The sequence below is a fragment of the Gopherus evgoodei genome, unplaced genomic scaffold (assembly GCF_007399415.2).
Source record: "Gopherus evgoodei ecotype Sinaloan lineage unplaced genomic scaffold, rGopEvg1_v1.p scaffold_38_arrow_ctg1, whole genome shotgun sequence".
NCBI lineage: Eukaryota > Metazoa > Chordata > Testudines > Testudinidae > Gopherus > Gopherus evgoodei.
In genome coordinates this window covers 2,783,236-3,071,593 of record NW_022060059.1, presented here as the reverse complement: position 1 = coordinate 3,071,593, position 288,358 = coordinate 2,783,236, and the positions used below count along the sequence as shown (strand labels likewise).

The 288,358-nt window shown below is 47.3% G+C and overlaps 1 protein-coding gene across 7 annotated transcripts; it reads left to right on the top strand.

The window, feature by feature from the left end:
* Nucleotides 1–140,380: 140,380 nt before the first annotated feature.
* TBC1D24 (TBC1 domain family member 24) lies at nucleotides 140,381–250,629 on the top strand. Of its 7 annotated transcripts, none has more exons than XR_003998167.1 (9): nucleotides 140,387–140,495; nucleotides 178,425–179,459; nucleotides 189,932–189,973; nucleotides 215,644–215,802; nucleotides 219,298–219,361; nucleotides 221,846–221,941; nucleotides 222,444–222,678; nucleotides 226,656–229,010; nucleotides 250,237–250,629. XR_003998167.1 is itself a non-coding variant. In XM_030545578.1 (8 exons), exons 2-8 carry the CDS (start codon nucleotides 178,501–178,503, stop codon nucleotides 226,808–226,810), a joined length of 1,710 nt encoding a protein of 569 aa, XP_030401438.1. In that variant the 5' UTR covers nucleotides 140,387–140,495; nucleotides 178,425–178,500; the 3' UTR covers nucleotides 226,811–232,687. The 7 variants fall into 7 exon arrangements, 3 of the variants coding, with proteins under 3 accessions (XP_030401440.1, XP_030401438.1, XP_030401439.1); XR_003998166.1 differs by lacking the exon at nucleotides 250,237–250,629 and adding an exon at nucleotides 232,300–232,708; XR_003998165.1 differs by lacking the exon at nucleotides 250,237–250,629 and having other exon boundaries at nucleotides 226,656–228,513; nucleotides 228,876–232,687.
* Nucleotides 250,630–288,358: the final 37,729 nt, after the last annotated feature.

Genomic DNA, 288,358 nt, shown 5'->3' with positions numbered 1-288,358 from the left:
CTAGATTAGTTGGCAGCTCTACCACCTGTGCTTGTGTATCGTTCTCTATCAGGGCGGCTCCAGTCCCCAGCACGCCAGGCGCGTGCTTGAGGCGGCATGCCGCAGGGGGTGCTCTGCCAGTCGCCGGGGCAGCATGCCTGAAGAGGGTCCACTGGTCCCGCGGCTCCACCGAAGCCTGCGGGAGGTCCACCGGAGCTGCGGGACCAGAGGACCCTCTGCAGGCCTGCCTGTGGGACATCCACCGGAGCCGGCGACCGGCAGAGCGCCCCCCGCGGCATTACGCCGTGCTTGGGGCGGTGAAATGTCTGGAGCCGCCCCTGTTCTCTATGCAGTATTCTTTTGGGAGCCTGGGCTTTCATGGTTGTGTAGCTTGCAAGGCTGACATCAGAAATGCCATTTGGCCATAGATCATGGCTTGCCTGGCACTGCGACACTCAGTACCTAATAGAGAGAGAGAGATCTACATTAATGATCACTGGAGTGAAAGGGATTAAAACAAACAACTGAATATGAAAAGATATTTTACCAATCTCTCCCCCACATGGAAAATGGCCCTGGGTTCATATACTCTGACACAGCGATCAGCAAACATCCAAATGTCCAAAGATTGAAATATTTGCAAGGGATGTAGCTGGTAATATTATAAAGGCATCTATTTGCACTGATTTTCAGAATGCCCTCTTTATTGTGTAAGGTATTTTTCATGCAAACTTTATGTCCAGAAGCTCCACGGTCTGCATATTACAGAAAAGAGTAACAACTAGATGTGGATTCAGCTCAAACGCCTGGACCCAAACATGCCTGAGCTTTGGGATTGTCCCTGGATCCAAACTCTGCAGTTCAGACTGAACTCTAATTTAAAAATGGAATGGAGACAAAATTACAGCATTTGGTCATAAGGTCAATAACAGAGGGAATGAGATATTAGAGGCACAGAAGAGGGAGAAAAGATATAATTTGAGCTAGGTCAGCTGCAGTAAATTGACACAGCTCAGTTCAGTACACCTCAGCTGAGGACCTGGCCTGGAGCACAGATGTGCCAGAGATACAGGATGGCTGTGAAAAGGTTGTGGCTGAATCATGTTTTCATGTAGTTTAGTTTAATTTGGAATTTAAGATCTCAGTTCACACTCTAGCTGCAGGTCAGCAACAAAACACCTCTTTTATTATGTATCAGAGGGTAGCCGTGTTAGTCTGGATCTGTAAAAGCAGCAAAGAATCCTGTGGCACCTTATAGACTAACAGACGTTTTGGAGCATGAGCTTTCGTGGGTGAATACCCACTTCCTCAGATGCATGTAGATACATGCATGATACATGCATCTGAGGAAGTGGGTATTCACCCACGAAAGCTCATGCTCCAAAACGTCTGTTAGTCTATAAGGTGCCACAGGATTCTTTGCTGCTCTTTTATTATTACACCTTTCTGCCACCCTGTAACTTTTTTAAGTTAGACTGTTAAGGAGGCCCAGTCATTCAGTGGAAATCCACATAGATACCAACACCCCCACAAAGTCCTTGGCATTCCACCCTCCACTTAGTCTAAAAATAATAACCAGTATTGCTTTAAATACAGATTTTTAAAAAAATTCTCCCAGTCTCTGGCTTTCTGAGTTGCATGTTGGGAATAGGTGTCATTTTGCTCTTTTCCCGTTTAAAATCTTGGCAGTGGGAAGGAGAGGAATGGAGGGCTAGCCCTGAGACTGGATACAGTACAAGGCAAATCTTTAGATGGTGTTTATTGCCATGGGCGGCAGGTACCATAGGCTAGGGAGACTAAGCCTCCTCTAACCCAGACCTCTGACCCGCCCACAGGGCCGGCTCTAGCAATTTCACCGCCCCAAGCATGGTGGCACGCCGCGGGGGGCGCTCTGCCACTCGCCAGTCCTGCGGCTCTGGTGGACCTCCCGCAGGCTTCCCTGCAGAGGGTCCGCTGGTCCCACGGCTCCGGTGGACCTCCCGCAGGCGTGCCTGCGGATGCTCCACCAGAGCCGCGGGACCAGCGGACCCTCCACAGGGAAGCCTGCGGGAGGTCCACCAGAGCCTGCCCACCCATGCTCCACCCTGAGGCTCCACACTCACTTCCCCTCTTCCCTGAAGTCACTGGGGGCCCTGCTCCAGCCAGCGGCCAGGGGCTGGAGTGGCCTGGGGCAGCTTGGCCAGCTGGTGACCCAGTGCTTGGGCCAGTGCTCGGGCTGGCTGGCAGAGCTGGGCCAGGACTCCAGCTATGGTAGAAGCTTGGGGCTCCGGCGGAAGGTGCTGGGCACGGGCTAGCCTCCCTGAATGGGGCGGGGGGGGTTCATCTGCCACTCATGTTTATTACCTTCAGACCTTTGTCTTTAATAGGCCTATTACAATTCACACCAGCTGATTTTCAAAGGTCTTTAGGTACCTAAAGGTACAGACAAGTGACAAGTGAGATTTTTTTCCGAAGTGCCTAAGTAGGTTGGGTGCCAAACTTCCCCTGAAACCAATGGGAATTAGGCACCTAGCTGTACCTAGTGTCAAAAGCGGGCGAGCTGACTCCTTTACCCAGCACCAACATGAACATGTAGCAAGTCCTGCGTGGCCTGATTTTCAGAGGTGACAGTGCTCGACACCTCTGCACATCAGCTCATTAGCTTCCTTGCATTTGGCTACATTTACACTACAGCACTCACAGCAGTGCCACTGCAGCACTTGTGATGGAGATGCTCTAAGCTGATGAGAGAGAGCTCTGCCATTGGCTTAATAACGCCTGCCCCCGTGAGCGATGGTAGCTATGTTGGTGGGAGAAGCTCTCCCACCAACACAGTGCTGTTCACACTGGCACTTAGGTCGGTGTAACTTACGCTGCTCGGGGGTGAGGGGTGGATTATTCACATCCCTGAGCAACATAAGTTATACCAAAGTAACCTGTAGTGTAGACAAGGTCTCAGCCTTCCCACCCACAAAACAAGAAAACTTCTATGTCCCCAATGACCAGAGTATCTGAGCACCTCCCAGGTGTCTCTGGAGTTATCCTCGCAGCGCCCATGTGCGGCAGAGAAGAATCATTCCCAGTTTACAAAGGGGAAATAGAAGCCCTGAAACTACAGGTCACACAGCAAAGCTGAACCTGGCTCCTCTGAGTTCCACTCCACTGCCTCAGCTACAAGAGCCTCACTAGCTACTGTACAGTGCTATAGGATCCAAGTGCAAAGTTTTTTTTTTTCATTAATTACAACAGTTTCTGACCCTAAGATTTTCAGAAGTGACTGGTGATTTTGGATGCTCAACTTGAGATGACTTACAGGAGCCAGGTTCCGGTGGGCAGGTGCTCAGCACATTTAGAAAAATCAGGTCCTTTCATGGTGTCTCAAGCAGGCACCCAAAATCACTAGCCACTTCTTAATACGTAGCCCAGGGTCCTTAATGCAGAGCGCATACACAGGCATGCTGCTCTTAAAGGAAACAAGCTCCATTTCTCCCTTTCAGACCACACAGTCCAGATGGAAGAAACCAGCTGGCATCAAAAACATGTTTATAGACCTGGCTATCAAGACTAAAATCCTGCTCCTGAGCCAAGTGAGAGTTGTGTATGTTGTATCTTCTGGGACGCTGCAGCTGTGAACTCACTTCTGGATAAAGTTAAAGAGGACCTGATGACAGCGAAAGGTTTAGATGAGGAAGAGGGAATACAAGAAACTTTATATCATTTGGACTTTGGCACAAGAGAGATCTTTCCACACACTTAACCCCCAGAATTGTCATAGTGCCAGTATCAGTTCTGCCATACGACTCCATCTCCATTCAGAAAGGTGAACTGTTGAAAAACCAAGCTTTGTCTTATCCACATGTTCCTAGATTCAAAGGCTGAAATCCTGGCCACCTTGAAATCAATGGAAAAGCTCTTATTGACTTCAGTGGAGCCAGGATTTCACACATAGACATTAAGCTCAGAAAACTCCATTATTATAATAATCTAGTCTTGGCTGATAAAGAGAATAGTGTGGATGTCATACACTTAGACTTGTCTAAGGCATTTGACTTACAACTACAAGACAGTTTGATTAAAAGACTACAATGATATAAAATTAACATGGCACACATTAAATGGATTAAAAGCCGGCTAACTGATGGACTCAAAATGTAATTGTAAATGGGAAAGTGCCATCAAAGAGGTGTGTTTCTAGTGCGGTCCCGCATGGATCGGGTTCTGGCCCTACGCTCTTTAACATTTTTAACTATGACCTGAAAGAAAACATTAAATCATCATGGCTAAAGCTTGCAGATGACACAAACATTTGGGAAGTGGTAAATAATGACAAGGACAGATCACTGATACTGAGTGATGTGGGTCGCTTGGTAAGTTGAGCTCAGGGAAACAATATGTGCTTTAATATGGCTAAATGTAAATGTAAAAATAATGCAAGCCGTACGTACAGGATGGAGGACTTTATCCTGGGAAGCAATGACTCCGAAAAAGACTTGTGGTGCATAATCAGCAGTGTGACACTGTGGGCAAAAGGTCCAATGTGATCCTTGGATACATAAACAGAAGACTCTTGTATAGAAGTAGTGAGTTTATTTTACCTTTGTATTTGGCACTGGTGCGACAACTGCTGGAATTCTGTGTCCAGTTCTGGTGCCCTCAGTTCAAGAAGGCGGTTGATAAATTGGAGAGGGGTCAGAGAAGAGCCACAGGAATGATTAAAGGATTAGAAAACCTGCCTTATAGTGAGACACTTAAGAAGGTCAATCTATCCAACTTAACAAAGAGAAGGTTAAGGGGTGACTTGATTACAGTCTATACGTTCCCACATGCAGAACAAATATTTAATAATGGGCTCTTCAATCTAGCAGAGAAAGGTTTAACACAATCCAATTGCTGGAAGTGGAAGCTAGACAAACTCAGATTGGAAATAAGATATAAGTGAGGTTAATTAACCACTGGAACAATTTACCAAGGGCCATGGTGGATTCTGCATTACTGACCATTTTTAAAATCAAGATTGGCTATTTTTCTAAAAGATCCACTCTTGGGATTATTTTGGGGAGGTTCTCTGGCTTGTTTCAGACTAGATGATATAATGGTTCATTCTGGCCAATCTATGAAGCTAGTCTGGTCTCCTACATAACACAGGCCAGAGAAACTAACCCAGTAAGTCCTATATTGAGCCCAATAACGTGTGGTCTAGATCCTCCCTTTATTTTCAACACTGAGGCTACGTCTAGACTACCCGCTGTATCGGCAGGTTAAAATCAATTGCTCGGGGATCGATATATCGCGTCTAGATGAGACGCGATATATCGATCCCCGAGCGCACTTATATCGATTCCGGAACTCCACCAACCCCAACAGAGTTGCGGAATCGACAGGGGGAGCCGCGGACATCAATCCCGCGCGGTGAGGATGGGTGAGTAATCTGATCTTAGATATTCGACTTCAGCTACGTTATTCACGTAGCTGAAGTTGCGTATCTAAGATCGATTTCCCCCTGTAGTGTAGACCAGCCCTGAGAAAAGCCTCTGGTACTCCATCAGAGTCACATCCTCTAACCCTAGCAAACTAAGTAGCACTTAGTCCCCTGAGTACAGAATGCAGAATCAGGCCTGTAGTTAGTGGTTAATAACCAGTACCAGCTGCTTTTAAAATAATTCACCTGCCCTGTGACTCTCTCCCTCTGCCATCATTAAGTCTGTAACTAATGCAGTGGTGAAGGAAGGCTGCCTGGTGATTAAAGGCAAGGCCTAGAACAAGTAGCACAGACTTCTCTTTCCCAGCTAGACCATGAACTCAATAAGATGCCTTGGGAGTGTGGCTTCATCTTCCTTTTCCTCAGCGTCTCCTGATGTGGACTAGAGATGCTGGTCCTTGCTTATCCCACAGCAGGGCTGGGAGGCTACATTCATTAATTATAAGACACTTTGAGATGCTCAGAAAGAAGGCGCCACAGAAGCACAGAATGTCATTACACAGTGGTATGATTTAAGTCTGTGAAAGATTGGGGGGAATACACTTTGCATGAAAGACTATACAAAATAAATCCTATACAAAACGCTAACCGCCTCTGCAGAACAGGGTTGAGTTATATCAGTCTGCCTGTCTCTGCCGCGCTCTTGTTCTTCCTTTTACAGGCATAGATAATTTTCTCTGCATCTTTGTTGTAGAGTTTCTGCTGCATGCCAGCTGAGCAACAGCCAAGTGAAATGTCAGGAGGAGGGAAAAAAAAAACATTCCCAAGAGGCAGAATCAGCTTTGCATCTTCCAGTGTGTCTGCTACAATTGGAGTGCTGTCTGGGCACCAACAGGGGGTGGCCGTTTGCACCTTCTGCTCTCCTATAGGCACTGTGTAAAGTAGAGGGCATGGAAGCCATTACCCACTATACCCATCCATCTCACACATCAGTTTATTCATCTCTCTAACCTTCCATTCATTATTCCTGCTATCTTCCATCTATCTATGACTATGCATCCATTAATAGATCACAGAATCATAAAATAATAGAATATTAGGATTGGATCCCCTGTTCAGAGCAGGACCAACACCAGCTAAATCATCCCAGCCAGGGCTTTGTCAAGCCAGGCCTTAAAAACCTCTAAGGATGGAGATTCCACCAACTCCCTAGGTAACCCATTCCAGTGCTTCACCACCGTCCTAGTGAAATAGTGTTTCCTAATATCAACCTAAACCTCCCCCACTGCAAGTTGAAACCATTGCTTCTTGTTCTGTCATCTGCCACCACTGAGAACACCCTAGCACCACTCTCTTTGGAACCCCCTTTCAGGTAGTGGAAGGCTGCTATCAAATCTCCCCTCACTCTTCTCTTCTGCAGACTAAACAACCCCAGTTCCCTCAGCCTCTCCTCATAAGTCATGTGCTCCCTAATCATTTTTGTTGTCCTCCACTGGACTTTCTCCAATTTGTCCAAATCCCTTCTGTAGTGGGGGGACCAAAACAGGATGCAGTATTCCAGGTGTGGCCTCACCAGTGCTGAACAGAGGGGAATAATCACTTCCCTCGATCTATGGGCAATGCTCCTACTAATACAGCACAATATGTTATTGGCCTTCTTAGCAATGAGGCACACTGCTGACTCATACCTAGCTTTTTGTCCGCTGTAATCCCCAGGTCCTTTTCTGCAGAAATGCTGCTTAACCAGTCAGTCCCCAGCCTGTAGCAGTACATGGAATTCTTCCTTCCTAAGTGCAGGATATAATAGACCCAGTCTTTTCCCCATCCACCCATAAATTTTTCCATTCGCCTCATCATCCCTCTGTTCTCTAACCATGTCTTTGTTCATATACCCTTGCATCTTCCCCTAAACTAGCCTGCCCTGGCCTGTGACTTGAATACGTTACCTGATTCAAGCTCACAGATCTCTGATGTCTGTGCCTTTGTGATGACACCCAGATTGTTCTGCAGAGTATCAACTGATGGCTGAGCTCTGAGATCAATGTGAAAAGCTTGGGAGGTGACTGGGTGCACATATGAGCTGAGACCTTATCCATAAGGTGATCTGGACTCCAAGAAAATTATGATTACAGTACTACAGAAATGCAACCTACCATGTAAGTTTGGGAATCGGGGGAAGCTGTATGGATGCAGAAAAAGCGGTTAGGTCTGGAAATCAGAGGGTACCTGCAAGTGACAGCAATTTCAGTGGATGGAAATGGCTAGCTACAAGGTCCTATTGTTAGGACTCCTTATGTACACTCAAAACTGTGTATCAGGTGAGTGGTGAAATTTTCTTCTGATGTGAAACTGGTGCAGTCAGAAGGAGATCAGTGAGAGCGTGCAAGTTAGTAAAGACCTGCAGTGCTATAGACACACCAGCACCAGGATTGTGCCATTCAGTGCCGAGCCAGACCAGCATTCAGACTTCTGAGCATTCGATTCCCATCTCCCAGACCCCACAGAACATTTTTCATTGTAAACTTTTTTTAAATGAAAAATTTCTGACAAAATGGAAATTTTCACACCAAATGCTGGTTGATGTCGATGTTTTTCCTTTCTCTGAAAATTTTCAAAACAAAAATTCTTGGTTTGCTTAAAAGAAACCAAACAAACTAATTCCCCTCCTTCCTTTATTTCTTTGCACATTTTCCACTGGAAACCTGAACAGAGAATTGGTTTAAAAAGTGAAAATAACAGTCTCAATTGTGGTGTTTTGTTTTGTTTTTTAACTTTTCTCCTTTTTCTGGGGGAGAGGGAAGGGAGGAGGAAAATACAAAAGAAAAAATGAAATAAAATGTTTTGTTTTATTTTGAACATTTTAATTGGGAAAAAAAACCTAAAGAGAAATCCCAAAGATATCAAATGAAATGAACAATTTGTGGGGATTTTTTCTAAAACCAGCCCTATCCAGCTCTGCCACTGACCTGCTGTGTGACCTTGGACAAGTCACTCAACCCCTCCATGCCTCAATTTCCCAGCTCACCCTTTGCTGGTCTGGTGTAATAAGACTGTCAGTTCTTTGGAGCAGGGTTGTCTCTCACTATGTGCCTAGCATAAGGCTCAGTCTTGCACCCTCTGAAGTCAATGGCAAGACTCTCTCAGCTGTGAGTTCTAGTTACTGCTACAACAACCACACTAGAAAAGAGGGGGCTACAGTCTGTGGCCCAAGCAGGAGAAGGACCCAGAGACAACAGTGGATACAGCTCAGAAGCCTTTAGCTTTGTGTCTAAGAGTAGTAAAATAAACTAAGGAAAATAAACCACAGCTATATCAAATCTGAGACAGTCCTTGGAAGTTATGTCAGCCATGTCAGGAGCTACTGAGGTCACGCTTGGAATACTGCGTGATCAGTTTTGCTCACTTTATTTCCAGACAAAAAACTTTGTTCAGAGTGTCTCATTTGCAAACTCTGTGACTAAAAGGTTCTTGTTTTCAAACTTACCTACTGTTCACCACCCCCACCTGATCTGCTCTTCTCTACAGAACACAGACATCTTTTCACTCAGGGTGCAATCCAAAGCCCTTTGACTGACCTTTACTGTAAAGATGTCAAGTATCAGAGGGTAGCCGTGTTAGTCTGGATCTGTAAAAGCAGCAAAGAATCCTGTGCACCTTATAGACTAACAGACGTTTTGGAGCATGACATGCAGTACATGCATCTGAGGAAGTGGGTATTCACCCATGAAAGCTCATGCTCCAAAACGTCTGTTAGTCTATAAGGTGCCACAGGATTCTTTGCTGCTTTTACTGTAAAGATGTTAGTCGAGGCTTGTCCCTCTCCGGGGCAGCGGGAAGACACATCACCTCACTACACATGGTTGATATCTTGGGGGGAATTAGTCTGGCCACAGGAGTCTCCCTCCACGGCCCTTGCAGCAACTGAAATAAACCCAGTAAGCCTGGGCCCTAAGTCAGGGCGGGGCAACAGCGAGTCAGGCAAACAGTAGTAATAAGCCCAGGCCCTGGGTCAGGATGAGGCAATAATGAGTCAGGCCCTCAGGCAGGGGCTGAAGCAGTAATAATACAAACAGTAGCAATGAGCCCAGGCTTCCAAAGAACGCGGGAACCTGCCACCTGCAGGCCCTCCCACTCCACTGCGTCCCAGCCCGGGGCCCTAGCAGCCGCAGAAGACCCGCTGCTGTCAGTAGGAATCCTGGCCGCAACACACTGACATGGATTCTGGCAGTGCTGCAGCCAGACTAGGGTTGGCTGCCCCCAGGCTACTTCCAGACTCCCCCTCTGGTAGCAGGGGCAGCTCTATGCTTTTTGCCACCCCAAACATGGCAGTCAGGCGCTCTTTGGCAGCATGCCTGCAGGAGGTCTGCTGGTGACGTGTATTCGGCGGCATTTCTGCAGGTGATCTGAGAATCTCACACCCTTGGCACCCTCTACCAAATTGCCGCCAAGCCACGGGACTGGCAGACCTCCCGCAAAAACCTCGCAGAAGGCCGCCTGACTCCCACCCTCACGGCAACTGGCACGCCGCCCTCCACAGCTTGCTGCCCCAGGCACACACTTGCTGCACAGGTGTCTGGAGCCACCCCTGTCTGGTGCTACCTGGGTCACAGTGGTGTCGTCCGGGAGGGGGTGTCCAGCGCCATGGGTTCCTCAAGGTAGTTTGCAAATGGCAGATCTGGCAACTCCTCTAGGTAGCAGGTGAGGGGCAGGTCAGGCCAGTCCTTGAGTGAACCTATGGCCACAGGGGCTTCCCAGTCACAGGCCAGGCCGGAGGCATCTGGCCTCCTCAGCATCTGTCTCTCCAGTGAGTTCTGAGGTCGAGCCTTTGTACTTCCAGGGCACCACCTGACCCACTGAGGGGCGGGCTCAGAGCTCCCTAGCTCCGCCTACTCCGGTGCTCAGAAGGGCTCAGCCCTCTCCGGGCGGCAGGGAGCCACACTGCCTCCCTACACTATAGACTGGATCAGACCTAAAATTCTACATGCAGTTCAGTAATTGCTGTTTGCTTACACCCCCACTGAACCACTAGGCCTGGATAATGTCTCCATTAACATTGTGTGCTGCTCTTGTTTTTTCCATTGTGGCTTTCACAAAGGCTATAAAACCTATAAGCACAGGGTCCAGTCCTACAAATACACGAGTTATCCTAGTCCTATGACTAGGAGGGAGATGGACAGTGTGGCTAGTGCACTAGCTTGTGACTTAGGAGGCCAGGGTTCTCTTCCCAGCTCTGCTTCTGGGTGGCCATAGACAAATCATTTTCCCTCACTGTGCCTCAGTCTCCCCACCCCCGCACTCGTAAAATGGGATGATTAGGCCCATAACTACCAGAACAAACAAATATAATGAAACAAGTGGTTAAAATCTTAGCTATGTATATGGAGGATGGTGTTAATTTCGAGGCAGAGCTAAAGTTGGTGTTAAAAAACACCTGTTCAGATCCTCAGATAGTGTAAACCAGTACAACTCCATTGACTTCAGCAATGCCGTTGGATTTACATTTTTTTCTTTTTGGCCCATTGCATTTCTGAACTCTACACCTTGGGACTGCGACATATGCAGATTTCTTGAGCCACTGCTTAAAAATGTTGCCTAGCAGAGCTCCTGTACATATTTTGAGGAATATACAAGCTCCATCCATTGTGACTGAAGATCTTATAAGCTCCTTGAACTCATTGTTTTGGCTTTGCAGAGTTTACAAACTCTTCAGATTATGGCAGTAAAATTAATGCATTATCCATTGAGACTTCACAGCGATCTCTGATGTTCAGATATTTGCCTTCAATAACACTAATATTTTCATCCCAGCCTTATCAGAAATAACGTTGTGCATGAGTCCTCTGAGAGGAGAACTGTATAAAACAGATCTTGGACTAGCTGCTTTCAGAAAAATGTCAATTTAAAAAATAGTGGAGAGTTTTCAAAATAATGGAAAAACAATTCCTTTTTCAGTGTCATGCCTCCAAAGGTCATTGCCTTGACCATTGAACTTCAGAGTACATGAAATAGACACAGACAAATACACAAGCTCACAGATGGAAGAATGCATTTGACTGAAAGCTGATGTGTGCATTTTTCAGTCTCAAGGTTATAATGGAAACTAGGGGACTGAGTTTTTCAAAGGGGCCCATGGGATTTAGGCACCCAACTCCCATTGAAATTCTGTGGGAGCAGGGCATCAAATGGCCTTAGATCTTTCTGAAAATATCAGCTTAAGTTACTTCCAGTTCTTTCCGTCTCACTCACTTGCTCTTTACGGGTTCAATCCAGCTTCTATTGACTTCAGTGGGGATCCTTCCATTTACTTCAAAGGGAGTTAGATCAGGCTTCCATTTAATAGATCACCAAATTATTGGAGTGCATCTTTTACTGTGGAATTGCAACTGTGGCTCCTCAATAAAGGGAACATTATCTATATGGATAAAGGGGAGCAGGAAGGGTCAGGGACTGCAGAATAGCTAACAGGAGAACCTCAAAGATTCAGGGATTCTGCTGGCTTTGGATAGGCATCCAAACATCTAGCAGTTCAGCTGCTGACATGAGGCTTCTCCAAATCTCTTGAGTCTGCAAAACTGCTTTGAAAATCTCTGGAGGTACAGGTTTTCTCCCACGATTTCTGGTTTTTCCTACTGCAGGACAGTCTGGGAAACACTGCAGGAATAGCCTTTCTTGAGGTATTTTGGCAACTTTACTTCCAGCAGGAATCCAGAAAGTACAAAGGCGTAAAACCTAAACATACAAGAAAAAAAGTTAACGGAACTTTTTCAAACATTAAAAAGTTTGACTTGGGTGCAGTTCAAGTTTGAGCTGAAAGTTCAGGCAGGGTTCTTATTTCATCTGAATGAGTGCATCTATCTTTACTGGGGCTAACAATAATGTGATAGCACTGAAAAGGGTACAGTAAGTGGATCAACTGATGCTTGTAAACATACAGGCGCTAATAATAGTCAGAGACAGACCCACAGCACAATGTAAAGATCCAGATATGGGCCTGCCCAAAGTTCAGGGGCATGTGGATCTAAGGTATCGGTTTGACTCAGTATAAGAGATTACATGCAAACTTTGGATCCAAACCCAGATCCAAATGTCCCAAAGTTCTGGGCATGCTTAGATCCAGCCCAGGGCTGACCTTACCATGAGGCGAACTAAGGTGGCCACCTCAGGTGCCAGACTGTGGAGGGGGCACCACTAGGACCCAGAGTGTGTAAAAAATTGTGTCTGCGGGTGATGCATATGTATTTTCTCTGCTCTAGATGTGCAGAGATGGAGTACTGTGCTGGAGGAAGGAGGGCACAAGAGACATAACAGGCAGGCAGGAGAAAAGGTGAGAGGGAATAACAGGAAGAAGCAGGAGCTGCAGGGAGAGACAAAAGGAGGAGCCTCTTATGTACCTCTCTAGCACCCCCAGGGGCCTGAACTGATTAACACCAGCTTCTCAGGGACTTTCCTGTTTCCTGCTGCTTCCCTGAACCCACTTGAGGAGAACAGGCAGTTGACTGAAGTAGTAGGAGCCAGTTAGGCCCTTAAGACACTGATATCTTCCCTCACTCGGATCCTGCAACCAGCCTGCTTATTTGTCCCCTTCAATTTGGTGTTGAGAGCCACTATAGCTGGCACAGAACAGCAGTCATGAGTGAAAGAAGAAAAACGCCCCTCTGGGGCAGCATTCAGAAAAAGAAAGCAAGCGAAGGAAGCTTTTCTATCTAAACAGGAAGGAGCTCTCCTGAGATACATAGACACAAATGTTCACGATGAGCCTTCCGGCCCCAGTGAGGATGTGAGTGGTGGGGAGATGCCTGATCTTCCAGTTAGAGTGCAGATGACCTGGCAGCTACTGTAGCATCCATATCTCCATCTCAAATGTATGTAACCATGCACATTCCTGAAGAAAAGTGTAGATCAGAGAAGAGTGTGATCAGAGAGAGGCAAGAAACAGCTGCTGCTGAATTTAGTTCCTTAAGTCTAGATGATCCAGGACTGTGGACCCACTTGTGCAGTAGCCCAAAGGACTTCCTTGTACTGCATGGGCCACAGCAAGTGAAAAACTTCATGTTCCCCAAAGACAATGAAAATAGAAGTTTCCATCCAACACATTACTGGCGTGAAATCCCCAATGGTGACAAAGTGAAGAGGCCATGGCTTATGTGCTCAAAAACCCAGAATGCTGCATACTGTTTTTATTGCAAACTCTTCCAGCCTAACGTTCCAGCCATATTGGGTTCTACAGGAACAAAGGACTGGAAAAATCTGTCTAGAAATCTGTCATATGATGAGAAGGCAGAAAAACACCAGAGAGCATTCCATAGGTGGAAAGCGCTTGAGAGGAGACTAAGGTTAAAGGCCACCATAGATGATCAGCATCAAGAGAAGATTGCATCAGTGTCTCTTTACTGGCAAAATGTTCTGAAAAGGCTCATTGTCATTGTGAGAATGCTTGCTACCCAAAACCTAGCACTGCATGGTACTTTAGATCAGCTGCATGTGCCAAACAATGGAAACTCCCTTAATATTGTGGAGCTGATGGCTGAGTTTGATGCTGTACTCCAGGCGCATCTATGAAGAGTCACCATCCAAGAAATGTACACACACCACTACCTTGGAAAAACAATTCAAAATGAGGTCATACAGTTACTGACAACGAAAGTCAAACAGAAGACTGTGGCAGATCTGAAGTCAGCAAGATATTACTCTGTTGTTCTGGACTGCACACCTGACATCAGCCATATGGAACAAATGACTTTAATGGTGCGTTTTGCAACAACAACAGAACCTAGTGAAAATGTCCCCGCAGTGATGACTGTCAGAGATCATTTTCTAGAATTTATTGACATTGATGATACTACAGGAGCTGGTATGACAAATGTGCTTCTTAAAAAGATGGAAGCTACGAGAATTGCGATAGCTGACATGAGAGGTCAGGGCTATGATAATGGTTCCAACATGAGAGGAAAGAACTGAGGAGTGCAGACACAGATCCAACAGTTAAACCCTCAAGCTTTTTTTGTCCCATGCAGTTCTCATTCATTAAACTTGGTGGTCAGTGATGCAGCATCAGCTTCTAGTGAGTCTGCTGAATTTTTTAATGTAATTCAAAGCATCTATGTATTTTTCTCTGCATCAACTATCAATGGCAAATTTTGAAGCAAATCTGGGAACATCCTCTCTGATACTGAAACCACTGAGTGCCTTACGATGGGAAAGTCCAGCGGAGGCGATAAAGCCTATCAAACACCAAATTGCGAAGATAGGTGGTGCCATAGTTGCCATTATGCAGGATAATGCTATGATAGGAACTGTTCATGGGAGAATAGCGGCAGAGGGAAATGGAATCACTAGAAACATACATAACTTCAAATTTTTGTGTGGCTTAGTATTGTGGCATGACATACTGTTTGAAATAAATGTTGTAAGCAAGAGACTGCAAGGTGTTGACTTTGATATATCTGGAGCAATGGAACAACTGGACAAAGCAAAGTCATACCTACTTACCGATCAGATGACGGATTACAAAATGTTCTGAAGAATGCACAGAAGTTGGCAGAGGAACTTCATACTGAAGCTATTTTCCCACCCATTCAAGAATACAAGAGTCACTGAAGAAGAAGACATTTTGATTACGAGGCACGGGATAATCCCATAAGAGACCTCAAACAACAATTCAAAGTTAAATTCTTTAACCAGGTGCTAGATTGTGCAATATAGTCAGTTGAAGAACATTCCATGCAGCTCAAGGAACACAGAAGTATATTTGGGATGTTGTATGATATTCCAAAACTCCTCACTATACCTGAAGAAGACCTACACCAGCAATGCAGGGCACTAGAGACAGTGTTGACACATGATGACATGTGCCATATTGATGTGAGAGATTTAGGTGATGAACTGAAAGCTCTTTCAAGATACATTTCAGCAGGATCAACTCCAAAGGCTGTTCTGGAATGTATGTGCACAAATAAGATGACCACCCTCTTTCCAAATGCTTTTGTTGCTCTGCACATACTTCTAACACTTCCTGTAACAATTACCCGTGGAGAATGCAAGTTCTCCAAGATGAAGTTAATAAAAACACATCTACGCTCCATAATAACACAGGAGAGGCTGGTCAGCCTTGCAACCATCTCAAAAGAGCATGAGTTGACCCAGACTGTGGACCTTCAGGAAGCAGTTCAAATCTTTGCAACCAAGAAGACACAGAAAGCATCACTTTGATTATTCAAACAGATAAAAATGCCAGTGTGTGCTATGCAGACAAGAAAAGTTACATTTGCAGTTCAGGCATTTGAAAGTTAAGTGTTACTTAAATTTTTGAACAAGGCATTTTAAGTTGTTAGTTCTCCTTTATTGGAGTAGGTAGCAGAGCAGTACCATGAGAGGAGTAGAACAGGAAAAAGGCAGAATTGAGACCTTTCAAAGTTTGGCCCAGGCGAGGGGGCATTTGAGCTCCCCACCTCAGGTGCCAAAATGTTGTGGGCCAGCCCTAATCCAGGCTTTGCATTGAGACTTATTTCTGTTAATAAACTAATATTACTCAGTATTAGAGCTGTGTGGAGATGGCAGTTCTCTTTTGTTTGTATTATGGTAGAACTTCCAGGCCCCTAGTGAGATCAGGATTCTATTGCAATAGGTGCTGTTCATTCACATGGTAAGAGACAGTCCCTGCCCCACAGAGCTTACTGTCTAAATAGACAAGACAATGGCAGTATTATTATCTTCATTTTACAGATGGGGAATGGAGGCACAGAGAGATTAAATGAATTACCCAAGACCACAGTGAGTCTGTGTCTGAGCTGGAGCTGAACCCAGGTCATATAAGTTGAGGAGATCATTTCTGTTCTATTCCTCAACAGTAGCCTGCATTTTTCAAAGTGCTTGAACAGAGAAAAAAACAATATAGGCAATACAAATTGCAAAGACAACAAAGCAAAAGCAAAGGAAATAAAATATAATAATTAACAGAGCAACGAAGTTGAAAACACATTTGGTAACATATTAATGACTAGTAGCTCATGGTAACCACTTCTGCATGGACTCTACCCAATATGCATTTAATTAGGGTTTAATAAAGCAACAGCATGTTCTTAAAGGCCAATTAGAAACATATTCACTGAGGTTTAGAAGCTATGTAATAGATGCCTATAAGAACCAGATATGTGCTGATTACACAGCTATTAATCTTCAATAAAGGCTCTAATAATCACTGTGTGCTTCTCTAGAATGCAGCTGCTTTATTAAATAGTAATGAAATGCATACTTTGGAGCTTTCCTTCAAAGCCAGCCTGAGCTATGGAGATGGCCTTAGAAGCGGCAATTTGCTGGGTGAAGAGATTCCTTCCCCTCCCCCCAGGCATGGTTAGGGCCTGGTTTCGCAATCCTTACACCAGGGTGAAATTTACCCCTTTGCAGATGACCAGCACAAGGGCTAGGCAGCAAAGTCCCCATCAAGTAAGTGATGTGAAATCAGGGTTGCACTGTGCTGGGTGCTGACATACACAGAGCTGAATATCAGCCCTTGGTGAGCCATGACTCTTGTCAATTGTCCCATTGATGTCAGTAGGAATTTAATGGGGCTATTCCCATTAATGCTACCCAGTGTGAGTAAGGGTTGTACAGCAGGATGCCTAAGCAAAGCCCAGCTACCAATGGGGTACATGCATGTAGGGCTTGCTAGCTCAGAGCCAGCTGCCATAACTCATGGGTTCAGTCTGAATTAGTGTCTGCCCACACACCAGCACCCTCTCCAAAACTCTAATAATCTCCATCTTGACACCTACACCCTTCCCTGTGGGATAGGGGCTAGCAGAGTTCTGTTTCCAAGGCAGTAGGATTTAGGGTCTTGTTCTGTTGGGGTTACAGCAGCCTACAGGGGTAAGAAAAAATTGGGTGCAGGGAAGATGCCAAGCACTCACTCATCCAAGAAGCAAGCACTGACAGACCCAAGAGTTCAAAAATCATGAATCAGGCCTTGAAAAAATCATGAGATTGACTTAAAAATCATGACGTTTTGTTTTGTTTTAAGTTGAGTTCTTTCTGGTTTCTGAGTCACACTTGGGTCATGTTTACAAGCTTTTCTCTGCCACCATGAGGGCTAGAAACCATAGGGAGTGGAACTAGGGGTGCTGGGGATGGAGCAATACCCTCTGACTTGAACTGGTTTCCATCATAGAGAGAGTTTACAGTTTGGTTCAATGGCTCTAAGCACCCCCACTGTACACATTGTTCCAGCACCCCTGCTGGAACCTTACTTTTTTTTACAAATGAAAGCTGAGGTTCTCACCTAATAACATGACTCCAAAAGCTGGGGCTGTAGGAGAAGTATCAAACCTCATACAAGTCAGCAGCACTGCATTGTCCCCTCATTTGCAGCGAATTTCCAGCAGCTGGGCCTTCATACAGCTTCACTTCCTCTTTAGAAAGCCAACTTGGGAATGGGGGCATATGTCTCTGCCTCCTTCAAGACAGGGGTAAAAGTGTGTAGGCACCAGGAATGTCAGCACTTCATCCCTGCTTTCCTGCAGCCCGTCCCCTTGCAGCAGCACCGTTGAATGGGTCTGGAACATGATGATCAGCTGGAAGTGGGAACAGACCCTGAAGAGTCCACCCCAAGGTTCCCACACCACCAGGGCACCTGGGGAGTCTCATTGGTACGATGTTTTCAGTAGAGCTGCTGCTAGTGTTTTTAGAGGAGTGGTCCCCAAACTGTGGGGTGCAACCCTTGGGAGGGCAGAGGAACATTTGGGGGGGGCACAGCAGGCCCTGGGCCAGCCCCCACTGGGAAATGGGGAGGGAGCACCACTCAGATCTGCTTCCGGCCCTGCTCTCACCCCCAACTATGACTCCAGCCTTGGCCCCCTCACTCTGCCTGTGTCCCCCCATTCCCTGAGCCACAGCCCCACTCCCGGCCCCAACCATGGCTCTGGGGGCAGGATGGGGATGGACATGAGTAAGGGTGGGGCACAAGGTTAAAAGTTTGGGGCCCACTGCTTTAGAGTCACAGTAGGGACAAAGCAAAGGCACTGGGAAACCACTGATCTTCCCTGCTAGGAATTCCCCCAGCATGGGGGAGGACTCCCTAGCTGGTGTTGAAGTAGGACAGCCAGCTCCTACACCACCCTTCCTGCAGCCCTCCCTCAGCACACACACACACACACACAAAACGTGTCTTGAGGATGAGAACCTGCTCCAGTGTTCCAGCAATCTCTTGCTGGCAGATAGCCCATTGGGGGACCTGTCCAACTGCCATAGATTACAGCAGCCCAAGGCCAGGGCTCGCAGAGAATCAGTCCCAGAATCGAGATACCACACCTGCCCCCTTGCTACCCGTAGGATACGGAGTGGATTCTGGGCACAGCAAAGAATTGGAGCCTGTATCCCCATAATGGTTAGAAACCTCTACATCCAAACACTAGTGTTGTTAGCCCTGGTGATTTTATCACGAGGTTTGAGATATTTAGTGTTCTCATTAACCTCCAGCTGCTGGAATCAGGTGCTTCCACGTGACCTAAGCTCTCCGTAAGGGCTCAGAAAGCAGCAGGCAAAGAAAAAGACTCTAGCCTTTATTTAGTCATTTGCAATCTCATGATTTTTAAACCAAGTTCTAGACTTTTTTAGGCCTGACTCATGATTTTGAATGCTTAGGGCTGGCAAAGCTCCCAAACTCTATGGTTGAAAAAGGCAGTCTGAATCCAAACTTTCCTAGGGGCAGGAAGAGAGAGATAGGTACAAGTGCAAAGTCGGATGTGGAGTTAGGAGCCAGGGCTCATGCTCAAGCCACTTGCTACTTAGAACTGCTCCCCTGAAATATAAAGAGTTACTCTGGATCTACACGGGGCTGAATTGAACCCTTCATGTATTAATCAAAGACTCCCAGTAACCTAGGACACAACCCTCTGCCATTCCGACCCCCACCATCAAAAGATGTACAGCAATGAAAGGGAGAGAAATGGGGCATCTATTGGAGCATCCCCCAAAGAGTGTTTGGAGGTGAAGAGACATACCAGAACACATGCACTTTTGGGGCTGTGTAGAAAGGGTGGTACAGGAAGAACATAAAAATAGAAGAATGTCCATACTGGGTCAGACCAAAGGTCCATCTAGCTCAATGGCCAATGCCAGGTGCCACAGAGGGAAGGAACAGAACAGGTAATCATCAAGAATTTTCCTCCAGGGCAGATTGGCAGAGGCCCTGGACGTTTTTTGCCTTCCTCTGCAGCATAGGGCACGGGACTCTTGCTGGAGGATTCTTTGCAGCTTAGGGTCTTCAAACCACAATTTGAGGACTTCAGTAACTCAGACATAGGTTAGGGGTTTGTTATAGAAGTGGGTGGGTGAGATTCTGTGGCCTGCATTGTGCAGGAGGTCAGACTAGATGATCATAATGGTCCCTTCTGACCTTAAAGTCTATGAGTCTATAAGTGATCCATCCCCTGCCACCCAACTCCCAGCTTCAAGCAAACAGAGGTTAGGAACACCATCCCTGCTCATCCTGGCTAATAGCCATTAATGGGCCTATCCTCCATGAACTTATCTAGTTCTTGTTTTTAATTCTGTTTATAGTCTTGGCCTTCACAACAGCCTCTGGCAAAGAGTTCCACAGACTGACTGTGTTGTGTGAAAAAATGCCTCCTCTTGTTTGTTTTAAACTTGCTGCCTATTAATTTCATTTGTTGACCCCTAGTTCTTGTGTTATGAGGAGTAAATAACTCTTCCGTATTTATTTTCTCCACACCAGTCATGATTTTATAGACCTCTATCATATCCTTCCTTATACATCTCTTTTCCAAGCTGAAAAGTCACAGTCTTATTAATCGTTCCTCATACAGAGGCTGTTCCATACCCCTAATCATTTTTGTTGCCCTTTTCTGTACCTTTTCCAATTCCAATATTTATTTTTTGAGATGGGGTAACCAGATCTGCACGCAGTATTCAAGATTTGGGCGTCCCATGGATTTATATAGAGTTAATATGATATCTACTGTCTTATTATCATGCTTTCTTAATGATTCCCAACATTCTGTTAGCTTTTTTGACTGCCGCTGCACATTGAGTGAATGTTTTCAGAGAACTATCCACAATGACTCCAAGATCTCTTTTTTGAGTAGTAATAGCTAATTTAGACCCCATCATTGTATATGTATAGTTGGGATTATGTTTTCCAATGTGCATTACTTTGCATTTATAAACATTAAACTTCATCTGCCACTTGTTGCCCAGTCACCCAGTTTTGAGAGATCCTTTTGTAGCTCTTTGCAGTCTGTCTGGGATTTAACTATCTTGAGTAGTTTTGTATCATCTGCATTTTTTTCCACCTCACTGTTGCCCCCTTTTTCCAGATCATTTATGAATATGTTGAATAGGACAGACCACAGTATAGACTCTTGGGGGACACCACTATTTACCGCTCTCCATTTGTTCCGTGTTGCTCACTTACAGAAAGAATGGTTGGCAAATAGAATGAGCCACCAAGGGAAGTGGTAGGAACATCCACTGCACATAACAACATAGCAGAGAAGGTTCAAATCTGGGGGGCGGAAGACTCAACGGAACTCATTGGACCTGCCCAGAGCCTTGAAGTTCCCATTCTCTGCTCCTAGCTCCGTGCCAGAAGGAGCCAGCAAAAGAAGAAAAATGCCCTTAATTGCAGCAAAGAATCCTGTGGCACTTTATAGACTAACAGACGTTTTGGAGCATGAGCTTTCGTGGGTGAATACCCACTTCGTCAGATGCATGTAGTGGAAATTTCCAGGGGCAGGTATATATATGCAGGCAAGCTAGAAATAATGAGGTTAGTTCAATCAGGGAGGATGAGGCCCTGTTCTAGCAGTTGAGGTGTGAAAACCAAGGGAGGAGAAACTGGTTTTGTAGTTGGCAAGCCATTCACAGTCTTTGTTTAATCCTGAGCTGATGGTGTCAAATTTGCAGATGAACTGAAGCTCAGCAGGTTCTCTTTGAAGTCTGGTCCTGAAGTTTTTTTGCTGCAGGATGGCCACCTTAAGGTCTGCTATAGTGTGGCCAGGGAGGTTGAAGTGTTCTCCTACAGGTTTTTGTATATTGCCATTCCTAATATCTGATTTGTGTCCGTTTATCCTTTTCCGTAGCGACTGTCCAGTTTGGCCGATGTACATAGCAGAGGGGCATTGCTGGCATATGATGGCATATATTACATTGGTGGACGTGCAGGTGAATGAACCGATGATGGTATGGCTGATCTGGTTAGGTCCTGTGATGATGTCACTGGTGTAGATATGTGGGCAGAGTTGGCATCGAGGTTTTTTGCATGGATTGGTTCCTGAGCTAGAGTTCCTATGGTGCGCTGTGCAGTTACTGGTGAGAATATGTTTCAGGTTGGCAGGTTGCCTGTGGGCGAGGACTGGCCTGCCAACCAAGGCCTGTGAAAGTGTGGGGTTGTTGTCCAGGATGGGTTGTAGATCCCTGATGATGTGTTGGAGGGGTTTTAGCTGGGGACTTTATGTGATGGCCGTGGAGTCCTGTTGGTTTCTTTCTTGGGTTTGTCTTGCAGTAAGAGGCTTCTGGGTACATGTCTGGCTCTGTTGATCTGTTTCCTTATTTCCTCGTGTGGGTATTGTAGCTTTGAGAATGCTTGGTGGAGATTTTGTAGGTGTTGGTCTCTGTCTGAGGGGTTAGAGCAGATGCGATTGTACCTCAGTGTTTGGCTGTAGACAATGGATCGTGTGATGTGCCCGGGATGGAAGCTGGAGGCATGAAGGTAGGCATAGCGGTCGGTAGGTTTTCAGTGTAGGGTGGGGTTAATGTGACCATCACTTATTTGCACCGTGGTGTCTAGGAAGTGGACCTCCCATGTAGATTGGTCCAGGCTGAGGTTGATGGTGGGGTGGACACTGTTGAAATCGTGGCGGAATTTTTCCAGAGTCTCTTTCCCCTGGGTACAGATGATGAAGATGTCATCAATGTAGAGTAGGTAGAGAAGGGGTGTGAGTGGACGAGAGCTGAGGAAGCGTTGTTAGTGGTCGGCCATAAAAATATCGGCATATTGTGGGGCCATGCGGGTGCCCATAGCGGTGCCACTGATCTGGAGATATATATTGTCATCAAATTTGAACTAGTTGTGTGTGAGGATAAAGGCACAGAGCTCAGCAGCCAGTTGTGCTGTGGCATCATCAGGGATACTGTTCCTGACAGCATGTATTCCATCTGTGTGTGGGATGTTCGTGTAGAGATCCTCTACGTCCATGGTGGCTAGGATGGTGTTTTCTGGAAGGTCACCAATGCATTGTAGTTTCCTCAGGAAATCAGTGGTGTCACGGAGATAGCTGGGAGTGCTGATGGCATAGGGTCTGAGTAGAGAGTCCACATATCCAGACAGTCCTTCAATGAGAGTGCCAATGCCCGAGATGATGGGGCATCCAGGATTTCCTGGTTTGTGGATCTTGGGTAGTAGATAGAATAGCCCTGGTCGGGGCTCTAAGGGTATGTTGATTTGTTCCGGTGTTAGTGTAGGGAGTGTCCTGAGTAGATGTTGCAGTTTCTTAGTGTATTCTTCAGTGGGATCTGAGGGAAGTGGCCTGTAGAATTTGGTGTTGGAGAGTTGTCTGGTGGCCTCCTTTTGGTAGTCAGACCTGTTCATGATGACAACAGCACCTCCTTTATCAGCCTCTTTGATGATAATGTCAGGGTGGTTTCTGAGGCTGTGGATGGCATTGCGTTCTGCACGACTTAGGTTATGAGGCAAGCGATGTTGTTTTTCCACAATTTCTGTCTGTGCACGTCGGCGGAAGCGTTCAATGTATAGGTCCAGACTGTCATTTCAACCCTCAGGAGGAGTCCATGTGGAGTTCATTCACCTACACATCCACCAATGTAATATATGCCATCATATGCCAGCAATGCCCCTCTGCTATGTACATCAGCCAAACTGGACAGTCGCTATGGAAAAGGATAAACGGACACAAATCAGATATTAGGAATGGCAATATACAAAAACCTGTAGGAGAACACTTCAACCTCCCTGGCCACACTATAGCAGACTTTAAGATGGCCATCCTGCAGCATAAAAACTTCAGGACCGGACTTCAAAGAGAACCTGCTGAGCTTCAGTTCATCTGCAAATTTGACACCATCAGCTCAGGATTAAACAAAGACTGTGAATGGCTTGCCAACTACAAAACCAGTTTCTCCTCCCTTGGTTTTCACACCTCAACTGCTAGAACAGGGCCTCATCCTCCCTGATTGAACTAACCTCATTATTTCTAGCTTGCCTGCATATATATACCTGCCCCTGGAAATTTCCACTACATGCATCTGACGAAGTGGGTATTCACCCACGAAAGCTCATGCTTCAAAACGTCTGTTAGTCTATAAGGTGCCACAGGATTCTTTGCTGCTTTTACAGATCCAGACTAACACGGCTACCCCTTGACCCTTAATTGCTCATTCCTCATCCCAAATATTTTGTCCTTTTGACAAATGTCCATATTGTTATGCACTGAAATTAGCCCAATTAAGCATAGCTGCCTGGCTCGCTGGGCCTCCCCTGAGTCTGCTGCTGGCCAGTGAGAGCTGTTAGGCAGGAGAGCTGGCTTCACACACTAGATTCCTGCTCTTGGCCAACAAGATGAAGGCAAGGAGCTGGCTGCACATACAGTGCTCTGCTCAAGGCCCCTGCCCCAGCGGGCAGACAAGGGTTTCAGAGTTGGTTACTCATGTGTCACATGGAGCAGGTGCCAATATGATAGTGAGGCAGGCAACTCACTGCAAGCTAAGGTCTTTCCATCAACCCCACCCCACCCCCAGTGCTATCAGAGGCAAATAGCAAAGGCGTAACAGAAACTGGGCTTTTCCCATTCCTCACACAGTCATGCGATGCTCTACAGTCCTGACCTACAGCTCCACACTCTGCTCTTCCAGTCCTGGGGCCCTCGCAGCTCTGCCAAAGAAGCTCAGTCCTGGCCTGCACCCTCCCCACCACCACTACCATCCCAGTGCTGGGCCCCTCACAGCTCTGCCAATGCAGCTCAGTCCTGGCCTACAGCCCCCTGTCCCTCCCTGCACTATTCCAGTGCTGAGTCCATACACAGATCTGTCAAGGCAGCACAGTTATGACATGGAGAGCCCCCTACTATGCCCCTACTGTCCTTCTGCCACAACCCATTGTGCCATATTGCAACATGAACAAAGGACCAGTTAGGACTTGACTGATTCCACCAAATGCCTTGTTATTTGTCCCCCAGGCCACATGTGACCTCAATGGCAGCGTCTGTACCCTGGAAGATACCTGGCCTCCCATGGGGTTTCATTTTAATTCCTCCTTCCCTGGGCCAAGGAGGTTGTCGCTTCCCAGAACTCAGGGATGCTCCAACCTTGCTGCCTATGGCAGCAATTGTATGGTCTTACATCACCCCTGATCCTCTGCAGCACATTCTCTGCCTTTACCTTCGCCCTGCCTAGCAGAGGCATGGGGCAAGGAGGAGTGCTCCAGAGGCAGGTCCGTCTCCAGCACTGATATACATAATACAAAGCGAGGCATCACTCCAGACATGCTGCACCGCCCTGGTCCCCATGCACCCCACCACCACATAGTCAACAGCTGGAGTCACGGTGAGAGGAGAGCTGGAGGAGATGCTGGGGGAGGGGAGGGGAGAAATGGCAGAGAGCAAGAGACAAGGGAGGCCAGTTGGTTTCTGTTAGCTGCTGTCAGACGTCACTTTTCTTCAGATGGACGAAATCGCAACATCTCTAGTGTTATTAATTAACGTGTTTTCACAGAAAATGGAAACTTCTTTCAAAACTAAGGATGAGTTAATCTGTTGCACAAATTGGCCCTAATAATAGCCCAAGCCGGGGAGTCTGAAGGGGAGAATGAACTTTCACCAGAATGAAAAGTACAACACTTTTTTTTAATTCTCTAAGGAAAGCCAGACCAGGCCAGGTGCAGAATATACACTCTCCAGCCATCTGCCCATCTGCTTTCTGTCAAGTGAAATGGATTGGCTCCCTTACACCTTTCCTTTCCTCTTGATGAGGCAATTAAAGACCAATCAGAACCCATTTGTTGGAATATGAATGGATCCCAGTTGGACACAGTATCAGCTCATGAGGAGCGCTCTCCTCTGCTCAGGACTTCCTTCTGTTTCCAGCGTGACCCACTTGTAGCAGACATACATTCCCTGTGGCTGGTACCGCGGTGAAAGAGCTCCTGTTGCTGAGTATTGACAGGATACTGCTGTGAGGAAGCTCACACAGCTGGTATTGTAGCTGGCCCGGAAATGGCACTCCTGGAGCTCTTGCTGACACTGAGCGGCCATGGCTGTGAGGACCTGGCACGAAGCAAACATGGATGAGGGGAAACTGGCAGCAAACAGCATGAGTGCTGCCTGGCTTCTGGCTGACACCGAACATCCACTGCTGTGGGGAAGCTCATACTGCTGGGGTCCCAGCTGGCACTGACAGACTGCTGCTGTGGGGAAGCCCACATCCAGCTAAATCCCAACTGGCATTGACGGGACACTGCTGGAATCCCCGCTGGCACAGACAATGGAAAGATGGTTTTGTTTTCATTAAAGTTCTGCATGGGGGAGTCATTCTCCTATAGATGGGGATGGAGATGGACCCAGTGACTGGCAGAAGGCTCTGAACACTTCATCCCCTACATCTCCTGCAAATATGCCAAGTTTTCATCTCTTTACCACTAGAACTGTCACTTGACCAGCAATGCACAATTTCAAGGATCCTCTCCCTGCCCCATAAGCCTCAGAGATCTGAGTAGAATGGTGAACTGCAGCAGAGAAAGGCATGTGAAGGACCCCTTCATGCCTGAGTGGATATTCCAGCAGACTCCAGTAGACTCCTCCAGCTGATCACTGATCACTACTAAAAGAACAAGGAGCTCCAGACAGCAGCAGACCAAACTGACTCCTGGCTCTAATCCAAAAATTAGGTGCCACCTGGAAGAAGCTGAAACATTTCAACTGGAATTTCCACTTGGGTGGAAACACCTGCCCCTGGCCAGATATTAGAAAGTGCTTGGGGGAGACCCCTGCAGAATTACCTATCATTTGCTTTACAAATGCCTTCCCTTCCCATCAGCAAGACTCCTGATCCAAAAATTGGTTTCCTCCGCACATTCCTGAGAGCCATATCATGACCTGAATACAATATATCATGTGACCACACAGCTCAGAGACTTATGGATACTTGGCTGTAAGAACATAGTGGAAGGGAAAGAAGCCAGAGGAACTAGAGAAGGAGGGTGAGAGGGTGGATACACCAGAGGAGAACATGCTGTTTCTTATCAGAGCTGGGACCGTCTCTCTCTTCTAGTGGATACTCTAGATTCCAGCCAAGGAATCAGGACCACCATGGGAGTGTTCTGGAGATGGATACAGCTTTGCTTATCCTTGCAGATCAAGACAGCAGAGTCTGCCACAGCTCTCCCATTTTGTATCCTCTCTTTACAATAGGTGAGACAAAGCGAAGGCTTAGTAGGACTCCCTCCACCATTTTGGGTCTGTGCCTTAGAAGAACAGACTCCTCACCTCCCTGAATTTTCTTAAAAGGTTGTTTCAGGCATGAAGGCACATTTCTGAACAGCAGCCACATGTGCACCTGGCCAGATTTCCCTGCAACTATTTGGGGCTAAGTTCTGTTCCCAGCTGCACCAGGGCAAATCCAGAGTAACTCTATGGACTCCATCAGGGGACTTCTTTGGAGCCAGTCTGGATGTACATGGAATTTGGCCTATAGAGCAGAATTTGGCCCACAAAGAGAAGCATATACAGAAGCAGTAATAATTCTCCTCACCTACCGCAGATCCATCCCACAGCCTCTTCCTTTATTCCCACATGACCCCAGCTCATTTTATGATGGTCCTTTTCTCCACAACTGAGCAAAAGATTGCTTTGGCTGAGATGCCAATGATGCTTTGCATCGCTATGTATTACCCCTTCTCAGTGTCCTTCCAGTTCCTGGTATCTCTGTATCAGCTCTTGGGCTACACAACAATTACACAAGTGGAGAAGAAGGAAGAGGCAGAATCAGGTTGCCTGCATGTGGGAAGGAAATCCAGGAGCATCATTGCATGGTGGAGCTCAAGCATACTCTCTATGGTGGCCTGAAAAGAGACAGGGATGAGCCACAAAATTCAGATCCAGAGGAGGAAAGAGAACACCCCACGTATGAAAGTGTTTGAGTCCAGGGGTCTGGTGTAGTCTATTATATTGAAAGAGTTGGGGCCAGCTGTGGAATTTGGATCTGACTGCTGGTTCAGATTCCAAACCCCCTGCAAAGTTTGAAGGAAAACAGACAGACAATACATGCCCATTCTGCAGTCCTTGGCACCACATTGCAATTCATGTCCATCACAGGTCATTGTACCGCAATACAATTTCATTGTACAAGGAGAATGCAAACAGTTATAGGGGGAGACATGGGGGCAGTCCTGAAGGTGCTAGCCAGTAACTGAATGTTTCGTGTCCCAGACAAATGGCAATGGCAAAAGGCCAGAGGGATCTTGTATTGCAGATGGGGTGGCTTCCAATAACTATGGGAGGGATCTCTCAAGAGGATCATTGTTCTAAACATTTAAACTGGGTAGAAGGGCTGATGCAATCTCCAATGATGCAGTAGGTTGGCAAGATTGAAGAGCACGGTGCTTAAAAGTCCAGGCATGGACTTACCCAAGAAACCTCTCCCACTAGTGTTGATGTCAGCTATCTGCTTCTTCACCGAGACAATGGCTAAGTGCTGGAACTAGCAATAGGTCTGTGTCTCAAAGATTGGATCCAGTTCCAGATGCAAATTTCAACACATTTGGGGACATGCAGACCTGGGTTTGGGGTCAGGCCCTTCTCTAGTTGGAACTGTAAAAGCAGCAAAGAATCCTGTGGCACCTTATAGACCATCTGACGAAGTGGGTATTCACCCACGAAAGCTCATGCTCCAAAACTTCTGTTAGTCTATAAGGTGCCACAGGATTCTTTGCTGCTTTTACAGATCCAGACTAACACGGCTACCCCTTTGATACTAGTTGGAACTGAGTGTCTCATTAAAGGAGGGAAGAGAGGTGGAAAATAGCCAGAATGAAGGGGATTTAGCTCTGACAGCTTCTCAAAAGCATCCCCTACAAATGCTGTCCCATGCCGGTCATTCCTGGGTCTTAATTCCAGCACTGCAAGCAAGAAAAACATGTTTCCCTTTATGTGGTCTCCCTCTCCAGGATTGTTTACACAGGACTTCTGTATGTTGAATTTTTGGAATACTTCTCTTGTCTGCGACATTACAGGGAGTAGGGGTGGAAAGAATGAGAGGCTTGGTCCCTTTCCTCAGTCAGGAGTCAGCTGTGGCTGTGGCTCAACATGGGTGAGAAAAGAACAAAGGGAAAGACCTTTCATTCCTTTAATCTTGGACTCCTCCATTCTGCTCTGGCAAAAAGAGCTACCTTCTCAGTCCCAGGTTCTTGAGTGAGGAGCATTGGGTCTCCACAGGACTGGAGTTGTCTTCCTTCACACTGTTCCACCAGTGAACGGCAGCCTCAGATGGATAAGACCGGTCCTTCTGGGTGTAAAGGCAAATTCAGCCGCAGTCTGGCTGACTGGCTGAATTCTGATTTTAGAATTCCGCTTGTTCAAGCTCTTATGACACCAAGGGAGGGAGAAATGCTCCCAATTCCTTTGATTCTGGATTTGTCCACAACAGAGCTGGTCAGGAATTTTCCATCAAATTGTCGGGGTAGGGGAGAGTTAATGGAAACTATAGTTTTTAAATCTCACCAAATGAGGGTCAATCCATCCTCATCATCATATGCACTAATTATACTCCACATCCTAACATAGCCACTTTATGAACTTCATACCCTCATATCTCAACGTCTGTACTTAGACCCATCAACGTTTTACCCTCAATTGAGGATATTACAGATTATGTATTCCTTATGCCACCTGATCTTAAACCAAATTTTGCACCCTCGATAATTTGTATGTTATTCCCTGATAACCAGAAACTTCTATACCTAAAATCTGTACCATTTACTTTTTCTTTTTTTTAACATCATCTTAATAAAATTTTTAAATCTACTGTAAGCAGAGTCAGAATGAGCTCTACCCTGACATCTGGTGGTGAATTGTGGCGAACTGTGGAAAAATAACTTCAGGGGCTAATCTTGTTTGCATAGGCACACCCACCTCGCTTAGCATGAGCCCACAGCTGCCCTAATGGTCACTTTGGCTGCTGTGGGATGCCCAGTTTCTCTGTTATTGGGGCAAGAAGAATAACGTGTTGTCACCCTGATTATGTGAATCAAGGACAATGAAACTGTTTTATGACAGAGGGACTTGCCATCAACTAAGCAGCACTCGCTAGACAAGGGATATGGGTTCCAAAACCCAGTTAATTGAGAGAGGCCAGGGACAGGTATTTGTACCTGATAGTATGGTCCCCACTCTGAGGGCCTGAAATACCAGCTGCACCTTTTCCTCTTTCCACCGTGGAATATCAGAGCTAATTTTAATTCTATTAGGAGTCTAGTTACAGGCTGTTGAGCTGAATTCAATTTGGGCCAAGGGTGCATCAGCACTGAGGCTCCCCTACTACAAGCTGAAATCACTGAATGCTGTGGGTGGGGCTGAAGATATGTTGCTGAGCAGCTGGTGGAGCAGAGAAGTTTGTGGGATGACTGGAGTGGCTTGCAGAACAGCTGGTGGAGCAGAGCAGTTGGTGGAACAGAGCAGTTTGCGGAATGGCTGGAGCATCTCATGGGATGGCTGGTGGAGTGGAAGCGGCTGGTGGAGTGGCCATGGTGAATGCTGCAGCAGAACCCCATGGAGAGGCAGGGCAGTCAGCCTTGGACTATGTAAGGTGCCCTTAACACCACTGCGGGCTCCCCTCCCCCCGCTGGGAGGAAAAACTCTGCAGATAAACTTTTGAACTCTGGGGCTGCACTGACCAAGGACAGAGACTTTTGAGGTGTTGGACTTTTGGGACTTTGGGTGATTTTTTGGGTTGCTGGACTTAAGACCCTGAGAGGAAAAGGACACTGCCAAACTTACTTGGGGAGGTGGGTATTTTGTTCATGGTTTGTGTTATGAATCCTGTTTGTGGTGTTTCCCCAACATAATGCCTCATTGTTTCCGTCCTTTATTAAAAGGATTTTGCTACACTCAGACTCTGCGCTTGCAAGAGGGGAAATATTGCCTCTTAGAGGACCCTGAGGCGTGATATGTAATTGTCCCAGCTCACTGGCTGGGAGCTCGAGCTGGTTTTGCATTGCATTATTGAAACGGAACCCCTAGATACTGAACCCAGCCCTTGTTGCTGCCAACTCAGACGGGCAGAAGGGTTACACTACAAAAATTGAAGATTTCTGTGGGAAAGTTTTGATTGTTTCAAAAAAAAATAGTTCAGGTTTGTTGAACCACATTGACATGTTTCATTTCAGGTCAGCTCAACATTATATCTCCCATGATGTGCCTGGATCTCCCATCTGATTGAACCACTGTGGTGCATCATGCTAATCCCATGAACAAGGTGTATCATGGCAGATGTAGGCCAGCTGTGGAATCCAGCCCAAAAAGGAGAATGGGGGCATGAGACACCAGAACCACAGTTCCAGTGAAGCAGTGATAGCTCTGAAGGACATAGATTAATGTTGAACCAAACTACAATGACATGTTTTGACATTTCCAAATTAATTTTTTCAGAGCTTTCAATGCTGTGATAGAATTAAATATTTTGATTTTTCTACCCAATTCCAGACAAAAACAACTTTTGAATATCAGAATTTCCCATAGAAGAGAAATTCTGATTTTCAGCCGACTGTGGTCCACAGTCTTCTGCCAACATATCTAAATGTGGCAGGGGGGAGAAGGTGTCACCTTCCTCAGAAGGAAGCCTCTGAAAGAAGAGGTTGCTCTAGTAGTGGGATGCACTTTGTATTAAGCTGCATGCACCTTGTTGCCATCTCTGCCTTGATGCAGTGTAAGGACAATGAAACACAATTAGCAGCCACAGAATTGTATATGACTAATATTATAAAGACACCTGAGAATAACTCAACGAACCAAGAATCCATGACCTCATGCCAAGGACTCTGCTACACCACCTCTTCCAAAGCATTAGAATTTATATGATGCAGCTAAAGTTTCCACTAGAGATTGTCCAAACTGAAACCCAACTGCCCCCATACTGAAGTTCAAGGCCAGCTGAATCCAAATTCGAGAGCATCAATAATGAACTAAACCACACATTGGTATTCAGGGGTGTTCAAAATTCTGATTTCAGCTTTGTGAGTTAGGACTAATTCCAGTTTCCATGGTCTTCACAGAACCAAATCAAGCACTAATTCAACTGAGGAATGGTAATTATGAAGCATTATGCCATCCTATACCCAAAAAATAACCCCAGGTGCGCCAGCTGAAGGACCCAAAGTCCATGCAATCCCTCAAAGAAGTTCATCTATGCAACAGCACCTAGCTGCACATCTAAGGTGCTGGAGGAGGATTTAGCTGTGAACACTCTCTGCTATGTTTTGACCATTGAACCACTCAGCCCATCAACACTAAAGCAGAAGTCCAATGGGGGTTCCCAGCCCTGGCAGTTAGTTCCAAACTCCCACCCCTTGCCTTGGTCAAAACCCTCCTATAGCTTGTGTGGAAGCAGTTTACCCAGAAATTACTCCACCACCATTATCAGCAAACAGTCCAAGTGTCTTTAAAGTCAGTCCACTTCCTTCCCTTTGGGCTCTGGATGATCTCCCATACTGTGCAGATTCCAAGTGGCCATGCACCCAGGCAGCTCCATGGTCCTGGCCCGGAGCCCCAGACTCTGGCCCCAGAGGGTCCCTATAGCAGCAGCACATGCCCTGCAGTCCATTCTTGAATAGCATCCCCATCCTTCAAGCAGAGAAGAGCAAGCAGTGGGAAACAGTGGTAGGATTTCCTACCAATTTCCCAGCCAACCCGGGACTTGGAGGCCAAGGATTGGCACTTTCACACCACTGATAGATGGAGAGGGTGTTCTATTTGCAACAATGCTGCATGGGTCTATCAATTTACTTCATTGGGACTGCAGCTGTCACCCGCAGTGATGCTCTTGTACCATCTGTAGCCAAACAGGTGCCACATGTAGCGTCCAGTGGCACTGTTTACACTCCGTCGCTGAGGAAAATAAGGCAATAATAAGTATGGCCCCATCACTCTCGGTGATCCTGGCAGCATGGAAAGAGGGATGATGGATGCCACGTGATAAGGCAGGAGAATAAATCAGGTGACGGATGTCTGAAGACCATGAAGAAGCTGTGAAAAATGAGCTACACCTAATGAGAAGAGCTGGGGAGCGGGGGAAACCCACTTTGGGGCAGAAGGCCAGCAAAAGAACAGTGCACCACTCAAGTCCCAGTTACACCCTCAAAATAGGGCAAAAGGAAGACTTCCTGGTTGCATAAGCTTTGTGTGGATCCTCCACCCCATGGTGAATTTTTCTGTTTCCCCAGCTCCATTAGAACCGTAAAACGTCTCTTGGATGGTCATTGCAGCTGGGAGGGTCCCCAGCAATGAAGACAAAGAGAGGAGGAGCTCCGGCAGGCCCCACACATTTGTCTCTGGGCTGGGATGCTTGGGGATGTTGTAAGACACTGAACCTTTCCCCATGCAGCAATTGACCATGGCTGTGGTTAGGCTGTTGCTATGTCTGATGGTAGTAACCCCCAGTCATGGTTTCTGACTGTAGCTGCCATCTCTTTAGGGATGGAGTTCAGGGAGCCTGGGATATTTGTGACTAACACACTAAGGCTAGAGAAATTCTGGAAGTGCCAGTTAGTTCCCACAAATCCCATGATATGCCTAGAACTCCCATCCTCCCCACCCTCACCCTCACCCCGCCCACCTGCCCCTTTAAACTTAGCCCTCATCTGTTTAGGATGGCCAGCTGTTCCCTATTTTCTAGCTCTCCCTTGCCTTTGTCCCCCTATTAATTAGCTCCAAATGTCTTTTAACTCTACTCTCCTTATCCTTAGGCCTGAAATGTGATGCCAGCAATGGACTCATCCTCTCACTGATCCCTTCACTCTGCAGGTGACCAGCTTGAAACTGTAAACAATGACACAATCATTACTGCTCATGGCTACCCACTCAGATGCTATTTCCCTCTGCACCTGTCTAGAGATCTGTGTTGCTGCATGCCCTGTCCAGGCAGCTGACTACTGTCTGGGAGAGAGGAAAGGAGATGCATGGTAGATTTTGCCTTGGTGGCTCCAGCCCTTGGCGTAGTAAGATGGCTGAAATCAGCACACGTAACTCACTTCTGGCCAGGGCTAGGACTGAAGTCACAAGACAAACAGGATTCAAACCTTAAAGGAAAACAGATCTGCTGAAGCTCTCAGCATAGCCTGCAGCGACTGGGTCACAAGGAGGTCAGTTTTGCTTAACATCCACTTCCCAAGCAGAGACGAGTGCCCACACATACTTAGTCATGAGGAAATATTGTAACTGGCCCTAGCCCCAGGGCTCAAAAGTCAGCCCTCTGCCATTGGGTTGAAAGGAGCAGCCTCGCCTGAGGAGAGTCGGAACCCAGACGTGTTGTCAATGAGCCCTGGCTATGTGCTGCTTCAGCTGCAGCATTAAGCCTCCTTCCCTCTGGAGCACATGGAAGGAACTGAATTCTTCCATTATTGGCTTGGATCAGAACGCTTGGACCATGGAGAAGGTGATCCAGAGGCACCCACACCAGCACACTCACAAAGTTTCCCAGCACAAGAACAAAGCAAACAAGAGACAACCCTTTGATCTTTGTGTGTGTGATTCAAAGAGTCAGGAAGGTGCTGAGTGTGAAGTAGTGCTGCCCTTCCAGGGTTTCTGATCAGTCTTTCTTGGCTGTTTTGTTTCTTTCCTCAGAAGGTAGAGAGCACCTCTCCGTTCTGCCACACTGAAGTGGGTCCTCTGCTAAAGCAGTAATACAGTGACAGTGTGGTGCAGTGATTAAAGTATGGTGCTAGGAACCAGCAGAGCTAGAGTCTGGTCCCAGCTCTACAACTCACTTGCTGTGTGTCCTAAGGCCAGTCACAGCCTCACTCGGTGCCTCAGATTCCCCATCTACAAAATGGAGATAATTTTTTTTATAAAGTGATGTGAGATCTCTGGATGAAAAGCAATATGTAAGAGTTAGGTACCTAACCACAAACCTGTGGAAGCGCAGTATGCTGAGCCACCTTTGAGAGCTATGGATGAAGGCTGCTAGGTAATGAGAGCTCACTGAGCTGAAGACATAAAATTTTGATTCAGCCATTATAAAATACCCAAAGCACTTGGAAAATTTAAACTGCAATTTGGATTTTGAAGGCCCCTTGATGTTCAAAAGAAGCTTGGGCTTGGGCTTTGGTTTGGGCCCCTCTCTCTGTCAGAGTATCTTTTCCTGCAAGTCACTGATGGGCACACTTCAGTTGGGTAAGAGGGATATCCACTTCAAACTACCGTCTGCCCCAGAAGTGGCTATGCCATCATGGGCCATGACATTACCCCTGTGTGTGTGTGTGCTGGGATCCTTGGGATGGACATGCAAGATTGTTATCCTGGCAGCTACACATTAAAATCTTCTCTGAAGTTCCAGACTTCCCAAGCCTGCACAGCTGGTCTGGACATGTAGTGATAACTGGGTTTCTAAGGAGATTCTGGTACCTCCTGCTTCCTGTCAGACTAAGAATACAAGGAGAATAACCCTCATTTCTCATCATACTTCAGCCCTTGCAGCAGGAATGTGGAAGAGGAAGACAGCAGTAAAACTGGGGACAGAACAAGAGCTGGAGTAAGAGAGGTGGAACTAGGGACTTGGGGTCTGGCAGAAGCTTGTTGGTCAGGTTTGGGCTTTGTCAAGCCAAGCCCCAAATCAGGGGCAGTTCTTATCCAAAGGTCTGGGCTGATTGGATCCAGAATTTTGGTTTGTGCCCATGTCTCCCATTTCATCCAACCTCCAAGGTTCAGGGGTTGAGGAAAGGATTCCAACCTCACTGGAGAAAAAAGCAGTACGTGGAGCACTCAGCATTCTCATGATAAACACAGGATAAGGGGGAGGCATGTACTGGGATAAGCAGAGGGATAGTGATGGACAGATGGACAGGTAGATGGATCATCACAACAACAAGCCTTTGGAATCTCAAGGAAGGACTCCAGTTCCACAACTGCAATAAATAAGAGGAGAAAAGTGCATGCACCTGATTATCCCCATTGCACGGAAGAGGGAAAACGAGCTCACTAAAATGTGCACAGAAAAGTGGCACAAAGAAGGCCAAAACATCCTGCAAGAAAGTGTGCAAGAGATTTAGGTGCACAATGACTCCACAATGCAGCAGGGTGGAACATGGCCCACAGATCACATCAGAGGGGTGGGTATGTCCTGGTGCACTCAGGAAAGTTCCTCCTCATGTGGTGATCAAGGATCACTGGGAAACAGAAAGGGGAATTGACAATCTGCCATGGCCAAGACAAACAGCACCATGCAGCAATCAGCAAGAGGAAGGGGAAAGCATAACCTGGGCCCTGGAGACCAGAGCCGGTACAGTGAAGGCTGAGTAGAGGGATATGGGGACAACACAGGGCTACTCCAGCACCCAGTTAAAGAGTGATTATCCCCCTGCCAGACTCTGCAGGGAACAGAATCTGATCCAGCCACATTCAGGCCTGATGAGCTTCCCTACCTCCACAGCACTGCTCTGAGCCATGGCCCCTCCAGCCCTGTTCCCAGTGCTGTGGCACCACAATGGGTTGAGCTGCTGGTGGGAACCCACAATGCCAAGGAGCAAGAAGGCTGTCTGTCAGAAGAACACTAGTCTTGTGGCTCCTGTGGTACTACTCCCAGTGAGTATAATGGGCCATGACTGGGGCTGCACTCTCTGGTTCTGCTCCCTGTCTCCCAACCCTGCATCACGTGCTTCGGTGTTGTCTGGGGCGGCTGTGGTTTGTTCTCTGCTTGGCCTGTTGCTGTCAGTTGAGCTGTCCATGCTGCTGGCTGCTTTGCTGGAAGCCAGCCCACCCTGCCTGTGCTGCACTTCAGGGATTGTTTTTCGGTACTGGAGCCTCACAGATTGCCCCACGGGAGGCAGCATGGAGCTATGCTGCCTCAGGGTCAGGACAGGGATGAAGGTGTTAGTCTGAGCATCACAATCTGGTTTCCTTCGTCCAGGAGGTGCATGTAATCCATGACAGCCCTTTTGCTGGCTTTCCCCTTCCCCATCTTGCTCAGCTGTACTGGCCCGTGTGGCTATGGGGGCAGAGCCAAAGCCCTACCCATTCCCCAGTAACTCCTTTCCCAGCTGTGTGGGATGGGGAGCAGCAGCCAGGCAGCATCTGTGCTCCCTCTGCACAGGCTCTAGGAAGCTGGTTGTCCACAAACGGAAGTGGGGGGGGGCCTCCCTATACCACACAGCTTCCCTGCACAGGCCCACAGCTGTGCCCGCAGCTGAGCCCTCTATGAATTTGGGCAGTCTGGATACAGAAAGAGTCATTCTTCGGAGATGGCTAATCCACCCTGCACTGGCAGGGGAGGGACTGACTGACCTGGTAGGTCTAATCCAACCCAACCATCCATGTCACTGGCAAGGTGATTTCCCCTGGATTGGCATTAAGGCCTCAGGACTTAACCCATGACCTCTGTATCGTAAGGCACAGATTTCCTGACAGGGCAGTCAACTGGGCTCCCAAGGGAAGTGGGGAAAGCTCCTTTGCTTGAGACACTGGAAGCTAGACTGAACAGAGCACTAGGAGAAGTCTTATTGGAAACCTGTGCTGGCCTCTCAAGGGATATGTCTACACTGCATAGTAAGCCCAAGTAGTGGACTCTCACTCAGGCTTGAACCCAATCCCCTCTTCCATCCAAACACAAATCAGTCTGACTCAGGTCAGCAAGACTTAGGTCCCAGGTTTTAGGACTCTGCTAGAGGGACACATTTGAGGAGAGACCCACTGTGACTGGGATCCAAGTCCTGTATTTGTATAGAGTGGACACAGCTCAGGACACAGACCAGAGTCAGAAAGTCTGCGCAGCACAATATGGACATGTTAGTATGGCTATGAAACTCGGCTCCAGCAATCATAAACCCAGATTTACAATGCAGTATAAATGCTCAAACATGGACTTGGATACACCAAGTCCACAAGCCAGGTTGCCCAGACCTGGGCTTAGCGTGCAGTGTAGACATACCCCAGAGAGCAGATGGCTTGCTGGCTCTGCATGACACTGCTGGGATGTGGCTGATAACATACCTTCAAAGAAATATACCTCCTGGTGTGGTTTGCTGCAGGCTTATTGCTTTATATGAGGATAATGAGTGAAACTCTACAATTGGTCTTAATCATATGGACCATGCCTGTTACTGAGAAGGGAAACCTCCACTAACCATGTCATAATGGGTCGGTGCATTAGTAAAAGGGAAATACAGTCCCTTTATGAGCAGGGAGAGACAGCACTGATGGGCTGAGGGGCACACAACATGTGCCTTAAGGAGCTGTAGAGCAGACATCACTGCCCCTCTCCCTCCTGGTGAAGAGTATCAGCAGAGAAAGACTCTGCACTGCCCCTGCGGGGGCATCCTAGTGTACCTTGAGAGTAGACCAAGGATCAGCTGGGGGAGAAAGGGGTGGAATGGAAGCAGAAGGAGGTGTGGCTAGGGCAGGTCTGCACTCTGATGATTCTCTGCAGCCCAGCTGGAATTATAGCAGCAAGGATCACAAGCTGGGCTACTCTGACTTGTGCCAGGGGCCAGAGAGGTCCCTAGCAGTCCCTGAATAGAGAAATGAAAGCAGGCTCCTTTCAGTCCCTCCACCAGCCATGTCTGTGGCCCCAAGTCTAACCACCTGCCAAGTCACCACTGAGGTCTGAGCCTCAGGTCCGCCTTGATCTACCTAGTCTAAAATAACTGCCGGGGCAGGCAAGCATAGTTCAGCTGTCTTTCTGTTGCTGCTCTCGCCACCAACACTGGCCTTGTTTCCCCAGTAGAGGCAATCCGGACTCAGCATGGACCCTCTTCTATCTACCACTGGACTTGTCAGTGCTCACCACAATAATCCACTGGGCTCTATAACCTTGGTCAATACGAACCCAGTATGCAGACTTTCATTGCAGGCCTAAAGCCTTAGGGTCACATAGGTAAAAACTTGTAGTCAAGAGATCTGAATTCTGTTCCGGACTCTACCACTGATTTCACCTGCGATCTTGGATAAGTCACTTAGCCTCTTTGTGCCCTAGGGTCCTCAGCTGTAAAATACAGATGATGCTTATCTTCCATAGGAATTGCGATGATTAATTAATGGACATTTATCAAGTACTTTGAGATCTCCAAGTGGAAAGTGCTATGGGCATTCATTCGATGTATTATTGATTGCTGTCAAGTATCAGAGGGGTAGCCGTGTTAGTCTGGATCTGTAAAAGCAGCAAAGAATCCTGTGGCACCTTACAGACTAACAGACGTTTTGGAGCATGAGCTTTCATGGGTGAATATCCATTTCGTCAGATGCATTGATTGCTGTGATGTTCTAGAAAAAAAAGGGAACCCATTATGCTCTGAAGGTGGGGAAATAAGATTGTCTTTGTGGAGCTGGCTGCATGCCTGTGGACCTCATATGTATTTTATCTAGAACGTCAGAAGAAATAAAACTTAGGTGGAGTTGAGCTGAGTCCCTCAAACTTATTCCATGAGTATTGGGACTCAGCCACAGGCAGCAGGAGTTTAGTGAAGAAGAACAGGGCAGATGTAGGTTCCTCTGAACAGGAATGTGTCTCATGACTTTTCATTAGCCTTTCTGCTTTACTCACTCCTAACACAGTGTGAGGGGATTTGGGAGCATGGCTGACCCAAGGAGAAACAATGTCTGATGAATGAGGTGATAACACCATGGTGGATGGCTCCAAAGGCAGCACTGCAGTTTGGGGGCATAGACAAAACAACACAGAGGTGAAGCCCAGATGTTTAACTTCAGCATCTGGATGTGATTGCTAAACACTTCTGACCATTCTGCAAGGAAACAAATGCTTTGTTTGTCCTTCCCCATGGCCTAGGATGATACATTGTCTGGGTTTAATCTTAAACATATAACAGTTGTTCTCTCCACATTGTGATTGCTCATGTTCTAGGGCAGCCATCCTAAGATCTCTTTCCTTGGCTTTTATGGGCACTGCTTTTGGGCACCATAGGCAATATGAAGGCAGAGCAGGTTATAAGTGGATGAAAGATGGTGGTATTTCCTTTAAGTTCTGTCTGTTAATGTTACAGGCTTCTCTTCCCATGTCCTTTTACAGTGCAGCCTGAAAACTCCATGAATGCTCACGTTTAGACCAGAGAGGTGCAACCACCCTGCCATATTTTAAACTTAAAACAGAGGGACTAAGAAGAAGGTCCTGGCATTGAGCGACACACTTGTACTTGTAGTCTGCACTAGTAAAGTCCCATTACTCTGGGATAGGAAGTCCACACAGACAGTTATCCTGATGGAGTTAGGCCAGTCAATTTCCATTGGCAGGCAAGCCCAGCCAGCAGAATTGCCTAGCATGGATGTGGTTTGGAAATACACATCCAAAGATATGCCTGCACTGCAGCTGGGAGGGGGCTTCCCAGTGCAGGTAGGCAGACATGCGCTGCTTGAGCTAATGTGCTAAACATAGCAGTGTGGCTGTGGTTGAACGGGCTGGTCATGCAAGTACATACCCAAGTGATGGGGTCAGATTATTCCAGCATGGTTAGGCTAAGCTGCCACTCAAGGTGCTATGGCCACAGTCCCATTTGAGCACACAAGGTCAAGCAGAGCTAGTGTGTCTGCCTTCTCACGCTGGGACTAACACCTCCCAGCTGCTGAGCAGACAGACACCAAGACGCAGTACAGCACATACTCCCATATAATATGTAGCAGTCCAGGATGAGGATAGCTGTACAGCTAGATCCTCCAGTATGAGAGGGCTGCTTTGCGCCACATGACAGACAGGGCCTGGCCATAAAGCTGGCTGAAGTGGCTCAGGAAGGGTGTCCCCTTGGAAAGGCGGCTAAACCAGCACAGGGTCTCTTATGCCATTTCTGTGCCACACTCAGCACACCACAGGGAAAGAGGCATGAGTGGGACATCCCAGCCCCCCAGCTGTTTTGGCCCCTTGGCATTGGTTAAAGCAGTCAGAGGGCTTTAAAGTAGATGTGGGGATCCTGTGGAATAGTCCAGTGTATCGGCTTACTTTTAGAATGAAAAATGCTAGTTTCTGAAAGGCCTGATTCTCTTCCCAGCTATAGGTCACAATGGGTTTATGCCAGTCTAAAACCAGGGACAGCAAAGAGAGAAACAGGTTCTGCCTGGTCCTTAGTGTCCTGCCTCCAGCTTGTACAAAACTAAATACAACTGTGTGTCCCCACCCCCGCCACCCGTCCATAAACAGCCCTACCAATACATCATGTGACTGCACTGTAACACATGCAGATTTATACTGTGCTGCACAGGGTATGACACATGGCCAAAACTATCCCTCCCTTGGTGGAACAGAAGCAGCTGGGGATCTGAGACTGGCAATTTACTAGAGTTCAAGGATGAAAACTGAATTATTCATTATTAATTATTATTCCAAAGGGCTTATGAGGATCTTCCACATCTTCCCCAGAAATGTGCACGAACACTGATTCTGTGCATTACAACAGCACAAACCAGGAGTGCCTCATTTGAAGTCATTGGAGAGCTCAGAACCAGGCTTATGGTAATAATTTATAGAGTCATAGTTTTAAAGGCCAGAAGGGACCATTATGGTCAACTAGTCAACACAAGCCAAGAAACCTCACCAGTAATTTCTGCACCAATCCCATAACTTCTGTTTGAGCTCTACAGCATCCATTCAGACATTTGGGCCCACCACACCCTTAGGGAATGAAGATGATGATGTGCATTGGGGGGTGATGAAGATGGCAAGGTTAATGATGAAGATAGTGATGATGGGGAAAAACTGATGAGTCTGAAGACTGCTCTACCTAATGACCCAGGATGGAGGGTAATATTGTGATTGATGAAGATAACAAATGATGGCAGCTAAAAAGAAAGAGGTTGACATCTGTGCAATGGGCATGGGGATAATGATACAGAAGATGCTGCTGGCACACGGACTAACCAGTACTCTGTAACTATTACATAATCGTTGCTTGTTTATATAGCTCCAAAGGTGCATCTGGCACTTTGCAAACAAGAACATTATGAGGAGCTCTCAATTTCTTCTGAAGCATCTGACACAGGGCACTGCTAGAGGCAGGATACATAAACTGATGGAGCTGCCTTATATGGCAAACCCTCACAGACAGGCTATGGGACTTGAGGAAGCATTGGTCCAATCTGGTATGGCTAATCCTATGTAATATACAAAGTAAAAGAGGGGGGATGGACAGTCTAAGGAGAGTATAAAGAGGAAGAACCTGATGGGCAGGGCCGGCCTTAGGCATAGGCAGAATAGGCAGCCGAGTAGGGCCTCACTCTGCCTGGGGGCACCACTCTGCAGGCAGCCCAGACAGTGTAGAAGCAGGGCTGCTGGGTCCTAGAGAGAGCCGAATGCAGTACAGTCTGAGGAATGGGATTGGCTGCTGGGGTCCCTGGAAAGTGGGGGGGAGGGTCGGGGTTGGGGAAGGAGCTCACCTGTGAGTGTGACTCTATCCCCCCGGCTGAGGTGAGGTGAGGCAGGCTCTGTGGCTCTGGAACCAGTATCCTTTCTTGTCCCCCATAACATCCATTCTTCTCCCCCCCGCCCCACAGAGCACCTCCTCCTTTCTCCCTCCTCCCCAGGAGCACCCCTCTCTCTCTCCTCCCACCCCTCCATCAGGGCTGGGTTGGGTGAGGTGCTGGGGGATAGGTGCAGGGAGGAGGCTGGCTGCCTGCCTGCTGAGGAATGAAAGTGAAAGTAACTCACTTCCTCGGCAGACAGCCAGGATTGGAATGTCACACAGGGCTTGGCTGGGGTTAGCCAGATGTGTGAAAAATCAGGATAGGGGATTGGGTTACAGTGATCAGATATCCCTATTTTATAGGGACAGTCCCAATTTTGGGGTCTTTTTCTTATATAAGCTCCTTTTACCCCCCCCCCATCCCTGTCCTGATTTTTCACACTTCCTGTCTGGTCACTCTAGGTGGGGGTAATTGGTGCCTATATAAGACAAAGCCCCAAATATAGGGACTGGCCCTATAAAATCAGGACATCTGGATCTGGCCACCCTAGCTGGGGAGCGCCTCTCCCCCAGGCTGGCAGCTGCCAGCGATCCATCTCATCCGGGGGGAGCTGCACAGGGCAGGATGAGCTGCTGTGGCTCCATGGGTGCCCTGTCCCTGAGATCAGATGCTGTGCTAACTTCACCATGGTCCGTAAGGCTGGTGGTGGTGCCCATTGGCGTGTGATTGGATCTGAGGGTTTGCTGCTGCTGTTGCCATTCTGCACCCCAAGAGGTGGATTTTGGGGTCCTGCAGTTTTCCACCTATCTCCTCCTCTACTGCAGCTGTTGAATCAGCAGGCTAGGGGGTGAGCCAAGCATGAAAGCAGTACTGTGTTGCCATTTAGATTGTCATTTAACAACTTTGTTTGCCAAAAATTCTTGCTAACAATCCTAAATCCAATTTCAATATATTTTTTTAAATCAATATCTTAGCCAAAAACAGAAAATTAAGTTGTTGACAATTATTAGTGACAGGTTTGGTTTGAGGCAGGGAGTGGGCCAGTTTTCATCAGAGAAACAAAAAATGTTGACTGACTTTCCTATAGCCTGTTACTCCTGATAAGAGCCCTCCAACAACTGTAATATGCTCATCTCCTTACTAGTGTATAAAGCAGGGGTCGGCAACCTACGGCACACTTGTCAAAGGTGGCACGTGAGCTGATTTTTGATGGTATGCAGCAGCAGGCTGAGCGGCTCAGCCCATCACTGCTCTGGGGTTCCAGCTGCTGCCCTATTGCCAGCTGAGATACCAGCCATCGGCCCCACTCAGCACCTGCTGCTGGCCTGGGGACCCCCAAGGAACCCCAGGCTGGCAGTGGGCTGAGCAAGCCAGCTGAACCACTCAACCTGCTGTCAGCTCGGGGTTCCATTCACTCAGCTGGCAGTGGGCTGACTGGGCTGGTGGCGGGCTGAGCAGGGCCGCTGGGGGGTTGAGTGGCTCAGTCTGCTGCCAGTCTGAGGTGCCAGCAGCATTCAGCCTAGTGCTACTCCGGGGTTCCGGCTGCCGGTCCCTTGCCAGTCAGGAGCTCAGCTGCCAGCCCCACTCTGCCACCTGCCAGCCTGGGTGAGCAGAATCCCAGGCTGGTAGCGGGCTGAGGTGGGGTTGGCGGCCGGGATCCTGGGTGGCAGGAGTTGGTGGTCAGAACCCCAGACCAGCAGTGGGCTGAGCAGGGCCTGGGATCCTTGTCTAGGGTTCCAGCCACCAGCCTGCTGCCGGTTTGGGGTTTCATTTACTCAGCTGGCAGTGGCCTGAGCAGGACCGGTGGCAAAGACCTCAGATAATAACAATAGTTTATTTATCTAATATAGACATATAGAGAAACCTTCTACAAACATTAAAATGTATTACTGGCACGAGAAACCTTAAATTACAGTGAACTTGCCACACCACTTCTGAAAGGTTGCCGACCCCTTGTTATACCTTATTCCTTGGGACAGGCCACTTTTGGATAGCATCCACCTTGGCCTGTAGGGGGTTTATGGTTCCTCGACCCACCTGGTGCCCCAGGTAAGTCACTCTGTTTTGGCCTATTTGACACTTTTTGGCCTTAACAGTTAGTCCTGCCTGCCTGATGCGCTGAAAGACCTTTTCCAGGTGGAGTAGGTGTTCGGGCCAGGAGTCTGAAAAAATGGCCACATCATCGAGGTAGGCAACTGCAAATTCTCCCAGTCCAGCTAGTAGACCATCTACCAGCCTCTGGAAGGTGGCGGGTGCATTTCGAAGGCCGAAAGGAAGGACATTGAATTCATACACCCCCGCATGGGTGACGAATGCTGACCTCTCCTTGGCAGGTTCATCTAGCGGTACTTGCCAGTACCCCTTGGTTAAGTCTATTGTAGAGATGAACTGGGCACGTCCCAACTTTTCCAATAGCTCATCAGTACGTGGCATCGGATAGTTGTCCGGACGAGTTACAGCATTTAGCTTACGGTAGTCCACGCAAAAGCGTATTTCCCCATCTGGTTTGGGTACCAGAACCACTGGAGATGCCCATGCACTGGTAGATGGGCGGATTATACCCATCTGTAGCATGTTCTGGATCTCCCGTTGTATAGCAGCTTGGGCATGAGGAGACACCCGGTAGGGTGGGGTTCTGATTGGGTGAGCATTACCTGTATCAATGGAGTGGTATGCCCGTTCAGTCCGTCCTGGGGTGGCTGAGAACAATGGGGCGAAGCTAGTGCACAGCTCCTTGATTTGTTGCCGCTGCAGACGTTCCAGGGTGGTTGAGAGGTTTACCTCTTCCACGCCACCGTCTTTTTTTCCGTCGTAGTAGACACCGTCGGGCCACTCAGCATCATCTCCCTGGACTGTAAACTGACAAACCTGTAAGTCTCTGGAATAGAAAGGCTTGAGAGAATTAACATGGTACACTTTAGGCTTTAGTGAGGAATTGGGAAATGCTATGAGGTAGTTTACAGCTCCCAGGCGCTCTTGGACCGTGAATGGCCCTTCCCATGATGCTTCCATCTTATGGGCCTGTTGCGCCTTCAAGACCATAACCTGGTCTCCTACCTTGAAGGAACGTTCTCTGGCATGTCTGTCATACCAGGCCTTTTGCTCTTCTTGAGCATCCTTTAGGTTCTCTCTAGCAAGGGCTAAAGAGTGTCGGAGGGTGCTTTGTAGGTTGCTTACAAAGTCCAGAATGTTAGTTCCTGGAGAAGGCGTAAACCCCTCCCATTGCTGCTTCACCAACTGTAATGGCCCCTTAATCTCGTGACCATACACAAGTTCAAATGGTGAAAACCCTAAACTGGGATGTGGTACAGCCCTGTAGGCAAACAGCAACTGCTGCAACACTAGGTCCCAATTATTGGAGAATTCGTTGATGAATTTTCTTATCATGGCCCCCAAAGTTCCATTGAACCTTTCCACCAGGCCATTGGTTTGATGGTGGTACGGGGTGGCAACCAAGTGATTCACCCCATGAGTTTCCCACAGTTTTTCCATGGTCCCTGCCAGGAAATTAGACCCTGAATCTGTAAGGATGTCAGAGGGCCAACCTACCCTGGCAAAGATGTCTGTTAGGGCCAGGCACACAGTGTTAGCCCTGGTGTTGCCTAGAGCTACTGCTTCTGGCCATCGGGTAGCAAAGTCCACTAAAGTCAGTACGTACTGCTTTCTTCTGGGCGTCTTTTTTGGGAAAGGGCCCAGAATATCCACAGCTACTCGCTGAAATGGGACCTCAATTATGGGGAGTGGCTGGAGAGGGGCCTTGACCTGGTCTTGAGGCTTACCTACTCTTTGGCATACCTCACAAGACCGGACATACTTGGCAACATCCTTGCCCATCCCCTCCCAGTGGAAGGACTTCCCCAACCGGTCCTTGGTTCTGTTCACCCCAGCATGGCCACTGGGATGATCATGGGCTAAGCTTAAGAGCTTCTCCCGGTACTTAGTTGGGACCACCAACTGTTTTTGCGGCTGCCATTCTTCCCGGTGTCCACCAGAAAGAATTTCCTTGTATAAAAGTCCTTGGTCTATAACAAACCGGGATCGATTAGAAGAGCTGAGAGGCGGTGGGGTGCTCCGTGCCGCCGCCCACGCTTTCTGAAGGCTGTCATCTGCTTCCTGCTCAGCCTGGAACTGTTCCATTGAGGCTGGGGTCACCAGTTCCTCCTCAGACTGTGGACTTGGGCTTGGTCCCTCTGGAAGCGATGTAGGTGATGGGGTTGTTTCCGTTGCTGGTGAACCGCTCTCCGCTGGTGCACCTGAGGGTATTTCAGGCTCTGGCTGAGCCTTTTGGGTATGGCTGTCGTGTGCTTCTGCCAGTTTTGGCTCGCTGGCGCCCTCTGGCGTTGAGTTTGAAGATGTGGTTGCACTTGCTGGTGCTGGTTGCTGTTCCAGTTCCGGGCCTGGTACTGGAGATGCTGTGGCTGTTTCAGTGGTAGGCATGGAATCCGGGTCCACTACCTCTGTCTGGGTCTCTGGTAACACAGACGGGGCGTCTGTGGACGGCTCAGGAACAGGAATGGGTCTGGAAACTTGCCTGGTTTGGCTACGGGTAACCATTCCCACTCTCTTGGCCCGCCTCACCTGGTTGGCCAAGTCTTCCCCCAGTAGCATGGGGATAGGATAATTGTCATAGACTGCAAAAGTCCACATTCCTGACCAGCCTTTGTACTGGACAGGCAGTTGAGCTGTAGGCAAGTCTACAGCTTGTGACATGAAGGGGTAAATTGTAACTTTGGCCTTTGGGTTGATGAATTTGGGGTCAACGAAGGATTGGAGGATAGCTGACACTTGTGCCCCCGTGTCTCTCCACGCAGTAACCTTCTTTCCGCCCACTCTCAAATTTTCCCTTCGCTCCAAGGGTATTTGAGAGGCATCTGGGCCTGGGGATCTTTGGGGTGATGGTGGTGTAATGAATTGCACTCGCATGGTGTTCTTGGGACAGTTGGCCTTGATATGTCCCAGTTCATTACACTTAAAGCATCTTCCATCTGATGGGTCACTGGGCCGAGGTGAGTTACTGGAGACTGGTGAGGTTGAAGAGTAGGGTATCTGTGGCTTTACTTGGGTGGTATGGAGGGTCTTTGGCTGTCCTCGGTTGTAGGGTTTATGGTCTGTGTGCCCCCTGGGGTAATCGTTCCCCTTGACAGTAGCTTTTTTGCTTTCTGCCAGTTCCATCCATTTGGCTCCAATCTCCCCCGCCTCAGCAATAGTTTTGGGATTTCTATCTTGTATGTACCGTGTGATGTCTTCAGGAACACCATCCAAGAACTGCTCCATTTGTATGAGGAGGTTCACTTCTTCCAAGGTTTGAATGTTGTTTCCTGTTAACCAGGCCTCATAGTTTTTTGCAATGTAGTAGGCGTGTTTGGGAAATGACACCTCTGGTTTCCACTTTTGGGTTCTGAAGCGCCGACGGGCATGATCTGGGGTTATCCCCATCCTGTATCTGGCCTTGGTTTGAAAAAGTTTATAGTCATTCATTTGCGGCTTGGGCATTTCAGCTGCCACCTCTGCTAAAGGTCCACTGAGGTGTGGCCTTAATTCTACCATGTACTGGTCTTCGGGGATGCTGTACCCAAGACAGGCTCTTTCAAAATTTTCCAAGAAGGCCTCGGTGTCATCACCTGCCTTGTAGGTGGGAAATTTCCTGTGCTGTGGAGCAATAATTGGCACCGGGTTGTTAGGGTTGGCTGGCACATGCAGCCCAGCTTTTGCCATCTCCAGTTCATGTTTTCTCTGTTTTTCCTTCTCTTCATTCTCTTTTTGTTGTTTTTCCATTTCTTTTTGTTGTTTTTCCATTTCTTTTTGGTGCTTTTCCATTTCTTTTTGGTGCTTTTCCATTTCTCGGCGGTGGGCCGCCTCTTCTTCTGCTTGTTTCCTTCGGTAGGCCACCTCTTCTTCTTCTAGTTTTCTTTTGTGTGCTGCCTCTTGGGCTGCCTGTTCTCTTTGGAAGGCTGCCAGTTTGAGGCTTTCTTCCTTTTCTTTCATCTCCATCTGTCGCCTGTGTTCAGCGTCTTTGATTTGTTCTTCGGCGTCAATCCTTGCCTTAGAAGTCATGGTTCCTGTTTTCTTGTGTTGGGGTGCCCTCCGATGTTTATCTTCTGAACTGCAGGCTCTCTGTTGCCTCCTGAAGTCTGCCTAGCAACAGTGCTTTTTTCCTTTTCTCTCTCTAGCTAATGTTCAATTAAGGGAAACCAGAAAAACCACTTTATCTGCATGCATATAAGTGCTGGTACTTGCCACCTAATGGGAGGGCTATTGCATGACAAAAGACCCTTAACAGTCTTCTCGCTTAATATGCAAACCACAACTGCTAGAGAGCAGAAAAAAAAATTCTCTCTGGTTCCCTTTTAAAACCAAACTGTTTCTCTCTGCTAAAAAGCCCTTAGCAGAGAAAAGAAAAATATAATATTCCTACTGGCTTCTGGATTCTGTCTATATCCCGCCGCTGCTACACCATGTTATAACCTTATTCCCAGATTCTGGACCTTAGCGTCCAAAATATGGGGGTTAGCATGAAAACCTCCAAGCTTAGTTACCAGCTTGGACCTGGTACTGCTGCCACCACCCAAAAAATTAGAGTGTTTTGGGGCACTCTGGTCCCACTGAAAAACCTTCCCTGGGGACCCCAAGATCCAAATCCCTTGAGTCTTACAACAAAGGGAAATAATCCTGTTTCCCTTCCCCCCTCCAGGTGCTCCTGGAGAGATACACAGACACAAGCTCTGTGAAACTACACAGAGTGATTCCCCCTCTCCGTTCCCAATCCGGGAACAAAAGCACTTTCCTCTTCACCCAGAGGAAATGCAAAATCAGGCTAGCAATCCAACACACAGCTCTCCCCTTGATTTCTTCCTCCCACCAATTCCCTGGTGAGTACAGACTTAATTTCCCTGAAGTAAAGAAAAACTCCAACAGGTCTTAAAAGAAAACTTTATATAAAAAAGAAAGAAAAAAATACAAATGTTCTCTCTGTATTAAGATGATACAACACAGGGTCAATTGCTTAAAAGAATATTGAATAAACAGCCTCATTCAAAAAGAATACAAATCAAAGCACTCCAGCACTTATATTCATGCAAATACCAAAGAAAAGAAACCATAGAACTTACTATCTGATCTCTTTGTCCTTACACTTAGAAACAGAAGACTAGAAAGTAGAAAGTACTTCTCCAAAGCTCAGAGAAGCAGGCAGGCAGACAAAAGACTCAGACACCCACTTCCCTCCACCCAAAGTTGAAAAAATCCGGTTTCCTGATTGGTTCTCTGGTCAGGTGTTTCAGGTGAAAGAGACATTAACCCTTAGCTATCTGTTTATGACACCCCTGGTATAGAGTGATCATATGTTGTACTAAGATTCTCCTGCTTTTTTTTTTTCCCTGTGAGTCAGTATAACTTTTGCCAGCCCAGAAGTTGGGCAGCCAATGTTTTACATTTTCACAATGTTTTCTCCAACTTTCATAAAGTAAATACATAGTTAATATGAGTTAAAAAGGCCAGGGACACTTCTTTGTGAAGAATCTGTACAGCAGCCCATGCCCATAGACGATCCAGAAAAGAAATTTGAGGTTGAATTTTTTAATGTTGTGATGGATAAAGCAGTATCTGCTGTTGATGAAGGTTTAATACCTTGCAAGTACACCATGAACAGTTTGGATTTTTGTATGACATAACTAAATTAAACGAAATAGGAAAACAAGAGCAACTAATGACAAAGTGCAAGAACCTAGAGAGCCTCCTGAAGCACGGTGATAGTTTTGATTTAAATGGACTTGAACTGTACGAAGAATTGAGTACATTGTCATCAATGTTGCCACATGCAAAATCGGTGATGGACATTGTACAGTTTATTCATACCCGCAAACTTGTTGACATATATCCTAATGTGTACATTGCCACTCGTATTCTACTGAGAATTCCTGTAACAGTAGCATCAGGAGAACGGAGTTTCTCAAAACTAAAGCTCATTAAAAACTATCTCCACTCTACAATGAGTCAGGAATGCTTAACTGGTCTTGTTGTTCTTGCAATCAAACAAGACACGACTTTGTCTTTGTCATACGATGACATTATTACTGATTTTGCAGCCAAAAAAGCCAGAAAGATTGCTTTTAATTAAAAACAAATCTTTGTTTCAATACCTCTTCATATAAATTTCCAATAAAATTTTGATAAATTAAAAAATATATATTATTTGCATCATTCTATCATATCAGAATTTTTTCTATAGTCCTGCTTCTTTAGTGCTAGTCCATCAGTATTACAGTGTGCTTAATTAAGTTAAACTGGTTTTAATAACGTGAATGTGGCAAGTTTTCCAATACTGTAAGCTTATGTTTGTGTTGCTAAGAGCAGATCAGGCACAGGGGCACCAGTTTAATAATCTCGCCTAGGGCACCATAAATCCTAAGGCCGGCCCTGCTGATGGGGATGATCAGATGCAGATTGGTGACAGAACCACCATCCCCTGAGCTGAGGATCTGTCATTTTATCTGATACAGTCTGAGATCTCTGATTAACTCAGTGAATGACTGAATAAAGCAGAGCCACTTCCAAGCAACATCGTTACTATCTGACAGCAGGCAACACCATCCATCCTGCACCATGGGATAGCAAACAGACACGGAACAGAGTTCAACCCTCTCCATGCAGTTTTGGGTCCCCCAGCCCACACTGAGTTGTTATAATGAGTCGTTATCTTATATAAGACAGCGTCTCTGTGCCAACTTGTACATCAGAATAGTTAGAAGCTGTTTTCTGAGGCAGACTTCCAAAAATGAATCTAGCTGAGGCTAGGGCTCAGAGGCTGGCAGCTCTAGCCATAAAGTCATATGCTAAATACGTTGCAATATTTATGTTGATATGTCGATCAGTGTCTATTACCCCTGCACAGACTCCTACCTGGTGGGGACCAGCATACCCCTGAGGGTTCCTTTTCCCCATCTTCACACCCACCAGCCTCTGAGGTCTACAAATGGGGACACGGAGGGCACGGGGGAGAAGAGGGGCATGCCCTTCTCTCTCCTCCATTGAAACGCTCTGGAAAGGAGAGAACTCCTCTGGAAGAAATATGGGCTGCCTTCCCCTAAACAAGTGCACAGGCTATTGACACCACGGGCATCACTTTTAATCTGATGAGGAGGATAAATAGCAATGCAAGAGGCTCTGTACTTTCATATACAGCATAGGGCACTTGGAGAGAAATAGATCAATTGTCTTTGTCACCTAGAGCCAGGATTCCTGCAATGAGCTCAGCACCTTTGATCAGTCCAGAAACTTAGGCTTGGCTTATGCTCTTTTTAGCTAAACCAGTACAACTTTCTCCCACAGCAAGGCCTGCATTTACAGGGGCAAGCTAAACTAACAAAAGTGAGACCACACCGTGGTTTGCACCAGTTTAAACTAGTTTAATTAAATCAGTGGAAGTTTCTGTGTAGACATGCCCTCAAACTGCTACAGAACACAGTAGCCCACTGATTAAGCATATCTTTGTAGGGACGTATGAGACCCACTATCTATGATCAGCATTGGCTACCTACTGTCATGTGAGTGTTTAAAGTGTTCCTGATGCCTTGGAAATGTCCTATCTGATAGCCTGTGGTAAGTTGCCTGAGGCTGGATCCCTCTCTCTCTAGGGGACACACTGGCTCATCCCCATAGCATCTGACCACCTCAGGCTCATGAATGCATTTAGCCATGCAATGCCCCTTTGAGGTAGGGCTGTAATATGCTGGTTTTATAAAATGGGGACAGTGAGACTGGGGACTTGCTCAAGCTCACACAGGATGTTTATGGTAGAGCTGAGAAATGAAATCAGCTCATCCAAACTCACTATCTTAGCCACAAGCTCATCCTCCTGCCTCTCCCAGGGATCAGGGGCTGAGGGAAGCGCATTCTTTGAGGGCAACGCATTCTTTGAGAGGGGCCTTGGCTTTGGAATTTTGGTCCAAGCTAGCCCAGCTTAGGTGATCTTCAGAGCAGACCACACACCCTATCTCCTCCCTCGGGAGTCTGGAAGGGGAAGGGCATGGAAGTTCACGTTGGGGTGAGAAGCTCTGTGGGACAGGTTTTCTTAGGGGTTGTAACTGGTAATCACACTGCTGGTGTGACTGTGTCCTTTATGTTAAGGATGCTTACGGTGTTCCAGGTGCCTTTGGAAATGCACTTGTTATTGTACTCCTGGATCCCAGCTCATCTTTGGCATGACATCAGTGGGATTACAGCAGACGCTAATTTCAAGGAGAGCTGCTGATCTCTGGGGTTCCCTTCTCTGATGCTAACACATTGGCTTGGTGTGAGAGGATCAGGATGACTCTGCTAATGCCCTGATTCAGGATGAGCACGCAGCACACATCAAGTACTAGGCCATGCACTGGTGAACTTTGCAGGAGGCCCAGAGGGAAGAAATCTCTGTGATGTTTTATGACTATAATATAACCATGTAGATCATTGTTACATAATTGCAACAAATCTTATATGAGGTATGGCAAGTAAGGTATCAATGGAAAAGTTTCAGTCTATCAAATATGATTATCCTGTTTATATGCATGTATCATTTTTGTATCTGAAGTTATGAATATTGACTATATACCTGTATTTCAAATGTGTTTGCTCCTATGGTAACACCCACAAGGTAGTTTGCATCTAATCTAGCCAGCATATTGTTGATGGCCCATTAATGAACACAATGGGACATAGAAGAAGCTTATCCCCACTGGACTGGCCTTCCTGTGGATGTTTTAGCCAGAATATGGGTAATGGCTGCTTCTATGACTCATCAAGGCATACAAGGGCATGTGACCCTGGGCTCCACCTTGTGCATCTGTAATCTTCCACAGACTAAGGTCGATTTTAAAATGAATGCATCTACACAACCAATCCCGTTCCATCGGCCTAAAGGGCTCTTAAAATCAACTTCTGTACTCCTCTCCGGCGAGGGGAGTAGTGCTAGAATCAACCTTGCTGGGTCAGATTTGGGGTAGTGCAGATACAATTCAACGGTATTGGCTTTTGGGAGCTATTCCAGAGTGTGTCAATGTGATGGCTCTGGACAGCACTTTGAACTCCAATGGACTAGCCAGGTACACAGGGAAAGCCCCAGGAAATTTTGAATTTCATTTCCTGTTTGGTCAGCGCGGTGAGCTCAGAAGCATAGGTGACCATGTGGTCCCCCCAGAATCACAAACGAGCTCCAGCATGGAGCAAAAGGGAGAGACACTGGATCTGATTGCTGTATGGGGAGAAGCATCTGTGCAGGCCAAACTCCAATCAAAAATAAGAAATGCTCATATATATGCCAAAATCGCACGGGACATGGTGGACAGAGGCTACAACAGGGACACACAGCAGTGCTGCATGAAAGTTAAGGAGCTCAGGCAAGCCTATCAGAAGACAAAGGAGGCAAATGGTCACTGCAGGTCAGAGCCCCACACATACCACTTCTATGATCAGCTGCATGGCACTCTAGCGGGGGGACCCTACCATATCTCACCACTGTCAATGGACACCTGCAAGGGGGGAGTCTCACGCAAGAGGGAGGAGGATTTTGTGGAGGAGGAAGAGAAGGAGGAGGAGAATATGCAGCAGGCAAGCGGTGAATCCGTTCTACCCAGCAGCCAGGATCTTTCCATCATCCTGGGGTCAATACCTTCCAAAGGCGGCCCGACCTTTAACCTGGAGAAGTCCCCTCTGGTGCGTGCACATTTGTAACTACAGTACAGGGTTTAAAAGCAATATTATTTAATGTTTGATTTGCCCTGAAGAATTGGGATGCATATGCTGTCAGTACAGCTACTGGAAAAGTCTGTTAACGTGTCTTGGAATAGAGTGGGAATCCTACAGGTACATCTCCATGAAGCTCTCCTGGAGGTACTCTGAAAGCCTTTGCAGAAGGTTTCTGGGGGGGCTGCCTTATTTCGTCCTCCATTGTAGGACACTTTATCATGCCAAGCCAGTAGCAAGTAGTCTGGAATCATTACAGCACAAAGCATGGCAGCGAATGGTCCTGGGTTTTGGTTGTATTCAAGCAACATTTGGTCTATATCTTTCTGTGTTAGTCTCAGGAGAGTGATATCATTCATGGTCACCTGGTTGAAATAGGGGAATTTTTGTAACGGAACAGTAAAAGGACCCCGTTCATGCTGGGCTGTTTGCACTTGTCTAAAAGGGATCATCCCTGAGAATAGCCACATAGTGGGGTGGGGTTAGGTGTGTGCTGCACATCCACCTGAAAGCCCCTCCTTTTAAATGTGAAACCCAACCGGCATTGCTTGCTCTGGGAAAGGAAGGTGCTGCAGTTTGAAACCATTCCCACATGTTATGAAGGCGTAAGAAGCCAACCCAGTGTACCCTTTGGCTTACCATGGCTGCCTGGAAACCAAATTCTGTTGCCCAGCCATGTGTGAAGTGTCACCATACCGACAGGCGCTCAATATAAAAGGCAAAATGTAACCTTGTACCTAAAGCACATGTGCTGTCTGCTGTGAATTGCTTGATTCACCCTGAAAGAGTCTCCCTTTTGTTCTCAGAAACGTATCATCTTAAATTTTACTCTCCATTTTTATCCCCCCACAGGTGCAAATGTTTCTACACTCCCCCTTTCATCTCCGTCCCTGAGGTTACCACAGATTAGAAGGCAAAAAAGCCACACTCGCAATGACATTTTTTCCAAGCTCATGCAGTCCTCCCACACTGATAGGGCACAGCTGAATGCATGGAGGCATTCAGTGGCAGAGCCAGGAAAGCATTAAGTGAGCGCGATGAGAAGAGGCAGGATGCAATACTGAGGCTAATGGGGGATCAAACGGACATGCTCAGGCATTTTGTGGAGCTGCATGAAAGCCAACAAGATCACAGACTGCCACTGAATGTACTGTATAACAGCCTGCCCTCCTCCCCAAGTGCCATAGCCTCCTCACCCAGACGCCCAAGAACATGGGGTGGGGAGGCTGCAAGCACCAGGCCACTCCACTCCAGAGGATGGCCCAAGCAACAGAAGACTGTCATTCAAACAGTTTTGATTTTTAGTGTGGCTACAATAAGCAATGTGGCCTTGTCTTTCCCTCCTCCCCCACCCCACTCAGGCTACCTTGTCAGTTATCTCACTTTTTTTTTTAATTATTAAAGAAAGAATGCATGGTTTCAAAACAATAGTTGCTTTATTTCCTTTGCCAGCTGTGATTGAAGAGGGGAGAGTGGCTGGCTTACAGGGAATTAAAATCAACAAAGGGGGTGGGTTTGCATCAACTGTCGCACCGTAGCCTGGCCAGTCATGAAACTGGTTTTCAAAGCCTCTCTGATGCGCAGCGTGCCTTGCTGTTCTCTTCTAAGCGTCCTGGTATCTGGCTGCTCAAAATCAGCTGCCAGGCGATTTGCCTCAACCTCCCACCCCACCATAAATGTCTCTCCCTTACTCTCACAGACATTATGGAGCACACAGCAAGCAGCAACAACAATGGGAATGTTGGTTGCGCTGAGGTCTTACCTAGTCAGCAAACAGCACCAGCGAGCTTTTAAATGTCCAAATGCATATTCTACCACCATTCTGCACTTGCTCAGCCTATAGTTGAACTGCTCCTTACTGCTGTCCAGGCTGCCTGTGTACGGCTTCATGAGCCCTGGGAGCAAGGGCATCGCGAGTGGGTCCCCAAGGATCACTATCTGCATTTCAACATCCCCAATAGTAATTTTCTGGTCTGGGAAGTAAGTCCCTTCTTGCAGCTGCTCAAACATCTGAAGATGCAAGCGTCATGCACCGTTCCTGGCCATCCCACGTTGATGTTGGTGAAATGGCCCTTGTGATCCCCAGTGCTTGCAGCACCATTGAGAAGTACCCCTTGTGGTTTACGTACTGGTTGGCAAGGTGATCCAGTGCCAATATAGGGATATACGTTCTGTCTATCACCCCAGCACAGTTAGGGAACCCCATTGCAGCAAAAGCAGCAAAGAATCCTGTGGCACCTTATAGACTAACAGACTTTTTGGAGCATGAACTTTCGTGGGTGAATACCCACTTCGTCAGATGCATGTGGTGGAAATTTCCAGGGGCAGGTATATATATGCAGGCAAGCTAGAGATAATGAGGTAGTTCAATCAGGGAGAATGAGGCCCTGTTCTAGCAGTTGAGGTGTGAAAACCAAGGGAAGAGAAACTGGTTTTGTAATTGGCAAGCCATTCACAGTCTTTGTTTAATTCTGAGCTGATGGTGTCAAATTTGCAGATGAACCGAAGCTCAGCAGTTTCTCTTTGAAGTCTGGTCCTGAAGTTTTTTTGCTGCAGGATGGCCACCTTAAGGTCTGCTATAGTGTGGCCAGAGAGGCTGAAGTGTTCTCCTACAGGTTTTTGTATATTGCCATACCTAATATCTGATTTGTGTCCGTTTATCCTTTTCCTTAGCGACTGTCCAGTTTGGCCGATGTACATAGCAGAGGGGCATTGCTGGCATATGATGGCGTATATTACATTGGTGGACGTGCAGGTGAATGAACCGGTGATGGTATGGCTGATCTGGTTAGGTCCTGTGATGGCGTCACTGGTGTAGATATGTGGGCAGAGTTGGCATCGAGGTTTGTTGCATGGATTGGTTCCTGAGCTAGAGTTACTATGGTGCGCTGTGCAGTTACTGGTGAGAATATGTTTCAGGTTGGCAGGTTGCCTGTGGGCGAGGACTGGCCTGCCACCCAAGGCCTGTGAAAGTGTGGGATCATTGTCCAGGATGGGTTGTAGATCCCTGATGATGCGTTGGAGAGGTTTTAGCTGGGGACTGTATTTGATGGCCAGTGGAGTCCTGTTGGTTTCTTTCTTGGGTTTGTCTTGCAGTAGGAGGCTTCTGGGTACATGTCTGGCTCTGTTGATCTGTTTCCTTATTTCCTCGTTCGGGTACTGTAGTTTTGAGAATGCTTGGTGGAGATTTTGCACCAAAGCCATCCAGTATGACCTGCATATTTTCCAGAGTCACTACCCTTGATAACAGAATGTCAGTGATTGCATTGACTACTTGGATCACAGCAGTCCCCACAATCGATTCCCGTTGACCAGTCAGGCATTGCAAGCTTCCACAAGGCTATCACCACCCGCTTTTCAACTGTTAGGGCAGCTCTCATCTTGGTATTCCTGTGCTTCAGGGACGAGGAACGAAGTTCAAGGAAAGTGGCCTTACACATGCAAAAGTTTTGCAGCCACTGTGAATCATCCCAGACCTGCAAAACTATGCGGTCCCACCAGTCTGTGCTTGTTTGCCGGGCCCAGAATTGGCATTCCACTGTATCAATGAGCCCCACTGCCGCCATGATGTCCCAATTGCCACATCCTGTGCTTTCAGGAACGTCTGTGTCCATGTCCTCCTCACAATTGTCCTTGTGCTGACGTCTCTTAGACAGGTTCTACACATACTGCAGGATAACACGTGAGGTGTTTACAATGCTCACAACAGCAGCGGTGAGCTGAGCGGGCTCCATGCTTGCCATGCTATGGTGTCTGCACAGGTAACCCAGGAAAAAAGGCATGAAACAATTGTCTGTCATCGCTTTCACTGAGGGAGGCAAAGAGGGAGGGAGGGGAGACTGACGACATGTACCCAAAACTACCTGTGACAATGTTTTTGCGCCATCAGGCACTGGGAGCTTAACCCAGAATTCCAATGGTCAGCAGAGACTGTGGGAACTGTGCGATAGCTACCCACAGTGCACTGCTCCATGAATCGATGCTAGCCATGATATTGAGGACACACTCCACCGACTTAATTCGCTTAGTGGGGATGTACACAATCGACTGTACAAAATCAATTTCTAAAGATTGACTTCTATAAAATCGACCTAATTTCATAGAGTAGACATATCCTAAGACTGAGAGCATTCCCTCCCTCCACATGGGAGAAAGTATAAAAGAACCTGGAAGCATCTCCATTTTGCCTCTTTCCTGCTCTGATCTCTGAACTATGGACTTACACTAACAGGAGCATTACAGCCAATGAACTGAGGAGCTTCCAATCTTTTCAAAGTGACCAGAAACTTTACAAGCCAGCAATTTATCCCATCATTACTACAAACCTGATCCAAGAACTTTGCAATGAGTGTATGTATTTTGTAAAAGCAGCAAAGAGTCCTGTGGCACCTTATAGACTAACAGACGTACTGGAGCATGAGCTTTCGTGGGTGAATACCCACTTCGTCGCATGCATTCAACGAAGTGGGTATTCACCCAGGAAAGCTCAGGTTCCAGTACGTCTGTTAGTCTGTAAGGTGCCACAGGACTCTTTGCTGCTTTTACAGATCCAGACTAACACAGCTACCCCTCTGATACTTGTATGTATTTTGTTTTCCTTGACCCATTTTAACTCTTTCCTCTTTCTTTTCTCTTATAAATAAACCTTTAGATGTTAGATACCAAGGGATTGGCAACAGCCTGATTATTGGGTAAGATCTGAGTTAAATATTGAGCTGGCTCTGTGGCTGATCTTTTGGGATTATAAGAATCCTTTGTTTGATTAAATTGGTTTTCAATAACCACTTATCATTAAGTCTAGTGTCTGGGTAGTGAAGCAAGAGCTGGAATACCTAAGGATGTGGCATTTCTGACTTCTTGTTGACCAGTATGGTGAGACAGAAGTTTACTTTTGTTGCTGGTTTGGTATATCTTACGAAAGAATAACCACCAGTTTGGTGTGGATTTGCCTCATTTCTCAGCCATTCTTCCTGATTCTGGTATTCTCAGCTGTGACCCACTAAGGCACAGTGACCCCCTATCTCCCAGCAGAGAGGCTGTGTCTGCAACCCTCAGGCTCTGTATCCTCTGGGAGGGGCTCTGTCTTCTGTAATTCTCTGGCTCCCTGCCCTTTAATATTTCAACATCTCACAGTCTTCAACCTGCTGAGCCCCACAACACCCCATGTGGTAATACCACAGATCAGGAAACCGAGGCACAGAAGCTAAGTGAGTTGCCCAAGGTCACCCAGGAAACATGGGGCAGAGTAGGGATTTGAACTTCAATCTCCCTAGCCCTAGGTTACTCCCTTAACCACTGGGCCATGCTTCCTCTCAGAGGTAGTGATAGTGCATCCGAAAAACAACTTATCCACTGGTCCTACCTCGTCTGCTGCTCGCCCGCAGCACAGCAAAGCAGGGGAAAGGCCCTGTGTGCAAAATAGGGGGCTAGATGTGCCCTAAGCCTCAAGCCCTTCCCTAGGCAGATCTTCCAGTGACATTGGTTGGAGTGAATACTGGAGAATGGGGTCAGCACTGACCTACACATAAGCTGTTGGCCACATCCCCAATCACAGAATACTTGCCATTCCTAAACAGTGCTCGTGGCAGCACTGATCTAGACTAGCTAGAACAGTGAGCTGAAGTGTGTCTAATAAGGATTCTTCCAAATAGAATTGCAAAACAAGGGTATTTTTGAAGACACTGGGAATATAACAAAAGAATGGATCACATTATGCATAGATGCAAAGTAACAAAGAGCAATTTTATTGTATTTTAGTTTAATAATTAGGAGCGCAGCCTGAGTCTGATCTCCTAACAAGAAATGAGATGCCTGGAGTTACCCCAGGATAACAGTGGGTAAAGGGGCTCAGAATTAGTGATTTTAGTCACTCCACCATCTCTTCGACCCTTTTAGCATCAGTGGACTTACGCTGATTTACCCCAGCTGAGGATCTGGCCTGTTATGCCTCAAGCCAGTGTAGAAACCCTCCACCAGGGAAAGACTAAGCTGCTGGTTTAACATTTTTGTATCCACTCACATGTCTGGTTTGACTTGCAGACTCCCATTGGATGGGAGCAACTGGTGTCCTTCCAGACACACTCCCTCAGAGAAGATGCTTGGTATTTAATCCTGTCAGAGCTCCAGGACCAGCCATAAGTAGCTGAGCCCAGACTCCACCTGGGTTCTAGGAATACTCCATGTGTGGCTTCTCCTCTGCAGCCTTCTGCTGTTGGCAAAGACCTCTCTTGTGATCCCCTGACACAGGCACATCCTCCTTGTGCCTGATTTCTTAGATATGATTACTGTAGCTAGGAGCTACCCAATCTGGCTTTGAGCTCAGATACTGCCTCAGTTTCCCTCGCAGATGGAGACACACCAGCTGCCAGCACTTTGTAAGTCACTGCAGTGACTTCTGTTGAGACTTAGCCACGGGCTGTCCACCCCCTTCCAGAGCGGAAGCAATCAAATACCAAATTCAGCCTCCCACCCAGACTCACGCCAGGCACAGGCCTTCCTCTCGAGGGTCTGTCCTCTTCCACAAGCCTTTGTAGTCCTTCTCCTGGGCTCAGCTTCCTACATTCGTGGGTACCAGCACATCCCTTTCTCCCCCAGCATGCCCTGTTAACACCTCATAAGGTGGCAGTATAGGAGGAACACACACCCACCCTCTCTACTCAAGGCTCCCAGCCCTGGAACCCTGAACAAGCGGGCTGTGTGACCCATAATCCCCAAGAACCCTCATCCTAGGCAACCAACCTTCGCCTCCTCACTGGTCCTTTCCTAACTGCTCTGCCATCTTCAGCCAGCTCACAGATCTGCTCCTAGCTCCTGCTCTCATGCCCATCACCCGGGGAGTTGAGTGAAGTCTAGCACAGGTGCAGTGGAGCCCCAGCCCCCCTTGAGGGCCAGCTCACCCTGTTGCAGTTACCACTGGGAGCCGTCTCCAGCTCGTTCGCTGTTCCCCTGCCACTATTTTCTGCCATACGCGAGCAACTAGTTGAGTCTATGGGCGAGATCCTCTGGTGTACATTGGAATAGTTCTACTGAAGTCACTGGTGCCATGCCAATTTGCACTAGCTGAGGATATGGCCCTATATATATTTATTCTGACAAGGGCTCCTCTGCGGTTGTTCTTCCTCCAGTCTCCTTGGGAAGAGCAGCCACGCCTGGGACATCCAGCTAGAATTAACCCCCTCCCCCAAAAGAGTCAAGTTGACATATCCAGACAAGACTGGTTGACTTTGCCTAGTTGCAGCCATAGCATTTGTTACTGGTGACTGCCCACTGCGTGAAGACAGAGGTTTCCTTTTGGAATCTGCCAGTGTCTCTCTGGTCCCTTGTCTCTGCATACATACATTGTGACTACATGTTTAATGATGGAAAGGACATTTTCCTGGTACAGTTCTCCCCAGCCCATATTACTGAGGGCTCCTTTTCCTCCAAGAGCTGCACAGCTCTCCGAGATGATATCAAGGAATTAGGGCTGTCAAGCAATTTAAAAAAGTAATTGCGCAATTTAAAAAACTAATCACATAATTTTTAAAAGTAATTGTGCGATTAATCTCACTGTTAATAGAATACCATTCATTTCAATATTTGTGGATTTTTTTTCTACATTTTCAAATATATTGATTTCAATTGCAACACAGAATACAAAGTGTACAGTGCTCACTTTATATTTATTTTGATTACAAATATTTGCAGTGTAAAAAACCAAAAGAAATAGTATTTTTCAATTCACCTAATACAAGTACTGTAGTGCAATCTCTTTATCGTGAAAGTTGAACTTACAAATGTAGAATTATGTGCAGAAAAAACAGCATCCAAAAATAAAGCAATGCAAAATTTTAGAGCCTGCAAGTTCACTCAGTCCTACTGCTTGTTCAGCCAATCACTCAGACAAACAAGTGTTCTTTACATTTGCAGGTGATAGCGCTGCCTGCTTCTTGTATACAATATCACCTGAAAGTGAGAACAAGCATTCTCATGGCACTGTTGTAGCCAGCGTCGTGAGATATTTACATGGCAGATGTGCTAAAGATTCATGTGTCCCTTCATGCTTCAACTACCATTCCAAGGGACATGCAGATGATGGGTTCTGCTCAATAACATTCCAAAGCGGCGTGACCAATGCATGTTCATTTTCATTATCTGAGTTAGATGCCACCAGCAGAAGGTTGATTTTCTCTTTTGGTGGTTCGGGTTCTGTAGTTTCCACGTGAGAGTGTTGATCTTTTAAGACTTCTGAAAGCATGCGCCACACCTCGTCCTCTCAGATTTTGGAAGGCACTTCAGATTCTTAAACCTTGGGTCAACTGCTGTAGCTATCTTTAGAAATCTCACATTGGTACCTTCTTTCCGTTTTGTCAAATCTGCAGTGAAAGTGTTCTTAAAATGAACAACATGTGCTGGGTCATCATCTAAGACTGCTATAACATGGAATATATGGCAGAATGCAGGTTAAACAGCAGGGGTCATACAAGTCTCCCCTGAGAAGTTCAGTCACAAATGTAATTAACACATAATTTTTTTAACAAGCGTCATCAGCATGGAAGCATGTCCTCTGGAATGGTGGCCGAAGCAAGAAGGGAGCATAAGAATATTTAGCATATCTGGCACGTAAATACCTTGCAGTACTGGCTACAAAAGTGCCATGCAAATGCCTGTTCTCACTTTCTGGTGACGTTGTAAATAAGAGGGCAGCATTATTTCCTGTAAATGCGAACAAACTTGTTTGTCTTAGTGATTGGCTAACAAGAAGCAGGACTGAGTGGATTTGTAAGCTCTGAAGTCTACATTTCTAGGTTGCACTTTCACAATAAAGAAATTGTACTACAGTATCGTATGAGGTGAATGGCAAAATATTATTTCTTTTATCATTTTTACAGTGCAAATATTTGTAATAAAAAATAATATGCACTTTGATTTCAATTACAATGCAGAATACAATATATATGAAAATATAGAAAAACATCCAAAATCTTTAATAAATTTCAATCAGTTGTCTATTGTTTAACAGTGCAATTAAAACTGCAATTAATTGCAATTAATTTTTTGAGTTAATCGCGTGAGTTAACTGTGATTAATTGACAGCCCTACAAGGAATAATTTCTTGTTTTTAGCTCCAACATGACAGCTCCAAGGACTGAAGTCCTCTCTATCCACTGTCAGAGTTGCTGGAACAATATGTATAGTGGGGGTGCTGAGAGCCATTGAACCAAACTGTAACCCCTGTATGTGACTGAAACCACTTCAAACCAGGTGGTGCTGCTGCAATTCCAGCACCTGTGTCCCACTGTTCAGGTGCAGTGCAAGCAAGAACAGTGACAGCTTCTCTGAGCCTCTTGCCAACATGCTTCAGACCCTGGCCTGGAGGATTTACTGCTAAAGGCAAAGAGATTGGAAGCTCAGTCTCACTCTAGTCTTGTTTTTTCTGATAAAACAGCAACCCCAAGGATGCCAGCTTTGGTGGCAGTTTCTGAGTTGTGGACATGGGAATTGGGTCCACTAGCTCATTTCACAGAGGCCACTGGTCACGGTCAGAGACAGGAACCTAGACCAGATGGACCATAGGCCTGTTCTAGTCCGGTGATGTCTATTTGCCTATTTAACAAATTTGGGCTGTTTCCAACCTATACCAGATTACAGCTGATGACCTTGAAGTGGAGTTCTCTGTAACTCATTAGCAATTACTCTAGCAGTTATTTCTACAATTAAAAATAAAAGAGTCCATTAAAAATGGCCCTCCCCCTGTCTCTAGCAGCAAATGATTCCAACAAGCAGCAATCGCTCCTATTACCCTCTTGCGACAAGCAGGACAGAAAGTTCTTTGCTTTCACTCCCATGTGTTGATTGATCTTATCACAATTCTTGGGGCTCTTCCAGACTTTTGTTTGGTTTTTAATTTGATCTGGTTTTAATTTTCCAGGATTATGCTATATCTTACTCTGGCTCCCCTGATTAACTTTAATACACACACATACACATACACCCACACACCCACACACACACACACCCCAACAAAAATTTTTTTCCAGATTCAATCAGACATGTTTATTGAAGACCTTTTGGAAGTCTTTGGATTCTGTCCAACTTTTCATTTCTTACATGCGTTTGTTGTACTCTGATATTTATAGTTTATTTAAAATAAATGGCTCCTTATGTTTCCCCTTTCCTGTTCCTTAGGGGAGTAACTGTCAGGGTTGCTGTCTGTCTGGGATGTTGTCAGTCTGGGATGTTGTCTTCTTTCTTTCACAAACCCTTTGATTTTTCTTTTCATGTTCCATAAATATTTTTGATTGGATTCTACATTTGCCAGATGCTGCAGAGTCTTGTACCAGCTGCATCAATTTCAGCTGAGGATGTTTTCCTCTCTAGTGGTTCTAGTGATCAAGAGACAAGGATCAAACGGAGACAGACAATACTATGTAATGTATGTTTGTAGAGCAACGGAGTTACATAATGATTAATGGAGGGAGCCAACAGAGTGATCTGGGGATAGGGCTCTGTGCTCGGAATCAGGGGCCTGAGTGCTAATCCTAGCTCTGCCACTGACTTGCTATGCAGCCTTGAGACTCTCACTTCATCTCTATGTGCTTCAATCCACCCTTATGAGATTTTTGTGCTTTCAGTTCTATTGAAAGAGCTCAGCATTATAATTCAATTAAGGTTATAGGCAAAAAAGGAAAAGTGCTGAGAATTGACTGGATGGATGTGGCAGAGTAGGGCAGCTATGGAAATGTATGTAGAGGTGGAAGGAGCTCTAGAGCTGAGGAGCTTGGTTCTGATTCTCACTCTGGTGTAAATGAGATAGGCCTTGGTCTGTGAAGTTGGACAAAGCAAGTCCCTGGTGGGGTTTGTCATTAGCTGTCTGAGGCCTGGGATGATTTCACTGCTGTTCCTCATGTACCTGGAGGAGCAGGCAGCAGCATTCTGCACATGCTGAAGTCTGGAGACCTGGGACTCAGGGACACATAGATGAGGGAGTTGCAATAGCCAAGGCAAGAGGTGGGGCAGTGATGGTGATAGGCAGATGTGCACACCTGAGAAGGTGAGTCCAGGGTGAAAGACGACCTGAGGTATGGACAGAGGAGACAAGTGGGAGGTAGGACTCAAATTCACCATTCTGCCCTCTCCTCCTGGGCTAGGGCAGCTGGACACAGGGCCCTTGCAGGTCTCCCTTTCATTCCATGTCACTTGTCATTGCAGGTGATGGGTGTTATTCATTGTGGTTCACTTCTCCTGTCACCACAGATCCAGTAGCAGAGCCTCTAGGGTGTGCGCATGCACACTTGGGAAAGAAGGAGCCCTCCCTCCTTGTGACACAGCCCTGACCCAACACACCCAGCTCAGCCCTTTAAGGTACAATTCCCAATATCACACATAGCGCTCTCCTAATTGGGATTCTTCCCCCGTCCCTCCCAGCATTTTCTACAAAGATGAGAGATAGGTCCAGATCCACGGAGCTATTTAAGCTCCTCAGTTCCATTGATTTCAATGAAAGTGAGGCCCCGAAATAGCTCTGTGGCTCTGGGCTGTAGCGTACTGTATTGCTAGGCCATCTTAGGGAGGGGGAAGGCAGAGGGCCGCCGGAATGCCCCTTCCCTTCCACCACCAATGCCCAGGGACAGAGAACAGCCAGCCATGAGGACTGGGAAGTGAAATCTGGGCAGTTTCTGGCAGTGGGGTCGAACAGACTCATATATTTCACTTCTTCATTTATCTGATACCTTCCAGGGCTGCCTGGCAGCTTTTTTGCTTATGCACCTTTGCTCCTCCCCATAGATATCCCTGGTTGGCAGCCCATAGGTAAATCAGGGTGATGAAGCTGGCAAAGTGGGCAAAGTAGCAGCTGGTAGAGTCCTGTGAGAGAACTGGACATGCAGCAGCTGGGGTCTGCCAGGGACACATCCGCTTCCTGGACTGGCTCCAGTAGTCTCGGGGCAGCTGGAATTGTGCTGAGGGTTTTGCCTCCTTTGCTGAACAATAACAAGTAGGGCTAGATCTGAATGGGACTTAGACCTATGTAGATGGAGCATATCAAGAAAAGGGAGACTGTGAGTCCCCAGTTCTGCTAGACTCCCTGCTCCTCCATCTCTCACTCCCCCACCTCTACGACTGGATGGTCTATTGGCAGAAGGCTTGTAGGGAAAAAAATGTGAAGATGGGACCAAGGTAGGTGCCAGATGTCTGGTTTTTGACCGGAACAGCCTGTCAAAAAGGGACTGTGGTGGCTCCGGTCTGCACCCGCTGACAGTGCCATTAACAGTCCGGTTGATACAGAGTGATAGGATCCCTACACGGCTCTGCGTGGCTCCCCGGAAGTGGTGACATATCCCTCATCTCAGAGGTGGAGGGACAGCCAGGGGGGCTCTGCACGCTGCCTCTGCCCTGAACCAGCTCCACAGCTCCCATTGCAGGGCGGCACCTGCAGGCGGAGGCAGCACACACAACGCAGAGCCACCTGGCTGCCCCTGCACCTAGGAGCTGAGGGATATATCGCCACTTCCGGGGAGCCACACAGAGCCGTGTAGGGAGCTGCCTGAGATAAGTGCTGCCCGGAGCCTGCACCCTGAACATCCTCCTGTGCCCCAACCCCCTACCCCAGCCCTGAGCCCGCTCCTGCACTCCGAACCCCTTGGCCCCAGTTTCCTGCACTCCAAACCTCTCATCCCTGGCCCCACCCCAAAGCCCACGCCCCCAGCTAGAGCCCTCACCTCCCCACTCCAACCCCCTACTCCATCCCCAAAGCCCCCTCCTGCACCTAAACTAGCTCCCGGAGCCTGCACCCCAAACCCCTTCCCATGTCCCAACCCCCTGCCTCAGCCCAGAGCCCCCTCCCACACTCCAAACCCCTCAGCTTCAGCCTGGAGCCCCCTTCTGCACCCAAAGCCCCTCATCCCTAGTCCCAGTCCAGAGCCCACACCCCCTCCCGCACCCCAACCCTCAGCCCAGAGCCACCCCCCCACTCCAAACCCCTTGGCTTCAGCCCGGAGCCCCCTCCTGCACTCAAAACCCCTCATCCCTAACCCCAGTCCATAGCCCACACCCCTAGCCAGAGCCTTCACCCCCTCCCACACCTCAACCCTCAGCCCAGATCCCACTCCTGCACCCTAAACCTCTCATTCCCAGCTGCACTCCAGAGCCTGCAACCCTAGCCAGTGCCCTCACCCCCTCTCACACCCCAAGCCCCTTGCCCAGTCCAGTGAAAATGAGTGACTCAAGGTGGGGGGAGAGGGAGCAACAGAGAGAGGAGGATGGACTCAGTGGGGGTCAGGGCCTCAGAGAAGGGGCAGGGCCTCAAGGAAGAGGCAGGGCAGGGGCTGGGCAAGGGTGTTCGGTTTTGTGCAATTACAAAGTTGGCAACCCTAGACCAAGGGGCACCATCCAGAATGAAAATGAGGAAGGAAGAGATCTTGGGCTTGGTTCTTCGTTGCCTTGTACCTCTTGCATTCATTTACACCAGTGCAAAGTGCATGTGAAATGCTACTAACCCAACTGGGAGCCTTTTATATCCCATTTCAACTCTCTTTGCACTGGGGTGTATAACTAGGCTCTGTGCAGGGTGTCGTGTGAGGGACTTTGCCGTTACGGGCTGAGCTTCCCAGACTGAAGGTTTGTCTGCACAGGAGTTAGAAGTGTAATTTCCAGTTCAGGTAAACATAGGTGCACTACCTTTGACCCAACTAACGTGATAAAAATAGCTGTGTAGCCATGGTGGAAGCGGGGCGCGAGAGGGGCTAGCTCCATACCTACGGGCTCGGATGGGATTGTACTTGGGGTGACTAGCCCTGCCCACACTGCTGTTTATAGCACGTCAAAGTGAGCGTGTGTTGTCTGCTCTCCAGCTGCAGTGCAGCCACACCTAAAGAGTTTCCTCTTGCTGTTGTGCACAGCCAGTTGGAACTGGACTCAGAATAAAGCAGAGCTCTTGCATGCTCCTTAAGCATGTGGTGGTCGCTGAGACCCACATGGGGCAATGGGGGAAATCAGCCCCACGATGTTCAGTCCATGGCTTTGCAGTGGTTGCCTGATTGATTCGAGGACAGCTGCAATGAGCTGCCCAAGGTGTCGTGTGCCATCCTGCACTGACACATCCGTAAGGAGGGGGAATGGAAAGGGGGTTGGGAATTGGTCCTTAAAGTGTCTGTTTTGAGCATGTTAACCCTGCAAAGGGGGAGTGGGAGGGGATTAAACAAATGTTCGCTTGGACTTTCAGTCCCAACAGCATCTTGGCAGCATTTCCCAGCGCTCAGGTCAACAAGTCCCATTTGTTTTGGAAGATCTGGTTTGTTTTCTAACCCTCTGCTGCAAACGGAACATTTTAGTTGCAGGGATCTGGCGTCCTTATGTGCTGACATGGCATCAGCCCTGCTTGATGAGCTCAGAGACAACTCAGGCATCTGAGTGTTCCCAGAGAAGGACTTCAGAGCTGCTTCTGACTCAGGCACCTGCTCACTGCATGGGAAACGCCAAAGTCACCCCAGGACACAGCATCCAATGGCTCAGCGGCACTGTGTGCAGAATTGGCACAGGAGATGCTGCTTTCAGGAATACTGTGTTTCCTCGTTTCCAAGCGTGACTCATGAAGAAGGGGAAATCAGGATTAGGGACATGCTGGTTCCCCTTTGGACTCGATTTGAACATGAATCCACTCAAGCCCTACGGATTCCCTTCCATCTATACTCAGCCACACCCCGACCCTCTATGCTCACAAGGGGAAACACAGACAGAAGGGGAATGGAAGTGAACCCCCTTCCTGGCTTGGAGAAGCTGCCCCCCTTCCTGCTTGTCTGGGGCAGTGGGTTCTTTCGCCTCCTGTTTCGGTCTGTGTTAGCCCTGCATATACTTTTTCACTAGGAGGGTGGTGAGGCACTGGAATGGGTTACCTAGGGAGGTGGTGGAATCTCCTTCCTTAGAGGTTTTTAAAGTCAGGCTTGACTAAGCCCTGGCTAGGATGATTTACTTGGGAATTGGTCCTGCTTTGAGCAGCGGGTTGGACTAGATAACCTCCTGAGGTCCCTTCCAACCCTGATATTTTATGATTCTATGATTCTATGATATACACAGCTAAACACCTGTGGGTCTCTGCCTAGGCTAGGGCTGCCACCTGCGAGGTACAAAAAATGGGACCTCTGAACCATTTCATCCAGGACAGCTTCCTCAAAAACAAGACAATCCTGGGAAACTTGGACAGGTGGCACCCCAGTGGAGACCTGTATACACATAGGCAGGCTGCTCATATGGATACATCTCAGCACCCTTGCACAACCCCGGGCAATTCCCAGCTATACTCCTGGATGAGGGGGTGGGCCCAAACAGCAATATATGGGTCTGGATTGACATCAGCTCCCAACTCCCTCAATGCCCACGGGGCCTGGACCCAGCATACCAGTGTGGCACATTATAGAGACTGACTGCAAAAGAGTTTTCTCCATCTGGGTCCCAGCTCCCTCTTGAGGCAGCATTTTGGACCAGATCAGGGACGCAAGTGTGCGACTCTTCTCACCCAAGATGGCTGCCTGGAGTCCGTTCACCCCAGCTCTCCAGAGACCATCTTTGGTGGGACAGGGAGGCTATGAGAGGCCTGCTTGGAGAATCACCAACACCTGACTTGGTCTGCTCCAGTTCCTTCAGCTCCCCTGAAAGCACTGCCATTGTGAGGCTGGGAGGGGGTGCCAGGTGGAGGGGGCTGAGTTTCTCAGCTCCTTAATTCCACAGAGCCATGCTCACACGGAGCCAGGAGAGCCAGCACAACACCACAGCTGCCTCCTCCACCAGCATGTCTCATTCTCACTTCCTAGTTGTGTCTGCGGGTCTCACCCTGCTTTACAAAAGCTAGTAAGCAGCAGCTGCCCTACTCTTTTTTTCACTGGGGAGCTGAGCTGCAGAAAGGGCAGGTCAGTAGCAGAGCTGGGATGAGAACCCAGGACTCCTCACTCCTTGTCTCCTATCCTCACTACTTGGTCACACTGCCTGCCTCAGGATCACTCTATTTCCACTAAGGCTTTTCTCCTCACTCCCCGCCCCATGCAGAAAAATTCCCTTTCAGGCTTGTTACCAAGGAGGGAAAAGCAGAAAGCCTAGGTCTCCTCTTCCAGATGGCCAAACTGTCACCCCCCCCCCTGACCGAGGAGCCTATTGTTGCAATACTCCAGTGCTCAACAGTAATGGGCCAAACCTTCAGCTGGCACCAGTGACACTGCTGGGGTATTGGCCATTATTGCAGGGTACTGGGATCTTGCTTAATAAGGATATTCCAGTTCTTACTTTCGTTTGTTCTCCCCCATTTTCATGCTTCACAGCTGTAGGCAATCCATGCAAAGTGTCTGCTTTTCACACACGCGTTAATAATTCCCGTCTCCGCTACAGAGCAGGATCATGGCGCACAAACAGCTATCCAGGCCTGAGACAGGTTGGGGGAAAAGATGGATGGCAGAGCAAGCATGTGCCTGGTGGCTCGTGACGCAGCATGCTGGAGGCAATGTGGGGGGACCTGCGGTTAGGAACTGCAGACAGATGTCCCCACTGTAATGAGCTGAAAATCTTCACAAACATGGTCCTGCAGACAGAATTACAATGGGCTGAATTAAACTGTGCTGTGTCAGTGTTCTCTGCTAGGGAGCAGGGCCACCAGCAGCTGTGAGCTTGGCAGCTCTGTTAACAAGCATACAGTAAGCAGCCCTTACCACCCTATGTCAGCTCAGTATCACTTTGGAAAGGCTCCCAACCTTTCCCCCACCCTTGGTAATTTCCCCCCACCCTCCCGCATCTTCTTTCTGCTGCTGAAATGCATCTTTCTGTCTGTGACTGTGGATGGTGACAGGCCCTCCCCTTCCCCATGGCAAAGGCCTGTTCCAGCCACAACTTTGCCAGGTCATGCCACAAAGCCCAAACGTGCACTAGCCTGAGCCTTTGCTTCCATGTGGCCAGGGGATGCTCCATATTACACGTTCTCTACCCGTGTTTGTACAGTCATAGTGCAGCTGCTTTGTGCTCTGGTAAGATAAGCAGTACATGTCCTGTGTACCTGCATGGGAGACAGTGACGCTTTCCCATGGTGCCCAGGGCTGTGTCCTCTTGTTACCATCCTGCCTCCAGAGAGAGGCAGACTTGTTGGTGCTTAACTGGGTGTCAGCTCCCTGACCCACCAGCCTGTTAGTCACCCAAACAATTTCCTCAGGGCACTGCCAGCCCTTACTCTGCCTTGCAGGGTAACAGTAGGTGTACCCAAGGCCCTTGAAAGTGCTCCTCTGTGTACTCAGCCCCTGTCACTGGACACTCAGAAGGTACCAGGTTTGCTATTGCCAAGGAGACAGTGTACCCACAAGCTTGTTTGATTCAACAGAGAGTTAGCTCTTATGAAACCATCACAGCACTGAGATACATTTATAATGCAAACAGTCATAAGTTTATTACCAAAGGCTGAGAATTAAGAGATCCTGAATAAGGATAATGATGATGATAACGAAAATGGTTACATATAAAACAGAAGGTATAACATGCATCCTAGAGTCTAAACTCCACTTTAACAGGCTAAAACCATTGGCTAACATCTCCCAGGCTAAAGCAATCTCCCAGCATCTCCATCCTACAGGGCTAGGATCCCCCTCTCATGAATGCAAAAAACAATGTCCTTTTTGCTTTCTCAGAAAGAACCACCATATGGGTCAGAACAATGGTCTATCTAGCACAGTATCCTGTCTCTAACAGTGGCCAAAGGGAATTAACAGAACAGAGCAATTATCAAGTGATGCATCCCCTGTCATCCACTCCCAGAATCTGGCAGTCAGAGGCTTAGGAACACTCTGACCTTGTTGGCTAATAGCCTATAATGGGATTGCACTCATCTCTTGCGAGTGCCCCCTGGCTGAATGTGTGTGCCTGCATTCTCTCTCTACCTGTTTGTGGTGGGTCTTTGGTGACTCAGCCCTCTGACCAAGTCACACAGTCTGTCTGTGTGATAAAAGCAAAGCAAACCTCTTCTGGGGGCCTATTTCAGCACCCTCTGTAAGGTCCTTCGATAACATAAGAACAGAAGAACGGCCATACTGGGTCAGACCAAAAGTCTATCTTGCCCAGTATCCTGTCTTCTGACAGTGGCCAGTGCCAGATGCCCCAGAGGGAATGAAAGGAACAGGCAATCATCACGTGATCCATCCCCTGTCACCCATTCCCAGATTCTGGCAAACAGAGACTAGAGACACCATTCCTGCCCATCCTGGCTAATAGCCACTGATGGACCTATTCTTCATGTAATGGACCTATCCTCCACCTATCCTCCATCTCCTGTCCTGGGGCTCACTCTACAATCAGTCCAGCAGGGCCTATCACAATGCTCTGGTCCAAACTGTCTCTCAGCCCCTTCTGGACTCCCTCAAATTACCCTTGCTCTTTAAGCAGTCCCAACCCTGGTGTGGGGCCACATCCCCCAGGGCTCCCTCCCTGGAGACTCTCCACCTCTCTGGGTCTTTCTGGGCCCAGCTCATCAGCTGGGCCACTAAAAGAGTTCAGTCCCCCTTCTGGGGTGCATCAAAATCCAGTCCACTTTCCCGGTGGCTGGAGGGGGACCTGGGCCTGCCCTCTACTCCGGATCCCATCCCAGACACCCTATAGATTGTTGGTATGTCCCTTTAAATAAACTGTGTTGCTGCTACAATTTCCTGGGCTACTTCCCCATGGCTCCAGCACATTCTTCACCCTTACTTTAGGGCCTAGCAAGGAACTGAAAGGGTCAGGGAATCCTTAAAAACCTCACTAACCTCAGGTGTACAGCTCATCACAATTCCCCTGCACTGGCTCTGAGGGAGAAAAAGCACCATCTACTGAATTCCAGCACCATTCCTTGTCAGACGAATGTTGGCTCCAGTGGTCAGGGTGCAAGCCTGGAACGTAGGAGACCTAGCTTCACGCTTCTGCTCTGCAATTCAGGTTTCATCAGTATGACTTTGGGATGGCACCAGGACTGCTGTGTGGAAAAGCCATACTTCACTTAAGCCGTTCACTTCAAATGGGGATGGACTAGCGAGCAGAGCAGAGGCACTGTGAGATGCTTTGGGATGAAATGAGTTATAGCAATATAATAAAGTGGTGTTATTATGAGTCCAAAGGGTCAGCACAAACCTCTGTCATTTTAATTAGCAGGGCCCAAGAGTGTGCAGAACCAGTACCACAACCAAAAGGTAATTGTGACCCGAGAATTGTCATGCAGTAGATCTGTCTCCAGTGGCTCCCCTGATAAAGTTTGCAGATGACAAAACTGGGGGAGTGGTAAATAATGACAAGAACGAGCCACTGACTCAAAGCCATCTGGATTGCTTGGTTAGTGGGGCACAAGCAAATTTTTGCTTTAATTTGGCTCAATGTAAATGTATACAGCTAAGAACACAGAATGCAGGCCATGCCTACAGGACAGGGGACTCTGTCCTGGGAAGCACCTGGATCAGCTGGATCGACTGGTCTTCAGCTGTTGTTAAGACTGTGACGATCACAACACGTCTGCCATTCTTCTCGCATTCTTGTCTTTCTTCTCCATGTTCATCTGAAACATTTAACAATGTCATCTTCCCATCTTCTTGGAGGCTGACCAGGTGGTTTTTTCTGTTCTTGCAGGTACCACTCAGTGATAATTGCAGTCCACCTATTATCCGTGAACCGTGCTATGTGGCCCACTCATCATATCTTATTATATGTGCTTTCCATGATGATATCTTTCACATCGCTGCTTTCTCTAATCATTTCATTTGGGATATAATCCAGAAGGGAAATTCCCAACTTAGCTCATTCATTGCCCTTTCAGCTACCGACAGCTGCTGTTCTCTCTTCGTTCATGCCCACGTTTCACTGCCATACAGCATGGCTGGCAGCACTGTTGAATTGAAGTTATTTGTACATGTGGTCTTGTCAATTTTTCCTTTGAGGATGTCCTTGATGGAATTAAACACACACCAACCTGCCCAAATCCTTTGCAAGAGTTCTCCGTTCATGTCTTGGCACATATTAACTTCTTGGCCCAAATATACGTACTGTTTCACTTCTTCAATTTCTTTTTCTGTTACCGTTATTTGGGCTTTTCTTAAGATGTCTGATCACATGTATTTCGTTTTGCAGCAGTTCATTTTCAGCTGCTTTTCTTGTCAAGTCTTCGTAGCATGTTCTGCAGTTGGTTGGTGTTTTCAGCAATTAGTACAATGTCGTCCGCGAATCTGTGATGAGATAATCATTCTCCGTTTATATTAACACCATTCCTCCAACTGATCTTGTTCATAACCATTTCAAGGCAGGCGGTAAATAGTTTCATTGAAATCGTATCTCCTTGCTTTACGCCTTTCTCGGTTGGGATGTGGAGGGGAGTTTCAAGGAGAGTAATGTCTGTTGTACATCCAGTATTTGCGTCCTTCAACAAACTGATGTACTGCGTGTTAATGCCCTGCTCTGCGAGCACCTTTAATACTGTGTTGAACTCGACGTTATCAAAGGCCTTTTCATAGTCCACTAAAGCAATGCACAGCGGGAGTTTGTATTCCCTTGTTCTTTCTAGGAGCTCACTAAGGGTAAATATATGGTTGATCATGCTAAAATTTCTTCAAAATCCTGCCTGCCTGCTCTCTTGGCTGTTGTTCATCCAGACTCTACGAGAGTCAGTTCGTTATCACCTTTGTAAAGAGTTTATAGATATGAGAAAGCAGGCATATGGGGTGATAGTTCTTAAGATTTTCTTGATCTCTCTTCTTTTACAGCAAGATGGTATTTGACTCCTTCCAGCTTGATGATATTTTTCCTTCTTCAAGATGTTGACTGAACCTTAAAGCGAGGGCCTTCCAAAGTTTTCTTGCCTCCTGTGGAAATCATTTCTGACGTTATTCCATCTTTGCCTGGAGCTTTTCCTTTCTTCATCTTGTGCAGTGCGCTTCGGACTTCACTGATGATTATTCTGGCTCTCGGAGTGTTGGGGGAGGGACATTGATTCTTGATTTGAACAGTTCTATATAGAAGTTCCTGCTGACCTCCTCCATCCCTGCTCTGTCAATTACTCTCTCTCCATCTTTGTTCTTCAGTGCTGTTACACTCAATCCATACTGCGCTAATTCCTGCTTGCATGTCCTGAGGCTCTTGCATGATTCAGTTGTTTTAAGGAGCTTTTCTTTCTGGAAGTTCTCAAAGTCGTCCTTCAGTTTTTGCCGTATAAGCTTGCACAGAATGGAGTACTCGAGGTTGTTATCTGAGCTCCTTTTCATTTTTCTCTGCTTCTCTAACAAGCTTTTCGTTTTGTTCAAGATGTTTCCCTTTGCCTTCTTCATTTTTTCAATTTCAGGTGCTTTTATGCAATGTCTCAGCTTGTGAGCAAAGAAACTATAGTCCTCATCACACTTTTCCATCTGGCTCTAGTCAAACCCAGAAATTGCTTTCTTCAGCTTTGCTTCATCGAATGTTTTCGGGCGCTGTTTCCTGTTTGCCATCTGTAAAGCTTTCTTTTCCACTACTTAGTCCAAAATCAACTTCGCTGTAAGCAGGCGATGGTCACTGCTGGTATTGAAGGGCTGCACCACAGAGACGTCTTGAACGATGCACCTTTTATTGACTAAAATATAGTAGATTTCATTCTTACTCTTCCTGTTTGCCATGATCCTCTTCCATCTTTTTGCAATCTTCTTTTTGTACCAGATGTTTGCCACTTACAGTTTTTGCGTTTCTGGCATTGTTACCAGGCTTTCTACTCTTTTATTTCTTTCACCGCTGCCGTATCTCGCTATGAACTTTTCACCAGCTTTCCCTCGCCTAACCTTAGCATTGAAATCTCCCATCATGACAGTATAAGTGGACTTTTGCACAAGGGCTCTTTTGAGCTCTTGGTAGAATTCTTCCACTTCTTCATCCTCACTTGCACTTGTGGCAGCGTAGGCCTGGATAACCTTAAGGATAGCTTTTGACTCCATCTGAAGATGCAGCACACCGATATGTGATATTAGCTGGCATGATATGACTTTTGAAACCCAATCCTTACTGACGATAAATCTGACTCCTCCAGTGTTTCTAGCGCCATCTCCCTTTCCGAGCCTCATAGCGCTTCCATCCTTCCAGTTGACTTCCAACTCCTTCTTTCGTTGGGTTTCACAAATACCAAGGATATTGCATCTTATTCTTTTCTTCTCCTCCATCAGATGGTTTAACATTTCCTTCCTCACTGGCAACCTACAACTGTAAGTACACACAGGGAGAGTTGTCCTTTTCCATGTTGGCCTAGCACCTGACATTTTTAGCAACCTCTTGTCACTCAATTTCCACTCCACCACCAAAGAACAGTTTGATGACACGCAGGGAACTAAAACCCATTTACTCGTGTTGTTTTAGCCATTAATTTCAAGCCATCCCACTGGCTAGGTGGGGAGGCATATATACCTCCTCAAGCTTAGCTAGCCTTCAATCTCTAAGGAGAAGGAACAATGCTCTTTCCTCTGAGAGAGCAATCTCCTTTCCTGGCTAGAGCTGCTGAGCTGAGGAAAGCAATGTGCCAGTGGCCCTGGCTTTGAGCACACAGAGGTGGATTAAGCTTTTGTGGGGCCCTTGGCCCTAGCAAGTGGGGGCTCTCCCTACCCCTTCTGCCTGCAATCCCCCCAGGCTCCTGCCGAGTAGTGGAGTTTCACATGGGGCTTGCCCTACTCCATGGCAGGAGCATCGGGCAGGCGGAGTGGGTTGGGTGCGGGGGTGCCTATTTTTCCAAGGCCCCCCCAATTGGCCAGGACCTCTTGGCACAGGCCCCGTTGGCCCCTTGGCTAATCCACCACTGTGAGCACAGTACTGTCCCTCCACCTCCCAGAGCAAGACAGTAGCAGGCCAGGGATCCTTTCACCAAAGGGCATCTGTGAGGAACACTATGCTCCAGAGCTACTTCTTGAACAACACAGGGCATGTCTCACTCCTTGGCTAGGGCTGGGCTAAAGACGTGATCTAGCCCTACATGTCCGTGGTGAATTCAGGAAGAGGACAGCGTCGCCTCTGTCTTGCCATTAGAGTTTTGTACTGTTGTTATTCACCACCTCCCGTGGGTCAGGAGGGAAATCCCCCTCGGACCACAGGAGGGGGAAAAAGATGTTACACTGCATGAGTGTCCCAAATGTGCCATTAACTTCCCTCTCTCCTCATAACACAAGAAATAGGGGTCATCAAATGAAATTAATAGTCAGAAGATTTAAAACAAATAAAAGGAAATATTTCTTCATAAAATGCACAGTCAATCTGTGGAACTCTTTGCCAGAGGATGTTATGAAGGCCAAGACTATGACAGGGTTCAAAAAAGAACGAGATAAATTCATGGAGGATAGGTCCATCAATGGTTATTAGCCAGGATGGGCAGGGATGGTGTTCTAGCCTCTGTTTGTCAGAAGCTGGGGATGGGCGACAGGGAATGGATGATTACCTGTTCACTCCCTCTGGGGCACCTGGCATTGGCCATTGTTGGAAGATAAGATACTGGGCTAGATATACCTTTGGTCTGACCCAGTATGGCCATTGTTATGTTCTTATGCTATGTCTCTGGCCCACAAAGCCACAGCATCTGAGCCCCGCACCATCCTTAATGAGTTTATCCTCACATACCCTTGGGAGGTAGGACAAAGCTGCTATACCATTGTACAGCTGGGGAACTGAGGTGCAGACAGGCTAAGGGACTTGCCTGAAGTCACCAAGAAAGTTTATGGGAAGCCGTTGAACCCTGGGCCAAGCTTCCCTGTCAGTAATGTGCCTGTCTCCTGCCTGTTGCTGAAATGCAGCTCTCTGCCTGTGAGTGTGGGCTGTAATGAGCCCGTTCCTGCCCCATGGCAAAGGCCTGTTCCTGCAATGCCACCGAGCCCAGCATGCACTAGCACCCCCAGCCTCTGCTTGCCCATCAAAAGGGTGTTTCAAGCACAGAACAGGCAATCAGGAGATCTGAGTGGCAGGTGCCCAGCTCTGGCATTGACTTACCACAGTGGTCCCCAATGTGATGCCTGTGGGTGCCATGGCGTCCGCTGGGGCATTTATGTGCGCCCACCTAGTACCCAGCAGGGGAGAGAAGCCATGGCCCCGTGCCTGCCAGGGACAGAGACCTTCGGGGCTGCAAGCTGCGGGCACTGGTGTTCTCAGTCCCTGGCAGGCGCGGGGCTTAAGCCAGAGAGAAGCCTCGGTCCTGCGCCTGATGGGGACAGAGAGCTCTGGGGCTGCTTGGGGTGGCAAAAAGCCGGGAGCCGGCCCTGGCCAGAGCCCTGCTGCTGGAGAGCCAGAGCATCCTCCCCTGGAGCCAAGCCCGGGCTGCAGCGGCGAGAGGGGCTCTCGGATGGTGTGAGGAGCCGGGAAGGGAGGCCCAGGATGCAGGGAGGGAGGAGAGGTCCTGCTGCCACCACCACTACCGCCACTGCTGCTGCTCTGAGTCTCCCCAGGGCAGCACGGCATTTCCCTGCCCAAGTGAGCTGTGCAGGGCACCGCCAGGCTGGGCAGGGGGCGTGGATCCCAGCTCTCATGCTGATGGGGCGAGTGGCTGGGCAGCCTGAGCTGCCAAGAAGCTGCCGCCGCCCCCTCCTGCCCCCAGACCTAGTCCCCCCTGCACTTCCCCCACCTCCGCCCCGCGCTGCCTGCCCCAGGCACCCACAGCGCCAAGGGCGGGGAGAGGCAGAGCACAGCTCTGAGTGGGGCAGCGGGGGATGCTGCCCTGCTGGGGAGACCCCCGCAGCTTGGGTACCTGGGGGTCAGTGTCCATCCTCTCGGCTCTGCCTGCATGAGTCTGTGGAAGCAGCTGTCAGTGCCTACCCCTCTCACCTCTTGTGCCCCCCACCCCACTCGCAGCCTCTTCACTTGTACCTCCCCTCATCGCTCCTTCTCCGAATTCCTTCTCCTTGTACTCTCCCTTCATCGGCACCTCTCCCCTTGTACCCTCCCCCAGCACTTGCCTCCCACACCTCCCGCTTACCCTGCACCTCTTCTCCCGCAACCCTCCTGATACCCCCTCTCCCCCTCCACCCTCCTCCATGAGTACATCACACCCTGCTTCTCTGCCAGTGTAGAGCCCACAAGCACCACCACACCCGCTCCTCTGCCTGAACCCTCTTTACTAGATCCCCATCCCTTTCTGGGTACAAGGTTTGAGGGTTAGTCCCTATGCCTTCCATGTGCATTTGGGTGCATGTGGGGGAGAGCCCAGGGCTGGGGTAGGGGTATCCAATATTTTTCTTGCTTGGGGTGGCAAAAAATCTAGAGCCGGCCCTGCCCTGGCAGGTGCAGGGCCCGCGTAGTGCCCAGCAGGGAAGAGAAGCTGGGGCCCCACGCCTGCTAGGGACAGAGTACTCCGGGGCTGCAGGCTCTGGTGTTCTCTGTCCTCGTGGCTTCTCTACGGCTTCTGTCTTCTCTCTGGATTCATATATTATGTAATATTAAATATGATGTGTTTCGTATTATTTAATGTACAAATACAAAATAAGCCTTGAAAAATTGTTGGCGCCCGCCACACTATTCTGAAAACATGAATGTGCTACTGGTCACAAAAAGGTTGGGGACCACTGACTTACTGTGTGACCACAGGCAAGTCATGTCCTCCCTCAGTGCCTCAGTTTCCCAGAGTGGTCATGAGGACTAATGGTCAGGGTGTGCTTTGAGATCCTCCTATGGAAGGACAGGGTACTGTTAGGCTTTCTGGACCAACTCCACAAAGGAGATTTGGAGCCTAAATACCTCTGTGGATCTGGGCCTCCGTTTCATGGCTCACTGCCCCTCACTTCCCTGAGTACCTTTCCTTTCATGTTCTGACTTGAATCCAGTCCTGTCCCAGCACCAGGGTCCCAGCAAAGTGCTGAACGTCAAAGGCATCTGATCAGCTGAAATGACATCAGAGAGCTAATGAGCATAGGGCCAGATCATCGGGGGCGGGTGCCCTGGCAGCAGATGAGGTGAGAGGACAGTACAACAATTCATTTGTGTTACCAGTTCCCGTAACCTCCTCCCCTCTGCCTGATGCTGTGCTGAAGCTGGTATTCTGAAATTAATCAGTGTAATTAAAGTATGGCATAGCTTGTCTCAGCCTCCACATGCAATGGCAGCTGGCCAGGGACTGAGTGAGGAAGTTTCTGGCTGTTAATTTACAAAATAAAATAAGGCAAGCTGGCTTGTCTGTAGAGCTGTTCCAAGCTGTGGAGTCTCTATTATACAGAGATACGGGCTGACTGTCAGGGAAGCATCACAGCACCTTTCATGCTACTACAATCACATCTGTGCAAGCCAGAAGCCATTCCTGTGATGATGCACCCAGCACTACCTTGCTACAGCCCCCTTTGTCCAGGCCACCAGTCCAGCACTGGGACGTGGCATGCAGGAGATGTTACTTATGGCAGATGGCCCCTGAAGATAGGAAGAGACCAGAAATAAGGTGCGTGGTTTTTACAGTGCGGGTTATTAAACATTAAAACAATTTACCTAGGCTTGTGGTGGAGTCTATCACTGGCAATTTAAAAATCAAGATTTGGTGTTTTTCTAACAGGAATTAATTAATTCTGCTGGGAATTAATTAATTCAGGGAAGCCCTGTGGCTTGTGTAGTATAGGACGGCCGTTTTATGATCACAGTGGTTCCTTCTGGCCTTATAATCTATGACTCTGTGACCCTCAGGTGATTTGCATTGTAGGGACGGGGGTGACTTGGTGATACCAGCTGATGTTCCAGCTTGGCAAGATTCTGAGCTCTTTGGGGCAGGGACCATCTTTCAGTTCTGGGTTTGTATAGCGCCTGGTACAGTGGGGCCCTGCTCCATGGCTGAGGTTCCTAGGCACTATGGTAATACAGATAATACATCCAACAATAATAGCAGCCTGACAGAGACAAGAAATAGCTTCCCTGGCAATTAAGCCCTTAACTGACTGGTGACTGATCTTTGTTTTGTTAGGCATGTACATGGGCCCAGAGATTTCAACAGTGCCCTAGAATCTTTTAATGCATACGGTGCTTCGTCTGTCTTCGAGGCAAGTAAGACACAGCCTTGAAGGGGAGAGTTCCAATGGTCCGTTGTACTTCTGTGGGAATCCCTGGTGACTGGAAATAAGGTGGGTTTCTAGTCACAACATTAACTACTTTATTAGTGCCACTAATACCAATTTGTAAGTAGACTGCCAGGATCAGATGGGCCAGCTGTCAGACACTATGGGTAGATTGGGGAAACCAACCGATATGCTGGGGGTTTGCACATAGATGGGCATTTGTGAGACCTCTGCTGTGTGCCAAGCAGCAGCTGGGTTCCATGCAGTACGTTCTCCTTGCCCTGGGATGATTTCAGCCCTGGCATCATCCCAGCAATGCCCATTGAGTTCCCCAGCCAGGTGAATTTGGTGCATGGGTCAGGGTGACAGTGCTCCAGGGCTGGCAGTTGTGGTGAGGAGGTGGCAGGCAGTGCCTTGTTGTTATTGCTGTGCATCGTACAGAGAGGCAAGGCATGTGATACCCATCAGGTGCCAGCCTATCAAGAGGTGTAGCAGGAGCTGTGTAGCAGCCTAGTGGTTCTTGTTCATGGGGCATTTCCAGAGGGGCTGCAGCACCCCCACTGCCCCAGCAGTGAAGCATTTTAGTCAACAAGCAGTGAGGCACCGTGTTGGTTGTAACGCAGTCCAGGGCTCTCCAGGAGTTCCCAGAGGCTTCTTCCACCAGTTACCCAGAACCCCAAACCTCTCCTTGTCCCATGCATGGCAGCTGCCCACGTGCCTTTCTTTGCCACGTGGTATAAATTCAACCAGGATCATATTTGCAGATGACACCAACTCCCCAGGCCAAGAGAGCCAACCTGGGAAGGAGCTGGGAGATACCAGAGCAGTGGGGGCTGGGAGAGAGGAGGGGGCGTCCTCGGGAAGGCCCAGTCTGCACAAAGACAGGGGAGGATGTAACCAACAGCAGCAGCCAACTGCACTGAAGCCACTTCAGTCTCCTGCCCCTTATGTGACTGCGCCCTCAGGTAAGAGCCCTGGCATTGCTGCTGGGGATGGCAGTGAGCTGGGAGAGGACCTGGCCTTCCAAGAGGATCCCGAGTCAGCGCAGAGCTCAGGGGTAGCCTATTACTGTTACTTGTTACTTTCACACACCCAAGTCCCTGTGGAGGGTAAGGGAGATCTCTCCAGACCTGTCTCTATGCATCCTACCTCATATACACACCTCACAGACCCACTGGGCCATTCTGCATATGGCCAGTCACTTCCCCATTGCTCTCCTGCCAAGCTGAGCCCCTGGCCTAACCAACAGAGCTATCATGGACTGGGACCCTAGAGAAATGTTTAGTCTTCCAGGATCTCTACCAATGCCCTCACGCCGGTCTAGGGAATGAACGATCACAGCAAGGAGCTCTGGTTCATAGCAGAGCACACAGGGATCAGCATGCCTCTGCTGCATAGTCATGGGCACTTCATCCCACCCACCACCTGGCACCAGGACATAGAGGCAGCCCTGACCTCCAGGGGCATTGGGGCCTTGACCTGAAGCATGATAGTAATTCAGCCTCCAGAGTAAATGAATCCTGGAATTCTCACATTGTTGCCTCAGTTGACCCCGAGCACTAACCCTGGCCTCACTGGCCTGCCTCTCCCTGGAAAAGGTCAGAAGGGAATTTGGTCTGTGGGTTAAACAAGGAGCACAGGCCTGTCCCCACCACAGAGGTATGGGCCCCTGTCATGGTATAATCCCCACTCTGAACCTTAGCGTCCAAAAGATGGGGTACCAGCATGAATTCCTCTAAGCTCAATTACCAGCTTAGTACCCGTAGCGCTGCTACCAACCAGGAATTCCAGCGCCTGGTACACTCTGGTCCCCCCAGAACCTTGCCCGGGGACCCCCAAGACCCAGTCCCTCTGAATCTTAACACAAGGAAAGTAAACCCTTTTCTTCACCGTTGCCTCTGCCAGCCTTCCCCTCCCTGGGTTACCCTGGAAGATCACTGTGATTCAAACTCCTTGAATCCTGAAACAGAGAGGAAAATGCACCTTCCCCTCGCCTTCTCTCTTCCCCTCCCAGATTCTCCCTGAGAGAGACAGTAATCCTAACACAGAGAGAATTTAGCCTCTCTCTCCCCCTTCCCTCCTTTCTCCCCACCAATTCCCTGGTGAATCCAGACCCAGTCCCCTGGGGTCTCACACCAGAATAAAAAAAAAACAATCAGGTTCTTAAACAAGAAAAGCTTTTAATTAAAGAAAGAAAAGACAGTAAAAATTATCTTTGTAAATTTAAAAAAAATTGGAATAGGTACATGGTCTTTCAGCTATAGACACTGGGAATACCCTCCCTGCCTAAGTATACAAGTACAAATTAAAATCTTTTCAGCAAAATACCAATTTGAACTCCTTTCAGCCAAATACACATTTGAACTCCTTCCAACCAAATACACATTTGCAAATAAAGAAAACAAACATAAGCCTAACTCGCTTTATCTACCTAGTACTCACTATTCTGAACTTATAAGAGCCTGTATTGGAGAGATTGGAGAGAAACCTGGTTGCGCATCTGGTCCCTCTGAGCCCCCAGAGTGAACAACAACCAAACACTAACAGCACACACAAAAACTTCCCTCCCTCAAGATTTGAAAGTATCCTGTCCTCCGATTGGTCCTCAGGTCAGGTGACAGCCAGGCTCACTGTTCTTGTTAACCCTTTCCACGCAAAAGAGATATGAAGCAGTTTTATTCTATTAACTCTTACTTATCTGTTTATGACACGCCCCCCAAATCGCTGACAGTGTGGAACCACACTGGCAGTGATTTTTCCCTTGAACTCTAGAATAGACAGATCAATAAACACATACACCTTTACATATGCTACTAATTATGTACAACTACAAGATTTTTTCACATTGCAAGGACAATTTTTAACCAGTTGATTCTCGGAAACTTTCACGGGAGAGTGCATCAACTCCTTGATGTGTCGCCGCTGCAGACATTCCAGGGCTGTGGAGAGGGTCACCTCTCCCACGCCACTGTCACTTTTTCCTTCACTGTAGACCATCAGGCCACTCAGCATCATCTCCTCCCTGGGCTGTAAACTGACAAACCTGTAAGTCTCTGGAATAAAAGCGCTTGAGAGAATTAACGTGGTACACTCTGGGCTTTAGGGAGGAATTGGGAAATGCTATGAGGTAGTTAACAGCTCCCAGGCGCTCTTGGACCGTGAATGGCCCTTCCCATGATGCTTCCATCATATGGGCCTGTTGTGCCTTCAAGACCATAACCTGGTCTCCTACCTTGAAGGAGCGCTCTCTGGTATGTCTATCATACCAGGCCTTTTGCTCTTTTTGAGCATCATTTAGGTTTTCTTTAGCGAGGGCTAAAGAGTGTCGGAGGGTGTTTTGTAGGTTGCTTACAAAGTCCAAAATGTTAGTTCCTGGAGAGGGTGTAAATCCCTCCCATTTCTGCTTCACCAACTGTAATGGCCCTTTAACCTCGTGGCCCTACACAAGCTCAAATGGTGAGAACCCTAAACTGGGATGTGGTACAGCCCTGTAAGCAAAGAGCAACTGCTGCAACACTAGATCCCAGTCATTGGAGTGTTCATTGATGAATTTACGTATTATGGCCCCCAAAGTTCCATTAAACCTTTCCACCAGGCCATTGGTTTGATGGTGGTATGAGGTGGCAACCAAGTGATTCACCCCATGAATCTCCCACAGTTTTTTCATGGTCCCGGCCAGGAAATTAGTCCCTGAATCTGTAAGGATGTCGGAGGGCCAACCTACCCTGGCAACAATGTCTGTTAGGGCCTGGCACACAGTTTTAGCCCTGGTGTTGCCTAGAGCTACTGCTTCCGGCCATCGGGTAGCAAAGTCCACGAAAGTCAGTATGTACTGCTTTCCTCTGGGGGTCTTTTTTGGGAAAGAACCCAGAATATCCACAGCCACTTGCTGAAATGGGACCTCTATTATGCGGAGTGGCTGGAGAGGGGCCTTGACCTGGTCTTGGGGCTTTCCCACTCTTTGGCACACCTCACAAGACCAGACATACTTGGCAACATCCTTGCCCATCCTCTCTCAGTGGAAGGACTTCCCCAACCTGTCTTTGGTTCTGTTCACCCCAGCATGGCCACTGGGATGATCATGGGCCAAACTTAAGAGCTTCCCCCGGTACTTAGTTGGAACCACCAACTGTTTTTGTGGATGCCAGTCTTCCCGGTGTCCACCAGAAAGAGTCTCCTTACATAAAAGCCCTTGTTCTATAACAAACCGGGATCGGTTAGAAGAGCTGAGAGGTGATGGGGTGCTCCATGCCGCCGCCCATGCTTTCTGAAAGCTGTCATCTGCTTCCTGCTCAGTCTGGAACTGTTTCCTGGAGGCTGGAGACACCAGTTCCTCCTTAGACTGTGGACTTGGGCTTAGTCCCTCGGGAAGCGATGTAGGTGCTGGGGTTGTTTTCGTGGCAGGTGAACCGCTCTCCACTGGTGCACCAGGTGATTTTTCAGGCTCTGGCTGAGCCTCTTGGGTATGATTGTCTGCTGCTTCTGCCAGTTCAGGCTCGCTGGCGTTTTCTGGCTTTGGGGTTGAAGATGCATTTGCAAGCGCTGGCATCAGTGCTGGCAATGGTTCTGGTGCTGGCTGTGTTGCCAGGTCTGGGTCTGGGACTGGAAGTACTGTGGCTGTTGCAGTCATTGGCAGGGAATCCGGGTCCACTACCTCTGTCTGGGTCTCTGCTAACACAGACGAGGCCTCTGTGGATGGTTCAGGAACAGGGATGGGTCTGGAAGCTTGCCTGGCTTGGCTGCGTGTAACCAAGATCCCTCTTGGCCCACTTTGCCTGGTTGGCCAAGTCTTCCCCCAGTAGCATGGGGATGTGATAATTGTTATAGACTGCAAATGTCCACATTCCTGACCAGCCTTTGTACTGGACAGGCAGTTTAGCTGTAGGCAAGTTTACTGCTTGTGACATGAAGGGGAAAATTGTCACTTGAGCCTTTGGGTTGATGAATTTGGGGTCCACCAAGGACTGGTGGATAGCTGACACTTGTGCCCCCATGTCTCTCCGCGCGATAACCTTCTTTCCGCCCACTCTCAAAATTTCCCTTAGCTCCAAGGGTATTTGAGAGGCACCTGGGCCTGGGGATCTTTGGAGTGATGGAGATATAATGAACTGCACTCGGTTGGGGTTCTTGGGGCAGTTGGCCTTTATATGTCCCAGTTCATTACACTTGAAGCATCGCCCAGCTGACTGCTCACTGGGCCGAGGTGGGTTACTGGAGATTGGTGAGGTGAGAGAATAGGGCGTCGGCAGCTTTCCTTGGGTTGTAGGTGGGGTCCTGGGTTGCCCTCGGTGATAGGGTTTATTGTCATTGTGCCCCCTGGGGTAGTCGCTCCCCTTGACAGTAGCTTTTTTCTTTTCTGCCACTTCCATTCATTTGGCTCCAATCTCCCCCGCCTCAGTTACCGTTTTGGGCTTGCCATCCAGGATGTACCTTTCTATTTCTTCAGGAACACCATCTAAGAACTGCTCCATTTGTATCAGGAAGTGCAGCTCGTCCAGATTGTTAACCTTTGTTCCTGATATCCAGGCTTCATAATTCTTTGCAATGTGGTAGGTGTGTCGGGGGAATGACACATCTGGTTTCCATTTTAGGGATCTGAACCGCCGACGGGCATGTTCAGGTGTTATCCCCATTCTGTATCTGGCCTTGGTTTGAAAAAGTTTATAGTCATTCATTTTCTCCTTAGGCATTTCAGCCGCCACCTCTGCTAAGGGTCCACTGAGCAGTGGCCTCAATTCTACCATGTACTGGTCTTCAGAGATGCTGTACCCAAGGCAGGCTCTTTCAAAATTTTCTAGGAAGGCCTCAGTGTCATCACCTGCCTTGTAGGTGGGAAATTTCTTGTGCTGCGGAACAATTATTGGTGAAGGGTTGTTAGGATTGGCTAGGTTCTGTTGCTTAGCCTTTTCTAATTCCAGGGCCTGCTGGTGGGCCTCCCTCTGGAGTTCTAACTGTCTTCTGTGGGCTTCCTCATTGTCTTCTTGTTCTCTTTTGTGGGCCGCCTCTCTTTCTCTTTCTCTTAGCTCCATCTCTTTTTGTTTTATTTCTAGTTCTTGTATTTTTTTTTCCATATCTCGCTTGTGCTCTGCCTCTTTGATTTGTTCCTCTGCCTCTAGTCTCGCTGGCTCCTGTTTCAGGGCATCCTTGGGAGTCATGGTTCCTGCTTTCTTGTGTTGGGGTGCCCTCTGCTGGTTTACTGTCTGAATTACTGTTCCTCTGCTGCCTGCTCTATTGCTAAGCAACAGAGTGTTTCTAACAAGCCTTCCCGAATAAAACTAGAATAAAAGGAAACCTTTCATTTGCAAATGTGTTTTGCTGGTGTATGGTGACTCACAACTGGAGTACCTTTGTTTAACAAAGATCCTTGTTAAACTCTAATGCCTCTGCCTTCAGGCAGTCTCTCTGCACAACCAGAAAGGAGAAAAGGAATAAAATTTCTGGCTGTTTATTTATTTTTAAAAACCCTCTCTCCTGCTTACAAACAGCTAGCAGAGTGAAAAGAGAGAGAAAAAATCCTACTGGCTTTTGCTTCTAAACCCAAACCTCTCAGTCTGCCTGCAGATAGCTAGCAGGGAGAGAAATAAAAACCTCACTGGCTTTTGGATTCTATCTTATCTATCTATCTATCCCACCTCTGACACCATGTCATGGTATAATCCCCACTCTGAACCTTAGCGTTCAACAGATGGAGTACCAGCATGAATTCCTCTAAGCTCAATTACCAGCTTAGTACCTGTAGCACTGCCACCAACCAGGAATTCCAGTGCCTGGTACACTCTGATTCCCCCAAAACCTTGCCCGGGGACCCCCAAGACCCAGTCCCTCTGGATCTTAATACAAGGAAAGTAAACCCTTTTCTTCACCGTTGCCTCTGCCAGCCTTCCCCTCCCTGGGTTACCCTGGAAGATCACTGATTCAAACTCCTTGAATCCTGAAACAGAGAGGAAAATACACCTTCCCCTCTCCTTCTTTCTTCCCCTCCCAGATTCTCCCTGAGAGAGACAGTAATCCTAACACAGAGAGAATTTAGCCTCTCTCTCCCCCTTCCCTCCTTTCTCCCCACCAATTCCCTGGTGAATCCAGACCCAGTCCCCTGGGGTCTCACACCAGAATAAAAAAAAAAATCAGGTTCTTAAACAAGAAAAGCTTTTAATTAAAGAAAGAAAAGACAGTAAAAATTATCTTTGTAAATTAAAAAAAAATTGGAATAGGTACATGGTCTTTCAGCTATAGACACTGGGAATACCCTCCCTGCCTAAGTATACAAGTACAAATTAAAATCTTTTCAGCAAAATACCAATTTGAACTCCTTCCAACCAAATACACATTTGCAAATAAAAAAAACAAACATAAGCCTAACTCGCTTTATCTACCTAGTACTCACTATTTTGAACTTATAAGAGCCTGTATTGGAGAGATTGGAGAGAAACCTGGTTGCACATCTGGTCCCTCTGAGCCCCCAGAGTGAACAACAACCAAACACTAACAGCACACACAGAAACTTCCCTCCCTCAAGATTTGAAAGTATCCTGTCCTCTGATTGGTCCTCGGGTCAAGTGACAGCCAGGCTCACTGTTCTTGTTAACCCTTTCCACGCAAAAGAGCTATGAAGCAGTTTTGTTCTATTAACTCTTACTTATCTGTTTATGACAGCCCCTAACTCAATGCCTGGCCTTTGGCAACTCCTTGGCAGAGGGCACTATATGCCCAGTGTTGTTATAATTGGCACAGGGGTCCCCATTAGGGACTCACTGGACACATAAGATGGCCAAGCCTAGTATTTGGGGTCTTAGGTCCATCTGTTCTCACCCAGACCAAAAGGCCAAGGGGAGATTTAGGGGATTTGCCCACTGAGGACTCAGCCAGCTCAGCCAGCCTGGGAGCCAGTTATTCCTTTTCAAAGAGGAAAGGGTGTTTTAAGGAATCAGTACTAGGTCTCTCTCTCTCTCTCTCTCTCTCTCTCTCTCTCTCTCTTCTCAACACCTGTTTTGGATCACATGTGATCCGGGGCAGGGAGGAAAGAAGAACAGGCCAAGGGAATGACATGGCTTCCACCATAAACCAAAGCTAACCCCCCCCAACACATGGCACATCCTCCATGACAATAATTCCATTGGCCATAATCTGGAAATCCCTCCATTTTACAGATCCAGTTCCCCCCAGTACAATGACAGACATAGTGGGTGGCACCTACCAGGCTGGGATCAGATCCCTGGCCAGGAATCTCTCCAAGCTCTTCCTCAGCTTCATCCCCAAGCAGGTCCTTGGAAAATAGCCCCAGGACACCCGCTATTCCAACCAGATGAACAGGCTGAACCTGAGCTTCCAGGTCTGCGGTCTGATCCTCTTCCTGAGACTCCACCACGGTGTCACCCACTGGACCTGATCATCAAAGAGGTAAGGTTCAGGCTGACACACTGTGCAATGGTGGGCTCTGGGCTTGGGCAGTGCCAAGTGTCTGTTTGATTTCTCAGTAGCAGGGTCACAGAGAGGGCTCACTGCCAGATTTGCGATTTGTACGCATGGCTTTGCAATCCAACTGTGTGAGGTGCTCAATCCACGGCAGACCAGTGCATGGCCACCCCCGCCCCAGCCTTTCTGGGTATTTGGGAAAATCCTGCCCCCATGCATACTCCTGCCAGAGGTTCACCCACTGCTACTCTGGCCAGCTAGCAGCATGCTGCTAGCAGCACACATGTCAGAGAATGACAAGAGAGTGGAGAGTGTGGGAAACAAAGGGTTAAATGCCAAGGTAGCTGCCAGCGTATAGAAGGCACGTGGGACATTTGTATGGAGAAGCCCCAGAAGATACAAGGACAGGGAATTGTGGGAAAAGTGATAGAGGACTGTCTACGCTTCAGCCCAAGTACCTGTGCTTTTGCTATCACCACATTGCAACATGGACAACAAGGGGCAGGTCACAGCTCTAGCCATGCATCAGACCACATGTGCCAGATGAACTCTCCAGCCTGGAATCTACTACCCCAGGCATGCATTTAAGGCTGTGCGTGTGGACTGTGGGGGTACGGGTGCCTTCACATGCTCCACTCACAAACAGTTGGCAGTATAGACACACCCTACACCCACCGACTAGCACTAGCCTACACGATGGGCTAAGCACCCATAGGTAGGACTCCTAGGTCCTCCTTTATCACCCACATTTGAAAACTGGGCCCCTTCAGCCATTCACAGCTGGGCTTCACCCCCATGGATCTGCCAGTGGGTCTGGATAACATTGCTGAGGGGAGACATACCCTCGTAAATCACGGGAGCCTGTGGGCCTGATTCTAATCACGACCCCCAGGACAGCACCACTGGAGATTCAGCTGGGTCCTGCTCATGTAAGTGAGCCGTGACTCCGGCCCAGCATGTGGAAACCCAAACAGAAGCAGCCGGCCCCGTCCTTTAAACCAGGGACTCTGACACGCCTCTGTTCTGATGCCAGAAGCTGTCTCTCCTCTGAGACGCAGCCTCGCTCATGCACCGACTGCCTTGCTCTGTAGAAGCCACAGATTCCAATTCCTGTGTGCTCCTTACTCTAGTAGTTTATTTGCCAGACACTGTGGCTTGGCACGTGCCCCTGGTCTCCTCTGTGAGTGTGCTAGTGGCCCAGGGTAAACAAACAGTCTTTTTGTTATGGCTGCTGCCTCTTGCCACTGCAGCTGTCTTGGCTGGCCCCATCCTGCATGTAGCATGGCTGGAGTGATTAGATTTCACCCCTGTGGTCATAGTAGAATCATCTTCTCCAGCTGCCTGTGGAAAATGAAATTGAAACAACAAACAAACAAGGAGCATGTACAGCTTGGCTGCGTTTGTGCATTGGAAACAGAGATGGCTGCTCTGTGATAAGCTGCTACCAAAACCATACACTCAAATGAAGTGGCATGGGAAGAAGAAGACCATGGAGCTGCAGAGTGCTGGGCTGATGAGCAGATCTTCTGGTGGAGAGAGTAATCTGTTTACAGCTCCTTCACAACTACCTCCAGGGAGTCCTGGGGAGATAATCAGGGTGGTCTAGAAGGATCCCCATTCTTCTATTGGTAAGATATAAAGCTATGGTCCTATGGCACCTCCCACCCCCACCTTTACATTCCACTCCCCAGAGGCCTCTTTCAGCTGCAGACTGTGGGCCTTAATCCATGAAAAGCATTGAAGCTATCTCAGTTCACACTTCTGCAGGATCTTTCACACTGAGGCTCCAAGATGTTAAATGGCTTGTCCAGCTCCGTACTCTATCCCCCACCCCTTGGAGCTTCTATGCTGTGGATCAACCCCAGCCAGAGTAACCTAGTCACTGTACTTCTTGGGATTTTATTTTTTTTCAAGCCAGCCTCCTATTACCATATGTAGCTATTTAAAATATAAACTTATTCCATGGAACCAGCATCTGCGGTTTTAGCACCCCTGGTGATTTGGAAATTGCTGAAACAGGCAAGAGACAAGGTCATCGTCCTCATTCTGCCTCCCCAGTGAGCAGTGTAGTTTAGTGGTTAGAACAGATAACTTTATTCCCAGTTCTCCCACTGACTTGTTCTGTGACCTAGTCCCCTCTCTGTGCCTGTTTCCCCATCTCTAACATGCGGGATGGGACAGTACTTGCCTCCCAGATGGTTAGGGAGCTGTACCTATCTGTCACTTACACATAAGAGGGAAACAGGGGTTAAACCCAGTTCTCCTAAAAGCTGAGGCCCATGTCAGTGGTGTGCTTAGTGCCAGCAGCCTTCTCTGAGCTGAATGCCAGTTGCTGTCCATGCTGCAGTTTGACCCTCTCCAGGAGAAGCATTAATTACCCTGCAGATGCCAGAAGGGATTTAAACGTCACCTGTTCCATTTTCCTTCCATAGCATTGAGCAGCCGCATCCTTCTAAGCTCCTCCCAGACCAACTGCCCTTCCCAGCATCATGAAACCAGTTCTTGCCTCAGATCTCAAACTCCCGCACAGACTCAGCTGCCACATCTCCCTGGAGTCACAGGAGCTCATCTCATTCCCTTCCCCCAGAGACCCATGCTCAGATTTGTACGAGACCCCCTTTGGCCTGGATCGAGGGTTGTGCATAGCAAAATGGGTGAGATAGCTGGGGACTGGCCCAAAGGGTGTGAAACAACAGGCCTTATCCTGAACAGTGCTGAGTGCTCTGGACCCCGGTGATCGCTGTATGCTGTTAATACCATGCAACATCTGCACCAGAGAGCTGAGCCATTGGTAACTGAACTGGTGGGTCAGCCCCAGCAGAAGCACCCATGGAGCAGTATGTCCAGGTGCAGTTTTCCCCTGTGTCCATGCCGACTGTCAACTACACTGTGGTTGCATTGCATTCTCGGTACCAATCCAGTGGTACCAGGCACAACTCCCTGAAGCAGTGGCTTCTGGGAAATTTCAGAATGCCTTCTGGGATGTTCCATTGGGGGTATGTGGCTAATAGACATATGGTGATAGGCCTGGTGTGTGGCTAGATGGATGTCTCTGGGAGGTAGGTATACGGAGATCAGGGTGGAAGGGGTAGAGGTAAGGTTGTTTATAGAAACTACAGCTGAAATTCTAGACAGTCATATGGTGAAGCAGGCTTCCTCTCATACAGACTGGCTAGCGCTTTTCCTCCCGTGATGCACACAGGAGTTGAAGTATCCCTGTTCTATAGCACGGGAAACACCTAGCAGTGAAGGTACCCTGTGCAATAGCATGGCAAACACGTAGCAGTGAAGGGACCTGGCCAAGGGTGCAGGGCAGTAGCGGAGCTTCCTGAGCTGGGGTTCTTGATTTTAAGGTCTGGGCAGAGCAGGGTTGAACCTCCTGTTCCACCTGGCCTCCCAACAGGACACAGCCTGCAGGAGAAAAGGAAAGAGGCACGTGAGGGACAGGAAAGGCAATGGACAGACAGACAGACAGGTGCAGAGACAGACAGACAGGGTCTGCCTACATTGGTAGCAAGCCTCCCAGCCCGGGTAGACAGACTCATGCTAGCTGGGCTTGAGCTAGCACGCTAAAAATAATCATGTGGCTACTTGAACTTGCGTGGCAGCTGAGAGCCCACCCGGTCCCTGGTCTGAGCATAGTAGCTACATCTCCACCCAAGCCATAACAGCACACAGCTGTGTTTAGCCCTGCTATGAGTCTGCCTACTCGGACTGGGAGACTCACTGCAGCTGCAATATAGAGATAGTGGGAGCCAGGGAGGAGGAATGGATGAAAGAAATACACACCCTAGGACCAGATTCTCCCTCTGACTTCCACTGACTTCACTGGTATTCCAGAGAACAGGGTCCCAGGCCACTGAACGAAACAGAGAGGGGCAGAAATAGGGAGCACGGGAGAGTCAGAGATCTGGAGAACCTCAAAGAAAAACCTGCAGGTGCTTAGGCTGGCTAGCCCTATGGTTAGCACTCAGGAGACCCAGGGTCCATTCCCTGGTCTGCCACAGAGGCTGTGTGTGACCTTCCACAAGTTACTTAATCTCTGAGCGTCAGCTCCTAGCTGTTAAAATGGGGCAAGCCCTTCTCCCACCTCATCCATGCAGATTGTAAGCCCTAGGGCTGGGAGCATGTATCCATGCAAGCACCTAGCACAGCAGACCCCTGCTGGTGCTACTACAGCCCTGTAATAATTGCCAGGGAGATTTGGGGAGGATGAGAGGCAGCAAGAGAAGGTGGAAACACACAGGATCCTGTGAAAACAAGACTGTCTGGCATGTGCAAGTCTCACCTGCTGCCATGGCTGAGCTGGTTGGAAAATTCTACTGTAAAGAACGGAAATGCACATTTTTCCCCTCCATTTTCCAACCTGCTGCAGTCAAGACGGAATCACATCTGCTTCAAGAAGGCAGGCTTCCTCCCCAATTACCGACAGACCAGAGGCAAGCCTGAGCCCAGGCACCCTGTGTCATTCTCCACGAAGAGGAACAGCACCCTCTCCTGTTCATCCACAGGAAGCGACTGGCAAAGCTCAACTAAATGTCTCGTTCAAAGTCACCAATTTTAGAAAAACCAGACAAATGCCCAGATGTGTTGCCATTCTAATTAATTCAGTGCAAGAAAGTTTAAAAATCTGATTTACTTTTCAAAATATGTGATGTTTGTTTGCTTTTGGCATCTCTTTCAATATGGGCAACAAAAATAAATATAAAATATAATGTAATGATTACTAATAAGAACATATCACAATGTTCACATATATCTGAGCATCTTAAAGCTCTTCCAATTAAAGGGATGAGGTCACATTAAAAATGTATTTTTGTATTTTATAAAATCATAAATTAGATTAGATGTGTGTATGTGATATATATATGTAAAATAAGTGTAATTCATACACTATAGTTTATGTATATATACATGTTACATATGCGTACATATCTATGAGTCTACATAGATAGATAGATAGATAGATAGATAGATAGATAGATAGATAGATAGATAGATATGTTTGCAGTGTTGTAGCTGTATTGGTCTCAGGAAGGCAAGGCTGATGAGGTAATACCTTTTATCGGATCAACCTTGGTTGATGAGAAAGACAAGCTTTCAAGCTCCACAGAGCTCTTCTTCAGGTGTGGAAAAGGCACTCTTGAGCATGACAGATTATATATTATGTAGTACTTGTTGGAATCTTCCACAGCCCAGATGCCCTTTTGTACCATTGGGAGGGGAGCCCTAGAGCAGACACAAATACTACATCACTCCAGGACTCAGAACATGCACCCATTGTTTCACACTGCATTCAGCTGGGAGGTGCCCAGGGTCACACAGAAATTGGGAAAGCAGAAATGCAGGAATTAGCAGGCCATGCTGGAAGATTCACACCGGGCTAGCATGGATTGAGTAGTACTTCTCGCAGACAGCACATGGCCCCTACTCTCCAGAGGCGATGCTGGCTTCTGGTTCATTTCCAACTGCAAATCAAGCTGTTGGGTTTGATCTTTAAAGCCCTTTAAAGCTTGGGCCCTGGCTACCTTAGCAATCACTTTCTCCTTTCACTCTCATCCAGCCGCTGATATTAGTTGAGGTGCTGGAGCTGACAGCCCCCAGATTTAAATGCGAGGGGACCTATTCTCAGATCCATTCCAGGAGCTTTGTAGTACTTCAGCATTCCTTCTGTTGGTTCAACACAGGGGCTATGGCTGGAGGCAAGGAAGAGCAGCTCAGACTCTGCACCCAATAGTGGATTAGCCACTGGGCCAATGGGGCCCATGCCTTGGGGCCCTGGCCAATTGGGGGGCCCACAGAAAAATGGGTGCCCCCACACCCTGACTCCCCACCCACCCAGTGCTCCTGCAGAGGAGTGGGGTCACGGTGTGGGGGGTTGGCTCACTTCGCCCACCCTCCCTCACTCCAACCAGGGAGTGGAGTTGGGGCATGGGGGCTTGCCTGGCTCCACTCACCCAGCACTCCAGCCCAGGGCCAGATTTAGGAACTCTGAGGACCGATTCAAATACTCGGCGGTGGTCTGGGTCTTTGGTGGCACTTCGGTGGCAGTGGGTCCTTCCCTCGCTCCGGGTCTTCTGCAGACCCCCTGTCGCCAAAATGCCACCAAAGACCCGGACCGCCACCGGGTGAGTAAATAAAATAAAAAAATTAAAAAGTCTCCTGAGGCACGGGGCCCTCTTAGGTGCGGGGCCCGATTCCAGGGAATCAGGGGAATCGACCTAAAGCCAGCCCTGCTCCAGCCACTCCCCAACCCCACTCCCTGGCAGGAGTGCTGCGGGGGAGGGAGACTGCAGGCAGAAAGGGAGGGGAAGGGCCCCTGTGATGGTACCACCCATAAGGCTTTACGGAAATATGCTTAGAATGTGTTTTATGCTACATATGCCATGTAAAATATCTCAAAGGTTATGATCTACTGAATGTATTCATCCTATTTGTACGCATGTATCATTTTTGTATTCAAAGTTATGAATGTTATGAATGTTGGCTGTGTACTGGCTTGATTTCTAAATAACCTTAAAGCATTTGGTCAGTTCCTCGAGAAAGGAATGTTGAAATTAAGTACTTAATCAAGAAACACTTAAAGGACAATGGATTTTGGAATGCTCCAATCCACATAAGTCTATCTGAGGACATTCAAGGTAGCATGTAAACAATGGATGCCACCTGTAAAAACTGTGAGTCATTCATGGACATGTGACTTGCCCAGGTGACTCCTAAACTCCATCTTGGAGATGGACTTTGCATAGGAGTGAGGAGGGGGTCTCCACCCACAAGAGAAAGTCTGTTTAAACCCCTGGGAGACCCCTCCATTTTGTCTTCAGCTGGCTAAAGAGAGAGCCTCTCCATCCCCCAGGATACTTGAAAGAAACTGGAACAAAGGACAGTAACTACAGGGGTGTGAGTGATTTCTGGACCTGGGTTAAAAGGAGATTAGTCTGTAAAAGGGAGCATTCTGGAACTGATGAGGATCTTATCTGTATTCAGTTTGATTAGACATAGATTTGCGCATTTTATTTTATTTTGCTTGGTGACTTACTTTGTTCTGTCTGTTACTACTTGGAACCACTTAGATCCTACTTTCTGTATTTAATAAAATCACTTTTTACTTATTGATTAACTCAGAGTATGTATTAATACCTGGGGGAGCAAACAACTGTGCATAGCTCTCTATCAGTGTTATAGAGGGCAAACAATTTATGAGTTTACCCTGTACAAGATTTATACAGGGTAAAATTAATTTATTTGGGTTTAATTCCCATTGGGAGTTGAGTATGTGAGTGTTAAAGACAAAAACATTTCTGTTAGCTGCTTTTAGGTAAACTGCAGCTCTGGTGCAAGTAATTCAGACCCTGGGTCTTTGCTGGAGCAGAGGGGAGTGTCTGGCTCAGCAAGACAGGGTGCTGGAGTCCTGAGCTGGCAGGGAAAGCAGGGGTAAAAGTAGTCTTGGCACATCAGGTGGCAGCTCTCAGGGGGTTTCTGTGATCCAACCCGTCACCGCCCCCACTTCCTGTGGCCCCACAAAACCCTAATCCGCTTCTGCCTGCTCTTCAGAAAGTAAGCTGTCATGGGATAAGAAGGAAGGTCCTCTCATGAATCAGTAACTGATTAACAGATAGGAAACAAAGGGTAGGAAAGATGGTCATTTTTCAGAATGGAGAGAGGTAAATAGTGGGGTCCCTCGTGGGTCTGTACTGGGACGAGTCCTATTCAACGTATTCATAAATGATCTGGGAAAAGGGTAAATAGTGAGGTGGAAAAATTTGCACATGATACAAAACTACTCAAGATAATTAAGTCCAAAGCAGACTGTGAAGAGTTACAAAGGGATCTCAGAAAACTGAGTAACTGGGCAACAAAATGGCAGATGAAATTCTATATTGATAAATGCAAAGTAATGCACATTGGAAAATATAATCCCAACTATACGTATAAAATGATGGTCTATAAATTAGCTGTTACCACTCAAGAGATCTGGGACTTATTGTTCCCTGAAAACATCCACTCAGTGTGCAGCGGCAGTCAAAAAGGTGAACAGAATGTTGGGAATCATTAAGAAAGGGATGGCTAATAAGACAGAAAATATCAAATTGCCTCTATATAAATCCATGGTACACTCTCATCTTGAATACCGCGTGCAGATCCGGTCACCCCATCTCAAAAAGGATATATTGGAAAAGATACAGAAAGGGATTAAAAAAAGAACTAGATAAGTTCATGGAGGATAGGTCCATTAATGGCTATTAGCCAGGATGGACAGGGATGATGTCCGTAACCTCTGTTTGCCAGAAGCTGGGAATGGGCGACGGGATGGATCACTTGAGGATTGTCCTGTTCCGTTCATCCCCTTTGCGGCACTGGCATTGGCCACTGTCAGCAGACAGGATACCTGACTAGATGGACCATTGGTCTGACCCAATATGGTCGCTTTTATGTTCTTATGTACAGTGCTAGCTGCCTCCAGCTTCCTCTGACACTCTGACTGCTCAACCCACATATGCAGGGTATATTGCCTTTATCCACCCAGGTGCAGTGGGGGAGAGAGACAGAGAGCTGCCTGGGACTTGTTTCAGAGCAAGTCAGTTGCATGCGCCCACCTGCCCACTTCCCCTGCTGCTCCCACATGGCCTGCAGCTTCTTCTCTTCTTAAAGAGATGGGACTCTGCTGAGGGTCCCTCTTTCTGCAGCCCATTCAAAGTCCACATTCCCAGAGGCGGGCTCTCATTTGGGTGTCCCAAAGATCAGGTGCCGAGCATGAAACAACCGAGGTCTGATTTCAGTCTCTGAACCCCTGCAGCTCCCATGGACTTCAGCTGTGTTCTGGGTGCTTAGCACTGTGATGCATTTGGGCCCTTTGGAGTGTCACCTGATGTGCTGTGGTGCCATTGATTCAGCCTATCCTTCCAGCTTGGGTCCCCTTTACTTGGCCTTGCTGGGCTAAGCTGACCCGCCTCTTCCAGTCAAGCAGACAGGTGGGGCCACATCCAGCTGCACAGAGAGACAGAGATCTGCTCTGGTGTCCACTTCCTTTAAGGGATACAAACCCAGAGGTTTTATGAAATTTGCCGCCTCCCTCAATGTGAGGGAGATATGCACAACTTCTTGCCCCGCGGTTAGAAATTACATGAACTGGGTTATATTATAAACAAGAAACAGGTTTCAGAAGGGTAGCCGTGTTAATCTGTATCTGCAAAAACAATGACGAGTCTGGTGGCACCTTACAGTCTAGCAGATTTATTTGGGCATAGGCTTTTGTGGGTAAAAAACTCACTTCTTCAGATGCATGGAGTGAAAATTACAGATATAGGCATAAATATATATTGGCGCATAAATATATTTTGGCACATAAAGAGAAGGGAGTTACCTTACAAGTGGAGAACCAGTGTTGACAAGACCAATTCAGTCAGGGTGGATGTGGTCCACTCCCAATAATTGATAAGGCGGTGTCAATACCAAGAGAGGGAAAATTGCTTTTGTAGTGAGACAGTCCCCATTCAAGCCCAAATTAATGGTGTTAAGTTTGCAAATGAATTGTAACTCTGCAATTTCTCTTTGAAGTCTGTTTTTGAAGTTTTTTGTTGTTGAAGAATGGCTACTTTTAAATCTGTTATTGAATATCTAGAGAGATGGAAGTGTCTCTACGTAAAAGGATAAATAGACACAAATCAGACCATCAGGAGTGGTAACATACAAAAGACGGTAGGAGAACACTTCAATCTCCCTGGACATTCAATAACACATTTAAAAGTAGCCACAGGAAGGCAAAGCTTTTTCACAGTCCACCATCCTCGCCAGTGGGTCATCCACCCTGTCTGGCTTTTCCATTGTTATACCTGAAGTGTTAGCAGTGGGCATCACCCACAGTAGCATAGTCGAAATACAGATTCATAGTCAATATTCCTTACTTATGATACAGAAATGATACAGGCATACGAATTGGATAATCACATTCAGTAAATTATAACCTTTCCAATGATACCTTACAAGACCCATTTTGCATGAAGTACATCTGTTATGTCATATTCATATCATAAGCACATTTTCATAAAGAATATGGAGTGACACATCACAACAATCTCTTAAAATTCAGCCCCACGTGTTTCAGGCTGAGCACCCATATACCTAAAGGCCCTTTCTGAAAATGGTGACCTATGTGATGGGAGCCTGCGGGTTTACAGCCACCCATAGGCCAAACCTGTTCCCAGCTCAGTGGTCTGAGTCGGATCCCTGTCAGCAGTGGATCACTTGGGAGGTGTGTTTCACTTGCAGAGACAACCCTTCCTTCCTTGGTGTCAATGGCCTTTGCCATGCTAATCACCAGTGTTTTAAATAGGGTGTGTTTATAACCTAAGCTGCTGCCTGAATAGGAGTAAAAGCAACAGCTCCAAGGTTCAGAGCACATGGTTATCTGCCTCTTGCCTGCATATTCCATCCAAGCCTAGAGAGGAATTTGAGGGGTTGGTTGTTGCAGTTTTCAATACATGGGAAACATCTGCAGATTTGTAAAAGCAGCAGGTTTGCAGGTTTGTTGGCTTGGGCTTCTCCTTTGCAAAGCTCAGACCACCCTTAGGGGTCAATCTGGTGGCTTTTCTCCCACTCTGTGATGCCTAGACTGCCCTTGCACCCACTGACATCTTCACCCGGTGACATGATCCATGTGGTTTAAGCTCAAAGATGCTCCTTCAGGCATGTTCTTACATCTTGAATCTCAATCATCTGCAACTTAGATGGGTCCCAGGTCACCTTCCAAAGCACAGGCAGATGTATGGAGTAAAACTGCACCATTTGTGGCCATCTCAACTGAAAGACTATGGGGAAAACTGGGCAGGAGTTCTCCATCAGGATGATACATCAATGGAAAATGCAATGTCCAAAAAATCAACAGGTAAATGGCAATTTTGCCTTTCTTTAAAAAATTTCTGCAAGAAAATCAAAACAAAAAAGTTATGTTAGTTCAGTTTGTCCTGGAACAAAACATTTCAGCTTGTTAAACTGACCCAAAATGTTTGTTTTGAGTCAGTTCAACAGAAAATGGCATTTCCCTGCTGTGGCTCATTGCCATGTGGTTTGGACCCATTCTCTCCTCTATGCAGGACTCCCTCAGCTCCCCTGAGGCAATGCAGTCTGAAAGGGTGAGCTGCACTGTGGAAGTCACACACCTGTGGACCATACAGCTGTATACAATTTCAGAGAAAGGTGGTCAGTGTCGATCAAGACTGTACCACTCTTCTGAGAATACACTGCAACATGGATACAAGGATTACAATTCAATGCTGCAGAGCAATTGGCACCAGAGCTAAATACTTCCCTGTAAGGCCCAGTATGTTCACTACATAGTAAAGTTTTCCAGCAGCCTAACTTGGCCATTGCCAGGGGGTAGCCTTTGAGAATATAGTCTAGTGGGTTGAGCACAGGGATAGGACTGGGAGTTTTAATTTTTGCTCTGCCTCTAGGTGGCCTTTGCAAGTCATAGGATCATAGACTACCAGGCTTGGGGGGACCTCAGAAGGTCATCTAGCCCAACCCCCCTGCTCAAAGCAGGACCAAGCCCCAGGCCAATTTTTGCCCCAGATCCCTAAATGACCCTCCTCAAGGATTGAACTCACAACCCTGGGTTTAAGCAGGCCAATGCTCAAACCACTGAGCTATTGATCTGACTGAGCCACATTCTCTGATGGGGAGCAAGGACACAAAGATGGTGGCTGCATTTCCCTGATTCTGAACACAGTTCTCCGCACATCCCAGCCCTAGGGTACATGAGATCAGCCTGGCGTACTGATGTTGACTTTACTTAAGCAATACCAATTTACACCAGCTGAGGATCTGGCCCCAGAGTTTACAAAGAGAGCCAGCTCTACAAAGCACTCCAATTAGACAGCCATAAAAGGCTGGCATTCTTCTCAAGACGCACCAAGGGCAGGATGTAGATCTGGGCCATGTTCCCTATCGCTAACAAAGCTGCTGCCCTCATACCATGTCCCTATTATCCTCCGCCCTCATTTCCCTACCATAAGATCAGTAGGGGTTGCCCGACTGGATCAGACCAGTGGCCCATGTACTGCAGTTGTCTCTGACAGTGGCCAGGACAAACTGCTGCAGAGTAAGGTGCAAGAAACTTTTCCGGCAGCAACAGTCCTGTGATAACCTGCTCCCAGGGCAAGTTCCCTCCTGACCCTCAATAAACATAGATTGGCTTGCCCTCTGAAGCAGGTTTTATTCCCCGCACTCCTTGTCCCTCTCTTCCCCTTGTCCGCATCCCTGCGTTGTGTCCTTGTTAATTCCATGCAGATTTTGGCAGAGATAAACTCATCTCCTCCAGGCTAGTTAAACACACAGGGCCAGATTAGGCCCCTAAAGAGATTTATCCAAGTCTTCTCATGGGAGTAGGGCACCTATCTGCGTCTTCAGGCACCCAGGTACATTGGCCCCCGAGGCCGTCCATCTGATTTCAGTTATAACAGTTTGATACCAGTGTAACTCCACCATCTTCACTGGACTCACCCCCTGATTTTCCCCACTGTGAGTGAGAAGAGGATGAGTCCTCCTGGCTTCCATCAGATTGAGGACCTGTACTTCTAGGTGTGCTTCAAGCCCAACCCCAAGTGCCTTAGAAACTATGTTGCTCTTGTAGCCTAGCAACAGTCTGCCAAGCCATGACATCATTACACAACCTGCCCATGACCCTGTCAGCCCAGTTTCCGGCCAGCCACTGAGGGACTCATGAACACTTCGTAACAGGCCAGTTGAAGGGGTCGTAACTAATCCAGCAAGGGAGCTTTGCGTGTAACCAGATAGCCTTCAAGGGACACCTCTGCAATTACTGCCAGTCACTCATTTTGCCTAGATCTGACATACAAGATCATTTTAACATTCAGCAGCAGCAGCTGGACCAGAGGTTGCCCTGCCGGCTGCTTCACCAACTCTTACTTTGGTGGGGCAGGAGAACAAAAAAAACTAGCAAACTCAGCATGTCTCATGACTTTAGGATATTGTGCCGTGACACTGCTTCAAACCTGAAGACATTTTGGGATGTCTATATCTAGAGGGATACATCTGCAGGGACTGCACCCAGGGCCCCTTGGGATCCAAAAGCACATATCGCTACTACTGGAGCTAAAAGACCATGTTAACAGCGTTAAAGGCAGTAGCAGCCACTAGAGGGGGACAAAGAGCTATCCTGGGGGACACCTGCAATGTTCTGCCAGTTCCATGGCTATAATAATAATAACGATAAAAAGCAACAAAGAGTCCTGTGGCACCTTATAGACTAACAGAATATTGGAGCATGAGCTTTCGTGGGTGAATACCCACTTCGTCAGAGGCATAATAATGATAGTTATGAAATGGTTATGTGGCACCATAAGGGTGAATGGTGCTCTGCAAAAATAAAAAGCATGGCCTATGACCCCACGTAGCCAACATACTCACACCCTGTGTCATGCCTGGAATCACCTCTCTGCCAGGCCACATACACCCTTCCACTACAGGTCATAACTGATCAGGCAAAGGGCACTTAGCATGGAACAGACAGCCCAGGACAGCATCATCCATCGTACGCCAACAGCCCGATGTGGCAAGATGCCAAGTACTCATCAAATGAGTTTTGGTAGCAAAGGCCAAACATTTGGTGAGGTGGGTCATGTCAGGTGTGTAAGTAACAGCCTCTGTGTGAGGAGTCTGAGTAGTCCATGTGGCTGGTAGAGAGGAACCTTCGGACTGATTGACTGGAGCTGGTGTCCTCGACCCATAGCCAGAATGGAGAAGTCCAAATGTGAAAGATATTGAATTCTGTGTGTGTGTGGATATGTGCACATGCACAGAGCATGCATGTGTGTGGGTGTTTGCATGTGCGTAACGTATGCATTTGAGTGGGTGTTCATGTTCATAGTGCATACATGTGGGTGGGTGTGCATGTGCATAAAGCATGCACATGAGCATACAGTGCAGGGATGGCTCCAGGCCCCAGCACACCAAGAGCATGCTTGGGGCGGCATGCCGCGGGGGGCGCTCTGCCGGTAGCTGGGAGGACAGTAGGCAGACAGCCTTCGGCAGCATGTCTGCGGAGGGTCCGCTGGTCCCGCCGCTTTAGTGGAGCTGTGGGCCCAGCGGACCCTCCGCAGGCACGCCTACGGGAGGTCCACCGGAGCCGCGGGACCAGCGACTGGCAGAGCACCCCCCGCGGCATGCCGCCGTGCTTGAGACGGCAAAATGTCTAGAGCCGCCCCGATACAGTGCATGCATATAGATGGTTATAGAGCATGCAGCTAGGTGGATGTGCACATGTGTAATGCAGGTATGGGGGTAGGGATGTGTGCACATGCATAGTGCATGCATGGGGGCAGGAGTGTGTGTGTATGTGTAGTGCATGTGTGGGGGTAGGGGTGTGTGCATATGTGTTGGACACTGTTCATGTACCTTTGTGTGCATGTCTGTTGGTATCACATAGAGCCAGAGCACCAGAGTTCCTAAAGCAGATTGCCAGCAGAACCAATAAAATAACAGAAATTTCACAATTCTTCCCCCCCCCCGCCATTTTTTATCCAAATTTTGTTAATGTCCAACCAGCTCTAGCTGAGTTTAACCAGAGGGCTAGCAGGAACGTTCTTAACGGGTCACTGCCCTGTTACACAGGGCCTGCTCTAGCTTTTCCGCCCCAAGCAAAAAAAACAAAACAAAATACCTGCGCGGCGGCTGTAACAGCAAAGGGCGGGGGCGGGGGCGGGAAACCAACCTGCCGGTAGGCTAGAGCAGCAAAGGGGGGTGGGGCGGGAAAACAACCAACCTGCTGGCCGGCTGGAGCAGCACAGGGGGGTGGGGCGGGAAACCGACCAACCTGCTGGAGCAGCAAAGTTGGGGGGGAGGAATTCCAGGAAACCTGCTAGCCGGTCAGAGCAACGAAGGAGGGGAGGGGCTTGAAACAAACCGCCCGGCTGGCCAGAGCAGCAAAGGGAAGAAAAAACAAAAAAAAAAGAAAAAAAAATACCTGCGGGGCGATGGGAGCAGGGGCGGCCCCAGGCACCAGCATTCCAAGCTGGTGCTTGGGGCGGCAATGTGCAAGGGGCGGCAGTCCCTGTTGTTTTGCCCCCAAGCAGCGAGCTGAATTGCTGCCGTGGGCGGAGGGGGCGTTTCCGCGGTAGCAGCAATTCGGCGGTAGCTTCTACGTTGAGCTCTCTGCAGCATCTGCAGCCAAATTGCTGGCGCCGCGGAAACACGCCTGCCGCCCTAAGAGCACGTGGAGTGCCCCCGTGGGGGCAATTCATCGCACTGCTTGGGGCGACGAAAACTGTAGAGCCGGCCCTGGATGGGAGCATGGGTGCAGGGGGACTCCCAGCCCTGCAGACCCCGGACAGCGGAGTGCACACCCCAGCTAGCGGGGACGGGAGGGGGAGAGAGAGAAGGTGGGTGCCAGGGCTTCCTTAAGCTGGGCGCTCGCCATGTGACCCCTCCTGCCGCGCAGCCTGCTGGGAGGGCTCCATGCTGCTCCAGTGGGCGGGCTGGTGTGCCGGGCTTGCTGCAGAACTGGCACTGCACCCAGCAGCTCCCCTGCTCTGCGCCGCCCTCCCTACAGGGCAGCAGGAGCAGCAAACCAAAAGAAAAAATACTGCTGGGAGGGCAGAAGCAGTGAAGCACGGGGAAAAAAAAAAAGGTTTGGGCGGAATGCCACCCCTTTGAATCTGCCACCCCAAGCACCAGCTTGCTCAGCTGGTGCCTGGAGCCGGCCCTGCTGTTACATATAGGTTTTTCTCTTCTCTTTCTGACAGTGTAACTGACTGTTGCTCAGGCATAGCCCTGTCCTCAGAAAGGCATGGGAGCTGTGCAAGAAAATGGATGTGTAGAGGAGTGGTTACCCTACTCATGCCTGGAGGTGTTAAAAACAGTCTGGGAGAGGGCTGTGGCTGGGGCAAGCAGCTCCAAGGCTGATTGGGGAAGCAGCCTCAGCTGGAGCCATGCCCCAATCAGGGCCCAGCTGGCCCTTATAAGAGGGCAGTGGGCTAGGAGCAGATAGTCTCTCTTTGCCTGTAGAGAGGGAAAGGCCTGGCTGGGGAGTTCTGGCCTAGAAATCCCCCTGGCTGCAAGCCTTGTCAAAGACCCAGCTGGGGTTGCAGAGGGAAGCCCAGGGGTAGGTTAAGGCAGCAGGTCCAATCCCCCCTTGCCAATGATGAGTGGTCTTTACAGACTGAAATCTGCCCCAGTGAATGGAGGCTAGATGATGACTGGCAGTAGCCACTGAGGTGAGGTGGGGCTAGGGGGTTGGGGAGGGTTCCCTGGAGTGGGGAAACCCAGACTGTGAGTTGCTGCAGTGGGTAGAACCCAAGGGTAAAGGGCACCTGCGTCTGGGAGGGACACAGGGAGCCAGCGGCAAGCAGGCCACTGGCCTACAGAGAGTGCCTTGGAGCTGGAAAAAGAGCTAATTCCCAGGAAACCAGCAGGAGGCGCTGCAGGGGTGAGTCTTGCACTAGTACAGGGTGTTAGGAGGTGGCGCACTCAGCTGGTAAGTGACTTAACAAACAGAGAGATCACACTGACAAGATGTGTTCACAGTGTTGCCAACTCTTGCACTTTTTGATATTTTTCTTAAAGCCCCAGCTCCTACAGTTAGGTGATTGCGGGAGAATTTCATCTTTCACTAAAAAGGTAAGTTTCCAGCTCTCATAGCTGCAAAGAAAGCTTGTAAATGTCACGAGTGCACCCTAAAGGCTCAAAAGCCACAGGGCAAATAAATGAAAACAAAAATGTATTATTTTTGAACACTGGGTATGGCAAGACTACTGGGGAGGGAGTGGAAGCGGGAGTGGGTAGGTCATTGGTGACAGCGACTGCAGGAGCCCAGGAGTTTGCTTTGGGTGGAGAGCTATGCATGAGCAGGGACCCTGATCAGTACTGAGAAATTCTGCTGCATACAGCTTGGGGTTACTGTCTGGAGGTGACTGTCCTGGAGTCGGGGGTGTGCTGCCCTCTGGCAGTCCTCGCGAGTTGTTACTCACAGTTTACTTTCCCAATGTTTGGCAAAATGGCTCTTTTATGTTGTAATCTTCTTGGTGACTTATGAGGAAAGAGTGTGTACACACACATGACTACCCAGACAGAGGCTTTCAAGTCTTTTTATTCAGTGTCAGCAATGTTGAATCTGAGCTTGTGTGTATTGACTGTGCTGGCTTTGATAGCACTGATGTGAGAAATCCAGGTGGGTAAGGCTTAGGAGTATGGGTGATAACAGATATGGATGCTTTGGATTATTTATCACAGATGTTGTGCATTTGTTTGTTTCTGCACTAATCACTGTTTTCCTGGGTCAACTCCTCAACTGGGGTAAATTAGCATAGCTTCAGTGACAATGCCCGTTGACACCATCTGAAGATCCTGCCTCCTGAGTTCATTATCTGGAATCCGACTCCTTTCCTCACTCCTATTTTTGGACTTACAATAAATAAGATTGAAGAGCAAGTCCATGGAATTACTGTCATAATTATTACAAGCCATATATGTGCACCATAAAGGGCACTCTATAAACATACATGTTCTCACCTACCTGGGTGCAATTCCCATTGTGGGAGGCGCTCTCAGGTAATAGAATTGAGACACTAAGTAAGACATTTTCCCTGTCCCAAAGAGCATAAATTGTGCCCTCCTACTGATGTAAATCTCCATGTCTCTGTTTCCCCATCTGCATTGACAATACCCTGCTTTGGAAAGTCCTTTGAGAGCCACGCATGCTGGACTCTGTAGTCTTGGGCCAGATCCACAGCTACTGTAAATCAGGACCAATCCACTAACTTCAATACTACAACACCAATTTGCACATGCAAAGGATCTGGCCCAAGAAGTGCAAAGCATTTTTCTCAAGACCTCTGCAATGCTCTCAGTCACTGTGGAGTTGGCCGTGTCCACCTCTGTTTTTGTATCACAGAAAATGTATCAGATTCTAGTGTATGACACTGTCAGCAAACCTAGGCAGAGATTATTAACCTCTTGAAAAACTGACAGACCAAGTATAGTGAAACCTCTAGACAAGAGGTTGTAAAGAAACCACCCAGAAAAATCAGCACACATAACCTGTACAATGCTGTCAGCCCTTAATAACAAAAAAGCTGATTTTCAGGTCCTTTAAAACAGGTTTCACTGTAACAATTTCCTAGTCCTTTTCCTCAGCTTTCTTAAAACACTAATAGCAAAATCATAAGAAATCTCAATCTGCTTTAAAGTGACTCATTTGTCCATTCCTGCACTTCATCTGCTAATGGGAAGAGGGAAAAAATTAATAAAAGTTTTAATGTTTTTCTAATACCAGGTGAGAGAAAAGTAAATAAACAGACTTGGGAGCTCAGGAGACACACAGTAGGCAGCCCAGACCTGTCCTAGACAGACACTTGATGCATTGACTTTGGCAACATCTACTGCTTCATGCTGTCAGGCCAATAAATACATTGAAATTGATTCCAAGGGTAAGGAACATCAGTGGATGTGGAGGGATGGAGTATGGAATCTGGATGTCAAGGCAGCAGCAATGCTAAGCAGAGAGGCTGGGAGAAGAAAATCCAATGCTCAGGAATAAGCAATAACCTGCCCCCATAGACAGCACTCTCTGAATGAGGGAAGATGGGTACCAGGATTTAGAGGAGCTAATTATCCCACATGCTGGCTCACTCTAAGTTGTTTACAGCTGTGCTATTGAATATTCTAGGAGGGTGGTGCTGAGAGTTATGAGTCAGCCTCAGAGGCTGCCTTCCTCCCTATGCTGTGTTTCCTTACCATTAACTGCCAAGATGCACCATTTTCCCCCGGACACTTCTGGGGGAGGAGACACTCTCCACACTGACTTCTCCTCCCCACAGCCACACACCCCCTGAAGCTGTTTGCCTTGGGAGGTGAGCTCATTTCCAGCATCTCTGTGGAAAGAGGGCACAGTCTGAAACACCACGGAACGCAAACAAGGCCAGAGCCAAATGTGTAAAGTAGGTGGAATGATAAAGCAGGATCATCTGCCCTGAAATGCATGGAGCAATGGCATGCAAACAATCCTTTAGGGCAGGGGTCGTCAGCCTTTCAGAAGTGGTGTGCAGAGTCTTCATTTATTCACTCTAATTTAAGGTTTTGCGTGCCAGTAACACATTTTAATCTTTTTTAGAAAGAGACCTTCTATAAGTCTATAATATATAACTACAACATTATTGTATAAAATTAAGCAAGGTTTTTAAAATGTTTAAGAAGCTTCATTTAAAACTAAATTAAAATGCAGAGCCCCCTAGACTGGTGGCCAGGACCTGGGCAGTGTGAGTGCCACTGAAAATCTGCTTGCATGCTGCCTTTGGCACGTGTGCCATAGGTTGCCTATCCCTGCTATAGGGGATCTCTGCAGTTTAGTGTGTGCAATATAGGTGCCCAAGGATCATCCATTGCTCTCACACCCCACCCCCACCCCCCATCACAGTGGCTACCCCATGTTTGTAGAACATCTCTGTTGTAGCCTGAAATCTTTAAAAAGGTGTTTTTAAAGGAGGGGACCCCTTCTCTCCCAGCTTCTCACACCCCCACCCGCCCAGATTGAAATCTTAGCCTCACTGAAATGAATGAGCTATGCCTATTTACACCAGTGGAGATCAGAGCTTTGGGTATTTTTCTCCAGCACAGCCCTCTTGCTGGGTGGGAGCTGTTGGCTGGCAGGCCACTACTACTCCAGCTGATCCAGAATGAAATGGAAGCAGAGCTGAATCCCAGTCTAGTGTGGGCGTTGGGCAGGGGGATAATCTCCCTTACAAAATGTCTAAATAGTAAATGCAATCTGGGAGCATCTTAACAGCAAAAGAAACAGGCCCCCTTCTATTTCCACTTCCTGGCTGTCTTTGCATTCAGTTTGGCTGTAGTTTTCCTGCCTTAAGCCAGGCGATTTGGGCCTATCCTCTCTTTCCAGCTACAGCATTGATGACCAAGTCAGAATTCCCTGGAGGCAAGACTCTCTGGACATGACTCTGCTTTCCCAGAACTGTAAAGCAGAGGTAGCTCCCCTGGAGTCAATGCAATTACACTGGTTTGGGATGAGAATCCAGGTCTCCATCTTTAACTGACAAGAAATGCCCTTTCCACAGGGCTGGGGTCTCCACTGCTCCTCTTTTCACTCCTACTCAGCCTTTTCTCCCTTCTTCCACTGAGAGGGTAGAATAGGGGCCTGATTGTTTAAGCTGTGGAGCACCCCCAGGTTCCATCAACTCCAGCTGGAACAGAGAGTGCTCAGTTACTTGGAAAACCGGACTGACCATTTTCCCCTCTCACTGGCTTGTCATTATTCATTGTTACTGTTTGCATTATGATACTACCCAGAGTCCCCAGCTGATAAACCAGTGGTAATGCCCAGCTCTTTGGGCAGTGAGGGCAAAGAGAAATTTCTACTTCTAGAGCATGGGCTTGTTCAGCCAATCCTATGCCTTCTACCTTTCCAAAGAACCTTCTGTGATGTTCCCCACTGGTGTTATCTGGACTGGTGATCTGCTAGGTCACTCCAATCCTTGCCTCTGGGAATCAGCCTTACTCTACTCTGCTGTGAGAACCCCCACGCCTGGGCTGTTCATGCACAGCCTCTGGCATGTAAACTGCTCCTTGGATTGGGCAAATAGCCAATATCTCCGGTCCCAGACACAACCCTAGGAACCTCTGTCTTGCAGTGTCCAGTTATGCCTGCTGGACACTGCAAGCTTATATGACTTTGTCAATTTAACAAAGAAATTGATATGTAGCAGGCTTGTTATCCCAAGGGGAGCCTTTGACACATTTCAAACCAAACACACTGCTTCAGGTAGAATAAACAAATTTATTAACTATAAAGATTAAGTGAATATAAGTCAAAGCATAACAAGTCAGATTTGGTCAAATGAAACAAAAGCAAAACACATTCTAAGCTGATCTTAATATTTTCAGTGCCCTTACCAACTTAGATGCTTCTCACCACAGGCTGGCTGGTTGCCCTTCAGCCAGGCTCTGCCCTTTGATCAGTGCTTCAGTCGCTTGATGGTGATGTCTGTAGATGGAGACGGAAGAGAGCGGAAGAGCATAACAAATGTGTCTCCCCTTTATCATGTCCTTTCTTTCCTCTGGGCTTTGCCCTCCCCCTTCAGAGTCAGGTGAGCATTACCTTATCGCAATTCCAAACTGACCAAAGGAAGGGGGGTGACTCACTCGAGAGTCTAACAGATTCTTCTCTTGCTGCCTTTGTTCCTGTGAGGCTGGGCTGAGTTTGTCCCATACCTGCCCTGATGAGGTGTGAACTGCCTCTCTGCTCTTGGAGTTTTTGTCTGGTCTTATTTTAAGCCACAAGGATACACTTTCAGCCTCATAACTACATACATGAAATTATAACCTATAAAATTACTGTAATAATTACTATAACATCACTATAACCATGTTCAGTGCATCATGAGCTTTCTGAAGACACCCAACATTACAGACTTTGCATTGGATGCCACACAATCATTTTATAAAGATGAAAATGGGGGTGTAGGGTGTTCCTCCAAGGTACAGAGCATTACACCTACCTCCTACAGTTCTATTACTAGTATTCTTAGCAACTCTTCAGCATCTGGAATTGTTCCATCAGATACCACAGGCTTAGGGTACGTCTCCAGTGGAGCTAGAAGGTATAAGATCCAGCGTAAGTAGATATACCTGCACTAGCTGATTGAGCTAGTGCATTAAAAATATCAATGCAGCACATCCTCTCTGAAACCCTGGGTACATACTCAGGGTGGTCAGCCTGTCTCACCACCTATACAAATATAGCCACCTTGCCACTTTAAGCATGCTAAATCAATCAGAGCTAGTGTGGGTATGTCTACCCAAGCTGGAATTTACACCTCCAACTCATGCAGACATACCCTCAGAGGAGATTCTATTCCATATAGGTTTGTCTTTCACTCTCATCACCATAACATCTGAGCCCCTTTGAGCAATGCATTAAGCAACACGACTAATCGGATCCCTGCAGTACAAACAATTCCCACTCTGTATTGTTTCTCTCTGTCTTGAAAGTGCTGTACGCCCTGGATCATCTCCCATGTCTCTGTCCTTCCCTTGAGCCTTTTCAATCTGGGTTGGGGATGGCTATTTTGCAGAAATTGCCTTCTTGAAAGGTTTTGTAACAAGCTCCCTGTGACTGTGCTGAGAGGGCTGCATCATCTGGTTTGATTTTACTGGGTCTTTCTGTGTGCAATACATCTTTGCAAGGGTCCCAATTCAGCTCTCATTGATGTCAATGGGAATCTGTCCAAAGACTTCAGTGAGAGTTGGAGCCACCCTGCCAGACCTAGTTCTCAGATGTTTAATTTCAGTGTCCAGGTTGTAGGTCTTCCAGGTTCAAATCCTGCCTTTCTTGCTGTTCTCTCTAAGTGATTTGGGAGTCTAATCATCCCCTCAAACTGAATGGTAGATCCAGCTCAGAACCACTCATACCTCAAGCCATTTGTGCTTTCATTTGTTCTCCTGGCTTTGTCCACATTTTCTGAGGCTTTTCACCTTTACCTCCTACTGTTTGGGTGACTTCTCCAGCTAGACTCTTGCTAATGGATTAACTGCTGAAAAACAGATGAGACAAGTTTTGCTCTTAGGCTCTGTCACCTGGGCTTTCCAATTAGGAGGTCTTCTAATTCTGAAGTGAACTCATCCCCTATTGCTCCCGTTTCTGCAGGCTGACACTATGTGAAGACTTTTACTCTGGATAGTTTTCTTTCCATTTTAACTCAGTCATCAGTGACTATTGCTTTCCGTTATTAAATCTCCAGTGGGTGCAATTAACAGTAGTTATCAAAGAAGAAGGATGGTCAATTGGTTAGGGTGCTAGTCTGGAATTTTGGAGACCAAGGCTCAATTTCCTGCTCTGAGTCTCTGCGTACAGAGAGATTTAAAAAAAAAAAAATAAAGCCATGGCTGATGCAGGTCAGCTGACTTGGGCACACAAGACTGAGGCTCTGAAGCTGAAAAATTACTATGTAAGAGCTAGAGCATGAGCTCTGGGACCCTGAGGGAGTGGAGAGCCCCAGAGCTTATGCTGGTGCTTGAGCCCAAACCTCTACACAGCAATTTTTAGCTCAAGTCAGCTGATGCGGGCCAACAGTGGCCGTGCTGTGGGATCTTGAGCAAATCACTTCATTTTGTCTCTTTACCTCCAGTTCCCCCACATTGGTAAAACTAGGAATAATACTTCCCTGTCTCCCAGGGGTGTTGTAAGGTACTCTAACACTACAGTACTGGGGGCCCTATACATATCTTAGCTAGTAATAGAACTTTTCACCGTCAAGCACTGTATAAACATGATTTAACTATTCTATTGCTTGCCTTTTGTAGGACTACTTTTACCCCAACACACTTTAAAAATTGGAGAAACTGGGATTCAAGTGACTTGCCTGATCTTTATGAGCTGCTGAATGCTCAGCACTTTGATCTCCTTTCAAAATGCAGGCCCTTGAACTGTGGTATTTGCTTCACAGCCTAGTTCTGCAAAGTATTGAATGCCCTCAACTTCTAAGGAAATCAGTGGGAATTGGTGGCTCTCAACACAGCATGTAAAGGGAAACCCAGAGGGGTGGGTGAGCCTAGTGCCCCAGAATGAAGTCTGCTCCCTCACCACCCTTCACTTCCAGAAACTTTCTTGGAAATGCTATGCCAGGTGCTGTGAAGCACAAGACAGCCACTGTCTCTCAGTCAGCAATTCACACGTGCCACCCTACCACATGCAACCTACAAGAAAATAGCTGTCATTGATCTGTTGCTGGATGGAAGCCACTAATCAGTAATGTGTGACCGATTCTGTTTCAGGTGCCCTCAACTGTTTGCATTAGATCACCTGTTCAAAGGCCCTTCAACAACCCTGCTGGTTATGTAACATTGTGAAATCCATCTGCCTAGCTATATAAACCCTTTGTTGCATCTTTGAACAGTGCAAACTGTCTGTCTGATTCTCATTAGTCTGAAAGAAACCTTGAGTAAATTCCACGATGATTCTTGCAGAGAAGAGCTGAATCAGGAAAGAGAAGGAGACAAGGAATGAAGGAAAGAGTAGAAGCCTCCACTCATTCACCTCCAATTCTGGATTTGATGCAGCTTGCTTGGAAGCAATTACATTGATGCTGCTTACACTTCAGACTCTTTCATGGTTTTGCACAATAGCTTAGACTAGAGCGACAGATCTGTTTTCAATCAAAAGGGGAAACAGACAGGTTAAGTGCAGAATTGAAATCCAGCAGAGGTAGGATCAATTCCAGAGAAGAAGGCCAATTTTTCCACCAGTGGGTGAAATCAGTAGGGGTTTTGTGGAAAAGATCAAGTTTCCTATAAGCCCACACAGTAATTAGGGAAAGGACAGAGCACTCAAACGAGCAATCAGTCTCTGTTCCAGTGCAAATGGCCTCCATCCTCCATCCCAACAATATGCAATGGTGGAGTGCCCCAGGACATGAGAGTTTTGAGATGAGAAGGGAGGTGGATAAAACCACAATATCATGCACTTATAGAGTATAAGGCCACCAACAACCCACATACTAAACCCAACAACCAAAATTCGATGAAAGTGTTACAGCTTATGTCAACAAGAACTGAGCTGAACTCTAAAGCACCATGAATCCCTGCTTTGGAGGAGGTCCTTCTGTCTAGAGGACCATGTCTCCAAACTAGGATGGGGGAAGCTAGGCATAGAGAAAGAGGGGGACCCAGGGGTGAAGAAGATGGATGAGGGATTTCACACTCTTGCTCAGGTGGACTATGAGCAATCATGGCAACTTACATATGGCAATGTTACACAGTCCGGTTGGGCCTACTCTGCCTTCCACAATATCATAGCCTGCCAAGTTCCCTCATAAAACCCCAAACAGGTTGACTCTGATTCTCCTGGCATTCCATGGCTTTGCCTCCTTCCCCCTCATGGACCCATGCATGCCACAGTGGAAACTCATGCTGGTGTTCTTCAGCTGCCGAAGACACTTGTCTGTCACATTGAAAGAGATATTTGTCTCAGTCACCATGATCAGCAGCCTGGAGTTGGTGGCTCTTCTTTCTCCTCACCCCCATGACCCCTCCATTCCATGCCTACATACTTTAAGAGGACGGAAGCCAGGGGGAGGAGAAAACCCACACTCTGTTGTTGTTGGTTTTGGCCTGGTAATGGCAAGTTGCTTCCAGCAAGAGCAGGATGAATAATTGCCCAATTAACTGAAGGAACTGCCAGATGTGTGTTTGCTTTCATACAGATCCAGCCCCATGTGTCTAACGTCACGGAGAACCTGGGGATGGGGAAGGAGAAAGTCAGGACTCTGCAAGTGAATGCGGCAGCATGGCCAGGGGTGGCTGCTGGTTGATTGAGTGCCCTCACCCTCCCTTTCTTTAAAGGGGGAAATGAACTGTTTAAAACCCCTGGGGAGAATGAAATTCACCCTGCCTGCCAAAGTACGTTACGCATGCCAAAAGCCAAACAGGAAAGTCAATCCCGTGTTTTGATTTGTATCAGGTGCACATACAGTGAACCCTCTTAAGGTGTGTATGGTGTGGGGGGTTTTCCACTGGACAGTTTCACATTAAGAGGAGGTTTCTGTGTAACCCAAAAAGAAATCTACCTTTTGGGATGCACTGAGGCATTTGAGGACTTTGCTTCCCCTGCACTGTCGAGGGGGTTTGGAGTTCACTATGAGCCAGTCCCCACTCTGACTGTACGTTGCCACTGGACAATCGAGGTGCTAAAAGAGCACTTAAGAACGATAAGGCCATTGTGGAGAAATTAAATGAATCCTTTGCGTTGGTCTTCACAGCTGAGGATGTGAGAGATTCCCAAACCTGAGCCATTCTTTCCCAGATTAGAGGAGGTTTTGGAACAAATTGATAAACAGTAATAATTTATCATCCAAGAGTTCTGAAGGAACTCAAATGTGAAATTGCAAAACTGCTAACTGTGATATGTAACATATCATTTAAATCAGCTTCTGTACCAAATGACTGAAGGATAGCTGATGTGATACCAATTTTTAAAGAAGGCTCCAGAGGCAACCCTGGCAATTACAGGCCACTAAGACTAACTTCAGTACCAGGCAAATTGGTTGAAACAGAATTATCAGACACATAGATGAACACGATTTGTTAGGGAAGAGTCAACATGGTTTTTGGTGAAACATGATTTCCCTTTACAAATCTACTAAAATGTTTTGAGGGGGCCAACAAGTATGTGGAAAAGCAGGGCTGGATTATGACATTTTGAGGCCCTAAACTATGTCAAGTGTAAGAGACCCCCTAGAATAAAAATAAAAGTATTATTTTCACAGAAAGGACATTGACTATATAAACACAAAAGCTTTATATTTGCATATATACAAAGGCGAAGTTGTAAAAATTGAATAATAATCTAATAAAACACATCTTGCGATATGCCTGTTTGCATTATAAAATAGTTTCAAATTAACATATGTAGTCCCCCTCTCAACCTGTTTACCTCCTTTAATGCCAATCCGCTTACAAGTTTTGATGGACAGGTCTGGGTTCTTTTGGATCCCGCCACCCACTCTTCTTTCTTTCTTCTATGAAATTATTTGGCGGTGCCTCCACTCACCTCGCTCCTTCCTGGCAGGGTCACCAGGCCAGCTTGCGTGGAAAATTCTAACTACAGAGTCATCCCCACTTACTTGCCAGATAGTTGGAGACTTCCAAGAAATAACACAAACATAAAAATATATTCAACACAATCATTAAACAGGAGACAAATACAACATAACAGGGTGAAACACTATTTTTAGGGTCACTGGTGTTCACATTGAAAATACCCATGACTTGATGAAGCAAATATAAAATTAGTGTCTCTTGGTACCCGTACTTTGCTGAGGCCCTTGATGACCTATAACCACAAAATTCTTCTCTGCTGTGGTTTAGCAGTGTGGCTGACTGGGTTCAATACAGCCCAAAAGGCTCACAAGTAGGAGGAGGTGCTAAATCCCTCCACAGGTGTAATATGCAGCAGGTTATAAAATCCTCAAACCCTTACTCTCTGGCTTGAGGACACATTTCAGGGAATAAGGGGTCCCCAAAACAAATGATCTGATTAACTAACTAAAAGCTGGTGCACTCACAAACTCCATGAACGATCCTCAGGTTCGAAGACGACACTGGACTCCTCAGTCACTACAGAGGGGCTGCAGTCTGCGGGCAGGGATCCTCCTCAGGCAGGAATCAGGCTGCGTGGCCCCAGCATTTCCCCTCACCACAAAGGGGTGCAGGGCTTAAGGTGTAGGTTATACAACTAACATCCAAACTGTAGCATCCTAGCCCAACCTCCAGTCACACACTCAGCAGGCAGCAGCCATGGACTAGCAGAGCTGACCATGTGGTGACTGATCTCACCTAGGGAGCTGGAGGGTGAACCCAGCCTAGCTGGGGAAATTTCCCAGCAAATGCTACTAATTGGGAATCATCAGTGGGGAAGGAAAAGCCCAGCTGAGGGATCCCTAGAGGCCTGTTCTCAGGGGGAAACCTGCATGCAGGCCTGGGACGCACTAGCTCCCCACACAGCCAGTCCTGCCCTTTTCCTGGCTGGCTCCAGACTGACTACAAAATGGCTCTTCCCTGAGAGGGCCTGTCACTCCCTATTGGTTGCTGGGTGGACTCTGAGTCTCTCTTGGCTCCCACTCCCTGAGCTACCAGCAGATAAAATCCCAGGAATCTATGTAATCTCCTTGGGGGTTACACATTTTCGTCTATGATTTATTAGTAGATATGAAAACTTTATATCTACAGCAACACAAACGCAGTTACAATCTGGTGGTGAGCTGTGGAAAAGGACTTCAGGGGCTGATCTCGTTTGCATGGGCACACCCACTCTGCTGTGGGATCCCCAGTCTCTTTGTTATTGGGGCTGGAGTAATAATGTGTTGTTATCCTGTTTGTGAATCAAGGACAGCAGAATGGTACTTGGCATTTTATGACAGAGGGACTCGCCCTCAACTAAGTAGTACTTGCTAGGCAAGGGACATAGGTTCCAAAACCCACTGAACTGAGAGAAGCTGGGGACAGGTATGTGTACCTGGCAGTGTGGGTTCCTGTTAAGGCTGTTCCTTTCTTTCTCTCCTGCCACCTGTGCAACAACAACTGAACTAATTTTGACTCCATTAGGAGTCTTATTACATGCTACAGAGATGAAATCACTAATTCCTGGGTCTAAGAATTCAACCTATGTCGGGCTAGCGGTGTACCAGCACTGAGGTTCCCCTACTACCAGCTGAAGTCACTAAAGAACTGAAGTTACTGAGAGCTGTGTTAAGGCGGGGAGGGCTGAAGACAAGTTGGTGAGTGGCTAGCAGAGAGGAGTAGATAGTGGAGAGGCATGGCTGGTGGAGTGGATAGCTGGGTGGATAGTGTAGAGGCATGGCTGGTGAAGCGGATAGCAGGGCAGTTGGCGAGGCAGAGTGGAGTGGCTGGCGGTGAAGACTGCAGCAGAACCCCACGGAGAGGCATGGCAATCGACCATAAACCTGAGCTGCGAAGCATGTAAGATACCCCTCATATCTTCCCCCCTGCCACCCAGGCAGGGGGAGATAAACTCTGCAGATGAACTTCTGAACTCTAGGGGGCTACACTGACCAAGGTCAGAAACTGGGGGTGGGGTGACTGTTGGGTTGCTGGACTTAAGACCTGGAGGGGAAAAGGACACTGCCACACTTACTTGGGATTGGGTCTTTTGCTCATGATTTGTGTTATGAATCCTGTTTGTGGTGTTTCCCCAACATAATGCCGCATTGTTTCCCTCCTTTATTAAAAGGCTTTTGCTACACTCAGACTCAGTGCTTGCGAGAGGGAAGTATTGCCTCTTAGAGGCAACCAGGGGGATGATATGTAATTGTCACTGGGTGGGGGCTGAGCCGGTTTTTGTGTTCTGTTATTGAAACAGAACCCCTGGATACTGAACCCAGCCCTTGTTGCTGCCCATTTCTGATGGGCAGAAGGTTAAAATAGCTTATGCTCAATAAATCTGTTAGTCTTTAAGGTGCCACCAGACTTCTTCTTGTTTTTGTGGCTATAGACTAACGTGGCTACCCCTCTGATACTTGGTATCTCTCTTCACGTTTGCTTCTCTATTCTCTGTCTCCTCCACTAATTAATCTCAAGTAAACACCTTGGATACACAGCGTGACAACAAGCTATATGTGTGAAAAAGAAATAATTTACCAGAAAATAGACTGGTAATCTCTAGACAGGCATTGAGAGAGTGAGAAAAACTAGTCTATATTCAAGCAAATTTAATGGATATTATAGGCTTTAATAGCCTATAAATCACATAGTTTCAAATAACTTGCTCATCAAGTACTCAGAATACTGACAGAGGGAAGCTAACACAAATTAATCCTCCTAAAGATCCACTCAATGCAAGTCCATAAGACAATCAAGCTTGCAAACTCAGTCATGTGAAGCATGGATAGCCCGTGAAGCATGGATAGCCCATGAAGCAGAAAGCGGTGTGCGCACATCAAATATTCAATTTTAGTACGTATGTACAGATCAAAAGAAGAAAGAACACACTAACAATTTAAGAAAATGAAGAAAAACACAGAGGCACTATTCAACTGAGCTTGCTGGGCCGTATACAAAAGATGGAGGCCTTCCGGCTATTACCAGCCAAGGGGGATGCTATACATGATGTCACTCCTAGGACGAGTCCCATACGAGTATGAGCTTGGCAGGATTGCTTCATGACACTGCCATCATCCGACACTAAAATCGAGAAAAATTTGATCGGCAGTGAGATTATTTATTTAAATAAGTTTGAAGGCCACAATCAGAAGTTTTACCATTAGCAGCTAGCCAACAAAATGCTGCCTTAGGAGACTGATAGCAGACTTACTCATAGAAATACTAATTTTACAAGTGCAATTATCGTTTTTTTTCTCAGCCCTGGCCACCCGCATGTCAATAATGAACAATTAGTGAAGGATAAGGGTATGGTAAGGGTATTTGTGTAGCCAGATGTGTATATTTTTGTCATATTTGAATGAAAATATCTATATTTAGAGAGAATCTTCTTTTTCCCATATCTCCTTTATTTATCAATCTATTTTGATAAAATTTGAAATGGAGTCAGTTTTCCTTTTTTGGGGGGCCCCTCGTTGTGAGGCCCTAACATGTAACTTAGTTATCTTATGCCTTAATCTGGCCCTGTGGACAAAGGCGATTCAGTGGATATAATGTACTAAGATTTTCAGAAACCTTTGACAAGGCCTTTCCGCCAAAGACTCTAAAGCAAAGTAAAACTGTCATGGGATAAAAGGATGAGATCCTCTTATGGATCTGTAACTGGTTAAAAGATAGGAAACAAAGGATAGGAATAAAAGTTTCTGTTTTCAAAATGGAGAGAGGTAAATAGTGGGTGATCCCAGGGGTCTGTACAGGTACCAGTCCTATTCAACATATTCATAATGATCTGGAAAAAGGAGTAAAACAGTGAGGTGGAAAAAATTTGCAGATGATACAAACCTACTCAAGGTAGCTAAATCCAAAGCAGACTGTGAAGAATTAAGAGATCTCACAAAACTGGGTGACTGGGCAACAAAATGGGAGATGAAATTCAGTGTTGATAAATGCAAAGTAATGCACACTGGAAAATATAATCCCAATATACCTATAAAATGATGGGGTATAATCAGCTATTACCACTCAAAAAAGAGTTCTTAGAGTCATTGTGGATAGTCCTCTGAAAACATCCACTCAATGTTGCAGCAGCAGTCAAAAAAGCTAACACAATGTTGGGAATCATTAAGAAAGGGATGGATAATAAGACAGAAAATATCATATTGCCTCTATATAAATCTATGGTTCACCCACATCTTGAATACTGCGTGCAGATCTGGTTACCCCATCTCAAAAAGATATATTGGAATTGAAAAGGTACAGAAAAGGGCAACAAAATGATTAGAGGTATGGAATAACTCTTAGGAGGAGAGATTAATAAGACTGGGACTTTTCAGCGTGGAAAAGAGATGACTAAGGGAGGATATTATAGAGGTTTATAAAATCATGATAGTGAGGAGAAAGTAAATAAAGTGTTATTTACTCCTCATAGCACAAAATAGGGATCACCAATGAAATTAATAGCAGCAGTTTAAAACAAACAAAGGAAGTATTTCTTCACGCAACACATAGTCAACCTGTGGACTCTTTGCCAGAGGAGGTTGTAAAGGCCAAGACTATAAACAGGATTCAAAAAAGAACTAGATAAGTTCATGGAGGATAGGTTCATCAATGGCTACTAGCCAGGATAGGTAGGGATGGTGTCCCTAGCCTCTGTTTGCTAGGAGCTAGGAATGGACAACAGAGGATGGATCACTCGATCATTGCCTGTTCTGTTCATTCCCTTTGAAGCACCTGGCATTGGCCACTGTCGGCAGACAGGATATTGGGCTAGATGGACCATTGGTCTGACACAGTATGGCTGTTCTTATATTCTTATATTTGATTTAGTTGGGGATTGGTCCTGCTTTGAGCAGGAGGTTGGACTAGATGACCTCCAGAGGTCCCTTCCAACCCTGGTATTCTATGATTCTTATGTTATGTTCATTGTGTTGCTTATGTCACTGTGTTCCTGAGGGTCTGAGGCCTTTGCATGGCAAACAGCAGGGAGTGTGCAGTGCTCTGGCACAAGCACATGAGCAGAGGCTACATGTGGGTGGTGAAAATATGCAAATCCCAAACCTTAACCGGCTGCTCCTTTCCTCCCCAGAGGAGAGTACAGAAAGGGAGTGTGGTGGGTAGAGAATGGGCATGTCTCAGGAGATGGGCTCACTCTGCTGAGATGCCCATCACTGGTGGTCTCACTACTGCCACTGGACAGCAGTAACTTGGTGGCCATGCAGCCACATTCTCATTAATGGAGGCTGAAGGTCCTGCCCTCTCTGTCTTGCTCAACACTTCACCCCTACCTTTATGGTGCAGGATCAAGCCCGATGTCTGAGAATCAAGGTGTTGGTTGGTCCAAGCAGCCTAGAATGAGATGACACGTGTCTAAAGCCAATGGCAATTGTTCTTATCTTTGAATCCCCCACCCCTACCCCTGTGGATTCCCTGGCTTGCTCCCATGCTGAATTCCTTCCAAGTACTGAGTCAGTGCTACCATCCCACCAGCTGAGCAGGTCCCACCATAACTCATTCTGCAACCCGAACAAATGCTCCCTCTCAGTGGGCACATTCAGGCAAAGCTCTCCTCCCATCTCTTCCTGAAGATGCTGGATGGCTCAGACAACAATGCACTACCACCAGCCCCTCACCCTTGAATTGGGGCAGCTGGACAAGACAGGTGCCCACCATCCAAACAATCTGAAAGCCCTAGCAACTACAAGACGCCCTCTGTAACAGATGGCAATTTCCTGCAATATCCTGGATAAAATCTATTGACTTCACTTAAATGTTACTGAATTAAGTTTAATACCTTTGGGGTCCATTGCATTAACAATGCTATTTTGTATGTTATTGTAGGATTGAATGTAAGTTTGCCAGGAACATGACTAACGTACATGTTAGGAACTTCAGAGAACTGTTTTGGACAATACGTGTGAAGTGGGTTTCCTAGGAAGTACTAGGGAGGCCATTTGAAGTTATGCCTTGGGAAGAAAAATCCATTGTCTACTCATTCCGTGCTCCTGGAAACTCCAGATCAAAGATCCCTAAAGCATAGTCTAAACTTCTCATGAGTGCTTGAGTTCTGACTTTGAGCAGAGACTGTTATGAACTTATCAAAGAGACCCCTTTTGTAGGCTTTGAAGGACTAATCGCCTGTCAGAGTCCATGTAGGAGTTGGGGTGATCTATGATAAGCTTATTAGCATCTATGTAGGTTCTTTTATTGGTTTTACTGTTTTCTCTGTAATGCTTTTACCCGAAGAATAAACAAGCTTGCATAGAAAGACCTGTGTGGCAGGTTAACTGTGGGCAGTTACACTGTTATTAGTCTCTGAAGAGAAAGCAAACAGGCCACTTGTGCAGTCTGACTTTGCTGGTGAGTTAACAGTATAATGTGGGAGTTGTGCAGCCTGAAAATACCCTGGTCAGAAAGAAGAGATATGCATGTCTCCTCCACCCAAGAGAGGCAATGGTTAGGGAGCCAGAAGCCAAGTTTGGTTGCCCTGTTGAACCACTATGGGGAAACACAGGTGCTGCTGCCCTGAACTGTGACACCCTCCACAAGCAAATGTAACATTCTAGGTCTCAGTGGAGGCCACTCAGCAAGCAGCCCTGCTCTGGCCCCTGGCAGCCGGACTTGGTGATCTAAGAGGTTATCATGAATAAAGCAGCAATCGTGGCCAAGATACTTTACAGACAAGGATCCCTCTCTGAAGAGTTGACGATTGATGGACACCGTACAAAGAGGACAGGGAGTGGGATTTATGGACCTCTTGGAAGAAACGTGGGAAAAGGCTGAGGGCTAGCAGGCCTGGTCCAGAAGGGCTCTTCTCCCTTTCTGTGAAACACTCAGCATACCCCTGGCCTGGGCAATTTATCCACAGATCTCTTCCTTGGAACAGTCAGCACTAATATGTGTGTTTTTCCTTGCATGCATCGAATCTCTGTCCCCTGAACCAGTCTGGAGTCAAGACCATCTGCTGTGAGGCTACAAAGATTTGCTCACCCCTTCCCTCCCCAACGTACATGCCAGCCAAATACAAAATAATGTACAAGAGGATGTAGGTTACATTTCTGTAAGAAGTCTGAGAGATGTAGGGAGGTTAAGCTGGCGTAGTGCCTCAGTTCCCAAACTGGGGATCTGCAGAGAGCGAGCTGCTTACGTGGTGCTGTCTCTCCTCCTTGTTTCCAGGATGGTGCTTCTGCAGGCCTCCATCTCTTCAAGGATGACCAGTCTAGAGACCTCCTCTAAGGGCCACTCCGACATAAGAGGAGGAAGAAGACGACACAGGAGCCACAAACTCAGGGACCAGCGTCACCAATGAGGCTGGAGCTACTATGCACCAGCAGGAGCAGAATGTCCAAGGATACAGCGGAGAGCGGAATCAGGTGAGCAGTATGTTCGGGGAGCAGGGGGAGAAAAGGACTGGCTGGCTGGGGAGATGAGACAACAGGGAAATAGGTGGCAGGGAGCAGTAGGATATAGGGGAACAGAACAGACGGGAGCAGGGAGATGACATTAAGAGCAAAAATAGACAGTGGCTCTGATTCTCTGTTGCTGTGCTCTTTGTGCTGTCAGTGACACCAGTATAAACTGGGTGCTAAGTGCTATCAAATCCAATTAACAGTGTTTACCCCTCCCTTTGCACTTGTGTAAATGACTACATAAGGTTCAAGGCAATAAGGAATCAGGCTCAAAGTGATTAACATTTAATACAGCGAAGACAGTTAGTTACAAAGACCTAGTACCCTGTTACCATGCAGGCAATTGCTGGAATTGTCAGCATGTGTGATGCAAATGGAAGGGGAGGTGGCCTGTGCAATCACCGGTGGGAGGGGAGGTGCTCAGAAGGCAATCTTTTTCCATCATGCAGACCACATTGTAAGAGAATTTTGGGAACCCACAAATGTATACACCAAGGGAGCCACCATCCTTGACCCATTCTTCAATGCAGCCCACTCCTACCTACTGCTGCCTCTAGGCCATACAGAGGTGTGATGAGAGGCTGCTGAGACTGCCATTCCAATGGGGTTTCAGAACTTTGCTGCGTGAGCAGAGACAAAGCTCTCAAAGGCTGCAGCATTTTCTAAGGGTGGAACAACTGCTTCCTCTCCTAAGCCCTTCTCCCTCCCCACCACCCTGCGGGACTGTAAGTGGGCCGTAAATGTTTTCAGCATGGCACTTTACCAAGCATACTTCATAAATTACAGTCCCGTGCCGATAATAAGCCAGGTAATAAGCCCACTTTTTTTCCCGCCAACTGCACAAAGGTGGCAATGGGGCGGGGGAGGGATGCCTATTAGCACTGAGCTGGGTTTTACATGCCATGGAAACTGTTTGTTCAGCTGGAAACAAGAACTATCCTTAGCCCAAGAAAGCACGTTAATGAAAACAGAGTGTGTGGAGGAGGGGGTGGCTCTGGCACAGAGCGGCAATTCACTCCCAAGCACAGATGTGAGAGGCTGGAAGGGGACTGGAGTCCAGGTCAGGGCCCCCATGGAGCCTACATTTGACCGGTTGCTGTTTCACACCCTTTGGAAACAGTAATTGGTTTGTGCTAGGTGAGAAAACAGCCAGTTCGGAGAGCAGCTCAGTGCCATGGAGGCTGATGCTGTGGGACTCCAGTGCTAGGTCCTGCCAATCAGTGTGGCCTGACCATTGTATTTGGAAAGCCATGAGTACTGTTCATTCGGGACCCATCTAGGAACTTTACCCTGGATTGTTCTAGTTCTTTGATGCTTTCTGAATATAAGGGACTGAGACCACAGGTGCAGACTGGCATTGCACTAGCTTGCTCTTGCATCTCAGTTGTAATCTACAGTGACTCTTGGCTGGTCTGTTTCTGGTCCATCATGAATGCACTTCCAGCCTGACTTGCAATACACCCTGCTGATCATTACTGTGATGCCATACAGCCTTGCCCGTGAAACTGAGCTTTTAACACAGGAAAAACACTCACTGATATTTCGAAAGAGGTTAGCTTTGTCTGGCAAAATCAGCTTATCCTTAAACACCTGGTCATGTTCACAGATCTGAAAGGTTTGAGTTGATGGCAAGGCATACAGGGTTTTAGGGGAGACTGGGATGCTTTTAAAGAGTATCCACAGCATAAATCAAGTGTTATTTATTTATTCTGATGTATAGAATGTGACGGTCATATGGTTTCTGGATGCATGTACAGTACTCCTGCCCCTTGGAATAAACCTAACTACCTGAAAATCACCCAGTCAGGCAAAAACTTGAGAAAACAGACAGGATTTACAGGAGACCATGAAGGTCAGAAAACTGCCATTTCACCGTGGGAGGCAAATTCCAAAGCGTGAGCCCCTACCCCTACCCAAGAACACTTTCCTTCCACATCCCTGATATTCTAAACTAAGGACTGTTAACAAGAGTGCCCAAAAGACCTCAGCTGATCAGACAGAACCTAATGGAATAGTGGACTCTCGAGCTGACAGGACCCAATCACATGGGCCTCTCCAAATCAATATCAACACCTGGAATTGCACCCGGAAGCAAAGTGGATAGTTGGTGTAATATGCAAGCATCACCAAACTAATGGGTAGCTACATTCCATGCCCGCTGCAGCTTCTCAGTGGTCTGTAAGATTAGACTCATTATAGGGTGCTGTGACCCAGGAACCTCTTAATGCCAACTGGCAGAGGGCACAGATGTGGTACGTAGGGGCTACAGGAATGCCCAAGTATACATAATGTATACATAATATCTGATGTATACATAACAGTTCACCAAAGGGTGACATGTAGGTCTCTAGTAAAAGGCTGTATCGCCCTAATAATTATGAAATGTATGGACAGAAACTGTATAAGGAGATACGCATCTATACTGAAAATCACATTCATAAGGTATGCAACTTGGGAGTTGATCACCTGGAAAGGTGAAAAGCAGGATTTTCCATGCTATGTTTATCCACCTGTCTGTTGACATGTACATTGACTATTGGCTGGGTTCACAATGGGCACCCATTTACAGTCTGAGCCAAATGCTAATGAAGGATTGTGAAATCTCTGAAGAGAGGAAATGTACAGGAAGAAGTGAATTAATGGGATGGGTGAATCCCATTTACCACTGAAAACAATGAACCTTTGGGCTATAACTGTAGGCAGAGAGAGTAGGCTGTATCATTCAGGGAGGAGACAAGTTGCAGTGTTGCATGCTTCATGAGAGGAAGATCAAAGCCTAACCTGGCTGAAATACACTGGGAGGACATTGGGTGAGGAAAACTTCTTTTAGACTGAGGCCATGTCTATGCTACAAAATAATGTCAACGTAACTTATGTTGGCATACAGTCACCACGGTTATTAAATTGCTTGTGTATGTGTGCACACTTGCTCCGTGTGTCGGCGATGCACGTCCACACCAAGAGCACTTGTACTGATTGTATTGTCAGTGTGGGGCATTGTGGGATGGCTCCTGAAAGCCACTAACAGTCAATGTCTACACTGACACTGTGTTGACCTCATGAACTGTGACTCTACACCGGTCAAGGAGGTGGTGTTACTAAATTGGCGGAGAGAGGCACGTACGTTGGCAGGAGCCAAGTTCAAGAGAAGACACTTCCACAGCTAGGTCAACACATGTCAACATAAGTGAATAGTGTAGACCGGGTTTGGAGGTTACCTCATTAATTACATTAGTTTGTAAAGGCAGCCTATCATTTTTTTTTAGTATGTGATCGTTTGTTTCCATTTCTCTCACTGGCTTTTATTTGAATCTCTGTTCTTTCTTAAATACATTTCATTTTGTTTTATAATTGAACTCAAGTGCTGTATGCGATACAGGAGCAGTGGTTTAAGGTGAAACTGGTAAACGGTGGTACACTGCACCTTGGGAAACAGAGGTTCTGGATGTGACACTGCACCCCATATTCTTCATTATGATATGATTATGCCATAATTATAGTGCATTTTGTACAAGATGGGTCATGTGACGTCATTTGAAAAGTTATGATTTGCTGAATATGATTATCTTTTTTGTATGCATGTATCATTTTTGTACTTGAAGTTATAAATATTGACTATGGATCTGTGTTTCAAATGGGCTTACTCTGTAAACCACCCACAGCCAGCCTTTCAGGTACAACAATGAAGAAGCCAGACAGTGCTAATGGCTCATCAACAAAGACAATGGGCTGTGGAATAGCTTAACCTTCCTGTGGACACTTCAGCCAGCCTGTAAGGCCTTTTCTACACTACAAAATTTTGTCAACAAAAGCTGTCTTTTGTCAACAAAACAGTGAATACATACACACTGCGATACAACTTTTGTCTGCAAAACTGCCTGGTTTTGGCAACAAAATACAATCACCCTGATGAGAGACATAAGTCATTTTCATCTAAATTTTTGTCAATAAAGTGCCAGTGTAGACACTACCCTTGATTTCATCCCTTTAATTGGCCTCCAGGAAGTGTCCCACAATGCCCATTGTGACCGGTCTGGTCAGCGGTTTGAACTCTGCTGCCCTGCAGCCAGGTAAACAACTATCCGCTCTCCTGCCTCCCCCCTTAGAAGCCCCAGGAATTTGTGAAATTCCATTTCCTGCTGGCTCAGCGTGGGGATGTCTCATCGCATCTTCCCAGGTGACCATGGTGGGTTATCGCAGCCAACGTTCTCCCTCTTGCACCACTGCAGAACTCTTGGATCTGCTCAGTATGTAGGGAGAGGAGGCTGTACAGTCCCAGCTGCGCCTGAGTCATAAGAATTGGGATATTGTAGTGGGGTAGCTGCCCCACTCCTGGAAAACAGGGGAAAGGCAGCCAAGCTAAGCTGATGGGGGAAGCAGCCACAGCTGTGACTGTGCTCAATTAGGGCCCAGATGGCCCTGATAAGAGGGCTGGGGGCCAGAAGCTAGAGGAGTCTCACTCTAGCCCTGGAGTAGGAAGGGCTAGCTGCCTGGGAGCAAGGTATCTGAAGCAGAGCAGTGCTGGGGAAGGGCAAAGGGAGCTGCAGAGCTCCAGCCTGGTACACCCCCATGCTGCAAGCCTTGGTGAAGGCCTACAGAGATACTGGGGCTGCAGAGGTGCAGCCTGGGAATAGGCAGAGGCAGTTGGTCCTAACCCCTTGCCAGTGGTGAGTGGCCATTACAGACTGCAGTCTGCCCCAGTGAGCCGGAGCTAGAGGACGACTGGCAGTAGCCACTGAGGCAAGGTGGGTTTATAGGGTAGGGGGTTCCCCTGGGAGGGAAGACCCAGAGCACGGGGGTACTGCTGGGGCAGAACCCCGAGGTAAAGGGCACTGGAGTCTGGTAGGGAAACGGGGGCCTAAGGCAGGTGAGACACTGGCCAGCAGAGGGTGCTCAAAAGCCGGTGAAGAGCTAATTCCCAAGACGACCAGCAGGAGGTGCCGCATTGGTGAGTTATCTCTTCACTACAGATAACTATGGGCACATTTCTCGAGGCTTCTGCAAAAAGGGCTGTGATCATGACAAGCTGCAGTGCAGAGCAAAGATAAAGGAGCTGAGGCAGATATACCATAAGGCAAGGGAGGCAAACCATCATTCAAGTGCTTCACCTAAGACCTGCCAGTTCTATAAGGAGTGGATACTATCCTCAGTGGCGACTCCACCTCCACCGCCAAGAGCCCTGTGGATACTTCAGTGGGCCTGGAGGTGGTGGAAAGAGGACCTAACCCAAAGAACAAAGTCATTGATGGCGAGGTGGAGTTAGACGACAATGTGCAGCTCCCAGCGGGGTCACCTGGCGGGGCAGGCAGCCAGGAACTGTTCTTGACTCCAGAGGTGTCTAGCCAGTCTCAGCAGTTGCTCTCCGGGGAGCAAGAAGCAGGAGGGGAGACTCCAGGTAAATGGCTGTGGTTTGTGTGGTGCAGAGGTGGGTTCAGGGTATAGAAAATGTGGAAGGCTGGCTGTTTCTGTGAGCTGGACATTTCTCTGTGTAGCTCATCGGTCTGGCGGAACAGGATGTTGATACACACCGAGATCTCACAGGAATCCTCCAGAGAGATCCCCAGCAAAGTTTTCTGGAGGTACTTGGTATTCTTCTGCCAAATATTCCACGGCAGATCAGCTTTGTTCCTTCCCCCACTGAAGGAAACTTTACCGTGCCATTCGGCAATCACTTGTGCAGGGACCAAAGCGACACACAGGCGAGCAGCATAGGAAGCAGGGTGGAACCCAAAAGCACGGAGTAAATATACTCTAGTTTCCCTGCTTACCTTTACCAGTGAGATATCTGCTACAATGACCTCTGCCTCTGAAAAAATGTGTGAGAATTTTAGAATTTTTTCCCTAGTTGGCTGCACCATACCATAAGAATGCGTACTCTTTTCCCCATATGGAGTGCCCCTTCCCCCTCACCATGCTTTGAGTGTTCACAGAGACATGTCCTTGTCAAGGGTCAGTGAGAAAGTGATTGCTATGTTGCAAAAGGTGTATTTAACTGAAATGTTTCAACATTGTGCATGGATTTAACAATTCTGCTTCTGTGCATTGTCCCTTGTGCTTCGGCAGATGTGGCCTTCAGGAAGGCTGGACCTATACACAGCTCTGAAAGTCTGCCCTTCCCTGGTTCCTCCTTTCTCACCAAGCATGTGCATGTGGGTTGTTTCTTGTACAATAAAAGCAAAGTTTTTGAATGGTAACTCATCTTTATTTGTTTTCTACAAATTGAGATAGCAGGCACTACCACGAAATACATGGGCAGTTTATTCACGTGCTTGCTGGAATGTAAGGCCCCCAAATGTCACCATTACTTCATAGAAAAATTGTATGTAATGTAACATTGCACCACCAATCACAGACATATTCATTACTGGTTCTCATTTTCAAAATGTTGCCTCAAACCCTCCCTGATTCGAATTGCCCCCCTCTGAGCTCCTCTGATAGCTGGTATCTGGCTGCTCAAAATCAGCAACCAAGTGGTCTACCTCAACTCTCCACCCCTGAGTAAACCTTTCACCCTTAACTTCACAGAGATTATGCAGTGTACAAAATGCGGCTATGACAAAGGGAATATTATCCTCATTAAAGCTAACCTGCCATAAAGGCATTGCCAGCGTGCCTTTAATCTGCCAAAGGCACATTCAGCTGTCATCCAGCAGCTAGTCAGCCTGTTCTTGAACCGCTCCTGACTGCTGTCCAGGTTTCCCATGTAAGGTTTCATGAGCCGTAGCTATAAGGGATACGCCAGGTCTCCCAGGATCACTATGGTCATTTCAACATCCCCCACTTTAATCTTCTGGTTTGGAAAGAAAGTCCCTACTTGTAGCTTTCTATATAGGCCAGTGTTCCTGAAGATACATGCGTCATGTACCTTCCCAGACCATCCCATGTTGATGTCAGTGAAACACCCATGGTGATCCACAAGCACCTGAAATCCCATGGAGAAGTACCCCTTCCTATTGATGTACTCTGTCTCAAGGTGGTCTGCTGCCAAAATTGGAATATGTGTGCCGTCTGTTGCCCTTCCACAGTTAGGGAAACCCATTTCTGCAAAGCCATTCACTATTTCATGCACATTTCCCAGAGTCACAGTCCTTCATAGCCAGATGCAATTAATTGCCCTACACACGTGCATTAATGCAGCCCCAATGGTCAACTTCTCAACTCCAAACTGATTCATGACCGACCGGTAGCAGTCTAGAGTCACCAGCTTCCACGCTGCAATTGCAACATGCTTCTCTGCTGATAAGGCAGCTCTCATTCTGATGTCTTTGCACCTCAGTGCTGGTATGATCTCCGCACACAATTCCAGGAAGGTGGCTTTCCACATCAGAAAATTCTCTGCCCACTGCTCATCATCCCATACCTGCATGTCGAAACAATCCCACCATCCAATTTTTGTTTCCCAAGCCCAAAAGCGATGGTCCACCCTATGCAGCTGTTCTGTGAATGCCAAAATCAATCTAAAGTTGCTCTTATCCATATCACACAACATGTCAGGTGACTGGGAGTCCTCTTCAGTTAGGAACTTCACGATTAACTGTACTGCCATCCACGATGTCATGACAGTTAATAGAGCATAGGAGAGCAGTGTGGGATCCATCCCTTCTCACAAAGATGCCGTGATGCACAGCAAGAAAAGGACCTTGAAAAATGCCGCAAAAGAAAGCTGAAAGCCCATGGAGTGCTGGGACAGAAAGCAATGCATCATGGGACATTAAGCCCAGTCTCAACATGCGCTGCGATCCACTCTGCCTTCCCGCAATAACTAGCGACAGAAAGTGTCGAGCTGGACTGTTGGATAGGTACCCCCAGTGCACTGCGCACAGTGTCGACGATAATACCCCAACTGCGGACACACACTGCCAACAGAGGGAGCGAGCGGGAACATGAAATTCTGATTTTCATTATGCCAATTTTTGATTGCTGACATCACCTTTGCCAACAAAACTTTGTAGTTAAGATAAGGCCCAAGTAATGGCTGCTATGACTTTGCAAGGGCATGTGATCCAGCCACATGACTCTGGACTCCATTTTGGAGTACTGGTGTTTTTCCACAAGCTGGTCTGGGAACTGAGGTTGGAACAAAGGGTACCCTCCATATGCTAGAGATATATAAGGTGGGGAGTGACAGCATCGTTGGTTATTCTTCACTCCCCCACAATGGAACACTAGGAGAAGCTCCAAAAGAAAAGGACTTGGAAAGGGGGTGCAGATCCTAAGCTGCAATGCAAATGCAGCTTGTTCCTTAAGACTCTGCAAGCCTGCTTGTATCATCACCCACAAGGAGAATTTACTAGTTCATAGTCTATCTTTCTATTTTACGCTTAGTTTGCATTTTTGTTTATTACTAGGTAATCTGCTTTGATCTGTTTGCTATCACTTATAAACACTTAAAATCTATCTTTTTTTGTAATTAATAAAGTTATTTTATGTTTTAATCTAAACCAATAAGTTTTGAGTGAAGTACATGGCAATCTTAGCTCAAGGGGTAGGAGCTGTTGCATTTCCTCTCCACATTGAGGAGAAGGCAAACTGGATAATAAATTTATACTAGTTGGGGTTTGGACTAAGGCAGGACAGTATCGCTCTGGGGTCCTACGCTGGGAAGCTGGTGGTTATTTTGGCTGTAGCCTCACTATTGTTGGTTCATGCAGCGGCTGGTCAGAACCTGCATGTAACTGCAGCTGGGTGTGTCCCTACCTGTGTGAATGCTAGTGCAAGTGTAGGACCGGAAGCGGGTCTGCAGCTTCTCATAGCAGCACAGTGTGAGAGGGAGCCCAGGACAGTGGGTTGGAGGGCTCAGTGATACCCCAGTTCCAGGTGGCACCCCAGGAGGAACCCATCTCACTGGGATTATTGTGGTTATCCAGTGATCAGGGGCTGGATACCACATGGGGACACTTTGAAGAGATTCAGGGGCTGGTGTGCACCTGTTGTCAATCTGCAAGGCAAAGATTGAGCTGGCGTAGCCTTGAGGAGAGGGAGTGGCCACAAGTACCATCACAGATGCACTGTGGTCATCCAAGCTAGAGGTCACTAAACAGTAATGCTCATAGTGAGTACTCATGTGTATGCCAGGAGGAGCAGGTGGCACAAAGCGTCTTGGAGTGCGGACTGAACTAGCACCAAATCCCCAGGAGAAAAGGCAGATAGCATCACACCTAGGGAGGAAGAAGATAGCAAGAAGTAAATAAAGTGCATGGGATGGGAAACACAAGCAATATAATTCTAGCCTGAGTATACTGCATTACGGCCGACTGACCTAGAACAGCAGCTTCCAAACTGTGGTCCATGGAGCACTTGCTGGTTATCCATGAAGAGCAACCTGGCTGTCTGGTCACATGACGATGGCCCCTCCTTGTGTCTAGCAGCTAAACTGTATTAAAAGAAGTGAAAAATACACTCCTGCTTTCTTAATTTTGCGTGGAAGTCCTTGCTGAAATTGCCACATGGATGTTATCCAATCACCGAGGAGAAGAGAGGTGCTGTGCTATCATGGATTAGAGTGAAGGCAGCCCACAAGACAAGTTCCCTATTAAGATGTGGATCACACTATGAAAAAGAACGTGTCGTTATCCACATTGTAGTTCCTGTTTTTACCCACAGGGGGTCACACTTCCCCAGATTTTTCTGCCTTCCAGTTAAAGGAGAGTTCTGTGCATGCAGCGCTGCTTTTTTCAGAGCCTGCAGGCCCTATGGGCAATGCTTTCTGTAACGCTACAGCAGGGATCGGCAACCTTTGGCACAAGGCTCACCAGGGTAAGCACCCTGGTGGGCTGGGCCAGTTTGTTTACCTGCTGCGTCCGCAGGTTTGGCCGATCGCAGCTCCCACTGGCCGCAGTTCGCCGCTCCAGGCCAATGGGGGCGGTGGGAAATAGCAGACAGCACATCCCTCGGACCGCGCCGCTTCCCGCAGCCCCCATTGGCCTGAAGTGGCGAACCATGGCCAGTGGGAGCTGCGATGGGCCGTACCTGTAGACGCAGCAGGTAAACAAACTGGCCTAGCCTGCCAGGAGTCCTTACACTGGCGAGACGCATGCCAAAGGTTGTCAATCTCTGCACTACAGAGACTGGCTAATTGTCTTTAGCTTTGTACAAACTGCTCCTCTCCCAGGCGCTCAGTTGCAAACTGGGGCACACTCCAATCTGTACAGAGCACTGCAGCAAATATGTCCAAACGGCCCAACCTGGAAGATCTCTGCTGGTGCTTCACTCAGTCCTGTATCTAGGGCTGGCTTTAGGAAGTGTGGGGCCCGATTTGAATACCTGGCGGTGGTCCGGGTCTTCCGCGGCACTGGAGGACCCACTGCCGAAATGCCGCTGAAGACCCGGAGCGAGTGAAGGATCCGCTGCCGAAGTGCCGCCAAAGACCCGGACCACAGCCGGGTGAGTAAATTAAAAAGGCACCTAAGTTAGTCGCTCTTCTTTAGGGAGCAGGGCCCTCTTAGGTGCGGGCCTGTTTCGGGGGAATTGGCCTAAAGCCAGCCCTACCTGTATCCATTCTAAACATCCCATGCTCGGCTTCAAAACCCATGTACCACTGTGTTGACAACTCTCTCTATATCCCAACTCACTCCATCTACTCTGCCATTTCTCATTTCCACTTACTCTCTCCACCCCCAACAAGTCCCTGTTCACCTCTGCCAGGGACTGATTTCATTGCAGCCACCATCTGGACCAAACTTTTACATGTGTCATGTGACCTTTCTAGTGCTCATGAGAGCTGCCTGACTTAAATCCTTTATTTATCCATAGAAAAGGCAGTAGCACTGCAAACATCCCCCATTGTCCCCTGGGGCCAACATACGTTACTCCTGACCTGGACTTAGAGGACAGTTGAATCTCCATGATCCACTCATCCCTTGGCTTCTGCAAAGCTGCTAACAAGGGACCCAATTATGGTGGCAATTTTTTATGATTTAGACACTTATCCAATAGGAACTAGTCTTAGGTCCTCAACCTCATTTTCCATTGGTTGCCAAACCACTGTTAGATGTTATCTGCTTTTAGCCATTACTGCCAAACTATGTTCTGGCCTAGACCTGAGCTTTGCCTGGTGAGCTAGTGGTGAAAGGTTCCATGGCTCCTGGAGCATCTAGTTCCTCATCTTGAATAGTAACATATTCTCCAGACCTTTTAAAAGCAAGTCAAAACCCACTTCTATGCTGCCTTCACTCAGCAACCTGTCAGCTATCTCCCTGCAACAGCATTTGCCAACCTCTCCTAGCCCTAGAATACTGTTCTGACCTACCATCTCACCCCACTGCTCCAACGTCTGCGCTAGTTCCCCACTGGTAATAATCCATATCCTGATTTGCAGAGAGTTCCTTGAGATTGGCCTTAGCTCCCTGAAGGACTGTGTCCCTATCAGGGTGGATAAAAATCAATTATATTTAAAAAAAAATTAAAAAATCAGATTTTTTTGATAAAATGCTTTTTGAGGAAAAAACCTACCTAAAGATAGTTTTAATTAAGATACATTATAGCTCAAAGATATCTCATCATGGAATAGGGATTATAAATTCTAATTCTATAGTAATGAGACAATATAGTCATGTATGTTTAAGAAAAGTTTTGTAAATGAGTTCCAACAGTTCATGGATCGGGGACCCAATTTTATGGGGTTCCAGGGGCTTCTGTATAGATTATTTAGGTTAATCTTTCTATCTACCCAATGGGACTCTGCTAAATCTAGAAGATACCATCAGAGATGCTTAGTTTTGCATTTCTCAAACTGTGGATTTATGTCTACAGAGATAACATGCTTCTTATCAGCAAAAATGTTTTTAAATAAATATATAGAGGTGAGAAATAACAGACCTCAGCTCTATTGTCCTTTTCCAAATTTGTGTACAGAGTCAGTCCCTTACGTTTCTCTAAAAGTGCAAAGTTTTAAAAGGTTCAATGAATAGAAGATTGTTCGGGGAGGAATAGATCTGGACAAGGAGAAGAAGTCTGGAGATAAATGTGAGAAGGGAGGGACAAGCAGTAGAAACAAAAGGTTAAACTGTTTGAGCAGCATATTCCAGAAGTCTTGAGGTCTTTCTGAGTGTAGCCTTCATTGATTTGAGATCTACCATACCAGTCTCTCACAAGAATGGAAAACCTATAATGGCAGCAGTCTGTAAAAGAGACGCAGTTTGGATCTTATCTATCTCTGAGTTGTGAAGAATATGTATTAAGGTTATAACAATCAACGAAATGCACTTTTATGTAGAAATCCATGATTAAATCGAGTCTTCCTGACTAGTGATTTAAATCAAATCCATCCTGGTCCCTATCCTGTTTTCCATGATCACATCCTCCCACAACAGCTATGATCCACTGCAACATCCAGTAGGGAGGGATTCAAGAGAAATAGTGTTGTCATTCCTGTTCCTGAGAGGTGTTAAGGTACCTCCATGTCAAGAATTCAGGGAGATACCTAAGGTTCTTCTCCGGCTTCCATCGCCATAGTATCCAAGCACCTCACAGTCTTTAATGTATTTATCCACAAAACATCCTTGTGAGTAAGGGCAGTGCTATTATCTCCACTGTATGGATGGTGAACAAAGAAGCTAAGTGACTTGTCCAAGGACACACAGGAATTCTGTGGCAGAGCAGGGAGTTGAACCCAGGTCCCAGGCTAGCCACTGAACCATCCTTCCTCTCAGGTAGACAGAGAACATTTTTGTAGCACTTCCAATGCAACATTCTACAAGTTGTCTGTATACAGAACTTCCACTGAAGTCAATGGGAGCTCCATGTCCTGAGGGCTTCCAGGCAAGCAGGTGAACTGTCAGGGTACCAGCTGCATGCACCTTTAAAGAGCCAGATCATCTCCATTCCTAGGTGGCTAAAAAAGCATAATGAGAAAATGATGACTCCCTGGCAAAATGTTAATTAGGGCTCTTACTCCACTAGAAATTGCACCACAGTTCATGCCCTATCTCAAGGTCTGTTCCCTCTTTCCTTGCAACGTTCAATGCTGTTGGTCCCCTGAGAAAAGAGCCACAGCAAGATCAACACTTAGTGTCCCTGTGCCTCAGTTCCACATGTGTACAATGGCGAAAATAGCACTGCCCTTCCTCACCAAAATTCTTTTAGCTGGTGGTTTATAACATGCTGCAGACTCTAGCAACTTAGCAGGGAACTACCCAGTTGAGATTGTCAGTGATTTCACCAACCTCAGCTCTGTTGTGACACTGAGAAAGAACTTGGAGCCCGTACTGCAAAAGCATCGTCCATTATGGGGTGCCTAATCAGGAATATCTTTCGCAGACTCAAAACCCGGTAAGTAGAGAGAGAAAGTTGATGATATATATAGAATTCTTCAGCAGGCAGAATTCTGACCTAGGAGACTGAAACATGGCCTCTCACTGTCAAGCACTGTACATAACTTCACTCTGACCTCTGTCTTTGACCTCATATCTCCCAGTTTCCTCTCTCTTTCCTGCTACACTTTTCCCAATCCTTTTTCCTTGCTACTCCCTTCATTTTTCCTCACTCTGGGGCAGGGAATGCATCTCTTTTCATGTGTGTAAGTGCTCTGTATGACATTCAAGAAATAAATATATAATTATAGTAAATTATATTTCTTGTATCACCAGCTTTGGAAAAGAGTCAGCAAATGCTTTGATCACTTAATGATTTTTCACTATAGCTTCTGGAAATGGCTCTATCACACACTTAAATGACAGACATTTGTAACTTCCCACAGCAGTACTCAGTGAGTCTCAAGCAACCCCAGAAGCATCCACACATTAACAAGTTTATGTTTTAATTTCAGTCACAGAGAGGATTTCCAGCACTCTTTCCAAAAGGAAATGGAGTGAAATTATGATATCATCTTCCAACTGTCAGAGACAGGATAGCTGAGATGGACCCCTGTGGCAGTGTTTGTAAACCTCCATGCATGGCTAAACTCATTCATTTCTGGGTGTTGAAGTTCCTGTAACTTCTATCTTGTTTCACTTTACTGTCCAGCTGCATTTGGGTGGATATCACAAATACTAGTAACTACTAAAACCCCACCCATTCCATATAGCATTCAACTGCAACAGCAACCCCCTGCTCTGTGTATTTTTTATTATGTTCTCTTCCACTGTGTTTCTTGTCTGCACAGTTAGATTGCAACCCTTTTAGGGCAGGATTCTGTTATCTGTTTGGCAGGAACTTACCAACCATCACAAAATTGTATGCATATATGGTGCTGTATAAAAGATTAATAATAGTGCTTTATTAGTCACTAATTCATTTGTGATTACCAATCTTTAGTGTGCTGGTTTACTTATCCAATTGTGAGCAGAAAGCTTTGTTGTCAAATAAAATAAAACAAAATGAACATTATGAAAGTTCTTCCTGGCTTCCTTGGTTTCAGTCCTGGCCACTTCACGCTTTGCTAAAAGACACTGACTTTGTTGCTGAGAGCAAGCTATCCGGATCTTAAAGTGTACTCACAGTGATAATTATATTCTGTACTTATATAGTGCTTTTCATCTGAGGATATCATAATTAAGGCTGCATGTCTGTCATGGATTCCATGACTTTCCGTGACCTCTGAAGCGGCTGGTGTGGCAGGCTCCAGGGGTGACCGAGCAGACCAAGGAACCCCTGGGCCAGCCATACTGGACACTGCTGGGGCAGTTGGTTGTGGGAGGAGGCTCAGGGCTAGAGCAAGGGGTTGGGGTGTGAGGTGGTGCTTACCTCAGGGGGCATAGGCGCCAACTTCTTCGCTTTCCCCTCGACATCCCCTCTGCCTCCGGCCCTGCCCCCACTCCACCTCTTCCATGTGGCCCTGCCCCACCCTACCTCTTCCCACCCCTGCCCCATCCCCATTCCAACCCCTTACCCAAATCCCTGCCCTGACCCTGCCTCTTCACCGCCTCCTCCCCTAAGCGTGCCATATTCCCACTCCTCCTCCTCCCTCCCAGCACGCTGCCAAACAGCTGTTTGGCGATTGCCAGGGGGAAGTGCTGGCAGGTAGGCAGAGGAGCGGGGACACGGCACACTCAGGGGGGAGGAAGAGGAGGAGGTGAGACAAGGGGTGAGGGGAGCTTGGCTGCCAGTGGGTGCAGAGCACCCACTAATTTTTCCCTGTGGGTGCTCCAGCCCTGGAGCACCCATGGAATCAGCACCTATGTCAGAGGGGGTTCCCCTGAAGCAGCCGGCATGTCTCTGCAGTTCCTAGGCGGAGAGGCCAGAGGCTCCGTGTGCCACCCCTGCAGCTCCCATTGGCTGCGGTTTCCAGTCAATGGGAGCTGCAGTGCTGGAGCTTGTGGCAGGCGGTAGTGCGCAGAGCCCCCCTGGCCTTCCCTCCCCTTAGGAGCTGCAGGGACACGTGGAGCTGGATAGGGAGACTTCCAGCCCCGCTAACCTTTCCCCCTCCCACAGCAACAATAGGGATCCCAGGCTGCACGCTGCCACCTGGTCCCCCATCCCACCACCAGCAGGAGTCCTTGGTCACATGCCACTGCTCACCCCACCCAGCACTAGTGGGGGTCCCAGGCTGTGTGCTGCTGCCCGCCTCCCCGCTGGCATCCACTGCACCCCAGACCATCCCTCCAGAGCACTCATGCCGCCCCAACGCAAGTTTTAGTTAGGGGTATAAAGTACAAGTCATAGGCTGTGAATTTTTGTTTACTGCCTGTGACCTGTCCATGACTTTTACTAAAAATACCCATGACTAAAACGTAGCCTTAATCATAATGCCTAGCTGTAGTGGCGCAGCTGCCCTACTCCCACAGAACAGAGGTTAAAAGGCAGCCAAGCTAGGCTGATTGGGGAAGCAGCCACAGGTGTGGCCAGCTCAGTTAGGGCCCCACTGGCCCTGATAAGAGGACTGTGAGCCAAGAGCTGAGGAGTCTCTCTCTCCAGCCTTGGAGGGAGAAGGACCTGGTTGCCTGGGAGCTCTGGAAACGGGAATGGAGTATGGCTAGGGAAGGCAAGAGGAGCTCTAGCCTGGTAAATCCCCAGGCTGTGGGCCTTGTTAAAAGGTCAAAACAGGTGCTCAGTTGCAGAGGCAGCTGTCTGACCTCCTTGCCAATGATGAGTGGCCTTTCACAGATTGCAGTTTGCCCCAGTGAGTGGGGGCTAGATGATGACTGGCAGTAGCCCTGAGGCAAGGCAGGTTTAGAGGGTTAGGGATTCCCCTGGGAGGGGAGACCCAGAGCATGGAGGTACTGCTAAGGCAGAACCCTGAGGTAAAAGGCACCAGGGACTGGGAGGGACATGGGGCTAGTGGCAGGTGAGACACTGGCCTGCAGAGACACCTTTTCTGCTGGAAAAGAGCTAATTCCCAGATAACCAGCAGGAGGCGCTGCGCTGGTGGTTCTTCAAATTTGCTACACAAGCTCTCATATAGCTCCTTCCATCAGCTCTCAAAGCACTTCACAACCTTTATTTTATTTATGCTCATGACATCTCTGTGAAGTAAGGCACTGCTATTATCTCCATTTATAAAATCACGAAATGAGGCCGGGAAAGGTTAATTGACTTACCCATTGTCATGTTAGAAGTCTGTGGCAGAGCAAGTGTTAGGTTAGTGCCCTAACCACTGGACTTTGGTAAATAGCCCAATATCCATTTTACAGATGGGGAAACTGGGGCACAGAGTTATCAGATGATTTACCAAAACTCACATAGTAACTCAGTGGCCCAGCCAGGAACAAAACCAGGAATTTCTGATTTCCAGCCTGGTGCCCTGGCCACTTTGCGCAGTACCCAGTGAGCGCATTACAGTCCCACTCCAAGATGCGGCAACTTCTGTGTCTTAAATGTCAGGAGCATGGAATGAGCCAGCAGCTGAGACAAGTGGCCCATCAAGCCAGAACTTTGCCTCTTGCAGCCTGCAAAACCTAATGCCTCAGAGGAAGCCAAACACCCGCACAACGCACTGGGCCTGTGCTGCCCCCTGGCCCTGAAGCCAACCTCTCCCTTCACAGTGGAGCATGTTTTGTCCAGCTCCACGCGTGACATTTCTCAGGCCCCTGGGCCCTTGGAGCTGGCAGGGTAGCACCAGCCCGACCCCCGAGGCTGAGGGCCTTAGGTGACCATGGAGGGGCGGGAAGGGGCTGTCTGTGCAGCACTAGGCTCACACTGGCTCCTCCCTGCCGAACGACAGGGAGCAAGGCTCCCGCAGCTACTGCGCATAGGCAAAACAGACCTAGCGGCGGCCTGCCCGAGGCGGAGGCAAAGCCGTCCATTCTCTTGCGCATGCGCCTACCCTATTGTCTTGAAGTTGGAAGGCGATAGTGTCTGGCTCCTGCGCCTCGGCTCTGAGCTGGAGTTCGCATGTGCGCTTGCGCGGCCTGTCAGCTTAGGGGGGCGGCTGATACCCGAGCGGGCGGCGGAGGCGGCGCCGGGCCGGGTAAGGGAGCGTGGCGGGGCTCAGCCTCCAGAAAGGGTTAGCGAGCGGGTCTGGGGGGCAGCCAGCCACGCCCGGCCCAGGCTGTGACGGGGGGTGGGGGAGCAGTGGGGTGCAGCACTGGCAGCTAGGGAGCAGTATGGAGGGCTGCGATGGGGGTGGGGGAGCAGTGGGGTGCGCCGCTGGGGACTATGGGGCAGTATGGAGGACTATGGTGAGGGTAGGGGAGCAGTGGGGCACAGCACTGGGGGCTATGAGGTACCATGTAGGGCTGTGATGGGGGTGGGGGAGCAGTGGGGTGCGCCGTTGGGGACTATGGGGCAGTATGGAGGGCTCCAGTGGCAGTGGGGCAGGTGATGAGGTGACGTTGTAGGGGAGCAGTGGGGTGCCACTTGGGGTTGATGTAGTGTAGTATTAAGGAGTAGGAGGGATGTGACATGGGTGTGATGGGGCTGGGGGTGCTGTATGGGGTAGGGGTGCACCTTGGGGGAGCAGTGAAGTGCATTATGGGAGTTGGAGTACAGCTTGGGTTGTGTGAGCAGTCTGGGGGTACATCTAAGTGCACAGGGGTTGGAGTGTAGCAGTGGGGTTCAGTGGGTCTAGAGGTGCTGCTTGGGATGGCTGTGTGGCTAGTGACATAGTATACAGGGGTCACAGGAAGTTGGGGAATGATATTCTGAAAAGTGGGATTCACTCAGCTATTGGGGAGAGTGGAAGGGGACTGAAGAAAGACCTTTAGTCTCAGATAGTGGGAAGTGGGGCTGGAGGTTTCGGTTGGGCAAGGGTGGGGAAACTTTGAGTAGCTGGGAAAAGATGGGGAATATTGGGGAGCTTCTGTGGTATCTGGAAAATGTAGGCCTCAGGCATTGTTGCTGCTGCCTCTATCAATTGACATGGATGTTGACACCATAAGCAGTTTGAATTGTTAGTGGTTACTGAGTTGTTGTTTTGGAAACACAAGTGACAAGCATGGATTTAAATTTGAAATACTGATCAGTTTTTGTTTTTTCTTAAATTCACGTAATGTAGGGTTTAATGCAGCAGACTGTTTGCTCTTAGATTAAAATTTCCATTATCCTGTAGATTATGGGAACTGCTTGTGTAAACAACATTGAAGTGTGCTTGTTAATTTTTTAACATATTTGTTTTAAATCCAGTGAAAACTCCACATTGATTCTGCAACAGTGCATACAAAGTGGGAATAAAAATAATCCCAGGCTCCAAAAATTAACCTGAAAACCTCTAATTTCAGATGGTAGTTTTGAAGATTATGGGTTTGATTCCTACCTCCTCAGTTATAACAGAGTATCTTCAAAACACCATGTGAGTTTATATTTAATAGAGGCTGATGCAAATCATGAGTTACCAATTAAGTATTGGCAGTGATATTTCAGGACTGTTTCACCGATAAACATTTTGCACAATATCTGGTTGTGTGTAAGGGTTAGTTGTTCCTTTTCTGCCACCAAAAGGTTGGCTGTGGGCGTCTTTTAGACGCACAGCATATTTCAATAACACACAGATAGCAAAACTTCATAACTTCAAATACAATGGTAACACATATAATTCAATAGGATAGTAATGTTCAACAGATCATGACCTCTCAAATGGTACCTGCACAAAGCATATCATAATCATATCACAGTGGTGAATATGGGGTTGCAGGGTGCTATTTAAGGTACAGAGTGTCACACTGGTTCATAATCAAAGGCGGGAACCTAACAAACTAAAAAAAAAAATCACAAACTTTAGGAAATGTTAAAGTTCCCCAAATACCAAACATTTGAAGTAAATAACTTGCAGAAATTAGTGCCCTGAAGGAAGACAAAGAGCAGGTTTATTCTCCATATGCAGCCCTGTGCTATAGCTGCAAGGCAGGGATCCTTTCATTCCTTTGGGCAGGTGAAATCCTAAATTTCCAAAGTCAGGCACAGCGGCATTTTCATTCACCGAGATCTTACTTTACTGGTAAGCTCCATTATAATGTCCTGATCCATCTGCCCAACAGTTTCCCACCTTCTTGGTGGTGGTTCATTCACAGTTTGAATAAGGAATTGCTAGTCTATAGTCATGCAATATTTTTGGACTTGCCTGGAACTGCTCATATGACCACACTAATATAAAAGTGGATGTGGCTGATTGTTTTATATTAATGATGGACTTGCTTGGATCACATGTATTGATCAAAGCATGTGCTGGTGATGTCCAGCCGTGGAGTTAACTTATGTTTTGAATTACTTGCTCAGACACATGAGGGCTATCTGCAGGTTTCATGCTCTTGGACTTTGCAATTCCATGTTTGTTGTTCTTCTGGCTCTCTGCTGCTTAAACCAATAGGCATAATTGCTGAGTTGTCCCAGGATAGTTAAAAAGATATCTGAGCTCTAGAAACACGCTGGAGAATGCTCATCACCATTCAGAACCACTGTCCTAGGAAGAAGAGATTTCATAGACTAAAACAGTAGTGTGGTGGATTGTCCTGTTACTGGGTTTCTTAGAAAACACACAAACTGAAGAATGATTTAACTCATAGGCTGTAGATATCTGCTCTGATGGTCTCTTACCTCATCAGTTCCCACTAAAGCAGGTCTTTGTGGTGTTTCTGAAGAAAGGTTTCTTTATTTCTCAACCCATCAGACTACAGATTGGACATAGCTTAATACGGGTACAGCAGGGTTGTCGTTAGTACTAGCTTTCTATACTCTGCACAGGGTGCCAGGAGTGGTACATCAAGCTACAACAGATTTGCTGATCTGACGCCACATAGCAGAGTCTAGTACACGTTTCTTCTGGTTTCAGGAACTGGTAGCACAAAATCTAAAAAGAGAAGTATTACAAACTTCAGAGCCACTTTTCTAGAGTATCTGTCACCTATGATAAAAATTCTTCTCTACGCAATCCCAAGTATGGAAGAAAGATGTCCTCACGTTGCCTGTAAGCTTTATATGTAATGTTATGGGTTCTACAAAGTTACTGTTGATAGTAAGGCCAACATTCTGAATAGGAGAGGAGAGTCCAGGGACAGTCTGTAATAAGAGGACATCAGCTAAAGCTGCATTATTTAGATACCACAAATTGCACCATATAAGTATTGCACCATGATATGTATGATGAACATGCTCATATGAATAACAAGAGGAGCTACTTATTTCAATCTAAGCGATAGGAAGAGCAAGTAATTAACTACAATACTGTATTTATGGGAATTTCACATTTGCTCATTCATGCTTTCATGTACTTCAAGTGCAATTATTCTGGATAGCAATTATTCTTTATAGGAGATTGAAGCCAGGACATGCAGGTGTTTGGTATATATCACACCTTTTAAAACTGTACATTTAGTGTTTAACAGTGCCAGTTACACAGTCTTTGAACCAGCTCTCCCATCCACTGATTTGGTACTTCAAACTAGAGACAACATCAGTGCTGACTTCTCCATGCTATTCTGCAAGGATACATTTTAGGGGTAAGATGTAATTCAGTCCAATTTTGGTTCAAACCCATAGTCTAATACAGGCCTGCACAACTCATAAGGCGGCGAGGGCCACATTACTCCAAAGAAAACAGCTGAGGGCCAAAACCCTCCAGCCCCACGGAAACACCCCCCCCCCCCCCAGCACTGCTCGGCCCCGTGAAAGCACCCCGCTCCAGCACCGCCTAGCCCTGCAGAAACAAACTCTCCTTCCCCAGCACCGCCCCATCAAAACAGCTGTGGGCCAAAAAGGAAGGTTGGGGGTGAGGAGGTGATACTTGACTTTAAATCAGCCAGGGGCTCTCAGCTGAAGAGGTGGCTGGGAGCCCTCGGGGCAAATTAAAGGGCCCAGGGCTCTTGGAGGAAACTGGAGCTTTCCGGGACTGGGGCAGGGATTTAAAGGGCCCAGAGCTCCTGCCGCTGAGGGGAGCCTGAACCCTTTAAATCCCAGCCCTAGCCCATCTGCTGGAGCCAAGGCCAGGATTCAAAGGGCTCTGGGCTGCCCGCAGCAGCAGGGAGCCCTGAGCCCTTTAAATCTCAGCCGCGGCCGGGAATTTCTGTGGGCAGCCCAGAGCCCTTTGACTCCCAGCCGCAGCTGAGATTTAAAGGGCTCAGGGTTCCCCGAGGCTGTGGGCAGCCCATAGCCCTTTGACTCCCGGCCGCAGCTGAGATTCAAAGGGCTCTGGGCTCCCTGCCACTGTGGGCAGCCTAGAGCCTTTGACTCCCGGCCGCGGCTGAGATTTAAAGGGCTCTGGACTGCCCGCAGAGTTCCATGTACAGGAGATTTAGAATCCCCCCACGGGCTGCACAGTGAGGCTCCACGGGCCGCATGTTGTGCAGGCCTGGTCTAATAATTTGTGCTGCAAACACTGTGTTTTCAATCATGAGAGTCATCTGAATATAAGATCACACTGGAGACAAGGCACAGACAGTTTACTTCTAGGTAAATAGTTGAAGTCAACCCCATACTGCCCGCATGGAGTTAATCTTGATTTAAGCAGGCAAGGTCAAAAACTATAGTTCCTCGTCTCCATTAGGTAGAAATCTTGATGTAAAATGTGCACTTTTTTTTTTTTTTTTTTTTTTTTTTTTTTGCAGTGAGACGTACCCCTAGCTTTTCTGAGGGGGCTGCCAACAAAGGTGTCATTTGTGGTAAAGCATTTCTGTGTTGAGCATTTTGTACTTAGGTTTTTCTGAAAGGATTTGCAGCCTTTTTGCTCACAGTGTTGTTGCATGTTCCTACTCTCCAGCTTCACCAGTGAGGTAAAACTTTGGAAAGATTAGAGAAGAAAACACTAAAATGTAGCAGTTTATTGCCTGAAGGGTGTTTGTGTGCCGTTGTTGACAAGCTACTTGAAATTACAATGAAAGGAGGAACAATATTTACCATATTGGCTCTTTGCCAGTGCCTGGCTGTCCTCCAAAGTGAAGCGATCATCCCTTGTCACTTTTTTTGTGATACTTGCTATTGGTAATTGGCTTTTTTGTAGAACTGATAAATGAAATTGTTTTTAATTGTTCACTTTATTAATGTAACTTCTGTTCACCATTCACTGCACTTGCCTACACTGTAACTTCTGTTCCATATTGTAATTCAAACCCCGTTTTAAAACACTCACTCCATTTTGTAAAAGCTTCCTCCAACCTTCATTTTTGCAAACCCTGCTGTAATCTTATTAGTTTAGTTTAGATCTGTGAATGAGGTATGTGTTGATGACGGAATCAGCCTCCAGCCCCAGCCTGTCCTGATGAGATAAAGTTCAAATACCAACGGCTGAAGACCTAGACAACAGCCCTAAACAAAGTAAGAAGCATCCACCCTAAAAAGAAAAGGACAACAGAAGGAAGATCAAAGCCAGGTTCAAGGCTGAGGGCTTGTCTACATCAGAAAGTTGCAGCGCTGGTGAGGGAGTTACAGCGCTGCAACTTAGGAGGTGTACACATCTGCAGGGCACCACCAGCGCTGCAACTCCCTGTTTGCAGCGCTGGCCGTACTCCCGTTTTGTCTCGGGTGTAGAGGATCCAGCGCTGGTGATCCAGTGCTGGTAATCAAGTATAGACACTTACCAGCGCTTTTCTTGACCTCCGTGGAATAAGCAGGTATCCCAGCATACCTGAGGAAGCCTCTGGTAATCAAGCTGGTCTCCTTCCCCGGCTTGCTCTCGCGTTCCCCGAACCCCAAGCAAGCAGGTCTCCTTCCCTGAGGTTTGCTGGGTGGTTTCGGGAACGCGAGAGCAAACCGCGGCGAAGCTGGTCTCCTTTCCCGGTTTGCTCTCTTGTTCCCCGAACCCCCGAGCAAGCAGGTCTCCTTCCCTGCGGTTTGCAGGGTGGTTCGGGGAACGCGAGAGCAAACCGCGGCGAAGCTGGTCTCCTTTCCCGGTTTGCTCTCTCGTTCCCCGAACCCCGAGCAAGCAGGTCTCCTTTCCTTGAGGTTTGCTGGGTGGTTCGAGGAACGCGAGAGCAAACCGCGGCGAAGCTGGTCTCCTTTCCCGGTTTGCTCTCTTGTTCCCTGAACCCCCGAGCAAGCATGTCTCCTTCCCTGCGGTTTGCAGGGTAGTTCGGGGAACGCGAGAGCAAACCGCGGAGAAGCTAGTCTCCTTTCCCGGTTTGCTCTCTCGTTCCCCGAACCCCCGAGCAAGCAGGTCTCCTTCCCTGCGGTTTGCAGGGTGGTTCGGGGAACGCGAGAGCAAACCGCGGCGCAGCTGGTCTCCTTTCCCGGTTTGCTCTCGCGTTCCCCGAACCCCCCTTGAAGCCGCCCAACAGCGCTGCAGTGTGGCCACATCTAACACCACTTGCAGCGCTGGTTGCTGTAAGTGTGGCCATTCTGCAGCGCTGGCCCTATACAGCTGTACTAATACAGCTGTAACAACCAGCGCTGCAAAATTTTAGATGTAGACATGGCCTGAAAGTCACACCTGCAACTGATGGGTGATCAATCTAAACCGAGAGGCAGCGTGACACAGCAAGACCTATAGACTTTGTATCCAAACTAAAAGCCTATAAAAAAGAAGGGTGAGATGAGAGACTCTGGGTAACATTCTGCTGCCAGCATGGAAGGACATCAGTGCCTGCCCAACAGAGATCCAGCTTGTCCTTGTGCCTGGCTTTCCTGGCCAGTTGGCCGCCACAAACTACGAACCCAAGCTACAAAATCAAGCTATGAACTTAAGCTATCTTCAGGACTGGTAACTATGCAGCAGCTGCAGAACATCTGATGTGTGTGTGTGTGTGTGTGTAGGTATTAGGTATAATGTGTGTGTACAAGAATTAAGATATTAGTTATTAGTCATAAATCAAATTGTTATAATAAATGTGGCATCTTTGCCTTGTCCCCTTTAATAAGATCCTGCTGGTTTTTACTGGTCTAATTGGTATAACATTTTCAGGAAAGGGATTATCCATTAATTATATGGTATAGATGTCCTCGATAAGGATGCCCTTCTGAGCAACTCAGCAAAGAATCTCATGTTAAGTTTTGTTACTTTGGGGGGTGGAAGGGTGTAACGAAGCAGCCTTTGGCGGGACACTACTGAGAGTATCAATTCAGAACAAATTGCTTAGAGCAAGGCAGTCACTGCCCAAGGCTGGGGGTCCTTTACTACTAAGGCGTGCCATACCAGCCAAACAGAGAGGACGTTGGTTTTACCCTACTGGCTAACCAGAAGTTATACAAGCAATTCCCTCAGATACTCCAGTTTCCTTGTATCACTACCAGCATCACTCTGAATGGGGATGAATGGTTATGAAAACCAATACCCTAGTAAAAGAAAAACGATTCTCCCGATCCCAAAGACCAGGCCCCAGATCCAGGTCAGTATTCAAGTGAGATCTTACTCACAAATCACGCTGCTGCCACCCTTTAGAATCTAAAATCTAAAGGTTTATTTGTAAAAAGAAAGAAATATAGATGAGAGTTAAAATTAGTTGAATGGAATTAATTACATACAGTAATGGCAAAGTTTTTGGTTCAGGCTTGTAGCAGTGATGGAATAAACTTCTGGCTTAAGTCAAGTCTCTGGAGTACATCCATAGCTTGGATGGGTCATTCAGTCCGTTGTTCAGAGCTTCATTTGTAGCAAAGTTCCTCCAGAGGTAAGAAGCAGGATTGAAGACAAAATGGAGAAGATGCAGCTGCCTTTTATAGTCTCTTGCCATGTGACCGGTGCTTCCTTTGTTTCAGACACAAGCTGCCCAGCAGATGGCTTGAAAGCCTTAGAGTTCTGTCCATAGGCATGTCCCTGCATGCCTTGCTGAGTCATAAGGTGTATCTGCCATCTCTCAGTGGGTCAGCTATATAGCTGATGGTCCTTAATGGGCCATCAAGCAGGCTAGGCAGTGCTGATGCCAAAGTATCTGGGTTGTTACCCAGAAGCATAGGACAAGTTTGAAATATGAATAGTATAGAGCAATACTTTAAATACAAAAATTGTACATGCATCATAGCATAATCATAACCAGCAAATCATAACCTTTTCACAGACACCTTACTTGACCTCCTTTGTACAAGATTTAGTGCCACTACAGGACCTTGGTTGCAACAATGATCTGTACGGTCACAGTTCGAGTCAATAACATCAGAGAGGATGAGAGAGGAGGAAATAGACCTGGTTTTATAAAGAGTTTATATAATGACAGCTTTAATTTTTTAAGTGTGTGCTCTCCTATACTGTAAATCATCATTGCTTTTCCCAAAGAAATCTTGTGGACTTTTAGGGCCAAATAAAGAGAACAATTAGATAGTCTGAACTGACATAATTTGGATATTTTTGCAGGTGGATGGGACTGGATGTTGCACCAATTTAAATACTGTCAGATTAAGGCCTTATCTAAACACACATTGTTTTTAAATCAATTTGGCTCAATTTGTTCACTCTTGAATCAATTTTTAAACCTGGCTTACAATAATCTAGTTTATCAACTGTTTTAATTGATTTAAGCATCCACACAGGTATGTTTTGTACTGGTTTAATTAAATCCATTTTAAAATGCACTTTTAGTTAAATGTGTGTAACTTTTATTGTAGATAAGGCCTAATTTGTGGCTTGCATCTACTTGACCAGCTTGTAACTCTCTGAATTTGGCCCATTGGCTGTAAGGTAGTTTAAGCTGATGTAGCTCACCTTTTGAAGAGGCCACAAAAGGAGGGCCACAAGAGACGCACTAGTTCACATCCTCTTCTGTCTCTCTGGCTTTTAAATTGCACCAGGTTAGACACCTTTGCTTGTTAGTGAGGGGGTATAAATAGTTCTCAAGGAATTTGAGAGTAAGAGAGTCTTAACTTGCCACGTATCAGAAGGGTAGCCGTGTTAGTCTGGATCTGTAAAAGCAGCAAAGAATCCGGTGGCACCTTATAGACTAACAGACGTTTTGGAGCATGAGCTTTCGTGGGTGAATACCCTCTTCGTCAGATGCATGTGGTGGAAATTTCCAGGGGCAGGTATATATATATGCAGGCAAGCTAGAGATAATGAGGTAGTTCAATCAGGGAGGATGAGGCCCTGTTTTAGCAGTTGAGGTGTGAAAACCAAGGGAGGAGAAACTGGTTTTGTAATTGGCAAGCCATTCACAGTCTTTGTTTAATCCTGAGCTGATGGTGTCAAATTTGCAGATGAACTGAAGCTCAGCAGTTTCTCTTTGAAGTCTGGTCCTGAAGATTTTTTGCTGCAGGATGGCCACCTTAAGGTCTGCTATAGTGTGGCCAGGAAGGTTGAAGTGTTCTCCTACAGGTTTTTGTATATTGCCATTCCTAATATCTGATTTGTGTCCATTTATCCTTTTTCGTAGCGACTGTCCAGTTTGGCCAATGTATATAGCAGAGGGGCATTGCTGCCATATGATAGCGTATATTACATTGGTGGAGGTGCAGGTGAATGAACTGATGATGGTGTGGCTGATCTGGTTAGGTCCTGTGATGGTGTCGCTGGTGTAGATATGTGGGCAGGGTTGGCATCGAGGTTTGTTGCATGGATTGGTTCCTGAGCTAGAGTTACTATGGTGCAGTGTGCAGTTGCTGGTGAGAATATGTTTCAGGTTGGCAGGTTGCCTGTGGGCAAGGACTGGCCTGCCACCCAAGGCCTGTGAAAATGTGGGCTCATTGTCCAGGATGGGTTGTAGATCTCTGATGATGCATTGGAGAGGTTTTAGCTGGGGACTGTATGTGATGGCCAGTGGAGTCCTGTTGGTTTCTTTCTTGGGTTTATCTTGCAGTAGGAGGCTTCTGGGTACACGTCTGGCTCTGTGGATCTGTTTCCTTATTTCCTCGTGCGGGTATTGTAGTTTTGAGAATGCTTGGTGGAGATTTGGTAGGTGTTGGTCTCTGTCTGAGGGGTTAGAGCAGATGCGGTTGTACCTCAGTGCTTGACTGTAGACAATGGATCGTGTGATGTGCCCGGGATGGAAGCTGGAGGCATGAAGGTAGGCATAGCGGTCGGTAGGTTTTCGGTATAGGGTGGTGGTAATGTGACCATCACTTATTTGCACCGTGGTGTCTAGGAAGTGGACCTCCCGTGTAAACTGGTCCAGGCTGAGGTTGATGGTGGGGTGGAAGCTGTTGAAATCGTGGTGGAATTTTTCCAGAGACTCCTTCCCATGGGTCCAGATGATGAAGATGTCATCAATGTAGCATAGGTAAAGAAGGGGCATGAGTGGACGAGAGCTGAGGAAGCGTTGTTCCAGGTCAGCCATAAAAATATTGGCATATTGTGGGGCCATGCGGGTGCCCATAGCGGTGCCACTGATCTGTAGATATATATTGTCATCAAATTTGAAGTAGTTGTGTGTGAGATCAACAGAGCCAGACGTGTACCCAGAAGCCTCCTACTGCAAGACAAACCCAAGAAAGAAACCAACAAGACTCCACTGGCCATCACATACAGTCCCCAGCTAAAACCTCTCCAATGCATCATCAGGGATCTACAACCCATCCTGGACAATGAGCCCACATTTTCACAGGCCTTGGGTGGAAGGCCAGTCCTTGCCCACAAGCAACCTGCCAACCTGAAACATATTCTCACCAGCAACTGCACACTGCACCATAGTAACTCTAGCTCAGGAACCAATCCATGCAACAAACCTCGATGCCAACTCTGCCCACATATCTACACCAGCGACACCATCACAGGACCTAACCAGATCAGCCACACCATCACCGGTTCATTCACCTGCACCTCCACCAATGTAATATACGCTATCATATGGCAGCAATGCCCCTCTGCTATATACATCGGCCAAACTGGACAGTCGCTACGAAAAAGGATAAATGGACACAAATCAGATATTAGGAATGGCAATATACAAAAACCTGTAGGAGAACACTTCAACCTCCCTGGCCACACTATAGCAGACCTTAAGGTGGCCATCCTGCAGCAAAAAAACTTCAGGACCAGACTTCATAAGAGAAACTGCTGAGCTTCAGTTCATCTGCAAATTTGACACCATCAGCTCAGGATTAAACAAAGACTGTGAATGGCTTGCCAATTATAAAACCAGTTTCTCCTCCCTTGGTTTTCACACCTCAACTGCTAAAACAGGGCCTCATCCTCCCTGATTGAACTACCTCATTATCTCTAGCTTGCCTGCATATATATATATATATACCTGCCCCTGGAAATTTCCATTAGATGCATCTGACGAAGTGGGTATTCACCCACGAAAGCTCATGCTCCAAAACGTCTGTTAGTCTATAAGGTGCCACAGGATTCTTTGCTGCTTAACTTGCCACTTCACACATCACTGAGTTTGCCTTTCAGTTTATCATGCAGGCATGTGTTCTTCAATATGTGTAGCGGGGCAGGGCAAGAAAATGAAAGGTTTGTTTGGTTAGTAAACTTTTTTTTTTTTTTTGGCTTGCATTGTGTTTGAATAGTGATTGACTGGGGCATCTCAGAAGCCCAGAGCTCTTGGACCTGATATCCCAGTCTGGTGCACATTTAACTAATACTCTTAAAGTGTAAATTGCATCAAAAAGTTCCTACCTTATGATACTGGAAGCATAGGCGCCGACTCCGTTGGTGCTCCGGGGCTCTGCACCCACCGGTAGCTCCCTGCCCTGCCCCAACTCACCTCTGCATCCTCCCCTGAGCATGCCGCATCCTGCTTCTCCTCCTCCCAGCTGTTTCACGTGGCGAGTACTGGGAGGGAGGAGCGGGAATGCTCAGGGAATGAGGCAGGGAAGAAGCGGGGCCGGGGTGGGATTTGGGGCAGGGATCCAATAGGGGCCAGAACGGGTTGGAGTTGGAGCGGGAACTTTGGGAAGGGGTTGGAATTGGGGCAGGGCAGGAGTGGAGTCCGGGTGGGGCCAGGAAGGTGGGGGGGGTTTCTCGAGAACCCACTGGCACCCGGAAAAAGTTGGCGCCTGTGACTGGAAGATCAAAGGCCAGTGTATTGTGGTTTAGCACGTGGCTTGTAGAAAAAGTGGGTGAGGCCTTCCTAAAAGGTGTGGTCCCTTAAAGCTGCTTTAATTTTCTCCTTTGCCAACCTGTACGATGGATTCCAGCAGCTGCTGGTGTCAATGTGGAGTGTAGAGGTAGGGGATTCAAGTTACTTGTGGAACTCACTTATCATATTGGTGTCATACTGAGTATGTTTATAGTAGTGCTGTATGCATTGGGATTTGGACTGCATAGTGGTCAGGTGTATGTGAGTGGTTGTACCAGTGCTGCCTTTTCTACAGATTTATCACTAAAGGGCTTGTGTGTGGTGGTACTGTTACTGCACTTCTGTCTATAGAGTGGGAAGAACAGAGCTGATAGGTATGCACCGGTACAACATTATTATTAATGTGGGCACAATGCTAATGCACACAGTGGTGTCTCTAGACATTGTCTACAGGCACTCACAACTGAGGGTATGGCTATACTTGCAGCTGCACAGCGCTGGGAGTTAAACCTGTCTTCGTACAGCTGAACAGGGAAAGTGTTGCAATCTGGCCTTACTGACTGCTACCAGCGCACTGTCGTGGCCACATTTGCAGCATCTGCAGCGGCATTGGGAGCGGTGTATTATGGGCAGCTATCTCAGTGTTCAAGTGGCTGCAACTTGCTTTTCAAAAGGGTGGGGTGGGAGGGTGGAGTGTGACAGGGAGCATGGGGGAGAGAGAGAGTGGATTTTAGAGCCGATACTCTGTCAGCAGCTGCAAGTTCTGACCCCCACACCCCATTCTCTCGCTCACTGAAAGCACCAGATAAGCAGCCTCCCCGAAACAAACACACACCCCTTCCTCCCTCCCGCACGTCGTGCTGCTTCTTTCCTCAAGCCCCCTCTCTTCAAGCAAACACTAGCTGTGGACGTTCCAAAGGGAGCTCATTCACAGCAAACAGTAGCAGTGTTTGGTTTTTTGATAAGCAGCTTCGGGAGCCCGGGAGTTCACAACAAAACAAACAGAGGCATCACAACAAAACAAAGAGCGTAATCTTTACTTAAAAGCATTATGGGAAGCTTCCGGAGGTCAGTTACAGCGTAGTAAGATTATTCCCTGTTTACACTGGCAACCCAGCGCTGCAGCAACAGCGCTATTCTCTTTATTTCTCTTGTCGAGGTGGAGTACATGCAGTGCTGTAACTAGGGAGATACAGCGCTGTATGTGCCTTGCCAGTGTGGATAGGGAATGAGTTACAGCGCTGTAAAGCCACCACCAGTGCTGTAACCCTCAAGTGTATCCAAGGCCTGAGTCACTTTATCATTTCTTTTCAGATGCCTCTGATTTACCTTAATTTTTTAGTGTTATGATCTCTCCTGGGTTTTAGTAGTGTATTCCTATTATCTATTAATCTTCTCCACTTCATAAAAATTCTCTGCAAGCTTTGGCTGATGCGATCAGCTACTGTTGTCTCTATGCTGGTCATAATGAAGCTGCTGTTGTCTCTATGCTCGTCATAATCTAAATTTGCTGATAATAGTAAAACAAGGTGGCATGAACATCAGTGAGAACAGAAAATAAAAGAAAGGGAGAGGGGTTAGATAAAGGACAGTAAATGAGATGAGATTCAGCCTAGACAAATGCAAGCAATATATCTTAGGGGAGACTAATCCAAAGTGCAGACAATTTAATAGGAAATCTTCTCCATTACTAATTTTAAAAACGAGACCTAAGGATGATAGTGGAGAGGAAATTGAAGACGAGCTTGCTATATGATACAGCTGTAAAATGATTCATTTTTATTTCAGGATGAATATGCCTTTGCATCATATAGCCTTGAGCAGACAGTTAAGCTCTACTGCATCTAGAATACAATAGTGCTTTCTGATATTCCTTAGCTGAAGGAGACATATCTGTCTGAGAACTTGAATATTAACATGAGGGAGGGAAAGGGCAGTTGAGCATGACATAAGGGAGTAAATGTGCAAAATTAAGGAAGGGAAAATTTGGGCTATGGACTAGAAAAAAACTTACTGACCTCTATTTTTGGCAACCTACCAAAGAAAGTCATGAAAGCCTCATTTCTCTGGACATTACAGAGTAGCTTGGAGATTCTCCTTTGTCAAAGGGAGGATGGACTAGATGATTTGAGTATTTTCCACCTTTTGATTTTATGCTTAAATAGTATTAAATATCACTAAAGATGTTTTAAAACATTGACTCTAGGGAATGCTGGTATTCTCTAAATTTCAGAACTTTAACTTAATGGGAGAACTGAAAAGATTGTTGTACTTCACTGATCCCTCTTGGTTTAGTAGACAGTGATTCTATGAATGGAATATTTTCATCTGCTGCTTTTTTATTAATTTCTTGGAGCAGAAAGTTTAGCTTTCCTACTCCCAAAGGCTTTCTGAAATTGGAACTAGTCACACAGAAGAAAGACATTTACAGACAAAAATTGGAAATGCCACTTCAACAAAGTTGGCCTCTAGGTGACTGACCAGCAACTTCCACCAGTTCAGTGGTTCAACTTTGACATCAAACATGCACATTTGGAATGGTTTAGCTATAGGTGTGACGTTTCTTAACTGTGCTAACCATCCTCAGCGATTAGTAGATGCTGATATTATAGCAGCAACAATATATCTCATTAGTAATAGGACTCCTGGCAAGAATAACTCTTGTTTTCTGGCAAAACTACAGCTTGAGTCCTCTGCTCTCTGACAGCAGAAGTTATTTTTTGCTCTTTCTTTCCTTTAAAATAAAAAACTGTTGGTATAAAATGGCTGCCTCATTCTACCTCCGCGATCACCACTTCTCTGTGTTTGGTGAGTGAACTCTGTGTATTGTTTAGAAAGTGCTTTGTGATCTTTTGTAATGAAGAACAATGCTTGAAAAGCTTACCCAACACTTGTTAGACAAAGACTAAACCTGCTACCCAGGGTGCAAAATAACTGAGCTGCTCGAACAATCCTATACGCATGCAGGTCTTCAGGAGAGTTGGAATCTGCAACACTTGATGTCACAGTACAGACCCCACCTGAGCTAAAGGAGTAACTCTATTGGCAGATAGCAATAGTAGGCTGTCATCCAGTGTGGCCTACTCATTAGAAAAAGATGCTCCAACTGCTGCCAATGTTTTACAGCTCCATATCCCACAGCTGCGGTAACCTAAAAGAATAAAACAATTGTCTACTGTGTTGTGTTCACTGCATTAAATTATAACATTATCAATCAAATTCATACTTTTTTTTAGTGTAACCTACATAGAACGATTTTGCAGATATTTTTTGACACTTAAAATTCTGCTTCTCTTCAACCTCAAGTCCTTGTATTATGGTCAGTATCCTGACCAAGCAGAAGCTCCTCAGAGGTGCTACTTGTTTCGCACCAGTAGTTAGCAACAGAGAACATTTATTTGAAGCTACCTTTGTTGCACTGTCATTCCCAGGAAATGAGGGCAAACCTGGGACTGCTGTAGCAGTCCAGAGCACTTTCACTGAGTTATTGTGCCTGTGAATATAGGGGTGTTTTTCAGGTACAAAAATAACTCTGGATAGGAACATATCTGCCAGACTGGATTACACCCATGGTCCATCTATCTCAGGGTCCCATCTCTGCGAGTGGCTAGCACTAGATTCTTCAGAGAAATGTGTAGGAACCCTGCAGTAGGCACATATGGGGTATCCCCCCACCGCACACACACACACATTAGGTCTTAAATAGTTAGAGGTTGACTTAAGCTCTGAAGTTCTTCCACAAAATTGTTATCATTATTCTTGATACTTATATAAACACCCAGTCCCTTTTTGAGTCTTTTAAAGTTCTTGGCCTCAACCATTTCATGTGGCAGAGTTCCACCATTTAATTACACACTGTCATTAGTTTTGAATTTCGCTCCTTTTTCAATTTCATTTACTGTCCCTTGCTCTTACGTTAAGACACAGAGTGAACAGAACAGAAAGGTCCCAATCCACCTTTTCTACACAATTCATTATTTGACATACTTCTTTCATGTCCCTTCTTATTTTTCTTCTTTCTAAAGTAACAAAAATCCCAATCCTTGTGAAGAAAGACTGAAAAGGAGTTTTTCCAGGCTCTTGACCATTCTTATTGCCCTTCTCTGGACCCCTTCTGGTTCTGCTATATCCTATTTGAGATGGGGTGACCAGTGCTGCACACAGAATTCGCACCACTGATTGATATAATGGCTTTACAATATTCTCAGTATTGTTTACTGTCCCATTCTTTATGCAGCCTAACATTATTTGCTTTTTTGATTGCAACTGCATATTGAGTGGAAGTGTCTATTCAGCTATCTGCTATGACTCCCAAGTCCATTTCTTGAGTTGATATAGTTAATTTAGAACCCTATAAGGTATATGAATAGCTTTAACTTTCCCTGCCAGTGTGCATTACTTTACATTTGTTGTAAATGTAATTGCTTGTATCAGAAATTATGTGCAGATTCTGGTTTTAAGAATCATGAACATTTGGAATCCTTTGTGTTTGATTATTAGCAACATGTTCTATATACAGTTTGACAGTATATTTAGTTTCATCAATTTGAGAGATTCTGGAATTGATCCTACACTTTCTAAGAAAGAAATCTAGTTTTCTTTAAGAAATCTCTAGCGCCAGTTATCTCTCTGGACCACTGGAGACTTAACTCCTGCTGTTCGTGAGCATTTGATGGTTATTAAATGCATTGTAGATGGATCACATTAAGATGCAATTAATGCGGCCTTACTGATTAAAGCATAGGATCCTAATGGCTGTTTTCTGTCACTATCCTTCATGTGTAGCCATGCATGCTGTCCCAAGGGACATGGTTAAGACTTATGAACCAGCTCATCCTACTGAGCACTCTTATCCAGCTGTAAAAGTGAGACGTGGAGTGTAGCAATTTTAGTTCATGGTAGACCTCTAGATCTTATAGAACTTTGTCCCCAAGGTTATAAGGGAAGCAAGAGCAGAAAGCAATCACCCAGCTCTCTGTGGCACTGGATAAATTAGGATTAGGGCATTACTCAGATCTACGCCCACGAAGCTGGCTCAAAATGCCAGTTTAAGCAATGAGAGCTGGTGCTGCTGTACACAAAGCCTGGGGCAATTCATAGGGAGATCGAATTGCATTTAACCTCATTAAGGCAATCCATTGAACTCCATGCAGTGCTCTCGAAAGAAAACGTTCTAATAAATCTTAGATTAACTGAACTAACTGCATCCTAGTGTATAGAAATTGATTCCAGTGTTAGCATGGTATGTTAAATTTTCCCAGTGGTGCAAATATCTGCATACTCAGGGAAGCTAGCTAAAGTTGTAAGTACTGTATCTCAAGTTTGCTAAAGAAAATCCTCTTCTGATTAGGATATGTTGAGTTCTATTGTCCCTGTATTATTTCCAAATTAATATAGCAGAAATATTATTTATTAAGTCAGCTGCTATGAATGTAGGGGTATAACGGGTTCATGCCATGACCTGTTGGATTTGGCCCCTTGGCCCCACTCCTTAAAGACTCAGGGATACTCCAAACTGGTGCAATGCCCATACTCTCTATTTTATGTCTGTTCCCACCACCAGTTTTCCCCTATTTACATGGCTTGACATCACACAGGCCTGACCAGCAAGACTAGTAGGCTCTTTCCTGCCCCTGCCCCTGCCCCTGCCCTTTCTCTTTCCCTCCTGGTCTTCATCCCCCTTCCACTTCCTCCCAGCCTTTTAGCTCCTGCTAATGAGGCTTGCAGGTGGGGGCAGTTTCTAGGCAAGAACTGGCTGTTTACCCAGCCCCAATCTATTCCCCCTGATTGGGTACCAGGTAGCAGGAGCTGATTAGGGGCTTTCCTAGCAGTGCCCTGCTACACGGGGGTAGAGAAGAAGCTGGAGAAGAGATTGAACACATTGAGGGAGTAAGAGCACAAGTGTGTATTAGTTGACCTTCATTTCTTCTACAGTATTTTTGTACCAATAGGAAATTGCTGCATTCCCTTTAAGTCACAGACCCTTGGGTGTATAAAACATCAACATCTCAGTTATAGCTCAGTGCTCTTGGAGAATGTGAAGTTGTGTTTCCTCAAAGTTGTGGGGAGGGTTTTTGTTTTGTTTTTAATTGGGAGAGGTGGAATTAATAGCCAATCACTTTTGAAGCAGTAGATGTGATAATCTGTACATTTAACTCTACTCAAATATGAATGTACCAGGGACACAAAGGAGACAGAGGTTAGTAATGCTGCAGCAAGCGATAAGGGAGACAACTAAATGTGAAACCAGCGAGACTGTGGGAAATGGCTCTGCATTGTAGCATCAGGACGTTGGCTAATGTCTTTATGTGGAGGAGAAAATAGACAATCTGTTTTTCCTGTTAACGTTGTAGTAATATTTATAAAAATATAATGCTGCAATTTGTTTGATGACAGTTGCCTAGCAATAACTGTGGAGTACAAAGTGAGGGTAATTATATGCAAGAGGGGGTTGGGGAAAGAAGTAGGTGTCAGTTAGCTAGTGAAACTTCTGCTACTTTATATGAATGATGTTGATTTCAGAGACCGTGGTAGCGTTGTTATATCCCTAGTGTGCAAAATGTAGGTGAAGGTGGCGATTTGGCAACTTTGTTACGTGAAACACCAATCAGTTGATAGGATTGACAAGATCTTTAAACAAAGGAACAAAGCTATCCAAGTGACTCTTAGCATATCAGGCTTATTAAGGAGGCAGTATCATGTCAACATAGGATGATTTAGTTTTTAAACAATAAAAACATTTGGAGATATTTTTTAAATGATTTTTTAAAAAATTCACTGAAAGCAGGTGTGTTTTCTAGATTTTTAAATGCTCTCCTGCAGTGATGTAACTCAGATATTTCGATTGTTGCCCGTTCCAAAGTGTCAAAAAGTAAAACTGACTTGAAATAAGCTATAAGCAAAAAATTACACTGACTAAACCAGGGGTCGGCAGCCTTTCAGAAGTGCTGTGCCAAGTCTTCATTTATTCACTGTACTTTAAGGTTTCGCTTGCCAGTAATACATTTAAACATTATTAGAAGGTCTCTTTCTATAAGTCTATAATATATAACTAAACTGTTGTATGTAAAGTAAATAAGGTTTTTAAAATGTTTAAGAAACTTCATTTAAAATGATATTAAAATGTGCAGAGCCCCCTGGATGGTTGGCCAGAACCCAGGCAGTGTGAGTGCCACTGAAAATCAGCTTGTGGCCGCCTTGGCACGTGTGCCATAGGTTGCCTACCCCTTGGCTAGACTATGTTCAGTATCTGGACTGATGATGATGCAGAGAAAATTAGTGCTATAAAATGTGTAGATTTAATAATCTAAAATATTAAAAAAGATATTCTTACCTTTTATTTATTACCAACAAATATTTTTAACCAGGCAGATTCTCTTAAAGAGACATTTATTTAACTTAAGATTACTCAAATCATATTTTGCTACTTAACTTTTCTTTAGGATGGAAAAAAATAATTATCACAGGTAGAAGTCAAAGAATTCTTGAGTCCTATTCAAGTGAGGAGAGAGTTTGATTAATTACTGTACATTATTCGGATTCCTCATATATTACAATTTGATGAAATAGGTTAATAATTATTCATATAGATGGCAATTTGGCTGAATTGGGCCAAGACACAAAAGCGTTTTACAGAGGGCTGTAAGCTACAGGAATTGTATTGAAATGCAGCCATTTGCAGGGTAGAATGTGACAGCCAGTAAGCTGTAATAATATTACACAACACCTCTTCAGGGAAAAGAGAAGAATAACTTCTATAGTTGACTATCTGAGTGGAGGTCTAAGAAGGCAGAATATGATCACCCACATTAGAATTTGGCAAGCATACCTGGGTTAAAATCTCCTCTTCTCTTTTAATAAGTTCTGCTGAAAAGGGTAATGCTGCTATGCCATAGGTATCTGTTAATCATTCATCAATATCCTTGTGCATTTCAGTTGACATCTTACTGCCAAATGGGCATAGAAAGCTGAGCCTCTTCAGTTGCTGGCCCAACCGTTTTAATTTTTGATGCAGAGTTTCAGTGGAAAAATCTTATTTTTGTCTGCAGTAACCTCTTCTGCCGGTGTGGAGAGAACATTCTTTTCAATTTGGTTTTTAAGAAAGATAATGGAAGGAAAGTAGCCAATGACGTAACAAGAGGAAGCAGATAAAGATAATTCTGTTAATGGAATAGAAAATGTGGCAGAACTAATTAATTACAAAGTTCTGTCCAGTTCTCTCCTAGTCAATTGGCTGAAAACATGGTAATTTGGAGGCTATCCACATTCAGTGCATGGTTTTAGGATATAAGATTTCTTCATTCAGTCTTATTTATACTGTTTAATAGCAGAAGCTAACCCTAGAAAAGCCTCTAGTCCATGCCATTGCAAGTGCAGATAATCCTGACAGAGTAGTTGACAGAGCTTCCATCACTTCCCTTGGACTATTTTATACTGTAATAGATCTCACTCAGGAGCTTCTTCTGAGAGTCAGCAAAAAATATCCTTTTCTTAATTTCATTCTGTTCTCCTACTTATACCCCTTTGATGCATGCTAAATAATTCTATCCCTTCTTGACATTCACGGTTTCTAAACACAATTGAGACAATTGTCTTCCCTTACACAAGCTGTGTGTGATGTTATTGACATAAACTGTGACCGTATAGATCATTGTTACAACCAACCAACCAACCAGGCTCCTATGGTTGCAGCAGTTCTTATACAGAGGAGGCCAAGTGGGGTGTCTATGGGAAGGTTGTAGTTTACTGGTTATGATTATGCTGTCTGTATCATTTTTGTATTCGAAGATATAAATATTGGCTATGTACTTGTTTGATTCTAAGTAGCCTCAGTGAGCTTCTTGAGAAAGGGCTATTCTCAGTAAGTGCCCAATCAAGAAACACTTAACTGACAATGGACTTTGGGAGATGCCAATCCACATCTGAGCTTTCCTGGGAACATTCAAACTAACATGTAAACAATGGCGTCGGCCTGCAAAAGCTGAATCATTCATAGACATGTGACTTGCCTAGGTGACTGCAAAACCCATCTTGTTGAGGGGATTTTACACAGGAGAACAAAGAGGTTTCCACCCACAAGAGAGACTATATAAGGCCCTGGAAACCGCTCCATTTGGTCTTCAGCTGGCTCAAAGATAGTCTCTCTACTCTAAAGAGATGCCTGAAAGAAACTGAAACAAAGGATGGTAACTACAGGGGTGTGAGTGGTTGCTGGACCCAGACTAGGAAGGAGTCTAGTCTGTAAAAGAAGCTTATTGGAGCATCTGAGGGTGAGATTTACTTGCATTTAGTTTCCTACTGTATTAGGCTTAGACTTGTGTGTTTTTGTTTTATTTTGCTTGGTAATTTACTTTGTTCTGTCTGTTACTTGGAACCACTGAAATCCTACTTTTTATATTTAATATAATCACTTAATAATTAACCCACAACAAGTAATTAATGCCTAGGGGAGCAAACAGCTGTGCATATCTCTTTTTCAGTGTTATAGAGGCCATACAATTTATGAGTTTACCGTGTATAAGCTTTATACAGAGTGAAACGGATGTATTTGGGGTTTGGATCCCATTGGGAACTCGGTATCTGGGTGCTAGAAACAGGAGCACTTCTTAAGCTGTTTTCAGTTAAGTCTTCAGCTTTTGGGGGACGTGGTTGAGACCTGGGTCTGTGTTTGCAGCAGGCTAGTGTGTCTGGCTCAAGAAGACAGGTACTGAAGTCCCAAGCTGGCAGAGGTAGTCTTAGCACATCAGATGACAGTCCCAAGGGGGTCTCTGTGATCCATCCCATCACACTGTGTATAGTGTTTTAATCTTTTCTCCCTTCACCCCCTTTATCAGTTTTATTATTTTCTAAACCCCATCTCTTTCTGTTGCTGAGATACCCAAAACTTAATACAGTATTCTAGGTGCAATCTTGTCAAATCTTTGTGAATCAGGATTATTGGCTCCATGACATGTTTCTGCATATTCAGCCCAGAATCACAGCTTTTTTGGTGTCATGTGCCATAATAAGTTCCCTGCTAGTTTGCTGTCTGCCACCATCCATACATGTCTCTTGGTATTACTGCTTTCCAGATACTCCTGTTCCATTCAATACTCAGGTGGTTTGTGTTTCTTTCTGCACTTTGTGCTGTGTCACTCTTTTCTGCGTTGAAACTCGTTGTGGTATGGACAGGGGGAAAAAGTTGACTCTTTGCATTTTCCTGTCACTGGAATCAAGCATTCCAGTTCTTTAGTGTTTAGGACACTGTCCTATACTTCAGGGTATGTCTACACTACAGGATTATTCCGATTTTACATAAACCAGTTTTGTAAAACAGATTGTATAAAGTCGAGTGCACGCGGCCACACTAAGCACATTAATTCGGTGGTGTGTGTCCTGTACCAAGGCTAAGCGTCGATTTCTGGAGCGTTGCCTGTGGGTAGCTATCCCATAGGTTCCCGCAGTCTCTCCCGCCCATTGAATTCTGGATTGAGATCCCAATGCATGATGGTGCAACAACAGTGTCGCGGGTGATTCTGGGTAAATGTCGTCACTCAATCCTTCCTCCGTGAAAGCAACGGCAGACAATCATTCGCGCCCTTTTTCCCTGGATTGCCCTGGCAGACACATAGCCATGGCAACCATGGAGCCTGTTTTGCCTTTTGTCACTGTCACCGGTATGTGTACTGGATGCTCTGACAGAGGCGATACTGCAGTGCTACACAGCAGCAGTTCATTTGCCTTTGCAAGGTAGCAGAGACGGTTACCATCCCTATTGCATTGCAGCATCTGGCCATTGTATATTGGCGATGAGATGACGGTTATCATCATTTTGTACCATTTGCAATTGGAAATTGGCGATGACGGTTTATCAATCATTTTGTACCGTCTGCTGCTGTCATGGGTGCTCCTGGCTGGCCTCGCTGGAGGTTGGCCAGGGGCGCATAGACAAAAATGGGAATGACTCCCTGGTCATTCCTTCTTATGTTTTGTGTAAAAAATTGAGTCAGTCCTGCCTAGAATATGGGGCAAGTCTACTAGGGGGAACCAGAGAGCACAGCCGCTCCGGGTCAGAGCCCCAGATATCCTGCAGAAATTATGAGCTGCATGCCATTCTAGGGGATGGCCCCTGCAACAAGCCCACCCGGTGCTTCTCTTCTCCCATACCCCTCCTAGCTACTGTGCAGTGTCCCCCCACTTGTGTGATGAAGTAATAAAGAATGCAGGAAATAAGAAACACTGACTTTTTTAGCGAGATAAAATGAGGGGGGGCAGCCCTCACGCTGCTATGATAGTCCAGGGGAGTACAGAATCTTTTCTTTAGACACGAAAGGGGGTGGGGCTGATGAGCTCAGGCTCAATCTGCTATGAGAGAACAGTTACCCAGCATGTTGTACCATCTGCCAGGAATGACAGGGAGTCATTCCCATTTTACCAGCCGCCCCTGGCCGACCTCTCTCAGGCCAGCCAGGAGCACTCAACGGGATGATGACGGTTTCCACCATTTTGTACCCGTCTGCCATCAGGAAGGAAGGGGAAAGGGTGCTGCTGTTCAGCGCCGCAGCACCGCATCTACCACAGCATGCAGTAGACACAGTGACAAGTGAAAAAATGGCAAGAAACAATTTTTTTTCCCTCTTCTGTCACGGGGGGGAAGGGGAATAATTGACGAGATATACCCTGACCACCCCGGACAATGTTTTTGACCCTTCAGGCATTGGGAGCTCAGCCAAGGAATGCAAATGCTTTTTGGAGACTGCGGGACTGTGGATAGCTGGAGTCCTCAGTCCCTCCTCCCTCCCTCCATGAGCATCCATTTGATTCTTTGGCTTTTCCGTTACGCTTGTCACCACAGCACTATGCTGAGTCCCTGCTGTGACCTCTGTCCTATCATAGCCTGGAGCTTTTCAAATGCTTTGTCATTTCGTCTTCTGTAACGGCGTTCTGATAGAAACAGATTTGTCTCCCCATACAGCGATCAGATCCAGTATCTCTCGTACGGTCCATGCTGGAGCTCTTTTTGGGATTGGGACTGCATCGCCACCCGTGCTGATCAGAGCTCTATGCTGGGCAAACAGGAAATGAAATTCAAAGTTCGCAGGGGTGTTTCCTGTCTACCCTGGCCAGTGCATCCGAGTTCAGATTGCTTTCCAGAGCAGTCCACAATGGTGCCTGTGGGACACTGCCCGGAGGCCAATACCGTCGATTTGCGGCCACACTAACTTAATCAAACATGGCAATACCAATTTCAGCGCTACTCCTCTCGTTGGGGAGGAGTTCAGAAACCAGTTTAAAGAACCCTTTATATCAATATAAGGGCCTCGTTGTGTGGATGGGTGCAGGGTTAAATCATTTAACACTGCTAAATTCGGTTTAAACACGTAGTGTAGACCAGGCCACAGTTCCAGCTACTTTCCTAGTTGGAGTGTCAGGTTCTCCAGGGTTGCTGTGGCAGAAGGGAAGATTTGTGGCTGTCAGGAAGTGTCCTGGGACTCCAAAGCCAGTGCCCACTATATCTTGGTGAAATCTCCCCGCCTCCTCCTTCTCCGCTAAGTCTACTTTGAATTGCTGCCCAACTGCTGGATCCCATCCCCTTCCTTTTGCATGGAAGCAGTAGGAGGAGATGGGTAGTACAGAAAAGCAGCAGTTGTTGAAGTTGGGTTTCTGCACAGTGGTGCCTCCTGTGTGGTTATATGAAAGCTGTTCTGCATGGTTCTGTGCTGATCCATACCCTGCTCGTGACCTCATCAGACTGGTATTTGGAACAGCCCAAGTTCTGTGACAGAATAAAATATGCTCCGTTGAATGTAGGACATGCAATGGCAATGCACCATGGTTCATTAAGGAGCTGGGGAAAACCTAGACTGTCACTTACAAAGGCTTCAAGAACCGTACCAGCACAGGTACTTGGCTGGGCTCCACTGCACTGAAGAATTTGTTTCAAAAACACACAGATTCATAGGCTTTGCAGGCAATCTGTGAGCTGGCACGCTTTGGACAGCCTTGACAATGTTACAACCCTTTGCTAATGTTAATCACCTACAGATTGATGGTTTTGTTCAAACGTGTTATCCTTCCTGGAAAAGCCTCCTTAGCAATGATCTGATTGGGACTCTTTTGCCATCAGGGCTCTGCCCAGAGTTTCCCAACCTAGGAATGTCACCACACTACATTCGTAGGATGGAAGAAGAACCACCAGGAATTTACAAGGAGCAGGTAAATGTCTGTGACTCTAGATCCAGGTTGGGCAAACTACAGCCTGCAGGCTGGTTCTGGCCTGTCAGGCCTTTGGATCCAGCCCGTGGGATTGCCACTCCCCATGGTGCTGCAGGCCCTGCGCCACTCCTGAAAGTAGCCGGTATCATGTCTCTGCAGCGAGTGGGGGCAGAGGGCTCCACATACTGCCCTCACCTGCAGGCACCGCCCTCTGCAGCTCCCATTGGCCGGGAACAGGGAACCGCTGCCAATGGGAGCGTCAGGGGAGGTATCTGCAGGCGAGGGCAGCATGCGGACCCTCTGCCCCTCACCCCTACTTCCCCAGGGAGCCTGCCTAAGCCCTGCTGCGCGCCGCTGCCACTCTGGAGCCACTCAAGGTAAGTGGCACTGGGCCAGAGCCCACACCCCGAACTCCTCCTGCACCACGCACCTCAACCCCCTGTCCTGAGGCCCCTGCTGCACCCTTCCTGCACCTCAACCCCCTGTCCTGAGCCTTCTGCTGCACCCTTCCTGCACCTCAACCCTCTGCCCTGAGCCCCAAACCCCCGGCCGTGAGTGCCCTGACACACCCCTCCTGCCCCCAAGCCCCTGCCTTGAACCCCCTCCTGCACTCTGCACACCCCTCCTGCATCTCGACCCCCTGCTCTGAGCCCCTTGTACACCACGCATCACTCCTCTGCCCCAACCCCTTGCCCTGAGCCCCTTTCTGCACACCACAACCCCGCACTCCCTCCCGCACCCCAACACTCTGCTCCAACCCTACATTCATGGTCTTGCATGCAATTTCCCCCACCCAGATGTGGCCCTTGGCCAAAGAGTTTGCCCACGCCTGCTGTAAGATAAGAATGGCCATACTGGGTCAGACCAAAGGTCCATGCAGCCCACTATCCTGTTTACCGACAATGGCCAATGCCAGGTGCCCCAGAGCGAGTGAACCAAACAGGTAATGATCAAGTGATCTCTCTCCTACCATCCATCTCTACAGTCTGACAGAGAGAGGCTAGGGACACCATTCCTTACCCATCCTGTCTAATAGCCATTAATGGACTTAACCGCCATGAGTTTATCTAGTTCTCTTTTAAACACTGTATAGTCGTAGCCTTCACAACCTCCTCAAGCAAGGAGTTCCACAGGTTGACTGTGCACTGTGCGAAGAAGAACTTCCTTTTATTGTTATTATTTTATTATTCCCATTAATTTCATTTGGTGGCCTCTAGTTCTTATATTATGGGAACAAGTAGATAACTTTTCCTTATTCACTTTCTCCGCACCACTCATGGTTTTATATACCTCTATCATATCCCCCCTTAGTCTCCTCTTTTCCAAGCTGAAAAGTCCTAGCCTCTTTAATCTCTCCTCATATGGTACCCATTCCAAACCCCTAATCATTTTAGTTGCCCGGCTCTGAACCTTTTATAATGCCAGTATATCTTTTTTGAGATGAAGAGACCACATCTGTATGCAGTATTCAGGATGTGGGTGGACCATGGATTTATATAAGGGCAATAAGATATTCTCCGTCTTATTCTTTATCCCTTTTTTAATGATTCCTAACATCCTCTTTGCTTATTTGACCGCCGCTGCACACTGCGTGGGCGTCTTCAGAGAACTATCCATGATGACTCCAAGATCTCTTTCCTGATAAGTTGTAGCTAAATTAGGTCCCATCATATTGTATGTATAGTTGGGGGTATTTTTTCCAATGTGCATTACTTTACATTTATCCACATTAAATTTCATTTGCCATTTTGTTCCCCAATCATGTAGTTTTGTGAGATCTTTTTGAAGTTCTTCACAGTCTGCTTTGGTATTAACTATCTTGAGCAATTTAGTATCATTTGCAAACTTTGTTACCTCACTGTTTACCCTTTTCTCCAGATCATTTCTGAATAAGTTGAATAGGATTGGTCCTAGGACTGACTCTTGGGGAACACCACTAGTTACACCTCTTCTCTCTGAGAATTTACCATTAATTCCTGCCCTTTGTTCCCTGTCTTTTAACCAGTTCTCAATCCATGAACGAATCTTCCCTCTTATCCCATGACAACTTAATTTACATAAGAGCCTTTGGTGAAGGATCTTATCAGAGGCTTTCTGGAAATCTAAGTACACTATGTCCACTGGATCCCCCTTGTCCACGTGTGTGTTTGACCCTTTTCTGTAATTCTGCTAGATTAGTAAGACATGATTTCCCTTTACAGAAGCCATGTTGACTTTTGCCCAACAATTTATGTTCTTCTATGTGTCTGACAATTTTATTCTTTACTATTATTTCAACTAATTTGCCCGGTACTGACGTTAGACTTACTGGTCTGTAATTGCTGGGATCACCTCTAGAGCCCTTTTAAAATATTGGCATTACATTAGCTATCGTCCAGTCGTTGGGTACAGAAGCTGATTTAAAGGACAGGTTACAAACCATAGTTAATAGTTCTGCAATTTCACATTTGAGTTCTTTCAGAACTCTTGGGTGAATGCCATCTTGTCCCAGTGACTTGTTACTGTTAAGTTTATCGGTTAATTCCAAAACTTCCTCAAGTGATACTTCAAATCTGTGACAATTCCTCAGATCTGTCACCTACAAAGGACGGCTCAGGTTTGGAAATCTCCCTAACATCCTCAGCTGTGAAGACTAAAACAAAGAATTCAGTTAGTTTCTCCGCAATTACTTTACCGTCTTTAAGTGCTCCTTTTTTATCTTGGTCATCCAGGGGCCCCACTAGTTGTTTAGCAGGCTTCCTGCTTCTGATGTACTTAAAAAACATTTTGTTATTACTTTTTGAGTTTTTGGCTAGCTATTCTTCAAACTCCTTTTTGGCTTTTCTTATTACATTCTTACACTTAATTTGGCAGAGTTTATGCTCTTTTCTATTTACCTCACTAGGATTTGACTTCCACTTTTATCTCTCACTGCTTCTTTTACATTGTTGTTAAGCCACGGTGGCTCTTTTATAGTTCTTTTACTGTGTTTTTTAATTTGGGGTATACATTTAAGTTAGGCCTCTATTACGGTGTTTTTGAAAGGTGTCCATGCAGCTTGCAGGGATTTCACTCTAGTTACTGTACCTTTTAATTTCTGTTTAACTAACCTCCTCATTTTTGCATAATTTCCCTTTCTGAAATGCCACAGTGTTGGGCTATTGAGGTGTTCTTCCCACCACAGGAATGTTAAATGTTGTTATATTACGGTTGCTATTTCCAAGCAGTCCTGGTATAATTAGTTACCTCTTGGACCAGATCCTGTGCACCACTCAGGACTAAATTGAGAATTGCCTCTCCCCTTGTGGGTTCCCGTACCAGCTGCTCCAAGAAGCAGTCATAGACTCATAGGTCAGAAGGGACCAATCTGATCATCTAGTCTGACCTCCTGCACAAGGCAGGCCACAGAACCCCACCCATCCAATTTTATAACAACCCCTAACCCAGGACAGAGTTATTGAAATCCTCAAAATTGGTTTGAAGACCTCAAGCTGCAGAGAAACCACCAGCAAGCGACCCGTGCCCCACGCTGCAGGGGAAGGCGAAAAACCTCCAGGGCCCCTGCCAATCCGCCCTGGAGGAAAATTCCTTCCCGACCCCAAATATGGCGGTCAGCTAAACCCTGAGCATGTGGGCAAGAGTCACCAGCCAGCACCCAAGAAGGAATTCTCTGCAGTAACTCAGTTCCCATTCCATCCAACATCTCCCCGCAGACCATTGAGCAGACCTATCTGGTGGTAATCCAAGATCAATTGCCCAAATTAACAATCCTATCATAACATCCCTCCATATACTTATCAAGCTTTGTCTTAAAGCCAGGAAAGTCTTTTGCCCCCACTACTTCCCTCGGAAGGCTGTTCCAGAACTTCACTCCCCTAATGGTTAGAAACCTTCGTCTAATTTCAAGTCTAAACTTCCTAATATCCAGTTTATACCCATTCGTCCTTGTGCCTACATTAGTACTAAACTTAAATAATTCCTCTCCCTCCCTAACGTTAACCCCCCTAATATATTTATATAGAGCAAGCATATCCCCCCGCAGCCTTCTTTTGGCCAGGCTAAACAAGCCAAGCTCTTTGAGTCTCCTTTCATAAGGCAGTTTTTCCATTCCTCGGATCATCCTTGTAGCCCGTCTCTGAACCTGTTCCAGTTTGAATTCATCCTTCTTGAACATGGGACACCAGAACTGCACACAGTATTCCAGATGGGGTCTCACCAACACCTTGTATAACGGTACTAACACTTCCTTATCCTTGCAGGAAATACCCCGCCTGATGCATCCCAAAATCGCATTTGCTTTTTTAACAGCCGTATCACATTGGCGACTAATAGTCATCCTGCTATCAACCAGTACCCCAAGGTCCTTCTCCTCCTCCATCGCTTCCAACTGATGCGCCCCCAACATATATCCAAAATTCTTATTATTAATTCCTAAATGCATAACCTTGCACTTTTCACTATTGTATTTCATCCTATTTCTATTACTCCAGTTTACAAGGTGGTTCAGATCTTCCTGAATAGTATCCCTGTCCTTCTCCGTGTTAGCAATACCCCCCAGCTTCGTGTCATCCGCAAACTTTATTAGCACATTCCCGCTCTTTGTGCCAAGGTCAGTAATAAAAAGGTTAAATAAGATCGGTCCCAAAACAGATCCTTGAGGGACTCCACTAGTGACCTCCTTCCAGCCTGACAATTCACCTTTCAATACGACCCTCTGGAGTCTCCCCTTTAACCAGTTCCTTATCCAACATACAATTTTCATATTCATTCCCATCTTTTCCAATATGACTAACAGTTCCCCGTGCGGAACCGTGTCGAACGCCTTACTGAAATCTAGATAAATTATATCTACCGCATTTCCTTTATCTAAGTAATCCGTCACCTTCTCAAAGAAGGAGATCAGATTGGTTTGACACGATCTACCCTTACTAAATCCGTGTTGCAATTTGTCCCAATTACCATTGACCTCTATGTCCTTGACTACTTTCTCCCTTAAAATTTTTTTAAATTTTGTGTCTGCATTTCGTCCTGAGTTGATATGTACCCAGTCAATATGGGGATAATTGAAATCCCCTGCTATTATTGAGTTCTTTATTTTGATAGCCTCTCTAATCTCTCTCAGCATTTCATTGTCACTATCACTGTCTTGGTCAGTTAGTTGATAATAGATCTCTACAGTTATATTATTAGAGCATGGAATTATTATCCATAGAGATTATATGGAACATGTAGATTCATTTAAGATTTTTTACTTCATTTGATTCTATATTTTCTTTCACATATAGTTCTACTCCCCCCACCCTGCCGCATGACCTGTTCTGTCCTTCCGATGTATTTTGTACCCCAAAATGATTGTATCCCATTGATTGTCCTCACTCCACCAGGTTTCTGTGGTGTCTATTATGTCAATATCTTCCTTTAACACGAGGAGTACACCCATCTTATTTACACTTCTAGCATTTGTGTACAAGTACTTTAAAAACTTGTCACTGTTTATTTATCTGCCCTTCTCTGATGTGTCAGATTCTTTTTTATGTGAATGTTTCTCATCTGATCTGGCCCATACTTTATCCTTTTCCATCCTCTGCTCCTGACTAAATCCTAGAGAATCTCTAGCAATAGACTCTCCTCTAAGTGAAGTCTCTGTCCGATCCACATGCTCCTCTGCAGCAGTCAGCTTTTCCCCATCTCTTAGTTTAAAAACTGCTCTGCGACCTTTTAAATGTTTAAATGCCAGCAATCTGGATCCACTTTTCATTTAGGTGGAGCCCATTCTTCCTGTATAGTCTCCCCCATCCCAAAAGTTTCCCCAGTTCCTAATAAATCTAAAACCCTCCTCTCTACGCCATCATCTCATCCATGCATTGAGGCTCTGAAGTGCTGCCTGCCTACCTGACCCTGCACATGGAACTGGAAGCATTTCAGAGAATGCCACCATAGAGGTCCTGGATGTCAGTCTCTTTCCTAGCAGCCTAAATTTGGCCTCCAGGACGTCTCTCCTACCCTTCCCTATGTCACTGGTACCTGCATGTACCATGACCACCGGCTCCTCTCCAGCAGTACGCATGTCTATCTAGATGCCTCAAAAGATCCACAGCCTTCGCACCAGGCAGGCAAGTCACCATACCGTTCTCCCAGTCATCACAAACCTAGCTATCTATGTTTCTAATGATTGAATCTCCCATTACTAACACCTGCCTTTTCCTAATGACTGGAGTTCCCTCTCCCCAGGAGGTAATCCCAGTGTGAGAGGATACCTCAAAATCATCTGGAAGAAGGGTCCCACCTATGGGAAGGTTTCCCTCTGCTCCCGTTGACTGCTCTGCTTCCCTGGGCCTTTCATCCTTCAGGTGACCAAAGGTGGGACAAATCTACAGTGTCCCGGAAAGTCTCATCAACGTGCCTCTCTGCCTCCCTTAGCTCCTCCAGTTCCACCACCCTGGCCTCCAAAGCCCGTACGTGGTCTCTGTGGGCTAGAGCTCCTTGGACAGAATGCACACATGCGCCACCCACCCACAGGGCAGGTAATCCATACATGCTACACTGAGTGCAATAAACAGGATAGCCATCCGTCAGCTGCTGGGCTTCTGCCTGCATTCGCTCCCACAGCTACCTAGGTTAATGATAGGGTTTTTATTTAAATCAAGAAGTTTTGATTATAGTTTAGTTTAAAGGTTTTAAAGAATGGCAAGTGTAACGCCCCTTTCCCACTCTCCTTCCAAACTCCCTCTCGAAACTCCCTTTTAGCGGCCCCTGTTCGCAAAGCTCCCTGGTCACTTGCTCACTGCTTTATAAAGCATCTGGTTGTCTAGATCCATCTGCTTGTCTCCTCGCTCACAACAGCAGTGTGCTCCCACATTTGCCAGTGAAGTGCAAGGCAGCAATTTTTGATCATCTCTTTACTTTCCTCTCACTTTCTTCTTGCTCCCACACAGGCCCTTAGTGCATTCACCCGTCAAAGCAGTCCATGTACAAAGACCCCAGCTCAGGCAAGAGCCTTCTGGCTCTAGCTTCACTTCCCTTCTCTACTCTTGCAGCATTTCATAGAATCATAGAATATCAGGGTTAGAAGGGACCTCAGGAGGTCATCTAGTCCAGCCCCCTGCTCAAAGCAGGACCAATCCCCAACTAAATCATCCCAACCAGGGCTTTGTCAAGCCGGGCCTTAGAAACCTCTAAGGGAGGAGATTCCACCACCTCCCTAGGTAACCCATTCCAGTGCTTCACCATTCTCCTAGTGAAAAAGTTTTTCCTAATATCCAACGTAAACCTCCCCCACTGCAATTTGAGACCATTACTCCTTGTTCTATCATCTGATACCACTGAGAACAGTCTAGATCCATCCTCTTTGGAACCCCCTTTCAGGTAGTTGAAAGCAGCTATCAAATCCTCCCTCGTTCTTCTCTTCTGCAGACTAAACAAACCCAGTTCCCTCAGCCTCTCCTCATAAGTCATGTGTTCCAGCCCCCTAATCATTTTTGTTGCTCTCTGCTGGACTCTCCAATTTTTCCACATCCTTCTTGTAGTGTGGGGCCCAAAACTGGACACACTACTCCAGATGAGGCTTCACCAATGCTGAATAGAGGGGAATGATCATGTCCTTCATCTGCTGGCAGTGCTCCTACTTATACATCCCAACATGCCGTTAGCCTTCTTGACAACAAGGGCACACTGTTGACTCATATCCAGCTTCTCGTCCACTGTAACCCCTAGGCCCTTTTCTGCAGACCTGCTGCCTAGCCACTCGGTCCCTAGTCTATAACAGTGAATGGGATTCTTCTATCCTAAATGCAGGACTCTGCACTTTTCCTTGTTGAGCCTCATCAGATTTCTTTTGGCCCAATCCTCTAATTTGTCTAGATCCCTCTGTATCCTATCCCTACCTGCCACCGTATCTAACACTCCTGCCAGTGTATTGTCATCTGCAGACTTGCTGAGGGTGCAATCCACGTCATTCTCCAGATCATTAATGAAGGTATTGAACAAAACCGGCCCCAGGACCGATCCTTGGGGCATTCCACTTGAACCAGCTACAAACTAGATATGGAGCCATTGTTCATCACCTGATGATCTAGCCAGCTTTCTATCCACCTTATAGTCCAGGGGTAGGCAACCTATGGCACAGGTGCTGAAGGCGGCACGCGAGCTGATTTTCAGTGGCACTCACACTGCCCGGGTCCTGGCCACCAGTCCGGTGGGCTCTGCATTTTAATTTAATTTTAAATGAAGCTTCTTAAACAGTTTAGTTATATATTATAGACTTATAGAAAGAGACCTTCTAAAAATGTTAAAATGTATGACTGGCACACACAACCTTAAATTAGAGTGAATAAATGAAGATTCAGCACACCACCTCTGAAAGGTTGCTGATCCCTGTTATAGTACATTCATCCAGGCCATATTTCTTTAACTTGCTGGCAAGAATACTGTGATAGACTGTATCAAAAGCTTTGCTAAAGTCAAGGAATAACATGTCCACTGCTTTCTGCTCATCCACAGACCCAGTTATCTCCTCATAGAAGGCAATTAGGTTCATCAGACATGACTTGCCCTTGGTGAATCCATGCTGACTGTTTCTGATCACTTTCCTCTCCTCTAAGTGCTTCAGAATTGATTCCTTGAGGACCTGCTCCATGATTTTTCCAGGGACTGAGGTGAGGCTGACTGGCCTGTAGTTTCCCAAATCCTCCTTCCCTTTTTCAAAGATGGGCACTACATTAGCCTTTTTCCAGTCATCTGGGACCTCCCCCGATCGTCGTGAGTTTTCAAAGATAAAGGCTCTGCAGTCACATTCTCCAGCTCCTTTAGCACCTTCAGATGCAATGCATCCATCCCCATGGACTTGTGCTTGTCCAGCTTTTCTAAATAGTCCTGAACTACTGCTTTCTCCACAAAGGGCTGGTCACCTTCTCCCCATACTGTGCTGCCCAGTGCAGTAGTCTGGGAGCTAACCTTGTTCGTGAAGACAGGCAAAAAAAAACCATTGAGTACATTAGTTTTTTTTTACATCCTCTGTCACTAGGTTGCCTCCCGCATTTAGTAAGGGGCCCACACTTTCCCTGCCCTCCTTCTTGTTGCTAACATACCTGTAGAAACCCTTCTTGTTACTCTTAACATCCCTTGCTAGCTGCAACTCCAAGTGTGATTTGGCCTTCCTGAGTTCACTTCTGCATGCCTGAGCAATATTTTTATGCTCCTCTCTGGTCATTTGTCCAATCTTCCACTTTTTTTAAGCTGCTTTTTTTGTGTTTAATATCAGCAAGGATTTCACTGTTAAGCCAAGCTGGTCACCTGCCGTATTTAGAATCATAGAACATCAGGGTTGGAAGGGACCTCAGGAGGTCATCTAGTTCAACCCCGTGCTCAAAGCAGGGCCAATCCCCAGACAGATTTTTGCCCCAGATCCCTAAATGCCTTCCTCAAGTATTGAGCTCACAACCCTCAGTTTAACAGGCCAATACTCAAACCACTTCGCTACCCCTCCCCACTATTCTTTCTACACATTGGAATGGTTTGTTCCTGCAACCTCAATAAGGATTCTTCAAAATACAGACAGCTCTCTCTTAACATTTTTAGAAAAGCACATGGGACTGTGCTCACAGGCACCCCTATATACATCTAGCTACATACCGCCTTTTGGGGCCTAATCCAAAGCTGAAGTCTGTGGGAGTTTCCCACCTGCTTCAGTCAGTTTTGGTTCAGGCCTTCAGTGAGCAAGGCCCCAGGGGAGGAAAATAACAGAGCAAATAATACAGAAGAGAAGACTGAATGAAAAGTAGGAGAGAGAGGCAAGTGGACAGGAAATAGCCAGCTAAGACTAATTTTATGTGTTTGTGCCCTGGTTGTCCTCTAAGGCAAAGCACTGCCACAATATAAATGTGCCAGAGAAGAGACAGAAGAGTGAATCAAGCAATAAAGTGCGCTGCACTGAAATGATCTCAAGCACCATGTGTCACCTTTCTTTGTCTAGGTCACAGTAAAATGGGATCATACTTCCCTTCCTCACAAAGATGTGGTGAGGGTTAATTAACAGGGTGGATAAAAATCAATGATTTAAAAAAAATCAGATTTTTTTTTTATAAAATGCTTTGAGGAAAAAACTTACCTAAAGATAGTTTTAATTAAGATACATAATAGCTCAAAGATATCATGGAATAGGGATTATACTTCTAATTCTATAATATGAGACAATATATTTATGTAATGTTTAAGAAAAATTTTGTAGATGAGTTCCAATAGCTCATGGATTGGGGACCCAATCTTATGAGGTTCCAGGGGCTTCTGTATAGATTATATAGGTTAATTTTTCTATTTACCCAATGGGACTCAGTGCTCAGTCTAGAAGATGCCATCAGAGATACTTAGTTTTGCAGTTCCCAGACTGTGGATTTGTGTCTCCAGAGATAACATGCTTGTTTACATCAAAAATATTTTTAAATAAGTAAATAATATATCGAGGTGAGAAATAACAGACCTCAACTCTATTGTCCATTTGCAAATTTGTGTACACAGAGTTAATCCCTTACCGCTCTAAAAGTGCAACGTTTCAAAAAGTTCAATGAATAGAAGATTGTTGAGGGCGGTATAGATCTGAACAAGGAGAAGAAGTCTGGAGATAAATGTGTGAAGCATGGGACGTGCTCATTTTGTTAAAATATTATATGTTTGCTGTTGAAGAAAAAAATCCAGAATACGTAACTTTGTTTTAGTTAAATAAAACAATTTAAATGTCTGTCTAGGATATTCTCCTAATAGAACATGGCAAGAAAATCCTCCAAATATTGATGATTAACCTGTTGCATTGGAGATAGTTCACCTCCTTAATGACTTCATAAATAGCTGCTTCAATTACCTTTCGTAAATGAAATAACCAGTCATTCATTTTCTGATACAGTATAGCTATAAAACTAATCTGAAAAGTTTTCAAGATAAATCACTGTTTAAAAATGTATCATTGTACCTTCTAAAAATGAAACCTATATCTCTCTCTGAGTTGTGAAGAATATGTATGAAGGTTATAACAACCAACAAGAATGCACTTCTATGTGGAAAGCCATGATTAAATTGAGTCTTCCTGACTAGTGATTTAAATCATGATTGATAAATCAATTTGATTTAAATCAAATCCACCCTGTTAATTAATATTCATAAATCTTTCTGGGGTCCTTGGTTGGAAGGTGATAGAGAAGTACAAAGTATTATTACTTTGTTCTGGAACTCCCTAGTAACTGACTAACTTCACTCTGCAATGGACCAGTATCCTATAGTCGTCCCCCAAGAATAAGCTGGTGGAAACCCCAAAGCAGAAATTCACAGGAGAATTTAAACCTGTATTATTCATCCTTCCTGAACGTTGAAAGAAATTCTGCCTGTTTGAATGGGGGTGGGAATATGACCCTACCCAATTTGACCACGCACTGAAAATTGGTCTCAGAACAGAAAGATGGGATTGAGAACAGAGGGTGGCATAATCCACGCTCTTAAGCAGTGTCTTTTTTTTCCTCCCAAAATTGATATTTTTAATACAAAAAGCAGAAGCAGATTTCAAAATGAGAAAGCAGATTTAAACTAAACCTTTACTAAGAATCTTTTAAAGATGCTTTTACTTGTTTTTACCGTACTGCTCTTTCAAACATAACTTCTTTCTTTTAAAAGTTGACGTGGTTCCAAGATATCCAGATGAATATTCAAGTAGGATCTAGAGCTATTTGGATCAGAGTTATTGTTGTACTAGCTAGCACTGATTGTGTATTTGTAAACATGTTTGCCTTGAGTAGGGAAAGGTTTTTGCTTCCCTTTAATGGGGGAAAGAATAGCTTTCATGGGCAAGGTATATAGCTTAGGCATTTCAAAATATTTTTAATGCAACTTATTGTTGAGAGTGAACTTGTCTGTAAATGTTAATTTTCTAAAACACTCTAATTTATGGAGAGGGGAGTCGTTTGTTTTCTGGAACACTGATAATCTTTACTCTTATTTATTAACATTGCTGTGTAGCATCATAGCTGTACATCATGCTTTACTATGAAGAGGTAACATGACTGTCCCTGGCGAATGTAACAATAGAATGTTCCCTTCTGTGCATCTGATGAAGTGGGCTGTAACCCACGAAAGCTTATGCTCAAATAAATGTTAGTCTCTAAGGTGCCACAAGTACTCCTGTTCTTTTTGCAGATACAAACTAACACGGCTGCTACTCTGAAACGTAACAAATCCAGTTGCTTTAGGCCACAATTGTAATTACTAGATAACTCATGCATATGTGCCCTCCCTGAGGAGTTGGAGCCTAGAACTCTGATCGCACAGCTCTAGCTCATGTGGCAAAGATCTGTGTTTTTAAAGGAGCTCTTCTGATGCTTATAATAGGTCATCTCTTTGTGGGACTGCCACTAGAGTGTGAGTTGATCATACAAGTGTATGTATGAAAGCTCATGAACCCACAGGCCAGTGCATTACACTAAATGCTTACAGTCCAGGTAACCTTCACCTTCCACTAAAAACCAAGGGGGAGAGGCTGGTATTAGACAACACCTCACAATGGCTGCCTTTGAATCAGTAGGATGGTAGCATCTTCTTCTTTACACAGTTAATGCAACCGTAACTTGAGCTTGTGCAAATGTGCAGAGAAGTCTCTAGCCAGAACAGCTGTACTAGGGGAACTGCACATTGGAATGTGTTCAGAATCTACACTGGGCTGATTTTTGAATGTACCAGTTAAATGTGGATTAAGAACATGCTGTGGTTTGAAAATGGGATTAAATATTTCAAACAAAAATCTGCATCTGGGAACTTGCTTGCAGTGGGGAACATCTTCATAGCAACACAGAGCAACCTGAATTTCTTTGCCCTGAAGAGGATGGGAAATGGTCTGTCACGAGAAACCGCTAAACATTCTTTTCTTTCTCTTCCAGGAAAAAGTACGAATCCCTTAATGCCTGATTAAGGTCTTTACTCTTCTGTCTTTCTGCAAAAACATTCTCTGCAGTCATGGATGAATATAGCCACTTTGTGGATTGGGACAAAATGGATGCTGCAATCCAGATGCAGGACTCAAAGGAGCTAATCTGCACAGATTTCCAGGAGTTCAAACAGCTTGCCCGACAGGGCTGTTGGGCCAAGAATCACTCCTTGAGAGCCAAAGTATATCTGAAGCTAATTGGCAACATCCCATGCCGCACAGTGACACCAGATGCAAACGTGTACCGGGATATTGTTGGGAAAATCATTGGCAAGCGTAACGCTGGCACCTTGCCATTGCCAGAGTTTGTGGATAACAGTCTGGTTCCCAATTACTGTTTGAATGCCGAGGGCATTGGGGCAGTCAGGAAGATAATCTGCTGCATTGCAAATCAGTTCCCTGACATATCATTCTGCCCAGCGCTGCCTTCTGTGGTGGCTCTGCTCCTCCACTACAGCAGGGATGAGGCAGAGTGCTTTGAGATGGTTTGTCGCATCCTTGCTTGCAATGACCCATCCAAGCGACTCATTGACCAGACATTCCTGGCGTTTGAGTCCTCCTGTATGACCTTTGGTGACCTGGTTAACAAGTACTGCCAGGCAGCACACAAACTGATGGTGGCAGTATCTGAGGACGTGCTGGAGGTGTACTCTGACTGGCAGCGGTGGCTCTTTGGAGAGCTGCCCTTGGTGTATGTTGCTCGGGTCTTCGATGTGTTCCTAGTGGAGGGCTACAAGGTGCTCTATCGGATTGCACTAGCCCTTCTCAAAGTCTTCCACAAAGTGAGAGCTGGACAGCCCATAGAGTCGGACAATGTGCAGCAAGACATTCGAGCTTTCGTTAGGGACATTGCTAAGTCAGTGTCTCCTGAGAAGCTGCTGGAGAAAGCGTTTGCCATACGGCTTTTTTCCCGGAAGGAGATCCAGCTTCTGCATATGGCCAATGAGAAGGCCCTACAGGAGAAAGGCATCACAGTCAAACAGAAGAGGTAAGGCCCCCATATGCTCTATTTACTTAGCCCTGCCCAACAAAACCAACAGGCTCTTTCTCTTTAGTGAGGGAGACAGCCAACTCTGCAAGGTCGGTTAGGAGGCTGAATGCTCTGATAGCACATCATGTTATCTTTATCCCAGAGGAGTCATTCTTCTGGGGACATGACTACATTCAGGGCTGCAGCTATGTAAACCTGGCTTCCATCTTTGTACTAAATTGTCTGAATGTTGCTGAAATTATAACAAGACATGTAATCTATCTGTTATGCATTATTGAAATGAAGCAATTTTGACAGTTTGTTATCACAGGAGCAAACTTCTAACTACTGACATAGGCTAGGTCTACACTGGGGAGGGGTGTTGACCTAAGATATGCAACTTCAGCTACGCTATTCGCGCAGCTGAAGTCGGCGTATGTTAGGTCGATTTACCTGGCTGTGAGGACGGCGGTGAGTCGATTGCTGCCGCTCCCCTGCCAACTCTGCTTCCGCCTCTTGCCGCGGTGGAGTTCCGGAGTCGACAGCAGAGCGATCGGGGATCGATTTATCGTGTCTACACTAGACGCGATAAATTGATCCCCGATAGATCGATCACTACCTGCCGATCCAGTGGGTAGTGTAGGCTTACCCATAGTCAGATGTTCACTACAAATATTAAGATGTGCTCATTTTTCTGGCTTTTTTAAGTTAAAACAAAGTGAACCAAAAAAAAACAATCTGAGAACAAAGCTATATTGGGAGGGACAGCACCTAAACGAATGTGAAAATTAAATTTTTTACTGTGATTTTTATATAAACAGTGGATTCAGTGTATGTTTTGAAATTGCAGCATTGAACACCAATGTATTGTAACAGAAGCAAACAATATCTGAAAGCGGGAATGTTCTGCTTAATAGTGCAGTTGAGCCATATTTCGTTTTTCTTTCAGTGGAGTTGAGAGTATTTAAACCATAATGGACTTTTAATTACAAGTGATATTTGAAAAGGAGCTTTACAGTAAAAAAAAAGCCTCTTATAAAAAATTCCAGGACATTTTGTAAGGTTCACAGGTAGAGTCTTAGTCTGTTGAGTGATAGACAGGTGCACCTCTAGTTACAAATGAGTGATTTGGAATAAACCAGTGGCAGACAGAATGGCTATAGGTTGGGACAAAAGATGAACCTATAGAACATGCTTTCTCATCAGATACAAGAAAGAGGCAGCCAGAAAACTTGCAAACTGATCAGGTTAGACTGTATGATACGCTGCTTCAGAATGGTGAACAGTACCAGTTTCCTTATCTGAGAAAGCACCTCATGCATATACAACAGGTGCAATAAAGAATTCCGGGGAGTACAACTTCATGCCTCACTTTTCTAGGCAGCTATGTCAATGTTTGATATATTTATATTAAGCCCAACAAGATAAAACTTGAATAAGTGATGTATGAAATAAAAGCATATTTAGATAAACTTTAAACAGATCCTGAAAGTCTACTGTCACATTTTAACATTTTTCTCCCAAGGCCAATTGTTTGGAAGAAATCTCTCCTAAATGCTGTTTTTTTTCCAAATCTAAGGGTTTGGAGAGTTTAGCAATAGCTTAACTGGCCCTTCTATCCTTCACAAGGAAAACTCTCCATAGAAACCTGTGAGCATAATATCTGGAATGCTGTAATCCGGAGAGATGCTCTTTCACACACTTCTAAATTGTGAGATCAGGAGGTACACATAACTAATGTATCTTCTCACAGCCACTTATGTAGAACAATGAGCTTGAGTCGGTACCCTTGAAGAACCTGTATTTGTGGTTACTGAAACATATTTTTGGAAAATAGAAAGGAGCATTAGGAAGGACAAACAAGAATTTGAAGAACAGCTCACCAAAGACTCAAAAAGTAATAGCAATTTTTTTTAAAGTACAACAGAAGCAGGAAGCCAACCAGTGGGGCCACTGGATGATCAAGATGCTAAAGGATCACTCAAGGACGAGGATGCACTCAAGAGCTCATGGCAGAAGATGTGAAGGAGATTCACAAATCTGAGTCATTCTTTTTAAGTGACAAATCTGAGGAACTGTTCCAGATTAAGGTGTCATTAGAGGAAATTTTGGAACAAATTGATAAATTTAAACAGTAATAAGTCACCAGGACCAGATGGTATCACCCAAGAGTTCTGAAGGAACTCACATGTGAAATTGCAGAACTACTAACTGGTAGTCTGTAACCTGTCATTTAAATCAGCTTCTGTACCAAATGACTGGAATTCTGCTGTTCAGCTAATATGATGCCAATTTTTAAAAAGCGTTCCAAAGGTGATCCCAGCAATTACAGGCCAGTAAGACTGACTTCAGTACTGGGCAAACTGGTTGAAACGATAGTAAAGAACAATATTGTCAGACGTATAGATGAACATAATATGTTGGGGAAGAGTCAACATGCATTTTTGTAAAGGGAAATCATGCCTCACCAATCTACTAGAATTCTCTGAGGGGGTCAACAAGCATGCAGACAGGGGGAGTGCAGTAGATATAATGTACTTAGATTTTCAGAAAGCCTTTAACAAGGTCCATCACCAAAGGCTCTAAGGCAAAGTAAGCAGCCATGGGATAAGAGGGAATCTCATGGATTGGTAACTGGTTAAAAGATAGGAAACAAAGGATAGGAATAAATGGTCAGGTTTCAGAATGGAGAGAGGTAAATAGTGGTGTCCCCCAGAGGTATGTATTGGGACCAGTCCTATTCAACATTTTTATAAATGATCTGGAAAAAAGGATAAACAGTGAAGTGGCAAAATTTGCAGATAATACAAAACTACTCAAGACAGTTACATCCCAAAAGCTACAAAAGGATCTCTCAAAACTGGGTGACTGGACAACAAAATGGCAGATGAAATTTAATGTTGATAAATGCAAAGTAATGCATGTTGGAAAACATAATCCCAACTATATATATAAAATGATGGGGTCTATATTAGTTACCACCACTCAAGAAAGAGATCTTGGAGTCATTGTGGATAGTTCTCTGAAAACATCCACTCAATGTGCAGCATCAGTCAAAAAATCATGACTGGTGTAGAGAAAGTAAATAAGGAAGTGCTATGTATGCCTTCTTGTAACACAAGAACTAGGGATCACCCAATGGAATTAATAGGCAGCAGGTTTAAAAGAAAAGGAAGTCTTTTTTTCACACAATGCACAGTCAATCTGTGGAACTCTTTGCCAGAGGATGTTGTTGTGGTGCAGTAGGGACTGTCTGTGTGGGGAGTGGGAGACCAGGGGAGGACTTTAGGGGATGGACGATGCCAGGGCCTGTAACCTGAGCTAGGTAAGGGAGGGGAAAGGTCAACACCTTTGCCCGGGAAGGGGACAAAGGAAGGGAGTGGCAAGAGGGAAGCAGTTTGAGTTTGGGCTTGGGGCTGGATGGGCGGAATTCAGGGTATCCTAGCTAGGATCCAAGCACCCTGAAAGCCTAGAAGGACTCGATGGAGGGGTCTTGACTGTGCCTGCAACCTCTGCTGTAACCTGTGTTCCTGTTGTCCAATAAACCTTCTGTTTTACTGGCTGGCTAAGAGTCACTGTGGGTCCCAGGAAGAGGGGTGCAGGACCGGACTCCCCCAAACTCTGTGACAACTGGTGGCAGCGGCGGGAGATATTGCACCCCATGGACGGCGCTTCCTGCAGTAAGTGACTGGGAAGCAGTAAAACAAAGGGGTGGTTAACCCCTGGGAGTGTGTGCCCAGTGAGAAGGACTTTGCAGTAACAGGGTCCCCCGGGGGATTGCAGCGAGCGGTCCCAGGGGCGGAGGAGTCTGCAGCTCGACCCTGGCAGAGAGGTGGTGACCTCACGAAGGGCTGGTGCACTAGGGGTCCCCCTGGAAACCGTGGCGAGCGGCGAGCACCACGGCCTGTGAGTGGCCAGCAGGAAGATGTATGCCAAGCGGCGCAAGTACGACCTGCTGGAGCTATGCAAGCAGAGGGGGCTGCGCCCGGGGAGACGCACCAAGGACCAGCTGATTGCCCAGCTGGAGCAGGGAGACCGCATGAATGAACGGAGCCCTGTCTCTGAGGGAAGCAGCCGGGCAGATGCAGCGCAGGCACCAGTGTCTGTTTCCACTGGGAGTGGTCAGCCAGCGGACGAGGGCTTCCCGAGACCCCCCTTCCTAGGCCTAGGGGAAGGGTGGGGAGGAGTCCAGTGTATACCGAGGGCACCGTGACACCCCTGGCCAGCAGGGGATCCTCCCGGCGAAGCTCACCCCCCAGCAGGGGATCCTCCTGGCAACGCTCGGCATCCATGGAGCGGATGCGGCTGGAATATGAAAGGGAGCTGAAATGGGAGGAGCTCGAGTTAAAGAGGCAAGAGCTGGAGGAGAAGGCGAACCAGCGTAAACATGAGGAGAACCAGCACCAGCGTGAGTGGGAGGAGAAGAAGAACCAGCGCCAGCATGAGCGGGAGGAGAAGTAGAACCAGCGTAAACATGAGCGGGAGGAGAAGGAGAAACAGCGTAAACATGAGCTGGACCTGGCCCAGCTGAGGAGAAGTGAGGCCCCGGCTGCGGTGAGTGAGGGGGGACCCAAGCCTACAAAGAGCTTTGATAAGCACTTGCTGCCCCGGCATAAGGAGGGGGAGGACATAGATACCTTCCTGACGGCCTTTGAGAATGCCTGCGAGCTGCACAGGGTTGACCCTGCAGACAGGATCGCAATTCTCACCCCCTTACTGGACTCCACAGCCGTGGAGGTGTACAGCCGACTGAAAGGGGCGGAGGCAGGGGACTACGAACTGTTCAAACCGGCCCTGCTCCGCGAGTTTGGGCTGACTCCTGAGATGTACCGGAAAAAGTTCCGGAGCCAGCCTAAAACCGGTGAGGTCACATACCTACAACTGGTCAACCGGGCGCAGGGGTATGCCCGCAAGTGGACAGCTGGGGCCCAAACTAAAGAGGACCTGCTTGACCTATTCATACTGGAGCACCTGTACGAGCAGTGCCCGTCCAACCTGAGGCTGTGGTTGATGGACCAGAAGCCGGAGAACCCGCAGCATGCAGGCCAGCTGGCCGACCAATTTGTGGACAGTCAGGCAGGGGATGGCAGGGAGGAGTCTCAAAGGAGCAGGCCTGCCTCAACGCAGAGAGAGAGTCATCATGGGACCTCCCAAAGGGGGCCTATGGAGAACTCCCCCAAAAGGGGAACATCGAGCCGTCAGGTCCCTCCGACCCACTCAAGGGGACCCACGAGACATGGGCTGCTATCGCTGTGGCCAACGAGGTCACATACGGGCCCAGTGCCCCAAGCTCAGGGACAGACCAAGCAGACCCAACCTGCAGAGGGTGGACTGGGTAAAAACCTAATGGGAGGAGGGGCTACATTCCCAGGAAAGGGGGGCTGGCAACATACCACCTGTGGATGCTCCAGGCTCCGGGTTTTTGGTTTACCGGGTGGGCCGGGGCTGCCCCTCCGGAAAGAGTGCATTGTTTCCCTTTAAGTAGATGGGAGGAAGGTCACTGGGTACTGGGACACGGGTGCAGAGGTGACGCTGGCCTGGCCCGAGGTGGTGGCCTCAAATCAGATGGTGCCCAACACCTACCTGACCCTGATGGGCGTGGGCGGGACCCCATTCAAGGTACCTGTGGCAAGGCTACACCTGAAATGGGGGGCGAAGGAGGGCCCCAAGGATGTGGGGGTACACCAATATTTGCCCACGGACGTGTTAATGGGAGGGGACCTCGAGGACTGGCCTAGTAACACCCAGAGTGCCCTGGTTGTGACTCGTAGTCAGAGTCGGCAAAGGGCACTGCACCCCGACAACAGGGAAGGTACTCGACCCGAGGTGCAGGACCCTAACCCAGGGAGCGGGGAACGCCCAGGGGCACGGTTCAGAGAGGCTGCGGCCTCAGACCCAGCCAGCAAGAGAGAGCCGGTCCCCATCCCTGTCCCAGCTGCTGAGTTCCAGGCCGAGTTGCAGAAAGATCCCTCCTTGCGGAAGCGCAGGGACCGGGCTGACCTTAGTGCGGTACAGACCATGAGGAGAGGTTGCAAGGAGAGGTTCCTGTGGGAGAAGGGGTTCCTGTACCGAGAATGGGCTCCCCCAGGGGAAGTAGAGTCATGGGGGATCAGGAGGCAGCTGGTGGTTCCCCAGAAGTTCCGTCACAAGCTGTTGTACCTGGCCCATGACATCCCTCTCGCAGGGCACCAGGGAATCCGGCGCACCAGGCAGAGGCTGCTACAGAACTTTTACTGGCCTGGGGTCTTTACCCATGTCCAACAGTACTGCCAATCCTGTGACCCCTGCCAGAGGGTGGGGAAGGCCCGGGACAAGGGGAAAGCGGCTTTGAGGCCTTTACCCATCATAGAAGAACCTTTCCAGAAGGTGGCCATGGACATAGTGGAACCCCTCAGCAAGACGACCCGGTCAGGGAAGAAATACATCCTGGTGGTGGTGGATTTTGCCACTCGCTACCCCGAGGCGATGGCCTTGTCCTCTATTGAAGCAGACACAGTGGCAGATGCGCTGCTGACAATTTTCAGCCGGGTAGGGTTCCCCAAGGAGGTCTTAACGGACCAGGGGTCCAACTTCATGTCGGCCCTGCTCCGGTCCTTTGGCAGAAATGTGGGGTCCAGCACAACTGGGCCTCAGCGTATCACCCCCAGTCCAACGGGCTGGTAGAAAGGTTCAGCGGGACGCTGAAGATGATGCTAAAAACATTTATGAACCAGCACCCGCAGGACTGGGACAAGTACTTACCTCACCTGCTGTTCGCGTACAGGGAGGTACCCCAGGAATCTACCGGGTTTTCACCTTTCGAACTGTTGTATGGAAGGCGGGTAAGGGGGCCCCTAGACCTGATGAGGGACGAATGGGAGGGGAAGGCTGCTCCCGAGGGAGAGTCAGTGGTGGAGTATGTCCTGACCTTCCGGGAAAGACTGGCCGAGCTCATGGGCCTGGCCAGGGAGAATCTGGCCTGAGCCCAGAGGAGGCAGAAGGTCTGGTATGACCGCACGGCACGAGCCCGTGCCTTCGCCACCGGGGATCAGGTGATGGTTCTCATCCCCATGAGGAGAAACAAACTCCAGGCCGCCTGGGAAGGGCCCTTCAAGGTTATCAAGCAACTGAATGAGGTAAACTATGTGGTGGAGCTGTCAAACCGGGCACATCACCGTCGGGTGTACCATGTGAACATGATGAAACCATACTATGACAGGGGGAATGTGGTGTTGGCCGTGTGTGGACATTGGGGGGGGGGGGGGGCGGGGAGATGACCCCTTAGTAGATCTATTCCCTGGGACAAAAGCTGGTTTCCCCCCTGGAGGCGATTCCCCTCTCTGATCAACTGACCCCGGACCAGCACGCTGAGATCAGGGGGGTGCTGCATCTATACCGACAGCTGTTTTCCAACCAGCCTGGATGCACTAATTTGACTGTCCACCAGGTGGAGACCGGGTCACATCCCCCTATAAGATGCTCCCCTTTTCGGGTCACTGGTAAAACTGCCCAGGATCTTGAAAGAGAGGTCAGGGACATGCTGGCTTTGGGGGTGATCCAGCCGTCTTCCAGCCCTTGGGCCTCGCCAGTGGTGCTGGTCCCCAAGAAGGATGGGTCAATCCAGTTCTGTGTGGACTATCAAAAGCTCAATGCCATCACCGTATCTGATGCCTGCCCTATGCCCAGGCCTGACGAGCTCCTAGACAAGCTGGGAGGTGCTTGGTACCTCACCACTATGGATCTTAGCAAAGGCTACTGGCAAGTGCTGCTGGACGCAGATGCCAGGCTGAAATCGGCCTTTATCACCCCTCTGGGGCTCTATGAGTTTCTGACCCTGCCCTTCGGCCTCAAGGGAGCGCCGGCCACCTTCCAGCGCCTGGTGGATCAGCTACTGCGGGGGATGGAGAGTTTTGCTGTGGCGTATATTGATGACAACTGCGTCTTCAGCCAGACCTGGGAGGACCACATGTCCCAGGTTAAACAAGTCCTGGACCGACTCCGAAAGGCTGGGTTAACAGTAAAGGTTGAGAAGTGCAAGGTGGGGATGGCTGAAGTATTGTACCTGGGCCATCGGGTGGGGAACGGCTGCCTGAAGCCGGAACCAGCCAAGGTGGAGGTGATCAGAGACTGGCCTGCTCCCCAAACCAAAAAGCAGGTCCAGGCCTTTACTGGGATGGCGGGGTACTATCGAAGGTTCGTGCCCCACTTTAGTGCCATAGCCGGCCCCATCACTGAACTGTGCAAAAAGGGGAAGCCAGACAAGGTGATCTGGACTGAGCAGTGCCAGGAGGCTTTCCGGGCGCTGAAGGAGGCTCTGGCTAGTGGCCCAGTTCTGGCAAACCCAGATTTTGACAAACCCTTTATGGTGTTCACCGATGCCTCAGACACGGGACTGGGGGCGGTGTTAATGCAGGAGGATGAAAAGGGGGAGAGACACCCCATCGTGTACCTGAGTAAGAAGCTGCTACCCCGGGAACAAAGCTACATGGCCATCGAGAAGGAATGCCTGGCCATGGTGTGGGCCCTTAAGAAGCTAGAGACATATCTCTTTGGGCAACATTTCACCGTGTACACCGACCACTCTCCCCTGACCTGGCTGCACCAGATGAAAGGAGCCAACGCCAAGCTCCTGAGGTGGAGCCTGCTCTTGCAGGACTATGACATGGACATGGTTCATGTGAAGGGAAGTGCCAACCTGACAGCGGATGCATTATCCTGGAGAGGGGGCCCTGAACTTCCCCAGGTCACTGGGCAGAGTGACCCTGCTCAGTTCAGTCTCGAAGGAGGGAGAGATGTGATGCAGTAGGGACTGTCTGTGTGGGGAATGGGAGACCAGGGGAGGACTTTAGGGGATGGACGATGCCAGGGCCTGTAACCTGAGCTAGGTAAGGGAGGGGAAAGGTCAACACCTTTGCCCGGGAAGGGGACAAAGGAAGGGAGTGGCAAGAGGGAAGCAGTTTGAGTTTGGGCTTGGGGCTGGATGGGCGGAATTCAGGGTATCCTAGCTAGGATCCAAGCACCCTGAAAGCCCAGAAGGACTCGATGGAGGGGTCCTGACTGTGCCTGCAAGCTCTGCTGTAACCTGTGTTCCTGTTGTCCAATAAACCTTCTGTTTTACTGGCTGGCTAAGAGTCACTGTGGGTCCCAGGAAGAGGGGTGCAGGACCGGACTCCCCCACACTCCGTGACAGTTGTGAAGACCAAGACTCTAACAGAGTTAAAAAAATAACTAGATAAATTCATAGAGGATAGGTCCATCAATGGCTATTAGCCAGGATAGGCAGGGATGGTGTCCCTAGTCTCTGTTTGCCAGAAGCTGGGAATGGATGATAGGGGACGGATCACTTGATGATTACCTGTTCTTTTCATTCCCCCTGGGGCACTTGGCACTGGCCACTGTCAGAAGACAGGATACTGGGCTAGTGGACCTTTGGTTTCACCCAGTATGGCCATTCTTATGTCATATGTTGGCCTGTGAAATGACACCAGCCTTGATGGTGCTCTTATATGCAGCTATTCATCTCTTCATAAGGCGGATGTTCCTTTCCAGCTGCTTGTTCTCAGAATCCTACATCCTGTTAACATCCTTTCTGTATTTCTCCTGCAGACCTTGATGTATGGCCTCTTCGTGTTGGTCAGATCTCTAAAAAATCAGCACCTTCCCTTGTCAGGCAATCTAAGCATACCTTTCAAGGCTTCTGTCTACTGGAGTGTTGGTTAGAAACTTTGAACAGGGCTTTTTTTGATGCACCGCACTGGAAGCATTAAGTATTGGACAGTCAGGTATATCACTGGTTTCCTCCCAGTTGGGGAAGGGCAAAAGAGTTAAGACAGCCGGTGTGTATGTTCTTCAGACAGAGAGTGTGTATTAGGGAGTGAAGAAGCCAGGAGCTGCTACTCGGCTAAGAAATGACTTATCAGTAGTCAGCCCAGAGCAACAAAGGTGCAGTCTTAGATTTCTTCCAAGCAAGGTTCAGTACTGTCATCGCCAGGTGAGAGCAACAAGCAGAGTCACTGGCTAATGAAAAGTTTTCACCCTTTCTGTGCCATTTGCTGGAACATACCATAATCTCTGATGATCTCTGGAAGAGAGACCGTGGAGTAGGTTTGACGTTGGACATTAGGTAGGCAAAAGTTAGGTTAGGTAGGCAACAGAAGCTCTCTCTCAAGTATTTGAGAGAACTCAGATTCCCTTATCCAAACTTGCTTGATAGTGAGTGAGCCACCCAGTAGATGTGAATTGTTCCCCTAACATTCTGATAGCTCTAACCACACAGCAGGAAGGAAATGGTCTGAGGGTTGACAGGACAACAGAACTGATGCTAAATGAGGAATATTGTTAACCTGTCCTCCTCTTTTCTTTTTCGGGCGTTGTTTGATTCAAACCTTATTCTGTGTTTCTCCCTAGGCTCCTTCCATGCATTTTGCTGGGGTTGTAGGAAATCACTGACCTCTTTTTCTGTCTTTTTTTATGTCTTCTCTTTGTGCGTTCTCCTTCTGTCAATTCCATAGCCGCTGCACTCCTCCTGTTTGCAGTGTTTCATCTCCTAAAAGGTAGGTTAAAAAACTTTGAATGTTTGTGCTTTGCTCGTTTCTTCTGTCTTTGCTTGGCTGCGTTTTTAAACGCTCTGTGTCATCCCTGCTATGCTGTGGCTGTCAGCTGTGCTGATTGCAGCAACAAACAGCAAGGTAAATAGTTCCTGAATATGGCCTTGTGAAATTAGTTCAAAGTAACCTAAAAGGTGTTCAAATGAGAGTTCATGAGACTGTCTCACTGACCTAGCATCATTATTCTGCACAGCCGCACAGGAGGCCTCGATTTCATTCATAAATGTGAGTCATCGTCTTGGGATGGAAATTCTCATGTTAGTGATTGGACTTCTTAGATCTTATCTGCACTTGAAAAGATGTACCATGTTAGAAAACATATTAACTGAACGTGTTTTTACAACGCCTAGCCATGACCAGGACTACTGCAATACAATAAAACTAAACTAATCTGTCATAACTTACATGATAAACCTGTTTTTCCTCTTAGTATGGTCATAGATATTCATGTTTAAAAACATGCTATGTGGTCATTGTTAACCCTAGCAGGAAAAACATTTTAAAACATGACTTGTCCATGCCTACACTGGGTGCTAAGTCAGTTAGTGCACTTTCATCCATGTCCAAGTTCTGGAAGATTTTGAAAAAGTCATGGATTTAAAAACTTCCACAGGTCCTCGGGGATTTCAGGCCCTATAAAAGATCTTGAGAAATAGAAAAGGTGATTCAGTGGCTACTTACACTTTGTATATATTCCAAGGCAATTAATGAACATAATGATTCAAGGTATCTGCACTGGCTGTTGCTGATAAATGAAATGAAAGCTAGTTTGATCTTGCTGAGCTTTGGTGGTCTTGAAACACTTCAGTTTTAGTGATGAATCTGTATGAGAACCCACATTCCCACCAAAACAGTAAATAAGCAAACAAATGTGTAAATATTTGAATATGCTACACTTTCAGTATGGTAATTAAGAAGTAAGAGTCCTTCCTTCCGTGCATGTGATGTATTTTAAACACATTAAATAGAAAATTGCAGTGCAGATTCCAGCAAACAAACTAACGTGAAGGATAAAAAGAACTCTAATGAAGGACAGAAATCTTTAATTGGTAAATGGCTGCAGCTTTGCAGTGTGAGCTCCAGATAATAGCTATTACAATTGCATGGCTAATTCATCCTCAGTAGGCTTTCTCAATAAACTACTGGTTCTTCCTAGATGACAATGAGAAATTTCTTCTAGTGGTGGAGTACTAACTCAGAACGCATAATTCTTCTTTGAGAGCTTGCTCATATTGATTCCAATTAGATGTGTCCATGCTGCATGCATAGCCATCAGAGAAATTTTACCCTAGCATCTCCTGGTGGGTCAGCCGTGGAACCCCCTGCAGTGGCGCCTTCATGGTGCTGGATATATACCCCAGCCGACCCAGTGCCCCCTCAGTTCCTTCTTAACACCCATGACGGTCGTTGCAACTGTGGAGCTCGGCTTTGCTGCTCTCCATTCTCCCCAGCGTTTTTCCTCTCAACAGTGTTAATAGTACAGTTACAGAGTTTTTATATAGTTACAGTGTACATAGTTCTACTTAGCGGGTTGGCAGGGATCTTCCCTCCTCCCCACCAGTAGCTTGGGCTCCTGCCCAAGGCTCCAGGCTTTAAACCCTGTGCATCCTGCTCCAAGCCCATGCCAATGGGCGACCCCCATGACTCTTGCCTAAAGTGTCTATAGGGATCTCATCAGACCAAGAAGTGCAGGATCTGCAAAGTTTTTCGGCCCTGGACTAAAAAGGAGCGGGACTTTCATTTGCGACAGCTCTCAGGGAAGCAGCTCTTAGCCCTCAACCTCAAGCACTGCACCGAGACCCAGCACTGAGTGGTTAGGTGTGCAGCACCCCGGCGGCAACAGTAGGAGCTGCACCGCGGTCGGACCCTGATGGAGACCCGCAGCACCGGCGTTCCCTGGCACCGCAGCCGACATCATCAGTCCGGCACCACTCCCACTTGCCTGGTCAGAAGCAGCACAGTAGACCAGAAAAAGCTGGCCCATCTCAGCAGGCACCAACCTCCCTGGACCCGCCTTCGGTGCCGTGGCCCGTAGAGGAGCAGCCAGGGGCACAAGTGCTGACTTCGACACCGTTGACTCCGGCACAGAGAGTGGAGCCGTTGAGTCTGGTGTGTCTGGACTCCCTAATACGTAGCATGGTTGAAGTCCAGTTGTTATCAACTCCAGACACATTTGGGGCTGCAAGGGACCTGATTGCTATGACAGCATCAGCATCCCCTCAGCAGACAAAGGCACCAGTCCCTGCTCATGTGGTCCCATCCTGGGGGAAGCCGGCCCTTATCCACCTGGCACTGTTGGTTGAGCCATGGCACCGTTCCTGCTCTCAGCACCGTTCCCACTCCCGACACCGCTCGCAGTCCCAGCACCGCTCTCTTTCGCGGTGCTGGTCGTACTCCCAGCACCATTCTCGCACTGCTCTATATGCCAGTCACTGTCCAGGAGCAGATCTCAGTCCAGACACCACTCCTGACGCTAATCACTGTCAAGGACTAGATCCAGATCTTGGCACTGGTCTAGATCCTGGCACCTCTACCCCTTGCAGCATCGCTCCCCGTCTTCGCAGTACTGATCTCCATCGCGTTGGCACAGACCTTCTCGGCACCACAGTGGCCATCGCTCTCCGCCTCTTGTTCGACGGAGTCAGACGCGGGGTCGCATCTATCTGATCACTGCCATTTGGATCACAGCACTCTGAACTCAGGGGCTGCTCATTGGCAGGTGCAGGGCAAGGTCCAATTCAAGGGTCTATCCAGTGGCCCTTTTGGACCCCTGGGCGTACCACCAGGCCAGGGTGCTCCATCAGGGGCTTCTTGTTCAGCCTCCTCCGAGCTGCGGGTGCCAGAGGCCACCATCAGCTGTCCTGCTTCTGGGAGCATGGAGACTGGGGTGCCATCCATCCACACTTCAGACAGACCCTCTTCCAACCCCGCTTCTAGGTCCAAACATTGAGATCACGGGCTCAGGACTCTGAGACACAGCTGACCAAGAGGGCCCAGATGTTCCTCTTCCTCTTGTGGCTGCCTCCTCATCCTCACCTGATAAGGCGGTGGCAGGCACTGCTATTTTGGTTCCCCCTCCCCCCCCCGCAATAGACCTCCGTGCCCACCAGGACCTCTTACGTAGGGTGGTGCGGAATATGAACCTCCAAGCGGTGGAGGTTATAGAGGTGAAGGATCCTGTGGTTGACATTTTGTCTGCAGAGGCCCCATCTAGGGTGGCCCTACTGCTCATCCGGACCATTCAGACCACGGCCAGAACAATCTGGCAAACGCCCACATCTATTCCTCCGACTGCTAAAGGAGTGGAGCGGAAGTACTTCCTCCTCTCCTCCAAGGGATATAACTATCTATACACACATCAACAGCCCTGTTCACTGGGGGTGGCCTCAGTGAATGGGTAGGAGTGCCATAGTCAGCAAGCCCTGGCACCCAAATCGAAAGAGACCAAATGCCTTGATTTTATTTGGGCGCAAAGTCTACTCCTGGGGCAGTCTTCAGCTCCAGATCGCAAACCAGCAGGCACTCCTGAGCCGATACAACTATAACTCTTGGAACTCCATGTTAAAGTTCAAGGAGCTAGTTCTTTCGGAGTCCAGAGAGGAGTTTGGGGCCTTGGTGGAAGAGGGCAAGACGGTGGCGAGGACCTCATCACAGGCCTCGTTGGACGCTGCAGACTCTGCCGCTCGGACCCTCTCTTCAGGCATTGTGATGAGATGTATATCTTGGCTGCAGGCTTCCAGCTTACTGTCGAAGGTTCAGCAAACATTACAGGATCTCCCCGTTGATGGAGAGGGCCTGTTTTCAGAAAAAACTGACTTGAGGCTTCAGAGCTTCAAGGACTCAAGGGCCATAATGCAATCGCTGGGGATGCATACTCCAGCTATGCAGCAGAAGCTATTTAAGCCTCAGCCCCAATGCTCCTATCCTCATCCTTGGTTGAGGCAGGACTTCTATAGGAGGCAGGGGCGTAATAGCAGGAGGAAACCCTCCAACCAGCACCCCGGCCAAAGCTAGGGCCAAGGCCTTTTTAAGCCCTCAGCAGGCTCTAAGCAGAACTTTTGAAGGGATGCTCGAGGACAATGTAGCAGACCTCGGTCAGGATCCTTCCCCACCCTTCCTGAATCATTTATCCCATTTCCACCGTGTTTGGTCCCTTTATAACCATGGGCTATTGGGTTCTTGGCACGGTGGAAAGGGGATACTCTCTCCAGTTATCTTTCTCCCCACCCTCCAACCCCGTCCCTCTTCAGGGACCCTTCTCACGAGCAACTCCTCATTCAGGAGGTTCAAATGCTCCTGTCCATGGGGCGATCGAGGAGGTTCCAAGGGAGCTAAGGGCAAGGGGTTTTACTCCCATTACTTCCTAATACCCAAGGCAAAGGGCGGGCTTCAGCCTATCCTGGACCTGCGCAGACTCAACAAATTATGGTAAAGTTGAAGTTCTGCATGGTCTCCTTGGGTACCATTATACCTTCCCTGGATCCTAGAGACTGGTACGCTGCCCTCGACATGAAGGACGCATATTTCCACATAGCAATCCATCTGGCACACAGACACTTCCTCCGCTTTGTGGTCAACCGCGGACACTACCAGTTCACAGTCCTTCCGTTCAGCCTTTCCACGGCCCCCTGAGTTTTCATCAAATGTTTGGCAGTTGTAGCAGCCTCCCTTCATCAGAGATGGCTACAGGTATGCCCATATCTCGATGACTGGCTTATCAGAGATCGCACCAAAGAACAGGTGCACTCCCACGTTCAAGTGGTCATGAACACATTTTCTCGATTAGGTCTTCTCATCAATGTGGCAAAGTCCACTCTAGAACCAACCCAGAGAATAGAATTAATTGGGGCGGTACTAGATTCCGTGCATGCCCAAGCCCTCCTGCCAGACACTCATTTCCACGTTCTGACAGGCCTTATCTGGAGCCTTCAAAGTTTCCCAATCTCTATAGCAAGAACATGCTTGAGTCTCCTGGGTCATATGGCTTCCTGCATGTACATGACCAGACATGCCAGATTTCAGCTCTGACCACTTCAGGCCTGGCTGACATCGGTCTACCGCCCAGGTCAAGACAACCTGAACCTGGTGGTCAATGTTCCAGGAGGGGTCCTGGCCTCCCTCCAATGGTGGCTAGACCCAAGAGTGGCATGCGAAGGAGTCCCCTTCCACACCCCTCAGCCATCCCTGACCCTTGTCATGGATGCGTCAGCCCTGGGATGGGGTGCTTACCTTGCGGACATCCAGACGCAAGGCCTATGGGCCCCATCTGATCTCTCTCTCCATATCAACATACAGGAGCTGATGATGGTGCGTCTTGTGTGCCAAGCCTTTTAGGAGCAATTGCATGGTCATTGTGTGGCAGTCCTCACAGACAACACCACGGCCGTGTTCTGCATCAACAAGCAAGTGGGGGGCTCGTTCCTCCCTTCCTCTGTCAAGAGGCCATTCAACTGTAGGAGTTCTGCATAGCCCATTCCATTCACCTGGTGACGTTGTTTCTCTTTGGGGTCCAGAACATGTTGGCAGACCACCTCAGCAGGTCTTTCCAATCCCACAAGTGGTTGCTCCACCCCAATGTCATCCACTCTATCTTCCTAAAGTGGAGGTTTCCCCAGGTTGGCCTGTTTGCCTCGTGCAGCAACCAGAAGGGCCCAGCGTTTTGCACCCTCCAGGGCCACTCCCCAGGCTCTCTCACAGACACCTTCCTACTTCTGTGGACGAGTAGGCTGTTGTATGCCTTCCTGCTGTTTCCCCTTATACACAAGGTCCTGATCAAGGCGCGCAGGGACAGATCATGACTAATTCTGGTCGCCCCAGCATGGCCCAGGCAGCACTGGTACACCACGCTATTAGAGATCTCCATGGACGCCCCAATTCCGCTGCCTCTCTTTCTGGACCTGATCCCGCAAGATTGCGGCCACCTCTGTCACCCCGACCTGTGGTCCCTCCACCTCACAGTGTGGATGCTGCATGGCTGAGCCACTCTGAACTTCTCTGTTATCCTTTGGTGCAGCAGGTCGTGTTGGGCAGCAGGAAACCTTCCACTCAGGCTACGTATATGGCTAAATGGAGGCGATTCTTATGCTGGTGCTCTCTTCACAACATGCTTCCCCTCCAAGTGTCTGTGCCAGTCATTCTAGACTATCTCCTGGACTTGAAACATCAGGGCCTGGCGATATCATCCATCAGAGTTCACCTAGCGGCCATCTCAGCTTTCCACCTGGGAGTGTATGGCCGATCTGTCTCCACCAACCCCATGGTTGGTAGGTTCCTCCAGGGCCTGGACCGTCTATATCCACAGGTCTGACGGCCTGTACCCACGTGGGACCTTAACATGGTCCTTTCCAGACTTATGGCTACATGTTCCCTTTTGTACCTCTCTCAGGAAACAGCTTTCCTCATTGCTATCACTTCAGCGAGGCGTGTCTCTGAGCTCAAGGCTCTTACTTTGGAACCACCTTACACGATTTTCCATGAGGATAAGATGCAGCTACAACCTCACCCTGCCTTTCTTCCCAAGGTGGTGTCAACTTTTCATATCCATCAGGACATCTTCCTTCCGGTTTTCTTCCCAAGACCTCACACCAATAGTCAGGAACAGCGGCTTCACTCCCTCGATGTTTGTAGGGCTCTTGCCTTTTACATTGAAGATACAAAACCGTTCTGGAAAACAACACAGATCTTTGTCGCGGTAGCAGCCCAAATGAAGGGTCTTCTGGTCTCCTTCCAGCGGATCTCTTCTTGGATTACATCATGTATTCATGCTTGCTGTGCTCTGGCCAGGGTCCCAACCCCCCATCTCACCGCTCACTCCACGAGGGCTCAAGCCTTGTCAGCAGCTTTCCTGACCCAGGTGCCAGGCCAGGAGATCTGCAGAGCTGCTATTTGGTCTTCAGTGCATACGTTCGCCTCACATTATGCCGTTGTTAGACAGGCCAGAGACAATGTGGTATTTGGTAGGGCGATACTACAATCTATCATACTTCACTCTGACTCCACCGGCTAGGTAAGGCTTGGGACTCACCTAACTGGAATCAATATGAGCAAGCACTTGAAGAAGAAAAGACGCTTACTCACCTTTCAGAGGGTAGCCGTGTTAGTCTGGATCTGTAAAAGCAGCAAAGAATCCTGTGGCACCTTATAGACTAACAGACGTTTTGGAGCATGAGCTTTCGTGGGTGAATACCCACTTCCTCAGATGCATGTAATTACATGCATCTGAGGAAGTGGGTATTCACCCACGAAAGCTCATGCTCCAAAACGTCTGTTAGTCTATAAGGTGCCACAGGATTCTTTGCTGCTTTTACTCACCTTTGTAACCCAAACCCACCCTCCTTCCCCTCTGTCGGAGGAGCTGGCAAGAAGGAACTGAAGGGGCGCTGGGTCAGCCAGGGTATATATCCAGCACCATAAAGGCGCCACTCCATGACCAACCCACCAGGTGTTGCTAGGGTAAAAGTTCTCCAAAGGCTGTGCACGTGGCGCGCACACACCTAATTGGAATGGATATGAGCAACACATCTCAAAGAACAACAGTTACGAAGGTGAGTAACCATCTTTTCTTTAAGTGGTGTGTGTGACACCGCACCTCATTCTTCATAGTGATATGATTATGACATAATTATGATGCATTTTATGCATGATGGGTTATGTGAGATATCATTGGAAAAGTTATGATTTGCTGAGTATGATTATCCTATTTGTATGCATGTATCATTTTTGTGTCTGAATTTATGAATATTGATCATGTATCTGTATTTCAAATGTAGTTACACCTGGATAACGCCCTCGAGACAAGATGCTTTCAGTCTAGATAGCTGGTTGGGAAGGGCCTGTTCAGGGCAATGAGTCATTAGGGAGAACTGTAGGCCTCAGGAGAAGCTTATCTCCCACCTGGTGAGCCTTCCTGAGAACACTACAGACAGTCTGTGAGTAATGGCCTCTATAACTCTACAAGGACATGTGACCAGGCCACATGATGCTGGACCCCATTTTGAGATGTCAGTATTTTTCCACAGACTGATCTGGGAACCAAGCTTTGTAACAAAGGGTTCCCGCCATATGAAAAAGCTATATAAGGCAGGGCGTGACATCATTAGCGGTTCTTCAGTCCCCACACAAGAAGGCTCCTAGAAACACCTGAGGGACAAAGACTGCACTGGGAGAAGTGCCTGATCCGGGCCCCAGGGATTTCTAGCCTGTGTATGAAACACCTGGGGATTCCAAGCTGTAAAGCAAGTGCAGCTTGTCCTTTAAGAATGTGCATGCTGCTTGTATCATTTCTCAGGGTGAGACTCTGATAAGTCATATCCAATCTATTTAGTATATTAATTTAAGTTTGCGTCTTTTGTTTATTTGCTAGGTAATCTGCTTTTATCTATTTGCTATCCCTTATAATCGCTTAAAATCTATCTTTTGTAGTTAATTCACTTGTTTTGTTTTAATCTATACCAGTAAGCTTTGACTGGAGTGCTTGAGGAGAATCTCTGATTGGTTACCCCAAGTGTGTATTGTTCTCTTCACGTTGAGGGAGAGGCGGACCAGGTATTAAACCCATATGCTGGCCAGATTTGACCAGGGCAGGACAGTACTGCTCTGGGGTCCCAGGCTGGGAAGCTGTTGGTTAGAGAGTCTGAGTGTAACTGCAGCTGGGTGTGTCCCTGCCTGTATGAATGTTGGTAAAAGTGCAGGCTGGAGGGCTTTGCAACTTGTCACAGCAGCACAGTATAAGAGGGAGCCCAGGCTGGTGAGTCAGAGGGCTCAGTGATACCCCAGTTCCAGGTGGCACCCCGAAGGAGAACCCATCACAGTGGCGTAGTCATACAGGATTAAGTGCACAGGTTGTTGTCCTGAGTGAGATTTGCACTTCATGCATGGGTGGTGATTTTAAGTGAGATTTAAGTGTGGTGGCTAGAGATCAGCCAAAGTGGTTACCAGTTTATTTTCTGTTTTCTTATTTTGGGAAAGGGTAGTAGGGTCAGAAAAGCAGGGAAATGAGTGAAAGTAAAACTAGTAAGAAGCTGGAGCTGTGCATATTGCAGGCAGAAGAGAGGGGGAAAGAACACAAAAGACTTATGGAATTAAAACAGGTGGAAATTGATGCACAAGAAGCTGCATACTGAAGAGCCATAAAAGCAGAGAATGCCAGGCAAGAAGCTGCACACCAGAAAGCCTTTGAACTGAAAAAGATAGAGGCTGGCAAAGAAATTGAAGCCCAGAAACTAGGCATGGAGGAGAAGGAATGCATCAACTGGACTTGCTAGAGAAGCAGAAACAGAACCCCTGCACACCAGGGATTCCCACCTCTCCAAAAATCCAGAAATGGGAACAGTTGTGTCCTGCATACAGCAGGACAGGGGACATTGTTGAATATTTCATCACCTTTGAGAAGCTGTGTGTACTTCATGAGATTCCTGAAGACCAAAAGATGCCCATTTTGGTTGCAAAGTTGTCTGGGAGAGTTCTGGATATATTCAATAAGATACTAGCATCTCTAGATGCTTCAGATTATTGTAAATTCAAGGAAATGGTTTTAAAACAGTTTCAGATTACACTGAAACATATAGGGTAAAATTTTGAAGCCTTAAGAAGGTTGTTGGGATGGGTAATGTGACACTTGTAAACCAGATGAAAGATTTGATGGATAAGGTGTTACAAGTTTTGAAAGAATGTGTGATCTTTTTGCTCAGGAACATTTCCTGAGTATATATAGAGATTATGTGAAACAGTGTTTATGGAACAAAAAGGTAAAAATTGTGGAGGAGATGGCTACTCTAGCTGATCAATTTGAGCAAATTCAAGCATCTATTGCAAGCAAACTACAGACAGAGGGGTTTAAACCTGGTAGGAATAAGGGTTCCCGTGTTACCCCGGGAAGAAGGAGGGTGGATGGGGGGCTGGGAAGCAGCGTGGGCCGAGGGATGTGCTGGCCGCCCTTCCTGCAGCCCCCATTGGCCTGGAGCAGCGAACTGTGGCCAGTGGGAGCCACGGTCAACCGAACGTGCGGACGCGGCAGGTAAACAAACTGGCCTGGCCCACCAGGGGCTTTCCCTGAACAAGTGGCGGCCTTAGTTTGAGAAACACTGGTCTACTTAGTTTTGCAGTTCTCCAACTATGTATTTGGGTCTCCAGAGATAACTTGCTTATTAACAGCAAAAATATTTTAAAATAAATAATATATCGAGGTGAGAAATAACAGACCTCAACTCTATTGTCCATCTGCAAATTTGTGTACACAGAGTCAATCCCTTACCTCTCTCCTAAAAGTGCAAAGTTTCAAAAAGTTCAATGAATAGAAGATTGTTGGGGGTGGAATAGATCTGGACAAGGAGAAGAAGTCTAGAGATAAATGTGAGAAGGGAGGGACAGGCAGTAAAAACAAAAGTGAAACTGTTTGAGCAACATATTCCAGAAGTCTTGAGGTCTTTCTGAGCGTAGCCTTCATTAATTTGAGATCTACCATACCATTCTCTCTCTAGAAGGGAAAACCTATTGTGATGGTTCACCCCATAAGGCTTTATAGAAATATGCTTATAGACTCATAGACTCTAGGACTGGAAGGGACCTCGAGAGGTCATCGAGTCCAGTCCCCTGCCTTCATGGCAGGACCAAATACTGCCTAGACCATCCCTGATAGACATTTATCTAACCTACTCTTAAATATCTCCAGCGATGGAGATTCCACAACTTCCCTAGGCAATCTATTCCAGTGTTTAACTACCCTGACAGTTAGGAACTTTTTCCTAATGTCCAACCTAAATCTCCCTTGCTGCAGTTTAAGCCCATTGCTTCTTGTTCTATCATTGGAGGCTAAGGTGAACAAGTTTTCTCCCTCCTCCTGATGACATCCTTTTAGATACCTGAAAACTGCTATCATGTCCCCTCTCAGTCTTCTCTTTTCCAAACTAAACAAACCCAATTCCTTCAGCCTTCCTTCATAGGTCATGTTCTCAAGACCTTTAATCATTCTTGTTGCTCTTCTCTGGACCCTCTCCAATTTCTCCACATCTTTCTTGAAATGCGGTGCCCAGAACTGGACACAATACTCCAGTTGAGGCCTAACCAGCGCAGAGTAAAGCGGAAGAATGACTTCTCGTGTCTTGTTTACAACACACCTGTTAATGCATCCCAGAATCATGTTTGCTTTTTTTGCAACAGTATCACACTGTTGACTCATATTAAGCTTGTGGTCCACTATGACCCCTAGATCTCTTTCTGCCATACTCCTTCCTAGACAGTCTCTTCCCATTCTGTATGTGTGAAACTGATTGTTCCTTCCTATGTGGAGCACTTTGCATTTATCTTTATTGAACTTCATCCTGTTTACCTCAGACCATTTCTCCAACTTGTCCAGATCATTTTGAATTTTGACCCTGTCCTCCAAAGCAGTTGCAATCCCTCCCAGTTTGGTATCGTCCGCAAACTTAATAAGCGTACTTTCTATGCCAACATCTAAATCGTTGATGAAGATATTGAACAGAACCGGTCCCAAAACAGACCCCTGCGGAACCTCACTTGTTATACCTGTTATGAATACTTGTTATGAATGTATATATGACATAACTAGAATATGTTTTATGCTACATATGCCATGTAACATATCTCTGTAAAGATTATGGTCTACTGAGTATATTAATCCTATTTGTATGTATGTATCATTTTTGTATTCGAAGTTATGAATATTGGCTGTGTAGTGGCTTGATTTTTAGGTAGCCTTTGTAAAGCATTTGGTCAGTTTCTTGAGAAAGAAATGCGCAAATTAAGTGCTCAATCAAGCACTTAAGGGACAATGAATCCTGGAAGGCTCCAATCCACATAAGAAGTCTACAAGAGGACGTTCAAGGTAGCAGGTAAGCAATGGCTGCTGCCTGTAAAGACTGAGTCATGCATGGACATGTGACTTGCCCATGTGACTCCAAAACTTCATCTTGGAGCTGGACTTCGCATAGGAGAGAGAAGGGGTGTCTCCACCCACAAGAGAGAGTCTACTTAAACCCCTGGGAGACTCCTCCATTTCGTTTAACTGGCTAAAGAGAGAGCCTCTCCACCCCCAAGTATACTTGAAAGACATTGGAACAAAGGACAGTAACTACAGGGAGTGTGAGTGATTGCTGGACCCAGACTAGAAGGAGACTAGTCTGTAAAAGGAAGCTTACTAGAATTCCTCTAAGGGTGAGGTTTTTATCTGTACTCAGTTTTCTTACTGTATTAGACTCAGACTTGCGTGTTTTATTTTATTTTGTTTGGTAATTCACTTTGTTCTGTCTGTTACTACTTGAAACCACTTAAATCCTACTTTCTGTATTTAATAAAATCACTTTGTACTTATTAATTAACTCAGAGTATGTATTAATACCTGGGGCGGGGGGGGGCCCAAACAACTGTGCATATCTCTCTATCAGTGTTATAGAGGACGAACAATTTGAGTTTACCCTGTATAAGCTTTATACAGTGTAAAAGAGATGTAGTGGGGTTTGGACCCCATTGGGAGTTGGGCATCTGAGTGTTAAAGACAGGAACACTTCTCAAGTTGTTTTCAGCTAAGTCTGCAGCTTTGGGGTACGTGGTTCAGACCCTGGGTCTGTGTTGGAGCAGACTGGCATGTCTGGCTCAACAAGCCAGGGTCCTGGAGTCCCAAGCTGGCAGGGAAAGCAGGGGCAGAAGTTGTCTTGGCACATCAGTTGGCAGTTCCCAAGGGGGTTTCTGTGATCCAACCCGTCACACCTATAATGGCAGCAGGCCATAAAAGAGACTCAGTTTGGGAATATTTTAATGAAGTTCCTCTATCTCTGGCTAAGACAGGTATGCATGCAAAATGCAAACAGTGCAACAAAGAAATGCAAGGCCTGGTTGCCCAAATGAAACAACATCATGAGAAGTGTTCCTTCTCAGGAGGAAGCTGCATTAAGATGATGAAAGGAACATGTCTGAACTTGCAGATCTTCAGGTTGGTAAAATTTTTTATTTCATACTTCTTTCTTAAGGACTGCCTGTCTTTCTTCTGGACTATTCTTGAATTCTCCTGTTTGAGCAAAAAATGTGGTTGTTACTCTGTTACTATCATTTTAGATGCAGTTATGATAAAAAATAAACTGGGCAGATCTTCCTTTTACAATTTCACTTTTAAAGTTGTTCTGAGTAGTACTGAGTGTCAGTGAATGCAGTGAGTAATACTAAATGAGCAGTATGGTGATAATAATTAAATAATTGCATTGATTTATTTTGTTTAGGAGAATCCGTCCTCAACATACAGGATTCTGAAGATTATCCACCTTCAAGATCATCATCATTTTTTATAGTTTCAGAGTTATGAGCCAGTGATAGTGTTTCAGTCACATCATGTATGTCACATAGCCACAGTATATCACCTGTAGCAAAAAGAAAAAAAAATCTCCATCATCCATAAACAACCATAGATAAGTTTGTGATAAGAACCAGCAGATTACAAAAAGAGGTAATTGATGAAAAAATTGCCCTGTTTGTTTATGCAACAAGCTTTCCTTTCCGTATGATTGAGAACCCACACTTCATTAACGTGGTTCAGTCATTAAGACCAGGATACAATCCACCCAACAGAGCAGATGTCGCAGGCAAATTGCTGGATAACGTTTATGAAGGAGAAATTGAGCAGCGTGTAAAAGATCTAGAGGGTAAAATTGTTAACCTGAGTCTCGATGGGTAGAGCAATGTCCACAATGATCCTGTTGTATGTGCTTGTGTGACAACAGAAGAAGGGAATGTCTTCCTTACAGAAACAATTGATACATCAGGAAATGCACACACAGCAGAATACTTACAAGATGTAGAGGTAAAAGCTATAACAAACTGTGGGGAAAAAATTCAAATGTCTAGTACGCAGCTTGGTCACAGACAATTCTGCAAATGTATCCAAGAGGAGAAGAAATTATTTAGAAGAGAATGAAGAAGGTCCAAAGCTAATAACATGTGTTTGCAGTGCTCATTTAATTCACTTCCTACCTAGCCAAAGACTTCAGTGTTCCAGAAATAAAGGCTAATGTTGTTGAAATTGCAAAATACTTCCATAACAACCACTTTGCAGCAGCTGCTCTGAAGAAAGGGGGAGGAACCAAGCTAACTCTCCCACAAGATGTGTGATGGAACTCAGTAGTGGACTGTTTTGAGCACTATACCAAGAACTGGCCTATTCTGATGACTTTGTGAACAAAATCGTGAAAAAAAATAGATGATGCTGTCACAGCCAAAGTTCTCAGCATTGGGCTTAAGAGAAATGTTGAACACATGCTGAATACTCTGAAGCCTATTTCTGTAGTGTTGAACAAAATGCAGAGAAATAGCTATTTTATTGCTGACGCTGTTGAAATTCGGAAGGAACTGAGTGAGATGTTAAAAAGAGATATATGCAATGACAGAGTTAAATAACAAGCATTAAAAAAACGAATGGGACAAGCACTATCTCCAGCTCATTTTTTTGCATATATTCTCAATACTCAGTACCAGGGTCAAACCTTAACTGCTGAAGAAGAGGAGTTGGCTATGACAAGGACACCCAGCAATCATCTTTCCATAATGCCAGCTATAATGAACTTGAGAGTAAGGGTGAACCATTGAAGAAATATATGTTTGCTGCTGCTGTTTTAAAGAAAGTCACGCTAGTGAACTGGTGGATGTCACTTAAATACTTGGATTCAGAGACTGTTGAAGTGATAACACTGCTCTACAGCCAAAATGCTTCTGAATTAAATGTAGTCCAACTTTACTATTTTTGGGTCACTGAGAACGAAAATGATGCTTAAAATTGTTGATAGGCTCTAGTTTTCAAGATATGCTATTGGGTCAGTATATACGACCCTTGATTTGGGAATGGCGGAGGATAAGTGAGTTATAAAGGGAAGGGATCTCAGTTTAGACCAGAAATGACTAAAATACATCTTTGACTGGATCTATGAATAAATCTATGACTGGGTTTGGACAGTACTTGCTTTTTAGGCAAAACAATGAATGATGCAATCTGAAGCTGGTATTGCATCATACATGATATGAATTGCATCATGTTATTCCTAGACATCATGGATGATGCAATCATAACGAAGCTTACATCACTCTGCTGAACAAATTGCCCTATATCAGCTCTAGAAATCATACAGTGTCATGCTCTCATTTATCAGTGTTTGATTTTGCAAAGGGACACATTTCTGTTTAGCCAAAGTGAGCAGAGATGCCTTGTACTTGTGTGAACAGTGCAGATAATTTCTACTATGTTTGTGGTGAAGTGACTTTTGCATCACAAAAGCGCAGTATAAGCACTATGGTTAAGAAAGCCTATCACCTTTATTTTGGCTGCAAAATTGGAGATCAGGATAAGAGGTGGACCCCATACATATGCTGCAACACTTTTGCAGCAAATCTTCGCCAGTGGTTGAACAGGAAAAGGAAATTTATGCCTTTTGCAGTGCCAATGATTTGGAGAGAGCCAACAGATCATACCAGCAGTTGTTACTTCTGCATGGTGCCTCCAGTTGGGAAAGGTGTGTCAAAGAAGAAAAAGTGGACTGTGCATTATCCAAACATTCCATCAGCTATGCGCCCAGTAAACCGGAGAAGGACTGCTGGTTCCTGATGCACCAGAATCATTCTCACTTGAGTCAGACGAGAAAGAGGAAGAGGATGAAACTTCTGGTCCTGAACCTTCAATATCACAGGACCCACATTTTCTCCCGTCCTCCTCCTCTGAACCACACCTCATAACACAAGGTGAACTGAACGACCTTGTCAGGGATTTGGAACTACCCAAGAGTAAGGCAGAGCTGTTGGGCTCCAGACTACAGCAGTAGAATCTCCTGGCAGGCTATCAGGGCAAATGGAGCCCATCAATGCTTGCAGACTATTTCTGGACAGTGACAAGAGATGCTCCATTTAATGAATACAAGAGACAAGCCAAGAAGCGCCGAGTAGACACTGAATAGGACTAAACTATGTACATAATAGTTTTTTGCCTTTTGTTTCATAATCAATTTTATTTATATAACCCTTTTGCTGATTTTTAAAGTGTTACATAAACAGGACAGGTGAAATATTATCATGTAAAGCAACCATAAACACATGAAAAGACCTAGGTTTACAATTTATGATTAAAACTCTACTATCTACACAATATACATAGACATGAAATGTAAAAACTTAAATATCTTAGAAACAGTAGCCAGTCAGTTGTTTTGTCATATGAATTCAGCACATCAAAATACATAATAAATATCACATTTTATCTCTGAAGCAGACGACTTCTCAAAAATTGTAGACCAGTGTAATCTCACTTTTAACAGCAGTAGTTTCTTCAGCTGACGAAGAAAGAATATTTTCTTCTTTTGGACTAACTCTATTCCAAACTGAGAAATCGTTTGGGATGTGAAAAAGCAGAAAAGCTTGTTTTTCTTTTCCAGATTATGAACAAACAGGAAAATTAAGGTGAAGACAACTGAATTAGCTACAGAAGGCCACATTTTAAGTTTTTCATGTTGACCTGGTTGACATAGTCAATTTAATTTTGGGGTTTTTTTTTAATACTTAATTTAACTATTTTAGTTAAAAATAATTTAACAAGAACAAACCTGATCTTAAAAAACTTGAATGTTTAACTAAATTTGGAAATTTATGTGCTTGTTTTGTTAAAATAGTACGTTTGCTGTTGAAGAAAAAAATCCAGAATACATAATGTTGTTGTTTCAGTTAAATAAAACAGCTTAAATGTCTGTCTGTCTGATGTTCTCCTCCTAATACAGCATGGCAAGAAAATCCTCCAAATATTAATGATTAACCTGTTGAATTGGAGATAGTTCACCCCCCCAATGACTTCATAAATATCTGCTTCAATTACCTTTGATAAATGAAATAACTAAACATTCATTTTCTCATATAGCTGTAAAACTTAACTGAAAAGTTTTCTAAATAGATCTCTTTAAAAAGATATAGTGTATACCTTCTAAAAATGAAACCCACATCTATCTCTGAGTTGTGAAGAATGTGTATTAAGGTTATAACAACCAACAAGAATGCACTTTTATGTAGAAATCCGTCATTAAATCGAGTCTTCCTGACTAGTGATTTAAATCACTAGTCAAATCAATGTGATTTAAATCACTAGTCAAATCAATGTGATTTAAATCAAATCCACTCTGATGGGGTCTGTCTAAGTACCTTGATGGTTAGATGAGAGTTCAGGGCTGTAGTGCAAGTGGAAAGCCTCATTCAGCATTCCTATCGGAAAGTTAGTGAGCTTCATAAAACGATTTGTACCTAAACCCTTACATGTTCAGCCTTCCCATTAGGAATGCTGACAGCAAGGCAGCTTAGAGATGCCCCACTTGCTACAGTACGTGACCCAGGATTGGTGACTTTGGACAGCTCCCAATCTCTCTCTTTAGCAAGCAGTTAGTAAGGAATGCTGCACATGCATGACTGGCTACTCAGGACTCCCAAGCAGAAATTTTCATAAAGTGATGTAGCATTTCTCACACTGTAGGGAGCTCCTAGCTCCACTAACATACTCAGTGCATTATTTATGAGGTCCTCTCTGCATTCTGTGAAGTGTGAGGGAAAGAAAAGAAACCAACAATGGCTGAAATAAAAATACTGTAAAACCTAGCAAACACTTGGGACCCTTTCCCACACTCAGGCCACCCTCGTGGCATGCAAAATTGATTCTCCAGAGCTTGGCCCAGCTGATTGCTATCTGATCCTTTAACACCTTGTTTGAGACCTTGTGTCTCTTCCACCAGATTACTTGGCTGTGGCACTTGTACTGATAACTGGCTTCACCATCAGATGGAGATGCAATAACACTTTTTAAATCTTTTGTTATCGTGGGTTTGAGTAGATTGATTTCTTCTTTAACCCAGGGTAATAAAGGGTGGGTAAATGTATTGATCCTTGTATTGCGAATCCCAAGGGTTCACAAATCATGAGACAGGCCCCCACAACTCAAGAGACTGGATTTTAAAATCATGCTTTTAAAAAATAATAAATGTGGGGATCTTTTACTTTGCCTTTTGGTTTCTGAGCCTATAGGGTGCACTTGGATCATGTTTTCAAGCTTTTCTCTGCAACCATGAGGATGCAAAACTTTTTTTTTTTTTAAACAAAAGCAGAGACTTTTCTTCAAGAGATGTCCCTGTGGGTGCTCCACTCCAGGTGTTGGTGCATCCCTGTGCCTTCGCTTGGAGATTTTGACCACAGTACTCATACCGGTTGCGCATGCGCAGAGCCTGCCCCACGCGCTGAATGTGCCTTAATGGTATACGTGCGTGACTGGTCTCCTCAGTTCCTTCTCTACCATCCCCGACCTGAGACAGAGCTCAGCAGACTTGCTAGAGAATTTTTTCTCTCCCTTATTCAACTCTTTTCCCTCTTATTTTCTCTTCTCTTTAAAGCAAATAAAAATACTTTTTTTTTTCCTGTCAGCGCAGCCGCTTCCGACATGCCTCTCTCTCCAGGTTTTAAGTGCTGCTTTAGTTGTAATGACGCCATCCCTCTTTCAGATGGACACTCTAAATGTATTAAATGTGGGAGGTCCCACATCCCCCAAAAATGTGCTCATTGCAGCAAATTAAAATCCAGGGCATGCAAAGACTGGGAGCTGCAGTTAAAACTAGTCTTGCTGCAAAAATCTCTCGGACCAGCCTCAGACCTGAGCTCCGACTCTGCTATACACCACAGCCCCCCTGCTTCAAAGAGACAAAAGAAAACTTCAAAAAAAATCAGTCTCTCTCACCCGCAAAGGGTATTTGTGGGGATAAGACTTCTCCGGGTATTGCTTCCCTCCCCACGCTCCCCAGGGTGAGTACCTTTGATGCACCAGGCGAAACGCGCCTGCGGCTGCAGCAGTTGCACCAACCTCCAGTGCCGAGGCTTCAGGCTTTCAGTTGCCTGCCTGTCACATGGCACCATTCAGTACCACAGTGGAAGCAGTGCTGACACATACTAGCCTGCCTCACCCCCCGCAGGCTCCTCTTCTCTCTCCTGGCACTGTCAGCCTTTGAGCTAACCAGCAGTGACAGAACACTCAGGACACCGGTGCAGAGGAATCCCGCCTCACAACAAATTCCTCATGCTCAGCGCTCCCCTTACAGAGGCACTGCGGCACTGCAATTCACACACTCGAGGGACCTGCTGGTGTCACCTATCTTGCAGTCACCCCTACTTAACACCTACTTCTCTCCAAACACTCAGGCAAGGTCCGCACAGCTTTCCTCCAGTGATGAGGAATCTGGGTTGCAGGGAGAATTTTCACCTTATCAGATCTCCCATTCACAGCCATCAAGAGAGGTCATAGAAAAACTATCTGGTCCTGCTCTGAGTGCGTGAACCCATGGTGCGTGAACCCCCGGATGGCACCACCCATGCCCTCCCACCACAGTGGCAATATTGGGCTCCATGGGCTCCTTATACTCAGGACCACACTCGTTTTGCCACTGCAGCCAGGCGTGAGACCAGCTTGGTTACCACCAGCTGACAACCCTGTCACTGACCCCAGACACCAGGCAGCCATGTCACAACCACAAGAGCAAGCACGGCCTGCCTCTAACTCAGTAGAACCAGTTGTTCCACCTGATGAAGCATTGCTTCCTCCTCCTCCGACGTCATCAGACAACTTTCTCAAAATTTCAAGACCTGTTTAAAAGAGTTGCCAATGAGCTACGAATTAACCTGGAGGAAGTCCCCGAACAGCCGCATGAGCTAACCGACATCCTGCAGCCCTCTTTTTTTTCTAGCATTGCATTATCTATCAACACAGCCCTTTTAGAACCCGCCAAGGCCATTTGGCAAACCCTGGCTGCAAGCCTGCCTACCTGTAAGCGAGCACCCTGGAAGTGCTTTATTCCTTCCAAGAGCTTGGAATTCCTTTTTACTCACCTAGCACCAAACTTGCTGGTGGTAGACGCAGTTAACCAAAAGAACAAACCCGAGTTTCCCTGCTCCGCCTCTTCTGCCAAGGACAGTAAGCAATTAGATCTGCTCGGACATAGGGTATACACTTCTTCCATGTTGCAATTTCACATTACTGATTATACAGCCGTTCTAGCAAAATACGACCACAAATTACAATAAATTCATGGACTTTATTGGTCACATTCCAGAAGAAAAGAAACAATTTACAGCCATAGTTTCCAAGGGACAAATCTTCTCCCGCACTGCTCTTCAAGCTGCCCTTGATGTAGCCAATACTGTGGCATGGTCCACTGCCACAGCAGTCGTTATGCACCAAGGGTCATGGCTCTCATCCTCTTCTTTTCCCTGGGAGGTCCAGAGTACCATTGAGGATCTCCCCTTCGACAGTGACAAACTATTCGCCGCCACCACGAATGACGTACTGCACTCCATGAAGGACTCCAGGGCAATTCTTTGGTCTCTAGGAATTAAAACCCCTACAACCAGAAGGCGACAGTATAGATACCAGCCTTACCAGTGACCATGCTACCCCATATACACCCAGCAAGTCCATAGATCTCACAAGCAACAGCAACAACAACGCCAGAGACCCAAATACCAATGTTGCTGTCCCAGCCCCTCGGCAGCATCTCAACCCCCTCCGACCAATAAGCAAATTTGAAGCCTTAGTCGAGGATATAGAAAACAATATTCCCACTTCAGCGCTTACACCACCTGCCCCTATTTTTGGTCACCACCTATGCCCATTCTCCCATCAATGGCAAAATATTACCACTGACAAGTTTGGCTTTAGAGGTCATCACAGTTCGCTATTCCATCCCTTTCCTCTCCCCGCCTCGCACCCATCCACCCTCCCCGTCCCTCTTCAGGGACCCCTCTCATGAGTAACTGCTCCTCCAAGAAGTACAACATCTCCTTCAATTGGGGCAGTGGAACTCATGCCTGAACAGAGGGAAAGGTTTCTATTCCCATTACTTTTTAATAGAAAAGAAAACCAGGGGATGGCGACCGATCCTTGACCTCAGGCAGCTAAGCAAATTTATCAAAAAGCAAAAGTTCAAAATGGTTACCCTCACCACCATAATCCCAGTGCTGGAACAGGGCAATTGGTTTTCATCCCTAGACCTACAGAACGCCTATTTTCATGTGACTGTTCGCCCAGCCCACAGATGTTTTCTTCATTTTACCCTCGGTTAGACACATTTTCAATACAGAGTGTTGCCCTCCGGCCTATCTACTCTCCTCCCCACCCCCTTGAGTTTTCTCCAAACTCCTAGCCAGGAGACGGGAGGTTATAATATTTCCATGCCTCGACGATTGTCTCCTCAAAGCCTCAATGCTCGATGAAGCTCTTACTGTCACTTGCTTCCTTTCCCTGGGCTTACAAATAAACAAAAACAAATCTCCCTTATCTCCTACCCAACAACTGGAGTTCATAAGAACGCACTTTGATCCCTGAATGGGAATAGCATCTCTCCCTCTTGATCATTTCAACACCAGAAAACTCCTGGTTACAAAACTTTGCAACAGTCCCCCAGTCACAGGATTAGACTGCCTGCAGCTATTAGGCCACATGGCCTTGTGTACTTTAGTGCACATCTGTACATGAGGTGCTTCCAATCTTAGCCACAGTTGGCCACAGTTACAGACCAAACATACGCGCTCTAAACAAGCCTCTATCCATACCCTTTAGAGTCAAAGACTCCCTCCAATGGTGGACAGTTCCTTTTAACCTCTGCTCAGGAATCCCTTTTCTCCTGGACTCCCCATCACTCATAATGATGAGTACACACGTCCCACCACACAGCCCAGGGGCTATGGTCTTCCACTAAAGCCTCCCTGCAGATAAACATCCTAGAATTGCAAGCCATACGCAATGCCTGCCATCACTTCCTCCTATTCATTTGGAACCAACATGTTCAGATAATGACAGACAACATCGTATGCATGTTCTATGTCAACAGGCAAGGAGGGACTCGATCTCACTTGCTTTGCTCAGAAGCCATGAAGCTCTGGAATTGGTGCTTTGCAAACAACATCTGTATATCAGCTGCTTATCTTCCCGGGGCCCTGAATACCAAGCTAAGCAGATGTTTTCCCTGGGATCACAAATAGGAGAAAAATGGCATAATCATATGCGATATATTCCGTGTTTGGGACTATCCAACCCTGGACCTGCAAAGAACAAGAAATGTCCCAAATTTTGCTCCAGAGTGGGATTGGGCAAACATTCCCTAGAAGTTGCGTTCCTGATCTCATGGGCTCAACACTTAATGTATGCTTTTCCCCCGATACCAGTTCTCCACAGAGTTCTGAGAAAGATATGAACAGATTGTGCCATGGTAATTCTGATTGCCCCGTCATGGTCCAGACAACCGTGGTATCCGTTCCTCACCAGAATGTAAATTCGTCCACCAATTTTGTTGCCTCTCACTCCAAACCTCCTATTGCAACAACACAGCTGATTTCTCCACCCCAGCCTATCCATGTTTCTCCTCAAAGCTTCGTTCCTTCGTGGTTCTCACAAAGCAAACTAGCACGCTCTGAACAGGTTCAAAGAGTACTCTTACATAGCAGAACACAATCTACTCGCACCACATATCTCCAAAAGTGGAAACGATTCATACACTGGTGCTCGAACAACCACATTCTTCCCACTTTGGCACATCTTCCAGCCATACTTGATTACCTACTACACCTGAAGCAATCTGGCTTTTTTTTCAGCTCCATCAAAGTCCACTTAGCTGTCATAGCAGTCTTTCATGACAAAATCGACGGTACTTCTGTTTTTGCTCATCCAGTCACCAAACACGTTCTTAAAGGGCTCCAGTCCTTATACCAGGACATTAAACCTCCTACTCCTCTGTGAGACCTTCACTTAGTACTAACCTGTTTAAAGCAACAGCCTTTCTAGCCCCTAGCCACTTTTTCCCTCTTACAGTTCTCTATTAAAACAGCATTCTTAGTGGCAATCCCCTTCACCAGACATGCAAAAGAAATAGTAGCTCTTATGGTGGACCCACCCAACACAGTATTTTTCAAGGACAGGGTTACCCTCTGACTTCACCCCAGATTTCTTCCAAAGGCACATTAGTCATTCCACATCAACGAACCTATACACCTACTAACCTTCTTTCCTAAACTGCATGCAAACTCCTTTGAATCCACAATGCATATGTTGGATGTATGCAGGTCTTTGTCCTTTTATTTGAATAGAACCAGACCCTTTAGGACAGGGATGGGCAAACTTTTTGGCCTGAGGGCCGCATCAGGTTTCCAAAATTGTATGAAGGGCCAGTTAGGGGAGGCCTCCCTAAACAGCCACGCGTTCCCCCCCACCCCGTATCCATGCCCCCCCTGCTTCTCACCCCCTGATGCCCCCTGGGAATCCTGCCCCATCCATCCCCCTGCTCTCTGTCCCCTGACTGCACCTGGACCCCCTGCTCCTAATGCCCCCCCCACCCCATCCAACCTCCCTCCTTCCTGACTGCTCCCCCCCCCAAACCCCTGCTCCCTCCAGCCACCCCTTCTCCCTGACTGCCCCAGGACCCCCTGCCCCTGACTTCCCCCCGCCACCTCATCCAACCCCCCCCACTCCTTCCTGACTTCCCCCTCATGGGATCCCTGACTTCCCCCTCATGGGATCCCTGTCTTCTGACCACCCCCAGAACCTCCACCCCTGACTGCCCCCTGCCGCGCCATCCAATCCCTCCTCATATTCCTAACAGCCCCCCCCCCCCGGATCCCTGTCCCCCGACTGCCCCCAGACTCCCAGCCGCTGACTGCCCCCTGCCACCCCATCCAACCTCCTCTCTCCTTCCTGACTGCCCCCCCCGGACCCCTGTCCCCATTCAACCCCCCTCTTCCCCGCCTTCTGACCACCCCAACCCCTATCCACCCCCCTGACCACCGCCACCACCATGAACTCCTCTGCCCTCTATCCACTCCCTCCCTCCCCCCCAGGCCCCTTACCATGCTCCCTGGAGCAGCCATGGCTGGCAGCAAAGCTGCACCAGAACAGGCAGCCGCGCCGCCTGTCTGCAACAAGCCACACACCGCACAGCACAGAGCACTGGGTCAGGCCCCGGCTCTGTAGCTGTGCTGACCCAGGAGATCGCAGCTCAAAGCATTGCACCGACAGCACAGTGAGCTGAGGCTGCAGGGGAGGGGCCGGGGCTAGCCTCCTGAGCCAGGAGCTCGGGCCAGACAGGAGGGTCCTAGGGGTCAGATGTGGCCCGTGGGCCATAGTTTGCCCACCTCTGCTTTAGGAACTCTTCCAGACTTTGTCTCCATTGCTGAATGATCCAAGGGGACACCTATTTCCACCCAGAGACTTTCCAACTGGATCTCTGCTTATATCCGCCTGTGCTATCAATTAAAGGAGACAATTCTGCCGGCCTGCATCAGGACTCACTCCACTAGATCTGTAGCTAGCTATCTCCTTGGCTTTTCTACGCAGAGTTGCTCTGCCTGAAATCTCCAAAGCGGCCACTTGGACTTCCGAACACACATTTGTTAAGCATTATGCCCTTACTCAAGGCCCTCTCACTGATGCACAATTGGGCACAGCTGTGTTATCTACCACATTCCTACCAGATCCGAAGTCCCTACCTCCTTGAGATGCTTTTCAGTCACCTGGAGTGGAGCACCCACAGGGACATCTCTCTCTCAAAGAGGAGGTCACTCACCTGTGCAGTAACTGACGTTCTTCGAGATGAGTGTCCCTGTGGGTGCTCCACTACCCACCCTCCTCCTCTCTAATTCAGAGTTGGGGTAGCCTCCGTTGTAGAGAAAGAACTGACAAGACTGGTCATGCATGCGTACTATTAAGGCACACTCAGCATGTGGGGCAGGCTCTACACGTGCGTGACCAGTACGAGTACTTCTGTCAAAATTTCCCAACGAAGGCACAGTGATGCACCAACACCTGGAGTGGAGCACCCACAGGGACACTCATCTCAAAGAACATGAGTTACTGCACAGGTGAGTAACCACCTCTTCTCAATAATCCCATGATTTCAGAAGTCAGGGCTTCCAGAAAACACCAAGTATCATGAGACTCATGATAAAATTATGGTAGATGGCAAATGCATCCGATGAAGTTTGTATTCACCCACGAAAGCTCATGCTCCAAAACATCTGTTAGTCTATAAGGTGCCACAGGACTCTTTGCTGCTTCTGTGAGCTGTGTAACTCTTGTGTGACTGGGATATTTGCAGGAATTCTCTAATTCCACAGATACAAACAGGACTCAAGAGACAAACAAGTGTCAGAATATCTGGCTGAACCTGCTGTATTTTCTCCCCTGTGGGTTGTATCTTTCTAGGGCTGGTACTAGTGGGACTATCCTTGAGTGGCAGATCTAACTGAATTTGTTTTTTAAGGTCCTGATATTTCCCCTGTTCGTTCAAACATTTAGCTCCTCTGCACCAGCCATTGATAGCATGGCTGAGTAAGAGCTGCAAAGTTCTCTCCAGTAAAGCTACTAATCATCATGGATTCCACCAAACAGCAACAATGTTTCTTTCCTTCATTAAACCACACTGTCCTCACCTCGTGGCCTGGAGCTTCAGAGAGCAGGGTACTTACCGAGGCACTTCCACCTAGGCATGTTCTCACATTCAGCTGTCCCTTTTGTGTGTTGCTTGTCAGATTATCTTCTCTCTCTCAGCGGTGTCTCCCATGTTTCACAGACAGAACGTGCACTTGGCAGTGCATGCTGAGAACTTCAAGTCCGAAATCGTCAGCGTGAAAGAGATGAGAGACATCTGGTCCTGGATCCCAGAGCGCTTTGCACTTTGCCAGCCCCTATTGCTTTTCACCACCCTGGAGCATGGCTGCAGCCTAAACAGGTAACTTCATCTTTCCCAATTGTACACATAGAAAAGAACAGCTAACCAGTGCTAACTGGGGACAGAAATCCTCATCCAGAGCATGGCTCACGAAAATGTGCATCCAAAGACTATTATGGGAGTGACAGATTGCAAATGCCCGGGAAGTCTGAATCTCTCCTCCCACATCTCAGTTACAGCTACCACAAGGATAGCTTCCAAAATTAGAGGCTAAGGTCCTGCCTCCAATTAGAGCTGGACTCCACTACCGAAGAGATCAATGCTGCTGCAATCGATGCAGCTGGGATCGATTTAGCAGGTCTAGTGAAGTCCCACTAAATTGATAGCAGACCACTCTTTGATCAACCCCGGTACTCCAGCTGTCTGAGAAGAGTAAGGGAAGTTGACTGAAGAGTGTCTCCTGTTACCTCAGCACCATGAAGACACATTGGTAAGTCAACCTAAGCTTCGTCAACTCCAGCTATGTTATTCACATAGCTGGAGTAGCATAACATAGGTCGACTTAACCCCGTAGGAAAGACAAGCCCTCAGTGTGAGTGCTAGTCATGAATTACACCTGTTTGAGTTCCAACCTTAGGAATTATAGTTAATTCATGGAATCATAGAAATGTCAGGCTGGAAGGGACCTCGAGATCTCAGAGTCCAGCCCCCTACACAGAGGCAGGACCACATAAACCTAGACCAGCGCTGACAGGTGTTTGTCCAACCTGTTCTTAAAAACCTCCAATGACAGGGATTCCACACCCTGCCTTGGAGGCCTGTTCCAGAGCTTAACTATCCTTGTAGTTAGATATTTTTCCTAAAATTTAATTTAAATCACTCTTGCTTCAGATTAAGCCAATTTACTTCCTGTTCTAGCTTCAGTGGACTTACAGAACAATTGATCACTGTCCTCTTTAGAACAGCCCTTAACGTATGTGAAGACTGTCATCAGCCCCCCTCAGTTTTCTCTTCTTGAGACTAAACATGCCCAGGTTTTGAACCTTTCCTCCTGGGTCAGGTTTTCTAAACCTTTTATTAGTTTTGTTGCTCTCCTGTGAACTGTCTCCAATTTGTCCATATCTCTCCAAAAGTGTAGTGCCCAGAACTGGATACAGCACTCCAGCTGAGGCCTCATCCCTGCCAAGTAGAGTGTGACAATTACCTCCAATATCTTAATATACAACACTCATGTTAATACAACCCAGAATAATATAATAATAATTTCCCAACTGTATCACATTGCTGGCTCGTATTCAGTTTGTGATCAACTATAACCCCCAGATTCTTTTTAGCAATACTATCTCCTAGCCAATCATTCCCCATTTTGTAGTTGTACATTTGATTTTTTTTTCCTTCCTAAGTGTAGTACTTCATGTTATTGTATTTCATCTTGTTGATAATATTTAATCCTGCCTTGAGTGCGGGAGACTGGACTAGATGACCTCTCAAGGTCCCTTTCATTCTATTATTTCAGACCAGATATCCAGTTTCTCAAGGTTGTTTTGAATTCCAATCCTATTCTCCAACGTGCTTCCCACCCAGATGTGAATTAAGATTTATTGGGGCCCTGGGGGGTAGGGACACAGGTCAGGGGTTGCTCTCGGGCACCCAGGCACCCTGACACCCCACCCCGGGCAGGTGGAGGATCTGGGGCTCTCCACAACAGCCCAGACTCCCTGGGCAGCTCTTAGCACAGCCCAGCTTCGGCTTCCAGCCTGGCCTGGGGACGTGGCCGTCAGGGCGAAGAACAGGAGCAAGGAGCAGGACCATAGTTCTAATGCTGGTGGGGCCCCATACACACACTTCTACACAGGTTATGGTGCTCCTGCAGGTGCTCCCAAATTAGCCATGGCCCCTGGGCACAGGCTCCATGGGCATCATTAGTTAATCTGCCACTTTCCCATCTCTCTCAGCTTAGTGTTATCTGCAAATTGTATAAGCCCTACTCTCCATTCATTATCCATGTCCCTAATGAAAATATTTAAATCATGCTAAGCCTGTTAGTGTGAAATGTTAACTGCTGTAACTGGCTGGGTTGACGATGACCAGTCACTCACAAAACTCTTACAGGGAGCTGAGAGCCCAAGGGGCCAGCTCCATCCCCAGCAGGGAGTAGAGAGCCTCAGAGGGGGAAGCTGGAGCAGGGAGATCCGCAGCTGGAGTCTGGTAGGGAGCCAAGAGCCCAGGTGGCAACCCAGCTGAGAGTGGGGAGCCAGGAGCCTGGGCAGCAGCCCAGCTTGGAGCTGAGACCAGGAAGCAGCCCAGCTGGGGAGCCAGGAGTCAGCTTTCTTGTCAATTGCGTGACAAGAATGATAGCCAATAGATGTAAGTAACACGTCACCCTAACTACACCAGTATGAGCCCTACTCCTCTTGTGGAAGTGGAATTATGTCGGTGTAGAAGGGCACATCAGCAGGAGCAAGGCTGTAGTGTGTACACTAACATAATTAGGTCAGGATAAGCGGCCTTATGTCGACCTAACGCTTTCATGTAGATCAGGCCTAAGACTTGTGTTAATCCAGGAGATGAGCCCCAACCTGTCAGTCCCTTTGGAGCAATGCACACTGGCTCTCTGAAAGCTTCACGTTTCACATGATAACAATAAGCAGAGGTTGCCCATCTCTACTCTTAGGAAGAAGAAGGCAAAGGATAAGCTGCAAAAGGAAAGGGGGACTTAAAAATATGTAGGATGAGACAGGAGTTTAGTTTGGGGGAGAGCTGTCATGGTTTTTAAAAATCCAGGTGTGTGGTTTAAAAAAAATTCCTGAAAATAAAAATAGCCTAGCAAAAGCCACTTTTTCCACGGTTGTCTCCTGTGAAGTCACTTTTATCCCTGAAATGTGTTAAAATGGTACAACCTAAAAATTAACGGTCAAAATATGTCAGTCTTGCTCTGTTCCCAAGACAAGTGAATTTGTTGTAGCAATAACTTAGCATCAGATGATCTGATCCTGTGTTCACAGAAATGACAAATGGGATGGGAGGTGAAGCTGCCAAGAATGAATTACCAAGAGAAAGAAACAGATAAGTGGGTTCCTTCACCTTCTGCTCCAGCACAGAGTGCCTGTGAGAGACAGACACATCAGTGAGAGAAACGAGCCTCAGCATTTGCCTGTAGAGGCAGAAAGCTCTTCATGAACCATGACACCAACTCAAAGGGCCTGATTCTCTGCTGTCTGGTACCTTGCATAGTCATTTACCCCGTGCAAAGTGATTGTAAAATGATGCTGTTCCAATTCGATAGTATCTTCTCCCAACTCTGCTCAGGTGTCTCTGCAAGGTGCAAGGCAATGGAGAATCAGGCCCCGAGTCTTTTTCAGAGCTTGCTGCTATCCTCTGCCTTGTATTGTTGGAGACACTGGCCGTGGTACAGTCAGCCCCAAGCAATCATTGTACCTCATGCCAGCAAACAAATCTTGGGCTGGAGAGGTAGTTCGGGCACTGCAGATCACATACCACAGTTAATGTAAGCAATGCGATGTTTGCTTAAGGAGCCATCTCTTCCCATACCAGGTTATATTCTCACAGCGAAGGACATGAACCAACGCTCCTCGTGATCAGGACAACAGCCAAAGAGGTAAGTAGGGTAAAAGGTAACTGAGGAAATGGTGATGCCACATACCACCTGATTGCCTAAAACCCATCCTGTCCTACACAGTTTATTATACAAGGAAGAAGGAGATGGTATAGAAATTAATTTCTTATGGCTTTTGACGTAGGTACTCCCTGTGTTGTTTGCTAGCCATGGGGGACCTTCAGTAAACTTTATACCAGATTAAATACTTTAACCGGGGTCCAGGTCTGGCATCCCCTTTGTTGTAGTCCATATGTGATGGTGGCAATGGTACCAGATTGCAGTAACTTCCACGAGACCCCTGACATCCATTTTATTATGTATGTGCCCTGTTAGGATGAGGACTGAAGTGAGAGCCTGAGGGATTGTGCTGAACTGGACTTTTGTGATTCAGAGAAGGCATTTTCCTTTTGCTCAAGGATAATCTGGTACAGTAGCAGTGCTCAAAAGGGAAAGCAGTATTGGGTTTCCTGTTACACCAAAAGAAAAAAATTAAGAGTGCTGATCTTATAGTTGTAATAAAACCAAATGCACGGTAGCAGTGAAATTTCATAGAGCTCTGAGATGCCACTGCACACGAGTAGAGGTCCTCTGGTGACAGAGAGTGAGGGCCTGCTGCTAAATACTGTGTGGCTTTTAAAATTCTGTTACAATATTCAGCTCCTGCTGCAGCCTGTGGATTTCTCTCTCTGGTTTTATCCTTGCTGGGTGGCTACACCAAACTCCTGCAGCAGTGGAGGCCTCATTGTGCTTTGTTGCTCACATGTAGTGCCATTGCAGTCCGCAGGGGTCAGTTTCATTGGGTTTGCATGCAAGTAAATTAAAGCAGAATTTTTCGCATTGTTTCTAATCCTCAGCCACAGTGGCTAGGTAAGTGGCTGATGTGGTGCCCATGATATCCAGAGGAAGGGGAAAGCGTGCATCTGCCATCATAAATTTAATTTGCCTCTTGACCTATAGAGTGCTATTAACTCTAGCTGTGCAAGTGCTTCTGGCCTCTGCATGAAGAAAGCAAATAGTGATCTGTTATATGACCCCTTAGAAAATAAGGAAGAAGCAGAAGGAAGGGGAGACATGCATATAGTCTAAAAGGACACTATTTTCTGTTTTGTACTTCCCATGTTTATATTTGCATCTTAGAAGCTAGAAAAAATAATTTACTAATTTCCCCAGATATTTCCTTCAGATGTTGTGTTGGTTTTTTTCTTGCTTCTAATGGAGCAAATTTCAGTATTGAACCACCTTTTTGTTACCTTCTATGTAAGCTTCATTAGCCTTTTCTATGCTAGCAAAGCTACTCATTGCTAATGGGTGTCAGCAGTGGGAGAAGTTCTGCTGGTGCTGACATAGGGACGGGAACTAGTGGTGTGGGGGATGCTGCGGGATCCCGGTCACTGGCCCTGTGCCTGGGACTCTGTACCCAGGCCCCACGCCTGGGGCCCCATGCCTGCAACTCTGCTCCTGGGCTCTGCTCCCAGGGTCCTGACTGCTGGCCCCAACCTTTGCCCTTTTACCCCGTCTGGGTCCCCGCCCCTCCCCCCCCCCCCGAAACATGGTACTGCTCTCGGCCCCAGCTTGTGGTGTGTGGACAGGGGTAAGGGGGCTGGCTTTCAGCACCCCCACTATTAAAAGGGTCCCAGCACCACTGGGTGCTGAAGGAGATTTAACTGCATGCTTAACCTAGCACGAGTTGTGCTGAATGTGTGAAATCAGGCTTTCTGACAGAATCTAGAGTGGTGTATGTCGTAGGCTATCCTAGCAGTTAAACTGGGCTCAGCACCAATTCATCTGCACTTGCTACTGTGGATGAGATTGTTGAAGGCAGCAGACATGCTTGTAGTTCTCTGGAATTATTGCGTGGTTGCAGCTGCTGCACAGCCAAGTCTTGTGCTGTGATATGAGTGTTGATGCTTTTGGTACCAAAACAAGGAAGTGGCTAGTTGGCTTCCAAAATTTTATTTTCGTGCGACTAGATCTGTCTATTATGCTTCTTCCTGTGGTACTTACATGCCCTCCTCCCCTGCCATCGCTATAGTATCTGAGCACCTCACAACACCCCTTTGGTGCTAGGCAGGGTTATTATCTCTATTGTACAGATGGGGAACTGAGGCACAGAAAGGCTAAGTCACTCACCCATGGTCACACGGGAAGTCTGTGGCAGAGGAGGGAATTGACCCTTGTTCTCCAGAGTCCAAGGCTGCAGCCTATCCACTGGATCATCCTTCCTCTCAGAACTGGTGGATGTAAAATAATTTTTAAAATTTAGACTCTGCAGGCCATTCCCCAGCTGATCAGAATCTACATCTAGCTTTAGGTCTAAATTACTTGTGTCCTCTTAATCCACTGATCTCGAGACTTTCAACATTAAACTACATTAGACCTTGAGTTGTGGGCTCCAAAACCTTTTGGTGTCAGTGAATTTCAAATACCCTGTTTCTTATTAGTAGTAACTGGTGAAAAGCCTCCTGACCTTGTCCTTTGCTCTAGGTCTGTGGTGCTTATTTGTCAACTGACTGGAGTGAGCGCAGGCGAGGAGGGAATAAACTGAGTTTCTTTGGGACAGGAGAATGCTTTGTATTCAGGGTAAGTAGTAATCGCAGCTCTGCCTCAATAATGAATGGAGATGACTGGATTTCAATAGCTAATCAGTAACACCCCTTTTCCACTTAGAGTGGAATATATGGGCTGACAAGCTTGTGATCCAGCCCATGCGCTTCTGGCCTTAAAGTCTATGGAATCCCTTATGAAAGGATGTGGTAGGAGATTTCCTATTCAACTTTATGGGGAGGGCCTTTCTCCTGAGTACAGAATAATTCTCACAAGATCTGGGCGTGGATGCATGCTATATGTAGTAAGGTAATTCAGAAACCACCACGTATTACCAAGTCTTATTCTCCATCCTCTACATGGCAGAGGTCTTTCCAGCACCATTTCTGTCCATTATGCCAAAGGGTTAGTCTGAATCACTCACCAGTAGTACTGGCAGTGTCTGAGCAGCTCCAAGGCTGCTTTGTATTCAGAACTCTTAGTGGAATGGATGCTCACCAACTGATTCCTGGCTGTCTTCTCTTCGCCTCTCACATAGCTGCAGCCAGAAGTGGAACGCTATGAGTGGGTGATAATCAAGCACCCCGAACTGGCCATGACTACTTCTGAGCCAGGGGCTAAGTCCATGCAGGTTTCCACTGTCCTGTCCTCCAGCAGCATCCTCTCGGACTCCTCGGATCGTCTTTCCCCCTTCCTAGCTGCTCGTCACTTCAACTTGCCTTCCAAAACTGCTTCCATGTTCATGGCTGGGAGCAACGAGTGCATCATCATAGGTAAGTCTGTGCAGGATCCATGCAATTATCCTGTCAGCAATTCCTGCCTATCACAGCAAAAAATCGATCAAGCTGTTTGTAGTATTTATGTCATTCCTACTGTAGAGTGAGAAAAGTGACTATGAAAACATCCTGCTCTGCCAAATTTTGTATCAAAACTTGGATATCACACTTCTAAAGAGAAAACATTGTAAGAACTAGATACTGCAGGCACAGCTCCTCCTATGTTCTGCTGCACACGTGATGGCAAATAATTCTGGAATAAGGACTTAGCTGGCAATGAAGTGGTGTTGAAGCACCAGGTGAACTAGAATATAGCAGCTTGCTCTGCTGCAACTATAGTGAGTCTACAGTGCTGCTGACTATGGCAAAAGCCTATTGGCTAGTAAAGTAGTCAGTTATGATTGGAAATGCAGACAACAGTTAGGTACTGAGACGTTTTCCCCAGAACAGTTTTTTCTGACTGCCACAGTTTTAAAGCACATCTACAAAGTCTGATAACAGGTTGGAAGAGACCTGCTTTGAGAGCATCTAGTCCGATGGTTACCACATCAAGACTTCAGCTGTAACATCTAGTGCCTACTGATTCCTATTTAGTAATGTGTACTGTAGTCCACAGTGGGTTGGCCTGCTCCAAACCCAACCGGCTCACAACACGAGCTCAGTTGAAAGCTAGAGAGCACTTGACAACCAGAGACCAGTGATGGTGTATCGTGGCTCATCACAAAGTTCTGTTGTTAAGGGAGGCAGTACCAGTCACATCCATCTTAGTGCATCAGATCAGTATGTGGGAATTACTGCCTAGTCCAGTCTCTGACACAGAGCAGGATTTCCACTGCACTGAGCCCTCCAGTATGTTGCGCCTTATCTAACTGCCTTTCTTGTGTAACTGCTCTTCAGACAATACCCTTCATTTTGTTTTAGCTGGGAGTCTTTGTCATTTCCCTCCCAAGTATGTATTTCATTGATCTAAATTAATTTAACTGAATTTCTTGTCCTTCTAAGATCTGTGCAATATTCTGTCAGTTTGGTCTCTCGCAGATCTGATCAACATGCAGTACACTTTGGAATATCTTTTACAATGATCTAGAAGATTGTACCAGATCCTTTTAGTACCCTGCTTTGTCTCTCTCTCCAGTTTGATATTGCTCATTAAGTTGTCTGAGGGTTTCTATCTTGATTTGTCACTTGTTCTATTTACTGTATATACCCGTTCATTAGCCCATTCTTTTATAAGCTGACCCCCCAAGATGGATAGTAAAAAGAGCAAAAACTGTATGACCCTTTCATAAGCCAACTCTATATTTCAGGGGTTGGCAAAAACTTTGGCTCCTGGCCTGTCAGGGTAAGCCGCTAGCAGGCCTGGACATTTTGTTTACCTGGAGCATTCACAGGCACAGAGCCCCTCAGCTCCTGGTGGCCGCAGTTTGCCATTCCCAGCCAATGGGAGCTGCTGGGAACAGCAAACTGCAGCCACTGAGAGCTGAGGGGCTCTGTGCCTGCAGACGCCCCAAGTAAACAAAACGTCCTGACCTGCCCACGGCTTACCCTGACAGGCCAGGAGCCAAAGTTTTCCAGCCCCGGCTATATTTTAAAAGCTGACGTCACAAGAAACACGCAAAAGTTTTGCTAGAATTATTTTAATGTACTCTAATAAAAAACCTCTTGTTGTTTATAATAATAACTGAACAAATATATATTCACCTTCAAAATTACAGTCAATTTAAAATCAATAAATGGATATTTAAAGCAAGTACCTTAGAACAATATGAGACATTAAAAAGTCTTAAAATCCTTCAAAGTCTGAATCAGTCTCTGATTCACCAAACAGTTCATTAAACTCCGCTTCAGTCACAGCTGCACCTGCATTGTCGTCATAGCTTTCGGCAGTGTAGTCTTCAGATTCAGATTCCTTCTCATCATCAGCCTCTGTTGTATCATCATCAAATATGGCATCATCTTCTGACCCGCTGACTGCATTGCTGATACAGCATTTCCTAAATGATTTTCTATCATTTCCGAGGGAATGGACGCGAATGATCCACTGGGCGAACAGATTGATTTTGTGCTTCATAAGATTCCCAGATTTTGTCAGCTTCACCATGCCTGAGCACATCTATTCAGACCACATTTTGCATAGCCTGTCTTTAAAGGGTTTGTTCAGGCAGACATCAAGTGGTTGTAGAACTGAAGTTAAGCCTCCGGGTATTACAGCCACATTTTTCACCTCATCCATCTTATGTGCCCTGAACATGTCCCAAACAAGCATAGCAGGTTTCTTGAAAAGTGCTCCTGGTCTCTTTTTCCAGCCATTCAATAGTCCCACTTTCATCCATCCCTTTTCGTGTGCACGTATGATGACACCAGCAGGAAATTTCATGTTTTTAGGCAAGGCTTTTCTTTTAAAAATAACAACAGGAGAGAGTTTTGATCCATTTGCCAAACACGATAAAACCATCGTAAAATGGATTTTTTCATGGCCAGTGGCTTTAATTAACTGTTTTTTCACCAACACCGGTTATTGTTCTGTTGCTCAGGAAATCGAATGTCATCAGAGTTTCATCCATATTTCCTATTTGTGACAGTTCAAATGCATATTCCTTTCGATATTTTATAATAAATCTTTGGAAAGATTCAATTTTTTCTTCCAGCTCTCTTGGTGGCTTTTGCGCTATCTTTGTTCACTGATGAAGACAGAGACCATGACAGTTCATGAAGTGAGTACACCAACCCGCTGATGCGACAAACATTGATGGCTTTACTGACTTGTATTTGCCGTCTTTCGACATTTGCGGAGCACACAGATAACTTCCAGTTCTAGTGACAATGTACCCATTTTGTCAGCATTCAACAACCCAATTATTGAGATCTTTCTCCAGCTCAGGAAATGAAGTGCACCTCTTTGGACATTTTTAGTCTTTTAGTGTTGTTTAATTTTTTGCCATTCTCTTACTTGCTTCTCATTGTTACAGAATTCACAAGCAGCGGCACAATTATTGTTTGCTTCTGCATGTTCAACAACTTTAAGTTTGAACTCTGCGTGATAAGCAGACCTTTTTCTTTTGATTTCACCGTTGTTCATTTTAAATACTAGTATGAAAATAGATTATTATTATTATTATTGTAGTTATAGATTTTGTAGGACTTTATATAGGAATGTCACCTGCTTTATCACTGTCAAATTATCATTATTGTTTGTTTATTTCAAAGCAGCCCTGTAGATCGGCATGTCTGTAGGATAAAAAGGCTATTTCAATTTTATTAGAGATTCCATTGATTCTGCACATTATATTTTCATATTGGCTCGAGACTTATGAGGTCCACTGGTAGAAATGCATGAAGAGATCAAATTACACAGTTGCGGACTGACACCAGTGCTATAGTACTATCGTTAATTGTATGTTTTTTGTTTGGCTTGTAAGGCATAGCATTTAGTGAACTGCATGGGTCAAATGTCATGCAGATCTGCAGCACTGCTCTTTTAGTATTCCTTTCAAGCCAAGCTAGTCCACTAAACAAAGCGTTTGCAACTTTAAAAGGCTTGAGTATTAACATCAATAAATGGGTCAGCAATGGCTCCCGGCCTGTCAGGGTAAGCCACTGGCGGGTCGGGACATTTTGTTTACCTGGAGCATCTGCAGGCATGGAGCCCCTCAGCTCCCTGTGGCCACGGTTCACTATTCCCAGCCAATGGGAACTGCAGAAAGGTAAGCAGGTGTGGAGCCAGTCTGCCTGGATTGTCTTCCATGAATTTGCCAAAATGATCACTTGCAGTTCTGCTAAATTCATTAGAATCCATGCATAGAAACAGTTGTCCTTTGTGCTAAAAGAGAGCAGCTCAACGTTGTGGTGGGTCTTCCTATATTCCAGCTGTCCCTGGAGATAAAGGCCATAAAACCCCTTCTCTGTGTAGCAGTAAGTTTCACATCCTGAGAAATGCAAAAGTAACGTAATGTGTGTTCTTCCTCTCTCTGTAGGAGGTGGTGATGGCCAGGCCCTCTACCTTGATGCAGACCTGAACCATGGGAGAACCAGCCACTGCAATACTTTCAATAATCAGCCACTGTGCTCTGAAAACTTCCAGATCTCTGCCATGGAGGTGTGGGGCTTCAAGGACACTATGAATGTCTGAGGCTATAACCATCATCAAAACAATGAGCCTGTCAGACATCTCAAAATTCTCAAGACAAATACTAATGCAAAAGCCAAGCTAACATAAAAATTCCACCTGGCTCCTTCCGGCTTCGCTATTAAGGAGCACACTAAATGCAGGGCTTAGTTGTTTACTGTTGCTCCTTATATGCAGAATGTAAATGACTAGGTGATGCATCTGGTTAACTCCTTTTTCCTCTGGCAAACTGGATTCAAACCCTGATTTAGGTAACAAGTAGAAATGTGGGTATCTCATTCTAGTCCTGAGTGGACATGTATCCATATGCAATCAGTCTCTCAGGCCAGGACTGGAACAGTAGCATGTTGCTCATCAGGATGCAGGTATATTGGCAGAGCTGTGTGTGGCTTGTACAGTGCCTGGCTCATGCCAATGATATCAGTTTGGCACTTGCAGGAGCAGAATAAAGTGGACTTTGCATATGGGGTCCATCCATCAGGCAGATCCGTGTATCCATTTTCAGCACCCTTTCCTGAGCAAGTCAGCAATGCTTCTGAAAGGAACAAAGACTAATAGTTGTCTTACCCCACATCTGAAAGCTTGTGTTCTTCATCGCTTGCAGAGTCTGCCCCTCTGTAGGAAGCATCCAGTCTGGGAAAGCACTGCCTCAAAGGGCTGACTTTCTGTTTACATTCCTATTACATATCAGAATCGTGACTTCCAATTGTAATATTATGACTCACGGCTCAGGCAGCTAAAAGCCAGCAGGCTATATGCAGGGCACAAACTCTTCCCCTTCTTCGTGGTTCTTGGAAGCTGACATGAGACTTTGCACTGGGAATGATAACTGGCTAGGCAGGAAATTAGCAATTGGATGCAGAAACGCAATGCCTTCTCCAAAGAGAAACGAATAAGGGTGAACGAGTACCTACAGAGACAGAAAATGATCACATCTATCAATTCTGTTTTGTGTCTGGGAATGTACTAGTTCCCCAGACAGGCTTTAGGAGGTGCTGTTTCTATAGCACCTGAATCTGCCCATTGACCGAAGAGACTAGTGCTCTCTCAGTATAAAATGCAGCCAGCTTTGCCAGTAATGCCTTGTGGTGCAAATTGGACAGGTGACAGTCATTTCTTCTTGCCTGAGAGTTCTGGCAGCACTTCTCCGCAGACACGCTTGGGGACTGGAAGTGATTTCCCATTGCCTGACAGCTGAAGTTAGCAGTCCAGCTTTGAGACTTGTCCTTTCCTGGCTTAGTCTGTGTATCTCAACGGAGGATCAGTGTGAGCACATGTTAGAGAGATTCCTCTGAGTACTTCAGCAGACTAACCACTAGTGAGAGGGAGTTCTACAGCCAGGTGGAGGGAAGAGAGAGAGCACGATTTTGTCACCAGGTACATAGTGACATCAATTGCATTAAAATAGAGAACCTTGATTATTACCTTTTTAAAGGTGCATTTATTTTATAAAGGGAGATCTAAATATGCAGTGAAAATCAGTGGCCCAACTCTTAACTAGGCTGGGCATGATCTCCTCAGAATCCACTGGCTCAAGGAGGCTGGCTAAAACTCACTTGCCCAGGCCACATCTAAAAGGACTGTGAGACAGTTGTGTGACTTTCTGGCAGGGCACTGCCTCTCAAGAACCCACTGGCAAAGGTTAGCCTGGAAGATGAACAGCTACTTGTGAAACCATTGTCGGAAGCCCTTCCATAAGAACCCAGGTCAGTAACAGATCATGGATGCACCCTTTTAAAATGATAGATGTACATCAAACTGTCTGTTTGTAATCAGAATCTTTTGCTTGTTGGTGAAGAGCAGCATCACTTACTCCTGCAAAAGCTGGTAACACCACAAGCACTCATGATGGAACAAGGAAGCATTGTCCTTGCTCTGTGCATCCTTGCAGTGCGTGGAATGTGTTTGGAGAGGGCAGCTGTCATGGCTAACCCAGAATCCTGGGCTCTGACCTGGCTGAGTAATGGCTGCAGGAGCAGACTCTTCTATTCTGTCTGAAAAATATACATTTGTCAGTGTTAAATCTGAACAAATATTCTGTTAGAATCTTAAGCAACTTTGGTTCCAGCTTGTTTTGCTGCTCACCTTGAAAAGGCCTCCCTGTGCCTGTGAGGATAGATGCAGTTGACTGACAGCCCATACCATCTGACATGCTGTGGACTTTGCAATACTCTGTTCTGCTCATGGCAGAAGCACATGGAAGGTGAGTGAATGAAGTTTGCCCCTGCTTAAAGACTCAGTGTTCAGATTTGAATTGACTGAACTAAGCCCCTTTTATCTTCCAAGTGATAGCATGCACTAGCCGTGGGGCACGTGTCCACCCCCACTGTTGCACCATTGGGATTCTTAAATTAGCAACTGGCTCGGTTAGTAAAAAATAGTTCATTTCAGTGCCCCCTTAAGATCAGTCAGCAGGAGTTTCCATCCCAGATGGCTTATAACAAAACTGGTCTGAGGAGCTAACTGCCCATTCCAGGGAGGATTCTGGCCCTACATGGTTTGGAAGGTTTCCTATGCCAGGATGGAATATTGACATTTTTACCAAAGTAACTAGGCTGCAAAGGGAGACTAAGCAAACTGAGAGGGTTACGTGTGGCAGCTCTGGTTCCACTGTAGCCTGGCTGTCCCTATTTGCGTGTTGCTGAGAGTGATGGTTAAGTTTGCTGATGCACCCATGGCAATGCTGCTGAGCACCGGCCCTGGAGAACAAGCTCAGGTCCATGATCTGTAGACACTTACTTTATTAACTGTTCTGGTGTGGATGGAATATCTCCCAGTAGCTGGCACTGTAAAATCTCTACAGTGCCTTTAACTTTCCATACAGAGTTCTCACGCCTGTTTCTCGAAGCAAGTTCTTTCCAGACTGAAATAAACTGGTGGTAATTCCTATCCATATGTCTATTAACTGAGTTTGTAACAAATTATATCATCCACCTGCACCAATGGCTGTTGGCTGAAAAGAACCTTGCATGATTGTACCTTGCTTTCTACAAGAACTGGCAGGTGCCCATCTATCTGTTGGATATTGAAAAGCAAATGTCATATCACTTTTGATGTTTAATGGCATCTTATCAACTTCCTTGGACAAAGGATTCATTCAGAAAATGCATTAAGTATCTTGAGGGGGGGGTCTCTTAAATATGTTCTCCCCTCTGCCTCATTCTTCCAGCTTATGTACAGGATGTTCTTAGCAGTAGCTTTCATGTAATTAAGATATCACCTGTCCCTTGAGCTCTGGGTTGGCAGGACTGGGAGACTTTCACATTAGAGCAAATCCCTTCATTTAAGTCTGTCTGCAAAACACATCCAGAGACATTCTGATTTTCTTGCCTTCCCCCACCTCTCCCACATGCTAGACTTGAGCCCTGCCCCACTCCTCAAATAGCATCTACAGAATCCTCCCTCGAGACTGCTAGGGTGGAAACGTAAGCCCACAAAACTGCTTGAATAGAAGATGACAGCAAACTCAGCTTTAGAATACTAGGCTGGTTTTTCAAAGAACCCTCAGGGAGGTAGGCACCCAAATCCTACTGAAAGTCACTGGCATTTGGACATCAGCCTCTTAGCAGCAAAGAAAAGCCCAGTTTTGACCTTTGCCAGGATTGCATTGTGTAGAAGTAGCCGATGCCCCTAATCATTCCAACATGGAGGGCCCACAAAGAATCCCCGAGGGTATTTCTACGCTGCAGCTGGGAGGTGATTTCCAGCACATGTAGACAGACTTGGGGTAGCTCAGCTCAATCTAGTGCACTGATGATAACAGTGTGGATGTTGTGACATAGGGAGCTGGTCAGACTATCTATCCATGTTCAGACCTGTGGGTTTGGGTAGGCTTGGACTTGAGTGGCTAGCCTGAGCCACCATCTCTCCCACCATGTTCACACTGCTAATTTTAGCACACATGCTTGAGCTGAGCAAGTGCAAATGTCTCCTTGGGCTGGGGATCACACTTCACAGCTGCAGTGTAGACACACCCTAAGAAACCTATGCAGATGGCCTGTTACCCTATTTCTGCAGGTGACCATAGCAGAGTCTTTACTTCCTTGTTAAAGGAGCTCACCACATGGGAAATGGGAGTCTGTGGTGAGTGGCTTCTCATGAGGCAGTCTGTGTCTAGGCATAGGCCTTGCAATTTTAGGGAAGGGGAGGATACTCTTATGACTTGGAACGAACACTACCTCACCAGGGTAATTTGGGGGTTCCACTGCATGAACCCCACTACTGGAAGCAAAATGGCTGACAAGAGTCAGTGAAGCTGTGCTAGAAGTAATTTCTCCCCTTGCCCAGCTGGGTGGGGTAACTAGTGACCCCCCTACTGACTGCCATCTGCATTCATATCACTCTTAGGAGGAATGTATTGCAGCAGCAGTTTGTTTTACCAGGATGTGGTGCTAAAAGATCTCACCTGGCTAACCCAACCTGACCAAGAAGCTACAACAAACAAGCAAGAGGAATTGTATTATATAAAGCTGTCTTTCGTATTCTCCTTTTGTAGTTATTCCATAAAAACTAATGCTCCTTTTCTATCTAAATGTTCATGTATAATATTTCTCTTTGTGAGCCTAAGGCAGCTCAGAGCTGTGGCACTATGAGCTGAGGACCTGTCCCTTCCTCTCCAATGGCAAAGATGCATCTTCTGTCTGTGATTAAAAATTGATGTTAAAGAGAAATCCATCCAGGTTCATGTAAATCAGTGAGCGGTGTTGTCCATGTTACATGCAGAGCTCTTGGGGCTGGGTACATAGACCAGTTTTTTAGAAGACTACTAGAGTGGGTGACCTCTCAGAGATCAGGGCTCCAGCTGGAAAGCATGTAGCATGACAAGTTACTTTATTGTAATTCTGAACAGCCTTTGACAACATGTCCCTTTGGTGTGGTATTGCGTATTATCAGTGCCCTTTGATTTATGATGTTAGTGTGGAGCTAAGGTTCTGGCTATTGAGATGCAGCTGCTTCTCTTTAAGAGCATCTCTGGCTTCCTGCGAACCCATTTCTGAGTTGTAACTTTCTATTAGAAGGTTTCTGGGGATGGAGAAGGCCAGAGAAGACTAGAACCACCTCCCGCCTCCCCCAGGCATCTGAAAATGGGCTGAACTTACTGTAAATAGCCTCTGACATACAGCACAGAAGCCAACTGATGTGTCACTGGAAATCTCTGGAAAGCTAATTGCTCTCTGATAATCATGCACTTTTTGTGATAGTCACCTTCCATCTTCTGTCCCTCTCACCAGAGAGGTGACAGACAAGGAGCTCCTTGTGTATTACATTCTCTTCTGTGGAGAAAAGAGACTGAATGGTACTGAAAGGGTTAAAATTATATTTGCAGAAGTATCTTTTAGCCCCCCCCCCCCCAAAAATTTTATTGCATATCAAATCAGCTGCTAATCCCAGCACTGGTATGTTTGAAAACCTAGTACCTACTGATTCACCTCTTTCTGGTTTTGGTTTTAATCCTGAGGAATCAGAGTTTACACTGCCTTTTGTGTCCTCAGAGCTACACTCTGATATCACAAATGGGCAGGGACCAAGACTTCACCTGAAGCTGGGGCAGACGGAAAAGTCAGCTGCTGCAATACACATCTGGAATCCCCGAGAGCACAAAATGCATAGAGGGCTCAGATACTGTCTCATCACTGTATGATAATAGCTCTGTCTTCTGAGCCAATTCTTGTTTTGAAATGAATTTTGTACCAGTCTGTTTGTAGGTGATGTGAATGCAAATTATATTCTGAGTGACATTTTTCTCCAGGTGATTGTAGTGCTGTCTAATTGTGACTTTCTAGGTCATGTAACTATGCCATCCACTAATGTCAGTGTTGAGTGTTTATGTGACTGCACAGAATTTGGGTTGAATTATTAAAATAAAATTTAAATATTCAAGCAGTTGGCTTTTCCCTTTCAGAAAAGCTGTCTGGTACAGATTTCTTGTTCTAAAGCCAGATTTCTAATAGGCACTTGCTCTGCATCGTGAGACATAACCACGTTCAAAAGCTACAAAGAAGAGTTGGTATCTCTATTTTACAGATGGGAAACTGAAGGCCAGAGATTAAGTGACTTGGCCAAGTCACATATGGAGTCTGTGGCAAAGCAGGGAATTGAGCCCAGATCTCCCAAGTCCCAGTCCAGTGTGTTAATCAAAAGATCATCCTTCCTCTCCCTCTTTCCAGGTGTTTAAAGAGTGTTCAGTGCCAGTTCAGTTACATTTCCTGGATGAGGTTTGAGTCCAGCTGCACTCTGAGTCTCCTATGTGTCGTCATCCCTCAGTGATGTTCTGCACAGCACATTGTGCCTTTGTTTACACCTGGGCAGCCCCATTGTCTTCAGATTGTTCTCGGTGCATCTAGAGCCTTATTAGTCTTCAGTGGCTTTGCACAGGTGCAACTGGCATCATTGGACAGTGTTGTTGCACCGGTGTCACTTATGACATAATTTGACTTGCCGAACCTCAGTCACTGGTGATGATGCATGAAACAGAAAGAGCTCACTTGAAACTCTGAACTAAGAGTGAGTCTAGAGCTGGCAGTTAGAAAAAACAGTGCTAACAGTACATTTTATATGGAGATCAGAGACAGCATAGAGCCTTAGAGTGCCATTTTTACACAGTCATTTCTTAGGGTAAAACTGCGCTTTAATTATATTGTGAAGAGCAGGAGGGGGACTGACTGTAAGGGATCACTGAAACAAGCATCCCTGTAGCACTCTGCTCCTGCCAATCTCGGCAGTGGGGAGTAAGAATGCTATGGAGAACGTTTAGCGTAAAGGTAGGGTCTGGCCACTAGAGGCTACTCTTCAGCTGATCTCAAGTGAGATGAGCATGTTTCTTTTGACAGATGCCAGCTAAAAGAACAACTGCTTCTAGCCAGAAAGCCCAAGATTTAGTAAACAATGATGCTAGTGTAAATGTATCAGTGGGTAATGAGGTCTCAGTAGGAATAGGGGTTTCTCTGAGGTTAGCTAAGGAGGTAAAGTGTCATTCTGGTATCACAACAAGCTAGTGCTGGGTAGCAGGAAATGTCCCACACCTAAAACTCCTTTAGTGCAGGGGCTTTTACAGATCAGTAAGCTGGGGTCAGCTAGCCTGGAAAGTCTAATCTTGGGCTTTGGAGCAACTGTCAGTGCTACAGAGCTTTATGTGCAAGTAGCTGTAAGAGTTAAAGCTGTACTGTTTGGGAACTGGGAGGAGGTTGCATGCTTGACTGGCAGTGTCAGGAATAGGAGGCTTGCTGTCCTATGATGGAGCTGTACTTGCTTGTGTCTCCAGGGGTTCCTAGAGATTTCATGCAGATTTCATGCTAGTTGTGCCCGCCTTCTTCCACCCCACAGCCACTCTCCTTAGAAGCTGCGAGCTTTGTCACACACAGAAGTAGGACATTGATTCTGGCACCGTTTCATAATGTCAGCTAAAAAAACTAATCCTCCCACCAGCAAATCAAGGGTTATGATAGACCAAAGGGCCACAGAAAAGCTGTTTGGCTTTGTACACATCCCAGCAGAGGTTTCAGTCCCATTCCAAGCTCTCACTCCCTCGCCAGCTAGCAGGCAGGCTGCCTCTTGACTGTTCTTTGCTTGTTTCTTCCCCCTGCCGCATTGAACTGGCTCTTAGCAAGTTTTCAAACCATGCAGAGGGCTGAACTGGGTGCGTTAGTGTGCACTTCCACACGGCAGTGCCAATCAGGAATCTAGGACCTTGACTTCATGTGCAGAATTACTGGTTGCTGACACCTGATGTCCGCAATGGGAGCAATTGAACCAGCTCTGAACACTAATTGCAAATGTAGCCCAGGACCAAACTCTGCTCAGTGCCCATTGCTCAGGTTAGTTATGCTAATGTAGACAAGGCTCCAAGGCTGTGCACTAGTCCTTTTCCTGGATAAGTCCCATCATGGCTAACAGTGTGGGAGCCTTAGCCTAGACAAGGCCCCAGGTGTGCCATGTCACCTGAACTTGGCCAGAGCAGGTCTGTGATGCTGGATAGTGCCTGATCTGTGCTAGCACTCCCACCCTGGCTACTACTGGTTTATAGTCTAAACAAGGCTTAGCCACAGGTGCTTCCTTATTATTCCAGTACCTGGTCCTTGTAAGTGTAAACACTAGTGGTGCTAGTTGCAGTTTGTGGTACTGCTGCTCTGTTCTTGGCTTTGCCTCATTTTCTGTCTGAATCAGCCTCTCAAGTTTAACAGCACCAGCCACTCCTCCATCCCCTCCCTGCTAGTGAACAGGAGAGTAATTCCAGCTGGCCCTGACTTTCTCTCCCACGTGAGTGGGGTTGGGGTAGCTGACTTCATGAAACCAGACAGCAGCCAGGATGCTGGGGATCACAATGTTCTTCCTTCCTATGTATACTTGGACCCTCCACACCATAAACAAATCAAACTCCACACCCTCAGAGCTGGGTCTGCTCTAGTCCAGCTAGTACCGGCGTCGTTTTGGACAGCTTGGCAGAAGGACCTGGCTGATGGCAGTGCTTCCCTGCTGGCTGCTGCTCGGGTACAGGGCATTTCTCCTGTAGGTCGGCCTCTCGCCAGCTGCTGCACAGTGGCCTGCGTAGCAAAGACCTATCCTTGTCCTCTCACATGTTAACCCCTTCTCCCTGGAACTCATTGCTACAGCATACAAAATGCATCAAACATCTCTCTTTCCACCACAGGCTTTTAAATCTCTGCTTATACTCACCTGGGGTCTGGCTATGCAATGTGGTAATGTACTGAACTTGCTGGACATCTGCATTGGAATTCTGTTTAGATCACAAGTGGAATGAGTTTGACCTCAGCATAGCCCACCCATACTGCAAAATGGATATGCTTGTCAGACTCTGCTCAAGGGAGACCCGAGAACAAAAATCACTGGCATGTCTTCGGTCAGGTTTTGAGATCCACTGACAGAAGTATACAGAAGCCATTTATCCAGCACATGCCTTGGTGATCTTGTCCCTTGTCATGGTCACTGAAATTTACACCATTGGGAAGTTATACATCCTCAGCAGACACACTGTAACTTCAGAGTGTTTGGCAGGAGCAATGCTACAGCACACCAAACACATAGTAAAGGATAGTGTGGTTTGTTGCTTTACTGAAAGATTGCCTCTGTCAATTTGAGTCATGGCAGTAGGCTGAGTCTGAGGTGATTCAGACAACAGGGAGTCTATTAATCACTTATTCCCCATATCACAGAACCCACCAAAGCTCTTCCTTATACCAGCTTCACCCCCAGATGTGATTTAAAGAGAAACAGCCGCTCCCCCACACTAAAAAATGTGTAGTAGGATGAGCCATTCAAAGACAATGGAACAGGGGATTCCATACTTATTCATCACTGCTGTGTGTGTGCATTTTAGGGTGTTAACTCCATGTAGCAAACACTTCGCCTGAAGATAGAATATAGTGCGCTTTAAAGTCAGACTCTTTGATCACCTGCTTCTTTTAAGAGATCTTCATGCTTGTAATTCAGGTAATAATATCTGATCCAACTGACAAGATCTTTAAAAAGTAGAGTGACCATATGTCCCATTTTTGACTGGGACAGTCCCCTTTTTAAGCCCTGTCCTGTGTGTGTGTGCACGCGCAAAACTGGGCATTTGTCCCATTTGTTCTTGCCAGCTGATGATCAGTTGGCAAGAGCAAATGGGACAAATGCCCAGTTTTGCCCAAAAAGGCGGGTGTGCCCCCTGTGGGGTGCGGCAAAACGTTTAGGGGGGGCAAGAAGCTATGACAGCCTGGCAAGGCTTGTGCAGTGACGCCAAGTGGCTTGGGCCAACCCTGTGTGGGAGGAGGATGCCCCCTAAGGCCATCCCCCTCTGGGGGAGGGGGCTTGAGTGAGCTCTGAGTGACAGTGGGGGAAGGGCCTTGGGCCAGCAGCTCAGAGGGGCCTTGGGCAAGCCCCATTCAGTGTCCTGTTTTCCCTTTGGGAAATATGGTCACCCTATTAAAAAGACTATAGCAATGCTGCTATTAAGGGTGCACTTTATCAATGCACTTTAACCCTTCATCAACATAGGAGTATGTGTGAATTGCTCCAGACCCAGCTTTCCTACCCCATTCCCAAGAATGACTCCAAGGTGGGAGTCTGGAATAATTGTGGACTGTAGCACAGGCAATGCTACTTACCAACCTTTCCAGTGCCTCCTACTGGATAAAAGCTGGAGCTGATGTGTGCTCCCTTTCAGCCTGTGCTCATATGCTGTTCCTTAGAGCCACTGTAACTTCAGAGTGGTGTGCTGTAGCATTGCTCCTGTCAAACAAACACTTAGTAAAGGATAGTGTGGTTCATTCCTTCGCTAGAAATACTGCCTCTGTCTTGAATCCTGGCAGTCGGCTGGCTCTGAGATGATTCAGACAACACGGTGTCTATTAATCACTTTTTCCCCATATCACAGAACCCACAAAAGCTTCCCAGGCTGCAGCTATCCTGACAATTATAGATACTAACAGTGGCAGGAGTGAATACTGGCCCACTGAGAGGCAGTGGGGGAGCTGTGGGTTCCCACCCAAGCTCCAATGCCATTTCCAGTATTAGCCTTGTATCTCATTCTTGCATCCTAGGCCTTGTCTACACAACAGAGTTTTGTCAGCAAAAGTTTTGTCAATGATCAAAAAGCACTAAGAAAATTGGTATTGCATGTTCACACTATGCTCCTTCTGTCGGCAGAGCACGTCCACACTTGGGGCACTAGCATAGACGATGAGAGCAGTACACTGTGGGAAGCTATCCCACACTTCAGTTCACTACCTTCTGCGACTAGGTCTTGTGGGAAAGCGGAGTGGGTCGCAGCACATCCTGGGTCCAGGCTCAACGTCCCATGATGCATTGCTTTCCGTCCCATGTGCTTCCATCTTCAATTTTCTGCATTTTTCAATGGTCCTTGTTTGCTGTTTGCCCCGTGTTCTCTGTGTGGAAGGATGGATCCCGCACTGCTCTCCAGTGCTCTGGTAACTGTCATTAACACATCACAGATGACAGTGCGGTTAATTGTGACATTCCTAACTCAACAGAATTCACAGTTGCCTGTCTGACATGGATAGGAGCAACATTAGATTATTTTTTGCATTCACAGAACAGCTGCACACAGTGGACTGTTGCTTTTGGGCTTGGGAAACTAGCACTGACTGGTGGGATCGTATCGTCATGCAAGTCTAGGATGAAGAGCAGTGGCTACAGAACTTTTGAATGAGGAAAGCCACCTTTCCTGAAACTGTGTGTGGAGCTTACCTGAGCACTGCAGCACAAGGACACCAAAATGAGAGGTGGCCTCTCAGTGGAGAAGCATATTGCGATCACTGTGTGGAAGCTGGCGACTCCAGATTGCTATTGATCAGTTGCGAATCAATTTAGAGTTGGGAAGGCAACTGTTGGGACCGCATTAATGCAAGTGTTCAGGGCCATTAATCACATCCTGCTATGAAGGACTGTGACTCTGGGAAATGTGCATGAAATAGTGGATGGCTTTTCAGAAAATGGGCTTCTGTAACTGTGGAGGGGTGGTAGATAACACAAACACTCCAATTTTGGTGCCGGACCACCTTGAGACTGAGTACAGCAATAGGAAGGGGTACTTCTCCATGGTGTTGCAGACGCTTGTGGATCACTGCAAACGTTTCACTGATGTCAGAGTGGGGTGGTCCAGGAAGGTGCATGACGCATGCATCTTCCAGAACACTGGCCTGTACAGAAAGCTGCAAGCAGGGACTTTCTTTCCAAACCAGAAGATTAAAGTGGGGGGGTGTCGAAATGCCCATAGTGATCCTAGGAGACCCGGCATATGCCATGGCTCATGAAGCCTTACACGGGAAACGTGGATAGCAGTAGGGAGTGCTTCAACAATAGGCTGAGTAGGTGCAGGATGACTGTAGAATGTGTGTTTGGCAGATTAAAGGCATGCTGATGATGCTTTTATGGCAGGTTAGACCTCAGTGAGACTCATATTTCTATGGTCATAGCTGCATGTTGTACATTGCACAATATTTATGAAAGTAAGGTGAAAAGTTTGCTCAGGGTGGATTGCTGAGACAGACCACTTGGCTGCTGATTTTGAGCAGGCAGATACCTGGGCTATTAGAGGGGCACAACAGGGGGTAATTCAAATCAAGGAGGTTTTTGAGGCAACACTTTGAAAATGAAAACCAGTATTGTATATTACTATGCTCGGGACTGCAATGCTTAATGAAATTAAATTTTGCTAGGAAGCACTTGTGATTTTTTTGGTCTAGGATTCCAGTAAGCAAATGATTAAACTGTTTGTGTATGTCTTGCTGTCACCTGCTTTCACAATTTGTAGGAAACAAAGATTACTTATCATTCAAAAACTGCTTTTATTGCACCACCACACACACACATGCTTGGTAGGAAAGGAGTACCAGGAAAGGGCTCACTTTCAGAGCTGTGCGTAAATCCACCTATCATTTGAAAAGGTGTCCATGGGAGTGGAGTGAACAGGAAAGCGAGAAGTCCTGGAAAGCAAAAAGGACTGCATGGAGTTTGGGGTGGGGGAATGGGAAAGAGTTCTGAATGTGCTGGAGGGGAGAGCGGACACAGATCTGCTAAGTCTGGAATGTTATGAGAGACTTCAGCATCTGAGTCTGCTCCTCCATAACTTTAATCATCCTCTCAGTAGCGTCCTTAACAAAAGCCTCAATTTCTTTTCTATCCTGCCTTTTGATTTCCCTCCATTCCATGTGTTCTCTCTTTTCTGCATCAGAGTGTTGCAGCAGCTCCCAGAACATGTCCTCCTTGCTCCATCTTAGGCATTTTCTTATCTGGCTGAGGTGCTCCCCCAGGGTGTAGGGGGTTCCTCTAAAGGCCACATCTGCAGAAGCACAAGGAACAATACACAGAAGTATGATTAATAGCAGGCCAGATAGATACAGGACAGTGTTAAAAGGCAGATATATTAGTCCCAGATTAAATAGATCTGTTTTCCCTGGGTAAGGTAACAGGGGCAGTTCCAGAACAAGCAGGAACTTGCTGGAACTCGGAGTAGAGGGCGGGCCCAGGTTCCCCCCGAACCTCCCAACTTCTGATCAGACACAGGAGAAATTGACCTGGACTATGGCATCTACCGGGGGGGGGAAGGTCTCTGGGCTGTTCCCTGACCCACATGGTGAATCTCTGAGGTGAACAAATCCGCCAACTGAAAAGTTTTGTCACCAAAAGTGGCATTGCAGTGTGTATACCTCTTCTGTTTTGCTGAAAAAGCTGCCTTTTGCCGACAAAGCTGTGTAGTGTAGACAAGGCCCTAGTTCAATACCCATGATGCTCTGCTGACTGTAATGATTACAGTACTTCTCTGCAATAGGAACGATCACTGAGCTCATTGTTTTCAAACTCTGTTCTCTCCAGAGATCAGTTCATTCCACAGATTCATGACATCTCTGCTATTTTATTAATATTGTTTAAGGGATGAAGAGTTAGGAGGATTCTCCCTCTCGCCCAAACACCAAGGTGCCCTTTTTGCTCCTCTGCAGCATGCCTCCCTCTCCATCCCCTTTACCTGTGTGCACAGGTGCAAGAGGTGGTACCTGACCTTGGACTCCTGGTCTAATGCTATGTTGTATTGTGCCTAGACTGCTAGGGCAGCTAATTGGTTGTTAGTAAGAAAAACACCTTTGCCAGTAACCATAGTCCCTTCCCAGGGATTCATTCACAAAGGCAGCTTTTTGCTTGTATAATTGTTTTATCTTGGTCTGTGGGGAAGCCAGCAAAGGGTGTGTGGCTGACACAACTGATGCACACTATTCCAGTGCAGCTGTCTGTCGAGTGTCTTTGCCATGCTTCACTAGTTAGTGAAACTTCGCTTATACCTTATTTAATAGCCCCTTTAACTCAATGACATTTTAACTTCACTGGGGACAAGGTGTGCAGCATTGAGTAGGAAATGTACTGGCCTCCATCTAGGCCATAGCCTCACTTTCAGTCAAACCCACCCCCTAACATACTGTACAAACAAAAGTGGAGACCTATGATTGTTCCCCCACACTGTAAAGAGTCTCTAGGGAGACGGGGAGCAGTTTTAGGACCACAAGGCAAAGCTTAGTCCAAGCAACACTCAGCCCTTTAGAACATCATCCCCTCCCTAGGAGACACATATACAGAGTTTTGGTATTGCAGATGTGGAAGCCATGGGGGAATAACTGACTGGCAGGAGAAGCTGGGTTAGCATGTGTTTAATGGGGCCCATAGAGTTGGGAGGGCATAGTCAGGTGTGCAAGTTTCCCAAGTAAGAGTCGGATTATTTTTTCAGGCAGGGCTAGTAGCTGTATTTTGGGCTGTCTTTTAAATCCTCTGGGTCCTTTGGTGCTGCTTTGTGCTCAGGTAGAATCCCCTCCAATCAGAAGAATTCTTGCAGCTGTGAGGGGAGTTGCACTGCTCTGATAGCCAAATAGAGTGGACATTTTATCTGAGCCCTCTCACTGGCCATTAGTCAGGGCAGCTTCCAATCAACGTCCACTATTCCTGAGCTGTGGTGTCGAGCTGTTTAGGGTGAATTCCTTCTCAGCAACTCTGCAAGGAGGGAGAGGCAAGATCTTGGACAGATAACAATCAGTCTACACAAGAAAGAGTTTTTGTCCTGAATGGTGGAGCATGACCTGTCCTCCTCAATCCAGCCAGAACCTACTGGCAGGGTCTGGATCTCTGTTTTCCTAGTAAACAAAGCAGAAGGAATCAAAAACACAGAACACCCAATGCCAGCTAGTTCCCCTCCTGCCTTTAAAATGGTTTTATAGGCAGAGGATGTATGTGGAGCTTGATATTTAATCAGTTTCTTGCTAACTGATGATCCTGCACTGCTGAAGTGCGAGTGGAAGATTGATAGCAGTGGCGACTCCCAGAAACACTTTTTGATGTCAGTGCTCACGCAATTCAGAAATAATGATGACCCGCTCAATTGCCTGTGAGCTTTTAAAAAGCAAAGGGACATGAAATCTCAGTAAAAGTAAACACACTCTGAGCCCAGCAAAAGATACATACCACACTGAAGAGCAATAACATTCAGGGCAAGGATGAGAAGCACTGATTTGTGCAATGGGCATGAGGAAGAAACAGGAGAGCTAGAAAACTAGATCTTCATTTCTTAGCTTATTGGCAGTAAAGCACCTCTCTTTTGGCACACTGTCCCCTCTCCAAGCCACGTTAGGACAGCCTTCCTTCAACAGGAAACCAGGAAAGGACCAAAGCTTAACAGAGGTTCTCAGACTGCTTCATAGCAAGGACCGCATCTTAATAGAGGGGTTGTCTTGTAAAGGTATCCCTTCCCACATGTGATTGTGACACACAGGCCCACTGGTGGTTCACTGCTCTGACAGCAACTCTTGTGAGGCCTGTCATGCTCACTACACCTAACACACTGTTGTTATAATATGCTCTCTAAAAGGCGTCCTGTAGGTATCATACAAAAAGGTAACATGCTGGTCCAAAAATCGTGTGTCCAGAATTATAAATATGCTAGAATTATGTTCTTAAACTGTTTGACAAGCAATGCGTAAGCCCTGTCTGACTTAGACAAAGGATTATGACTTTGCTTGTCTGATCAACCTGGTCATCTGGCAGAGACGATGAAGGTACACTTATATGTAAGGTAAACAAAGCTACCAAGGAGAGGAGAAGATAGCATGGCATCTACACTACAGCAGAAGAGAGAAACTTTGGGCTTACTTTTCAAATACATTTCAGCAGTTTACTGGACTATAAAAAGAAACGAGAGAGAACCCCTGAGTTATCCTTCACCTAGGGAAACAAGGAAACCAAGCATTTTGACCTCTGTTTTGGATCCTGGCTAAGGACTAGCCAGCTGTGCAGGAAGAATGACTATGATGAGACACCTTCTATGAACAAAACACTCCAGTTTGTTAAATTGAGTTTCAGCCTTAGTACAGACTCCCCCGATTTATGCAAGCGTTCCATTCCGGAACACCTTGCGTAACTCGAATTTTGCGTGTCAGAAATGTATACCTGACCATTATGCCAAAAAAACCCAACACCCTATTTCTTCTTCGAGTGCTTGCTCATATCCATTCCAATTAGGTGTGCGCGCACCGCATGCACATTTGTCGGAAGATTTTCTACCCTAGCAACACCCGGCGGGTTGGCTGGGTGCCCCCTGGCGTGGCGCCGCTATGGCACCGAATATATACCCCTGCCGACCCGTCCGCTCCTCAGTTCCTTCTTACCGCCCGTGTCGGTCATTAGAACAGTGGAGCGCGGTTTAGCTGATCTCCACTTCCCTAGCTATTCACTCATTCTAGTACTATTGTGTATATAGTTTTATAGTTTTATAGTTGTAGTTAATACTTTTAATAACCTTTTGTAAACCTAGTTAGTGTATATAGTTCAGAGGGTTAGGGATTAGCCCCTTCCCCTCTCCCAGTGCCCAGGCCCATGCCTGGTTCACCGGGCTTCAAACCGTGCTCGGCCTGCCGGCAGTTGATGCCAACAGGAGACCCCCATGACTCCTGCCTAAAGTGCCTAGGGGAATCCCATCTTACAGATAAGTGCCAGATTTACAAGTCTTTTAAGCCACGGACAAAAAAGGGAGCGGGACTTTCATCTTAAGCAGCTCCTAATGGAGGCAGCCCTCACTCCTCCGTCTTCAGCACCAAGTGCCGCACAGTCTGCGCCGGGGAGAAGTGCCTCGTCGGCACCAGAGAGCGCAGGCACCTCCAGAGATGATGCAGCCTTCGGCTTAGCAGTTTTGCATTCTGCAGTTTCTCACTCCGACCCCACCGCCTAGGTAAGGCTTGGGATTCACCTAATTGGAACGGACATGAGCAAGCACTCGAAGAAGAAAAGACTGTTACTCACCTTTGTAACTGTTGTTCTTCTTCGAGTGCTTGCTCATATCCATTCCAGTAGGTGTGCGCGCGCCGCGTGCACGTTCTTCGGAGACTTTTACCCTAGCAACACTCGGTGGGCCGGCAGGGCGCCCCCTGGAGTGGCGCTGCTATGGTGCTGGTTATATACCCCTGCCGGCCCGCCGCTCCTCGGTTCCTTCTTACCGCCCGTGTCAGACGTTGGAACTGTGGAGCGCAGCATGCTGTTCTCTACCTCCCTAGCAATTCACTCATCTTCTCTTATTGTATATAGTTCGTTTAATTGTAGTTAGTTAGTGTATTTAGTAGTTCAGTTTGTGTAGTGTAGATAGTTTGACGGGATTGGGGGTTAGCCCCTTCCCCGACCCCGGTGACGGCCCATGCCCGGCTCACCGGGCTTCAAGCCGTGTGCGGTCTGTCGTCGGCCGATGCCCACTGGTGACCCGCACAAAGCCTGCCTTAAGTGCTTGGGCGAGGCCCATCTGACAGACAAGTGCCGGATTTGTAAGGCCTTTAAGCCCCGAACCAAAAAAGAGCAGGACGTTCGCCTCAGGCAGCTGCTGATGGAGGCAGCGCTGACTCCCCACTCCTTGGCACCGGCACCGGCACCGGCACCGAGATCAGCCGCTTCATCGGCACCGGAGCATACCTCAGGGAAGACTCCGAGTCACCAGCCTTCTCCAGCACCGGCTTCTACCAAGCACCGCTCAAAGTCACCTACGAGCAAGAAGCGCAAGCCTCCTGCGGCGGCCGTGCCTGCGCCGCAGTCAGAGCGCTTAGCCAGACCGGACCGCCTGGCACTGCCGTCTGCCACGACATCAACTTCCGCCGCACCGTTGACTCCGGCCCCAGACAAGCCGTCGAGTCCGGTGCATACCAGCTCCCCGGCGCGGGCTGCGGTTGAGCTTGTCGTGCCCTCCACTCCGGAGGTGTTCTCCGTGGCACGGGACCTGATCGCGCTAACGGAGCCTGAGCTGCCTCGACCCCTGGCACCGCTGGTGCGGGTCCTCCAATCCACAGGCAAGCCAGCCCTTGTCAGACCTTCTTCGCCCGGTAACATGGGACTTCGTCACTCTCGGTCCCGATCCAGGTCCTGTAGACACTCATGGTCCCACCATCGTTCTCAATCATGCGGCCGCTCGCAGTCCCGGTACCACTCCCCGTCGCGGTACCAGTCGTACTTGCGGTACCGCTCGAGGTCCCGGTCGCCGTCCAGACACTACCGGCACCGTTCCAGGTCCCGTCATCACTCACGGTACCGGGCTTCTCGCAGCCGTTCTCGACACTACGGCTCCCGGCACCGGTCGACCTCCCGGCACCAAGCTGGTCGCAGGTCCCGGTCGCAATCTCGGCACCGTAGAGGGTCGCGGCACCGCTCCCCGGCACTGTGTTGGGACGGTTCCATCAGACGCAGGCACCATCACTTTGGGGTCTCCGCACCGCCATGGCCATCTCATCCACCATCAGTCTCCTCTCATGCCGGATCGGCGTCGTATGGGGACTCCGACAACCAGCAGGACCCTCAGCAGTGGTCCTTTTGGACTCCTTGGGCTTACCATCAGAGCCAAGGTGCCCCACATCCACCGCCGCGCTCAATGCCCTCTGAGCATAGGGTGCCAGAGGCCACGATGAGCAAACCCCCTCCAGAGGATGCAGAACATCTCCCAGCGCTGGGCTCGGATGTGCAAGACCCAACCCAGGATGTCCCACGATCACGACTCGCTTCAGGACCCAGTGGTCCGTGGGGTCTCCTCCTCTTCGTCACCAGACGAGGCAGTAGCGGGGACGTCCACATCTGGACCGCCACCAATTGACCTCCGCTCGCACCAGGACCTCCTTCACCGGGTCGCTCTTAATATAAACCTGCCCGTGGAGGAAGTTCCTGAGGTGGAAGACCCAGTGGTCACCATTCTGTCAGCGGAGGCCCTGACAAGGGTTGCCCTCCCCTTTATTCGTACCCTACAGGCTCGAGCGGATACAATCTGGCAAACCCCGGCTTCCGTTCCACCTACAGCCAAAGGGGTTGAGTGCAAATATATGGTCCCATCCAAGAGGTACGAGTACCTGTACGTACACCCTCCCCCTTGTTTGTTAGTGGTTGAATCCGTTAACGAGCGAGAGCGCCATGGCCAACAAGCCCCTGCGCCTAAATTGAGGGAAGCCAGGCGCATGGACTTGTTGGGAAGGAAGATCTACTCTGCGGGGGGCCTCCAGCTCAGAGTGGCGAATCAGCAAGCCCTCCTGAGTAGATACAATTATAACACATGGTAGTCGGTTGGGAAGTTTCTCGAACTAGTCCCGCAGGATTCCCACCAGGAGTTCTCGGCTCTCCTGGAGGAGGGGAAAAAGGTGGCTCGAACCTCCCTCCAGGCCTCGCTAGATGCCGCTGATTCGGCAGCTAGAACAGTCGCCTCAGGGATCGCCATGAGGTGCATATCGTGGTTGCAGGCATCCGGTCTACCACCAGAGCTGCAATACACTATACAGGACCTACCATTTGATGGTCAAGGCCTGTTCTCCCAAAAGACAGATCCACGCCTCCAAAGTTTGAAGGATAACCGCGTGATCATGCGGTCCCTCGACATGCATACGCCACAGACCCAGAGGCGACCTTTCCACCCTCAACCTCAGCGCCATTATCCCCCGCCTCGGCCAAGACAGGACTTCTCCAGAAGGAGAGGCCGTAACTCCCGCAGACGCCAATCGGGCCCGCAAGGGGGTAACAACTCCGGACCCGCCAAACCACCGGCGGGACCGAAGCCAAACTTTTGAGGGTGCGCTCAGGAGCACTGTACCAATTACCTCCCAGGATCCTTTTCAGTTCTCCAACCGCCTTGCCACATTCTTCCCTGCATGGTCCCAGATAACATCGGACCGATGGGTTCTCAGCACGGTTGAGTGTGGTTACCGCCTTCAGTTTATTTCGTCCCCTCCTTCCCACCTTCCCTCCCCGTCCCTCTTCAGGGACCCCTCTCACGAGCAACTCCTTCTGCAGGAGGTTTCGAAGCTCCTTGCGTTGGGAGCTATAGAGGAGGTTCCAGAGCACCTAAGGGGAAGAGGGTTCTATTCCAGGTACTTCCTAATTCCAAAGCGAAAGGGGGCCTCTGGCCCATCCTGGACCTGCGAGCTCTGAACAAGTTCATCACGAAGTTCAAGTTCCGCATGGTATCCCTGGGAAACATTATACCCTCCTTGGATCCCGGAGATTGGTACGCTGCTCTCGACATGAGGGACGCATATTTTCATATTGCAATTTACCCCCCACACAGAAGGTTCCTTCGCTTCGTGATAAACCGCCACCACTACCAATTTGCGGTCCTTCCCTTTGGCCTCTCCTCGGACCCTCAAGTATTCACAAAGTGTATGGCAGTAGTCGCCGCCTACCTCCGCCGCCATCGAGTTCACGTTTTCCCGTATCTCGACGACTGGCTTATTCGAGGGACCTCCGAGGCTCAGGTTGCCGCACACGTAAGCGTCATCAAGGACCTATTTTCCCATCTAGGTCTGATCCTCAACCTAGACAAGTCCATTCTGCTTCCTACGCAGAGGATAGAATTCATCGGGGCCATGCTGGACTCGAATCTTGCAACGGCCAGTCTACCTCCACAGAGGTTCCAGGCTATAGTCTCTCTCATCCAGAGGCTACAAGCCTTCCCAACAACCTCTGTCCATACCACCGTCATCCTACTCGGCCGCATGGCAGCGTGCACTTTCGTGACAAAGCAAGCAAGACTACGCATGCGCCCTCTCCAGACTTGGCTTGCCTTGGTTTATCGTCCGCGCAGGGATGCCCTGGACATGGTAGTCACAGTCCCAACAAAAACCCTGGACTCCCTCAACTGGTGGCTGACACCTTCCCTGGTGTGTGCCGGTCGCCTGTTCCACCCACCACAGCCTTCAGTGTCATTAACGACGGACGCTTCATCCCTGGGCTGGGGTGCACACTTAGGGCACCTTCACACCCAGGGCCTTTGGTCCTCGCAAGAGCTGGCGCTGCATATCAATGTTTGCAAACTGAGCGCGGTCTGCTTGGCATGCCAAGCCTTCCAACACCATCTACAGGGCCGTTGTGTTGCGATTTTCACGGACAACACAACGGCCATGTATTACATAAACAAACAGGGGGGCACACGGTCTTCTCCCCTTTGCCAAGAGGCGATGCGACTGTGGGACTTCTGTATAGCCCGTTCGATAGACCTCGTAGCCTCCTTCCTTCCGGGAGTCCAGAACTCTCTTGCAGATCGCCTGAGCAGATCCTTCCTGTCCCGCGAATGGTCCATCTGTCCAGACATCCTTCTTTCTGTATTCCGGAAGTGGGGCTTTCCCCAGATAGACCTATTTGCCTCCAGGGAAAACAGGAAATGCCAGGTATTCTGCTCCCTTCAAGGCCGCTCCCGGGGCTCTCTCTCGGACGCGTTCCTGATCCCCTGGAAGGGATATCTTCTCTGTGCCTTTCCACCCTTTCCCCTAGTGCACAGAGTCCTGCTCAAGCTCCGCAGGGACAGGGCCAGACTGATACTGATAGCCCCCGCATGGCCGAGGCAACACTGGTATCCCATGCTGCTCGACCTATCCCTAACGACCCCGATACCACTGCCACTCTGCCCGGATCTTATAACGCAGGACTTCGGCAGGCTTCACCATCCAGACCTGCAGTCCCTACACCTGACGGCGTGGCTACTGTCTGGCTGAACCAATCCGAGCTCCGCTGCTCTGCCCAGGTCCAACAGGTCCTTTTGGGAAGCAGGAAACCCTCCACGAGGACGACATACCTCTCCAAGTGGAAGCGGTTTTCTCTTTGGTGTGCACAACGTTCCCTAGTTCCAGAGGCCGTTTCGATCCCTCTTATCCTGGAATACTTGTGGTACCTCAAGGAACAAGGTTTGGCACTCTCGTCAATAAGGGTGCATTTAGCCACCATCTCCACCTTCCATCAAAGGGAGTCGAACAGTTCCATCTTCCCTCACCCGATGGTTTCGAGATTCCTTAAGGGCTTGGAGCGCCTATACCCACCGGTTAAGCCTCCTTCCCCTACCTGGGATCTCAACCTTGTTCTGGCTCAGCTCACAGCCCCATCCTTTGAGCCCTTGGCCACTTGCTCGTTGCTGTACCTGTCCTGGAAGACGGCCTTCCTGGTGGCTATCACTTCGGCCAGGCGGGTTTCGGAGCTCCGTGCTTTGATGGCGGACCCCCCGTATACGATCTTCCACAAAGACAAGGTGCAGTTGTGCCCGCATCCGGCTTTCCTCCCCAAGGTGCTCTCAGCCTTCCACATTAATCAGGATATCTTCCTACCGGTCTTCTTCCCGAAGCCGCTCGCATCAAGCAGGGACCAACAGCTTCACACCCTTGATGTCCATTGAGCCCTCGCCTTTTACATCCCAGAGGACAAAGCCCTTCAGGCGCTCGCCCCAGTTATTTATAGCGGTGGCGGAGCATATGAAAGGTATGCCTATATCGGCTCAGAGGCACTCATCATGGGTAACGTCCTGTATCCGGACGTGCTTTGACTTGGCCCACGTCCCGATTGGCCGTCTCACCGCTCACTCTACCCGTGCTCAAGCCTCCTCGACCGCCTTCCTGGCGCACATTCCCATCCAGGAGATATGCCGCGCAGCTACCTGGTCGTCAGTGCATACGTTCACTTCTCACTAAGCGCTCGTGACCCAATCTAGAGACGATGCCGCCTTTGGCTCAGCAGTTCTGCACTCCGCAACATCTCACTCCGACCCCACCGCCTAGGTAAGGCTTGGGAATCACCTACTGGAATGGATATGAGCAAGCACTCAAAGAAGAAAAGACAGTTACTCACCTTTGTAACTGTTGTTCTTCGAGATGTGTTGCTCATATCCATTCCACACCCACCCTCCTTCCCCACTGTCGGAGTAGCCGGCAAGAAGGAACTGAGGAGCGGCGGGCCGGCAGGGGTATATAACCGGTGCCATAGCGGCACCACTCCAGGGGGCGCCCTGCCGGCCCACCGAGTGTTGCTAGGGTAAAAGTCTCCGACGAACATGCACGCGGCACGCACACACCTACTGGAATGGATATGAGCAACACATCTCGAAGAACAACAGTTACAAAGGTGAGTAACCGTCTTTTCTTCAAGATGTGTTGCTCATGTCCATTCCAAAACCCGCCCTCCTTCCCCACTGTCGGAGTAGCCGGCAAGAAGGAACTGAGGAGCAGACAGGTCGGCAGGGGTATATATTCGGTGCCATAGCGGCGCCACGCCAGGGGGCGCCCAGCCGACCCGCCGGGTGTTGCTAGGGTAGAAAATCTTCCAACGAACATGCACGCGGCGCTCGCACACCTAATTGGAATGGATATGAGCAACACATCTCGAAGAACAACAGTTACAAAGGTGAGTAACCGTCTTTTCTAGCTTATGGAACTTTTTCCGTAAGTGCGGATTTGCATAAATTGGGTTTGCATAACCTGGGCGGCATCTGTAGTGTATTTCACTTGTGTTTGTTTGTAACCATTTCTATCCTTATTCCTGCCACTTGGTATCACTTACACTTGTGTCCATTTGTTACTAAATTTGTTTTACTTTTACTGTAAGCAAGCGATGGGAAGGGTGTGTTAACCACAGATAACCTAACAGTCTGCTGTGTGCTATCTCTTTAGGAGCAGTGAACTCAACACTCCAGGGAAGACAGTTTGGGGACAATTCAGGGCTGGAAAGGCTGTCGTCACCCTGCAAGAAGTAAGCTGGCTGATGGAAGCCTCGATGAAGTCAGGGTGCTGTAAGCAGGTTCTTTATATCCAGGCTCTGAACCAAAGCTGCACAGGAAAGAGGCAGCCAGGATTACAAGGCAGGCAGTGACACAGCCCCTTACCTGTCTGGATTGAACCCCAAAGCATCCCAATATCTTGTAGACTGTCATGGTTATAGGGCTGGGTGTATCTCTGTCCCATTCTGGTCTCTCTGAGTGCACACTCAGTTCTCATGCCTTTACCTCTCCTGGGATGGAATTCCAGTTTTCCCTCTCTTAGCCCTTGTCTACACTCATGGTAGCATGTCGAGTACAGGCACTGCATGTGTAATTACTCACCATAGTGAAAGCAGGCTGTATCCACCAGCGCTGCCCAGAGGATTCAGGGGGCCTGGAACAAAGCAATTTTGGGGGCCCCTTCCATAAAAATAAAGTTGCAATACTATCGAATACTATATTCTTGTGGGGGGCGCTGTGCCTTACTTGCTTCTTCCCCTCCCTCCCCCCGCCCCGGGCAGCCCTGGTATCCACATTTGTCACTCCAGTACGTTGCTACAAGCAGCAGTGGAAGGCGCTGGCAGGGGGAAGGCAGTAGGGAAAGAATCTAAGTGCTTCTTGCACACCACCCTGCCAGAGCCTTTCCCTGCTGCAAGAGCTTTCCATTGCTGGCATTGGGCAGGCAGTGGGACCCTACACTGCTAAACATACTAGTGTGGGCATGGGAGACACTGCTTGGGTGTGTAGGGGGTTCAGGCATGTAGGGCTCTCTGCTTTACTCACCTAAGCTGTGCCTCACCATCTAAACTGCTATTTAGACCCATGCTAGCTGAGCATGCAGTGTCTATACTATGCACCCAGCCACTACTGTACAAGACTAGGCCCTAGGGCTACAGTATCCTGCGTACCCACTGGGCTTACTGGTTCGTCACCTGCAGTTGGTGCCTTTGGGAGTCTGTGACCAGTAGTGAATATAATGACCAAACAGCCTTCTTAAAACAGTGTGGTAGTTGTTCTCATAGTAGAAACAAGGCATAAGAGAAAAAAGGCTTTAAAACAACAAACACTCACACCTATGTTTCTCTTAACTAACTCTGTGCTAGCTCCTGGTGGGACACCAGGCTGGCCCAACATCTTAGACTCGCCAAAGTTCCTGTGTCAGTCTGGTTATCCTGACCAGCTCCACTTTAAACCAGCCAGAGTGCCTGTGTTCCTGGACTTTGGCCTCTTTGCTAAAACCATTTTGGATGGCGCAGCCAGAGGACAAGCCAGCTCCTCAAGCCTATGGCTCTGCCATTGTCCTGTAACACCCCTCAAGTGTTTTCTGAGGAGTGTCATATCTTGAGCTATGCTTCCCTTCCAGCTTGTTTCTTCACACTGAACCCCAATACAGTCATATGCTAAATATCCCAATAACCAGGTCAAATTCCAGTGTCCAGCTGTTATTGCAGAGCAGCTCCCCATCTATCACAGTGACCACCTCTCTTTGCAAGTGTGTGAGGGGAGATATGGAGCAGCTTGTGAAGCCCCAGACCCAAGCTCATCGCACAGTCACAGCATATGGGCTTCAGTGGGACAGAGGTGTAGTGCTTTGTGCTGGCTCTCTGCACCAGGGTGAATGTCATGGGGTGTGTGTCTCTGGGGCCACAGTTAGGGTGGGAGCTACGATCAGCTCCCACATGTCTCCATGTATTCAGCAAAGAGCTGTTGACAAAGCATGGTTGAAGCAGATGTGATCCAATGCCTGATTCCAAACTCCATTGCTCTCCACTCAGTAGCGTAGCTAGCAGGGTTCAGGGGAAGCAGCCACTTCCCCTCAGCATGTTTTCAAAAAGTGGTGTCTGCCGGGCCGGCGCTGGCAGCAGCACGGCCCGAGGAGCCATAGGGGGGCGGCAGGCACAGCCGGAGGAGAGAGGGGGCCGGCTCCTCGGCCATCACACTCCATGCTCAGCGCGGCCCCAACATCGCCACAGCCACCTTCTGCGGTGGTGGCTCAGGGCTCAGCGGCCAAGCGCTCCCCACCCCTTGCTCATGTGGCGGGCGGAGGGAGGTGAATGGGCCCCTGCACCTTTAAGGCTGCCTGGCTGGCAAGCCCCGTGCAGAGCACACCGAGTGCCGGGAGCAGGCTGGGGACAGGCGGCGGCGCAGGACGGAAGGTGAGTGGGGGGGGTCCGATGCCTTGCACTGAGAGTTCTGGGTGAGAGGCTCCCTGGGTCTGGGCCCGCAGGGCAGGGGCACAGGCCGTGCTGCCTGTATAGGGGGCCCTGGCATGGCGCAGGAGCCTGGGGCAGGGGGGACTGGACCCTCGGACCCTGCGGGTGGGGCCAGGCGGCACAGCCCAGCGGGGAATACCTGCAGAGCGCGCTGGGCAGGAGAGACTCTCCTGGGACTGGGGGGGGGGGGAATGGGGGAGGTATCTGCACCCCCGGGAAGCCCGCAGGAGTCCTGAGCCGGCCCCAGGATTAATCTGGGGGGGAAACGGGAGGAGTTGGGGGCATGGCCAGAGGAGGAGCCAAGGCGGGCGCCTTTTTTATGTTTGCCCCCCCTACACTTAAAACCTGGCTACGCCACTGTCTCCACTGCCTGTATAATGCCCCTGTGTGTCAGTGTCCCAGAGACAGATGCTAAGCCCTCCACCCTTCCATTGGTTTACTACATGCCTTTCTTCCAGCTGGCATTTTCCTCCATTCTCTCCTAGATTCCTTCACCGCACCCCCTCTTGAACTTCTGCCGTAACAGCCCTGCTGATTGAAATGGTCCCTTTACTGTGTTAATTTTCCTAATACAGCTGGCCCCTTTTCCCATTCTCTTTAATTCTCTCTCCCCTCTTCCTCATCCCCTGTATGCCAGAAAGAGTATTGAACTTCTGTCATACTCTCCCTCCAGAGACACCTGCCCTCCATTTATTAAATAATGCACAGGATCCTGCCCCAATTCCTTGCTGGGGAGGCCAGGATGGGTCTCTCTCTGTAGCCCATCTCCACTAGCAGAGGATTTTGGATGCATTAGCTGTCTGCCAGCCGGGGGCAAATACAAGATTGGATAGACCGTAAACTGCCCAGAGCAGACCCACCCTTCCTGAGTGACTGGAAAACACTAGCATGGAGTGGGTGCTATTGTTGTTAATAATAGTACCATCATTTCAACCTGGGCTCATTACACTGTGGCGCAGAATATTACGACCAGAGTCTGCTTTCTACAGTGGGCCAGCCTGCCTTCCCAGTTCCACCATCAGCTCCAGTAGAACAGCACCAGCATAACTGGGAGGAGAACTTGTCCCTGATCAAGCAGGAAATTCCTCTACAACTTTAGGGAGCTATCAGGATCTCTTCAGGAAAGGCTGTGAACTGGGAGTCTGTGGTCAGTCACATGGGAATGGGTGGAACACCATTGCCTTTATTTATATATAGAGCTGAGGCATTATTAAATAAGGATGAGCTATTTGCTGAGAATCAGGCTATCCCCATGTGATCCTGACTGGGTCAGCTGATTGGAAAAAACTGTCCTTCAGGAAGAAGCAACTCACTCTTAATATAGACCATGGAACATGTGCATCTTTTCCCCCAAGCTGCTCTCTGTTCATTCTGTTTATAGTCAGCTGTGCTATAGGGGGTGAGGCTCTAGGAATGCATCTCTGAGCAATGGGGACCAAGCTATTTAGGTCTACACAGCAAGTTACTGCAGTGCAAGGCAGGGTGTGAATCTTCTGCACCCCAGCTTGCTCAGCAATAGCATCCCATGCAGACACTGGGTACAGTGCAGAGTGCAGCCTACCTGATGCACTACAGAGTCACAACCTGGCTTGCAGTGCAGTAACTTGCCATGTAGACAAGCCCGATACACAAACTGTGTGTAGTGGGGAAAACCAAAGTTGAATTGGCCTAGATGCCTAAAACCCAGCTAGTAGGTGGTCTATAGTATTGATCTTTACTAATGGTTTTTTTAAGCAGTCAACCATCCCATATCAGTCCTACACTATAGTCTCTGGGAGCTCCTCTCAGAGGCCATACACTCGGGATGTTCACACACAAATTTCCACCAGTGAGAGCTCTAGTGGAGACATTTCTAATTGGCTTCTGGTCTTTGTATCATTGTGGCTGATAAACTTGAAACAGACTCACTGCTCTCAAGTCTCTAAGTCACTTCAGTTTCTATCCATGGAAGGTGAGTTTATGGCAGGAAGCTTGGTCCAGCCCCTAGAGGTGAGAGTACAGAACTAGAAGTCAGGAGATCTGGATTATATTCCTGGTTCTGGACAAGCCCCTTCCCCCTCTCTGTGCCTTTGTTTTCCCATCTGTGAAACAGGGATAAGGATCCTTCCTTTCCTCTCTGGGGTGGTTGTGAGGCTGAATGTATTAATGTGTGTGAAGCACTTAGAGATCTTGAAATGAAGACTGCCATGCACAGCCGCATTATACCTTGAAAGCATTTCATTTCCCCATGTCATTGTCTGAGCTGCCACAGCTCCAGCTGTTAAAAATGGCCATAACTTCATCCAGCCCTTTTTGAAATCAAGCCAGTGAATTTCACAGGCTGACTCTGTCATTGCAGAAAGCACATTTCCTGTTGTCTGCAGCACAGTTACAGCCCCAGTGTCTTCCTTGTTGTTGTATTATGGTGCGTGGTTAAAAGAGGAATAGTTAAGTTTCCATTTACACCCTATAACTTTATATACCTCCTTCAAGTCCCCTCCTACTCTTCTTCCTAGGCTGAAGAATACTAGCCTGTATAATTCTTTATCATAAGCAAACTCGTGGCTGTCGTCAGCCCTCTTTTCTGAGCGTTGTCATTCTCTGCTGGTTCTCTCTTAAGGTAATAGATCTTTTCCCTGAGTAAAGGAGCCCTAAACTCAAGACATTCCTGGCCAACATCAGGGACGGCTGGAGTTCTCCTGCATCTAAAGGACCCTTAGATCAGGATGGAGCCTGCCAGCCAAAACCAGCAGATGCATACATGTCATTCTTGTAGAGCAGGGCTTCCCAAACTGTGGATCATACTCCCTGGGGTCATCAGGGAGCTTTCGGGGGTCATGGCTGGGCTGATACCTCCTGTTGAGGGGATGCAGAAAAGGAGAGGGATTCCATTCTCAGGGTGCAGCATGCAGCAGCCCTCCTCCAGCAGCAGGGAGACAATGCCAGACTCAGCTGGCAGGGGGAATCAGAGACAAGAGAAAAGAGCCCACTTCCATCCTCCCAAGGTTTGTGGGGTGCACACAGTCCCAGGAGGATGTTTGATGGGTTGCAACCCACAATGAGGTTGTCTTGTCTGGCCCAATCACCATGGTATCCAAACATCTCACAATCTTTAATGTACTTATCCTCACACCAAGCAGAGGAGGGCTATTATACCTATTGTACAAGTGGGAAACTGAGGCACAGAGAGGCTAAGTGACTTGCCTGAGGCTGCACAAGAAGTCTGTGGCAGAACAGGAACTTGAACCCAGGTCCTGGCTTAGTGCCTTAACCACTGGACATCCTTCCTCTTTATTGTGAACCACTGTTCAAAAAGACTCCAGATCCAGCAGTTTGCTGAAGCCTGATTCATGGGCTGCAAGACTTGGCATATTATCATCTATACAGCTGCTGTGCTAAACCCTTAATGAAACTGTGCTCTTTATTTAGGATAATAATGTAGGAAACTTTGGGTGCATTGCATTTGCACAAGACCCTGCTTGCAATAAGTGGATCAAACTGCCTATAACTGAAGACAGAAGTTGAGGAAAGAGAAGGAACAGAATGCTGATAACTGGGGGAAAATTGATGGAGGCTGTGCCAGTATTGCTCTTGTAACTTGCTCCCTAAATCAGAGACGGGCTCCCTCCCAAAGACGCCCAGCCTGTACTAGAAGCAGACAGTGGATACATGTGGTTGTGGGCAGCACTGGAGTCATTTCTAGCCTACCAAGCCTGCACCTGCTGAGTCTAAAAAATAGAGGCTCGTCTGCCATTGCTGCATCCTTCACCAGTATGAAATCCATTGGGCTTTTTGTTAGGGCACAAGAATGGGAGTTGGCAGTTCAAATCCTGGCTCTGGCACACACATTCTCCCTGTGACTGTAGATGGGTGGTGGGATCTCTCTGTGCCTTGGGACCCCATCTGTAAAATGGGGATAATAATCTCTCCTTTCTCCTGTGCTGTCTCACTTAGCTATTTAGACTGTAAGCTTTTCGGGGCAGGCACTCTCTCCTCCTATTAGTTTGTACAGCATCTAGCACAATGGGGCCTTTACCTCGGCAGAGGCCAGTAGGGGCTGCTGGAATGCAAATAATGAAGAATAACTTTTAAGAAATGAAAAACAAAATATTACCAAGCAAGCTGCCATTTCTCTCCCTGAATTGCAGACATGTGTTTCGTGCTTTGCTTGGCTTCCACCATCCCACCATATTCACAGAAGCATCCTTTTCATGTCTTTCATGTGAATAGGTAAGATTCCCTAGTATGGTGAGATCCGAGAAGGAAAAATCTTTGAAATGGCTGTAATGGCCATTTTTGGCAAAGCCAAACTGGTTATACGATTAGTTGTGCTCGGCAGAAGTAAGGATGAGGGTGGGGAAGAGGAAACTCCTGCCCAGGCAGTTCTCTTTTATATTTTTTCCTTGATCATTTGAAGAAAAAAAAATGATCTTGCCAATGTTTCCACTCTTCTGCCCTGAATTGCATTGCAGAGATAAGGAGTGTCTAATAACACCAAGAGCTGACACCATCCCTGTTACTGGGCCCTTGTTGTAGCCGAAGATAGACAGGGCCTCCTTCCAGACCCAAATCAGATATGGCCCAAGGATTTTGTTAGACCAGCTAATCCTATAAGATCTCCACCACTCACAATGGCAGCAGTCTCGCTCTATCAGCTGCAAGGTCAGTTTGTGAGAGTTTAGAAGACCCTAAACCTAATCCAGATCTGACTCATCTCTATTTCCCCTCACCCACAACCTAGCAATAGACAAGGCATTCTTCACCAGTTCCTCTCTCTGCAAATGAAGGGAGAGGCAGCCACTGACAGCAGAGATCCCAGCTGCTCTCCTCGACTGGTGCTGTCGGGGAGGGAGGGGCACAAATCCCACTGCAGTGATGGCCCTGTTGGGGAATCCCACCTTCAGGTACAGTGCCCTTCTCTGGTGTGTGGAGGAACCTAGAAGCAGCAGGGGGTGAATCTGACCAACAAAGCCGTGTTTTTCTATTTTTTTATAGTCAGGTTTAATGATAGAATCTTCAGAGGCTGGGCCCAGTCATGGCTGAAAGCATCAGTGCTTCTCTTTGGAAGCAAAGAGATGAGATCTAATGAGTCCAGGGCATGTGAAAGAATAAATGAGAGACAGTGAAAGGGTCAGCACATGAAACACCATCTCAGGAAGTAAACTTGGCACAATATTTCTTTCATGATCATATCTTTCTGCTGCGCAAGGGGAACAGAAAGTCCCAGCCCTGGCTGGGGGTGAGGGGAAGGCAGAGAGCAGTCACTTGCTGAGTTTTCTTTGAGATTTTATGTTTAACATGCTGTGTGTGTTTGTGAATTGGGATGCTGGGGCTCTGAGTTTGATGGGATCATTTCAGTCATTCATATAATGTGATGGCTGGCCCCATGCCTACATCAAGCTGAAAATTCCTTTCAATGAGAAACATTGTAGGCAAAAATCCTCTTCTCAGATCCACACATCGGCTAGGAATGCTGATTTCCTGCTCTCCCTGCATGTGCAGAACTCCTAGTGACATCAATGAGAGAGCTGCATGGGCAGGAGGGAATAGCCCAGGCAAAAGCTGGCATGTGGCTGAGGAAGTTGTTTAGCAAAAGACAGCCTAGATAAGCAGATGTGAGTTTCTCCTGAGAGCCCATTCCCTTTGATTAACGAATAAGGCCCTAAAATGTTGTATGAAGCTTGTTGTCTGGCATTGTACTTGGGGAATCACTTGAAGTGCAGGCAAACCTGGCTATTTACATGGAAAATGTGATTGTTTTTTCCATCCTCAAAATCCCACTCGTTGCCATTCTGTGTCGTCACCAGACCCCTAGCTCTCGCCAACAGACAGGTGGATCATAAAGGCTGCAATAATGTAGATCTTGTTGAAGGAGAAAATAGACAACGTTGAGCCAAGTTTCTCTAGCAATGGTCCATGAACCAACCATCACAGACCCCAGAACTCTCTCTGCAATCCTCTGAATTAAGTGTTTTTGAGCAGTGTGAGCGTGTGTGGGGAACTGCCAGGATAGGAAGGGTAGTTGGTCCATAAGCTCCATGTATTATAAAGAACACCACAGAATTAAGTTTTGTGTGTTTGCTTTAGTTTTGGAGAGCTAATCAGTGTGGCCTAGTGGCTAAGGCAGTGGACTGGGGTGCAGGGTATTGCTAGCCTTGGCTCTACCACAGATTGGCTGTTTGACCTTGGGGAAGTCATTCATCTCCTCATTTTCCCCCATCTATAAAACAGAAATAGTGATACTGACCTGCCTTTGTAAAGTGCTGTGAGATCTATGGGTGAAAAACACTTCATCGAGTCCTAAAAAATTGGGTTTGTTTAGTCCAGAGAAGAGAAGACTGAGAGGGAACATGATAACAGTTTTCAAGTACATAAAAGTTTGTTACAAGGAGGAGGGAGAAAAAAATGTTCTCGTTAACCTCTGAGGACAGGACAAGAAGCAATGGGCTTAAACTGCAGCAAGGGAGGTTTAGGTTGGATATTAGGAAAAACTTCCTAAGAGCACGTCTACACTGGCAAAGTTACAGCACCGGAAGTCACAGCGCTGCTTAGAGAGGGCTGAAGGGAAACTGCTGTTGTGTGTTCACACTGTCAGCTGCCTGCGCAATAGCGTGTTCACCTGCAGCGGTATTCAGAGCAGTGCACTCTGGGTAGCTATCCCACAGAGAACCTCTTTCTCTTCTGCTGCTAAGCATTGTGGGAAGGCAGAGGGTGTCGTGGGGCATCCTGTCCCAATGATCCATGATGCATTGCTTTGCATCCCAGCAATCTCTGCGCTTCCATCCGCATTTGGTACCATCTTTCAACTGTTTGTGTACTGCACGCTCTGCCTCTTCGGGCTGCAGGAATGGATCCCGAACTGTTGACCAGTATGCTGCTCTCTCTGACTAACAATCATGAGTGGCAGTGGAGTTATTCCTTAAACTACAAAGGCAAGAGGAGTGTGACATTGATCTCACCACTTGTAGTAGTGAGATTGCTTCTGGGCTTGGGAAACAAGCACTGAATGGTGGGATCACATCGTGAGGCATGTCTGGGATGATGAACAGTGGCTAGAGAACTTTCGGATGAGGAAAGCCACATTCATGGGACTGTGCGATGAGCTTGCCCCAAGCCTGCGATGCAAGGACGTGAGACTGAAAGTTGCCCTGCTGTTGGATAAGCATGTGGCGATTCCACTGTGGAAACTGGCTACTCCAGACTGCTACTGGTTGGTCACTAATCAGTTTGGAGTGAGAAAGTCTACCATTGGGCTCGTATTGACAGAAGTGTGTAGGGCCATTAATCGCATCCTGCTCCAAAAGACCGTGACTCTGGGCAGCGTGCGGGACATTGTGGATGGTTTTGCACAAATGGGCTTCCCTAACTGCAGAGTGGCAATAGATGGCATGCACATTCCAATTCTGGCACCAGACAACCTAGCCATCACGTATATTAATCGCGAGGGGTATTTCTCAATGGTTCTCCAGGCACTTTTGGATCACTGTGGGCGTTTCACAAACATTAACACAGGCTGGTCTGGAAAGATGTATGATGCATGCATCTTTCGGAACACTGACCTGTTCAGGAAGCTGCAAGCAGGACTTTCTTCCTGGACCAGAAGATCACCGTAGGGGAAGTCAAAATGCCCATTATGATCCTGGGAGACCCCGCCTATGCCTTAATGCCATGGCTTATGAAGCCATACACAGGGCAACTTGACAGCAGTAAGGAGTGGTTCAACAACAGGCTGAGCAAGAGCAGAATGACTGTTGAATGTGCTTTTGGCCATTTAAAAGCCTGCTGGTGCTGCCTTTATGAAAAGATGGACCTGGCCAATGACAATATCCCTATGCTTAAAGCCACGTGCTGTACGCTTCATAATATTTGTGAATGGAAGGATGAAAGCTTCACTCAGGGCTGGACCACAGAGGCTCAGTGCCTGGAGGCTGAGTTTGAACAGCCAGAGACCATGTCTATTAGAGAGGCACAGCACAGGGCCATAAGGATCAGGAATGCCTTGAGGCAGCAATCTGAAACTGAAATCCACTAATATTTGTTTCTATGCTCAGGATTGCAGTGCTTGTAATGCTAGGAGGTGATTGGTGCACAGGATGCAATAAGGAGGTTTAACATAATTGTATGTTGCTTTGCAGTGCTCTTTTTGCTTTCAATTAATAGAATAAAGATCGCTTTCAAATCAACACAATTATTTTATTAAAAGACAACAACCGGAGGAGAGAGTCAAACAAAAAAAATATCAGCAGGGAGGGGCAGGGGGGGAACGGAAGGTCCCAGGAGGAGGAGGGATCATGAGACGGCTAAAGATTTGTGTATGTCCAGGAATCATATCAAACCTTCCCCAGTACGATGCAGCGAGTGCTGTACTTCAGCAGGGCCAAACTGCAGAGAGATGGGTGTTGAGTGCAGTGGGTACTGGGAGTCCACAGTGCTGGACTGTGAGGAGGGAGGAGTGGAATGCTGCGGGTACAGACTGGAGCCAGGAGGTTGATAAGAGTGTGATCAGGGTTGGCAAGTTATATGGGCCCTGCCCAGGGTTCCAGCAATATTGGGGGCCCAGCTCCACCAATGTTTGTGGCCAGGTCTCTCCCCTAGCCCTGCCTACCGCCCCGCCCCCCCCGCACTTTGCCCATGTGTCCCTTGGCCCCCACTTGCTGCCCCCGTGCACCTCCCCAGGCCCCCAAGCATCCCTGCCTCTCCCCTGCAGCTCCAGGCTGACTCTGCTCTCCTGGCTCCTGGCATCAACTTCTGCTGCAGGGTCCTAGTGCCCTCCATCTACTAATGCCAGGGCAGGCTGCCCTGCCCTTCCACTTCGGACTCTTCCTTTTTCTGGAAGGACCTTCCACCAACACAGGGCCCCCACTCCCCACCCGCAGTCATTGCTTTGCTGGGCAAGTGGCAGCTCCATCCCCCACCCCCAGTGAGGCTAGAGTGAGGGGGAGCAGCAGGGGAGGAGGTACATACGCAATATATGTACATATACATACCTGAGAGGGGCCCTAGGAGCACATGCAGTGACAGTGGTGCAGGGTGAGTGTGCTGTCCGGGGAAGGGGGGCCCCTCCCCCAGAGCTCACTGCTGCAGACAGGGAGAGGGCTGAGGGGAATCCAGGCCCCAGCCCCGCGGCAGCCTGCCTGCACCCCAAACTCATCCCCAGCCCTGTCCCACCCCAGAGCCTGCACCCCCAGCCAGAGCCATAACCCCCCTGCACCTCAACCCTCTGCCCTGGCCCTGAGCCTCTCCAGCACCCCAAACCCCTCATCCCCAGCCCCAGACAGAGCCCTCACCCCCACGCACCCCTACCCTCTTCCCCAACCCTGAGCCTCCTCCTGTATCATGAACCCCTCATCCCTAGCCCCACCCCATAGCCCTCACCCCACAGCCCTCATCCCCAGCCACACCCCACAGCCCTCACACCTGTACCCTCTCCCATCCCCAAACTCCATCCCAGTCTGCACCTCCACCCCCTTCCCACACACTCTCTCCTGCCCTCAAATTAAGTCCCAGAGCCTGCACCCCTCACCCTCTCCTGCATCCCAGACCCCTCCCACACCCAAACTCCCTCCCAGAGCCCAACCTCTCACCCCTTCTGCACCCAAACTCTCTCACAAAGCCTGCACCTCTCCTGCACCCCAATCCCCTGCCCCAGCCCAGGACCTGTACCCCAGATCTCCTCCCTGCACCCAAACACCCTCCCAGAGCCTCAGGCAGGTGGGGGGCAGAGTTTGGGTGCAGGTTCTGGGCACCACCAAAATTTCTACAAACCTGCCACCCTTGAGTGTGTTGGCGGTGTCTGGGGGACTCATGGGAAAGAGTTTTGTGACAGCGTCTGCAAGGGAGGGCGGACTCAGAGCCGCTTGGTTTGAAGAGCTAGTATCTCCTGGAGTATGTCTGCTTAGCATTCCATAACCTTTAAGAGTCGCTCCATGGATTCATTCTAACGTGCCATGTTCTCCTTTCGATCCCTCTTCTCGCTGTCCCACCACTCCTTCAGTTCCTGTTTCTCGGCAGCAGAATGTTTCATAATATCATGCAGAAAGTCCTCCTTAGTTCTTCATGGTCACTTTCTAAGTCTGTGCAGCTGTTCAGCTGCCAATATCAAAGAGGGAGGCTGGGCCCCCAAGGTCATCTCTGTGAAGTTTAAATGCAACATTTTACAGAAGCAGTATTGTTTGCAACACAGATAACACTGTTTCAGTGCTTTAAAACACAGCCAGTACTCACACACTTGTCACTAACTGCTGACCCCAGGCAAGCACACATGAGCCACAAGATCCCCAAAATGGTGAGTAGCTGCAGGGGCAGAGTAAATCATTCTTCCCAGATCCTGCTATACCTTGGACACATGGCTCTTGGGGAGAGCCGGCACTGCAGGGGGAGGCCTAATAATCATTCCTATCCCACGCTTTCCACAGGATGTGATTATTATGGAAGATATCTCACTGCTGAGGGTGAGCAGGGAATCAAGGGAGGGTCTTCTTCAAGCCTGCAGCTTCCGTCCTGGCCCCTACGCAGCTCGCCTGTGTGCAGCAATGGTTTCCCCTCCCCCACACCGTGATGGCATAGTGGCATGGGAAAGTTATCATTAATGGGGCAAGAAACAAAGCAGTTCTGCCAAAGAACCTGCAGCAGTGGATTGCCTAGTATCTCCATGAGAGTTTCCTGCAGATCTCTGAGGAAGATTCCCGTGAAGTGAGGGAGTCAATCAACAGCCTGTTCCACTGCTCAGACTAGACACACAGTAGGAGACAAGCCTGCTTTCTGCAATCCTTCTGCCCCCAACAACTCAATTCTGCGATTCCCCAAATCAAATCCACTTACCGAGGGCCTCCTCTCCTGTTTGTGCTTTGCCAATCTCTGACAGCTGTGACTGAGTAGCCTCCTCTGTGGTAGAAAAGAGCTCCTGACTGCATGCATCTCTGGCCTCCCAGTCATCCTCTGCCTCTGGGCCCCCTCCCCCGCCACATCCCTGTCCAAGATTTCCTTCTCTTGGTTCGGCCCACTCTCAACTGGCATGTGAGCCACCGATGTAGCCACATTGGTCTTCGCAGTGGACATGTGGTCACCGTCGAGTGTCGTGTCCAGCTCTGTAGAATTGGCAGCTCCTGGGCGCAGCACTGGAGCAGCGGTTTGCCTCCCAAGCCTTGTGGTAGGCATTCCGCAGCTCCTTCACTTTGACCCTACACTGCAGTGTGTCCTGGTCATGGCCCCTTTCTGTCATGCATCATGAAATCTGTCCGTAGGTATCGTAATTCCTATGGCCGGAGCACAGCTGGGACTGGACAGCCTCCTCTCCCCAAATGTCAACGAAGTCCAGCAGCTTGGCATTGCTCCAAGTGGGGGATCGCCTGGTGCGTGGAGCAGGCGTGGTCACCTGGAAAGATGTGCTGAGACCACTGCATACATCACCAAGCAAACAGGAAGGAGACTTTCAAATTTCCAAAGGAATTTACAGGGTGGGGATGAGGGTTGGTCACCTGAGGGCAGGGCAGTAGAGTTCAAACTGATGACGAGAGGTGAGAACAGGCATTGTGGGACACCTTCTGGTGGCCAGTTGCAGCGCTGTAATCGCCACGGTGTCTACACTGGCACCACAGCACTGTAGCCCTGGCGCAGAAAGCTCTACACTTCTCGTTGGGGAGGCGGGTTTTAAAGCACTGCAATGCACAGTTTCTAAACAGTAAGTGGCTTGGCGGTGTGTACACCTTGGGAGTTACAGTGCAGAGAACTGCTTTACTGCGCAGAAACTTCCTAACTGTCAGAGTGGTTAAGCACTGGAATTAATTGCCCACAGAGGTTGTAGAATCCCCATCATTGGAGATTTTGAAGAGCAGGTTAGACAAACACCTGTCAGGGATGGTCTAGATCAGTGGTTCCCAAACTGGGGTTTGTGAATCCCTGGGGCTTCGTGAAATGTTACAGGGGGGTCTTGGGAAAAAATTCCCTAATGATGGACAGAGCTGTCTCTATGAACCCTGGGCAGCAAAGGACAGCAGCCCAGAGCCCCTGGACTTCCAAGACCTAAGCAGATCAAAGCAAGCATATCTATCACAGTGAGGAGATTTAAACTTCAAGACTCCTTGTAAGAAATGGAAAGGGAGGTGGATATTTTTTGCTGTTTTTAAAATTAAATAGGCAGCTAGTATTGTTTTTAAAATTATTATGAAGAACAAGTTTAAGCTTTTTGTAAGGTGCCTTGTTTGCCTGGACTGCTCAAGACCTGAATGCTTGTGTAGGGGAAACTCTGAGTTGGCTTCTTAAATACCTTCCTGCTGTTTCACATCTGATACTCCTTGATGAAACATAGGAGCCTTGAAACAGGCTATGAAAGTGAGATCTTGGAAGAGTGTTGCCATTTTCATAATGCAATAAAAATACTGTAATGATGAATAATAAATAGTGTGTCATAAGCGTGTCATAACAACAAATTGTATATGTCCACAATCACTGCTTTTATAATTTATATTCAGGTAAAGGAGAAAATCTCTGGAAATATTCATTTTTAGGAGGGGGTTCATGAGACTTGACATTTTAGTGAAAGGGGTTTACAAGATGTTAAAGTTTGGGAACCACTGGTCTAGGTAATACTTAGGCCTGCCGTGAGTGCAGGGGACTGGACTAGATGACCTCTCAAGATCTCTTCCAGTCCTATGCTTCTATGATTCATAAGAGTTAAGAATTCATACTGTTATCATCAGTGTCCATATAGCCTGGAGCAACAAAGTAGAAGAATCTGAGCTGAGCTTCAACGCCCACAAAGAGACTGAGAGAACAAATTGTGTGACAAAGTTCCTCCTCTATCATGGTGGGTCCCGTGCTTATTGGCGGGTTTGTTCACCTCAGAAATTCACCATGTGGGTCAGGGAACAGCCCAGAGACATTTCCCTCTGGTAGAACCAGGGCCGGCTCCAGGGTTTTTGCCCCTGCCCCCCCAAGCAGCAAAAAGAAAAAAGAAAAAGAAAAAAAATCCGCGATCACGATCTGCAACTCTACCACTGCTGTTTCAGTCTTTAGCAGCAATTCTGTGGCTCGTCCTTTGCTCTGAGAGGGAGTGAGGGACATGCCGCCAAATTGCCACCGAAGACCCGGACGTGCCACCCCTCACCATTGGCCGCCCCAAGCAGCTGCTTGCTGGACTGGTGCCTGGAGCTGGCCCTGGGTAGAACCCACAATCCAGGTCAATTCCTCCTGTGTCTGATCAGGAATTGGGAGGTTTGGGGGGAACCCAGGCCCACCCTCTACTCCAGGTTCCAGCCCAGGGTCCTGTGGACTGCAGCTGTCTAGAGTGCCTCCTGGAACAGCTACATGACAGCTACAACTCCCTGGGCTACTTCCCCATGGCCTCCTCCAACATCTTCTTTATCCTCACCACAAGACCTTCCTCCTGGTGTCTGATAATGCTTGTACTCTTCAATCTTCCAGCAATATGCCTTCCCACTCTCAGCTCCTAGTGCTTCTTGCTTCCAGCTCCTCGCATGCACGCTACAAATTGAAGTGAGGTCCTTTTTAAACTCAGGTTCCCTGATTAGCCAGCCTGTCCTAACTGATTCTAGCAGTTTCTTCTCAATTGGCTCCAGGTATCCTAATTAGCCTGCCTGCCTTAATTGGTCCCAGCAAGTTCCTGCTTGTTCTGGAACTCCCCGTTACCTTACCCAGGGAACAAGGGATCTACTTAATCTGGGACTAATATTTCTATCTTCTAACACTCTCCTGTAGCCATCTGGCCTGACCCTGTCACAATTGCTAATCTGTAGGATGGTAACAAAATTCTCCAGCAATGGTCCAAAAGCTGGAGAGATTGGAAATCATAATGGCAGAAAAGAAATATCTACACCTCATGACTGTTAGTGGGAGGGAAAGGGCTGGCTCTGTTGGATTTAATTTACAAATTGATATCCTGGCAATTTGATCTGGAGATCTGAGACAGAGCAAGCAGGAGAAAGGTGTTACAGAACAGTCTATCAGTCTGGGTACAATCTGAAGCAGACTGACAGCAGCTTTCGCGGGCATGATCAACAGACAGCAAGGACTGCATACAGCTCTGTAGAAACAGGACGTGTCCTACAAGGAAGCCAAAATTTTAGTTCTCTTGATCTGATGCACTAGCACATGGCTGCAATTGGATTGCAAATGTTGCGGAGGATGATTAAAAAATACCATCTGCTTTCTCTGCGTTTTTTAGCATGAAAATATTTCAGTTCCTGCCAACAGCTGTAAAATCCACCTCACACAAAACCTACATTTTGGGCTAAAACTACTTCCCAGTGTTCTGTTAAGGGAGTATGGTCTAACAGAGCTTAAAAACAGCATGGCACCCCCACCCTCTGGATTTGCAATGAGCTCTCCTCTGCCAGCCAGGAGAGTGGACGCCAAGATCTATAAAAAACATTAAAATACTAACAATACTTAGCCCTGATTATATCTAATCTTTACAGATCTAAACGTTAGTTAGAATTCATTAAAAAGCCACATCCGCCCACTTCCAACACAGAGTACGTGAGAAGTTTGAATTCCCTTGTTTCTAAGATTAGCCTTTTCAAAAGCGTCTCTCTCTGGGTCGTGGCGGCACAGCTATTCTTCACTGGAGCAAAAATCCAGTGCCCCACTCACTTCTGTCCTGGGAGGGTTACTAGGTCCATCTCCAGTCCCACAACTAATTATCTTTTTTGTGCTGAACAGAGTTGGAAAGGTCCCACTAGATGGGCCACAAGGATGCTTGATTAAGGGGACACTGCCAATTTAACAACAGGGGCCGCATCCCTGCATTAAGGCAGCCTTACACTGCTTCCCACTGGTCAGCACAACAGCACATTCCAAGGCCAAACCCGTTTCTGATGGAACATGACGGTCTGAGGACACTGAGGCCAGGGGACTTAACTCCAAAGCTAAGTCATCACTTGCACGCTGGTCTCATTTCTGCTTTCACATATGTTTGAGGCCACCTCTGCTCTTGCAATTCCTCTCCCTTATGAACATACCAGAAAGGCTCCTCAGTGTGTAGACAATGGGAAATGGGCCATTCTGGGATCTGAATGTGGAGAAGACTTGGAATCAACTTTAAGTCAAAGTCAGAAACTCTCTGAAGCCTGCATCCCAAGCAAGGGTGAAAAATTCATAGGGAAGGGTTGCAGACCAAACTTGACAAACAAGTATCTCAGAGAGGGGATTAAGAGAAAGCAGAAAGCCTACAAGGAATGGAAGTTGGGAAGGATCAGCAAAGAAAGCTACCTTTTGAGGGTCAGGAAGTGTAGGGATAAAGTGAGAACTGCCAAAAGCCAAGCAGAGCTGGACCTGCAAAGAGAATTAAAACCAATAGTAAAAGGTTCTGCAGCCATATAAATAAGAAAACAAGGAAAGAAGTGGGACCACTAAGCACTAAGGATGAGGTGGAGATTGAAAATAATTAGGTATGGCCCAATACCTAAACAAATACTTTGCCTCAGTTTTTAATGAAACTAATGAAGAGCTTAGGGATAATGGCAGGGTAGCTAATGGCAACGAGGATATGGGAGTAGAAATTACTGCATATGAAGTGCAAGTCAAACTCAAACAGTTTGATGGGACTAAATCAGGGGGCCCAGATAATCTCCATCCTAGAATATTAAAGGACCTGGCACATGAAATTGCAAGCCCAATAGCAAGGATTTTTCATGTATCTGTAAATGGGGTGGTTGTACCTTATTACTGGAGAATTGCTAATATAGTTCCTATTTTTAAGAAAGGGGGAAAAAGTGATCCAGGAAACTACAAAGCCTGTTAGTTTGACCTCAATTGTATGCAATATCTTGGAACAAATTTTGAAACAGAAAGGCGTTAAGGATATAGAGATGAATGGTAATTGGAATAAACTACAACAGGGTTTTACGAAAGGTAGATTGTGCGAGATCAATCAGATCTCCTTCTTTAAGAAGATAACTGATTTCTTAGACAAAGGAAATGCAGTAGTTCTAATCTACCTAGACTTCAGTAAGGCATTTGATACAGTTCTACATGGGAAATTATTAGCTAAATTGGAGAAGATGGGGATGAATATGAGAACTGAAAGGTGGATAAGGAATTGGTTAAAGGGACAACTACAATGGGTCATACTGAAAGCTGAACTGTCAGGCTGGAGGGAGGTTACTAGTGGAGTTCCTCAGGGATCAATTTTGGGACCAAACTTGTTTAACATTTTTATTACTGACGTTGACACAAAAACTTACTATGTACTAATAAAATTTGCAGATGACACAAAGTTGGAATGTATTGCCAATATGGAGGAGGACTGGAATATCATACAAGATCTGGATGACCTTGTAAACTGGAGTAATAGAAATGAGATTAAATGTAATAGTGCAAAAGCTAGGACATATCAGTTGGAAATGACAGAAAGGAGAAAGACCTGGGTGTATTTGCTGATCACAGGATGACTATAAGCCATCAATGTGATGTGACTGTGAAAAAGGCTAATGCAGTCCTAGGATGTATCAGGAGAGGTATTTCCAGTAGAGACAGGGAAGGGTTTATACTGCTATACAATGCACTGGTGTGAACTCATCTGGAATACTGCGTGCAACTCTTGTTTCACATGTTTAAAAAAGATGAATTCAAACTAGAACAGGTGCAGAGAAGGGCTACCAGGATGATCTGAGGAATGGAAAATCTACTTTATGAAAGGAGACTCAAAGAGCTTGGCTTGTTTAGCCTAATCAAAAGAAAGTTGATGGGCGATATAATTGTGCTCAATAAAGACATCAGATGAAGTCTGAAGAAATTGAGAGGAATTATTTAAGTAAAGCACTAATGTGGACAATGATATAGCAGGGCCAGGGAGCAGTGGGAGAGTGGTCCTATTGGATGCTGGGAAGTGAAGGTCCCTCCCCCAGCCCGGGGAGGAGTTACTGAGCCCAGAACTCAACTAGAGTTGTGGATGAGCCACTAACTAATATCCCCGGCGGGCCGTGGAAGCAAGGTGGAATGCAGGCTGGCCCACCAGAGTCCCTCACCCTCTGCAGCTGGTAAAAGGTCCCGCCACTTGGTATCATGGCAGGGCACAAGGGTGGGGAACTGAAGAGTGGGGAAGAAGTCACAGGGCCCCACCTCTGCCAGCCTCCTCTCCCTGGTGTTATGGATGGCCACCTTGGCCATGGCCATGAGGAAGTTGACGAGGTGGTCCCACAACTTCGTGGGGCCTCGAGTCGGGTGTGCATAAATAAAAAAGTGTGAGGAAAAGTGCAGCCAGAACCTCAATAAGAGGTTCTGGAGGAGCCGGAAGAGGGGCTGCAGCCTGGCACACTGAAGGTACATGTGTGCCAGGGTCTCTCTCACGTCGCAAAATAGACAGGCTTCAGGGACGGAGGTGAACCGCGCCAAATAGACACCCGTGCTCATGGCTCCATGCAGGAGCCACCAGCTAATATACCCGGCAAGTTGTGGGACTAAGATGGAATATAAACTGGCCCACTGGAGTTCCCCGCCCTCTACTGCTGGTAAAAGGTCCCGCCATTTAGTATCAAAGTGGGACATGAGAGCGGGGTAATGAAGCGTGTGCAGCACAAATGCATAAAGATGGCCTCTTGGCACCGTTTGTAAATGAACCAGCTGCATAACATGCAGTCGGCTTGAGGTATGAGGATGGGGAGGTCGGGAAGGCTCACGGGGCAGGGGGCCAATGGAAAGATCTGGAGGGCCTGGAGTGAGGGGCTGGCATGGCACACCCTCTCTCAGGACCCGCTCAAGGAAAAACCAAGCTGCAGGAGGCAGGGCTGCCTCCACCTCCTGGAGTACGCGCTGGGGGGTAATAAGGGTGGAGAGCCCCGTGCGCCAACTGAACACTTGGGGATCCACCCAACTCCCCAGGTCGTAGTCCAGGAGGTCTCCAATCTTAGCGACTCCCACCAGGACCAACCTCCAGCACACCAAGGGAGACTCCACCATCTGCACACAAAGATGGGGATTGTGTAGCAGGGGCTCCGCAAGGAGATCTACACCCTCAGTGGCCACAAAGGACCTGGTTGCTGAAAACAGCTTCCAGGCCCAGAGAAGGCCCTGGAAGAAGACCACCAGCTCAGAGAGGTCTCGCAGAAGACCTCTCGGATGGAGCAAAAAGAGCTGCCGGTTATATCGGTGGCCTCGCAGGCGGCGGGGGAAGGTGTGAGCCAATATACTCCACACTGAGCCACCTGCACTATAAAGGAGTCTCTGCAGGGCCTGGAAGCAGAAGACATGGACCTGCGTGTGCATACATGTCAGGCCCTGTCCTCCCTCCTCCAGGGAGAGATAGAGAACCCCTGCAGAGACCCAGTGCAGTCCTATCCAAAAAAACTCCAGAACCAACCTCAGGATTGGCCGGGGGGTGGGCACAGGGGGTTGAGTTGGTGCCAGAGCATAGACAGGACCAGTTGGTTAAGAACCAGCACTCTCCCCTGGAGGGAGAGGCACCGGAGCAATCCTGTCCAGCTCCACAACTGCCCAGTCATCCTGCCCTCTTAAGAGTGCCAGTCCTCCGGTGGAGACGGATGTGTGGCAGAAAGGTAGACGCTGAGATAGAGCAGCAGACTCACATTCCACCCAGCCCCGACCACCAGGCCAGAGCTCTTGACCCAGCTGACCTGGGCACAGGAGACCGCTGAATAAACTGCTTGACAAGCCTCCACCAACACCAGGTCATCCAAGTCCTAGACCATGAGGCGCACATCATCAGCGTACGCTGCCAGGACCAGCTGCACCTCCGGATCATGTAGCACCAACCCCTTCAACCTCTTGCGAAGGAGACGAAGGAAGGGCTCAATGGCCAGAGTGTACAGCTGACCCAACAGCAGGCAGCCTTGACGCACCCCTCGCCCAAAGCTGGCAGGTGCAGTTAGGGTCCAGCTGAGCCTGACCAAACACTCCACAGAGTCATACAGCACCCGGAGAAACCCCACAAACCAGGGCCCAAAGCCAAATGCCTGCAGAGTACCCGGAGAAATCCATGGTCCATCTCATCAAACACTTTCTCCTGATTCAAGGACATTGCAAATAAACCTGGTTTCACCTTTGCTTTGACGTTGCAAGATCAGGTGATAATGTCACTTGGTAAAAAGCTCTGTCCACCTTGGACACTGCTAGTACTTTTCCACTGGAAACAAAGGCTTCCCACCTTATGTACATTGTAGTTAAGGCTGGGACTCTTCTCCATTGCGTTCCTGCCCGAGAAGAAAGACAGCTGAAAGTACCTGAAGAGACAAAGCAAGTGAGCTGAGGGAAAGGCAAGGGCTGAGTCCAGACTAAGACAAGAGCAGGAGTGGCGCCAGGGTTTTTGGCCCCCTCGGCGGGGGTCGTTCCGTGCTCCTGGTCGTTGGCGGTAATTCTGCGGTGGGGGGCGGTCCTTCCACGCTCCCGGTCTTCGGGGCACTTCAGCGGTGGGTCCCAGAGCGAGTGAAGGACCCGCCACAGAATTGCAGACGACGACCCAGAGCGCGGAAGGACCCCCTGCCGCCAAATTGCCCCCGAGGGCGGCAAAATGCTGCCTTCCCAAATCCTGGTGCCCTAGGCGACCGCCTAGGTTGCCTAAATGGAAGTGCCAGCCCTGGACAAGAGTCTAGACTGTAAAGAGAAATAACTGGAACTCTAAGCTACAGAAACTCTGCAACTTGTCTAAAACAACGTTAAGGGTGAGATATTACATTTTGTAACTTGTTTCTTGAGTGTATTAAGCCTAATTTGTGTGTGTTGCATTATTTTCTCAGTAATCTGCTTTGTTATGTTTGGTATCCCTTATAATCACTTAAAATTTACCTTTTCTAGTTGTTAAACTTATTTCTTGTTTATAGCATAACCCAGTTTGTGCAATTCATATTAGAGGCATGGGGAAAGTGGTGCATATCTCTCTCCACGTTGAGAGAGCGGGTGAATTTTGATGACCTTGCGCTGTGCAGATCTTTCTATACAGTAAGAGACTATTATTTTGGGTTTACTCCCCAAAGGGGGTGGGTAGGTGAGTGCTGGCTGAATCCTCTCACACAGAGCTGACTTCAGTCTATGTCTGCAGCTGGGTGTGACCTTGTGTGTGTGTGCAATTAGCATAGCAAAAACACGGTGAGAAAACCGAGGCTGATGGAAAGGGTAGGCTCAGTAAGGCCCCAGCACCTCAGACGGCATCCCAGATGAGGGTTCAACCTGTCCCACATCACAGTAGCATCTCATCAAGGCTGTAGCCTTCACAGGAGCTTCACACAGAGCCATGAAGAGCTGGTTCTAAGGCCAGAAGCTGGTGTCATGTTTCAGGAGTGTTTCTGGAAAGCCACTTGCAATTAGTGCAGCACGTGTCACATTTCTGGGCATTACAAGAGGAGGGATCTGAATGCTTGGAGGAGGCTCCCACTGTGCAGGTGTCCAAGCTGTCTGTGTAGGCCAGACCAACTTTAACCTGTCCCTAGAAAACCCCACAGAATTATCAGTGTGTGCAATGTTCTCCTGCTGCCTCTAGTTACAGCAGGGATCCAACAGGGGACTCCACACGAAGAGCTGGATGCTTGGGTCACTTACCAAAAATCTCAGTTGGGGCAGAAGTGATGGAAATCCCAGCCCAGAGAAAAGCTAAAGCAGCAGCAATAGGGCAGCAGCTGCAAGCGGAGAAGAAATAACACAATGGAGGAAAGCAGAAAGGGGTAGAATGCTGCAAATCCAAGTGTGTGGGCCGTGAGATCCTGGGACTGGCTCGGCGGGTGAGAATCTCAAAGCTGACTAACATACAAAATGCTAAGATTATTATTCAGAGTGGAATCTTAATTTATTAGAAGAAAAAAATGATGTGGGTCCTTTGTCTTTTAACCATTTAATTTATTTAAAGCCTTAAACCCAAAACTCCTAGTTATCCCCTAGTTAGATAAAGTGTGCATCTGAGAGAGAGGAAGGTCCAGTGGTTAGGGCACTAGCCTGGGGTTCAGGAAACATGGGTTTTATTCCCTGCTTTGCCACAAACTCCCTGTGTGATCTTGAGCAAGTCACTTACCTGCTCTCTGTCTCAGTTCCTCATCTCTACAATGGGGACAATAGCGCTGTTCTGCCTCGCAGAGGTGTTATGAAGATGAATACGTTATAGATTGCAAGGTTTGCAGAAACAATGGTGATGGGAACAAGATAGCTAGGTGATCCCTGGGGTGTTACCAGTTCTATTTCAGGTGCTTGCTGGTCTGTACAGCTGGCATCGTCTCCCCCTGCTCCCCGGGCTGGGGAACCTGCAATGTGGCCCACTGACCAGCTCTTTTCTGAATCTTTGTTTACCTGAAGGTTCCGTCTCTCCAGGGTCGGCTCCAGGTTTTCTGCTGCGCAAAAAAAAAAAAAAAAAAAAAAAAGCGATCGCGCTGCTCCACTCTTCAGCAGCAATTCGGTGGCTGGTCCTTTGCTCCAAGAGGGAGTGAGAGACCCGCCACCGAAGACCCAGACCTGCCGCCCCTTGGTATTGGCTGCCCCAAGCACCTGCTTCTTTAGCTGGTGCCTGGAGCCGGCCTTGCGTCTCTCTGAGAGCTTTGGATAAATGAGGACTGCAGTTATATGCAGTAGTTGAAATGCCAATCCCTCCTCTGATTGGCTCCAAGACAGCTATATTGCCTAAGATAATTTTATGCCATTGCCCTCACTTAGCTGGACAATAGGTTGGGTGTGTTAACAATTGGCTGAGATGGGGTCACATGACCTTGTTGGAAACAAGTGATGCAGCTAGTCAGCAGTAAACGGGATGTGGAAATAAAAGAATATGTAAAACATTGCATCATCCCCTGGAGCTGTGAACTGCTGCCGGTGTTCGAAGAAGAAGCTGAGAAAGCGCAATACAATTTTCCATTTACATTCATCCAAGATGGCAGTCTGGAGCAGCCCATTCCTCAAAGGATATAGTGGAACATATACAAAATCGGAATTTTAGTATGTTGTGGGAAACAATTGCTTTCTGGAGCTGTGGAAGCTAAGAGCCACCACTGTCAGACAGAGACAGAACAGAGAGAAAAATTGATTAGATTAGATTAGATTAGATTAGACTAGACACAAAAGCCTCTCCATCAGGAAGCCTAGGAACCAGCTCAGCACAGACAGACACTGGTAAGGGCCTGAGTGACGTAGCAAAACCACCAGTGATCTGAGATTCTGAAGTCTCCACCCTCAGAGGAATATGTAGCTCCCTTAGAGGAAAAACTCCCTTCCTAACCTCAACCCATAACTCTAGTCATGTGCTTTCTGAGAGGCTGTGCATGGGTCACAGGAAGGAGGAAGTGACTTTGCTGGATGTACAGTATTTACGGGATGCACTTGCTGAGAAGGGCAGGGAGTTGAATCCAAGATTGCCAGCTGTGCCTTCCTCTCACCACAGTCAGGATATGGGCCCTCTCCTCTGCTGCTGTAAACTGGCTTCACTCCATTGATGTCAATGGAGCTTCTGCAGTTTATGTATTTTTCTGGCTCTGTTGTTTTTAGTTAGGGTTACCATATTTTAGGTTCCCAAAAAGCGGACACTGCTGATGGGGGGAGCTGGAGCAGGGTACAGTTGGGGATGCTGCAGGGAGTACCTGCAGGCTGCTAGAGGAGTGTGTGTACTGGGAGGAATATATGAGGGGCACTGAAGGGGATACGCTCAGCAGGGTTACTCACTGAAGGTGAGGTGGGCAGTGTCGCTCTTTATCACCATGGCAGGGTGACTGGTGCAAACCCAGTACACAACAACAGCCATCAGTCAGTGCCTCTGTGCGAGACCCCCCTCCCCAGGGCTGGGAGCCGGCCTGGGTGGGCAGCATCCAGCAGCTGTGGCTGCATGGGACTGGACCAATCAGATGCCGATGCGGAAATGGACCAATTGGAGCTCTTTCTTAGCTGCAACAACTGCTCTGCAAAAATCTCTGACATTGCCTGGTATTTGAAAAATATGTCTGTGCCGAGGACGGAGGATCAAAAAAGAGACTGTCCAGGAAAACCCAAACGTATGGTAACCCTATTTTTAGTTAATTCATGCACCCTTCTCTGAGTCCCAAGGGACAGGCTCTTCTTCTAACTCTGACACAAACTTGCCTGTTATTTAACATATACTGTGTAATGGTATCAAAGAATTCCCTTCCAGCCCACCCCATCTAATTTCAGCAATGGGCTTTTCTAAGTCAGAGCCTCTTCCTTGCCAAGCACAAGGATCAGCATAAGTATCATTTGTTCTCTATGTCAGGAAATTGAACAGGATTAATAATTGAGCAAAGCCATGGGGTAGCCCTGGGCTTCTCTCTGCCACCTGCACATGCCTGAGCAAGCCTTCTGGCACAGTCTATAGAAACACTATCATGGACTGTCTCTTCTTCCCCACCCACCATTCTCTCAAAGCTCTCTGGGACCTAAGATCATTCTATCCAATAAAACCAGAGGGATATGGAGACAGGGGAAGTCTTTCAAAAATTCTTCAGTATAATAAGAGTTTGCTACAAATATAGATACTCAGGCAGGTAATACACCCCATTATCTAAGAAAAGTCCTAGCTCTTTTGGCTATGATCATATGTAGGGCCCTACCAAATTCACAGTCCATTTTGGTCAATTGCACGGTCATAGGATTTTAAAAATAATAAATTCCATGATTTCAGCCATTTAAATCAGAAAATTCACGGTGTTGTAATTGTAGGCGATCCTGACCCAAAAAGGAATTGCGTGTGTGTGGGGGTGGGGGAGTTCGCAAGGTTATTGTGTGGGGGGAGGGGGTTGCAGTACTGTTACCCTTACTTCTGTGCTGCTGCTGGCAGTGGCGCTGCCTTTAGAGCTGGGCAGCTGAAGCGTGGATCCCAGTTCTGAAGGCAGAGCTGCCACCAGCAGCAGTGCAGAAGTAAGAATAACATGGTATGATATTGCCACCCTTACTTCATAGGACTGGTTTAATAGCTGATGCATCCACTTTACCCAGATGGGTGGGCCAGTATCATGAACCCCATTTTACAGATGGAGAAACTGAGGCATAGAGAGATAAAGTGATTTGCCTAAGGACACATAGCAAGTCAGTGGCAGAAATACACCCTAGGTCTCCTGACTCTCAGCCCTCTGCCGAGTCCACTAGCCCACAGTCTGCCTCACTCTGTGATCCTGTTTACTAGAAGAAAAAAGCAAGTGCTATGTTATGTGTTGCACCTGCCCATTTCATCGAAAGAGCCAGGAGACATGAGCTCCCAATGAGGGGCCAGCTCTAGGCACCAGTGCTCCAAGCTTGTGCTTGGGGTGGCGCTTTCCAAGGGGCAGCACTCCCGCTCCTTTTTTTTTTTTCCTTGGGGCGCAAAAAGGCAGGAGCCAGCCCTGAGCAGAGGCAAACTCCAGCGGTGGGGGGCGTGGGGAGGGCCGCAGGAAGTAATCCTGGGGGGAGACAGGGGAATCGCTCCCCCCCAGCTCACTCCTGCTTCCTCCCCCAAGCATGCCACCGCTCCATTTCTCCCCCCTCCCTCCCAGGCTTGCCTGGGAGGGAGGGTTTGGAGGGGAAATGCGGCACACTCGGAGGGGGAGGAGGTGGGGCTGGGGATTTGGGGAAGGTATTGGAATGGGGCAGGGAAGGGGTGGAGTTGGGGCAGGTCCGAGGGGGCGTGGGAAAATTTTTTTGCTTGGGGAGGCAAAAATCTTGGAGCTGGCCTTGCTCCTAGTTATGTGAAATATGCACATTTCTTTGTCTGCTGCAGGATCATTTAAAAATAAAACTCCACAAAGGGCCTAGGTGCACCTGGAGCCTGTCTGCTAGAAATCCCATCTCTGCCCAGCGTGTCCCATTTCCATCTCCTCTCCCTGCAGTTGATTCCTTGCATTTGTGAAGGAATTGATAACCTTTAAATGCCCTTTGATGATCACACTTGCAGGGGAGCAGATTGTGCCAAGGATCATCTGCAAAATCCTGAACTATCACATACACACACACATACAGTTGCTTATATGAATCAAAACAAGAGCCCCATTGGGCTGAGTAAGGATATTTTCCTCCCTGTTCTTAGCAGTAAGTGCCTATCTTCTTCCCAATCATTTTGAACACATTCACTAATTGGTGGTGGGCACTGGGCAGGGCTCTATGCTTTTCTTCTCATTGTGATATTGTGAGCTGGTCCCTAAATAGAGTTGGCTTGCTGACGGGCCACACCATTCACAAAATCGGGAATGCATGAATTTTATTTTACTCTGCCAGGAGCAGCAGCATCACATTTCATCCACGGTCCTTGTCTTCCTGCTTCTGCAGGTATGGCTGATGGAAAGTACAGATTTCTGCTTCTGTTTTCCCCGCAGCAGCCACTGTAAAGCCATCACTATCAGATGGATGGCTTTTCATATTCAGTGACAGAGCTGTTAAACTGCTGTCATCTGAGGATCACTGTGCTGTTGCTAGTGAGATGGGTGTGTTTGTGGCTGCATTTGCTCTCCTTGCCACATTTAATATGGCAATACACATGCACATCTGTGTTAATGCACCATACAATTAAATGCACAAAGCCAGAAAATGGAAGTTTTGGTCCCCAGAGCAAAGGTAGTACATTCCCCCCCACCTTGTTCATATTCCGCACAGATGCTGTTAAACATGTGCCTCAAACTGCAATGTAGCTGAGTTACAGGTGCTGTGGGAACTATAATTTTGGATTCTCTGTCTTCCAGCTGTTTAAATTCTCACCCTTGACATTGCACCATCATCATGAATTCCATTGTCTTTTTTGTTAAGAGAAAGAAAATAGTTCCCATGGTTGCCCCTTGATATGTACATGCACAGGGTGGATGGAGACACTGGTGCATTGATTTCTGTGAGTGAGATGAGAATCACATGATCCTTCACTCAACCAAACCTGGTACCTGCGGTTCAGGGGAAGGAAGTTGTCTAGCCAGTGTGCAGGAAGAATTCAGAGCAGTCAAGGTTAAGAGATGGGCCAGAGGATTAAAACTATCAGTGCAAGACTGAGGTGGGACCCTTGGAATACCAAGATTGGACTGGGAGTTGAAAGGGAAGCTCTAGATGTGGGGCCTGGGCTCCAAGAAACCACCAGCTAGTGTGGTAAGGTAATAAAAGGAGATATACCAGTCTCCTAGAACTGGAAGGGACTTTGAAAGGTCATTGAGTCTAGCCCTCTGCCTTCACTAGCAGGACCAAGTACTCATTTTGCCCTCAGTCCCTAAGTGGCCCCCTTAAGGATTGAACTTACAACCCTGGGTTTAGCAGGCCAATGCTCAAACCACTGAGCTACCCCTCCCCCAGTTCCCACTGTGGGTCTGTCTAGAACCATGTCTAGACTAGGGAAGCAAATTGTGTTTAAAAATGTGGTACTGTAGCTAGGTTAGACCGACCTTGTTTGTAAACACCACTGTAGGCCAGGGCTAACTCTTTAAATACCACAAGCTGGTCTGGACAACCCTAAACTTCCCTCTTCATACACCCCAGTACATATCCGCCTATCTCAACACCCCATGCATCCCCAAATACCCCCTAGCATCTACCCAGCTACTCCAGCACCCCGGACTCCATCCAGAATCCACCTACCCCAGCCACAGCTGTAAATGTTGTGCAGCTCCATGTTCTCCCCTCCCCACCCCATGGCTGTTGGAGGGGGGGGTGATCAGTGACATTCTCATCTGTGAAAAACATCCCATCTGGAACTGCACAACACTTGGTAGCTCTGTTACCACTGGCATCAGCTGAGTTACTCCTTATGGAGACCAGCATGAGAGGAGAATCGGGCCCACTCACTTTCTATCAGTTATAATCCAGAGACTTATAGCTAGGGTGGAATGTATCATACACACACACGTAACAGAGGGCTATGCTAGTACTTGTGTCACTAAAGTTCCTTTATATAGGGAACAATGCCAGTCCCAGGATTAACCAATTTCTGGCCTTGATCCTACAAACCCTGACAGCCATGGGTGGTGGATACTTCAAGGAAGCAACACATAAGGACTTGCAAGACTTGACCTGCTGCTACATATCAACTTTGAAACAAAGGGCACCGTCATGTACCCGCTGACGTAAATGGCCAAGTTCCAGTTGCTTTTAGTGGATGCAGGAATAGGCAAGGAAACCTTGCTTACTTTGGGCAGGCTGAAATGCAGCTCATGGAGCTCCACAATAAACCTGCAGCACCAAGCCTTAGAGTCTGGGTCAGCTGTCTTGCGCTCACGGGGCTCAGGCTGGGGTGCTGAAATGTGCAGTATAGATGTTCAGGCTGGGGCTGGAGCCCGGGCTCTGACGCCTGCATGGTGGGAGGGTCTCAGAGTCAGAGCCCAGGCTCCAGTCTGAGCCCAAACCTCTACACTGCAATTTTATAGCCTGGCAGCCTGAACTCAAGCCAGCCGACCTGAGCCAGCTGCAGCTGTGCTATTGGTCTTTTATTGTAGTGTAGATGTACTCTTAGGGTGGGATTTTCCAAGGCACTCAGCTTAACCCAGCTACTGTAGTGCAGACCTAACCCTGCTGCATTGATATCAATGGAGTTTTACCACTGACCCAATGTGAGCATAGTTAAGCCAACACCAAATGCTTTTGAAAACCCAACCTTGCAGGGTCACAGTATACAATGCTCTGTCTGGATCGGTGTGTCCAGGCCAGGAATGCTGCATGCTGATGGGACCTTTTGTTGCTCAGGCTAAGACAGAAAGATGGTTTCAATCTGCTATATTACATGCAAATGATATGCATGCCTGTCCTTCCAGGGAAGCTGCCAGTGTGGCCTCTGGTTGCTCAGCATTTGGGTTTCAGCACAGGTAAAGGCACTAAAGTAAACCATATTGGAAGTGGAATGGGGCTAATCCTATGCACGCCCTCCAGCACCAGCAGTGCAGGGCCCTCACCAGCATGGAATCAATGTGGCTCTGCTTTGCCAGGGACAGGGAGTGAGGCCAGTGGTCTGTAGCCCCTGCGTGATGTGTTCCATGGCTCTCGCTGCACCTCAGCAGTGAGCTTCACCAGCCACTCTCCTCCATGGAGGTGAGAACCCAGGAGCTAGAGGGCTCTTAGTAGCCCATGGAGAAGATTCCATCCGCCGAGTCCTATAGGGCACAGTCCATTTCCTCAGGCCATGACTGGACCCAGGATTTGGCCCAAGGGACAAACAAAGTTGGGGAATGTTTGTATCTTCCTAGAGAGAAGGAAGATAAAGGAAACTAGCGTATAATCCAACCTGGGAAGGTCACATCCTCAGCGGGTGGAAAACAGCTCAGTTCTTTGGAAGTCAGTGGAGCTAAACTGATTTACACTCACTGAGGAACTGGCCCTGTAACTAAAGTCGATGGATCTGATTCTGACCTCAGTGTATTTCCATTGACTTCAGTGGAGTCACTTCTGATTTACATCTTTCTAAATGAGATTAGAGTTAGATTCATGGCCGGGGTATAAATAGGACTGAATTTGGCCCTGTGAATCTGGGTTCTCTTTAATCACTGAAAGGGGGGACATGATACCTTAAGAGCCCTCCTATACTATGATTCTAGCTAAAGATTATATTTTTTCTGTCTAACTCCAAGCAATTTATACAACTGGATCCAGTTATAAATAATATTCCTGACTTCCCTGGAGATAGTCTGAGCTTTGCAAAGTGAAGCGCTAGGCTTTGTTTTGCTTTCAGTGATTAATATGTAGCTTACTCACTACTAACCTCTTTTGTCCAATGTGGTGGACAATCAAAACATTTCTTAGCTGTTTCCTTATTTCTCCAGACTTTGGAAAGTCCCTTAATAGCAAGAATATTAATGGTCTTGTGTGCTCAGTGCAATGAAAGAGGTCAGCAGTTAGGTGCCAGGGCTTAAACAATTTTTTTTTACATTGATAACTGATGCAGCAAGCCAAGAGGTGCTGGGGCTCTGAACTACTAAACCTAGAGGAGCCGGGGCTCAGCCCCGGCACAAATTAAGCACTGCTTGTGTTGCTTTACCCTTACAGTTGGAACAGCTGGCTGCAGTGAGCTGCTGCAATCATTTCCATACTCTTGAGACACAAGCAAAGAGGAATCAGAGATTCATCTTTCGGAGGATTACAAAAGTTATTGTGCAATGGTTTCTGTGCCCATTCCAGTTCATCACCATTCTCATACAGTCACCTCTTCATCTCTCACTTCCTCTTCTGAGACAAGAGCCTTTGGTCACTGCCATCTTGTGCTTTTCAATGGTCTCTGTGAAATTAATTTAATAGCATCACTCCCATTCCCACTAGATACATGTCTGCATCACAGGAAAGAAAATCACATTACAAGCATGGTCATTCGAGGAGCCAAGAAGAGTATGGAGTGGAGATTGGGCTATTTTTTCACCTCTTAACATGATCCCTCTAGAGGAGAAGCTTGCACTGCAGCTGCCCATCTGTACCTGTTCTGTTGCTAGAAAGAGGCCTTCAGTCTCCAGGACTGGCAATGTGGCACTGTGACACTCTGTACCTCAAAGTTGCACCCTGAAACCCCCTTATTCCCGCTATGATATTATTATGTGTGTTGTACAATGCATGCTTTGTGAGGTATCATTTTAAAAGTCTTGATCTGTTGAACAGTAATATCCTGTTGGATTGTATGTGCTATCATCATATGTGGAATTATGAGGTATTGCTATGTGTGTGTTACTGAAATATGCTGTGAGGTTGGGAGACACCCACAGCGAGCCTTTTAGTGGCAATGGAGGGCCAACCAGACGTGCTGATGGCCCATTAAAAGGGAATCCACACTCCCAACTGTCTGTCCAATGGGGGCTGCCTGATCTCCATGTCATAGCAAGGAGGATCTTTCCAGCAAGCTGGAAGAAAGTATAAAAGAGGGGAAGTGACATAATCACTTGACCTTTCTCCTCTCTTCCTATCCCCCGCCATCTCAACACCTGGAAGATCATCTGGAAGGGTATCTCTACACTACGGGATTATTCCGATTTTAAAGAAACTGATTTTTGAAAACAGATTGTATAAAGTCGAGTGCACACGGCCACACTAAGCACATTAATTCAGCGGTGTGCATCCATGTACTGAGGCTAGTGTTGATTTCCAGAGCATTGCACTGTGGGTAGCTATCCCATAGCTATCCCATAGTTCCCACAGTCTCCCCCACCTATTGGAATTCTGGGTTGAGATCCCAATGCCTGATGGGGAAAAAACATTGTCGCTGGTGGTTTTAGGTACAGCCTTACTCCTCCCTCCATGAAAGCAACAGCAGACAGCAGTTTCGGACCTTTTTTCCAGGGTGAACTGTGCAGACACCATACCACAGCAAGCATGGAGCCCGCTCAGCTCAAGACAGCAGTCATGAACATTGTAAACACCTCGCGCATTCTCGTGCAGTTTATGCTGAACCAGGACCTGAAAAACCAAGCGAGGAGGAGGCGGCTATGGCAGTGCGGCAACGAGAGCAATGAGGACGTAGACACAGAATTCTCTCAAACTGCGGGCCCCAGCACTTTGGAGATCATGCTGTTAATGGGGCAGGTTATAGCTGTGGAACACCAATTCTGGGCCCAGGAAACAAGCACAGACTGGTGGGATCGCACAGTGTTGCAGGTGTGGGACGATTCCCAATGGCGGCGAAACGTTCGCATGCGTAAGGGCACTTTCATGGAACTTTGTGACTTGCTTTCCCCTGCCCTGAAGCGCCAGAATACCAAGATGAGAGCAGCCCTCACAGTTGAGAAGCAAGTGGCAATAGCTCTGTGGAAGCTTGCAACACCAGACAACTACCGGTCAGTCGGGAATCAATTTGGAGTGCTCAAATCTACTGTGGGGTCTGCTGTGATGCAAGTAGCCAAAGCAATCACTAAGCTGCTGCTACCAAAGGTAGTGACTCTGGGAAATGTGCAGGTCATAGTGGATGGCTTTGCTGCAATGGGATTCCCTAACTGTGGTGGGGCGATAGATGGAACCCATATCCCTATCTTGGCACTGGAGCACCAAGTCAGTGAGTACATAAACTGCAAGGGGTACTTTTCAATGGTGCTGCAAGCACTGGTGGATCACAAGGGACGTTTCACCAGCATGAACATGGGATGGCTGGGAAGGATTCATGACGCTCGCATCTTCAGGAACACTACTCTGTTTAAATGGCTACAGCAAGGGATTTACTTCCCAGACCAGAAAATAACTGTTGGGGATGTTCAAATGCCTATAGTTATCCTTGGGGACCCAGCCTACCCCTTAATGCCATGGCTCATGAAACCATACACAGACAGCCTGGACAGTAGTCAGGAGCTGTTCAACTACAGGCTGAGCAAATGCAGAATGGTGGTAGAATGTGCATTTGGACATTTAAAGGGTCGCTGGCACACGTTACTGACTCGCTCAGACCTCAGCCAAACCAATATACCCATTGTTATTGCTGCTTGATGTGTGCTCCACAATCTCTGTGAGAGCAAGGGGGTGACATTTATGGCGGGGTGGGAGGCTGAGGCAAATCACCTGGCCACTGATTACACGCAGCCAGACACTAGGGTGAAGAGCACACCAGGAAGCGCTGCGCATCAGAGAAGCTTTGAAAACCAGTTTCATGACTGGCCAGGCTATGGTGTGAAAGTTCTGTTTGTTTCTCCTTGATGAAAACCCGTGCCCTTGAATGACTCATTCCCTGTAAGCAACCCACCCTCCCCCTTCAATCACAGCTTGCTTTCTAAGGAAATAAAGTCACTATCATTTAAAAATCATGTATTCTTTATTAACTGAGTATAAAAAGAGGGAGAGAACTGACAAGGTAGCCCGGGTGGGGTTTGGGAGGAGGATAGGAGGGAAGGAAAAGGCCACTTCAGAAGTTCAAAATAACGACAGCCTTTTGCTTGGGCTGTCCACTGGGGTGCAGTGGGTGGGTGCACGGAGCTCCCCCCCCCCGCGTTCTTACACGTCTGGGTGAGGAGGCTATGGAACTTGGGGAGGTGGGAGGGCAGTTATACAGGAGCTGTAGCGGGACTCTGTGATCCTGCTGCTGTTCCTGAAGCTCCACTAGATGGGGGAGCATGTCCATTTGATCACGCAGCAGCCCCAGCGTTACATCCCGCCATCGCTGATCTTCCTACCAACATCTCTGATCTTCCTGCCGCCACCTCTCATCTCGAGCATCTCGCCTCTCTTCACATTCGTCCCTCCTGTCCTCACGTTGGTCCCTCCTGTCCTCATGTTCACTGACATCTTTCCTGTACATTGATACCGCGTCCTTCCACTCATTCAGATGAGCTCTTTCATTGCAGGTCGATTCCATGATTTCAGAGAACATTTCATCTCACGTCCTTTTTTTCCGCTGCCTTATCTGAGATAGCCTTTGGGACGGAGGAGGGAGGCTTGAAAAATTTGCAGCTGCGGGAGGGATGGAAAAAAAGGGAGAGAAGTATTTAAAAAGATACATCATACAGAAGAATGCTTATACTCTTTCACAGTGAACAACACTATTCACATTATATAGCACATGTGATTTCAGTACAAGGTCGCATTTTGCATCTTAATATTGAGTGCCTGCGCCTTTGGTGTTAGAGATTACAGACGCAGGTTCAGGCAACAGAATTTGGCTTGCATGCGGCCATGGTAAGCCATTGTCTTTCGGCTTCTGCAGCGTTCATACAACCAGCGCCCTCCTTTCCCACATATCAAGCAAACCCCGTTGAGTGCTGTGGCTTTCCTGTTAATGTGCAGCAGCAGAAACCAAACTAATTCCCCCACCCATCCAATTCTCTAGGATGATCACTTTACCCTTCCCACCACCACGTGGCTGGTATTAAGGAAGATCCCTGCTAGCCAAACTCAAAAAGGCTCAGCACCAAACAGTCACATACACATACACCCCCCCTGCTTGGCTAACTGCAGGGAAGGATTTATTTTCAGCCACAGGCAAACAGCCCAGTAGGACCGGTCACCTCTGTCCCCTTAATTAAATTCCCATATTTCAACCAGGTTACCATGAATGATATCAATCTCCTGAGGATAACACAGAGAAATAAAGAACGGATGTTGCTTGAATGCCAGCAAACACCGGGAACATACGCTGCCAGGCTTTGTCATGCAACGATACCAAATTACTTGCTACTAGCATGGCGTGGTCAAGTGTCCTACCATGGAGGACAGAATAAGGCTGCACTGCCAAGAAACCTTCTGGAAAGGCTTTTGGAGTACCTCCAGGAGAGCTTCATGGAGATGTCCCTGGAGCATTTCCGCTCTATCCCCAGACACGTTAACAGACTTTTCCAGTAGCTGTACTGGCTGCGAATGCATCCCAAGTCCTCAGGGCAAATTAATCATTAAAAAAAGTTTGCTTTTAAACCATGTTTTATATCAGGGGTCAGCAACCTTTCAGAAGTGGTATGCCGAGTCTTCATTTAATCACTCTAATTTAAGGTTTCGCATGCCAGTAATACATTTTAACATTTTTAGGTCTCTTTCTATAAGTCTACATACAACAATAGTTTAGTTATATATTATAAAGTAAATAAGGTTTTTAAAATGTTTAAGAAGCTTCATTTAAAATTAAATTAAAATGCAGAGCCCCCCGGACTGGTGGCCAGGACCCGGGCAGTGTGAATGCCACTGAAAAATCAGCTCACGTGCCGCCTTCGGCACACATGCCATAGGTTGCCTACCCCTGTTTTATATTTACAAAGGTACACTAACCAGAGGTCCCTTCCATGGCTTCGTGGTCTGGGATAATGCCTTGGGAGGGTTGGGAGGGTACTTCAGTCAGGCTGAGAAAAAGATCCTAGCTGTAGGGGAGAACGGAGTGCTGTGTGCTCTCCGCAAGCTTGTCGTCCTCCCCACCTCCTCATCTTCTCTCTCTGCAGAATCCTCAGGCATGGCTGAGATTACCCCTCCTCAGAATCCATGGTCAGGGGTGGGGTAGTGGTGGCAGCTCCCCCTAGAATTGCATGCAGCTCAGCGTAGAAGCGGCATGTCTGCGGCCCTGCCCCAGACCTTCCATTTGCTTCTCTGGTTTTCTGATAGGCTTGTCTGAGCTCCTTAACTTTCACATGGCACTGTAGTGAGTCCCTATTGTGTCCTCTCTCCATCATGCCCTTGGACATTTTTTCAAATATTTTGGCATTTCGTCTTTTGGAACATAGTTCAGCTAGCACAGAATCCTCTCCCCATATAGCAATCAGATCCAGTACCTCCCACACAGTCCATGCTGGTGCTCTTTTTCGATTCTCAGACTGCATGGTTATGGTTACCTGTGCTGATCAGCTCTCCACGCTGGGGAAACAGGAAATGAAATTCAAAAGTTTGCAGGGCTTGTCCTGTCTACCCGTCCGAGTTCGAGTTCAGATTGCTGTCCAGAGCGGTCACAATGGTGCACTGTGGGATAGGTCTCAGAGGCCAATACCGTCGAAATGCGGCCACACTAACCCTAATTCGAAATGGCAATACCGATTTCAGCGCTACTTCCCTCGTCGGGAAGGAGTACAGATATTGATATTAAGAGCCCTTTATATTGAAATAAAGGGCTTCGTTGTGTGGACGGGTACAGCGTTAATTCGGTTTAACGCTGCTAAATTCGAAATAAACTCATAGTGTAGACCAGGCCTAAGACAAAGACTTGGATCTAGGGAGGTTAGTCCCAGGCTGCAAAGGAAGTCCAGCCTGTGCATTGAGGAACTGTAACCTGCTTGTGCCATCTGTCAGAGTGAGACACTTCTTGATTCAAATCCTGCTTAGCTTGTAGAACTTAGACTGCATGTTTACTTTTTGTTTTTGTAAGGTAACTAACTCTGACCTTTATGCCTATCGCTTATCACTTAAAATCTATCTTTCTGTAATTAATAAACCTGATATATATTTTACCTAAAACCAGGAGTTTTGGTTGAAGTGTTTCGGAAATTTCAGCTCAGTTTACAAAGGCTAATGTGTATCCACTCCACACTGAGGGAGTGGCAAACTAATGAACTTGCACTGCCCACGGGAGCCTTGAGCAGTGTAAGATGGTACAGTCCTGGGGTGTAGTGCTGGAGCTGGGGGGAATTGGCTGGAGCCTCTCTATGGATGGTTCATGAGTGGCTGGGAGATAGTTCATGTAACACAGTTGGGTGTGTCCCTGCCTGTGGATGTCTGTGCAAGTGCAGTACATGTCAGAGATTTTTAGCTTGACATCAGCATCACCATGTGAGAGGCAGCCCAGGTTGGTGGGACAGAGGGCTCAGCAGTCCCACAGTCGAGGCTGTACCCCATGGACCCTGTAACAGGCACCGTCCCAGTTTTTTCATTCTTTGGGCTCTGTAATCACTTAAGTCCAGTGATGAGCTGCCAAAATCTTAACAACCGGTTCCCTATAAAAAGCCCTGATTTAAGGGGTGGGGGGGACGTGGGGGAGGGGCCAAGGTGAAGGGAGACATACTCGTGGGGCTGAGGGCACCTGCAGGGCCTGGGGAAAATTGCCACCCCACCCCCCAACGGCCCTGGAGCTCACAGCCCCCCACTTACCTTGCCTGCAGCTCAAAGCAGCAGGAGGACTCAGGAGCTCAGCTGGGGGAGAAATATAAGTGGCATGTGTGAAATTGGAGCTTCATGTCTAGGGCCTTCACCTATTCATTCTGCTACTGAGCTGCTGTGTGATCAGAGACAAGTCACACCAACTTTCTGCCTGTTTCTATGTCACCCTGTGTCTGTTGTGCCTATTTAGCTAGTAAGCTCTTCAGGGCAGGCACTGTCTCTCACCCAGCAATCTCAGCTGGAGCCTCCAGGAGCTACCATAATAATAATAAAAATAATTAATAAATAAGTCTTTTCCAACAGTAACACCATGGTTATGGTCTCATGTGGCTACCAGGTTCATTGGCACCCATTGCAAGCTCGCCATCTCTCCTATGCCTCCACAGGCCTGTGCCCACCATCTTAAACTGGGCTTAATGTGATGCCAGCACTGACAGTCGATCAGCTCACAGATAGCCAGACAGGACCTCTCTCATCAGTGCAAATTCCATGCTG

Excerpts from the sequence above, each read along its gene's own strand:
- TBC1D24 (XM_030545578.1), top strand. The coding sequence starts at position 178,501 with ATGGATGAATATAGCCACTTTGTGGATTGGGACAAAATGGATGCTGCA. Across the intron at positions 179,460-189,931 it reads ATCACAGTCAAACAGAAGAG|CCGCTGCACTCCTCCTGTTT; the intron begins GTAAGGCCCCCA and ends TCAATTCCATAG. Across the intron at positions 221,942-222,443 it reads GAGAATGCTTTGTATTCAGG|CTGCAGCCAGAAGTGGAACG; the intron begins GTAAGTAGTAAT and ends CCTCTCACATAG.